The sequence below is a fragment of the Bos taurus genome, chromosome 15, assembly GCF_002263795.3.
Source record: "Bos taurus isolate L1 Dominette 01449 registration number 42190680 breed Hereford chromosome 15, ARS-UCD2.0, whole genome shotgun sequence".
Lineage (NCBI taxonomy): Eukaryota > Metazoa > Chordata > Mammalia > Artiodactyla > Bovidae > Bos > Bos taurus.
Window position 1 is genome coordinate 20,595,536 of NC_037342.1, and position 288,358 is coordinate 20,883,893.

Here is a 288,358-nt window from a genome sequence, read left to right on the forward strand (position 1 = left end):
CTGCTAGGCTGGAAAAGACCAGATCTGGTTCTTCTTCTGTTGGCCGAGGGGATGTAAGATGCCCCGCTACTGTGTTTCCTTTCAGTCCCAGCACTCTGAACCAGTCCACCCGTCTTTGATTGGTCTCTGTGTTGTTTCCGGGATTTATAGATGTACTTAGAAGCAGCAGGGAGGCAGGTCTACACTGTTTGGACCAACTTTCAGCCCAATTATTTCTACATTTATCATCGGTTTCTGAATTGTTTCTGATACTGAGTGATTTTCTTAGAGATATCTAGCTTATAACTTAGCAAAGTTTGGATGGTCCTCAAGTACCTAACTTTGTGTCTGCTTTACTATGGAAGAGGTATTATCATCATCATCATTTTAAGATGAAAGGATGAAAAGAAGAGCCTGGGGTCAGAATGAGGTTCTAGCTGAATGTACCTACCACAAAGGGCTACAGTGAGCACTAAATGAAATAAAACCAACAATGTACTGGTCACCAGTGCACACAGGCAACAGTGAGCGCCCAATGTTATTGTTCCCCTTCTTCTACACAACCCAATTTCCCTTAGTTGTTTGAAGTCCCTGAGGACACAATATTTTTTCACCTTTATCCTAGGGTCTAGAACAGTACCTACAATAAAACTTAGATAGCCTGACTAGCATTTACATCACTTGTTAACCTCTCTGTCTCCTTAGACAAACTCTTTTTCCCTTTTCTTAACTAAGCTCTTGAGCTCTTTGTGATTCAGTGTCTTGAATTACTTTCCTCCTCTCTAATCATTCACTATATCTTCAAGCAGTGTTTCTCTGTGTTCATGTATTTTGATGATTCTCTGCTTCTCAGTCATCTCATTCTTGGGCAAAGATATAAAATGATTCTTTCTTCTGAAAATTTTAGACAGTAACAATTAATTCCTGTGATCTGGCAGAGACTGGGTATTTCTTTAAGCATCCATTTTACTTGCTCAGAGTAATAGGCCTATGCCACAAGTACATGTTTTTAGCTAGTTTATTCACTCCTCGTGGCAGATCAAGAGGCTGTAAGAAGTTCTAAATTTAATTTCAAATTACTGTAATCTAAAAATTAAACCTAGAGAAAAATACTAGCATTTAAATCTTAAATGTCTCCCAAATCAGCATCTTCTATTGTCACATAAAATCAAACTCCAGAGAACATATTTACTTTGCCTTAACAAATTAAATAGGTAGAAAAACACTTTGATCTACAAATGCATGTGCACTCTGACAATGCACAACGAGAAAGCATTCCACAAATTAAGAAACAACATGCATCTTCTACCACCCTGTGCATATTTCTTTGGGACTTGGAAACAAAATTTTCCAAATTACACCCTAGAGCCTTCTGCCAATTCTATCACACACCCAGTACTATGTAGAACTGAAGTTTATGAAATTCCACCCCTCCCTTTTAAAAACAAACAAACAATACAAATGAAGGATTTATATTTACAAGTGGCTTAGGAACAGAGTAGACTCACACTTAGGGTAGAAAGCACAGAATTCAAGAGTACTCTTCCTTTCAGCAGGAAACTTAGCTTATGCGATATCCTTGTAACCAGAATAGATATTAAAGAAATTAACATTTTACCCAGCTTTATTGTTAAATTTTTTTCTTTGTATTGAAATAAACAGTTTGCAGATACTTCCTCTCAAGTCATTAAAACATGACCAGGTAAAAAAGATTAAAAACTACCATAATTTGGATTAAGATACATAATATTTTTAGTTTCAACAGACAAAATATGCCACTGGTTCGAGGATACATTAGATCCTTTCGATTCAATGCCATTCCATGAAAAGCCGAAAAGCCACAAAACTAAGATAATTTATTGAACTCAATGTTTTTAGTAGATTAAGCTGCTTCTTTAGAAGCAAAAATCATCTTTGCATTTCTTTAACATTTAGGTCTTTACTGCTCAGAATGAATCATTTTTTTTCTGGATTAAGGTCAGGTGTATATTTTTAACCTTTCTGAAATGGTGCATAAACTTACATACAGCGAACTTCCATGAACTTTGAGGAGGCAAAGATACTCATGGGAAATGAGAGAAATGAGAATATTTACTGACTTTATATGACTTTATAAGTACTGATGTTTTGTAGTATCTGGATCTAGACATCCTGGGATGTTTGGACATGTCTGGAATCAATTAGATACTCTGGTCAGAAGGGCTCAAATTTAGACAAGAAGATCTCATACATCAATTGAACTGAGTTGATGGTTCTTTGCCATGAGAACACAGACAATATGTATCTGATTCTAGGAGCACAGTGTACATGTAATATCTAAGAAAAACAAAGACTTTATGTCTAAAATGTATTGTTTGGTAAACAGTAAGATCAGAAAAATATAAAAGAAATAAAGCCCTCCTTTTCTAGAGAGACTGACCACACGGCCTATGACTAAAAGCTCAAAGTTCCAATCAACATTAATTACATTTTATGCAATTTCCAATATTAAGCAGAAATTGGGCTCGTTAGCTAAAACAAGTCTACAAAGGGCAATATTGCCCTGGTGGGACTGTTAACTCTGAAGGATGATGTTTTATTTAACAGACAGCATGGACTTCATACATATCCATAATCAGTGCCTTTAAAACCAAACAACTTTAAAAGTTAGCAGCAGTTTCTGCAAGTACAAAAATACACATTTATTACATAACATATGGTAGTAAAATTTGTCAAGATATATTATACAAACTCAAAGCATTTTAGATAAAGCATTGGTCTAATATATTATAGATTGATGGAGTATAATAAAATGACATGTAGTCTGTCTTCAAATCATACAATATAATACTTTACAGCAATATTAATTATTCACATTAAATGTTGCGGGAGTATCTAAGGGAACACAGAGAACAGGAATGGTTATGGAAGAACCTCAGCATCTTCTATGCTTCAAACTGAGTAGATGGTTTCCTAACCACCAATGTGAAAGAAAAAAGGATACAACTATTATTTTGTTAAGCAGAGAAGCAATTTCTTCTGGAAAGACACTCCAAGCCATAAGAGCTTCATTCACATCTTGCGGTTCTGCAGTAGTATGCCCTAAGGGTGAGGGGAATCCCTGTTGCCTTTATATATCATACCACAAAAGATGCATATGGACACTGAGGAGTCTAAATATACGAGTGGTTAGTTAAAAGGTAAAATCTACTTCACATCTGTGACTGAGATGGCCAGTGTCATAAAGGAGCTCTTTTGAGAGAGTTCTAAAAGTTAATTACAATGCTTAGGACAAACAGGGCCATGTCCCCTAGAGGTAGGTAGCACCTATAGCTAATACTGAAAGGACTTCTCTCTTACAGAACACGTTATTTTTTTATATAAGTGAAAAATGCAACCTTTAGAACAACATTGAGAAAATATTTGACATCAAAGTTTCTGGGTGGCTGAGGAAAATAATTTGAAATAAGTATTGTGGGGGGGAGGTCCATCTGATATTGAACTCAATGGGCTCTAAGCAACTTCTTTTAAGTATTTAAAATGAAGGAAGATGCACATCCATTTCTGATTCTTTTGCATCACTCTGGCTGGCAAGGCCTAATAACCCAAGGAAATAATCCAGGAGATGTACTGGTATAATCTTTAAGGCAAGAGGAGAAATGTCCATCAATATGGAATAAATCAATGGGGGTATAAACTGAACTATTGGAACAAAAAAGATGTAAAAACTTCTGGAGGTAAGATAATCCCAAGCCAATGACTGTCAAAAAGAAGGCCTGAGAGCCACTCTGACGGCTCCTCCACTCTGTGACTATTTATAACCTGCCAACCTCAAAACTGTTCTCTCAACTGACAAATGACCATCAGTAAAGAGATGACTTAGGAATTTTTTCTGGCTGACTAAGAGGTAAGGAACAGAAAAACATTTCAGCAAAGAGGAGTCATGCTTTGATCACATGTTTGCAACAGCAACTGGTTAAGAGAAAGGGCTGCTCTGGCAGTCTTTCCCTCCACACTAAGACAGTGGATACAGTGGGAAGGTCGTCTTATAACAGGACAAGGTTCTGAGCTCAGGCACCTTGAAAGGACACAGAGATGAGCAGTCGTCTCCTTCTTCCTCCTCACTGCAGTGTGCAGTGGAGCCTCTGTGGAGCACGAAACACTGATGGAAAAACTCAACCAATACAAAAAACAAAACAAACAAAACCACCTACAATATCATGGTACTCATGGCTTTCAAATCACTTCAGTTTTTTTCCTCTCTGGCTGCCACCAATGGGCTGATACCTGAAATGATGCTGTGAGGGTATGTGACTGAATATAAAATGTCACAGAAATGGCCACTGGTTTGGATTTGGGGAAAAATTTCACATAATTTTCTTTATTATCAGATGTGTTACCTCTTTAGCTTTGACTAGCGGCATTATTTTGGCCTACTTATTAAAAACATTCCATGGAATAATGGTTTCTCTGCAGCCCTCCCTCTCTCTCCACACTTCCTGTTTTTCGCTTCTTATCTCCTGGCTTCCTCAGGAACTAATCTCATCATAAACAGCATGTTTCCTCTACAGAAGATGCTTTCTCTAGCTGTCTGCTCATAGCTCTTAAAATGCACGACAGGATCCATCCATGCTTTAATACGGAAAAGCCTCCCAAACACTGAGGTCACAGAATTTTTCAGTCTAAACTTTTGGCCAAATAGTCTCAAGAAAGAGAATTCGTTTGTTGTCCTAAGTATTAGCAATGATTATCTTTATGCTACCCATCCCAGGTATTTTATACAAAGGGGTCATAGTAATTGTTGTCTCATTATCAGCCTGTTTCTGTTCTTGTAGATGTCAGGTTCTCATGGTGGTTACATGTCTTTGGCCAAATGTCTATCCTCAGCATCACACACCACGGGCGGCCCTGAGTCTGGGCTGGACGCATCATCCACAGTCAAAGAGCCGGGGGAGGATCTTCTCTGGGGCAGCATACCAGGAGAGCACTGCCCGCTATCCTTTCCTTCCTCGGGCGACTTCATATGAAGCCCAAGTCTGTCTTCCACGAGGCTGAACAGAGAGCTACAGTATTTCTCTGAGTCCTGGCTGGGGTAGGAACTATACCAGCGGGCCGTCTGAACAGCTCCCAGTCCTTCAGCTGCCCTTTGGGGCACGTCTTTCTGCCTTTCTTGTAGTGTGATGGCTTCCGGAACACCAGAAGCATGTGCAGGAGGATCCGTGGGTCCTTTTAGAGAACCCACTTTATTTTCCTCTGGTCTGGGTGCCCTTGCCTTCTTTTTGAGAGACCAGTTTTTCAAACTGGCTACACCACTCTTCAACCATGTGCTGGGGTGAAGAGTTACAGAATGCATGTGTGAATGCCACTCTACGCTGTCCTTTTTTGTATAGGCCAGGCGGCCGCTGGCCTGCCCTGATGAGGGACCAGGAATTCCAGAAATGAGGCCAGAACTGCTAAAGTCAGAAGAAAGCTCTGCCTGTTTTCTTTGAAAAGTACAATCTATTGGAGAGGATGTTTCAGTGGGTGTAAACACAGAGTGTTCAGAAATCTGAGAAAAAGCACTATCTTGGGAGCTTACTGATGAACCAGATGGGGAAGTGCCTGGGGAGGACAAGCTGGAATAGCTAGTCCTTGAGCAAAGGTTTAAACTTGGGGGTAAAACCTTCTCCACGTTTTGGTTTGTGGCACTACTCTTGCCCACCTCAATCCCCATGACCAAACTCTGATTAATAAGCTTTTGGCCCTCCATTTGTAAAGACTTGTGCCGCTTGAGATAATCTTCCTCTCCATGCAAGAGACTGGCTTCGTAGCTGGCTTTCTGCTGCTTCTTTGGATAAATCCCCCTGAGATAGGTCAGTCTGCAGTGCTGGTCATCAATGCTGGGCTCTGAGCAGCGCCGTTGCCTCCTTGAACTCTTGAGGGTGTCTGCAGTGTGTGGCGGGGAGTATTCGGATGCATCCATGTCAAAGGGCTGGCTCCTGGGATGATCACAGGAGGACATGTGACTGTACGATGCCACGGAAATGGCTACTGGCTTGGATTTAGGAAAAAGTTTTACATGACTTCCTTCATTATCAGACAAACTTTTCTTCTTAACATTTTTACTAGCGGCATTTTTCTTGCTATCAATGCCTGTGACTAAACTCTTTTTAAAACATGTCTTACCCCCTTCCTGAAGGGGTTGATTCTGATTCAGATGGCTCTCATCTTTTTTTGAGAGAATGGCATCACAGCTGGACTTGCGTAGCTTTTTCTGATACAACTCCCTGAGATAGGAAAGCTTTGAATCGAGATAGTCGATGCTGGGCTCCGAGCAGCGGCGGTGTCGCCTCAGGCCTTTTGGAGCATCTGCGGCAGCTGTGGACAGGCGGCTGGGTGTGCTCGCGCCAGAGGCGGCCTGGGCGCGTGGGACCTTGGTGTACACTGCAGTGTCCACTGGCTTGGACTCAAGGGGCTGTCCCATTTGAATGTCTTCATCTTTAGAATGGCCTAAGTCAAAGTCACTCAGGGTTAAAAGGCCTTCCACCTCAGGCTGGTCAAGGTCATAGTCACTGAGGGTTAACACGGAGTCCATGCTTCTGCTACCCTGACCAAGTTTCTTTACCAAGTCACGACATGGGGCGTCAACATCGTCATTCAGCTCATTTTCCAAGCTGTCATAGGAGGAGTCATTCAGCTGGAAGCAAGAGATATCTGTAGAAAAAGCGAACCATGATTAACATTTTTAATGAACACAAATGCATGCTGCCTTAAAAATAAGAAAAAAAACCTAACTATGATGATATTTGGTGTAATTCTGTTTTTAAATATAGATTGTTCAAATTTTCACTCTAAGGAAAGAAAGAATCTTTCATAATCTCCCCAGATGTAAGTGCAAAATTAAAAATAAACTGTTGAGGTATACGAGATTTACCTCAGTTCCTGAAGAAATAGGCTTTCTTTAAGATTTCCTCAATGAGAAGATGGTCATAATACCAAGAAACAGTTAAAAATATAAAGAAATTAATGCCAGATATATCCAGATTTGGATTAAGATTCTGTCTTTTAAATGGATCTGCTGGTGTATACACATAATTAACTCTAATCTCAAGAGAAACCATTTACCAGCCCTATCAATTTCTCTTTGACAAAGTTCTTTACTATATATTACTTTATCTTTACTACAATCACAACAGTTAGATATGATGGTTATCCATATTTGTAGATGAAAATATTGATGTTCAGTGGCATCGAAGAATTGGCCAAAGACAACATAACTAGTAATTGGTGTTATAAGAATTCATAATTTGGAATATTGAGCGTCTTTACTCCCCACACACCCCAGCCTGCCCCGTGATGTTACTTGTTTTTAATGTGTTTAGCAGTTCGCGAGAATTCTGAGAAGCCTCAGGGACCTCTAAGAGGGAGGCGAGGAGAAAAAACAGGGCTGTCTCTATTGCCTCTGGGCCTTCTCCTCCAGTTTCAACCAGAGCAGTTGTGTTATACATATTGGGGCTCCCTGTAAAGTTTATTTTTAAAAAGGTTAAAAACATCATACTATATAATGCTGCCACTAACAATCTGGGACCTTGTCTTATACACTTCTTAACCCTACCACAGTGTTAACATACCCTGACCTTCTAAGGAAGGAGCAGAATCCTAGACCTATTGACCGAGGTGAGAGGCCCTCTTCACCTGAGCTGCTGTGGGCTCCAGGATAACCACTGTCCCAGCTGATTTTCACAGACGTGTGTCTGTTTCCCACAAAAAACAATCCAGTTATTCACAATACCTGAGGCATTCTCTCTGGTATCACATCTCACTGAAACCTCTCCCAAGAGGGAAGTGATTTCTTCTCCAAATATCCGACAGCAGTTTTCAATAAGAAACTGTATAAGCAGAGAAACCTGTACAAAAAACGGACAAAAATGAGCTGCAAACTTCTCATACAGCCTGTCTGTAAATCACATTTCATATATGAATCCTAATTCTAACAAAAAATGCCAAAGAATCCCGAGAAAAATTCAGGTTTGCTTTACAATACAGTTTCCCCTACAAAACTATGATACTTTCAAGAGTAGTTTGAGTATAGACATTAATTTTAATCAGTAGACTAGTTATTACTTGTGGCCTTGGCTTAATACTAACATTTTTATACCAACTGTCTTGTCTTTAAAATTGGAGTAATTTTCAGTATTCTCTATAGGGCACTTGGGGTGAGGAAACACACTTTCTCATTAAAATTCATGAAGTGTCATTAAATGAAGACTTATAAAATGTATTTCTTATGCAAAAGGCAGGTGTCATGAGTTGGGAAGTTGGTACGTATCTACCTCTGTGGTTCTCTGTGAGGAGGACAGACAGCTGGAGAAAAAACTTGCACTTTGCTGACTAGTCTCTTCCTATGCATTTCTTTCTCTTAGCCCTGCCAACTGGAGGTGCTTCGGGAAGAGGTAAGATTTTACTAGGGAGCTTTGTGTCTCCATGAGATATACAGAAACCTTTACATAGCTTTTTTTGCCCCAATAGCTGAAGCAAAGCCCCAACTCCTGTACTTATAATCAGGCAATACAGGAGTGTGTGATTTCAAGTAACTATTAGGTTGGGCCAAAAGTAATTGTGGTTTTGCACTGTTGAACTCTGCTGTTTGATGTTGGAATACATTCTTAAATAAATGTGGTTGTGGTATACATCATTTTAATGTGAAATTTTTGCTTTATGTTTTTGGCAAATGACACTACTTTCTGTGTATTTTATATCTATTTTAGACTATGGAAATGAAGTTAGACAAAAGGCAACTTTGAGCAATTTTCTTATTTGAGTTCAAAATGGGTCATAAAGCAGGAGAGACAACTTACAACATCAACAGTGTATTTGGCCCAGAAACTGCTAATAAATAGTGCAGTGCTATTTGTTTTTGCAAAGGAGACAAGAGCCTTGCAGATGAGGGGCTTACTGGCCAGCCACCAGAAGTTGACAGTGACCAACTGAGAGTAAACAGCGAAGCTGATCCCCTTACAACTAAATGAGGAGTTGCCGAAGAACTTATCTGAAGCAAACTGGAAAGGTGAAAAAACTCGCTAAGTGGGTGCCTCATGAACTGACTGAAAATTTAAAAAACTGTCATTTAGAAGTGTCGTCTTCTCTTATTCTATGCGACAACAATGAACTATTTCTTGATCGGATTGTGACGTGTGACCAAAAGTGGATTTTATACGACAATTGGTTATGACCAGCTCAGTAGCTGGACCAAGAAGAAGCTCCAAAGCACTTCCCAAAGCCAAACTTGCAGCAAAAAAAGGTCATGGTCACCGTTTGGTGGTCTGCTGCCTGTCTGAATCCCGGTGAAACCATTACATCTGAGACAAACGCTCAGCAAATTGATGAGATGCACCGAAAAGTGCAACGTCTGCAGCTGGCACCGGTCAAAAGAAAGGGCCCATTCTTCTCCACAACAACGCCTGACCACACGTTGCACAAGCAAGGCTTCAGAAGTTGACTGAACTGGGCCGCGAAGTTTTGCCTCATCTACCATATTCACCTGACTTCTTGAAAACCAACTACCTCTTCTTCAAGCATCTTGACAACTTTCTGCAGGAAAAATGCTTCCACAACCAGGAGGAGGCAGAAAATGCTTCCCAAGAGTTTGTCGAATCACAAAGCATAGATTTTTATGCTACAGGAATCAACAAACTTATTTCTCATTGGCAAAAATGTGTTGATTGTAATGGTTCCTATTTTGATTAATAAAGATTGTGTTTGAGCCTAGTTGTAATGATTTAACATTCGCAGTCCAAAACTGCATTTGCACCAACTTAAATAATGTATGAACTGGGTATTAGCAACATCTCCATTCATTAGATGAGGAACTGTGGATTAATGTAATTTTGCCCAAGATTGTAAATCTAGCAAGCGTTAGGGCTGAAAATTGAACCTTGACCTGTCTAATTCCAAAGCCCTTATTTATTTATTTTTTAATTAGAGGATAAAAACTTTACAATACAGTGATGGTTTTTGCCATACGTCAACATGAATTGGCCATAGGTATACATATGGCCCCTCCCTTTTGAACCCCACTCCCACCTCCCTCCCCATCCCACTCCTCTAGGTTGTCAGAGGGCACTGGCTCTGGCTTCCCTGCGTCATAGAGCAAACCCCCTAAATAGATAGATGGCTATCTATTTTATACACGGTACTGTATATGTTCCAGTGCTACTCTCTCCAACCATCCTACCCTCTCCTTCCCTGGCTGTGTCCAAAAGTCTGTTCTTTACATGCGTCTCCTTTGCTGTCCTGCAAGTAAGATCAGCAGTACTATCTTTCTAGATTCCATATATATGCATTAATATATGATATTTGTCTTTCTCTTTCTGACTTACTTCACTCGGTATAATAGGCTCGAGGTTCATACACCTCATTAGAACTGAAAGTCCTTATTTATTTTTAAAATCACATCCACTGTTTTTGTATCACTCTAAGGTTTAAGTCAGTCATAGTTGTTTATCCTCCTTAAAGAGAAAAGGGAAGCAATCCAACGTCTATCACTCTTTTGCTCAAGAAATTACCTTTTTTGTCGTCTACTAGGATAGGATAAAACACTCAATGAATTCAGATTTACAATGATATGTACTTAGTACATATAGTACTTATTTTCTTAAGTATTTTCACTTAAGAAAATATGTATCTTTCAGAATTCATACCCCGAATTTTAGGTTCAAAATGGGGAATTGGTTCCCCAGAGCAGAAAAAGGAAAAACTTCATTACCTTTTTTGTAAATTCGTTTTCTAGTTCTGGGCTAGAGGAAGTAGGAGGCCAAAGAATGCTTGGGGCGATGCACACTGCTAAATTAAATGCGGTCATCTGATTGGATGAAGAATGTTGCTCAATGTTGTGTAATAACCCAAAAAGATACCTTAGGAGAAGAACATTGGCTCTCGGAAGCTGGTCTAACAGCCTAAAGACAGAAAAATGCACTCTGTAAGCAAACATTTCACAGAAAACCTGCACTGACAGGCAGTCCTCACTTTCACAGTTCAGACGTGCAGGACTGTCTGTTAACACGGCACATGCGAAGGGAGGACTGCCTATGAAGAGGAGAGAGGGAGCACTGGAGATTTATTATTTATTTTGCAATCCAATGAAAATGTAAAAGAACGCAAAAAAGTAATTCATAAAAAGATGCTGTCTGAAATATTTACCTGAAACTATTACAAAGTATCTTAAGCAAACCCTATAACATTCCAGAATATTCTCAACCAAACCCCCCAAAAAGCTTTCTAATGAAATTAAACAGTTGCATTTAATATGTAACTCCTTTACTTACTAATATGTAGCTCCTTTACTTCCAAGAAGCAACACAGGATTCTGTCTCTTGGTAAAAACCTAAACTTCAGCCATGAGACTCCCAGGTCCATTCTGCTCCGGCAGCTCTCAAGGTCAATTTTGCCCTGCATCTTTCTATCTCACTGACATTACTCGCACATATAATACAAGCTTATAATATTTTTTTCTAATGTTCCTATTTTGTAATTGATAAAGGATTTTAAATGATCATTCACTTGAAATGATTTTTATTGTCAGACAGAAAACAGATACAAATGTTGATAGTCATGGTGGTTGCTTTTTTCCAACAAGAATCTGTAACCTGGGGGAGAAAACTGGGTACTTGGACTCCTGTTGTATAACAAGAGAAAGGCGTTTCTTCAGCACTATGGACTGACAATGAGAACAGTTTTGAAGGGACAAATTATGAAAGATACGGAAATGAATCAAAGGATTCCTGGATGTATTCAATGGAAAGTAAGGTACTGTTATCACACTCTGGGGTATCTGGCTCATAGGGGTTGAGTTATTTGACTCTGTAAACTGTAGATTACTGATAGCAGTGCACTTAACACTTGCCTGTAGACTCAAAAATCTTATCTGGTAGAGAGATAAATGGTTTATTTGCACATACAGTGCCCCACTCACCGCGCCCCATGCCCTAGCAGTAAAAGCCAGTTTTGCATCTATTTATAAATTCATTTCAGCATTTCTGATTTAATTATGTAAGTTGTGATAGTTTGAAATCTCTTTTGACTTTGCAGTAATATCTTACTAGTTCTCTAATGTTTTAAATAAAACCTCTCACATGTGCTTATTTTGTATTTGTATGAGAGATATAAGTCTAACCCTCTGTAAAATATCTTTTTTTTTTTTTTTTTACTTTACAATATTGTATTGGTTTTGCCATACATTGACATGAATCTGCCACAGGTGTACATATGTTCCCCATCCTGAACCCCCCTCCCACCGCCCTCCCCATCCCATCCCTCTGGGTCATTCCAGTGCACCAGCCCGGAGCACCCTGTATCATGCATAGAACCTGGACTGGCGATTCATTTCACATATAATATACAAAAACATCATCTTTTTAACCATTTGTAGAATATAAAGTTTTAGACAATGAGCAACAAAAAACAGGATCTGACATTCACTGTCCCTGAATGATTTCTGCCAAAACAGACACAATTCTGTTACGTGGCTTTGATTCTGGTGTCTTCAACAGTTATATTATGTTTTTCTATTGATAACAGGTGTCTATCAATAGTAGTGTGTAGATAATGACTTGTATTTTAGAGCTGCTCAAGAAAAACTGCACTAAACAAGCATATGCAAATAAATGATTTTAGGATTCATGGGTTTTCACAGGACTGGAAGTATGCTTTTTGTTAACGGACTCTTCTTTCCTATAAGGGATTAGGGTGGCGAGACCTGCCAGCCACTTCTCTTTGCATTGAATACAAACGATGCATTCTTTGTGATTAGACTGAGATTTTGCAACTCCCTTCTTCCTCGACACTTTTCAACAAGTTGACTGTCCCTCTGAAGCATTCCCACACATTCTGCAGGTATCTCACTAGCATCGATTATACTACTTTGTAATTCTTGGTTTTATCTATCTGTTTTACTAGACTGTGAGACCCTTGAGGGGGAAGGAAGTTTCTCTTTATGGATTCAGTTGTTAAATGAAGTACATAAGGAATAGTCTGGTTAAACTAAGATGTAAATTATAGATTGAGTCTACTGTGTTAACTCTTGGTCTAATGGGTTTCAGCTCCTATCAGATTCAGATGTACAGAATGTGTAAAATGGTCAAGTATTCCATGTTAATAGGATTAGGGAAAAGCAATAAGAAAAGTGACAGTAGCTAGCATAAATCTATATTTAAACTGGTCCCCACGGATATGATTTTGATAGTGATTATGGCTCAGTGGGTGAAGAATCCACCTTCAGTGAAAGAGACACAGAAGATGTGGGTTCAATCTCTGGGTTGGGAATATCCCCTGGAGGAGGAAAGGGCAACCCACTCCAGTATTCTTGCTTGAGAAATCCCATGGACAGAGGTTCCTGGCAGGCTACAGCCCAAAGGGTTTCAAAGAATCAGACACAGTTGAGTGACTAAACACAGCAAGCACAAGCATACTACCTTCCTAGACAAGCTTACAAAATATAAGCTTTTTGAAAACCATTTTTGAAAAATGACCAAGTCAGAATAATTACCTTTGAACTGCATTTATTTTCTCTTCATCATTTCCTTGATCCATTACACAGACCCAGTGATCATAGAGATCTGATGAAAAAATACTTCCTGGAATATTTCGTAGAAAATCCTTATATAGAGGGGAAAAATAAATATTTTAAATTGTTATTCTCAGGTTAAATATTTTTAGAGACATTAGAAAGAAGACACTTTATTGAAAAGTACAGTTACGTTCTCTCTTCTTTGGACTACATGGAGCTCAGTGCCAACCCCTCAATGATGTGCACCCATAGAAACATTTGCTTTGATATTTTTCTAACAAAAACCAGAGGGAAACTGGAGTCTGGACTATAGTGGTAAAGATAAAGGACAACCTGCTTAGGCTGAAATCTCCTGTTTGTGCACATTTTAGCAAACTAGTATAACATGGCGGGGTCTGGCAAACCTAAATCCTTTTTATTTCATTAGTTAAAAGAAATGTATGAAGACATTTGTGAGATTCATAATATAGTAATCAGTCATCCAACCACTCAACAAATATTTATGCATATGTGCCAGGTACTGTTTGAGGTGGTAGGGATAGAGTAGCAAATTAAACCAAGTCCCTGTTATATTAGAACTTTATATTCCAGTGGCTTTGGTGAATAATTTCATGCAGAGATGCTTAGAGCTTCTCCTAGTGTTCCCCCTAGAAGGGCTCTCATATATTAGGAGAAGGAAGCATTCCAGCCTATGGCTGGGCTCTGGAAGCATGGGGCAGCACCCCACACGTAATGTACATTAAATAACATGTCTCTGGTACATTATCCTTTCTGGTCTTTGAGACTCTTATACTGAGACACTGGCGGGGCTGGGTGTGATGAAACCAGACTATGACACAAGCAGGATACATCCAACAGTTTCCGGTTTGACATATGTTAATAAAAACTTTAAAAATAAAGAATTCTGGTCCTGGTCCTGTGTTTCCTATTTTGTTCTAGGCCAAAATGGCAACCCACTCCAGTGTTCTTGCCTGGAGAGTCCCAGGGACGGGGGAGCCTGGTGGGCTGCCACCTATGGGGTCGCACAGAGTCAGACACGACTGAAGCGACTTAGCAGCAGCAATCTCTTTGTTGCTTTTGGCACCGGTTGACTATCTGCTTATAAGTTCCTGCCTACAATGTGGAGACAGGTGAAAATCTGCAACTGAATAATTTTAATTCTTGTTGGAAAATCAAATCAGCAGCTTTACCTTTGTGCCTTAAAAAGGGAATGTACAACTTGTTACTTATATGTCATGTTTATACTGCTAATATGGAAGCTGTGACTCCTAAGTGTTGCAGTTAACTAACTAGGTGAGCATGTTTCCTACTAGCTAATCAGCTTCTTCATGGCAGAATCAGACCCTCACCTTCTACTTCATACACCTTAATGCCAAGCACATTCCCAGACAGGCGTGCGTGCGTGCTCATGCTCAGTCGCTCAGTGATGTCTGACTCTCTGCGACTCCATGGACTACAGCCTGCCAGGCTCCTCTGTCCTTGGGATTTCCCAGGCAAGAATACTGGAGTGGGTTGTCATTTCCTTCTCCAAGGGATCTTTCCAACCCAGAGATTGAACCTGCATCTCCTGCGTTGGCAGACCACTGAGCCACCTGGGAAGCCCCAGTCCCAAACACAGTAGAGGTCATTAGTGAACTGTGGCTATTTGTCATCTGGTCAAATATTAGTGAAGGACAAGGAAAGGTCAATTAACTATATCTACAGTAATTTTGAAAACCTCTTGGTAGTCATGTCACCTATTATCATACTTTTTTTTTTAGAGTAGTTAACAAGTAGGACGATGATTGATACAAAGTCTTTTTTCTGTTCTATTTTCCAGTAGTAATATCCATGGATATATGTGATTCAGATGTGTCATCATAAAAATTACCTCTTTTCTGGGTCAATCTATCAAATTTTCATAATTTCAGACTAATTTTAGTGGCTGCACCTACATTAAAAGTCAGATTCAGAAGAGCAAAAATCTGGTATTTCAAAATGGGGCAGTGACAATACCTCTCTTTTAAAATCTCAGTGGAAAACACAGTTATGATCTGTCTTGAAGAAAAACATCATTAAATCTTAAAACCTACACTTGAAAGATAATAACTTGTAACATCTCAATGAACTCTCCACAGCTGGAATAACAAGTTACGAAATAACAACCACCATTGGATCTGAGAAGGGACGTGAAAGCTGGTTCTGAATTACAATCACCAGCTCTTAGCACTCAACCAAAAGTCTTCTCCCTTCCAAAAACAGAAACCAGGCCATCAGCAGAACTCCCAAATTAATTTGAGATGAGATTCCTACAGGATTAAAAAAGTGCTTTTCCTCAGAGGTCTGATGAATCAAAAATACAGTATCACAGGTAATTTTCTTCCAATTAGAGTTACATTTAAACAAAACCAGTGTAAGTAAAAAATTAAAGGAAAATTTAAGTACTGCTTCCAAATAGTCTTAAAAATAAGAAACAAACAAAAGCTCAAAAACTTTTGGCAAAAAGTATCCCTTTCTTTCAACTGCTTGGAAGAAATGAGAGTAAAACACAGCTACATGATTATCACACTTTAGTTAGAACTCATATAACCAGATTTTTCATTTGGATTAATTTTCGTCTTTTGCCTATTCCTCTATAAGTACTATTTCTTCACTGTGAAATATGTTAAACTGTTCTAGAACCATACTTCTTTGTAGCAGCCTCAACAATTTAGAACAAAATTTTAAGAAGTGTAGTGCTGTGATGAATAGCATACTAAGGAAAAATTTCTAAAACATAGGCTTATTAAAAAATGGGAGAAAGCCTAATTTTATGACAAAAATCAAAGAAAAATTTATCATGCATATACTTGCATGCCTGCTATGTATCTGGCTAAGCACACTATACATACCTTTTTTGTACTCCAGGACTGAAAGGTAATCACAAACCCTGTGTAAAATAAATTAGATGACCCTAGCTCCAATTTTCCAGTTCTTTTTTAAAAAAATTATTGATTTATTTAGGCTGTGCTGGATCTCCCTTGCTGCACAGGCTCTTCTCTAGTTGTGACAAGTAGGGGCTTCTCATTGCAGTGGCTTCTCTTGCTGTGGAACACAGGCTCTTAGGTACACAGGCTTCAGTGGTCGCAGCTCCCACGCTTTAGAGCACGGGCTCAATAGTTTTGCATGGGCTTAGTTGCTCCTCGGCATATGGGATCCTCCTGGAGCAGGGATCAAACCTGTGTCTCCGGCACTGGCAGGCGGATTCTTTACCACTGAGCGACCAGGGAAGCCCCTCTCCAGTTCTTTAGAGTGACACTTTATTGTGAAACTCTATGGTGGGGTTGTTTAAGAGCAGACGAGGCTCTTTTATCAAGAGGCATCTGATTATTCACTAAGTCATAAAATATGATTGTGTAAGGAACTGACCAGGAGGAGGCACATGCAGGAGTCTTCTTCATCATGCTTTCCTTAATTTGGTTTTTACGCTCCAGGCCTGGGGATGCGGGCTGGGGCACTGTCTCTACCCCTGGCTCTGGGACATTCCAACCCTGTCCAGAGAGGGAGCCTCCAGCTCCCCCAGAATCCCTTCCAACCCTGATTCTGATCTGCAGAAGCTATTGCTCAGGTCAAAAGCTCTGCAAAAAGCTAGTTTTGACTCTAGATTTTCAAACAATGTGAGGTATTTTCATGAATGTGAGGAGGAAAACATTTCATAAGATCAACTCAACTATGGATGTGAGTTAAGTAACCATAGGTGGGGGGGTGGTGTCATGATGGGGGGAAGGGGGAGGATCTGGCTTTTTTGCCATAAGTAAGCTTATTTGCCATAGACATTTTTGCCACAAGCATTTCTCCAGCAAATACTTTAATCAAATAATGAACTGGCTATAAGGCAGTTCTGCCATAAAAGATAAAATAACAAAAAATAAATGAGGGATACTAAGAAGGACATAATAAAACAATTAGAATAACAGAATTAAAGACTTTATTGTGAAATACAAAACACTTGAACACATTTAAAATGTGTGTAACTGCTGTATTTAAAATGGATAACCAACAAGGACCAACTGTATAACACAGGGAACTCTGCTCAATGTTATGTGGCAGCCTGGATGGGAGGGGAGTTTGGGGGAGAATGGACACATGTGTATGAATGGCTGAGTCCCCTTGCTGTTCACCTGAAACTATCACAACATTGCTAGTCTCCCATATTCCAATACAAAATAAAAAGTTAAAAAATAAAATGTGTATAGATTCATGGCAATACTGCACAATTCATATTATTAATTCGATATTTTTTCATGGGTTATACTAAAGCATTTGTCTTCCAAGTCTTTCATTCACAATACACACACACACACACGTATATGCGTATATATACAGATTGTTGATTTGTCTCTTGTTCAGCATTGCACTTTTTGATTTTTTCCTCAGATTTCTTAGGAGAGGCATCAAGCTTCAAATACTAGGTACTAGGATACATATTTGTGCCTGAGTTTCTGTGAAAGCCTTGCACATTATTTTTTGTTCTTGGCATATTGCCATTTGTTCTTGATAAACATTTCAGAGTTCTAAGGGAAATGTGGGTTCATGCTATGTCTTCAAGGCCCTTGGTCTCTTTCAACTCCAATGTAGTATATTTCAAAATGTGAAACCAATTCTTGGGACAAATCACTGTCATCTGTCATGCTTTTTATATTGTATAGGTCAAAACAAACTGTCAACCACTTATTTTATTTTTTTAGCAAAATTACCATAAGGTTAATTATATGGTTATATGTCTAAAATGTCTGTAGCAAAAATGCTTGCAGCAAAGAAGCTTATTGTGAAATATCAGATATACATGGGATCAAGGATACCAAATGTGGTAAGGGGTTCATAAAAGAAGGACTAGATGTTGCAATCATTCTTGCTCCACCTTTACTTTTTAAAAAGCATTGAGGGGGGATACTGTATAACTGAAGAGAATTTTCACTACTCTCAGTGAGCAATATTTTAATTATTAGGCAAATGTTTGTTTATTATGGTAAAACTCTGCTTTGAAGTTTAATAAAAGTTTATTTTTGAAAATTTTGTCTTAGGAAGATAGACTGTGAGAAAGTCATCTAATCGGGATGTTTATTTTGGTAAATATACTGTGTGTTATAATTGTTTTTAATTTTCATTTCATCTTTTTTTCTTTTTTGCATGGGGTAGCAGAAGTGAAGATGGGGACAGTGACGTGGGATGAAAAATTTTAAAATGACTATCTGACATGCCACATCATTAGAAGTGGCTTTTAAATGCCAGTGTGATTCTGTGACCACTGGAGGAGGAAATGGCAACCCACTTCAGTATTCTTGCCTGGAGAATCCTGTGGACAAAGAGGAGTCTAGTGGGCTACAGTTCATCAGGTAACAAAGAGTCAGACACAACTGAGCACACACATGACTGTATGAAGTTTTTTTTTTTTTTTAAACACTTTTCAGATTCTATTTTTATCATGGTCTTCTTCAGATGGGAGTAATGTTACAATGAGATAAATCAATTGTCTTTCTCCAGAGCTATGCTGTGGGGTGGATGAAGGGAGAAACCTTCCTACCTTTAAGACAGATGCTATTACGAAAATAGATTCACAGTCTAGTTGTACTTCAGCTCCGGAATTCAGTTTTTCTTTCAGCTCTCTGCAGGATTTCACATTGGCCGACTGTCTGAAGATGCCTTTTGTGAGAGGTCCTTTCTGATTAAGAAATAAAAGCATATCCTATGGGGAAGCAAAAGAAAAAGAAAATCAAGATGGCACTTCATGCAGAACAAGCAAGGGAACATATATTTGCTCTTTCCAGCTGCTAGAGGTTGGGGTGTACCAGGGGAAAGTCCTGAAGGCCTGGGGCTAGAAGGCCTGCTAGAGGATTAAACTCTACTTGCTTTTTGGCATCTCTAAATTTCTTTCTCCTATTTACGCTTGCTATATTTAACATCTAAAACATTTTAAACACTTGCTTTAATGAGACTTTTTTCAGTGAACCAGCAGTCACTTCAAGGTACCTGTTAACTTGTCTCTCTCCTCCCTAAGTATTCTCCCATTACTCTCCAATATGGATTCTTTTCCCCAAGTATGAAAATGCTCTTCCCAAATTCATTCTCCACTTGCTTATCTTGTTCTTTCTTTTTTGGGGTATTTGTTTCTGGCTGTGTTAGGTCTTAGTTGCTGCATGCAGGCTCTTCATTGAGGTACATGGGCTTAGCTGCCCCATAGCATGTGGGATCTTTGGTCGGTTCCCTGCCCAGGGATAGAACCCATGGTACTGAAAGGCAGATTCTTAACTACTGGTCCACCAGGGAAGTCCCCTTGCTTGTGTTTCTTTTCATGTGGCTTTACACTTTACTTCCTTCTTCTTCTTTTTTTTTTTTTTTTAACAAATATTATGTTTTTGTTGTTTTTTGGTTGTGCTGAGTCTTCATTGTGGTACGCAGGCTTAGCTGCCCTGTGGCATGTGGGATCTTAGTTCCTGACCAGGGATTGAATCCTTGTCCCCTGCATTGAAAGGTGGATTCTTAACCGCTGAACTATCAGGGAAATCACTATTTCCTTCTTTTAAAATCAGCTTCCAAAATCATCTCCTTTAGGAAGCTTTCTCCATTCCATCCATTCAATTCAGTCTTTTATTTCACTTTCTTTATAGTTGTGTGCCCTCTGCTTGCTGTACAGGAAGAGAATGGGTGTTGGAGACAAGCAACCCATGGGATCTGGAACCTAGCTATGACACATATTTATGGCGTGACCTTTGGTAAACTTGGGCGGGGGTTTCCCTTTTATTTGTAGAGTAGGGATGATGGTAATGATGATGATAACTACCTTCTAAATCTGTTGTGAAGGATAAGCAATAAAGTGGCTAGATTAGTACCTGGAGCTTATAGATAGATGCACAACATAGAATAAAGGGCCAGGCACCTAGCATATTGCTTGGGGATACTGGACACTCAATAAATATTCTTTAACACGACCCATTTACTATATTAACTGGAAAAAATATATACTCAGTGGCTTTCATTTGATCTCTTATACATACAAAAGATAACTAAATACCAGAAGATGTATCTTTATACTTAAAAACTTGGAATACAAATAAAATACAAATTAAAAAATGTTAAGATTTAGTCTGTGTTGCTAAAGTGATTAAATGAGACTTTCCGAACAATGCAGGGTTCAAGAAAGGCTGTGAGAAAAATGTCAGGGCTAATGTGGATTCTCTGTCTGCAGTGTAGGTTCTAATTTATCTGAGCAGGTTAATGGGGCTCTTGCCTGAAATCAGTAGGCTAGATTATCCCTCCCTATTATGTCTGCCTTATGACTCTGCAGTAGCTTAATCAGATTTTTTTTTCTTTGGAGGAATAATAAAGATTCTCAGCCAAAGCAATGGGTATCTATAAATTTCCCATTTTTTTAGGGAAAGATTTACCTCCCAGAGCATTCCTTTCCCAAACTTCCTTTTCTATTAGTGCTATAGGCCAAAATGAGACTTACCAAGACAGCTTTGGGCAGATTGTCATTCTCACAAATATCTGGCAGAGAAACCCCGAAGAGCTGTCCTGGGATAGGAGACGTTGGTGACACAGGCAAGTTATCCAGGTGAATGCTAGAACCCCGCCAAAAGGCCCAGTTTATGATAGATCTTCTCCTTTTAAATGTCTTCTGACCTGAATCTAAGGAAGAAGTGAGATTATTAGGAAAAATAATTCAATTCACTTCATCTTATTTCTACAGTTTTCCTTTTACAGTATGTCCATTATGGCTCAATATTCTATAAGTTAAGGAAGAATCAAACATTTGGATTATTCTCCCACCTATTCTTGGGAACATCACTGGTCTACTTAGTTGAGTTCTGGCACTAAGTCTTCAAAGGTGAAAGAAGGGATCCCTTACTGAACTGTAACAACTTAAAGTAAAACATTTTCATACCAGCACATATCCCATTTTAAAGCTGAGACAAAGCATACAAAAAGTTGAAGATTAAACTAGGCCACAATTAAATAATGAAAGGAAGAAGGAAAAAAGGTGAGAGGAGAGGAGAAGGGGAAGGAGGAGGAGGAAAAGGGAAGCAAAGGGGAAGAAGAACTAGGGGAAGAAGAGTTATCTCTATTAAAATGTGCTCTAGAAACAATAGAGCATCATTACCTGATGCTCTACTCTACTGAGAACAGAGACAGGAAGCTAATGTTCCACATTTCCCCACATTTTTTCCAGCTGCAAAGACTTTCCTGTATCTTTTTAGTCCCGACTTTCAAAAGCATGTTTAAGGCAGCATGGATGGATATAAACATGAGTGAGACTTGCCCTTGCCACAGTAAAATTTACAACGTAATGGGTAGAACAAGACTGGCGATAGGTGGCTGTAGGGAAAGCAAGTATATTAATAAATAAAATGTCATAAGGGGAGAAGGAAGCACAAAAAACATTCAGAAAACCAATAAATCACATCTATCTACCCAGGTGGTGCTAGGGGAAAAGAACCTGCCTGCTAATGCAGGAGACACAAGAGATGCAGGTTCAATCCCCAGGTCAGGAAGATCCCCTGGAGCAGGAAATGGCAACCCACTGCAGTATTCTTGCCTGGAAAAGTCTATGGACAGAGGAGCCTGGCAGGCTACAGTCTTTAGGGTTGCACAGAGTCAGACATGGACTGAAGCAACTTAGCACGCACACATCTACACATTACGAGCGCAAGACTGATCTTGGAGGCTTCCGCATTTGATGTGAATTTTGAGTGAACATGATCTCAGTAGGTAGAGGATCTAATTTCATGACTTGTATCTGGTAAGTACTCAATAAGTCATTCTTGGACAGTAACTGAACTGAGCAGACATTCAGGCGATAAAAGACAATGTGAACAAAACAGGCAAAAGTAAGAAAGGTCAACACTGAAACACGATTTTGTGAGATCATAGTTCTAAAGCATTGCTGATGTCATCTGTATCTAACTTTAACATGAAAATTGATGGATTTACACAGAATTTGATACTTAAATGGCTCTTTGAGGTTCCTTTAGGATCTTTCTGCTGCATGCACCTCTGGCCCTCAAAACAAACACACAAGTAACAACTATAAAGGAGAAGAGAGACAGAAAGGACCTGAGAAAATATCTGAAGAGATAATAGCTGAAAAAAATTAAAGACAAAGATAAAATATTAAAAGCAACAAGCAAAAAATGGCAAGTAACATAAAGGGAACTCCCTTAAGAAGGAAATCCCAGAAAGGAAAAAACTGAATAGTGGGAGCTCTAAACATCTTGTATTTTCTGCCTAGAGAATTTCCTTTAGCATTTGTTGTAAAACTGGTTTGGTGGTGCTGAGTTCTCTTAACTTTTGATTGCTGGAAAGCTTTTGATTTCTCCATCAAATCTGAAGGACAGTTTCGCTGGGCAGAGTATTCTTGGTTATAGGTTCTTCCTTTCACCACTTTAGACATATCCTGCCATTCCCTCCTGGCTTGTAGACTTTCTGTTGAGAAATCAGCTAACAGCCTGATGGGAGCTCCCTTGTATGTTATTTGTCATTTTTCCCTTGTTGCTTTTAATATTTTATCTTTGTCTTTAATTTTTGTTTGTTTGATTACTATGTGTCTTGGTGTGCTCCTCCTTGGGTTTATCCTGTCTGGGATTTTCTTTTTTTTTTTTTTTCTGTCTGGGATTTTCTGTGCTTCCTGGACTTGGTTGACTATTTCCTTTCCCATGCTAGGGAAGTTTTTCTGGGGTTCTATCTTGTCCTTTCATCTGGGACATAACTTTCTGCTTTCTCATTGTGATGAACTCTCTGTAATATGGTTTTGTTTTAGCCACTGTGAGACTATGGTTCTTCTTCAAGAACTGTCTGCCCTCTGAAGGATGAGGCTAAGAGGCTTGTGTAAGCTTCCTGGTGGGAAGAACTGGCAATGGGAAAAACTGGATCTTGCTCTGGTGGGCAGGGACTTGCTCAGTATAGCTTTAATCCAATTATCTGCTGATGGGTGGGGCTGCACTCCCTCATAGGTAGTTGGTAGCTGTTTGACCTGAGGTGACTCAGCCCTGGGGTCTCCTGGCTCTATGGCCGGGTTAATGGTGAACTCCAAGAGGGTTTACGCCAAGAGGGACCTTCCTGGCTTGCTTCTGCCAGAGCCCCCGTGCCTGTGGTGAGTTTCTGTGGACCCACGCCTCCACAGGAGGCCCTCCACCACTAGTAGGTACTTTTGGTTTACTTCCCTGTGGGCTCACGGCTCCTTTCCTCTGGGTCTCGGTGCACACAAGATTTTGTTTGTACCCTCCAAGACTGGAGTCTGTTTTCCTCAGTCCCGTGGAAGTCCTATAATCAAATCCCGCCGGCCTTCAAGGTCAGATTCCCTGGTGATTCCCAGTCCCTTTGTCAGATACCTAGGTTGGGAAGCCTGACGTGGGGTTCAGAACCTTCACAACAGTGGGAGAACTTCTTTGGTATTACTGTTCTCTGGTTTGTGAGTCACCCACCCAGTGGGAACGGGATTTGATTTTATCATGATTGTGCTCCTCCTACCATCTCACTGTGGCTTCTTCTTTGGCTTGGGACATGGGGTATCTTTCTTGGAGTGGGTTTCAGTGTCCTCCTGTTGATGGTTGTCCAATAGCTAGTTGCAATTTTGGTCATCTTGCAGGAGGAGATGAGCACATGTCCTTTTACTCCATCATCTTGAACTGGAAGCCCTTTATTTGTTTATTTTTAATTTCTATTGCCATATAGTTACTTTACAATGTTGTGTTAGTTTCTGGGTTTCCCTGGTGGCTCAGATGGTAAAGAATCTGCCTGAAATGCAGGAGACCTGGGTTTGATCCCGGGGTTAGGAAGATCCCCTGAAGAAGGGAATGGCTACTCACTCCAGTATTCTTGCCTGTCAGATTCTGAGGCTGCTGCTAAGTCGCTTCAGTCGTGTCTGACTCTGTGCGACCCCACAGATGGCATCTCACCAGGCTCCCCCATCCCTGGATTCTCCAGGCAAGAACACTGGAGTGGGTTGCCATTTCCTTCTCCAATGCATGCAAGTGAAAAGTGAAAGTGAAGTCGCTCAGTCATGTCCGACTCTTAGCGACCCCATGGACTGCAGCCTACCAGGCTCCTCTGTCCATGGGATTTTCCAGGCAAGATTACTGGAGTGGGGTGCCATTGCCTTCTCTGTGTCAGTTTCTACCATACATCAAAGAGAATCAGTCATGCATATACATCCTCTCCCTTCTGGACTTCCTTCCATTTGGGTCACCACAGTGCATTAAGTAGAGTTCCCTGTGCAATACAGTATGTTCTCATTAGTTATCTATTTTATACATAATACCAGTAGTTTCCTCTGTGTTTTCTAAATCCTGCTTGAACATCTGGAATTTCATGGTTCACGTACAGTTGAAGCCTGGCTTGGAGAATTTTGAACATTACTTTGCTAGCATGTGAGATGAGTGCAATTGTGTACTAGTTTGAACATTCTTTGGCACTGCCCTTCTTTGGGATTGGAATGAAAAGGCAGAAGAACCAGAGATCAAATTGCCAATATCTGTTGGACCATAGAAAAAGCAAGAGTACTCCAGAAAAACAACTACTTCTGCTTTACTGACTAGGCCAAAGCCTTTGACTGTGTGGATCACAACAAACTGTGGAAAATTCTTCAAGGGATGGGAGTACTAGACAACCTGACCTGCCTCCTGAGAAATCTGTATGCAGGTCAAGAGGCAAAAGTTAGAACTGGATATGGAACAGTGGACTGGTTCCAAATTGGGAAAGGAGTACGTTAAAGCTGTATATTGTCACTCTGCTTATTTAACTTATATGCAGAGTACATCATGCAAAATGCCAGGCGGGATGAAGTACAAGCTGGAATTAAGATTGCCAGGAGAAATATCAATAACCTCAGATATGCAGATAACACCACCCTTATGGCAGAAAATGAAGAGGAACTAAAGAGCCTCTTGATGAAAGTGAAAGAGGAGAGTGAAAAAGCTGGCTTAAAACTCAGCATTCAAAAAACTAAGATTATGGAATCTGGTCCCATCACTTCATGGCAAACAGATGGGGAAACAATGGAAACAGTGACATACTTTATTTTCTTTGGCTCCAAAATCACTGCAGATGATGAAGGCAGCCATGAAATTAAAAGACGTTTGCTCCTTGGAAGAAAAGCTATGACCAACCTAGACAGCATATTCAAAAGCAGAGACATTAATTTGCTGACAAAGGTCCATCTAGTCAAAGCTATGGTTTTTCCTGTCGTCATGTATGGTCGTGAGTGTTGGCCTATAAAGAAAGTTGAGTGTCAAAGAATTGATGCTTTTGAACTGTGGTGTTGGAGAAACTCTTGAGAGTCCCTTGGACTGCAAGGAGATCAAACCAGTCAATCGGAAAGGAAATCGGTCCTGAATATTCATTGGAAGGACTCATGCTGCAACTGAAGCTCCAATACTTTGGCTACCTGATGCAAAGAGCCAACTCACTGGAAAAGACCCTGATGCTGGGGAAGACTGAAGGCAGGAGGAGAAGGATGACAGAGAATGAGATGGTTGGAGGCATCACCGACTCGATGGACATGAGTTTGAGCAAACTCCGGGAATTGGTGATGGATAGGGAAGCCTGGTGTGCTGCAGTCCATGGGGTTGCAAAGAGTCGGACATGACTGAGTGACTGAACTGACTGATCAGTAGTTTAGGAAACTGAACCCATTCTTAAATTCAGAAAGGGGTTCCTTTGTGGCAGCAATGTCAATCTGTACAAATGTTTGTTTAATATGTATGTTTATATATGTTGAGTGGAGAAGGCAATGGCACCCCACTCCAGTACTCTTGCCTGGAAAATTCCATGGACGGAGGAGCTTGGTAGGCTTCAGTCCATGGGGTGCTAAGAGTTGGACACAACTAAGCGACTTAACTTTCACTTTTCACTTTCATGCATTGGAGGAGGAAATGGCAACCCACTCCAGTGTTCTTGCCTGGAGAATCCCAGGGACAGAGGAGCCTGGTGGGTTGCCGTCTATGGGGTCGCACAAAGTCGGACACGACTGAAGTGACTTAGCAGTAGCAGCAGTTATACTCAGTCTAGTTTCCTCACATTTAATATGGTTTCACTATTTTGAAAACTATTAGATTTATTTTATCTTTTCGGTTTCACACACTTCTTAGGAAGAATGTTCTATCATAAAGTTATAAACTCAGCTATCCAATGAGTATAGACAGAGGACAAAGTAGAAATTGAGTCTTGTACTTTATTATAAATGCTTTCAGCTGCAGTCATGCCTTTTATTATATACCACAGTCAATTTTAGAGTTCATGTTCCCTTTGGGACTGAGCGGAAAAAAATTTCATTAAAGTTTACTTTCTTGCAGAGGTTTTAATGCATAGCTCTTACTTTCTAAATGTCAAAGGCTGATGAAAAAACATGCAATTGTTATAAAAAATATTACGATGATGTAAATATAGAGCAAATAAAATTCATGAACATACAACTTTCCTCAACAATCCCAGCAAGAGTCAAGTTAAGAGTCTTTTCATGCTTAAATGAACAAACTGAATATTAAAAATTGTAATTCTTAAAAGTTTGTGCTTATTGATTATTAAATAATGACCATAACAAAAAACTTTTAATAAGAAATTTTAGCAAGATGGATATGTAGGAAGCTCTTGCACTCACCCTCTCCCATGGTTACAGTTTATCTAAAACTATACATGGAACAACTTCTTCTGAAAATAATCTGCATATTGGTAAAGAGACCCTGTTACATTGGGCAAATGAGAGGGAAACCACATCCTAGTGGGTCGAAAAGGCTGAAACACAATCTCATTACAAACTCCACCCCCAATACAACAACCTCCAGTCTGGAGGGAACTCAAAACCCAGAGCTTCTCCAGAAGGAGTGAAGGGTTCATACCTCACCCTAACTTTTAAGATCCATTGTCTGAGAGATAAACCCCCAAAGCATCTCACTTTGAAGACCAACAAGGCTCATGTCCATGAGACATATGGGGCTTTGTGGAACCAAGGAAGGGTTCTTAAAGGGTTTATGCCTAGGCTCACCAAACCCAGAGCTCAGTGCAGAAGCAGCCATTTGCAAAGCATCCAGATGTCATATGAAAGAGATTCATTTACTAATTTAAAGCACTGGTACCTGCTTGGTTACTCCCTTGGACAGAGGCTGGTGGACAATATCTTCCTATTCTCTCTCTGTCTTGCTAAAGTCAGCAGCACCATCTTCCTTCCCCAACCCCCTGCACTTCTGTTGGGTATCATCTTTTTATTTTTCCTCTCCCCCTATTTTCTCTTTTTCTTTCCCTTCTTTTCCTTTTCCTTTTTTTTTTTCAGTGAATGCCATCTTTTGTACTCCCCATCTGTCCCATGTCAGCCAGTAGCTACCATTTTTGAGCTCTGCTGTACTCCAGAGTGCTTTTATCTTCTGGAGAGGAGATTCTACACACAACTCTGGTGCTCTGGTTTTTACATTTGGTGACATGGTTCTTACAGCTGCCACCCGGGAAAGACCTGGTCACGGGGGCTTGCATTCCTGGGTCCCACAGGACTGTAACAATTATAGAGACAGTTCTTGGAAGACTACCATTTCCAGGGCATCACACAGTGTGTGAAACACACGCCCACTTTTTTTGTAAAAGAGGCTATCTGCTTGTCTAGGAACTTCAGTCCTGGGGATAAGCAACAGGTCTGGCACACACCTAGATGGTAAGCAGGTGCTCTCAAAGATGCAGCCAGGGGACACCATCTTTGCACTTCCTCCTGTGTGACTACAGTTCACTAGTGACTCCCAAGAAGGAGCTTATAAACCCACCTGGAGATGCAATTTCTGTGACTGCTGCCAGAGGCCACCTCCAGATAGCCTGGCTCTGGGGGCCAGCAGGGCTTATCCTTGCAGTCCTATAGAACTGCATAATTTGCATTCTTGAAAAGCTGCTGCCTGAGGACTTGGTTTCCAATCAGCCTGAATCAAGGTGCTGACTGAGCTCTCCCCTTTGGGACACTGACTGATCTTGGCACTTCCTTAAGTACCCAGAGCTATTAAATGTAAGATAGGCTTCTTGGATAATTACAAACAGTTGAGAGAAAACCAAGAGCCAGGACAGGGTTGAATGAAAAAGGTTCGTCTCTTACACAAAGCCAGCAGTTCAAGCGGAAGAGGTGGCTCTGTCACCCAGTGCATAGAAACCAGGACGGAATCAAGCAAAACAAAGAAACAGAAATATGTTCTAAAAGAAAGGACAAGATAAAACATCAGAAAAAAAGTTAATGAACTGGAGATAAATAATGTACCTGGTAAAAGGTTCAATAAATGATCATAAAGATGCTCACTAAACTTCGGAGAAGAATGGATAAACACAGTCAGAACTTAAAGATAGAAAATACAAGAAAGTTCCAAACAGAAGTCACAGAGCTGAAGAATACAATAACTGAACTGAAAAATAACCAGTGGGTGTCAAAAGCAGATTTGATGAAGTAGAAGAAAGGATCAGAGAACTTGAGACATGGCAGAGAAACTCACCCAATCAGAGCAGCAAAAAGAAAAAAAGAATGCAAAATGGTGAAGACAGATTAAAGGACTTATGGGACAACATCAAGTGCATTAACCATCACATTATAGAGGTCTCAGAAAAAAATAAAAAGGGAAAGAAAACTTATTTGAAAAAATAATGGCTGAAAACTGTCCTAAGCTGGGGAAAGAAACAGACATTCAAATCTAGGAAGCCCAGACAGTTCCAAATAAGATGAACCCAGAGATCTATACCAAGACACATTATATTAAAATGTCAAAAGGTAAAGACAAGGAGAGATCTTAAAACTGCAAGAGAAAAACAACTTTTTATGTACAAAGAAATCCTGTAAGACTATCAGTAGATTTTTTAGCAGAAATTTTAAAGATCAGAAGGAAATAGCACAATATATTCCAAGTGCTAAAAGATAAAAATTTCCAACCAAGAATACTTCACCTACCAAAGTTATCATTCAGAATTGAAGGAGATAGAGGTTTCTAGCAAGCAAAAGATAAAAGAGTTCCTCACCACTAAACCTAAACCATTCTCAGAAGAGATGTCGAAGGTATCTTTTTAAGCTGAACAGAAAGGGTGCTACTGCTGCTGCTGCTAAGTCGCTTCAGTCGTGTCCGACTTTGTGCGACCCCATAGATGGCAGCCCACCAGGCTCCGCCATCCCTGGGATTCTCCAGGCAAAAATACTGGAGTGGGTTGCCATTTCTTTCTCCAATGCATGAAAATGAAAGGTGAAAGTGAAGTCGCTCAGTCGTGTCCGACTCTTAGCGACCCCATGGACTGCAGCCTACCAGGCTCCAGTAACAAAATATATAAAAGCATAAATCTCACTGGTAAAGGCAAATATATGGTAATGGTGAAAGTGAAAGTGAAGTTGCTCAGTCGTGTCCGACTCTTTGTGACCCCATGGACTGCAGCCTACCAGGCTCCTCCCTCCATGGGATTCTCCAGGCAAGAATACTGGAGTGGGTTGCCATTTCCTTCTCCAGGGGATCTTCCCGACTCAGGGATTGAACCCTGATCTCCTGCATTCCAGGCAGATGCTTTAACCTCTGAGCCACCAGGGAAGCCTGATGGTAATGGTAGTGAATGAATTATTAATGAAAAGGTCAAAAGACAAAAATAGTAAAAATAACTTTAGCTATAATATTTAAGCAAGGGATTCACAAGATAAAAAAAGACACAAAATATGATATCAAAAAACAAAATGTTGGGTGAGTAGAGAATAAATAAGTAGAGCTTTCCTAAGTGTTCAAACACTGGTATCAACATAAACACTGTTATAAATACAAGTTGTTATGTGTAAGCCTTGTGGTAACCAACAAGCAAAAACCTAAAGTAGATACACAAAAGATAATGACAGAGAAAGGAACCTGAAAGTCATCAAACCACAAAGGAAGACAGCAGGAGAAGAAATGAACAGAGGAACCACAAAGCAGCCAGAAACAATAGAAATGGCAATAAGATACCTATTAACAATTACTTTAAAGATAAGTGGACTAAATTCTTCCATCAAAAGACAGAGAGGGATTGATGGAATAAAAAACAAGACCCACCTACATGCCGCCTACAAGAGACTCACTTCAGAGCTAAGAGGAGCAGTAAATGAAATGGAGACTAAAAGACACTAGAAGAGATCAAGGAAAATAAGAGCTGGTTCTTTGAAAAAATAAACAAAGTTGATAAACCTTTAGCCAGACTCAACAAGAGAGAGAGAACTAAAGTAAAAAAAAAAAAAAATCAGAAATGAAAGAGATGCAACTGACATCACAGAAATATACAGGATCATTAAGAGACTATTATGAACAATTACATGCCAACAAATTGGAAAACCTAGGACAAATGGATAAATTCTTAGAAACATGCAAACTTCCAAGGCTGAATATGAACAGAAAATCTGAATACACTGATTATTGGTAGGGATACTGAATAAGTAATTTAATAACTCCCTACAAATAAAAGTCCAGGACCTGACAGCTTCATTGGTGAATTCTATCAAAACTTTAAATAAGAATTAATACCAATACTCTCAAAGTCTTCCAAAAGGTAGGAAATGAGGGAACACTTCTAAACTCATTTGCCAAAGCCATAATTACTCTGATACCGAAACCAGTCAAGGAAACCACAAGCAAAGAAAATTACAGGCCAACATCTCTGATGAACATATAGGTAAAAATTCTCAAAGAAATCATCAAATTCAATTCAAAAATATATTAAAAAAATCAGTGCCATAATCAAGTTGGACTTATTAAAGGTATACAAGGATGATTCATATTCCACTAATCAATCAATGTGATACACCGTATTAACAAAACAGAAGAAAAAAATCATATGATTTTTCTTTGATCATATCAATAGATTTAAAAAAGCACTTGAAAAAATCCATCCATTTATTAATATGATTAAAATCCTCAACAGAGTGGGAATAGAGGAAATGTACCCCAACATAACAAAGGTCATATATTAATATGACAGATATCATACTCAATGGTCAAAAGCCAAAAAGATTTTCCTCTAAGATTAGAAACAAGGATGCCCACTCTCATCATTATTCTTCAACATGATATTGGAAGGCCTAGCCAAACCAAGTAGGCAGGAAAAAAATGAAAGATGTCCAAACTGGAAAAGAAAAAGTAAAAATGCCACTATTTGTAGATTACATAATAATAATATATACAGAAAACTTTAAAGACTCCATCAAAAAACCTTTAGAAATAACAAATGAATTCAGTCAATTTGCAGGATATAAAACCAATATACATCTGCTGTGTTTCTATACACTAATAACAAGCTATCAGAAAGTTAAATTAAGAAAATAATCCCATTTATAACTGCACCAAGAAGAATAAAATACCTAAAAACAAATTTCATCAAGAAAGTGAAAGACCAGTACACTGAAAACTAAAAAAGCACTGATGAAAAAAAAATTGAAGAAGACACAAATAAATGGAAAGATAGTCCATGCTCATGGATTGGCAGAGTTACTATTGCTAAAATCTCCATACTATTCAAAACAGTCTATAGACTCAATGCAGTCCCTATCAAAATTCCAATTGTGGTTTTCACAGTAATAGATCAATTCTAAAATTTGTATAGAATGACAAAAGACCCTAAAATAGACAAATCAATCTTGAGAAGGAACAACAAAGCAGGGGGCTTCATGCTTCCTAATTTCAAACTACATTATCAGTTCAGTTCAGTTCATTCGCTCAGTCATGTCCGACTCTTTGCGATGCCATCAACTGCCACACTCCAGGCCTCCCTGTCTATCACCAACTCCCAGAGTCCACCCAAACCCATGTCCATTGAGTCGGTGATGCCATCCAGCCATCTCATTCTCTGTCATCCCCTTCTCCTCCTGCCCTCAATCTTTCCCAGCATTAGGGGCTTTTCAAATGAGTCAGCTCTTTGCATCAGGTGGCCAAAGTACTGGAGTTTCAGCTTCAGCATCAGTCCTTCCAATGAACACCCAGGACTGATTTCCTTTAGGATGGACTGGTTGGATCTCCTTGCAGTCCAAGGGACTCTCAAGAGTCTTCTCCAACACCACAGTTCAAAAGCATCAATTATTCGGTGCTCAGCTTTCTTCACAGTCCAACTCTCACATCCATACATGACCACTGGAAAAATCATAGTCTTGACTAGATGGACCTTTGCTGACAAAGTAATGTCTGTGCTTTTTAATATGCTGTCTAGGTTGGTCATAACTTTCCTTCCAAGGAGTAAGTGTCTTTTAATTCCATGGCTGCAATCACCATCTGCAGTGATTTTGGAGCCCCCCAAAATAAAGTCAGCCACTGTTTCCACTGTTTCTCCATCTATTTGCCATGAAGTGATGGGACCGAATGCCATGATCTTAGTTTTCTGAATGTTGAGCTTTAAGTCAACTTTTTCACTCTCCTCTTTCACTTTCATCAAGAGGCTCTTTCGTTCTCCTTCACTTTCTGCCATAAGGGTGGTGTCATCTGTGTATCTGAGGTTATTGATATTTCTCCCAGAAATCTTGATTCCAGCTTGTGCTTCCTCCAGCCCAGCGTTTCTCATGATGTACTCTGCATATAAGTTAAATAAGCAGGGTGACAATATATAGCCTCGACGTACTCCTTTTCCTATTTGGAACTGGTCTGTTGTTCCATGTCCAGTTCTAACTGTTGCTTCCTGACCTGCATGTAGGTTTCTCAAGAGGCAGGTCAGGTTGTCTGGTATTCCCTTCTCTTTCAGAATTTTCCACAGTTTATTGTGATCCACACTACATTATAGAGCTATAGTAATCAAAATAAAATGATACTGGCATAAAAACAGATATACAGATCAATGGAACAGAATAGACAGTCCAGAAATAGACGTGTATACTTATGCTTAATTAATTTAGGACAAAGGAGCCGAGAACATACAATGAGGAAAGGACAGTTTCTTTAGTAAGTCATGTTGGGAAAACTGGACAGCAACATGCAAAAATGCAACTGGACCATACCATATACAGAAATTAACTCAAAATAGATTAAGACAGCATTTGCTCCAGGAGCTGGCAACTGGCTAGGTCAGTGTTGCATCCTGGGAATGCAGCTTACCTGATACCATCCATCAGCAACGTGGTGTCTTGGAAAGAATATGGTTTCTATAGTCAGAGGTGATTTCAGATTCTGGCGCTGCTACTTAGCTGAATAACCTTGGATAAACTATCTTTCTTGATACCATGACCTAGCTCCACCCAACTGCATACATGCTCCAGTGCTGGACACTTAGTACCAAACAAGCAGCAAGAAAGGAACACAGCCCCACCCATCAGCAGACAGGCTGCCTAAAGTTGTACTAAGCTCACAGAAATCCCCAAACACACCACCCGATGTGACTCTGCCCATCAGAGGGAAAAGACTCAGCACTACCCACCAGAGCACAGGCACCAGTCCCTCCCAGCAGGAAGCCTACACAAACCCTTGGAACAACCAACCTCTCCCACTAGGGAGGACATCAGAAGCAAGAGGAACTATGACCCTGTAGCCTGTAAAAAGGAAATCTCAAACACTGTAAGTTAAACAACGAGAAGACAGAGAAATATGTTACAGAGGAAGGAGCATGGTAAAAACCCACAAGTGAAAAGGAAATAGGCAATCAACCTGAAAAATAATTCAGAGTAATGATAGTAAAGATGATTCAAAATCTGGGAAATAGAATGGAGAAAATACAAGAAATGTTTAACAAGGACCTAGAAACACTAAAGAACAAACAAGCAACGATGAACATCACAATAACTGAAATTAAAAACACACTAGGGGGAATCAATAGCAGAATAACTGAGAGAAGAATGGATAAGTGAGCTAGAAATAAAATGGTGGAAATAACTGCTGTGAAGTAGAATAAAGAAAAAAGAATGAAAAGAATTGAGCACAATCTCAGAGACCTCTGGGACAACATTAAACACACCAACATTTGAATTATATGGGTCCCAGAAGAAGAGAAAGAGAAAGGGTCTGAGAAAATATTTGAAGAGATTATAGTAAAAAACTTCCCTAACATGAGAAAGGAAATAGTCAAGTCCAAGAAGCAGAGAGTTCCATATAAGATAAACACAGGGAGAAATAAGCTGAAACACATATTAATCAAACTGAAAAATTTAAATACAAAAAATTATTAAAAGCAGCAAGGCGAGGGTGGAATAATTTGAGAGAATAGCATTGAAACATGTATATGATCACATGTGAAACAGATCGCCAGTCCAGATTCAATGTATGAGACAGGGTGCTCAGGGCCAGTGCACTTGGATGACCCTGAGAGATGAGATGGGAGGGAGGTGGGAGGGGGGTTCAGGATGGGGGACACATGTACACCCACGGCTGATTCATGTCAATGTATGGCAAAAACCACTATAATATTGTAAAGTAATTAGCTTCCAATTAAAATAAATTAATTAAAAAAGCATATAGGGGAATGTCCATAAGATTATCAGCTGATTTTCTAACAGAAACTCTGCCGGCCAGATAGGATATATTTAAAGTGATAGAAGGGAAAACCTATAAGATTACTCTACCCAGGAAGGCTCAGATTTGATGGAGAAATCAAAAGATTTACAGACAAGTAAAAGCTAAGAGAATTCATTGTCACCAGACCAGCTTCGTTATAAATGTTAAAAGAACTTCTCTAGGCAGGAAGCACAGAGAAGGAAAAAACCTACAAAAACAAATTCAAAACAACTAAGAAAGTGGTAATAGGAATATACATATAAATACTTTAAATGTAAATGGATTAAATGCTCTGATGAAAAGATAAAGACAGGCTGAATGGATACAAAACAAGATCCATATATATGCTGCCCACAAGAGACACACTTCAGATATAGGGAGAAATATAGCCTGAAAAGTTAGGGGATAGAAAAAGATATTCCATGCAAATGGAAATCAAAACAAAGGTGAAGTAGCAATACTCATGTCACATAAAATAGACTAAAATAAAGACTGTCACAAGAGACAAGGAAGGGACACTACATAATGATAGGGATTAATCCAAGAAGAAAATATAATAATTATAAATATTTAATGCACCTACCGTAGGAGCCCTTCAATACATAAGGCAAATGCTAACATCCATAAAAGAGGGAAATCAACAGTAACACACTAATAGTGGGGGACTTAACACTCCCCAGACACCAATGGATAGATCATTCAGACAGGAAATTATTAAGGAAACACAAGCCTTAAAGGACACATTAGACTAGATAGACTTAAATGATGGTTACAGGACATTCTGGCTAAAAGCAGCAGAATATATTTTGTTCTCAAGTGAACATGAAATATTCTCCAGGACAGATCAATCTTGGGTCACAAATCAAGCCTCAATAAATTAAAAAAAACCAAAGCATATCTGAAATTGTAATTGAAACTTCATAGCATATCCAAGCATGATGCTATAACATTAGAAATCATACACACACAAAAAAACTTCAAAAAACACAAACATGTGGAGGCTACACAATATGCAACTGAAGAGATCACTGAAGAAATCAAAGAGGAAGTTAAAAAATCAGTTCAGTTCAGTCACTCAGTCGTGTCCAACTCTTTGCGACTCCATGGACTGCAGCATGCCAGGTTTCCCTCTCCTTCTCCATTTCCCAGAGCTTGCTCAAACTCATGTCCATTGAGTTGGTGATACCATCCAACCATCTCGTCTTCTGTCGTCCCCTACTCCTCCTGCCTTCAGTTTTGCCCAAGATCAGGGTCTTTTCCAATGAGTCAGTTCTTCACATCAGGCAGCCAAATATTGGAGTTTCAGCTTCAGCAACAGTCCTTCCAATGAATACTCAGGGTTGATTTCCTTTAGGATTGACTGGCTTGATCTCCTTGCTATCCAAGGGACTCTCAAAGTCTTCTCCAGCACCACAGTTCAGAAGCATCAGTTCTTTGGTGCTCAGCTTTCTTTATAGTCCATCTCTCATATCCATACACGACTACTGGAAAAACCATAGCTTTGACTAGACAGACCTTTGTTGGCAAAGTAATGTCTTTGCTTTTTAATATGCTGTCTAGGTCTGTCATAGCTTTTCATCCAAGGAGCAAGTGTCTTTTAATTTCATGGCTGCAGTCACCATCTGCAGTGATTTTGGAGCCCCCCAAAATAAAGTCTGACACTGTTTCCATTATTTCCCCATATATTTGCCATGAAGTGATGGATGCCACAAACTGGAGAACATTTATACCAAAAAAGTTCTTGTACTATTGCATAAGTTCTAGGGCCCACAACAGACTTCCAAACCTGGGGATCTGGTAAAGGGACTGAGAACCCCAGGGAATTTGACTTTGAAGGCCAGTGGGATTTGATTACAGAACTTCCACAGGACTGGGGAAATAGACCCTTGGAGGGCACAAACAAAACCTTGTACACACCAGGATCCAAGTTGAAAGGAGGAGTGACCCCACAAGAGACTGAGCCAGACATGCTTGTGAGTGTCCAGGAGTCTCTGGCAGAGGTGTGGTTTGACAATGGCCTGCCATGGGTCAGTGGCACTGAATACAACAGTTATGGGAGCGGTGTGCTGGCATAAGCCCTTTTGAAGGAGGTTACCATTACCAACATTACCCCTACCAAACACAGGCCAACAGGGAGGGAACACAGCTCCACCCATCAGCAGGAAATTGGATTAAAGATTTACTGAGCATGGCCTTGCCCATCCAAGTCAGACCCAAATTCCCCCACAGCCAGTCCCTCCCATCAGGAAGCTTCCACAAGTCTCTTATTCTTACCCTTCAGAGGGAAGACAGAATGAAAACCACAATCACAGAAAACTAACCAAACTGACCACATGGATCACAGCCTTGTCTAACCCAATGAAACTATAGCCATGCCATTTAGGGCCACACAAGATGGACGGGTCATGGTGGAGAGTTCTGACAAAACGTGGTCCATTAGAGAAGGGAATGGTAAACCACTCCAGTATTCTTGCCTTGAGAACCTCATGAACAGTATGAAAAGGCAAAAAGATATGACACTGAAAGATGAACTCCCCAGGTGAGTATGTGCCGAATATGCTACTAGAGAAGAGTGGAGAAATAGTTCAGGAAAGAATGAAGAGGCTGAGCCAAAGCGAAAACAACGCCCAGTTGTGGATGTGACTGGTGATGGAAGTGAAGTCCAATGATGAAAGAACAATATTGCATAGGAACCTGGAATGTTAGGTCCACGAATCAAGGTAAATAGGGAAGGGTCAAACAGGAGATGGGGAGAATGAACTTCGGCATTTTTGGAATCAATGAACTAGACTGGACTGGAATGGGCAAATTTAATTCAGATGTCCATTATATCTACTACTGTTGGCAAGAATTCCTTAGCAGAAATACAGCAGCCCTCATAGTCACAAAAGAGTCTGAAATGCAGTGAAAGTGAAACTTGCTCAGTCGTGTCTAACTCTTTGTGATCCTATGGACTATACTGTCGATGGAATTCTCCACCAAAATACTGGAGTGGGTAGCCATTCCATTCTCCAGGGGATCTCCCAACCAAGGGATTGAACCCAGGTTTTCCTCATTGCAGGCAGATTCTTTACCAGCTGAGCCACAAGGGAAACTCAAAAATACTGAAGTGGGTAGCCCATCCCTTCTCCAGGGAATCTTCCCAACCTAGGAATTGAACCAGGGTCTCCTGCATTGTAGTGAATTCTTTACCACCTGAGCTATCAGGGAAGCCCTACGAAATGCAGTACTTGGGTGCAGTCTCAATAATGACAGAATGATCTTTGTTCATTTCCAAGGCAAACAATTCAGTATCACAGTAATCCAAGTCTATGCTCCAACCACTAATGCTGAAGAAGCTGAAGCATTTGAATGGTTCTATGAGGACCTACAAGACCTTCTAGAATGAACACCAAAAAATGATTTACTTTTCATCATAGGTGACTGGAATGCAAAAGTAGGAAGTCAAGAGATACTTATATACTAACAGGCAGGTTTGGCCTTGGAGTACAAAATGAAGCACGGCAAACGCTAACAGAGTTTTGCCAAGAGAATGAACAGGTCATAGCTAACACTCTCTTCCACCAACATAAGAGACAACTCTACACATAGACATCAATGTCAAATGACATTGATGGTCAATGTTAAAATCAGACTGATTATATTCTTTGCAGTTGAAGACAGAGAAGCTCTATACAGTCAGCAAAAATGAGACCAGGAGCTGACTATGCTTCAAATCATGAACTTATTGCCAAATTCTGATTTAAGTTGAAGAAAGTAGGGAAAACCACTAACCATTCAGGTATGACCTAAATCAAATACTTTACAATTATACAGTGGAAGTGACAAATAGATTTAAAGGATTAGATCTGATAGACAGAGTGCCTGAAGAATTATGGACAGAGGTTCATAACATTGTACAGGAGGTGGTGTGATCAAAACCATCCCCAAGAATAAAAAATTACCTACTAACAAATGACAACAAAAACATGATGACCCAACACCTATGGGATTCAGCAAAAGCAGTTCTAAGAAGAAACTTATATATATATATATATATTTTTTTTTTTAATTGGAGGGAAATTGCTTTCAAAGTTGTGTTGGTTTCTACTGTACAACAACAGAATTAGCTATAATTATACATTTTCCCCCCTCCCTGTTGAGCCTTCCTCTTCTCCCCCCATCCCACCCCTTTGGCTCATCACAGAGTGCCAGGCTGGGTTCCCTGTGCTATATAGTAACTTACTTTCTAAGAAGGAAGTTTATAGCAATACAATCCTATTGCAAGAAACTAGAAAAATCTCAAATAAACAACCTAACCTTACACCTAAAGCAACTAGAAAAAGAACAACAAAAAAAAAACAACCCAAAGTTAGAAGGAAAGAAATCATAAAGATCAGAGTAGAAATAAATGACATAAAGAAAACAATAGCACAGATCAATGAAACTAAAAGTTGTTTATTTGAGAAGATACAATACAAAAACCTTTAACCAGACTCATCAAGGGAAAAAGGAAGAGTTCTCAAAAGGCTAATAGAGTTTTGCCAAGAGAACGCACTGGTCATAGCAAACACCCTCTTCCAACAACACAAGAGAAGACTCTACACATGGACAACACCAGATGGTCAACACCGAAATCAGATTGATTATATCCTTTGCAGCCAAAGATGGAGAAGCTCTATACAGTCAGCAAAAACAAGACCAGGAGCTGACTGTGGCTCAGATCATGAACTCCTTATTGCCAAATTCAGACTTAAATTGAAGAAAGTAGGGAAAACCACTAGACCATTCAGGTATGACCTAAATCAAACCCCTTATGATTATACACTGGAAGCGAGAAATAGATTTAAGGGCCTAGATCTGATAGATAGAGTGCCTGATAAACTATGGACGGAGGTTCGTAACACTGTACAGGAGACAGGGATTAAGACCATCCCCAAGGAAAAAAATGCGAAAAAGCAAAATGGCTGTCTGGGGAGGCCTTACAAATAGCTGTGAAAAGAAGAGAAGCAAAAAGCAAAGGAGAAAATGAAAGATATAAGCATCGGGATGCAGAGTTCCAAAGAATAGCAAGAAGAGATAAGAAAGCCTTCTTCAGCGATCAATGCAAAGAAATAGAGGAAAACAACAGAATGGGAAAGACTAGAGATCTCTTCAAGAAAGTCAGAGATACCAAAGGAACATTTCATGCAAAGATGGGCTCAATAAAGGACAGAAATGGTAGGGACCTAACAGAAGCAGAAGATATTAAGAAGAGGTGGCAAGAATACACAGAAGAACTGTACAAAAAAGATCTTCATGACCAAGATAATCACGATGGTGTGATCACTCATCTAGAGCCAGACATCCTGGAATGTGAAGTCAAGTGGGCCTTAGAAAGCATCACTACGAACAAAGCTAGTGGAGGTGATGGAATTCCAGTTGAGCTATTTCAAATCCTGAAAGATGATGCTGTGAAAGTGCTGCACTCAATATGCCGGCAAATTTGGAAAACTCAGCAGTGGCCACAGGAGTGGAAAAGGTCAGTTTTCATTCCAATTCCAAAGAAAGGCAATGCCAAAGAATGTTCAAAGTACCGCACAATTGCACTCATCTCACACGCTAGTAAAGTAATGCTCAAAATTCTCCAAGCCAGGCTTCAGCAATACATGAACTGTGAACTTCCAGATGTTCAAGCTGGTTTTAGAAAAGGCAGAGGAACCAGAGATCAAATTGCCAATATCTGCTGGATCATCAAAAAGGCAAGAGAGTTCCAGAAAAACATCTATTTCTGTTTTATTGACTATGCCAAAGCCTTTGACTGTGTGGATCACAATAAACTGTGGAAAATTCTGAAAGAGATGGGAATACCAGACCACCTGACCTGCCTCTTGAGAAATTTGTATGCAGGTCAGGAAGCAGCAGTTAGAACTGGACATGGAACAACAGACTGGTTCCAATAGGAAATTCATGGGGCCACAAAGAGTCAGACACGACTGAGCAACTAAACTGAACTAAGACATGAATAAGGAGACGGTACAACTGACAATGCAAAAATGTAAAGGATCCTGAGACTTCTTCAAGCAACTATATGTCAATGAAAAGCACAAACTGGAAGAAATGGACAAATTCTTAGAAAGGTACAGTCTCCAAACACTGAACCAGGAAGAAACAGAATATATGAACAGACCAATCCAAGTAAAGAAATTGAATCTGTGATTAAAAATCTTCAAACAAATGAAAGTTTAGGATGAGATAGCTTCATGGGCGAATATTCTACCATTTAGAGAAGAGCTAACACGTATTTTTCTCAAACTCTTTTAAAACATTGCAGAGGGTGGAATATTCCCAAACTCATTGGACAAGGTCACCATCACCATAATATTAAAATCATGCAAAGATATCACAGAAAAAGGAAATTATAGAGCAGTATCACTGATGAACACAGATGTAAAATCTTCAACAGAATACTAGTAAATCGAATCCAACAACACATTAAGAGGATCATCAATCATGATCAAGGGTATGATTTATCCCAGGGATATAAGGATTCTTCAATGTATACAAATCAATGTGATACACATCACCATCAACAAATTGAAGAATGAAAACCATATGATCATCTCAACAGATGCAAAAAAAGCTTTTGGGAAAATTCAACACCCATTTATGATAAAAACTCTCCATAAAGTGAAAAGGAACCTATTTCAACATAATAAAGGCCATATATGACAAACCTACAGCAAACATTATTCTCAATGGTGAAAAATTGAAAGCATTTTCTCTAAGATCTGGAACAAGACAAGGATCTCTACTCACCACTATTATTCAACACATTCTTGGAAGACATAGCCATGGCAATCACAGAAGAAAAAGAAAGAGAAGGAATCAAAATTGGAAAAGAAGAAGTAAAACTACCACTGTTTGTAGATGACATGATAAATGACTATAAATGACTATAAATAGAAAATCCTAAAGATAACACCAGAGAACTACGAGAGTGATTAAAGTTACAGGATACAAAACTAATACACAGAAATATCTTGCATTTCTATACACTAGCAACAAAAGATCAGAAAGACAAATTAAGGAAACAATCCCACTTATCACTGCAACCAATGAATAAAATACCTAGGAATAAACCTACCTAAGGAAGCAAAAGTCTTCTATGTAGAAAACTATAAGATACTGATGAAAGATATCAACCATGACACTAACAGATGTAGAGATATACCATGTTCTTGGGTTTGAAGAATCAGTGTTGTGAAAATGACTATATTATGCAAAGGAATATACAAATTCAACGCAATCCCTATCAAATTACCAATGGCATTTTTCACAGAACTAGAACAGAAAATTTTACAGTTTGTATGGAAACATAACCCTCAAAAGCTAAAGCAGTCTTGAGAAAGAAAAATGGAGCTGGAGAAATCAGGCGTGCTGACTTCAGACTATACTACATGGCTGCAGTCATCAAGACAATATGGTACTGGCAGAAAACAGAAATATAGACCAGCGGAACAAGATAGAAAGCCCAGAGATAAACCCACACAGCTACGGTCCCCTAATCTATGACAAAGGAGGATAGAACATACAAGGGATAAAAGACAGCTTCTTCAATAAGTGGTGCTGGGGAAATGGGAGAGTTACATGTACAAGAATGAAATTAGAACACTCCTTAACACCATACACAAAAATAAAATGGATTAAAGACCTGATGTAGGGCCAGACACTATAAAACTCTTAGAGGAAAACAGGCAGAACACCCTTTGACATAAATTACAGCAAAACCTTTTTTGACCCACCTCCTACAGTAATGAAAATAAAAACAAAAATAAACAAATGTGACCTAGGTATACTGAAAAGAGTTTGCACCGCAAAAGGAACCATAAACAAGACAAAAAGACAACCCTTAGAATGGGAGAGAACATTTGCAAATGAAGAAACTGACAAGGGATTAATCTCCAAAATACACAAGCAACTCATTCAGCTCAATATAAAAAAACAAACAACCTAGTCAAAACATGGGTACAAGGTCTAAATAGACATTTCTCCAAAGAAGACATACAGATAGCTAACAAACACATGAAAAGATGCTCAACATCACTAATTATTAGAGAAATGCAAATCAAAACTACAAAGAGTCGTCAACTCACACTGGTTAGAATGGCTATCATCACAAAATCTATAAACAGTACATGCTGGAGAGGGTATGGAGAAAAGGGAAGCCTCCTGCAATGTTGGTGGAAATGTAAATTGACACAGCCACTATGGAGACTAGTATGGAAGTTCCTTAAAACACCAAAAACAGAACTACCATGTGACCTAGCAATTCCACTACTGTGCATATATTTGGAGAAAACCATAATTCAAAAAGACCCATGCACCCCAATGTTCATTGCAGCACTATTTACAATAGCCAGGACATGGAAGAAACCTAAATGTCCACCAAGAGAGGAATGGATAAAGAAGATATGGCACATATGTACAAAGGGATATTGCTTAGTGCTTAGTCGCTCGGTGTCCGACTCTTTGTGACCCCCAAGACTGCAGCCCACCAGGCTCTTCTGTCCATGGAGATTCTCCAGGCAAGAATATTGGAGTGGGTTGCCATGCCCTTCTCCAGGGGACCTTCCCAACCCAGGGATCAAGCCCAGGTCTCCCACAGTGCAGCCGGATTCTTTACTGTCTTGAGTCACCAGGGAAGCCCATGAATACTGGAATGGGTAGCCTATTCCTTTTCCAGGGGATCTTTCCAATCCAGAGATCGAACGGAGGGTCTCCTGCACTGCAGGTGGATTCTTTACCAGCTGAGGTACCAGGGAATGTACTAGCTGAGCTACCAATGGACTCTTTCCAGCTGAGCTACCATTGGAATATTCAGTTCAGTTCAGTTCAGTTCTCAGTCGTGTCTGACTCTTTGTGATCCTATGAATTGCAGCATGCCAGGCCTCCCTGTCCATCACCAACTCCCGGAGTCCACCCAAACCCATGTCCATTGAGTCAGTGATGCCATCCAACCATCTCATCCTCTGTTGTCCCCTTTTCCTCCTGCCCTCAATCCTTCCCAGCATCACGGTCTTTTCAAATGAGTCAGCTCTTTGCATCATGTGGCCAAAGTATTGGAGTTTCAGCTTTAACATCAGTCCTTTCAATGAACACCCAGGACTGATCTCCTTTAGGATGGACTGGTTGGATCTCCTTGCAGTCCAAGGGACTCTCAAGAGTCTTCCTCAACACCACAGTTAAAAAGCATCAATTCTCTGGCACTCAGCTTTCCTTATAGTCCAACTCTCACATCCATACATGACTACTGGAAAAACCATAGCCTTGATTAGATGGACCTTTGTTGACAAAGTAATGTCTGTGCTTTTTAATACGCTGTCTAGGTTGGTCATAACTTTCCTTCCAAGGAGTAAGCATCTTTTAATTTCATGGCTGCAATTACCATCTGCAGTGATTTTGGAGTCCAGAAAACTGTTACTCAGGCATAAAATAGGAACACAACTGGGTCATTTGTAGAGATGTGGATAAATCAGAGACTGTCATACAAGATGAGGTATGTCAGAAAGTGTAAAACAAATATTGTATATTAATACATGTAAGTGAGATCTGAAGAAATTGGTATAGATGATCTTATTTAAGCAGAAATAAAAACATAGATGTAGGGCATAAACATATGGATATCAAAGGGGAAGGTTGGTGTGATGAACTGGGAGATTGGGATTGACATATATAAACTATTGATACTGTGTGTAAAATAGGTAACTAATGAGAATCTATAACTCTACTCAATGCTCTGTGGTGATGTAAATGGGAAAGAAAAAAGAGAGGGGATATATGTATATGTATATTCATATATATACTTTGTTGTACAGTAATATACAATGGATTAAAGACAATCTCTTTAACAAGTGGTGCTGGGAAAACTGGTCAACCACTTGTAAAAGAATGAAACTAGAACACTTCCTAACACCATACACAAAAATAAACTCAAAATGGATTAAGGATCTCAACGTAAGACCAGAAACTATAAAACTCCTAGAGGAGAACATAGGCAAAACACTCTCTGACATACATCACAGCAGGATCCTCTATGACCCACCTCCCAGAATATTGGAAATAAAAGCAAAAATAAACAAATGGGACCTAATTAAACTTAAAAGCTTCTGCACAACAAAGGAAACTATTAGCAAGGTGAAAAGACAGCCTTCAGAATGGGAGAAAATAATAGCAAATGAAGCAACTGACAAAAAACTAATCTCAAAAATATACAAGCAACTCCTACAGCTCAACTCCAGAAAAATAAATGATGCAATCAAAAAATGGGCCAAAGAACTAAATAGACATTTCTCCAAAGAAGACATACAGATGGCTAACAAACACATGAAAAGATGCTCAACATCACTCATTATCAGAGAAATGCAAATCAAAACCACTATGAGGTACCATTTCACACCAGTCAGAATGGCTGAAATCCAAAAGTCTACAAGCAATAAATGCTGGAGAGGGTGTGGAGAAAAGGGAACCCTCTTACACTGTTGGTGGGAATGCAAACTAGTACAGCCACTATGGAGAACAGTGTGGAGATTCCTTAAAAAACTGGAAATAGAACTGCCTTATGATCCAGCAATCCCACTGCTGGGCATACACACTGAGGAAACCAGAAGGGAAAGAGACACGTGTACCCCAATGTTCATCGCAACACTGTTTGTAATAGCCAGGACATGGAAGCAACCTAGATGCCCATCAGCAGATGAATGGATAAGCAAGCTGTGGTACATATACACAATGGAGTATTACTCAGCCATTAAAAAGAATACATTTGAATCAGTTCTAATGAGGTGGATGAAACTGGAGCCTATTATACAGAGTGAAGTAAGCCAGAAGGAAAAACACCAATACAGTATACTAATGCATATATATGGAATTTAGAAAGATGGTAACAATAACCCTGTGTACGAGACAGCAAAAGGGACACTGATGTATAGATCAGTCTTATGGACTCTGTGGGAGAGGGAAGGGTGGGGAGATTTGGGAGAATGGCATTGAAACATGTATAATATCATGTATGAAACGAGTCGCCAGTCCAGGTTCTATGCACGATACTGGAGGCTTGGGGCTAGTGCACTGGGACGACCCAAAGGGAGGGTATGGGGAGGGAGGAGGGTTCAGGATGGGGAGCACGGGTATACCTGTGGCGGATTCATTTCGATGTTTGGCAAAACTAATACAATATTGTAAAGTTTAAAAATAAAATAAAATTAAAAAAAACAATGCAAAGCAACTATCCTCCAATAAAAATTTAAAAAATTATATATGAAATGAGTTGCCAGTCCAGGTTCGATGCACGATACTGGATGCTTGGGGCTGGTGCACTGGGATGACCCAGAGGGATGGTACAGGGAGGGAAGAGGGAGGAGGGTTCAGGATGGGGAACACATGTATACCTGTGGCGGATTCATGTTGATATGTGGCAAAACCAATATAATATTGTACAGTTAAAATATAAAATAAAAAATAAAATTAAAAAAAATTAAAAAAATAAATTAACAGTGTAATTAAAAAAAAAAATTATATGCTTGTAGAATGATACGTTAGTATTTGGCAATGCAAAGAGCTGACTCATTGGAAAAGACCCTGATGCTGGGAGGGATTGGAGGCAGGAGGAGAAGGGGACGACAGAGGATGAGATGGCTGGATGGCATCACTGACTCGATGGACGTGAGTCTCAGTGAACTCTAGGAGTTGGTGATGGACAGGGAGGCCTGGCGTGCTGCAATTCATGGGGTAGCAAAGAGTCGGACACGACTGAGTGACTGATCTGATCTGATGTGTGTGAAAAGCTATTTTCAAAGATCATTAAATGTATAAAATATCATTACAGATCAGAATATTTTACATTTAATTATGATGTGTGCTGTGCTGTGCTTAGTCACTCAGTCTTGTCTGACTCTTTGTGACCACATGGACTGTAGCCTGCCATGTAAGAATACTGTCTAGACAAGAATACTGGAGTGGGTTGCCATGCCCTTCTCCAGGGGATCTTCCCAACCTGGAATACTAATTTTGAACCCCAATTAAGTGAAATGTTATTTACCCAAAAGAATTATTTTCATTAGTATATCTGTATATTATAAAATTGTACTCAATTATGGGCTTCCTAGGTGGGACAGTGGTAAAGAATGCAGAAAACATGGGTTCAGTTCCTGGGTCGGGAAGATTCCCCTGGAGAAGGAAAATGGCAACCTGCTCCAGTATTCTTGCCTGGAAAATCTCTGGACAGAGGAGAATGGCAGGCTATAGTACATGGGGTTGCAAAGATTGGATATAACTGAGGGAGTGAGCATGCACGTACTCAATTATTACTACATATTGAATATCATCCATAACAATTTTGTGGAAATTTGTTTTCTCTCTTGTTATGTAAGTATCTACATGATATTCTCAGTTTTGTCTGCTGACTTGCAGATCTTAATACCTGGTCCTTTACAGAGAAAGTCTGTTGATCCCTGATCTAAGTTAGTGGTTTCCAAAGTAGTTGTTCTCAAAATCCTCTGTATTAAGAAAACATACAAACTGGTTCACATATTAATTGTTTAACTACACAGGTAGTTGCCACCATTGGTCTACAGTTACTCCATTTATTATGAATCATTTTATAGCTGCAACCATTATTATCTTAACCTTTAACAGGGAGAAACAGAGGATTAATAAGTAAAGGCTGCTTACAATTAATTAATCAAATAGTTGGCAAAAATGAGTAAAACCTTGAGGGTTCTTGACTCCTGATTATTTTGGTCCAATTAGTTAAAATACACTTATTTTATTTTATTAACAAGGTACCCACAGAAACAGTTTTGAAAAACATGGGTAGATAGGAGAGTAAAATAATATTCTCATCTTCGATATAAAGGCAACATTCCTTTTGTAACTTTAATAAGCACTGCTGAAGCTGAAACTACAGTACTTTGGCCACCTCATGCAAAGAGTTGACTCATTGGAAAAGACTCTGATGCTGGGAGAGATTGGGGGCAGGAGGAAAAGGGGATGACAGAGGATGAGATGGCTGGATGGCATCACTGACTCGATGGACGTGAGTCTCAGTGAACTCCGGGAGTTGGTGATGGACAGGGAGTCCTGGCGTGCTGTGATTCATGGGGTCGCGAAGAGTCGGACACGACTGAGAGACTGAACTGAACAACAGACTTATTAATAAATTCATTCAACAAATATTTATTGGACATTTTTTTATGTATGTAGAAACTGTTCCAGGTGCTGGGAATATAGCAATAAACAAAACAGACCAAACTCTCCACCTTCAAGGAGCTCATATTTTAGAGGTTAGGAAACTGTAATATGTCTATAATACCCCTTCAAAATGGCCCAAAGATGTGAGTAAATAGCCTTAGAGTTCAAAACCTCAATTTACCACTGCTGGAGGGAGGAGGACTGGGGCAAATGCAAGATCAGTTTTTATAGCTGCTATCAGCAAGATCAGGGCTTCCCAGGTGGTGCAGTGGTAAACAATCTGCTGCCAGTGCAGGAGACACAGGAGACGCAGGCTGGATCGTTGGGTTGGGAAGATCCCCTGGAGTAGGAAATGGCAACCCACCTCCAATATTCTTACCTAGAAAATTCTATGGACAGAGTAGCCTGGTGGGCTACAGTCCATGGGGTCACAAAGCAATGGACACGACTGAGCCTGCCTGCATGCAATGTCAGCAATATTAAGGAGTTCTGGACCAATGACTTCAATGAAGTATAAAATCTAAGGCTAGGTCATCAACCGAAAGGGACAGGGTTGGACATGCATGTGTTGGGGGATGAGTATAAAACAATGGCCACTGTTCACTGGTTTCTCCAGTTTTTTCAAACTGACAAAAGCAGGTACAAAAGTCAGCACCAATTTTCCACTACCCCACTCAACACTTTTTGGCATGATATGTTTTCTTCTTTTTTTTTTCACAATCTTACTTTCAGATTGAGGTGGAAAGCTCAAACTTGAGTTAGAGTAAACTAATGATGGTCCTCCTATGTGGAATATCATTTTTACCATTCTGGAGTCTTTATTATGGGGTGGATAAGGGATGGCTATGTTCAGAGGGATTAGAAGAATACCAAGAGATTTCTGTGGAAATCATTGTAATCTTTACATACCTATCAGTAGCAGGATCCAGGTCCGGCATTAGAGTCTCCTGACACGCATCACTGACAGCCTCCTTTTTACAATGTGACCATTTGGGGAACACACTGTGCAATGTATTACAGTACAAAGAAAGCATTGAAGCACCTGCAGCATTGCCCGGTGCCTTTGACTCTGCAGTGGACATAAGGTTAAAGGGGAAAGAATAGCGAAGAAAGAAGGAACAGCCTCTACTGCAGTTATTAGCTGCTGATTACAAGTCAGTCAGTCCTACCTCTAATTTCTAAAACTATCTTCTAAAACTCCATCTTTCCTTCAAAACACTTTGCAAATTTAAAAGAAAAAAATATTTCATCTGGCTGAAAGGCAAAGAACTTTTTTTTGCTTTCAGGAATGAAACGTTTTGCTAAAAAAGGCTCTATGAGGGAGGAGAAAACTCACCACTCAGCTGCTGGGTCACAGCCAGGCGGCTGGGCTTCAGGATGAACTGACACTGCATCTCTCGGGGCAGCTGCTCCATGAGGAAGGGCTCTTGGAAGTTGGAAGGTGTGGGGGAGTCCTTTGATCCCTGTGTCAGGAGTGCAGTGTCTCGAAGATGGCTCATTTTAATTCCATAGGGATATTCATGCCCTACACAGAGAAAAAAAAAATCTAAATGTAGACTTTAGGCAGACTAACACTGTGACTGTGTGTGCTACATACTGGAATGTACTGCAATTTGCTCCTGGGACTTTTGGTATAAAGAATCCTTTTGTTGACTTAATGATCACCATGCACACTCTTACAGCTGGAGACCAGTGCATAATGCAGGTGGCCCAACCAGAGTAGTTTATTTTTGGAGTGCAGAGGGAAAAAAGCAAAGAGAAAAAAATGTCTTTAAAGAGTATCTTGTTTGGGAATGCACAGATTAGTCTGTGAGTTGCATAATGTTGACTTCTCCTATGCTCACATCTGTGTACATATTTAAAGGCACTCTAGTTTCTCCTTTGACATTAAGTATATTCTGTAAATCTTCAGTCAGTCCTTGACCTCTCTCAGCCTTAAATCCATGACTTAAAATATTTACCCTATCTATCACATAGCATTATAAGGATCAAATAAGTAAACCTTAGAATTAATATTTTTTAAAATAATAAGGGCAAAAACTACATATTTCAGGCATCACTATTATTACTATTATTCAACACAAGACATCTTTCTGAAAAAGACATTTTATACTTTTTATTAGTTATATAATTAGTCACCCAGTAGCGAAAGGACTGGTTTGTTTGATTTATGTTTCCCTCCCCCTACTGCGCTCTGAGGTTGTTATTCAAAGGCAAGAATTTGAAGAAGACTGCAGGGTATTAGAAACACAGAGACAAGATTCAAAAAGTAATTTTCAAACTAGAAAAACTAAACTCCACGTCGACTCTGCATCTGACTGCAACATGATTTTTTTGTTCTTTAGTACTTTTAAGCAGCTGCATTTTCTTAATTATTCCTCAAGTACCATTGTGCTGTAGATCTTGTTTACTTTTTAAAAAGAGTAAATTCTCTTGCATCCCTTATTTTTCACTGAATGTAATTCAGTGAACTCCTTCTTTTCCATCTGGCACAGGCAGACAATGTCAATGCTCCATTAACATCAAGTACCACAGCAACTTTCAGGGATTAAGGCAAAAAAAAAAGGACTTCTATGATAGCAATAAAGCCAAGTCAATTTATCAAAATAGCCAATGGCTAATATACAATTGAAGTTTGCAAGGCATGTTAAAATATGAAGTGGAGAACTGTTGCTAAGTAACAATCATGTTTCATGTCCCATGGATTTTTTAGTGAGAGTTAGAAATGAAGCTTAAAGCTGTTTTAAGCCTGAGAGTTAGCATCTATACAGTCTTAATTAAATTAATATATTTTATTAAAACAATTATTTAAAGTACTCATTTGGTTTTTAATCCCAGCTTTAATTGTTGCTTACTGACTTTTATAAAAGGTCAACATTAAGAAACTGGAAATGCAAAGAATTTTTTGTCCCCAGCTATGAGCATAACAACTTGTTTTAAGTCTGAGAACATACATTTCATAGAAAAGTTTGATTTTAGATTACTCAGATTGTTTGAAACCTGAATTACACAGTAGTGATCTCCACAGGTAAATGAAAGGAAAACATGAGATAACTCATATGACATGCTTTGCACAATGTCTGGTAGATAGTAAGCATTTAAAAATGATTAACAGAACTCTCATCAACAATGGTTATCATCTCAAGATCTGCTACAGATGCTGTCCCTTAATGTAATTGGTCTTTTTCTGTTAACCACACTGAATGGACTCACTTATCCAGAATATTTTTTTAGTGAAATCAGTTTAAATAAGGTGAGGTGATAAATCATTTATCAATGACTCTTCAAAACAAATGCTGGAAAATTTGACTACAGAAACAGCAAAGTAGTTAGTAAACTAGACTGCTAAGTTAGTCAATGAGGATATTTAGGAATCAAAATGGTTTAATTTCATTGTCTTTATGATGCCTAGGAAAATTCCTGGTGCAGGGCAGATGTTAAATACTGACAGATTGAGGCATGATTGGATCATAGATAGTCTTCCACAGAGGCAAGTAGTAGGTAGGAAAGGGAACAGGAAATTAAAAATCTAATCATGAAAAATAAATATATAGGGAAAAGGAGTAACAACAAAAACATGCTTTTTTTCAGAAAAAAGTTTTAAAAAGTTGACAAGATAGTTCTGTTTGTAAAGAAAAAAAAAGAGGAAAATTCACATTTCTCTTTCCAACTATATCGTTAGCTGCTCGAATAAAGAGATATCATTTGTCTGGCACATAGGAAATACTTGATAGGCATCTATTAAATTAACACATGAATATTATAGAAGATTTAATATTTAATAGTATTTAATTTTAGGACTATATAGTCAATTTGCTGAGACATTTAGAATTATAATTAATTCATAATCAATTCTATCTTAGATCTTCATAGAAACTTACCAATAAGTGGGTATGGTGCCTCTTCTTTGCCAGAATTGACCCATAACTGGTACTCTTTCTCAGAGCCCTTGGAGACAAAAGAATTAACAATAATTCTTCACATTTGGTAAATGAATGAGAATACATTTTCTGGGCATTTTTATGTTTTGCAAAAAAAAGGGGGGGGCAATATAAATGCTTTTAAGCTTCATAGCGGGTGGATATGGCTTTTGAAGATGGTAGTTCTGATTCTATAACCTCTCTAAACCCTAATAGAGGACTCATTTTTACCTAGGGATGACTAGATCCACCGACTGTAACAGAATCAGGCCCTCACTATTATGGATAGCCCACAGAATATGAAATCATATATATGCTCTTTCACAAAGTAAGAAGAAACTTCTTGTTTTTCTGAAAGGTTAACTGATCTTTTTCAGAGTTCTAACTTCTGCTTCTCTGAACTTCTCAAAGAATATTGGATTTAATCTACAACATGCCCCTGCAATGACAACTTTGTTATCCAGAAAGCTACAACCCTGCTATGTCTGTGATGAAAAAGTAAAATCTCAAAGGCTGACTTCTGAGTGGAAGTCAGTTTAGCTGCTTCTGAGTAGAAGGAGAAGAATGACCATGGGGCTTTGAGGAGAGAGACAGGTAGCTGGCACGGTCTACACTGGCTTTACTTTGAGCAAGTCCAGGCCTGGGGACAGAAAGGACAAGAATTCTGTCTAGAGAATAGGCCCAGTTATAGGGAACAATGAAACTGTTCACTAGCAGAATCACAACCCAGCAATATTTAAAATCCCACTTGAAAGAAACAATATTAAATTATACAGACTTTGCTGTATCCTTTAAAAGAGGATAAAGCAAAAATGTTTTAAATGAAACTGCAACAGATGGGCAATATTTAATATTCTTACCTTTATCTTCTAATTAAAAATTATGATCCTGACCTTATAATGGAGGGTCCTGGCTAAGAGATTACATCTCCCACTGCCCTCCCCTACTCCATCATGTCCTTCATTGTTTCCTAGTCAAAAAACTTTATTGCAAACAGGAAGAGCAATTTAGTAAAAATCCTATCTTTTTTTATAGTGTTTGAAAACACTTTAATAATCCCTTACAACCTAAAAACCAAACTGCCTCAATTCCTAATTATACTGAACAGAAATATTTTTGGTATGATGAGACTGATCACTTTATCCAGAAGAACACAAGTGTCATTAATTAATTAATCTCTCTCCTTCCCCTTTAAACTGTTCATTCTCTTCTAATGTATAAGCTTATATAAGAAATCAATGCAGAGGTGTCTGCTTTATCCAGTGCATATATATTTCATTATATCTTAAATATATTATTAAATTTAACCAAAATAAATCTGATTTATTATCCTCATTTTGGTTGCCCTGAATTTTTAAGGACTTACAATTGGAATGTGTAAAAGCAAATTGAAACAGTTAAGACTATGGGATGTCTTTAATACATGTTACATCTTAGTAACACTACATTTTGATACTTATGGAGAATCTCACTCAAGAAATGATGTTGTTCAAGTGTTTCCTTTAGTTCCATCCTTCTGAAAGCCATTCCCTTTAACACAAAAACCCATTATGTGATTTTTATATACTGGTAGGGAGAATACGAGAACTTTCCAACTCTCTTTCCCTACCTCATCTTCAAACATTCCAATCTTCTCTATCAATAAAATTTCAAAAACTCACCATTGCCCCATGAAACAGAAAGAAGCAGAAGCTAAAAGCAAAGCAAGAGAAAATGTGGTGTGCATACTAAAATGCTTTAAAATCCATGATCTAATTCAAAACTTATTTTTAAATTTACCAGTTCATTTGGAGGTAGAACAACCCATCTTCTGGACCTGCAGCCACTGAATATGGTTACTAACTATTATGTTCTTTATGTAAAAATTCTATTGTAGGGTAAATCCTTCAGAATCCATCATTCTAAGACTGATTGAGTCTTGGGATAATAAGTGAATAATCAGGTAAGGAAGAAGAACCAGGAGAGGAGATAGGTAAATAAGAGTTACATAGTAACAAGTGAAAAGAGGGGAAAGAGGTTGAAACTTTCTATTAAGAATTTTATATCAAAAAATCCTAACTGTATATGTATAGCATATAATATTAAAATGCATGTTAACATTCTAACATTGTAGTCTAAACTTATTATGCTTTTCAGTTAACACAAGTTATAAAATGGGAATGGAAGAAGAGTACTCAATATTAAGCTAATATTAAAACTTCACTGTTCCAAGTGAAAGACCTATACACTGAAAACTATGTAATATCAATAGAAGAAACTGAAGATGATATAAATAAATGACAAAATAAATATAATCCCTATCAAAATATGGGCTTCCCAGGTGACACTAGTGGTAAGGAAATCCCCTGCCAATGCAGGAGACATGAGAGATGCAGGTTCGGTCCCTGGGTCGGGAAGATCCCCTGGAGGAGGGCGTGGCAACCCACCCCAGTACCGTTCTGGAGAATCTCATGGACAGAGGAGCCTGGAGGGTTATGGTCCTACACGACTAAAGCGACTTAGCATGCATGCACACGCTATCAAAATATACACATTTTTTCACAGAACTAGAATAAATAATCTTAAAATTTGTATGGAACCACCACAAAAGACCTCGAATAGCCAAAGAAATCTTGGAAAAAAAAAATGCTCCTTGGCTTCAAATAATACTAAAAAGCTATAGTTAATCAAGACTGTTATGATACTGGCACAAAAATACACACAAAGATTAATGCAATAGGATAGTGGACCCAGAAATAAACTCATGTGTACATGGTCAATTAATCTACAACAAAGTATGAAAGAATACACAATGGGGAAAATAAAGTCTCTTCAATAAGTGGTATTGGGAAAATAAGACAGCTACATGTGAAAAATAAAATAAGAATATTTTCCCTAACACATACAAAAATAAATTCAAAATGGATTGAAGGCCTAAAGGTTAAGAACTGAAAAACAAAAACTCCTAGAAGAGAACATAAGCAGAACACTTTTAAAATCATAACAATGTTTTTTTTGGATCTATCTCTTAAGGCAAAATGAATAAGAACAAAAATAAAGAAATATGACCTCATTAAATTAGTAAAAGCTTTTGCATAGCAAAGGAAACCAGTGATAAAACAAAAAGATAACCTACAGGATGGGGGAAGATATTTGGAAATGATATGACCAATAAAGGATTTAAATCCATATTTACACAGCTCATACAAATCAATATCAAAAAACTGATCCAATCCCAAAATGGGCAGAAGACCTGAACAGATATTTTTCCAAAGATGGCTTGCAGGTGGCTAGCTAACAGGCACATGAAAAGATGATCAACATCACTAAGTATCAGAGAAATGCAAATCAAAACAATGAGATATTACCTCACACCTTTAAGAAAGGTTATCATCAGGACTTCCCTGGTGGCCACTGATTAAGAATCTGACTTGCAAATACAGGAGATGTGGGTTTGATCCCTGGTCAGGAAACTAAGATTCCACCTGCCACAAAGAAAGCAGCCTATGCACAGCAACTACTGAAGCCCGCACGCTCTGGAGCCTGTGTAACTCTAGAGAGCCCCGACGCCACAACGAAGACCCAATGCAGCTAAAGAAGTAAATATTAAAAACTGTTATTGGAGTAACTGGACACTCAAATGCAAAAACAAAACAAAAAAAGGCTATCATCAAAACAACCACAAATAACAAAAGTGTTCAAAGATGCAGAGAAAAAAGAATCTTTGTACACTGCCGGTGAAAATGTAAACTGGTGCGGCCCTGGTGGAAAACAGGATGGAGGCTCCTCAAAAAACTACAACTACCATGAGATGCAGTCAGCCTACTCCTGTGTATATATCCAAAGAAAACAAAAACACTAATTTGAAAAGATATATGTACCCCAATGTTCACAGTGGCATTGCTTATGATAGCCAAGATATTGAAGCAATCCAAATGTCAAGCAATAGACAAATGGATGAAGAATATGTGGTATATGTGTGCATAAAAAATGGAATGCTACTCAGCCATAAGTAAGAATGAAAATTTTGTCATTTGCAACACAACATGAATAGACCTGGAAGGTATTGTGCTTACTGAAATAAGTTAAGACAGAGGACAAATACTGCATGCACTCATTCATATGTAAAATCCAAAAAAAAAAAAACCCCAAGTGAACAGATACAGCAAAAGAGGAACATACATAGAAAGAACAAACTACCATTACCAATGAGGAGTAGGTTAGGAGGAAGGGCAAGGTAGGTGAAGGGGATTATGAGGTATAAAACTACTAGGTATAAAATAAATTAAGATACACGGATGCAATGTATAGCATAGGGAATATAGATAATATTTTACAATAATTATATGCTGAAGAATTGATGCTTTTGAACTGTGGTGTTGGAAAAGACTCTTAAGAGTCCCTTGGACTCCAAGGAGATCCAACCAGTCCATCCTAAAGGAGATCAGTCCTGAGTGTTCATTGGAGGGACTGATGTTGAAGCTGAAACTCCAATACTTTGGTCACCTGATGCAAAGAGCTGACTCATTTGAAAAGACCCTGATGCTGGGAAAGATTGAAGGCAGCAGGAGAAGGGGATGACAGAGGATGAGATGGTTCGACGGCATCACTTACTCAATGGACCTGAGTCTGAGTAAACTCTGGGAGCTGGTGAGGGACAGGGAGGCCTGGCGTGCTGCAGTCCATGGGGTCGCAAAGAGTCAGATGTGACTGAGCGACTGAACTGAACTGATATGGAGTATAATCCATAAAAACATCAAATCACTCATGTTGTACACTTGAAACCAATACAATATTATAATTCAACTATAGTTCAGTTCAAAAGAAAACAAAACTCTCAAAAAGAATAAAAACTGTTGTCATTATTTTCCATACTTTTGAGAACAAAATATGACTTTGGTACCTCTAAGAATCAGCTGTCTTATGATGGAAGGGATAGTATTTATAATAATCTAAAGTATCAAATAAAGGGCTTCCCTGGTGGCTCAGATGGTAAAGAATCATCTTCAATGCACGAGACGTGGGTTCAATCCCTGGGTTGGGAAGATCCCTTGGAGGAGGGCATGGCAACCCACTCCAGTATTCTTGCCTGGAGAATCCCCATGGACAGAGGAGCCTGGCAGGCTACAGTCCACGGGGTCACAAAGAGTCGGACATAACTGAGTGGCTAAGCACAAAGCATCAAAGTTTGTTTTTAATTAAGAATATCTAGCAGAGTAACTTACAGTTATCCCTAGCATTGGTAGTGACATGTTGATAACTTCATTTGCTGTATCTGAATTCGTTACTGTTATAGTTTTAGACTGTGGAGAAAAAAAGAAATACAGATATAAATAAAGGATTTTAAACCAGGGGAACAAATAATTACTGTCAAATGATTATCCACAGGCAAATCTTGATTTCAAGTGTTGACAAAGTACCACTTAGGTAGAACACAAATCCTTGATTATAATTTATTTTCATTCAATTTTTATAGTATTCCTTTTAATAAAACATCTCTTCCTCTTAAAATATGACTCAAAATATGAGATCTTCAGCCAGAAAGAAAAAGAATAAATATAGTTCAGAGAGATTACATGGACCACTCTCGAAACCAAACAAAAAGTCAGAGAGGCTGGTCCTCTGCATCATGTCTATGACTATTTCCATAAAGCAACATGTGATAAAAAAGGGAGAACATTAAACTATTTTCCATTTTTTTCTGAGCACTGTTTTCACAGTGTGGGTTTTTATTTCTTTGTATGGTAAAAAATCAGTTTAGACAAAATCAGAATAAGAACTGGTTACAAAATTTAAAGTTTGGAATTAAAAGCACTATTTATTGAGCACTTTCTGTATGTCAGGCACTGTGGCTGCCGAGACTCACTGCTGAAATCTGAAGAGGCCTTAAAACCAAAGAATCTGGCAAATAAACTGAACAGTTTAGAAAACTCAATTCTGTTACCAACTCTGCTACTGAATAGAGTATCTATAATATCCCTGTGTTAAATGCTCAACTACACTGAGAGATTACTGCTTAAAAATCAATAGTTCTCAACAAGAGAAATGGAATTGATGAGATTACCTATAGAGTTCACTGAATTATAAGACATTATTTAAAAATAAGACAATGCTATGCTATCAAAAAAGAAATAAATATTGGGAATTTGGGATTGACACACACACACTGTTATATTTAAAACAGATAACCAACAAGGACCTACTTACTATATAGCACAAGGGACTCTGCTCAATACTCTTTAATAAACCAAGAGGGAGAAGAACTTGAAAAAGTATAGATACATGTGTATGTAAACTGAATCACTTTGCTATACACTTGAAACTAGCACAACATTGTTAAATCAATCAACTATACTCCATTATAAAATAAACATTAAAAAGGAAGGATTTACTATGCACATAGGTAGATTTTACATATTCTAATTATCATATAAATAAGCAATTAGTGCTGTGTCCCTGATAAGGCTTAAATGGCACAAATAAGTAAAATAAATGGAAACAGAATGATCTAAAAATAAAGCTAAGTGAAATCCACTGATAACTCATCACTTATCTATCCTTGTATTTATTCTCTATAAATACAATAACAAATTGCTTCTGAAATTCATTCACTGATTTCAAACTGCATTCCTTATAGTTTCAAGGATTAAGCAAAAGTATCAGAAATGAACAGGGAAAGCTCAGTGTTTGTCTTCCACCAGAAAGACCTATCCTATAACACTAATAACCACTCCCAAAGTATCTGGTTTCTAAAATAATGATTTTTCTTAATATTAGGTATATATGTTCAAAATAGTAGTTACAGGATGTGTTTTTTTTTTTTTTTCTTGCATGCATCTCTGGTAGAAAAAACAAATGAATTCTTAGCAGATGCATGTTCTTTGGCTAGTAAACAAAAAAAATAGCAATTTAACTAGAGCATGTGGCTATTTTTTCCCACATTAGCAGAATTCACTAACAAGTTGTGCATAACTAAAGGCCAAGGAGAATGAATGCCTCTCATACATGCACTCCTATGTGGGGGGAATCACTCTGGAAGCAGGGCTCCCTGTAAGGAGACTCTTGCCATGGAGCAACTTCAGAGAGCAAAAGACCGTGTGTCACATCATCACGAACTGAAGCAGGATATGAGTGATAAAACAGAGCTGCTGAGAAGTGTGACAATCTACAGTATCATAAAAATGCTCATTTCTATTTTGTGCATTATCGACAACATTTTGGACTATATTTCAGTCATAAGATTGCATATAACACTTAGGGATAAACAAACTTAATTTTTATTTTGACCAAAATGATAAAATCTGTGCTGATTCATTAAAAATGTTATCTCTCTCGGCTCATCCATTTGTTAAGCTGAGGAATTCAATACCTAAAAACTCAAAGAATGAAGAACTTTCCAAAACTTACTCTCAACTTAAGAAGTGACAGGTTGGAAAACTTGCTTAATACTAATAGGAAATATCTCCTTGTGGAAATGTCTTTACTACGAGCCTCTGTGGCTGCTACTGAAAAGATCCAGAGAAGCATTAATGTTAGAGGAAGGACAGAGACATCTGACAGGCAATAATCTTACCAAGTGTAAATGTTAAATACTGAGTTAATATGAATTTCTCTCACTTCATTTTCTCTAGGGTTACTTTTCATATGTACAACACAGATACCCAGGGAAATATACCTTCTCACAATGTATTTTTCTAAATGCCTACCTTCCACAGCACATACCCAGCCTGTCTGCCTGCCTGTCTCTCTTTCTATCCAGGTGTTCTGCCTTAGGCAGGGACTTAGAATTTAATGTTCTGACTTAGAAACACTTACATAGGCACAATTCCCAATGTCCTTGGCGAAGATTTTGAGGGGAATGCTCTTCGGGTAGTCCTTTTCTTTCTCTAGATTGATGTATCTAATCAAACGCAACAACAACCCAAAACAACACTGAGTCAGATGGATTTTGCTAATGGCTTATTTTTAAAGCATTCTATTTTGCTAATATTTTCAATATATTTATGTGCTATTTTTAAAAAGACAGATGGAAAGACTCAGCAAAGTCAGATTACATTATGGGTTGGAAGAGAATTAAAAAAAAAATTTCTCAGGACATTAGGCATAGGCACAAAGAAGAACAGAGGAGATCCATTTTAAAAGAGGTTTGGGAAGCACAGTCCAGTTAAGACATCTTTTGGTGATGCTTTATCCTCAACACTTCCCTACATTTTCTGGACTGTCCACTTAGCACTTATCTTAGTGATAAGTACAGGAGCATATATACTACTTTACTAGACCAAACCAAAACAATGGGCTTTTACTTCTCATTGAGCTATACACCTTGGTTTTCTCCAAGCTTGGGAAGGGAGAGCAGAGAGGAAGGACGGAAGGACTATGGGAATAAGAGATGAGCCTCAATTGATCATTTTAGTCCATATGCTCAAAGGTTGGGATAATAATTGAATTTTGAGGGGCTCAGCAGAAAACCTCCATGAATGGAAACGGAAATAATACATGCTTTGAGGAAACTGTTAGCTCCAAATGGTAGGCTGGGAACACAGAAAGAGATGGGAAAGATTATTGATAAATTTCTGTCTAGAATGATCTAACCAGACCTCAACATTCTCCTTCCTAGTAAGAAAGAAATACATGTAATCAGAGAACATTACTTACAGTAAGCAGTAGCTAATGTACAGTTTAAACAGCTTATTTTGAGGACAAATGAACAATTTCTATTAAGGTGAAGGGGGATAGCTTGGGGCACATTCTTGCAGAAAAAACCTTAATTCATTTACTTCATTAAGGTGTAATTATACCTTACAGAATTAGAAAATATATACTAAAAAAAAAATACCTTTGAAGGAGAGAGAGCCATTTGTCCTTCTGTTCTGGAGAACTGCAATAAGAAAATGGGAGACAAAATTAAACTACGCAAAATACTTATTTTAACTTTTTAAATTCAGATGGAATAACAACAGCCTGTTACTGATATGGGCCCACATGGCTGCAAGCTTGGCATAACTGTGTCCTAAAGAACCCTGAAGTGAAATGGCTATTAGGAAGAACTACACAGTCAAGCATAGTGTTATTAAAACCTCCTGGATGGATCCAAGACAGACCCACTTCTCTACTTCATGGCTCTTTTACAAGTGGTATACTGATAGTGGAAAAGGTAAATGACTGGGAATTCAAAAATTGCATGCATTCAAAAATACATGCAATATGTATCATTATGGACATATCACATAACATCGCTAAGCTTCAACACCCACATCTGTAATTATCTCAGAGTGTTTTTGTAGTTTTCAGTGGCATGCAAATAAAAACTATGTTTCTTTTGAGATTAAAGAGATTAAGGAGAAATCTGGCATATTGATGGAAATACCTTGGCTCAGAAACCAGTTTATTGTCAGCAAAAGAAACATTTATTTCTCTATACATATGGTAGGACTAAAATTTAGCCAATGAATTAATACAAAATTTATTTTTAATTACTATAATCATCTAAGATCAATTCATTTAAACAAATAACTATTAATTTTCCTGCTGAAGTCACTGCTGCATTTAATTCTTAAAAATAAAGTTTATTTCTATATGGTCTTGTTACTCATTAGCTCTTAAAATCATATTTCTAACCTTCTCAAAGAAGTTGGAAACACTAGTTATTTTCTTCTTCCAGAAAAATACACTTAACAAATATTTGTAATTTGTTTCTTTGTTGCTTACAATTTTCCCCATAAGTAATCTCCCAGAATTGGTCATTCCAAAGTGCACTGTATCTCTTTTGCCACTGACCAATTTTCATCTTTCATAATGCTTATAATCTTTTACGCCTTCTTTCATAAACAGAAGATTTTCTAGGTTCATTAATGTCAAATATTGCATTTATTTAGCAAAAATTTATGTTGAAAAAAAGGGTGTGTTTTCTTTAGACTTTTAAACTTTTTTCAAAGCAATTAAGAAGATCACCCCTTTAAACACATAGTATTTTTTAAAACTTTTTTTGGCATTTTTTAAAACTTCTAATTGACATGTAAGATACACAAACTGTAGAATGCTTAAAAGTACAGTTTGAAAATTTTTCACAAATTGAACATACCCATGTGACTCACACCCATATTCCACAGAAAACCACCTTTTCAGGTGTCCCTGTGTTCATTTTCAGGCACTAGTTCCCACTATCTTGACTTCTAACAAAACAGAACAGTTTTGTTTGTTTGAGCACTTCTTATAAATGTAACCATATAGTATGTGCTATTTTTGTACACGGCTTCTTTCATTTAGCATTATATTTGTGAGACAGCCATATTACTGTATGTGGTTTTAGCTTGTTCATTCTCATTGCTGTACAGCGTTCCATTGTTTGAATATACAGTAATTGTGAGTAATGAGTTAATCAAAAGGAACAAATTTTTAAGTGCATCAGGTCAACTCATTGAAATTGATTTGGTAATTTTGTAGTTCCGCTATCTCTTGCTCTAGGCAAGAATCCAGGACTTCTCTTTCCTTGCTACTGCTGCTGCTAAGTTGCTTCAGTGGTGTCCGACTCTGTGCGACGCCAGAGACGACAGCCCACCAGGCTCCCCCGTCCCTGGGATTCTCCAGGCAAGAACACTGGAGTGGGTTGTCATTTCCTTCTCCAATGCATGAAAGTGAAAAGTGAAAGTGAAGTCGCTCTGTCGTGTCTGACTCCTAGCGACCGTCCATGGGATTTGCCAGGCAAGAGTACTGGAGTGGGTTGCCACTGCCTTCTCCAAGGCACTTTTATAGAACTAAAAACAGAAGTACTCCAAAATCAAGGCTAGCTCTGAGTTTAATAAGCACCTATGATAAGAGCCAGGAGAGAAGAAAGTGGTATATCTTAGTGAAAGAAAAAGGGTGAGACAGACAGGAAAGACTCCCTTAAACCTGGGAGGAGACAGAATCTGTTACCCTTAAGAGTTGGCTGGGAACCATGCACCACTCAGTTGAGGTGCCTAACGAGACAGAAAGCTCCCTGAGGAAATGATTATAAGGAGTAAGTGGGGAGGCTTGCTCCTAGGAACTAAGGTTTTTATTTTACATCAATAGAGACTTGCAGCCCACAGGTGGCAAGGAATCAGAGCATCTATGGATGCCAAAAACCAACTCTGGGCATAAAAGAGAGAACGTCAGCAGAGATCACAAGAGACTGAAGGTCAGAAGCATTTCATCTGTTTCGAGGACATCACAGAAGTCTCCTGTATTCTGGTTCTACCCTAAGAAAACAGGGGTTCCATTAAAGAAGAAAATTTTATTTCCTAAAAGCCTGGCTAAATAGGGGCTCAAGGTAGATTTTAATTTGATCGATACATAAACAGGCTCTTGTGGCATACCTGAATTTGTAGAATAAGATTCATATTAGGTACCTAAATTAAAATGTTATTCTGATTCCTCTTATAGATAGATCATTGTCAGATTTAAATACTTTCATTATCTTCTGAATAATGTTCCCATTTTATTGCACTGTTCCCACTTTATTATTGTATTTGTCTTAAACCCAAGGAGAAGTTCCTATTTTCCTGACAGAGATAGACCCTAGCGTGAATAGCATCCAAATAGTGAATAAGCATCCACATAGTGATAGAGGTAAGAAATTTCTTTTAGTCTGTTTCAAGATGTGGCATCTACACCACTTCCCAAGGTAAATCATGGAAAATTCACATGTATTGACCACTCTTCCCCCAATTTGACTTAATTGGGAATTTCTTAGAGATTCTGACAGTTGATATCAGCCTTTGATTTCAAAACTATTAGTCTACATTTTTGTTTTCTTATAAATATTAGAGTGACTGGCTATGAAAGACTGCTTCTTGAGCTGCTAGCCCAATAGCATTTTAAAGCGATCATGAACTAGATTTTCTTAATATTTATTTATATAAATGATTTCTGATGTTCTTTACTCTTTGGTAAAGATCCAAGCCACTTTCTTGGATCATTTCACTTCAGGCTGAAAAATTTCTGTCAGCATTTTTGTTTTTGTAGTACAGTTCTGCTGGCAGTAAATTCTTAGAGTTTAAAAAAATTTTATTTCACTTTCATTTTTGAAGGATATTTTTGCTAGATATAATATTCTAGGTTGAAAGGTTTTTCTTTAATTATTTTTTTAATTGAAGTATAGTTGAATTTAAATTGAATTCCATTTAACGTGTTATAGAAAAATCCAAATGAACTTTGTGGCCAACCCAGTATTATATCTGCTTTAGGTGTACAACACAATGATTGAATATTTTTCTACATTATATCCCATTAAAAGCTACTATATTAATTATAATCCCCTGTGCTGTACAATATATCCTTGGTTCTTATCTGTTTTATCCATAGCAGTTTGTATCTCTTAATCCCATAGCTGTAATGTGTGCCTCCCCACCTCTCTCTCCCCATGGTAACCACTACTTTATTTTCTGTTATCTTTGAGTCTATTTCTGCTTTTGTATTTCCATTCATTTTAATTTCTTGATTCCATGTATAAGTGATATTATACAACATTTATCTTTTGCTGACATATATCACTAAGCACAATATTCTGAAGGTTCATTCATGTTGCTGCAGATGGCAGAAGTTCATTCTTTTTTACGTCTGAATAATACTCCATCCTGTGTGTGAGTATATATGCACTGTATCTTTATCCATCCATTCGTCTGTTCATGGACGCTTGGGTTGCTTCCATATCTTGACTCTTATAATGACACTATGAACATTGGGTACATGAATCTTTTTGAATTAGTGTTTTTGCTTTTTTTCTGAATGTATATCCAGGAGTAGAACCGCTGGATCCTATAGCAATTCTAGTTTTAGTTTTTTTTGAAGAGCCTCCATACTGTTTTCCACAATGGCTGTACCAATTTACATTCCCAACAGAGTACAGGGGTTTCCTTTTATCTACATCCTCAAAAACATTTGTTCTTGTCGATGACTGCCATTCTGAAAAGTGTGAGGTGATATCCCATTATTGTTTTGATTTACATTTCTCTTATAATTAGCAAGGTTGAACATCTTTTCATATGCTGTTAGCTAGCTATCTGTAAGTCATCTTTAGAAAAGTGTCTATTCAGGTCTTCTGCCAATTTTGGACTGTTTGTTTTTTGATACTGAGTTGTATGAACTGTTTAGTTTAGATATCAATCTTTTGTTGAACTCATTATTTGCAAATATCTTCTTGCATTCTGTAGGTTGTCTTTTTGTTTTGTCAATGGTCTCCTTTGCTATGTAAGAGCTTTTTAGTTTAAGGGCATTTCTTTATTTTTGCTTTTCTTTATTTTGCCTTAGGAGACAGATCCAAAAAAATAGTTACTGTTTATGTCAAAGACTGTTCTGCCTATGTTTTCGTCTATGAATTTCATGGTTTCTGGTCTTACATTTAGGCCTTTAATACATTTTGTCTTTATTTTCATTTACAGTATGAAGGGATGTTCTGACCTCACTGTTTCACACATAGATGTACAGTTTTCCTAGTACCATTTGTTGAAGAGACTTTAATCTCTCCATTGTATATTCTTGCCTCCTTTGTAGTAGATTAATTGACCGAAAGTGTGTGGGTTTATTTCTGGGATCACTATTCTATTTCATTGATCTATGTATCTATTTTTGGGCTAGGCTCATGCTGTTTTGATTACTGTAGCTTTGTAGTATAATTTGCAGTCTGGGAGGGTAACACCTCTAGCTTTGTTCTTTTTTCTCAAGATTACTTCGGCAATTCAGGGTCTTTTGTACTTCCATATGAATATCAGGATTATTTGTTCAGTTCTGTGAGGCCACTTTAACAATATTAATTCATCTAATCTAAGAGCATGGGAGATCTTTCCATTTTCTTGTATCAGCTTCAGTTTCCTTGAATATTTTAGTTTTCAGTGTATAGGTCTACGTTAAGTTTATTCCTAGGCATTATATTCTTTTTGCTATGATTTTAGATGGGATTTTTTTTCTTGCTTTCTCTTTCTGTTAGTTTAGTACTTGTATATGGAAAAGCAACAGATTTATGTATATTAATCTCATATCCTGCAACTTCTGAATTCATCTATTAGTTCTAATAATTTTGGGTGGAGACATTGGGGTTTTCTATACATAGTATCTTGTCATCTGCAAATAGTGACAGTTTTACTTCTGCTCTTCCACTTTGGATGCCTTTCTTTTTCTTGTCTGATTGCTGTGAGTTAGACTTCCAATAGCATGTTAAATAGAAATGGTAAGAGTGGGCATCCCTGTCTTTCTTTTTAATTTAGAGGAAAGGCTTTCAGCTTTTCACCATTGAGCATGATATTAGGTCTGGGTTTATCAAAATGTTCTTTATTATGCTGAGATATATTCTCTATAATCCAACTTTGATGAGAGTTTTTATCATGAATGGATGTTGAATTCTGCCAAATACACTTTCTGTGTCTCGACACAGAAAGGATTTTTATCCTTCCATTTGTTAATGTGACATATCACACTGATTGATTTGCAAATACTGAACTGTCCTTGTGCCCCTGGAATAAATCCTACTTCATCATGGTGTATGGTTCTTTCTATATACTGTTGGTTCCATTTGCTAATATGTTGCTAAGGGTTTTTGCATGTCTATTCATCAAAGATATTGACCTCTAATTTTTTTGGAGCATCTTTGTCTGGTTTTGGTATCAGGGTAATGGTGCTCTCAGAGAATGAGTTTGGGAGTGTCTCCTTCAATTTTTTTGGAGAGTTTGAGAGGATTGATATTAGCTTTCCTTTATATGTTTGGTAGAATTTTCCTGCGAAGCCAGAATTTCCCTGTGAATTTCTAGACTTTTGTTTGCTAGCAGTTTTTAAAAAAATAACAAATTCAATGACAGTACTAGTGATCAGTCTGTTCAAATTGTTTGTTTACTCCTAATACAATGTTAGCAGGTTTTGTTGGAAATTTGTCTATTTCTTCTATGTTGTCCAATTTGTTGGCAAACAATTGTTCACAGGATTCACTGATGATTTTTGTATCTCTGTGGCATTGGTTGTTAATTTCTCCTCTTTCATTTATTTTATTTCCTTGGGCCCTCTCCCTTTTCTTCTTGGGGAACCTCATTAAAGGTTTATCAATTCTGTTTATCTTTTCAAAAAACAAGCTCATGGTTTCATTGATCTTTTCTATTTTTTTGGGGGGGGTGGAGGGACTGTATTTTATTTGTTTCTTTTCTGATCCTTACTATTTCTTTCCTTCTGCTGACTTTGGGGCTTTGTTTGTTCTTCTCTTTCTATTCCTTTAGATGGCAGGTTAGGTTGTATTAGAGATTTTTCTTGTTTCTTGAGGAAGGCCTGTATTGCTAGAAGCTTTCCTCTTAAGAGATGCTTTTGCAACATCCTGCTGTGTTTCCACTGTTATTTTTCTCAAGGTATTTTCTCATTTCTTCTTTCATTTTATCATTGACCCACTGGATTTTCAGTAGCATGTTGTTTAGTCGCCAAGTATTTGTGCTTGTCATGCTTTCCCTGCTGTAACTTGCTGTAATTATTTTCCAGTCACTACTGGAAAAGATGCTTGCTATAATTTCTATCCTGTTAAATTTATTTACACTTGTTTTCTGGCCTAGTATGTAATATATCCTGGAGAATGTTCCATGTACACTTGAAAAGAATGTGTATTCTGCTGGTTTTGGTTGGAGTGTGCTGCAGTTATCTAATAAGTCTACCTGGTTTAGTATGCCATTTAAGGTCATTGTTCCTTTAATAATTTTCTGTCTGGATGATCTGTCTGTTGATGTAAGTGGGGTATTAACATCCCTTACTATTATTGTATTAATAATATTATTGTCAGTTTCTCCACTTATGTCTTTTAATATTTGCTTTACATGTTTAGCTGCTCCTGTACTGAGGGCATATATGTTAATGAGTACAGTATGCTCTACTTGTATTGGTCCTTGTTTTATAAAATAATGCTCTTTTTTGGTCTATTGCTATAGCTTTTTAAAAAATCAATTTTGTCTGTTAAAAATATTGCTACTCCAGCTTTCTTGTCTTTTCCATTCATATGAAATACAAAACATCTTTTCCATGTCGTCACTTTCAGTCTGTGTGTCTTTAGTTCTGAAGTGAGTCTCTTACAGGCAGCATATTGGTGTTTTTTTTTTTTTAAATCCAGTCAGCCATCCCATGTCTGTTGATTGGCACATTTAGTCCAGTGACATTTAAGGTAATTATTGAAAGGTATGTACTCATTGCCATTTTATTATTCTTTTCTGGTTGTTTTTGTAGTTCTTCTCTTGTCATTTCTTCTTTTTCTGTTTCTTCCCTTGTGGTTTTATGATTATCTTTAGTAGCATGCTTGTGCTCCTTTGTTTTTACTTTTTCAGTTCAGTTCAGTTCAGTCGCTCAGTCATGTCTGACTTTTTGCGACCCCATGAATCGCAGCACGCCAGGCCTCCCTGTCCATCACCAACTCCCGGGGTTCACTCAAACTCACGTCCATCGAGTCGGTGATGCCATCCAGCCATCTCATCCTCTGTCATCCCCTTTTCCTCCTGTCCCCAATCCCTCCCAGCATCAGAGTCTTTTCCAATGAGTCAACTCTTCGCACGAGGTGGCCAAAATACTGGAGTTTCAGCTTTAGCATCATTCCTTCCAAAGAAATCCCAGGGCTGATCTCCTTCAGAATGGACTGGTTGGATCTCCTTGCAGTCCAAGGGACTCTCAAGAGTCTTCTCCAACACCACAGTTCAAAAGCATCAATTCTTCGGTGCTCAGCTTTCTTCACAGTCCAACTCTAACAGCCATACATGATCACTGGAAAAACCATAGCCTTGACTAGACGGACCTTTGTTGGCAAAGTAATGTCTCTTTTTAAGTACCAATTATAGGTTTTTGATTTGTGGTTATCATGGGGTTCATATACTTTAACCTACAACTACATCTACTTGTTTTAAGCTGTAGTCATTTAAGTGAAACACATTCTAAAAGATGTATATTTTTTATCCCCCTCTCTGATATTTTCTGCTTTTGATGTTATATTTTACATTTTCATGTTATCCCTTAACTATTTATTTGTAGTTATAATAGCTACTTTTATATTTTTTATTCCCCTCTCTGACATTTTCTGCTTTTGATGTCATATTTTACATTTTCATATTATCCCTTAACTATTTATTTGTAGTTATAACAGCTACTTTTAGATATAACTTTTAATATATAACTTTTTAATATACTTTTAATATAGCTTTTTAGTTATAATATCTACTTTTAGCCCTTTTAGTAATAAAAAGACAATTGTTTGTCTTTTTATTTTCATACTAGCTCACTTAAGTGGTTGATTCTCAGTCCCTACTATTTACTTTCCTAGTGGGATTTTCCCTTTCCTACAGATTCTTATTTTCCACTTAGAGGAAATTCTTTAATTATTTTAGGGCAGGTTTAATATGGATGAACTCTTTCAGTTTTTGCCTTCTGAGAAGTCCTTTACCTCTTCTTTGACTCCAAATGATAATCTTGCTAAGTATCACAGGTTCCCTTTACACTTTGAATCCATCATGTCATGCTTCCTGTCCTATTTAGGATCCTCCTTGCTTCCTGTACCTGTGTATCTGTTAGTCTCTACAAGTTTGGCAAGTTTTCCACCATAATTTCATGAAATATTGAGTTTCAATTTCTCCCTCTCTTTGCCTTTTGGGTTACCTATAATGTGAATGTTGGTAAGCTTAATTAATGTTATTCCAGAGCTGTCTTAAACTCTTCTCATTTAAACACTTTTTCTGTTCTGATCAGGAGTTTATTATTCTGTTTTCCAGATCACACAGTGTACTATCCTTTCTAGTGTATGTTTTATTTTAGTTATTGAATTCTTCATTTCTAACTGGGTCCTCTTTTATTTTCTAGTTTCTTGTTAAAATTTTTCACTGTGTTCATCTATTTTTCCCTAATCAGGTTAATATTTTTACTATAAATGCTTTGAATTATTTTTCTTTTTTTTTTAATTTTTTATTCCTTTATTTCTCATGTGTTCCCCATCCTGAACCCTCCTCCCTCCTCCCTCCCCATACCATCCTGATAAACAGTTTATTACATATTTCTCTCAGGTTTTCTCTTACTTCTTCAACTGAAACCAGTTCCTCTGCCTTTTTCATGATGCTTAACATTTTCGGCCTCTGTGTATTTTGGTGAAACACTCACCTATTCCATTCTTGAAATGGTGTACTTAGGTGGGAGCATCCCTATACAGACTGTGTGTGCCCAGTGCCACTGGTGGCAGAGCTGGATCTGATGTAGATGAAAGTCAGACGTTTCCTCAGTGTATGCCAGCAGCAATAGCCTTGGGGGTGGATGTGGCTGGAAATGGATAGGTTAGAGCTGAAGCTACTTGTGAGGCAGGACTTCCTCTCTCTTCAATGGCTCTCAAATTGCTGCAGCAGAAGCCCTGAGATTCAGGCCTCAGCTGGCTCTGTTCCTGTAAGCGTGTGCTTTCATTTCTCTAAGTACTGGAACCTTTGTTGCAGAGTGGGGCCGTGCTGATGCAAGGTGGGGCTCGTGTGGGTTCTTGGTTCATGTCAGCCTCAGACAGACATCTGAGCTGTCTCTAATCTGCTGACTGTGCAAGAATCTGCAATTGTTTCCCTTACTCTGCTCATAGGCAGCTGTGGGTCTGCATCCCCTTTGTCCTTCTCCCTCCTCTGCTGCCTCCACCGTCATGTCCTGTACTGCAGGACAGGCAGGGTTTGTGTGAACTCTCCATATATTGTGGCATGAGCTGTAATGAATCAGGCGTCATCAGAGTTCTGGTCTGCCTCTGATGTACTCCTTAAGTAAGCACCAACGATGGCCACTGCTACCCACCCAAACATCACCTCAGGACCAAGTCACCTTTGGTGGCCCAAGTTCTGTTCCTAGTCATGGCAGCTCTTGGTCCAGTGGGGAGTTGCAACTGGAGGAAGCAGGGCTTGAGCATTTCTCCACCAGGCCCAAATCATGCACCACTGAGGTGCTTAGGGAAAACGAGCAGCCCCTAGAGCAATCCTCTATCAGACTTCTCCACTCTGCCTCAGGGGCAAGCCAGCTTATGAGTGTGTATGTGCGTTTCTGTGTATGAATGAGTGTGTACATGCATGCAAGCAGAGTCCAGGTTTCCCACAGCCTTCTTGTTAGTTCCAGCAGTTCTCCAATGAGCCAAGAGGGCTGGTCTTCCCTGTGTAGGATGCCAGGAGTGGGATGCCCAATCTGTGGTTTGAACTGCTCACTCCCCAGGGCAGGTCTCTGCCCGTGTAATCTCCCTTTTCCTCTGAGGATACTCCTGGTGGCAAGCTCCCAGCCTGATCACTTTTCTTTTCTTCCTGATTACGTGTGGATCTTTCTTACAGCCTTGGTTGTACAGGAGTCTTTCTGCCAGTTTTCAGTGAGAATCATTCCACATGTAGATGTGGAATAATCTACATGGGGGAAGGCAAGTTCTACATCCTCCTACTCTGCCACTTTGATCAATCTTGAGTCTTTAAACACTCTAAAGATGCTATTCGGTGATCTCTGAAACAGCCATAATTTCTGATGGGAAAACCACAGTGATGCAAACTGTTGTTCCCCTGTATGCAATGTGTTGTTTTTTTTCTGGCTGCTTTCATGATTTTCTCTTATATTTAGTTTATAGCAGTTTGTCTATAAATAAATAGGTGAAGTTTTATTCATACTACTCTCATTTAGGGTTCACAGAGCTCACTGAATCTGTACATATATGTCTTTCACCAAATTTGGGAGATTTTTAAATCACTATTTCTAAAATATTTGTTCTGCCACATTCCTTCTCTCTCTTCTTTCCGGAATTCCCATTACATGTATATTATACATTTTGGTTTTCCTCCAAGTCTGTGATGCATTTTTGATTAAAAAATCTTTTTTCCTCTCTTTCTCAGATTGGATAATCTCTGTTGATATACTTTCAAATTCACTGACTTATTTTTCTTTCATTTCCATTTTGCAACTAAAGCCACAGAGAGAATTTTTTAAAATTTAAGATATTATAATTTTTAGTTCTAGAATTTTCATTTGGCTTTTGAAAAATATTTTCTATGTCTCTGCTAAGATTTCCTATCTTTTCACTCATTTCAATTGGCTTCTTCTTTTACCTACTGAGCATAGTTTTAAGAGTTGCTTGTAAGTTCTTTTATAGAAATTCTAACTAATAGATCATCTCATGATTGGCTTCTATTTATTATCTTTTTCCTTTCTAGATACTTCATAGATTAAAAAACTTCAGATAACACTCTAGACATTATAAATATCTTATTCTGGAGACTCTGAGTTTTGTTATATTTGCAAAATAATGTTGATCTTTTAACAGACAACTCATTTTATTAGATTCAAGCTGAAAATCCCATCTCTCCTGTGTTCAGCAGAAACTCAGTGCAAGTCTTTCAGCCTTAGCTTGAAGCTGCTTTAAGTCTGTTCCATGCATGTGTGGTTCAGCATTCAGCTGGGCAGAGTCTAAACAGAAAATCTGGAGCTTCCTTTCTCTGATACTCTTCTTTCTGAGATTTCCTCCCTCAAGTTCCTGCAGCTGTGGCTGACCCAAACCCTATACTTCGGTGTTTCAGCCCAGAATGCCTGAGGTTTTGTCAGTTTAGATGCCCTGTACCACGATTTGACTGCAGCCTGCCCTCAGGCTGATGCCTTAAAAGCAGGAAACTCATGCAGTGCTGATGCCTTGTTCCGTTTCAATTCTTCTCCCAAATCTGCCAACATTTGTTGGCCACTTTCCAGAACCTTCAGGAGGTTGTTGTTTGTGTTTTGTTCAGTTTATAGTTGTTATCTGTAGAGTTGTCCGTGTGTTAAGACCTCACTCTGCCATACCAGAGTCTGAACTCTTCCACACTACTTTTTTTTTTTTTAAAGAGTAATCTTTTAATTTCAAGATAGGTTTAGATTTTCAGGAAAGTTGCAAAGATAGTACAGAGAATCCCTGTATACCTCACACCCAGTTTTTGTTTCTTCTAATGTTATCCTCTCACATTATCAAGGCACATCCATCAAACTAGGAAACCAATATTGGTACACTACCATTAACTACACTACTGACTTCAGATTTCACCAGTGTTTCCATTAATGTCCTTTCCCTATTTTCTACTGTAGGATACCACGTAGTAGATTCAGATATCATGTCTCCTTACTGACCTTTTCTGGGCCTTTTCATGTTTTTTTTTTTTTGATTGTGACAATTTTGAGGCTTACTGGTCAGGTAACTCTATAGAACATTCCTCAATTTGGGCTTATCTGATATTTTTCTTGTGATTAGACTGGGTCTATGGGTATTGGAGACAAATACCACAGTAGCTTCTCATCACACTATCAAAGCATAGATGATGTCCACATGACATCACCAGGGATGTTAACTTAGTCATTCAGTTAAAGTACTATACTTTTTGAGGAATTATTTTATAAATTATTCTATATTTTCCCTTCTACTTAAAAAAGTTTTATGGAAACTCCTTATTTAAAGACATAAGGTAGTCTCACCCTTCACTTGAAATCCCTTCCTTTCAGCTGTAAACACCAGGGAGATTAAACAATATGAAATGACAATATTTAGAGAAGCTTGTCATGAAAAAGAAGACACATGGAGAATGATACAAATGTATGTTTCTTCTAAATAAATTCTTAAAATCCTGTGGTAGGTCAAGAGTGCATAATAGAATTTAATGGCATGCCTTTCCTTTATTAGAAGATTAACAGCTCCAAAAAAGTACTTATTTGGTTTTAAAATGATGCCTGAGGAGTTGGATGGTAATGAGGAAGTAGAAAGAAAATTGTGTGCTTGAAATAAAAACCAGCTCTTTTAAGTGTAAAACAAATACTGAACATGCAATTGTTCAAAATCATAAGTCTGAGTTTTCATATGCTCATTCTGAACAGAAAAGTGTCAGTTTAGCCTGTTCAGATAAGAGCACAAAGATTCTCTCTTCATACATTCTCCAACTCCATCCCAGCCAAGGAATAAGTCTTAGGAAACTGACTTTCCTTCCTTGAATTCATAAATCTGGTTTTTATTGTCACACCTCTGTAGATACCAAGTTAGAACATGATGTGCAGTTAGGAACCACATTATTTCATGACATTAAATTTATTTCTATAATCATAAACTATTTTTAAAGAAAATCTGGGAGTATAAACCAGTTATTCAAGCTTAATCGGAGTCTTTTATGGAATTTGTTTCAGTAAAACATCTGTTTCAGTGGTTTAAAAAGCTAACTTGAAAACTCAATATATAAAACAGTGCCTAAACATGAGGGAAGGGAATACTGGAGAGGGAGGTCCTAGAACTCTGATTACTCTATTCCTCGTCCATGGTGTTCGAGGTGTTTAAGTAGCCCCTTTAAAAAGTCACAGCTCAAACCAAGGTAAATGCTTTCAAGAGTTCTCAATATTTACCATTACCTTTCATATCTTTTAATAAAACACTCTTTGGGGGAAACATAAAGTATACAGGTGTATTTATTGAAGGTGTGCCAAAAGATGAGTTATTGGCTTTAGAATACAAATGAACTTCTCTACAAAACAGAATAGATCAATCAGAATAAAATATTTTTCTTTAAAAAATTATGGGAACAAAAAAAAAATTATGGGAACAAAACTGAATTATCTTTTTTTCCTCTCCATTCTAGAAATTACATAGCTGATTGTATTTCATGGTAGCAATCCCAAGTGAATAATATAAGACAAGCTATGGTTCTCACCTGAAAGTGGCCACGAAGTTCACTGTGGGCCAGCCCAAGACAAAGGATTTCGTGGCATTGGTGTTGCCTTCTCCCACTTCATCCACACAGCTTGCTGTCCACATGTCACTTAATTTTATTTTATTTTTTATCTTAAAGTTATTGTTATATCTAGAAAGAGAAAAACCAGATAGGATTTCTTATTAATTTGTTTCTTATTTTTCATAAATTTGTTACTTTGTTTCAAATTTCTCATAAATTTGTTTTATGAGAACTTCTGTACTTGTGATAAGAAGACAGTTTTACTAATCATGGGCAAAGAATGTCTTATTCATTGTTTTTACCTTCAGTGAATTGTAACATGTTCGGTTACCTTAGCCTAAAAAGGCCTTTGAAACATTTGACATATTGGTCCTAATGCTTGCATTGATGGCAGCAAATAGCCATAAACTGGCAATTTTATTTTCTATATGTTGAACATTGCATTTGGATCAAAAACCCAAATTTAAACTTATTGCTGTTATAAAAAGTTAATTCATTTATTACTTATAACTTATTTATTTCCAAAAATATATAAATGGCTGGGTAAAAACTGAACATAAACATTCTTTATTAAAATATTTATAAAATTTCCACCTTATATGCACTAAAAATATAACCAGGAATTAGAGAAATTTACAATGCATTTCCAACTGAGTGGTTGTATGACTTTTTAGTCTTTACAAGCAAAGATTATTTTAAATTTCCTTTTTAAAGATTTTTGTCTTACCACTTCCCTTATATTGTGGCTAAAACTGAAAAAAAAACTATAGCCTAAAAATAGACCTTAAACTGGAAAAAAAGAGGCCAGGAAGTATTATACTTAAAGTAGAGTTGATATAATTGATATTTATCTCTGGATACCCAGAAAATGATCTACTTTTAAGTTGGCAATGAAATTGCTTTTTGAATTTCTATCTAATCCTCCTTACAACCCTGGTATTGAAACCATCATTCTCTTGACCTACTTTACAGGTTTAATGCTTATAATGGACCTGAAACTTAAACAGTTAGAAGGCACTGGTTAAGGATGAAGAGAATGCCTTAGGAAACCTCAGTACTTTCTACCATTCAGAACCAATTATGGAAACACTAAAAGCTAAAATGAAAATCAAAGATACTTCATATTCCTAAAACTCCTCATGGAATATTTAAAGCTAAAATTCTTCAGTAGAATTTATAAACTGAAACAATGTTTTAGGAGCCTTTACATGAATGACAATCTCGATTCAGAGCCTCATCTATACTTCACACATAAGGCAAACAATGTAAATATAATAGAAAAGTGCCTTGTGGCATAATGGCTTCATTCTTTATTTCAATATTTTCCACCCTATTGCTATAAATCATTAGATTTTTTTTAAAGTAAAATCTTACTTTTTCTCTTAAAAATCTTACTTCTTGATGGCAGCTATTTAAGGTAATATAAAATTGAAACTATGAATCTTTTGGGAGGAACAATATGTTTCTGTATCCGCCTTCATACATTTTGAGTTTGTTTGTTTTTTTAAATGCAGGCCTCTCTTTATATTAGAAACGTCAGATACCATGTGGGAACTTGTATATCTATTCATCTGGAAAAACGGCATTCCAATAATGCCTTCCCTAGATCAATAAACTGTCAAGACTGCCTACTCCCTTATATTAATACAAAAAAACAAGGAGCTATCTAAAGTGTAAAAAACACTTTCATTCTAATGGTCAATATGTATTGAGAACTTATCATTTACCAGTAATTGTTAACACGTTACACATATTGGTTTAATCCTGAAACAGTTTTTTTATAGACAAGAAAATGTTGTCACAGGGAGATTAAGTAATTTGCCAAAAGTCCAACAGATTAACTAGCAGAGCTAGAATTTGAACCTGAGCAGGGTTGACTCTTGAGCTTACTTATGCTCATAACCATTATGTATCTATAAAAAGTCCTGTGGACATGGCCATTCTTACAAAGCACCTGGAGGGGTCTGTGTCTCCATGAAGTTTTCTTCAGCTTTATTATCTTAAACCTTCAGGTGAGTTCAGTCACTCAGTCCTGTTTAACTCTGCGACCCCATGGACTGCAGCAAGCCAGGCTTCCCTGTCTATCACCAACTACCGGAGCTTACTCAAACTCATGCCCATTGAGTCAGTGATGCCACCCAACCATTTCATCCTCTCTCATCCCCTTCTCCTCCCACCTTCAATATTTCCCAGCGTGAGGGTCTTTTCCACTGAGTCAGTTCTTCGCATCAGGGGGCCAAAGTATTAGGGTTTCAGCTTCAGCATCAGTGCTTCCAATGAATATTCAGGACTGATTTCCTTTAGAATTGACTGGTTGGATCTCCTTGCTGTCCAAGGGACTCTCAAGAGTCTTCTCCAACACCACAGTTCAAAAGCATCAATTCTTTGGCACTCAGCTTTCTTCAGAGCCCAACTCTCACATCCATACATGACTACTAGGAAAACCATAGCTTTGACTGGATGGACCTTTGTTGGCAAAGTAATGTCTCTGATTTATAACAGGCTGTCTAGGTTGGTCATAGCTTTTCTTGGAGCAAACGTCTTTTAATTTCATGGCTGCCTTCACCATCTGCAGTGATTTTGGAGCCAAAGAAAATAAATTCTGTCACTGTTTCCATTGTTTCCCCATCTACATGCCATGAAGTGACTGAACCACTGGCCATGATGTTAGTTTTCTGAATGTTGAGCTTTAGGCCAACTTTTTCACTCTCCTCTGTAACTTTTCATCAAGAGGCTATTTAGTTCTTCTTCACTTTCTGCCATAAGGGTGGTGTCATCTGCATATCTGAGGTTACTGATATTTCTCCTGGCGATCTTGATTCCAGCTTGTGATTCATCCAGCCCAGCATTTCTTATGACGTACGCTGCATATAAGTTAAATAAGCACAGTGACAACATGCAGCCTGACATACTCCTTTCCCAATTTTGAACCAGTGTGTTGTTCCATGTCCAGTTCTAACTATTGCTTCTTGACCTGCATACAGATTTCTCAGGAGGCAGGTAAGGTGGTCTGGTATTCCCATGTCTTCAAGAATTTTCCACAGTTTGTTGTGATCAAAGGCTTTGGCGTAGTCAATAAAGCAGAAGTAGATGTAGAGGTTTTTCCGGAACTCTGTCGCTTTTTCAATGATCCAATTGATACTGACAATTTGATCTCTGGCTCCCCTGCCTTTTCTAAATTCAGCTTGAACACCTGGAAGTTCATGGTTCACATACTGTTAAAGCCTGGCTTGGAGAATTTTGAGCATTACTTTGCTAGTGTGTGAGATTAGTGCAATTGTGTGGTACTTTGAACGTTCTTTGGCATTGCCTTTCTTTGGAATTAGAATGAAGATTGACCTTTTCCAATCCTGTGGGCACTGCTGAGTTTTCCAAATTTGATGGCATATTGAGTGCAGCACTTTCACAGCATCATCTTTTAGGATTTGAAATAGCTCAAGTGGAATTTCATCACCTCCACTAACTTTGTTCATAGTGATGCTTCCTAAGGCCCACTTGACTTCTTATTCCAGGATGTCTGGCTCTAGATGCATGATCACACCATCGTGGTTATCTGGGTCATGAAGATCTTTTTTGTATAGTTCTTCTGTGTATTCTGGTCACTCTTCTTAATATCTTTTGCTTCTGTTAGGTCCATACCATTTCTGTCCTTTATTGTTCCCATCTTTAATAAAATGTTCCCTTGGTATCTCTGATTTTCTTGAAGAGATCTCTAGTCTTTCCCATTCTATTGTTTTCCTCTATTTCTTTGCACTGATTACTGAGGAAGGCTTTCTTATCTCTCCTTGCTATTCTTTGGAACTCTGCATTCAAATGGGTATATCTTTCCTTTTCTCCTTTGCCTTTAGCTTCTCTTCTTTTCTCAGCTATTTGTAAGGCCTCCTCAGACAACCGTTTTGCCTTTTGCATTTCTTTTTCTTTGGAATGGTCTTGATCACTGCCTCCTGTACAATGTCATGAACCTCTGTCCATAGTTCTTCAGGAACTCTGTCTATCAGATATAATCCCTTGATTCTATTTGTCACTTACACTGTATAATCGTAAGGAATTGGATTTAGGTCAAATCCCTTGGAAGAAATGGAGTAGGCACATAGTCAACAAAAGAGTCTGAAAAGCAGTACTTGGATGTAATCTCCAAAACGACAGAATGATCTCTGTTCGTTTCCAAGGCAAACCATTCAATATCACAGTAATCCAAGTCTATGTCTTGACCAGTAACGCTGAAGAAGCTGATGTTGAACATTTTTATGAAGATCTACAAGAACTTCTAGAACTAACACCCAAAAAAGATATCCTTTTTGTTATAGGGGACTGGAATGCAAAAGTAGGAAGTCAAGAGATACCTGGAGTAACAGGCAAATTTGGCCTTGGAGTACAAAATGAAGCAGGGCAGAGGCTAACAGAATTTTGCCAAGAGAACGCATTGGTCATAGCAAACAATCTCTTCCAACAACACAAGAGACAACTCTACCCATGGACATCACTAGATGGTCAATACCTATATCAGACTGACTATAGTCTTTGCAGCCAAAGATGGAGAAGCTCTATACAGTTAGCAAAAACAAGACTGGGAGCTGACTGTTGCTCAGATCATGAACTCCTTATTGCCAAATTCAGACTTAAATTGAAGAAAGTAGGGAAAACCACTAGACCATTCAGGTATGACCTAAATTTTAAAACTTACTCTTCTAAATCTCCTTACCTACAAGGCTTTCTGATGGGGACTCTTTTTTTATGGACTTGGGGGACAAATCTCATGAACATTTATGTCCATAAAGCTAAAGGTACTAGTTTAAAAATATTTAAAACTAGCATTTCAATTTATATTCAGATGGAGAACCTTAGGGTCACAGTGTGTTTCTTCAGATTTTTCACTTCAATTTTTAATAGTATTAGATTATTCCAATAGAAATTTAAAAGTATGAATTCTAGATTTCACTCTATTCCAAGATGGAGATGTTCTAGTAAATACATTTTGGGGTAGAGAACATGTTATATTCCATAAGTATCTGATGGTAATCCTATTAGTAATGAATTAATAATTGGAACTTTTTTTCTCCTCATCTTTTTGACCTACAGAGAATTCATCATTACTTCCATATTTCTTTCAGGAAATGGAATATGAAAATAGTGATGGTTTAAGAGAGTATGAAATAACTACTTCCATTTCCTTGTGTATGCTCAGTTGTGCCTGACTTATTGTGACCCCATGGACTGTAACCCATTAGGCTTCTCTGTCCCTGGAATTTCTGCGGCAAGAATACTGGAGCTAGTTGCCATTTCCTTCTGCAGGGGATCTTCCCAACTCAGGGATCAAACACGTGTCTCTTGTGTCTCCTGCATTGGCAGGTGGGTTCTTTACCACTGTGCCACCTGGGAAGCCCTTTTATTTCCTTTTTTGTATATTCCAAATAGGTGCTGTAAGGATATTAACACAGGGGATATATCAGCTTCTTTCTAAATACAGTGATGCTCAAACATTGTTTTAAAAAATGTAAAGACACAATTCTATAGGAAAATAAATTTTAATTTACCTTTCTAATGAATATCAAAAGTGGTCCTTAAGGTTGCATCCAGCTTTAATATTAACAGTTGTTTTAATTCAATATGGAAAAGAATGACAATAAACTCAAAACAATTTTAGGCAAACATTGTCAACATTCTGCATGAAATGGAGTAAATAAAATACCTTATCCAAAGAAAGACTTTTAAATCATCCTGTATTATTGTACTCACTAAAATCCACTTATTTTGACTAAATAAATATGTGGCAGTTGGCCAACTATTTATCCCCCCTGAGTTTATTTCTATAGCATCAACTTAAGGACTGAAAGCACTTTCCAAATGGAGCCTGAAGATAAGCTGAGGCAATACTGAACATAAGGTAGTGGATCTGTTCACTAAGTATATGATTAAGTACTAAATAACTCAGTTATTTATAACTGAGTAATAAATAAATAAATAACCTAGTTTATTCCAAAAAGTAATTGATTCAGGGTTCAACTCAATCCTGCATACAGGGGTGAGAAGTGATAGGGAGGACATAGGTTTAGTGTATCAGGGAACTACTTCTTGGTTGCTATTTCAGAAAGAATAAATTATCTCATATTAAGAAGGATCTGTCAGTATATTAAAATGTTTGATATACATATATATATATATATATACACACATGTATAAATCAGCAATTTCCTGAAAAATTGTGGTAAAAGTTTTGCAAGATGGCAGCTTTTATTTGTTGTTCAATCGCTAAGTCAAGTCCACCTCTTTGCAACCCCATGGACTGCAGCACACCAGGCTTCTTTATCCTCCTCTGTCTCCTGCAGTTTGCTTAAATTTATGCCCATCAAGTCAGTGATCCTATATTGATGTCAGTATTCAACAGTAATGATTCAGTATTCAACGGTAATGTTATCTCCTCAAATATACGTTTTCTTTATGTCAAGGAGAAAGAGTTCACGCCCTCACAAAATTAACTTAGACCACTCATACTCTTTAATATCCCCAACAAATGTAGACAGTACTTAAAAATTAAACAATCCAACTTCTGTATATTTATCAAAGAACTGAAATCAGGATCTAGAAGGGATATTAGCACTTTCACGTTCAATGAAGCACTATTTACAATAGACAAGATGTGGAAATGAATTAAATGTCCACCGACACATACATACAGTGGAACAGTATTCAGCTTTAAGAAATCCCATCATACACAACAACACGGATGAAACCAGAGGACACGATGCTAAGTAAAATAAGCCAATCAGAGAAGAACAATGATTCTACTTATATGAGGTATCTAAGGGAGTCAAACTCACAGAACCTAAGTGGAATATAGGTGGCAAAGGGCTGGGGAAAGGTGGAATGTGGGGAGCTGCTGACTAATGAATATACATTTTCATTTATGCAAGATGAATAAATTCTAGAGATGCTGCTGTGCAACACTGTGCCTATGAACAATACTGTACTGTACCCTTAATTTGCTTAGAAGGTAGATCTCAATGTTAAATATTCCCACCACAATAAATTTTTCCTAAGGGAAACACATTCAGAAACAGCTTTGCATTTATTATCTTTGCATATGGTTTTAAAAGATCAACAGTTCATTAAACATTCTATATCATTTCTTAATTAGTTAGATGAGTAATTAGTTAGATCCTTTTACTCATCACAAGAGAAAGACTGATGCAAAAAACAAAACAGAACAAACACTAACTGGTTGAGGAATCTTGTATAACATCCATAAAAAAAAGAGGTAAGTTATAGAGACAGCATGGATGAAATTTTGATCGATTCATATTGATTAAATGCATGGAGTTTGACATATGATAGACCTACATTCAAATGTGGGCTCAACTAATTACTAATTTTGTTATCTTGGGAAAGTCACTTAATTTCTTTAAGAAACAGCTTCTGTAAATGAGAAAAATACTATCTATACAACAGAACAGTTATATGGGTAAAATTTTCTAGAAAAATACTTAACAGGCTTCCAATAAATGTAATATCTCCATTATTATCAATAATGCTCAGATTAAATATAGTGCTTGCAAAAGCAGTATTAATATTTACTCAAGCCCATGCCTTATTCTTTAATTGAACTATAGTTGACTAACAATATTAAACTAGTTTCATGGGTACAGAATAGTGATTCAACATTTTTATAGACTGTACGCATTTTAAATTATTATAAAACATTGACAATATTCTCTGTGCTATATATCCTTGTAGCTTATTTGTTTCTTAAATAATAGTTGGTACCTCTTAAATAATAGTTGGTACCAACGTTGTCATCAGTTCTCTTGTATCTTTGAGTCTGTTTCTGTTTTGTTATACCCATTTTACTTTTTAGATTTCACATGGAAGTGATAACACACAGTATTTGTCCTTATCTAATTTATTTCAGTAAGCACAATACCCTCCAAGTCCATTCATGTTATTGCAAATGAGAAAATGTCATTCTTTTTTATGGCTGAGTAGCATTCCACAGTATATACATACCACATCTTCTTTTTCCATTCATCTGTTAATGAACACTTAGGTAGATCCCATATCATGGCAATTGTAAATAAACCTGCTAATGAATATTGGGGTCAATGTATTACATATTTTCATATGAGTGTTTTCATTTCCCTTGGATATAAACCCAGGTGTGCAATTACTAGATCATATGGAAGTTCAAGTCCTAGTTTCTCTGAGGAATCTTCATACTGTTTCCTTACTGTCAGCACCAGTTTATTCTTACCAACAGTGTACAACGGTTCCCTTTTCTCCATATCCTCTGCAGCATTCGTTATTTGTGTTCTTGCTGATGACAGCTATTCTGACAGATGTGGGCTGCTACCTCATCATGGTTTTAATTTGCATTTCCCTAATAATTAGTGATATTGAGTGCCTATTGGCTATCTATAAGTTTTCTTTGGAAAAATGTCTTTTTTTTGGAATTCTTTTTGAACTATTTTTTTGAATTTTTTTCTTATTTGGTTAATCTTCCAATTTTATAATTGGGTTGTTTGTTTTCCTGATGTTATTTACCTCATCTGGATATTAACCTGTCAGTTATATCACTTGCAAATAATTTCTTCCATTCAGTAGATTATCTTTTTATTATGTCAATGGCTTCCTTTGCTATGCAAAAGCTTTTAAGTTTAATTAGGTCCCACTTGTTTATTTTTTTGCTTTTGTTTCTTTTGCCTGAGGAGAGAGTTCCAAAAAAATACTGCTATGATTTACATCGAAGGGTGTTCTGTGAATTTTCTTTTTTTATGGTTTTTTTATAGAATTTTTTTTACAGATTTTTATGATTTCCAGTCTTACACTAAGGTCTTTATTCCATTTTGAGTTTGTTTTTATATATGTTGTGAAGGAATATTCTAATTTCATTCTTTTATATCCTGCTCTCAGGTTTTCCTAGTAACACTTTTCCTCACTGTTTATATACAGAGTAACAGAGTAGTCACAATAGTATTGTACTGTTTTGAAGTTTAGTCTGACAGGGAGCATGATACCCCTATCATGTTGTCCTCTCAAGACTGCTTTGGCTATGTTATCTCTTGTCATTCCGTATCAATTTTAGGATTATTTGCTTGGTTCTGTTAAAATTGTCACGTGTATTTTGACGGGGACTACATTAAATCTGTAGACTGTTTTGAGCACTATAGACACTTTCAGTTCAGTCCAGTCGCTCAGTCGTGTCCAACTCTTTGCGACCCCATGAATCACAGCATGCCAGGCCTCCCTGTCCATCACCAACTCCCGGAGTTGACTCAGACTCACATCCATCGAGTCAGTGATGCCATCCAGCCATATCATCCATCTTCAATAGGTTCAAAATGGGCAAGTAAATCATTGCAATACACCACATTAACAAAGTATGGAAATCACATGATCACCTCAGTAGATACAGAAGAAGCATTTGACAAAATTCAGCATCAATGTATGACAAAAAAAAAAAAAAAAAACTCATCAAAGTTTTCCCCATATCTGGAGAGAACATATCTCAACATAATAAATACTATTTATGACAGACCAATACCTAACACCATAAATACTCTGAAAAGCTGAAAACTTTTTCTTTTAAATCAGTAACAAGACAAAGACACCCACTCTAACCACTTCTATTTAACATAGTATTGGAAGTCCTAGCCACACAATTATAAAAGAAATAACAAGGATCCATGTTGGAAATGAAGAAGTAAAATTATTGCTATTTGCAGATGACCTGACACTATGTATCAGTTCAGTTCTGTTCAGTTGCTCAGTCTGTTTATCTCTTTGCAACCCGAAGGACTGCAGCATCTGCAGTGATTTTGGAGCCCCAAACAGGTTAGGTTGTTTATTTGAGATTTTACTTGTTTCCTGAGGAAGGCCTGTACTGATGTCAACTCCACATACAACCCTGTGTGTTAGTTACTCAGTTGTGTGTGACTCTTTGCAACCCCACGGACTGTGGCCCGACAGGCTTCTCTGTCCATGGGATTCTCCAGGCAAGAATACTGGAGTGGATTGCCATTCCTTTCTTCAGAGGAACTTCCCAAACCAGGGATCAAACTCTGGACTCCTGCATTGCAGGCAGGTTCTTTACCATTTGAGCTACAGGGAAGTTACATACAACTACTCTGCTGCATATCATAAATTCTGAAGCATTCTGTTTCCATTTTTATTTATCTCAAGACACTTTCTGATTTCTTCATCAGCCCATTGGTTTTCTGTTGCACACTGTTTACTCTCCACATGTCTATGATTTTCCCATTTTTCTTTTTGTAATTGATTTCAAGTTTCATATAGTTGTGATTGGAAGATGACTGATATAACTTCTCTCCTGTTAAATCTGTTGACACTTGTATTTTGGCCTAGAATGTGAACTATCCTGGAGAATGTTTTACGTGTACATCAAAAGGTGTATTCTGCTGGTGTTTTGTTTGGAGGATGCTGTTGTTGTTCAGTCGCTCAGTCCTGTCTGACTCTTTGTGACCCCATGGACTGCAGCACACGAGGCTTCCCTGTCCATCACCATCTCCCGGAACTTGCTCAAACTCCTGTTCATTCAGTTGGTGATGTCATCCAACCATCTCATCCTCTGTTGTCCCATTCTCCTCCTGCCTTCAATCTTTCCCAGCATCAGGGTCTTTTCTAATGAGTTGGCTTTTTGCATTAAGTGGCCAAAGTATTGGCACTGAGCTTTAGCATCAGCCCTTCCAATGAATATTCAAGACTGATGTCCTTTGGGATTGACTGGTTTGATCTCCTCACAGTCCAAGGGACTCTCAAGAGTCTTCTCCAACACCACAGTTCATAAGAATTAATTCTTTGGCACTCAACCTTCGTTATGGTCCAACTCTCACATCTACACGTGACTACTGGAAAAACCATGACTTTGACTGTATGGACCTTTGTTGGCAAAGGAATGTCTCAATTTTCAATATGCTATCTAGGTTTGTCATAGCTTTTCTTCCAAGGAGCAAGCGTCTTTTAATTTCATGGCTGCAGTCACCATCTGCAGGGATTTTTGAGTGTGTTGTGGCTATCTATTAAGCCCACCTGGTATATTATACCATTTAAACCACTGTTGCCTTAAAAATTTTGTCTGAATGATCTATCCTTTGAGGTAAGTGGAGTGTTAATATCTCCAACTGTTATTGTAGTATTGTCAGTTTCTCCCTTATGTCTTTTAATAGTTGCTTGATATATTTAGGTGCTTCTGTATTGGGTCCATGTATGTCAATCATTATAATATCTTCTTCTTGTATTGATCCCTTTATTATAAAATAATGCCTGTCTTTGTCTTTTGTTAAATAGCTTTGTTTTAAAGTCTACTTGATCTATATGAGTACTGCTACTCCAACTTTCTTTTTTTCCCATTTGCATGAAATATCTCTTTCCATCCCCTCACTTTCAGGCTGTTTGTGTCTTTAGCTCTGAAGTGAGTCTCATGCAGGTTCACATAGATGGATCTTGGATTTTGAATCCCATCAGTCAGTCTACTTTTTTGATGTATTTTTTCCAATCACATTTAAAGTCATTATTGATAACAAAAATGCCTTTTTGTTACTTGTTTTCTGGTTGTTTTGTAGTTCTCTGTTCCTTTTTTTCTTCTCTTTGCCTTTTTTCTGGTGGTGTGATGACTTTCTTCAGTGGAATGTTTGTATTACTTTTTTTGTTTTTAGTGTGTTTTATCTATTGTAGGTGTTTGGTTTGTGATTACCATGGTGCTCATATACTGACTTGTACCTACTTATTTTATTTTTTTAAAAATAAATTTATTTTAATTGGAGGCTAATTACTTTACAATATTGTATTGGTTTTGCCATACATCAACATGAATCCACCACGGGTGTACACGTGTTCCCCATCCTGAACCTCCCTCCCACCTCCCTCCCCATACCATCCCACTGAGTTATTGCAGTGGACCAGCCCCGAGCATCCTGTATCATGCATCAAACCTGGACTGGCAATTCGTTTCACCTATGATATTATACATGTTTCAATGCCATTCTCCCAAATCATCCCACCTTTGCCCTCTCCCACAGAGTCCAAAAGACTGTGCTATACATCTGTGTCTCTTTTGCTGTCTCGCATACAGGGTTATCGTTACCATCTTTCTAAATTCCATATATATGCGTTAGTATACTGTATTGGTGTTTTTCTTTATGGCTTACTTCACTCTGTATAATAGGCTCCAGTTTCATCCACCTCATTAGAACTGATTCAAATGTATTCTTTTTAATGGCTGAGTAATACTCCATTGTGTATATGTACCACTGCTTTCTTATCCATTCATCTGCTGATGGACATCTAGGTTGCTTCCATGTCCTGGCTATTATAAACAGCACTGCAATGAACATTGGGGTACACGTGTCTCTTTCAATTCTGGTTTCCTCGATGTGTATGCCCAGCAGTGGGATTGCTGGGTCATATGGCAGTTCTATTTCCAGTTTTTTAAGGAATCTCCACACTGTTCTCCATAGTGGCTGTACTAGTTTGCATTCCCACCAACAGTGTAAGAGGGTTCCCTTTTCTCCACACCCTCTCCAGCATTTATTGCTTGTAGACTTTTTGATAGCAGCCATTCTGACTGGCATGAAATGGTACCTCATTGTGGTTTTGATTTGCTTTTCCCTGATAATGAGTGATGTTGAGCATTTTTTCATGTGTTTGTTAGCCATCTGTATGTTTTCTTTGGAGAAAAGTCTGTTTAGTTCTTTGGCCCATTTTTTGATTGGGTTGTTTATTTTTCTGGAATTGAGATGCAGGAGTTGCTTATATATTTTTGAGATTAGTTCTTTGTCAGTTGCTTCATTTGCTATTATTTTCTCCGGTTCTAAAGGCTGTCTTTTCACCTTGCTTATAGTTTCCTTTGTTGTGCAGAAGATTTTAATTTTAATTAGGTCTCATTTGTTTATTTTTGCTTTTATTTCCAATATTCTGGGAGGTGGGTCATAGAGGATCCTGCTGTGATGTATGTCGGAGAGTGTTTTGCCTATGTTCTCCTCTAGGAGTTTTATAGTTTCTGGTCTTACGTGTAGATCTTTAATCCATTTTGAGTTTATTTTTGTGTATGGTGTTAAGAAAGTGTTCTAGTTTCATTCTTTTACAAGTGTGGTTGACCAGTTTTCCCGGCACCAGTTGTTAAAGAGATTGTCTTTTCTCCATTGTATGTTCTTGCCTCCTTTGTTAAAGATAAGGTGTCCACAGGTGTGTGGATTTATCTCTGGGCTTTCTATTTTGTTCCATTGATCAATATTTCTGTCTTTGTGCCAGTACCATACTGTCTTGATGACTGTGGCTTTGTAGTGGAGCCTGAAGTCAGGCAGGTTGATTCCTCCAGTTCCTTTCTTCTTTCTCAAGATTGCTTTGGCTTTTCAAGGTTTTCTGTATTTCCATACAAATTGTGAAATTATTTGTTCTAGCTCTGTGAAAAATACCGTTGGTAGCTTGATAGGGATTGCATTGAATCAATAGATTGCCTTGGGTAGTATCCTCATTTTCACTATATTGATTCTTCCAATCCTTGAACACAGTATATTTCTCCATCTATTAGTGTCCTCTTATATTTATTTCTCCAGTGTTTTATAGTTTTCTATATATATGTCTTTTGTTTCTTTAGGTAGATATATTCCTAAGTATTTTATTCTTTTTATTGCAATGGTGAATGGAATTGTTTCCTTAATTTCTTTCTATTTTCTCACGATTAGTGTATGGGAATGCAAGGGATTTCTGTGTGCTGATTTTATATCCTACAACTTTACTGTATTCATTGATTAGCTCTAGTAATTTTCTGGTAGAGTCTTTAGGGTTTTCTATGTAGAGGATCATGTCATTTGCAAACAGTGAGAGTTTTACTTCTTCTTTTCCAATTTGGATTCCTTTTATTTCTTTTTATGCTCTGATTGCTGTGGCCAAAACTTCCAAAACTATGTTGAATAGTAGTGGTGAAAGTGGGCACCCTTGTCTTGTTCCTGACTTTAGGGGAAATGCTTTCAATTTTTCACCATTGAGGATAATGTTTGCTGTGGGTTTGTCATATATAGCTTGTATTATGTTGAGGTATGTTCCTTCTATTCCTGTTTTCTGGAGAGTTTTTGTCATAAATGGATGTTGAATTTTGTCAAAGGCTTTCTCTGCATCTATTGAGATAATCATATGGCTTTTATTTTTCAATTTGTTAATGTGGTGTATTACACTGATTGATTTGAGGATATTGAAGAATCCTTGCATCCCTGGGATAAAGCCCACTTGGTCATGGTGTATGATCTTTTTAATGTGTTGTTGGATTCTGATTGCTAGAATTTTGTTAAGGATTTTTGCATCTATGCTCATCAGTGATATTGGCCTGTAGTTTTCTTTTTTTGTGGGATCTTTGTCGGGTTTTGGTATTAGGGTGATGGTGGCCTCATAGAATGAGTTTGGAAGTTTACCTTCCTCTGCAATTTTCTGGAAGAGTTTGAGCAGGATAGGTGTTAGCTCTTCTCTAAATTTTTGGTAGAATTCAGCTGTGAAGCCGTCTGGACCTGGGCTTTTGTTTGCTGGAAGATTTTTGATTACAGTTTCAATTTCCATGCTTGTGATGGGTCTGTTAAGATTTTCTATTTCTTCCTGGTCGAGTTTTGGAAAGTTGTACTTTTCTAAGAATTTGTCCATTTCTTCCACGTTGTCCATTTTCTTGGCATATAATTGTTGATAGTAGTCTCTTATGATCGTTTGTATTTCTGTGTTGTCTGTTGTGATCTCTCCATTTTCATTTCTAATTTTATTGATTTGATTTTCCTTCCTTTGTTTCTTGATGAGTCTGGCTAATGGTCTGTCAATTTTATTTATCCTTTCAAAGAACCAGCTTTTGGCTTTGTTGATTTTGGCTATGGTCTCTTTTGTTTCTTTTGCATTTATTTCTGCCCTAATTTTTAAGATTTCTTTCCTTCTACTAACCCTGGGGTTCTTCATTTCTTCCTTTTCTAGTTGCTTTAGGTGTAGGGTTAGGTTATTTATTTGACTTTTTTCTTGTTTCTTGAGGGCAATACATGCCTGTATTGCTATGAACCTTCTCCTTAGCACTGCTTTTACAGTGTCCCACAGGTTGTTGTGTTTTCATTTTTCATTCGTTTCTATGCATATTTTGATTTCTTTTTTGATTTCTTCTGTGATTTGTTGGTTATTCAGCAGCATGTTGTTCAGCCTCCATATGCTGGAATTTTTAATAGTTTTTATCCTGTAATTGAAATCTAACCTTACTGCATTGTGGTCAGAAAAGATGTTTGGAATGATTTCAATTTTTTTGAATTTACCAAGTTTAGAATTTACGGCCCAGGATGTGATCTATCCTGGAGAGGGTTCCTTGTGCACCTGAGAAAAAGGTGAAATTCATTGTTTTCGGGTGAAATGTCCTATAGATATCAATTAGGTCTAACTGGTCTAGTGTATCATTTAAAGTTTGTATTTCCTTGTTAATTTTCTGATTAATTGATCTATCCATAGGTGTGAGTGGGATATTAAAGTCTCTCACTATTATTGTGTTATTGTTAATTTCCCCTTTCATACTTGTTAGCATTTGTCTTATGCGGTGCTCCTATGTTGGGTGCATATATATTTATAATTGTTATATCTTCTTCTTGGATTGATCCTTTGATGATTATGTAGTGTCTTTGTCTCTTTTCACAGCCTTTGTTTTAAAGCCTATTTTATCTGATATTAGTATTGCTACCCCTGCTTTCTTTTGGTCTCTGTTTGCATGGAATATGTTTTTCCAGCCCTTCACTTTAAGTCTGTATGTGTCCCTTGTTTTGAGGTGGGTCTCTTGTAGACAACATATATAGGTAGTGGTCTTATTTTTGTATCCATTCAGCCAGTCTTTGTCTTATGGTTGGGGCATTCAACCCATTTACGTTTAAGGTAGTTATTGATAAGTATGATTCCGTTGCCATTTATTTTATTGTTTTGGGTTCTAGGTTATACATCCTTTCTGTGTTTCCTGTCTAGAGAAGATCCTTTAGCATTTGTTGGAGAGCTGGTTTGGTGGTGCTGAATTCTCTCAGCTTTTGCTTGTCTGTAAAGCTTTTGATATCTCCTTCATATTTGAATGAGATCCTTGCTGGGTACAGTAATCTGGGCTGTAGGTTATTTTCTTTCATCACTTTAAGTATGTCCTGCCATTCCCTTCTTGCTTGAAGAATTTCGATTGAAAAATCAGCTGTTATCCTTATGGGAATCCCCTTGTGTGTTATTTGTTGTTTTTCCCTTGCTTCTTTGTGCTTGATCTTTGCTAATTTGATTAATATGTGTCTTGGGGTGTTTTGCCTTGGGTTTATCCTGTTTGGGACTCTCTGGGATTCTTGGAATTGGGTGATTATTTCCTTCCCCATTTTAGGGAAGTTTTCAACTATTATCTCCTCAAGTATTTTCTCATGGTCTTTCTTTTTGTGTTCTTCTTCTGGGACTCCTATGATTCGAATGTTGGGGCATTTAATATTGTCCCAGAGGTCTCTGAGATTGTCCTCATTGCTTTTAATTCGTTTTTGTTTTTTCCTCTCTGATTCATTTATTTCTACCATTCTATCTTCTACCTCACTAATCCTATCTTCTGCCTCTGTTATTCTACTGTTGGTTCCCTCCAGAGTGTTTTTGATCTCATTTATTGCATTATTCATTATATGTTGACTCTTTTTTATTTCTTCTAGGTCCTTGTTAAACCTTTCTTGCATCTTCTCAACCCTTGTCTCCAGGCTATTTATCTGTGATTCCATTTTGATTTCAAGATTTTGGATCCATTTTCACTATCATTATTCGGAATTCTTTATCAGGTAGGTTCCCAATCTCTTCCTCTTTGGTTTGGTTTGGTGGGCATTTATACTGTTCCTTTACCTGCTGGGTATTCCTCTGTCTCTTCATCTTGTTTATATTGCTGAGTTTGGGGTGGCCTTTCTGTATTCTGGCAGTTTGTGGGGTTCTCTTTATTGTGGAATTTCCTCGCTGTGGGTGGGGTTGTATGGGTGGCTTGTCAAGGTTTCCTGGTTAGAGAAGCTTGTGTAGGTGTTCTGGTGGGTGGAGCTGGATTTCTTCTCTCTGGAGTGCAATTAAGTGTCCAGTAATGAGTTGTGAGATGTCAATGGGTTTGGAGTGACTTTGGGAAGCCTGAATATTGAAGCTCAGGGCTATGTTCCTGTGCTGCTGGAGAATTTGTGTGGTATGTCTTACTTTGGAACTTGTTGGCCCTTGGGTGGTGCTTGGTTTCAGTGTAGGTATGGAGGCGTTTGATGAGCTCCTGTCGATTAATGTTCCCTGGAGTCAGGAGTTCTCTGGTGTTCTCAGGATTTGGACTTAAGCCTCCTGCTTCTGGTTTTCAGTCTTAGTTTTACAGTAGCCTCAAGACTTCTCCATTTATATAGCACCAGTGATAAAACATCTCCTTTCGAAGACAATGGGCTGCTTTTCTGGGTGCCTAATGTCCTCTGCCGGCATTTAGAAGTTGTTCTGTGGAATTTACTCAGCGTTCAAATGTTCTTTTGATGAATTTGTGGGGGAGCAAGTGGTCTCCCTGTCCTATTCCTCCTCCATCTTAGGACCGCCCCCTGTACCTACTTATTTTAATCTATAATCATTTAAGTGTAAACACAGTCTAAAAAAATCTATATTTTTCTTCTTTCCCCACACTTTGTTTTTTGTCATCTTTTACAAGCTCATCAGTTCAGTTCAGTTGCTCAGTCGTGTCTGACTCCTTGCGACCCCATGAATCGCAGCACGCCAGGCCTCCCTGTCCATCACCAACTCCCAGAGTTCACCCAGACTCACGTGCATTGAGTCAGTGATGCCATCCAGCCATCTCATCCTCTGTCATCCCCTTCTCCTCCTGCCCCCAATCCCTCCCAGCATCAGAGTCTTTTCCAATGAGTCAACTCTTCGCATGAGGTGGCCAAAGTACTGGAGTCTCAGCTTTAGCAACATTCCTTCCAAAAAACACCCAGGGCTGATCTCCTTTATAATGGACTGGTTGGATCTCCTTGCAGTCCAAGGGACTCTCAGGAGTCTTCTCCAACATACTTATCCCTTAATTGTTTATTTAAAAAAATTAATTTACTTTGAGGCTAATTATTTTATAATATTGTGGATTTTGCTATACATCGACAGGAACCAGCCACGGATGCACATGTTTCCCCCATCCCTCTGGGTTGTCCCAGAGCACCAGCTTTAAGTGCCCTGTTTCATGCATTGAACTTGCACTGGTCCTCTATTTTACATATGGTGATATACATGTTTCAATGCTATTCTCTCAAATCATCCCACCCTCGCCTTCTCCCACATAGTCCAAAATGTGTTCTTTACATCTGTGTCTCTTTTGCTGTCTTGCATATGAGTTGTCATTAGCATCTTTCTAAATTCCATAATATGTGTCAATATACTGCATTGGTGTTTCTCTTTCTGACTTACTTCACTCTGTATAATAAGCTCCAATTTTGTCTCTCTCATTTGAACTGATTCAAATGTGTGTGTGTGTTTTAATAGCTGAGTAATATTCCATTGTGTATATGTACCACTTCTTTATCCAGTCATCTGTCGATGGACATCTAGGTTGTTTCCATGTCCTAGCTATTGTAAACAGTGCTGCAATGAACATTGGGATACATGTATCTCTTTCAATTCCAGTTTCCTCAGTGTGTATGCCTAGCGGTGGGATTGCTGGGTTATATGGCAGTTCTATTTCCCGTTTTTTCACCTTAACTGTTTATTTCAGTTATACTTGATTTTTATGATTTTTGTCCTTTAAACTTAGTACTAAGTCACTGATCCACAGCCTTTACTGTATATTTTCTTTCACTCATTGTATATTTCCTTTTCCATAATTTGTTACATCTTACTATGGTACTTTCTTTTTTACTAAGAGAAGACTCTTTAACACGTTTCAGAGTCAAGTTAGTATTGGTGAACTCTTAGTTTTTGCTTGCCTGAGTTCTTTGTCTTTTCTTCAATTCTGAATGACCATCTGATGGGTAGCATTCTAGGCTGCAGGTTTTTCCCTCTGAGCACTTTAACTGTATCATGCCACTCTATTCTGGCCTGCAAAATTTCTGTAGAAAAGAATCAGGTGATAGCCTTATGGGGGTCCCCTTGTATGTGACACTTTGTTTTTCTCTTGATGCCTTATTTTTGCCATTTTAATGTAACATGTCTTAGTGTGAGTCTCTTTGGTTTCATCTGATTTGGGACTCTGCTTCCTGAACCTGGTTATTTGTTTCCTCCTTCGGGTTTGGGAAGTGTTCAGCCATAATTTCCACAAATACATTTTTGTCCCCTTTCTGTCTTTTCCTTGGAACCACCATAATGCAAATGTTATTATGCTTGCTGTTTTCCCACAGTTTCTTTTAAATGCCATTATTTTCTAATTTTTTTTCTTTTTGATTGATGATTTTTGTTATTCTATTTTCAAGATCAGTAATGCCTTCTTTTGTATCATAGTCTGCTGTTAATTCCTTCTAGTCTGCTTTTCATTTCAGTTATTGTATTCTTGAACTCTGACTAGTATTGTTTACATTTCCCACTTCCTTGTCAAAATTCTCCCTGTGTTCATCTATCCTCTAGTTGTTTTTTAAAAGTTTTTTCTTGTTCTTTTGTTTGAAACAAATTCTTCTTTCTTTTCATATTGGTTAACTTTCTGTCTCTATGAAATGTGGTGAATAATTACATATCCCAGTCTTGAAGATGTGTCCTTGTGTGGGAGCATCACTATTCAAGCCTATTCAAGTCTGTGTATTCCCACTGGCTTTGGTGGGAGAGCTGGATCTCAACTGAGCACAGGTTGTATCATCCCCCTGGGTGCTGGCATCTATCACCTTGGTAAAAGGTAGGGGTGGAAACTGAGGGGCTAAAGCCAGAGCCAAGTGTGAATTGGGGCTTTTACTATGTTCAGTGGCCATCACCATCTTACTGGTGGCAGGGTCAGGTCCAAAGTGTTCGGGCAGAAACCCTGAAGGTCAGATATGAGCTTGTTCTGGTCCCTCTAAGTATGTATTCTCCCCTCTCCTAGCCATAGTACCTTCACTGCAGAGGGGAGTAGGAACGCAGAAAGAGGGGTTGGAGCAGGCAGCTGGTGCAACTAGGGCATGCATTGGGATGGCTCCAGCATGCCAGTCAGATCTGCAGACAGCTCCTGATCCACTGCCTTCCGTGAGTGCCAGCAATAAACGTCCCTGCCACATTTAACTGCAGTGCTGGGTCTGAGTTGGCTCTGTCCCTCAAAAGTGCACACTTGCTTTGGCAATATTAGCCTATATCCTAGTTGGTATTCGCACAAGAGCTAGAGGCAATGCCGAGGTGTCCATTACTGTCAGAGCACTAGGTAGTTTTAACCTGCTTCCTTTGCCTTGTTCTGAGAGTAAACAAGAGCGTGTCCATGTTCTTCAAAGATGGGAGTCTTAGTCTCTTACACCCTCCTGTCAGTCAGTGGTTTTCAAACCAGCTAAGGGGACTTATCTTCCCAGTGCTGGCTGGTGTGCCCAGTATGTGGTTCACACTCCTAAACCCCCAGGAAGGATATGCAAGCTCATGATTTACCCCTCCTCTTCTCTGTACATTCTTAGGGATGTGTGTCCTGACCTCATTGTTTCCCTCCCTTCCTTTATGACTCCTGTGGATCTTTCTTCACAGCCTTGGTTGCCAAAGGGTCTTTCTGCTGGTCTCTAGGTACTTTTCAGTGACAAGTCCTTCACATTAAGATGTACTTTTCATGTGTTGATGGGGGTAGGTGAGCTCAGCATCTTTCAAACCCACAGTCTTGATTACCTCCCCATTCACATCTTATTTATCACACAGCATAACTTAAATGTGAGGGTACAGATAGTAGAAAAAAGCAAACTCTTCTCCAGTGACCAAAGTCTCTTTGATGAGATACTGGATTTGATAAACTACTATTTTATGATATTTCATAAAACAATGAGAAAGGGATTAGAGCAAGGTATAGCTTTCATGTTCAAGGTTGGATGTTAATTGCACTGGCATTTAATGTTGAGTAAAAATGAATTCTTTTGGGTACCTCTTTCTGCTTTATTGACTATGCCAAAGCTTTTGACTGTGTGGATCACAAGAAACTGTGGAAAATTCTGAGCGAGATGGGAATACCAGACCACCTGACCTGCCTCTTGAGAAATTTGTGTGCAGGTCAGGAAGTAACAGTTAGAACTGGACATGGAACAACAGACTAGTTCCAAATAGGAAAAGGAGTATGTCAAGGCTGTATATTGTCACCCTGCTTATTTAACTTATATGCAGAGTACATCATGAGAAGTGCTGGACAGGAAGAAGCACAAGCTGGAATCAAGATTGCCGGGAGAAATATCAATAACCTCAGATACGCATATAACACCACCCTTATGGCAGAAAGTGAATAGGAACTAAAAAGCCCCTTGCTGAAAGTGAAAGTGGAGAGTGAAAAAGTTGGCTTAAAGCTCAACATTCAGAAAATGAAGATCATGGCATCCGGTCCCACCACTTCATGGGAAATAGATGGGGAAACAGTGTCAGACTTTATTTTTTGGGGCTCCAAAATCACTGCAGATGGTGACTGCAGCCATGAAATTAAAAGACACTTACTCCTTGGAAGGAAAGTTATGACCAACCTAGATAGCATATTCAAAAGCAGAGACATCACTTTGCCAACAAAGGTCCGTCTAGTCAAGGCTATGGTTTTTCCTGTGGTCATGTATGGATGTGAGAGTTGGACTGTGAAGAAGGCTGAGCGCTGAAGAATTGATGCTTTTGAACTGTGGTGTTGGAGAAGACTCTTGAGAGTCCCTTGGACTGCAAGGAGATCCAACCAGTCCATTCTGAAGGAGATCAACCCTGGGATTTCTTTGGAAGGAATGATGCTAAAGCTGAAACTCCAGCACTTTGGCCACCTCATGCGAAAAGTTGACTCACTGGAAAAGACTCTGATGCTGGGAAGGATTGGGGGCAGGAGGAGAAGGGGACGACAGAGGATGACATGGCTGGATGGCATCACTGACTCGATGCACTTGAGTCTGGGTGAACTCCGGGAGTTGGTGATGGACAGGGAGGCCTGGCGTGCTGCGATTCATGAGGTCGCAAGGAGTCGGACACGACTGAGTGACTGAACTGAACTGAAAGTATATGAGAAGAGAAGCAAAAGGCAAAGGAGAAAAGGAAAAATATGTCCCTCTAGATGCAGAGTTCCAAAGAATAGCTAGGAGAGATAAGAAAGCCTTCTTAAATGATCAATGCAAAGAAATACAGGAAAACAACACAATGGGAAAGACTAGAGTTATCTTCAAAAAAATTAGAGACACTAAGGGAACATTTCCTGCAAAGATGGGCACAATAAAGGACAGAGATTATATGGACCTAACAGAAGAGGAAGATATTAAGAAGAGGTGGCAAGAATACACAGAAGAACTATACAAAAAGATCTTCACGACCCAGATAATCATGATGGTGTGATCACTGACCTAGAGCCAGACATTCTGGATGCAAAGTTAAGTGGGCCTTAGGAAGTATCCTTACAAACAAAGCTAGTGGAGGTGATGGAATTCTAGTTGAGCTATTTCAAATCCTGAATGATGATGCTGTGAAAGTGCTGCACTCAATATGCCAGCAAATTTGGAAAACTCAGCAGTGGCCACAGGACTGGAAAAGGTCAGTTTTCATTCCAATCCCAAAGAAAGGCAATGCCAAAGAATTCTCAGACTACCAGACAATTGTACTCATCTCACATGCTAGCAAAGTAATGCTGAAAATTCTCGAAGCTACGCTTCAACAGTACGTGAATTGAGAACTTCCTGATGTTCAAGCTGGATTTAGAAAAGGCAGAGGAACCAGAGATCAAATTGCCAACATCTGCTGGATCATTGAAAAAGGAAGAGAGTTCCAGAAAAACATCTACTTCTGCTTTATTGACTATGCCAGAGCCTTTGACTGTGTGGATCACAACAAACTGTGGAAAATTCTTCAAGAGATGGGAGTACCAGACCACCTTATCTGCCTCCTGAGAAATCTGTATGCAGGTCAAGAAGCAAATTAGAACTGGACATGGAACAATAGACTGGTTCCAAATTGGGAAAAGGGTACACCAAGGCTATATATTGTCACCTTGCTTATTTAAGTCATATGCAGATTACATCATGCGAAATGCGAGGCTGGATGAAGCACAAGCTGGAATCAAGATTGCTGGGAGAAATAACAATAACCTCAGACATGCTGATCACACTACCCTTATGGAACAAAGTGAAGAGGAACTAAAGAGCCTCTTAATCAAAGTGAAAGAGGAGAGTGAAATAGTTGACTTAAAACTCAACATTAAAAAAACGAAGATCATGGCATCTGATCCCATCAATCACTTCATGGAAAATAGATGGGGAAACAATGGAAACAGTACAGACTTTATTACTGGGGGCTCCAAAATCACTGCAGATAGTGATGGCAGTCATGAAATTAAAAGACGCTTGCTCCTTGGAAGGAAAGCTGCAGCAAATCTAGACAGGCTATTAGAAAGCAGAGACATTACTTTGCCAACAAAGGTCCGTCTAGTCAAGGTTATGGTTTTTCCAGTAGTCATGTATGGATGTGAGAGTTGGAGTATAAAGAATGCTGAGTGTCAAAGAACTGATACTTTTGAACTGTGCTGTTGGAGAAGACTCTTGGAGAGTCCCTTAGACTGCAAGGGGATCAAACCAGCCCATCCTAAAGGAAATCAATCCTGAGTATTCATTGGAAGGACTGATGTTGACTCTGAAGCTCCAATACTTTGGCCACCTGATGCAAAAAACTGACTCATTAGAAAAGACCCTGATGCTGTGAAAGATTGAAGGCAGGAGGAGAAGGGGACAACAGAGGATGAGATGGTTAGATGGAATCGCCGACTAAATGGACATGAATTTGAGCGAGATCTGGGAGTTGGTGATAGACAGGGAAGCCTGGCATGCTGCAGTCCATGGGTCATAAAGAGTTGGATACAAGTGAGCAACTGAACTGAACTGAAAGTATATTCAAATATGTCTGCATCCTTTTTTTAACTGGCATTTCTTTAGATAAAGCCTCCATTATCTCTCATCAGGACTCCAGTCCAGTCTCCTTGTTTCTACTCCTGTCTACCCTCTAATCCATTATTTACTATAGCCAGAAGAGTATTTAAAAAGTGTTAAAAAAATATGTACCCCTTTATGCTACTCCCCTAATTAAAACCATTGGAATAAAATGTAAACTTCTACCATGGCCTACCAAGATAGCCCCCAAAGATACTGGCTTCCCAGTATTCTGTGTGGCCAATAGCCTACATTAGAAATGATTTTTAAAATTAGGTTATAAAGGACTGCAGCTTCTATTTTAAGCATTCTCTCCCTTCAACAGGGCTTTCTCAATGGCTCAGAATGTAAAAAATCCACCTGAAATGCAGATGTAGGAGACACAGGTTCGATCCTTGGGTTGGGAAGATCCCCTGGAGGAGGGCATGGCAACCCACTTCAATATTTTTGGTGGGAAATCCCATGGACAGAAGTGCCTGGTGGCTATGGTCCTTGGGGTCGCAAAGGACCAAAGGACCCTGAAGCGACTGAACACACACACTCCCTTCAACACTCTCTTCTTCACTCCCTTGGATCTTTCACTTTAAAGGAAACAATTCCATGTTAAGAGCAGCTCTGTGGAGAGACCTCCATGGAAAAGAACTATAGCCTCTGGCCAGGAGCCACTGTGGAACTGAGGATGGCCAGAATCCACATGAGTGATCTAGGAGGTTTGAAGACTATTCATTCAAGCTCTGAGATGACTATAAACCTGGTCAACAGCTCTACTGTAACCTCATTAGGGCCCTTGAGCCAGAAACACCTGGCTAAACGATTCCCAGATTCTTGACTCGGAGAAAATGTGTAAGATGTTTGTAGTCATAAACTGTTAGCTTTTGGGATACTTTGTTATATGGCAATAGATAATTCATGCAGCCAACAAAGGTCCTGATAACTTGATCCTTGTCTATGTCTCCAATATCAATTTATATTACTCTCTTCCTGCTTATTATGCTCCAGTGACATAGGCCTTCTTTCAACTCCAAAGGGCCAAACTTTCCCCGCCTGCTTTGTACCTGCTATTACTTCTACTTAGAATACCCACCCTCCTAATATCCGAATGGCTAGTCATTTTTCATTCTTTATTGATTTTATTCTTCCTACCTAACATATATCCCATATTTCACTTCACCCTATTTTCTTCATGGCACTAAGCACAATTTGTAATTTCCACCCCCCATCCGCATTATAAATGAAAGCATCAGGAAAGCAGGGACCATATCCATCACCTTCTTCACTGTTTCCCCTATATTTATTCAGAGCATGGCACAGAGCGGGACTTAAATGAACACTTGTTAGATGAGTAAACTATTGAAACATTTTTTCAAAAACAAAACAAACATAAAACTCACTTCAGACATTAGTTATGGTAATAGAGGCCACATATTCTTATAGTGATATGGAAAAGAAAGGTTATCTTTGTTAGTGGAAATGCAATTTTATAATGATAAACCAGGAGAGAGTATCCAGTATACTTACTTGATTTTGGCCACAACAAACAGATCATTGAACAGGAAAAGATGTCGCTCCTGCCTCTGCAGGCCTCTCTTGAGTTCTACACGGCCATCAATAAGCAGAGTCCTACTGGAGCACACAAATGATGACAGAAATGCACATGTGTCCAGGCTAGCAGAAGGACTTTCTCTGTAAAAGAGCAAACACCACACATCTTCAGTCAAATGATCAAACATAGGATTGTTTCTACAGAGATTATATTTTAAAATTGGTCAAGAAATACAAAGCTCTCTCTCTATTTTTTAATGCAATGGCATAGTTTCCTAACAGGTCCCTTTTCATAGTAATGAAAACTTACACATACTCCTTTGTGTAAGATATTTTTTTACTCAGTACTTCTTGTTATGTTTAGTCTATCTCGACCTGGTAGGCCTCAATATCTCATTATAAACTTTTTTAAACAAAAAGCAAAAAATTTTTATAATAAACATATATATATCCCAACCTAGATTCTACTATTAAAATTTTACTATACTTGCTTTATCACATATCTATCCAACTATCTATTAACCCATTTGATTTTTGGTGTTTCAGTACAAACTGATACAGCAGTACATTTCACCCTGAGTATTTTAGCATGCATATCATGTACAATGAAATGTAAAATTCTAGGTATATATTTCATGAGTGTTGACAAATGTATTCACTTGTGTGATTTAAACCCTTATCAAGATGTAGAACATTATCATCACTCCAAAAATTTTTCCTCTTATTCCTTTTCAGTTGTTATATTAGATAAAGATGGCTTCTATGTATTGGCCTGAGTTATTTCTTCATTGAAGGCTGAGATCCATTAGCTCCAACTAAATGTTGTATAAACCAACATTTTTATACACTCAATTATTAAAAAAAAATGACCCCAAACAAGCAGACTTTTATTTATTTTTAATTTAATTTTATTTTTAAACTTTACATAATTGTATTAGTTTTGCCAAATATCAAAATGAATCCACCACAGGTATACATGTGTTCCCCATCCTGAACCCTCCTCCCTCCTCCCTCCCCATACCATCCCTCTGGGTCGTCCCAGTGCACTAGCCCCAAGCATCCAGTATCGTGCATCGAACCTGGACTATACCTTGCCTGCTTTGTATATTCCACAAAACAACACTGAACATCTTCTAGCCATTGATAAGATAGAGATTTGGGTTTTAAGACCTGAAGTCACTACTATAGTAGTGACTATCAGAGATAGTTGCAACATCACTTAGACATGTAACTTCCAGAGACAGTCACTGCAGTCTCCTTCACCTCAGGACTCCTTTGCCCTCCTTCTCTTTTGGCCAGAAGCCTCTAGCTAGTCTCATGCTGTGAGGACTTTTCTTATGCAAACCTGTCCAATGATAATAGCTTTTTCATTCATCAACCCCCAGATCCCTCAAACTCCTTACAACAGTTAATCCTTACTCCATCAGTCCTAAGGCAACCATTATTATGATTTTTTTCCCCTCTGAAATTTTGCCTATTCTAGCATTTCATATTAATGGAAACTTATATATACTCTTTTGTGTAAGATATTTTTTAACTCAGTATTTTTTGTTACATTTATTAGCAATTCATTCCTTTATATTGATGAATAGTATTCCACTGTATAAATACATGTTTGCTTATTTATTCTATTGATGGACAGCTGGGCTCTTTTCAGTTTTTAGCTATTATGAGTAAAACTGCTATTAAACTTCTACTAGTCTTTTTTTATAACCTATGTTTACATTTTTCTTCAATAAAGAACTCACAGTGGGTCACAGAATAGCTGTATGCTATTTTTAGGAAAAAAAAGAAACTACCAGTAAGTATTCCAAAATGGTTATATTAATTTATATTTTCAACAATATTCCAGGATAATTCCAGTTACTTCACAACCATGTCAACATTTGTAAACGTTTTATATTTTGGCCATTCTAATGGATATATAGCATGTCACATTAAGATTTTATTTTGCACTCCTGATGGCTAATAATGTTGAATACCCATGCTCTTATTGGTTATTTACATATACTAATTTGTGAATTGCTCCAAATCATATTTATTTATTATTGAAATCAGGAATTTTTCATATATCCTGGATCTATCTCCTGGATATACATATACTGCTGCTGCTGCTGCTAAATCACTTCAGTCGTATCTGACTCAGTCTGTGCGACCCCATAGACGGCAGCCTACCAGGCTCCTCTGTCCCTGGGATTCTCCAGGCAAGAATACTGAAGTGGGTTGCCATTTCCTTCTCCAAGGCATGCATGCATGCTAAGTCACTTCAGTCATGTCTGACTCTGTGCAACACTGTGGAGAGCAGTCCACCAGGCCCCTCTGTCCACAGGATTCTCTAGGCAATATTGGAGTGGGTTGCCATATATGCATATATACACACACATACATATACACATGCATATATGCATATATAAATATATATTTATCTTTTGTCAAATTTTGCAAGTATTTTCTTCTAGTCTGTGATTTGCTTGTATATATATATTTTATTTATTGAAGTATAGTTGATTTACAATGTTGTGCTAACTTCAGCTGTATAGCAAAAAGAATCAGTTACACATATACATATATCCACTCTTTTTTAGATTCTTTCTCATATAAACCATTACAGAGGAGTGAATAGAATTTCCTGGCCTACTCAGAATACTGAGTACTTATCAGTTATCTATTTATATTTAGCAGTGTGTATATGACAAGTCCAATCTCCCAATTTATCCCTCTCCCTGCTTTTTCTTGTTAACTTACATCTGTAACTCTATTTCTGTTTTGTAGATAACTGTTTTTAACATTCCACATATAAGTGATATCACATATTTGTCCTTGATTCATGTCACTCAGTATGACACTCTCTAGGTCCTTCCATGTTGCTGCAAATGGCATTATTTAATTCTTTCTATGGTTGAGTAACGCTCCATTGTACATATGTACCACATCTTCTTTACCCATTCCTCTGTTGATGGACATTTAGTCTGCTTCTGTGTCCTGGCTAATGTAAATAGTGCTTCAGTGAACACTGGGGTGCATGTATCTGTTTGAATCATGGTTTTCTCTGGATAGATGCCCAGGAGTGGGATTGCCGGATCACATGGCAACTCTGCCTTTACTTTTTAAAGAAACCTCCATACTGTTCACCACAGTAGCTTTACTAATTTACATTCCCACCAATGGTTTAGGAGAGTCACGCTTTTCTCCATACCTTTGCCAGCATTTATTGCCTGTAGATTTTTTGAGATGGTCATTCTTATTGGTGTGAGGTAATACCTCATTGTAGCTGTAATTTGCATTTACTTAATGAAAAAGTGATGCTGAGCCATCTTTTGATATGTTTGTTGGCCATCTGTATGTATTCTTTGGAGAAATGTCTGTTTAGATCTTCTGCCCATTTTCTGATGGGGTTGTTTGCTTTTTATGTTGAGTTCCATAAAGTATTTGTATATTTTGGAGATTAATCTCATCAGTTGTTTCACTTGCAATTATTTCCTCCCATTCTGAGGGTTGTCTTTTCATTTTGTTTATGGTTTATTTTGCTGTGTAAAAGCTTTCAAGTCCCACTTGTTTATTTTTGTTTTTATTTTCTTTACTCTAGGAGGTGGACTGAAAAAGATCTTGCTGTGATCCATGCCAAAGAGTGTTCTGCCTAAGTTTTCCTTCTAACAGTTTTATAGTGTCTGGCCTATCATTTATGTCTTTAATATACTGTGAGTTCATTTTTGTGTATGGTGTTAGGGAATGTTCTAATTTCATTCTTTTTACATGTAGCTGTCCAGTTTTCCCAGCACCATATTTTGAAAAAACTGTCTTTTGTCCATTGCATCTTCTTGCCTCCTTTGTTATAGACTAAGTGGCCCTAAGTGTGTGGGTTTATTTTACCTCTGGACTTTCTACCCTGTTCCATTGATTCATATTTCTTTTTTTTCTGCCAGTACCATATTGTCTTGATGACTGTAGCTTTGTAATACAGTCTAAAGTCAGAAAGGTTGATTCCCTCAGCTCCATTTTTCTTTCTCAAGACTGTTTTGGTTATTTGCAAAATTTTTTGTTCTAATGTAATGGAAAATGATCTTAGTAATATGATAGGACTTACATTAAATCTGTAGATTGCTTTGGGTACTACAGTCATTTTCACAATATTGATTCTTCCAATCAATAGACATGGTCTATCTCTCCATCTGTTTACATCATCTTCAATTCTTTCAGCAGTATCTTACAGTTTTCTGAGTAGAAGTCTTGCATCATTAGGTAGTTTTATTCCTAGGCATTTTATTCTTTTTAATATGATGGTGAGTGGGGTTGTTTCTCTGATTTTCTGATCTTTCATTGTTAGTGTATAAGAATGCAAGAGATTTCTGTGTGTTAATTTTATATCCTGCAACTTTGTAAATTCATCAATGAGCTCTAGTAGTTTTCTGGTAGCATCTTCAGAATTTTCTATGTATAGTATCATGTTATCTCCAAACAGTGACAGTTTAACTTTTCCAATATGGATTCCTTTCTTTTTCTCCTCTGATTGCTGTCACTATGACTTCCAAAATTATATTGAATAATAGTGGGGAGAGTGGACATCCTTGTCTTGTTCCTAATCTTAAGAATGCTCTCAGTTTTTCACCAGTAAGAATGATGCTTGCTGTGGGTTTGTGGTATATGGCCCTTATTATGTCGAGGTAAGTTACATTTGGCTTTCCTGGTGGCTCAGCAGTAAAGAATCCACCTGCCAATGGAGGAGACAGGAGTCCTATTCATGGGTTGGGAAGATTCCCTGAGAGGGATATGGCAACCCACTCCAGTATGGTTGCCTGGGAAATATGGACAGAGGAGCCTGGGAAGCTACAGTCCATGGGGTCACAAAGAGCTGGACACAATTTAGTGACTATACAGCAACACAAGTTCCCTTTGCACACTTTCTGAAGAGTTTTTCAATCATAAACAGGCATTGAATTTTGTCAATAATTTTTCTGTGTCTATTGAAATGATTATATGGTTTTTATCCTTCACTTTATTCATGTGGTGTTTCATACTGATTTGTAGATATTGAAAAAAATCTTTGTATTCTTAAGATAAATTCCACTTGACCATGATGTATGATTCTTTTAATGAGTTGCTGGATTCAGTTTAGTACTTTCTTGAGGATTTCTCTGTTTACATTCTTCAGTAATACTGATCTGTAGTTTCCTTTTTGTGTGTGATATCTTTGTCTGGTTTTGGTATCAGGGTGATGGTGGCCTCACAGAATGAGTTCAAAAGTGTTCCTTCCTCTGCAATTTTTAAACTTAATATTGCAGGATAATTCTAGTTACTTCACAACCATATCAACATTTGGCATTGTTAATCTTTAAAATTTTGGTCATTCTAGTGGATATATAGTAGCATCTCAATAAGATTTTAATTTGCATTTCTCTGATGACTAATAATGTTGAACATTCATGTTCTTATTGGTCATTCATATATATTAACTTGTGAATTGTCTCCAAGTCTTTTTAAAGTTTTTTCTTTCTCTGTTTCCCCCAGTCCTGTGGAAGTCCTGTAATCAAATTCTGTTAGCCTTCAAAGTCAGGTTTCCTGGGGATTCCTAGTCTCTTTGCCAGATCCCCAGACTAAAAAGCCTGTGATGGGGGTCAGAACCTTCACAATAGTGGGAGAATTTCTTTGGTATTATTGTTCTCCAGTTTGTGGGCTGCCTACCCAGCAGGTATGGGACTTGATTTTATTATGACTGTGTCTCTCCTACCGTCTCACTGTAGCTTCTCCTTTGTCTTTGGATGTGGGGAATCATTTTTTTGGTGGGTTCCAGAGTCTTCCTGTTGATAGCTGCAATTTTGGTGCTCTCACAGGAGGAGATGAGCGCACGTCCTTCTACTCTACCATCTTGAACCACACTCCCTTGTCTTCAAATCTTAAAAATATTGTGTTACATATTCTTTTTATTATTGAGTTGTGGAAATTTTTTATATATCCTGGATGTATGTGCATATGTATCTATTTTCTGAGTATAGATATATACATACATACATACATGCACCTATGCACTATTACACATAAATATATATGTATATCCTCTGTTAAATGTTTGCAAATATTTTCTCTCATCTATGATTTGCCTGTACATTTTCTTAAAACTTAAAAGAGTTTTAATTTTGATGAAGCCTACTTTATCATTTTTATAATGATTTTTTGTGTCCTTTTAAAGAAATATTTGCCTATTCCCAAGTCATGAAGATACTCTCCTATGTTTTTCACTAAAGTCTGTATGAGTTTAGTTTTTACAACTAAGTTTACAATTTACATTAAATTAATTTTGGTTTATGGTATAAGGTAGGGGCTTAGCTTCATTTTGTTTTTCTATATGATCACCTTTTCCTTTCCTCAGGATTGCTTTGGTACCTTTGTTGGAAAATCACATGACTACAGAGAACAGGTCTATTTTTGGGCTTTCTATTTTTTTTCTTTAAAGTTTATCAACAAACTTCATTATAGAATATAGAATATCTTGAAAATTCTATGTTAGGATGAATTTATACTTTTTTCCTTCCCTTTTTTTTCAATTGGAGGCTAAGTGCTTTACAATGTCGTGGTGGTCTCTGCTACACATCAATGCAAATGGGTCATAATTGTATTTATAACCCTTCCCTCCTGAACCTTCCCCGCCATACCCATTCCACTCCTCTAGGTCATCAGAGCATCAGGTTCAGTTCCCTGTGTTACAGAGCAGCCTCCTGCTAGTTATCTATTTTATACATGATAAGAGTGTATATGTCAATGCTACCTTCTCAAGTTGTCCTACCCTCTCCTCTTTCCCCTGCTCTGTCCACCAGACCATTTTCTATGTCTCCATCTACACTTCTTCTCTGTAAATAGGTTCAACAGATTCACTGATCATTTTAAATATTAATCTATGTCAGAATCACATTGCCTTATTATTCTATCTTTACAGAGCAAATCACAAAATTAGGCAGTATAAGTCTACGAACTTTTTCTTGTTTTAAAACTGCTTTGGATAATCTGGGCTTCCCCGGTGGCTCAGTGGTAAAGAATCTGCCTTCAAAGCAGGAGCTGCAGGACACTCGGGTTTGATCCCTGGGTCAGGAAGATACCCTGGAGAAAGGCATGACAATCCACTGCAGTATTCTTGCCTAGAGAATCCCATGGACAGAGGGGCCTGGTGGGCTACAGTCCATGGGATCCCAAAGAGTTGGACACGACTGAAGTGACTTAGCAGCAGCAGCAGCTTTGGGTAATCTGCTATTATTCAAATCCTCTGTAATTATTTTAATTACACTGTATTAAATAATACATTGCATTAACACATATAATCCTCTGTATTAATTTATACATTTTTGAGATTAAAAAACATGAAGAACACAGGAAAGAAAACCTATTGTGGTGAAGGAAGAGGCAATGAACACAGCTTCAGTTATACTGAGTGTAAAATTAGCAGTGAACTAAATGATATGCGAATACAAGGAAGGCAGCTACCACTTAAAAGAGACGTCATATTTGTAATCATACAAAGACAGCTACACAAATAATACTATGGGAATGACTAGAACTGCCCATAGATATGAGTGAATACTTACTAAAAGCAACAAGGGAAAAGCAATAACATATCTACAAAGGAACTCTCTTAAGGCAATCAGCTTGACTTTTCAGCAGAGAGTCTGCAAACCAGAAGGGAGTGACATGATATATTTTCAATGATGAAAGAGAAAAACCTACAACCATGGAATTACCCAGCAAAGCTTTCCTTCAGATTTGGAAGATAGATCAAAAAGTCTTACAGAGAAGTAAAAGCTGAAAGAGTTCAGCATCACAAACCAACTTTATAAGCAATGTTAAAGGGATTTCTCTAAGTAGACAAGGCCATAACTAGAAATATGAAAATTATGAAAGGAAAAATTTCACTGGTAAAGGCAAATATTCAGTAAGGGTAGTAGGCCAATCACATTTAAAGACAGTAGAAAGGTTAAAGAAAAAAGTAGCAAAATCATCTATACACACGGTAAGTAGTTAAGGTGCACACAAAAGGTTGTAAAATATAATGTCCCAATCAGTAAACATGTGTGCTCAGTCGCTTCAGTCGTGTCTGACTCTTTGAAACCTCATGACCATAGCCAGGCAGGCTCCTCTGTCCATGGGATTTTCCCAGCCAGAATACTGGAGTGGGTTGCCATGCCCTCTTCTAGTGGATCTTCCCCTTCCCAACCCAAAGACTGAACCCATGTCTCCTGTGTCTCCTGCAATGCAAGCAGATTCTTCACCACTGGGCCCCTGGGGAAGCCGATCATAAACATGGGGCACAGGTAAAAATGCAACATTGTTAAATTGTTTTCAAACTTAAGAGATCAGTAACGTCTGCTGTTGTTCAGTCATCTAGTTGTGTCTGACTGTTTGCAACCCCATGGAGTGCCACATGCCAGGCCTCCCTGTCCCTTACCATTTCCTGAAATTTGCCCAAGTTCATGTCCACCGCATCGGTGATGCCACCCAGGTATCTTATCCTCTGACACCCTTTCCTCCTCCTGCCTTCAATCCTTCCCAGCACTAGGGGCTTTTCCAAAGAGTCAGCTGTTTACACCAGATGACTGAAATACTGGAGTTTCAGCTTCAGTATCAGTCCTTTCAACAAGCAGTCAGGGTTGATTTCCCTTAAGAATGATTGGTTTGATCTCCTTGCTCTCCAAGGAACTCTCAGGAATCTTTTCCAGCACCACAGTTTGAAGGCACTCCACCTTCTTTACAGTCCAGCCCTCACAACTGTACATGACCACTGGGAAGAACATAGCCTAGACTGTATGGACCGTTGTTGGCAGAGTAATGTCTCTGCTTTTCAAAACACTTCTAGGTTTGTCAAAGCTTTCCTGCCAAGAAGTAAATGTCTTCTGGTTTCACAGCTGCAGTTACCATTCACACTGATTTTACAGCCCAAGAAGAGGAAACCTGTTACTACTTCCATCTTTTTCTCCTCTATTTGCCGAAGTAATGGGGTGCGATGCCCTGATCTTAGTCTTTTAATATTTAGTTTTATGCAAGCTCTTTCACTCTCCTCCTTCACCCTCATCAAGAGCCTCTTTAGTTCCTCTTCGCTTTCTGCCATTAGAGTGGTATTATCTGCATATCTGAGGTGGTTGATGCTTCTCCTGTGTATCTTGATTGTAGCTTGTAACCCATCCAGCCTGGTATTTCTCATGATGTGCTCAGTGTACAGATTAGACAAACAGGGTGACAGAAGACAGCCTTGTTATACTCTTTTCTCAATCTTGAACCAATCAGTTACTTTAAATAATCAAATATATATATAGCTATATAAAAACCACATGGTAACCATAAACCAACAATCTGTAATAGACATATACCCTAAGAAGAAAAAGGAATCCTAACATAACATTAAAGAGTCATCAAGTCACAAGAGAAGACAATAAAAGAAGACCTAGACTAACAGCTCCAAAACAACTAACAAAATGGCAGTAAGAAAATATATATCAATATTTACCTTAAATGTAAATGGACTAAACTCTCCAATCAAAAGACAAAGTGGCTGAATAAATACAAAATCCAGACCTAAATATATGCTGCTGACAAGAGATTCACTTCATATCTGAAGACACACACAGAGTGAATGTGAGCATATGAAAAAAAAAAGTCCAAGGAAATGGAAATCAAAAGAAACCCATGGTCACAGGTCTTAGTGAAGTGGAAGTCGCTCAGTTGTATCCAACTCTTTGCAACCCCATAGACTGTCCATGGAGTTCTCCAGGCCAGAATACTGGAGTGGGTAGCCTATCCCTTCTCCAGGGGATCTTCCCAACCCAGGAATTGAACTGGGGTCTCCTGCATTGCAGGCAGATTCTTTACCAACTGAGCTATCAGGGAAGCCCCAGCATGTTTTATATCAGATAAAATAGACTATATGGTAAAGACCACTGAAGATGGATACTACATAATAATCAAAGTATCAATCCAGGAAAAATATAGAACAACTGTAAATATATATGCACCCAACATTGGAGCACCTAAGTACATAAACAAATACTAACTGGCATAAATGGAGAAATTGACAGTCACACAATAATAATAGGGGACTCTAACACACCACTTCTATCAATGTACAGATCATCCAGAAAGAAAATCAATAAGGAAACACTGGGCTTAAATGAAATATTAGAACAGAAGAACTTAAGTGGTATATGTAAAGCATTCTATCTGAAGACAGCAGAATACATGTTCTTTACAAGTGCACATAGAACATTGTCTGGGATAAATCACATGTGAGGCTAAAAATAAGCCTTGTAAATTTAAGAAAACGGAAATCAGATCAAGCATCTTTTTTGACCACAACACTATGAGACTGAAAGCAGCTACAAGAAAAAAATGAAAAAAAAACAAACAACCCACAAACATGTGCAGACCAGACAATATACTACTAGACAATCAATGAATCACTGAAGAAATAGAAGAAAAATTAAAAAAAAAATTCTATAGACAAGTGAAAACAAAAGAACAAAGATCCAAAAACCAATGGAAAGCAACAAAAGCAATTCTAAGTGGGAATTTTATAGCAATACAAGCTCACCTCAGCAAACAAGAAAACTTTCAAATAAACAACCTAACCTTACACCTAGAAGTAGAGGAACAAAAAACATCCCAAAGTTAGTAAAAGGGAAGAAATTATAAACATCAGAACTGAAATAAGTAATAGAAAAAACAATAATAGAAAAGCTCAAAGACACTAAAAGCTGGTTCTTAGTAAAGATAAACAAAATTGATAAACATTTAGCCAGACACTTAAGAAAAAAGGGAGAGGATCCAAATCAATAAAATCAGAAATGAAAAAGGAGAAGTTAAAACTGACACCACAGAAATTCAGAGAATCATAAGACACAACTACTACAAACAACTGTATGCTGAAAATGGACAACCTAGATGATATGGACAGATTCCTAGAAAAGCAAATCTCCTAAGACTGAACAAAGAAGAAATACAAAATTCGAACAGACCAATTACCAGTACTCATCTCACATGCTAGCAAGTAATGCTCAAAATTCTCCAAGCAAGGCTTCAACAGTACATGAACTGAGAACTTCCAGATGTACAAGCTAGATTTAGAAAAGGCATAGGAACCAGAGATCAAACTTCCAACATCCACTGGATCATAGAAAAAGCAAGAGAATTCCAGGAAAACCTCTACTTCTGCTTTATTGACTACACCAAAACCTTTGACTGTGTGGATCATAACAAACTGTGGAAAATTTTTTAAGAGATGGGAATACCAGACCACCTTGCTTACCTCCTGAGAAATCTATATGCAGGTCAAGAAGCAACAGTTAGAACTGGACTGGAACAGTGGACCGGTTCAAAACTGGGAAAGGAGTATGTCAAGGCTGTATATTGTAACCTTGCTTATTTAACTTATATGCAGAGTACACCATGTGAAATGCCAGGCTGGATGAAGCACAAGCTGGAATCAAGATTACCAGGAGAAATATCAGTAACCTCAGATATGCAGATGACACCACCCTTATGGCAGAAAGCAAAGAAGCACTAAAGAGACTCTTGCTGAAAGTGAAAGAGGAGAGTGAAAAAGCTGGCTTAAAACTAAACATCTGTAAAATTAAGATCACAGCATCCAGTCCCATCACTTCATGGCAAATAGATGCAAAAACAATGGAAACAGTGAGAGACTTTATCTTCTTGGGGTCCAAAATCACTGCAGATGGTGACTATAGCCATGAAATTAAAAAAGACGCTGGCTCCTTGAGAAAACAGCTATGACAAACCTAGACAGCATGTTAAAAAGCAGAGACATTACTTTGTTGACAAAGGTCAGTCTAATCAAATCTATGGCTTTTCCAGTAGTCATGTATGGATGTGAGAGTTGGACCATAAAGAAAGCTGAGCATGCCATAAAAAGGAAAGCATTTGAGTCAGTTCTAATGAGGTGGATGAACCTAGAGCCTATTATACAGAGCTTACAGTGAAGTCAGTCAGAAAGTGAAAGAGAAATATCATATACTAACACATATATATGGAATCTAGAAAGATGGTACCAAAGAATTTACTTGCAGGGCAGCAATGGAGAAACAGGCATAGAGAACAGACTTATGGACACGGGGAGAGGGAAGGAGAGGGTGAAATATATGGAGAAAGTAACATGGAAACTTACATTACCATATGTAAAATAGATAACCAATGGGAATTTGCTATATGTCTCAGGGAACCCAAACAGGGGCTCTGTATCAACCTAGAGGTGTGGGATGGGAAGGGAGATGGGAGGGAGGTTCAAGAGGGACGGGTCATATGTATACCTATGGCTGATTCATGTTGAGATTTTACAGAAAACAACAGAATTCTATAAAGCAATTATCCTTCAATTAAATAATAAATTACTTTTAAAAAAGAAAGTTGAGTGCTGAGGAAGTGGTGCTTTGAACCGTGGTGTTTGAGAAGACTCTTGAGAGTCCCTCGGACAGCAAGGAGATCAAACCAGTCAATCCTAGAGGAAATCAGTCCTGAATATTCATTGGAAGGACTGATACTGAAGCTGAAGCTGAAGCACCAATACTTTGGCCACCTGATGTGAAGAACTGACTCACTGGAAAAGACCCTGATGCTGGGAAAGATTGAAAGCAGGAGGAGAAGGGAATGACAGAGAATGAGATGGTGGATGGCATCATCAACTCGATGGACATGAGTCTGAGCAAGCTCCAGGAGTTGGTGATGGAAAGAAAAAGTCTGGCGTCCTGTAGTCCAGGGGGTGGCAAAGAGTCAGACACAACAGAGTGACTGAACTGAACTGAATTACCAGTAATTAAATTAAATCAGCAATTTTTTTAAGTTGCCTAATTTTTTAAATGACTATATCAGCATATACAGACTCAAAATTTACACAGCTTATTATACCCATGAGAAACCAGTACATCACATGCAGAATAGCTTAGCAGTCTGCACAAAATGTTAAAAATGATCCCCAATAAAACTCTTTTTAAAAGGACACGGCTCTATTATGCATAATCTGTACTGAAGTCATAAGCATCATCTTCCTCTTCAACCATTTTAAAACTCCCAACAAACAAAAGTCCAGGACTAGATGGCTTCATAGGTGAATTCTACCAAACATTTAGAGAATAATCCTTCTCAAAATATTCCAAAATACTGCAGAGCAAGGAATACTCCTGAGACCATTCTATGAGGTTTGCTGCTACTGCTAAGTCACTTCAGTCGTGTCCGACTCTGTGCAATCCCATAGACAGCAGCCCACCAGGCTCCCCCGTCCCTGGGATTCTCCAGGCAAGAACACTGGAGTGGGTTGCCATTTCCTTCTCCAATGCATGAAAGTAAAAAGTGAAAGTGAAGTTGCTCAGTCATATCTGACCCTCATCGACCCCATGGACTGCAGCCTACCAGGCTCCTCCATCCATGGGATTTTCCAGGCAAGAGTACTGCAGTGGGTTGCCACTGCCTTCTCTGTCTGTGAGGTTTGCATCACCCTAATACCAAAACCAGACAAAAATATCACACACAAAAAGAAAATTATCAACCACTATCACTGGGGCTTTCCTTGGCTCAGATGGTAAGGAATCTGCCTGTAGAGAGGGAGACCTGGGTTCGATCCCTGTGTCAGGAAGATAGCCTGGAGAAGGGAATGGTTACCCACTTCAGTATTCTTGCCTGGAGAATTCCATGAACAGAGGAGCCTGGTGGGCTACAGTCCATGGGGTCACAAAGAGTCAGACATGACTGAGTGATTAACATTTTCACTTCACATCACTGATGAATACAGACACAAAAATCCTCAGCAAAATATTAGCAAAATGAATCCTACAAAACATTAAAATAATTATACACCAGGATCAAGTGGGACTTATTCCAGAGATGAGGAGAATTTTCATTATCTGTAAACCAATAAATGTTATATACCACATTAACAAACTGAGAATGAAAAACTGATACAGGATCCTTGGGGCTGGTACACTGGGATGACCCGGAGGGATGGTATGGGGAGGGAGGTGGAAGGGGGGTTCAGGATGGGGAACATGTGTACGCCCATGGCGGATTCATGTTGATATGTGGCAGAACCAATACAATATTGTAAAGTAATTAGCCTCCAATTAAAATAAATAAATTTAAATTTAAAAAAAGAAAAGAAAAACTATATGGTTATTTCAATAGATGCAGAAAAAGCTTTTGAAAAATTCAGCATCTACTTATGATAAAAACTCTCCAGAAAATGTGCATAGAGAGAATAAATCTCAGCATAATAAAGGCCATATATGACAAACCACTGCTAACCCCATGCTGGAATGTGAAAAGCTAAAAGCATTTCCTCTAAGATCAGGAATGAGACAGAGATGCCTACTTTTGACATTTTTATTCAACACAGTATTTGAAATCCTGGCCACAGCCATCAGAGAAGAAGAAGAAATAAAAGATATCCATCTTGGAAGGGAAGAAGTAAGACTGTCACAGATTGCAGGTGACATAACAACACACATAGAAAATCCTAAAGGCACAAGAGAAAACCACTAGAGATCAATGAATCTGGTAAAGTTGTAGGATACAAATCAACACACAGAAATCCATTGCATTTCAGCACACCAACAATGGAGTACCAGAAAGAGAAATTAAGACAAATTTTACCATTTCATCAAAAAGAATACAATACTTAGGAATAAATCTACCTAATGAGGCAAAAGACATATACTCTGAAAACTGTAAGACACTGATGAAAGAAATAGAAGATGAGACAAACAGATGGAAAGATAGACCATGTTCATGGATTGGAAGAATCAGTATTATCAAAATGATCTATACTACCCAAGGCAATCAACAGATTCAATGCAATCCCTATCAAATTACCAATGGCATTTTTCACAGAACTAGAATGAAAAATTTAAAAATTTGTGTGCAAAGACAAAAGACCTCATGTAACCAAAGGAATCTTGAGAAAGAAGAACAGAGTTGGAGGAATCAGGCTCCCTGACTTCAGATTATACTACAAAATTGCAGTAATCAAAACAGTATGGTAAAGTCATTAAAAGGGAAACACAGGTGAACAGAACTGGAGAGCCCAGAAATAAGTATTTAATAATTAATTAATAATTTATTAGTCAATGATAATTTGGTCAATTAGTCCACGACAAAGGAGGCAAGAATATACAATGGGCAAAAGATAAGTCTCTTTCATAAGTGAAGTTGAGAAAACTTGATTGGTACATACAAAAGAATGAAATTAGAATGCTGTCTAATATTCATATACAAAAATAAATTTAAAATGAATTAAAGACCTAGATGTAAGATTGGAAATCATAAAACTCCTAGAAGAAAATCTTTTGTACAGCAAAGGAAATCACTGGCAAAATGAAAAGACAACCTACTGAATGGGAGAAAATGTTTGAAAATTATATGACTAATAAGGGGTTTAAGATCCAAGTGAAGAAGAAGAAGTCGCTCAGTTGTGTCTGACTCTTTGCAACCCCACGGACTGTAACCCACCAGGCTCCTCAGTCCACAGCTCATACATCAAAAAACAAGTAACCTAATTTTTAAAATGAGCAGAAGACTTGAACAGACATTTCTCCAAAAAGGACATACAAACACACAAAAAGATGCTCAACATAGCTCATTATCGGGTAAATGCAAATCAGAACCACAATGAGATATCACCTCACACCTATCAGAATGGCTGTCATCAACAAGAACACAGATAACAAATGTTGGCAATGATGTGGAGAAAAGGAAGCCCTCATATACTGTTGGTGGGAATGTAAATTGGTGCAGTCACTGTGGAAAACAGTATGGACTCTTGTAAAAAAGCTAAAAAATAGAACTACTATTTGACCAACCAATTATACTCCTGAGTATATGTCCAAAAAAACACCACACTAATTTGAAAGATACACGCACCCCAATGTTCATAGCAGCATTATTTACAATAGCTAAGATATGGTAGCGACTTAAGTGTTCGTCACTAGATGAATGGATAAAGAAGATGGAACCTAAAAAATACAAAAAACTAGTGAATATAATAAGGAAGTATATTCACAGATATAGAGAACAAACTAGTGGTTACCAGTGGGGAGAAGAAAGGTGAGAGGGGCAACACAGGCACAGGAAATTAAGAGGCACATGGTATTATGTATGAAATACGATAGAAGGATATACTACTAAATAAAGAAATATAGTCTTTTATAATAACTTTAAATTGATTATAACCTGTAAAAATTATGAATCACTGTATTTTACACCTGCAACTTATATTAGTATCATACATCAACCATGCCTCAATTAAAAATGAAAAAAGAAATAGTAAGATTACTGATAAGAGGGAAATAGATAATGTATGCAGTTAGCTACCTCTGTGAAAGCAACCGTATCCTAAAGTATAGTTTATAAATGTGAGGATAAGCATTAATGAAAGTCTCCTAAAGGAAACAAGCCAGAGTTGAAATAAAATCCAAGCAACATTAATAACAGTAACAACAAAAACAAAGAGATATTTATTAGTCTACTTTTTAAAGGAGCTCAAAGAGCAAGAACTTGCATTGTCAGGGTGTCCATCAAAATAATATAGGATATAAGAGACCATGCTCTATCATTCCAAGTATCTGGTTCACATAGTAGCTGCAATAAATGGAGATTCTGGCTTATCTATGTTTCTTGGATTTGAACAGTATGGGTCACAGTGTCAGATCTCTTCTAAGTATACAACAGGGCTGAGTTATTGCTGTGTTGTTCAGTTGTTAAGTCATGACCAACTATTTGTGACCCCATAGACTGCAGCACGCCAGGCTTCCCTGTCTTTCACTATCTCCCTGAGTTTGCTCACACTCATGTTCATAGAGTTGATGATGCTATCTAACCATCTCATTCTCTGCCACCCTCTTCTTCTTTTGCCTTCAGTCCTTTCCAGTATCAGGGTCTTTTCCAGTGAGTTGGCTCTTTGCATCAGGTGGCCAAAGTACTGGAGCTTCAGCTTCAGCATCAGTCCTACCAATGAATATCCATGGTGGATTTCCTTTTAGGATTGACTGGTTTGATTTCCTTGCAGTCCAAGGGACTCTCAAGAGTTTTCTCCAGCACCACAATTCAAAGGTATCAGTTCTTCAGTGCTCAGCCTTCTTTATGATCCAAGCCTAACATTTATACAGGCCTACTGGCTGAGAACACACACTATCCTGATAACTCTCTGAGGTAATGTCTGAGTGGTCAGCTATTCCTTCCTTATTACAGTTCTTAAAGTGCGGTTTCCCCAGGAGCAGCATCAGCATCAAATGGGAACTTCTTAAAAATGTAAATTCTCAGGCCCACCTCAGACTTATTGAATCAGAAACTCTAGTGAGTTGGTTCCAAATTTTGTATTTTAACAAGCTATTCAGATGATTCTAATGCACACTGAAGTTTGAAAACTACTGTTCTCTGCTGACTCTCTCAACATACATCCTAACATTCTAAAATTCTACAACTATCTTTTTAAAGTAAGTATTAGTAACATATATTTCTACTTAAGATAAAGTGAACTTTCAGGATTTGTTTTATCATTTTATGGAATTTTTGAACTATAGTTCCCATCCCTAATAAGTGAATTCTGTTACATTCACCAATTACTAATTACGTATGGTTCAGACGGTAGAGTCTGCCTACAAGGCGGGAGACCTGGGTTCAATCCCTGGGTCGGGAAGATCTCCTGGAGAAGGAAATGGCAACCCACTCCAGTATTCTTGCCTGGAAAATCCCATGGACGGAGGAGCCCGGTAGGCTACAGTGCATGGGGTCACAGAGTCGGACACGACTGAGCGATTTCATATCAGATGTGTAATTTGCAGAGATGTAGTAGTGAATGATAAGGCAAATAAATCAGCTGAAGTATTTATAAACAGAAGAGAAATGGTTATGTTAATTAATAATTATGTTTAGCATAATTATATTAAATACAATTAATATCATGCTTAATATTATAAATTGGAATTAAACAGACAGAAAAGACCCAGATTCATCATCACAGAGAAGAATCCTTTCTATTTCAAAATCTTCTTGGGTGGGGGAATAGGAGGAGGCATAAGAGCACCTGGTATTAAGTAGTGACTTTCAAATTTATAGAAAACAAGAATGAAATTTCACTTGATCTTATGAAAACTGAGCAATGAATGACAAGACTAGTAAGCAAGCAATGAATAAAGAAATGACTAATAGCATTTTACATCTATTTTCTTAACTGTCAGGAAAATTTTGCAAGGGGAAAAAAATCACCTTTGCATTTTGGCTTTAGATATTCAATAAATAAAAATTTCTGATTACAATGATAAACCATTGGATAGCAGTATTATTTAAACTAGGGATCTTCAAACTATTACTCAGAGGGTCTGATAATAAATTGTCTAGGCTTTGTAGGCCATTCATATGGTGATCTTCATTGTCAAATATCCAACTAGCCATTGTGTGGAAAAATCAGCCATAAATAATACTTAATGGAACAGATGTGGCTGTGATCCAATAAAACTTTTTTTTTTTAATTTTTAAACTTTACAATATGTATTAATTTTGCCAAATATCGGTGAATCCGCCACAGGTATACCTGCGTTCCCCATCCCGAACCCTCCACCCTCCTCCCTCCCCTCCCCTCCCTCTGGGTCGTCCCAGTGCACCAGCCCCAAGCATCCAGTACTGTGCATCGAACCTGGACTGGCGACTCGTTTCATACACGATATTACACATGTTTCAATGCTATTCTCCCAAATCTCCCCACCCTCTCCCTCTCCAACAGAGTCCATAAGACTGTTCTATACATCAGTGTCTCTTTTGCTGTCTCGTACACAGGGTTATTGTTACCATCTTTCTAAATTCCATATATATGCATTAGTATACTGTATTGGTGTTTTTCTTTCTGGCTTACTTCACTCTGTATAATAGGTTCCAGTTTCATCCATCTCATTAGAACTGATTCAAATGTATTCTTTTTAATGGTTGAGTAATACTCCATTGTGTATATGTACCACAGCTTGCTTATCCATTCATCTGCTGATGGACATCTAGGTTGCTTCCATGTCCTGGCTATTACAAACAGTGCTGCGATGAACATTGGGGTACACGTGTCTCTTTCCCTTCTGGTTTCCTCCGTGTGTATGCCCAGCAGTGGGATTGCTGGATCATAAGGCAGTTCTATTTCCAGTTTTTTAAGGAATCTCCACACTGTTCTCCATAGTGGCTGTACTAGTTTGCATTCCCACCAACAGTGTAAGAGAGTTCCCTTTTCTCCACACCCTCTCCAGCATTTATTGCTTGTAGACTTATGGATCGCAGCCATTCTGACTGGCCTGAAATGGTACCTCATAGTGGTTTTGATTTGCATTTCTCTGATAATGAGTGATGTTGAGCATCTTTTCATGTGTTTGTTAGCCATCTGTATGTCTTCTTTGGAGAAATGTCTATTTAGTTCTTTGGCCCATTTTTTGATTGGGTCATTTATTTTTCTGGAGTTGAGCTGTAGGAGTTGCTTGTATATTTTTGAGATTAGTTGTTTGTCAGTTGCTTCATTTGCTATTATTTTCTCCCATTCTGAAGGCTGCCTTTTCACCTTGCTAATAGTTTCCTTTGTTGTGCAGAAGCTTTTAAGTTTTATTAGGTCCCATTTGTTTATTTTTGCTTTTATTTCCAATATTCTGGGAGGTGGGTCATAGAGGATCCTGCTGTGATGTATGTCGGAGAGTGTTTTGCCTATGTTCTCCTCTAGGAGTTTTATAGTTTCTGGTCTTATGTGTAGATCTTTAATCCATTTTGAGTTTATTTTTGTGTATGGTGTTAGAAAGTGTTCTAGTTTCATTCTTTTACAAGTGGTTGACCAGTTTTCCCAGCACCACTTGTTAAAGAGATTGTCTTTAATCCATTGTATATTCTTGCCTCCTTTGTCAAAGACAAGGTGTCCATATGTGTGTGGATTTATCTCTGGGCTTTCTATTTTGTTCCATTGATCAATATTTCTGTCTTTGTGCCAGTACCATACTGTCTTGATAACTGTGGCTTTGTAATAGAGCCTAGGGGTCCCAGAAGAAGAAGACAAAAAGAAAGACCATGAGAAAATACTTGAGGAGATAATAGTTGAAAACTTCCCTAAAATGGGGAAGGAAATAATCACCCAAGTCCAAGAAACCCGGAGAGTCCCAAACTGGATAAACCCAAGGCGAAACACCCCAAGACACATATTAATCAAATTAACAAAGATCAAACACAAAGAACAAATATTAAAAGCAGCAAGGGAAAACCAACAAATAACACACAAGGGAATTCCCATTAGGATAACAGCTGATCTTTCAATAGAAACTCTTCAAGCCAGGAGGGAATGGCAAGACATACTTAAAGTGATGAAAGAAAATAACCTACAGCCCAGATTATTGTACCCAGCAAGGGTCTCATTCAAATATGAAGGAGAAATCAAAAGCTTCTCAGACAAGCAAAAGCTGAGAGAATTCAGCACCACCAAACCAGCTCTCCAACAAATACTAAAGGATATTCTCTAGACAGGAAATACAGAAACAGTGTATAAACTCGAACCCAAAACAATAAAGTAAATGGCAACGGGATCATACTTATCAGTAATTACCTTAAATGTAAATGGGTTGAATGCCCCAACCAAAAGACAAAGACTGGCTTAATGGATACAAAAACAAGACCCCTACGTATGTTGTCTACAAGAGACCCACTTCAAAACAGGGGACACATACAGACTGAAAGTGAAGGGCTGGAAAAAGATTTTTCACGCAAATAGGGACCAAAAGAAAGCAGGAGTAGCAATACTTATATCAGATAAAATAGACTTTAAAACAAAGGCTATGAGAAGAGACAAAGCTGGTCACTACATAATGATCAAAGGATCAATCCAAGAAGAAGATATAACAATTATAAATATATAGGCACCCAACACGGGAGCGCCGCAATATGTAAGACAAATGCTAAGAAGTATGAAAGGAGAAATTAACAATAACACAATAATAGTGGGAGACTTTAATACCCCACTCACACCTATGGATAGATCAACTAAACAGAAAATTAACAAGGAAACACAAACGTTAAACGATACAATAGACCAGTTAGACCTAATTGATATCTATAGGACATTTCATCCCAAAACAATGAATTTCACCTTTTTCTCAAGTGCACATGGAACCTTCTCCAGGATAGATCACATCCTGGGCCATAAATCTAGCCTTGGTAAATTCAAAAAAATAGAAATCATTCCAAGCATCTTTTCTGACCACAATGCAGTAAGATTAGATCTCAATTACAGGATAAAAACTATTAAAAATTCCAACATATGGAGGATGAACAACACCCTGCTGAATAACCAACAAATCACAGAAGAAATCAAAAAAGAAATCAAAATTTGCATAGAAACTAATGAAAATGAAAACACAACAACTCAAAACCTGTGGGACACTTTAAAAGCAGTCCTAAGGGGAAAGTTCATAGCAATACAGGCATACCTCAAGAAACAAGAAAAAAGTCAAATAAATAACCTAACCCTACACCTAAAGCAACTAGAAAAGGAAGAAATGAAGAACCCCAGGGTTAGTAGAAGGAAAGAAATCTTAAAAATTAGGGCAGAAATAAATGCAAAAGAAACAAAAGAGACCATAGCAAAAATCAACAAAGCCAAAAGCTGGTTCTTTGAAAGGATAAATAAAATTGACAAACCATTAGCCAGACTCATCAAGAAACAAAGGGAGAAAAATCAAATCAATAAAATTAGAAATGAAAATGGAGAGATCACAACAGACAACACAGAAATACAAACGATCATAAGAGACTACTATCAACAATTATATGCCAAGAAAATGGACAACGTGGAAGAAATGGACAAATTCTTAGAAAAGTACAACTTTCCAAAACTCGACCAGGAAGAAATAGAAAATCTTAACAGACCCATCACAAGCACGGAAATTGAAACTGTAATCAAAAATCTTCCAGCAAACAAAAGCCCAGGTCCAGACGGCTTCACAGCTGAATTCTACCAAAAATTTAGAGAAGAGCTAACACCTATCCTGCTCAAACTCTTCCAGAAAATTGCAGAGGAAGGTAAACTTCCAAACTCATTCTATGAGGCCACCATCACCCTAATACCAAAACCCGACAAAGATCCCACAAAAAAAGAAAATTACAGGCCAATATCACTGATGAACATAGATGCAAAAATCCTTAACAAAATTCTAGCAATCAGAATCCAACAACACATTAAAAAGATCATACACCATGACCAAGTGGGCTTTATCCCAGGGATGCAAGGATTCTTCAATATCCGCAAATCAATCAATGTAATACACCACATTAACAAATTGAAAAACAAAAACCATATGATTATCTCAATAGATGCAGAGAAAGCCTTTGACAAAATTCAACATCCATTTATGATAAGAACTCTCCAGAAAGCAGGAATAGAAGGAACATACCTCAGCATAATACAAGCTATATATGACAAACCCACAGCAAACATTATCCTCAATGGTGAAAACTTTTTTTTTATAAAAAACAGGCTGCCTATCTGGGCCAGAGTTTGCTGTCCCCTAGTTTAAATAATACTACTTATAAAACATTAATATGCATATAAATAAAGGCTAAACTGAAGTAATCAGAAAATTAAAAAGAATTTTTTTTTTTTTGCTTGGAGCTAATTGGGTTCTTTCAAAAATGGTTTGTGTTTTAAAACAATACCAAAGGATTTTAGTACATAATAATTCATTTTCCATCTCACAGTAATACTTTCAAATAAGTAGATTTGATGGTGGTGGGGGTGATAATTCATAATAAAGTTAAAAATCTTTTTTTTTTCAGTGTAGATTTATCAATGTACATGTGTATAGTCTTTCATTTTACAGATTTTCATATAAAGCTTTACATTATGGCAAGAGATGCCTTGTGATTTTAGCAAGCTAAGCACTGTTTTTTTTTTTTTTTAAACCCAAACATTCAGACAACACTCTACAGTAAAAATAAACATCTCAGCACTCACATAACTTAAGAAGAAAAATTCTTTTGTATAAGGAAATAAAAACACAAGTAGCTTTTGTGTTTTTTAAAACTACAATCTTAATCAGTGTTCCCTACTTAAAAATGTATTTCTCAGTAATTACTCTGAACTGTTTATTTTTATTCTGAGTGTAATGTAGATGTGTTTATTTTAGTCTCAGAGTATGGAAATGGGAAGAAGAGTAAGATGATAACCTTCCATTTAGCCTCTTAATGTAGCCTGATTAGGATTTACAAGTTATAATTAACAAAGCTCTAAAATGATTTAATACAAGCAGAGTCTCAGAATTAACCTGTTGCCTGTATCTTATGTATTAACATTCCATTTTCAAATTAAGTTTATGAAGCCACTTCTGAAAGGCAAAAAAAGGAGTTTTAGGACCTTAGTCATTTTTCTCTAAAACCAGATAATAGCTTTCATGAAACTGGGCCACAGTGATACCCCTTAATATTACTATGGTTCAATGTAAAAGTGAGTCCACTTTTATGTAAAATTTTAAAGGTAGTGTTACTTCATCTTAAATTACAAAAGAAAATGAACTAAAATTCAGAACGCTTCTTGGAAATGTCTATGTTTATAAGTGGTAATCCATCAGTGATTATGGTGACAAGTACTAGACAGGACCTTGATAATCTCAAAGCCTAGCACATGATCACTGCTTATTCCAAATACCATCTCTTCTATGAAAATTTCCTCTCAATTGAATCCTTGATTGGCAGGTATCTCATATATCTAACACTTATATCCTGCCTTGTACCTCTTAAATATCCTCTATTAACATATACTGAGTATATGATCACCATATAATAAATTAGTTATTTGTAGTAGCGATAAGGGTTGCCTTTGTTGGGTGGCTGCCTTGTGCAAGGAACTAGAGACAGATGTGGTCTTTAGTTTCAAGGAGCTAGCAATGGGATACTAAACACAATAATAAACTAGTGAGGTTAAGTGCAATAAAAGAAATATAATGTATTGAAGGCACAAGGAGGGACAAAAATAGGAGGTGCTATCTGAGACTGAATTGGCTAGGAAAGTTTCCTGGAGGAACCAAAGTCTTAAAGGATGAACAGAACAATGAAGGCTGAAAGGCATTCTCTTCAGAAAGAAGAGCACACCAAACGTAACATGCATGGTGTGCTTCAGGAACTGTGTGAAGTTCAGCAAGGCTGGAGTGAGAAGGCCTGAAGAAGAGCCACAGCAGATGAGGAAGGGGCCATATTACAGATGTCTTCCTAGCACATTTAGACTTCAGCCGAGAGCACCAAAAGATTTAAAGTAGGACACTCTTTTGCAAAATGCTGAAGAGACTAGAGGCAGGCAAACTTAGAGGAAGGGAGGTCTTAAGGAATTGATTGCAGTAACCTAAGGCAAGAAATGTCATGGACCTGAGTTGGCAGTGAGAAAACGATAGTAAATATAGGGAAAAACATATTCATGAGATATGACAAGTGAAAGTGTTAGTCGCTCAGTCGTGTCCAACTCTTTGAAACCCCATGGACTGTAGCCCACCAGCCTCCTCTATCCATGGAATTCTCCAGGCAACAATACCGTGGTGAGTAGCCATTCCCTTATCTAGAGGATCTTCCCAAGCCAGGGATCGAACCCGGGTCTCCTGCACTGCAGGCAGATTCTTTATTGTCTGAGGCACCAGAGAAACACTGGTATTTGAAAACACATATTCAATAAAAATGTTTGAAAATATGTATTCAATATAAATATGTTTGAAAACACATATTCAATATGAGTGTCTGAAAACATGTATGCAATATGAAGATGTATGAAAATACATATTCAAGAGATATTACAAATATTGATTGTTAAAATCTGCAATTTGATTAGCTGTGGCAGGGGCAGATAGAGATAGAATTGACTAAGAAAAGGAATACAGAGGTACTGCCCAAACTTTATTTACTTATTTTTAATTTATTTTTCATCTAACAAATTCCTGGTGAGCATCTACATGTGTTGGCATTGCATCACATTAAATGGTGAATTTATGGGATAAACAATTCAGATTTCTCCTCTTCCCTAATCTTTAAGGAATCATGAGTCTAGTTCTACTGTCAGCTATTTGCTTGATATAACCCATCATTGTTGCTCAGTTCAATCTGTAACAGAGGTTGAAAAACCATAACCCACAATCGTGTTTTATGTGGCCTGATCAGAGGTTCCAAAAATGTGATTTTGATTGTTCAGTTCACCACATTCCCTCTCTTGAACTTCTTTGCCCCGTTTCCTGAACTTCCCAGGGACCTGAAAGCATTTAAGCCAGTGATTCTTGCTTTCAGTTCAGTTCAGTTCAGTCGCTCAGTCGTGTCCAACTCTTTGCCACCCCATGAATCGCAGCACGCCAGGCCTCCCTGTCCATCACCAACTCCCGGGGTTCACTCAGACTCACGTCCATTGAGTCGGTGATACCATCCAGTCATCTCATCCTCTGTCGTCCCCTTCTCCTCCTGCCCTCAATCTTTCCCAGCATTAGGGGCTTTTCAAATGAGTCAGCTCTTTGCATCAGGTGGCCAAAGTACTGGAGTTTCAGCTTCAACATCAGCCCTTCCAATGAACACCCAGGACTGATTTCCTTTAGGATGGACTGGTTGGATCTCCTTGCAGTCCAAGGGACTCTCAAGAGTCTTCTCCAACACCACAGTTCAAAAGCATCAATTATTCAGTGCTCAGCTTACTTCACAGTCCAACTCTCACATCCATACATGACCACTGGAAAAATCATAGTCTTGACTAGACGGACCTTTGTTGGCAAAGTAATGTCTCTGCTTTTGAATATGCTATCTAGGTTGGTCATAACTTTCCTTCCAAGGAGTAAGTGTCTTTTAATTTCATGGCTGCAATCACCATCTGCAGTGATTTTGGAGCCCCCCCAAAATAAAGTCTGACACTGTTTCCACTGTTTCCCCATCTATTTCCCATGAAGTGATGGGACCGGATGCCATGATCTTCGTTTTCTGAATGTTGAGCTTTAAGCCAACTTTTTCACTCTCCTCTTTCACTTTCAGCAAGAGGCTTTTTAGTTCCTCTTCACTTTCTGCCATAAGAGTGGTGTCATCTGCATATCTGAGGTTATCGATATTTCTCCCGGCAATCTTGATTCTAGCCTGTGCTTCTTCCAGCCCGGCGTTTCTCATGATGTACTCTGCATAGAAGTTAAATAAGCAGGGTGACAATATACAGCCTTGACGTACTCCTTTTCCTATTTGGAACCAGTCTGTTGTTCCATGTCCAGTTCTAACTGTTGCTTCCTGATCTGCAATATAGGTTTCTCAAGAGGCAGGTCAGGTGGTCGTTAGTGTTATTTAAAAAAAAAAAAAAACTAGCTTAATTTTAAGTTATTTTTAAAAATTATGGTAAAATACATATAACATTTTATCATTTTAACCATTTAAAAATGTGTAATTCAGTTGCATGTGGTATATTTACAATGTTGTATAACTATCACGACTACCTAGTTCCTGAATATTTTCATCATCCCTAAAGAAAAACCTGTACCTATTAAACAATCACTCCCCTACTCCATCCTGTCTCTGGCAACTACTAGCTGCATTGTCTTTCTATAGATGTTCCTTTTCTGGACATTTCACACCAGATAGTATGTGGACTTTTATGTCTGGTTTCTTTCACTTAACAACGTTTTCAAGGTTCATCCATATTGTAGTATGAAATTAGTACTTCATTCCTTTTTATTGATGAATAATATCCCATTGTATGAATATACCATATTTGCTTATCCATTCATTAGCTGATGGATATTTGGACAGTTTCCAGCTTATGGCTATAGTGAACAGTGCTATTAAAGAATTCATATGCATATTTTTGTTTGAATATTTTTATTTTTTTGAGTATATACCCAGGAGTGGAATTGCTGGATCATATGGTAATTCTATGTTTGAGTTACTGCTGCTGCTAAGTCGCTTCAGTCATGTCTGACTCTGTGCAATCCCACAGACGGCAGCCCACCAGGCTCCCCTGTCCCTGGGATTCTCCAGGCAAGAACACTGGAGTGGGTTGCCATTTCCTTCTCCAACGCATGAAAGTGAAAAGGGAAAGTGAAGTCACTCAGTAGTGTCCGACTCTTAGCGACCCCATGGACTGCAGCCTACCAGGCTCCTCCAAATATGGGATTTTCCAGGCAAGAGTACTGCAGTAGGGTTTGAGTTACTGAGAAACCATCAAACATATTTTCACAGTGATTGCACTATTTTATAGTCCCACTAGCAATGTATAAGGGTCCTATTGAGAGTAAGTACAACTCATTAACCTAGCATTGAAGAGGTGGCTCAGTGGTAAACACAGGAGTTTCAGGAGATACTGGTTCAATCCCTGGGTTGGGAAGATCCCTTGGAAGAAGAAATGGCAACTCACTCCAGTATTCTTGCCAGGATAATCCCATGGACAGAGGAGCCTGCAGGCTACAGTCTATGGGATCATAAAGAGTTGGAGATAACTGAGCATCTATTTATCCTACCTGGTTATAACGATGTGTCAGGGTAGAATTCTCTATACTGCCTGTACAAATGTAACCCTGGTGAGTATTAGAGAATATATTAGTCCAGAAGAACATAAAGAGATAACTACTGGAATAAAGCTACAAAAAACCACTACCAGGGGAATTTCCTGGTAGTTCAGTGGTAAGGCCTTTGAGCTTCCAATGTAGGGGCCCAGGTTCAAACCATGGTCTAGGAACTAAGATTTTGCAAGCTGTGCAGCCAAAAAAACACTATTAATACCAAATTTCTATCTTATTCAACAATATATGTCTGTTCATCAGATAGTCATGACTATCTCAAATGTCTCAGATATTAAAACATTTTTAGGAAATGTTTTACATTTTCTCACATTTTCAGGAAATCTAGTCTAAAGCAATTATCTGTCTTACTGATGAGATAAAACATGAAAAAGTACTATTACATTTCAATAGTCATCACTGAAGTAAAATCACATTCAAACTACCAAAGAAAATTATATACAGAGATTATAACACGATGTGACTATATACAATATGTGCTATTATTTCCATTTCCAAATTAACAACAAAATGACACATCATGTAGCTCATACTACACAGCTGGAATTCTGATGATATTAGAACAGAATCTAGTCATAGTGATAATGCCAAGATAAAAATTAAACTAAGCTAGGATAAGGGCTTTTAGGATATATCAAACAAGTTTATGGTTGGATAAACTGAGTGAAGCTAAGTGAAGTGAGTGAAGTCACTCAGTCGTGTCCAACTCTTTGCAACCCCATGGACTGTAGCCTACCAGGCTCATCTGTCCATGGGATTTTCCAGGCAATAGTCCTGGAGTGGATTGCTATTTCCTTCTCCAGGGGATCTTCCCAATACAAAGGAGAACTTTTAACTTATCATAAAAATGCTGATTAAAACAGACAGTGAAATGATACAACAAGGATAACAACTTTATATCAATGATGCTAATATTTGAAGAGCAAGGAAAACATAAACACTAAGCAAAGACAGAACAGTAATATGGAAGGAGAGAGTGAAGGACAGTTCAGTTCAGTTCAGTTGCTCAGCTGTGTCCAACTCTTCACGACCCCATGGACTGCAGCACACCAGGCCTCCCTGTCCATCACCAAGTCCCGGAGCCTACTCAAACTCATGTCCATCATCGGTGATGTCATCACCATCTCATCCTCTGTTGTCCCCATCTTCTCCCACCTGCAATCTTTCCCAGCATCAGGGTCTTTTCCAATGAGTTGGTTCTTTGCATCAGGTGGCCAAAGTATTGGAGTTTCAGCTTTAGCATCAGTCCTTCCAATGAATATTCAGGACTGATTTCCTTTAGGATTGACTGGTTGGATCTTCTTGGAGTCCAAGGGACTCTCAAAAGTCTTCTCCAACACCATAGTTCAAAAGCATCAATTCTTCAGCTCTCATCTTTCTTTATAGTCCAACTCTCATCCATACATGACTACTGGAAAAACCATAGCTTTGACTAGAAGGACCTTTGTTGGTAAAGTAATGTCTCTGCTTCTTAATATGCTGTCAGAGAAGGACACTAACGAACAGTTACACTAACAAAGCAAGATCCACACACAAAGGGATATTAACTCCAAAGAAGGGAGTAAAGTACGTAACTTCTTCAGAGCCCTGACACAGAAGTTGCTCAGCAACATTTATTATTAATTTACTTAGTACAAAACACCTGTCAAGACATCATAAGAAGAAAGAAGAGAATAGGATCTTAGGAGCATTGTTTCTGAGAACTTAAAAAAATATGTACAAATTATATTAAACAATGTAATCTACTTAGACAAAAACCTGAGTTTTAGAACTTCAAACACTCCAGTGAAAATGACACCTCTTCATGAAGAACAGGTCTACTTCATTCTGAAAGAATGAGTAGGAAAAGACAGACTGCATATAAGCATCTGAGAAGCCTCCAAACCAATGCAGTCACTTGTGTGGTTTGCTGTCTTAAAAATACTGTTTACCTTGCTGCTGCTGCTAAGTCGCTTCAGTCGTGTCCGACTCTGTGCGACCCCATAGGCAGCAGCCCACCAGGCTCCACTGTCCCTGGGATTCTCCAGGCAAGAACACTGGAGTGGGTTGCCATTTCCTTCTCCAATGCATGAAAGTGAAAAGTGAAAGGGAAGTCACTCAGTCGTGTCCAACTCTTCGTGATCCCATGGACTGCAGCCCACCAGGCTCCACCATCCATGGGATTTTCCAGGCAAGAGTGCTGGAGTGGGGTGCCAAACTTGTTTGGGTCATCTTCTTGAATTAGATAAGAACATCAAATATATTTGTTACTCAAGGAGATTTATGTATAGTGATAACAGTGTAATATGGTAATATGTATATTTACTGATTCTCCAGGCAAGAACACTGGAGAAGGCAATGGCACCCCACTCCAGTACTCTTGCCTAGAAAATCCCATGTTTGGAGGAGCCTGGTAGGCTGCAGTCCATGGGGTGGCGAAGAGTTGGACACAACTGAGCGACTTCACTTTCCCTTTTCACTTTTATGCATTGGAGAAGGAAATGGCAACCCACTCCAGTGTTCTTGCCTGGAGAATCCCAGGGACGGGGGAGCCTGGTGGGCTGCCGTCTATGGGGTCGCACAGAGTCGGACATGACTGAAGTGACTTAGCAGCAGCAGGCAAGAACACAGGAGTCCCTGGGATTCTCCAGGCAAGAACACAGTAGTGGGCTGCCATTTCCTTCTCCAGTGAATGAAAGTGAAAAGTGAAAGGGAAGTCGCTCAGTCATGTCCAACTCTTGGCGACCCCATGGACTGCAGCCTATGAGGCTCCTCCGTTCATGGGATTTCCCATGTAAGAGTACTAGAATGGGGTGCCATTGCCTTCTCCAATATTTACTGATTCAACAGTGAATCAAATCACCAGTATGCCACCCTGGCACTCCTGTAGTTTGAATAGTTTGATTCAGGTAATAATTATGTAATGATAGTAGACTGGAAACAACAAAAAGATCCTATCTGATTAAAGGTAGCTCTATCTACAATTTCTTATGAAAAGTCATTGACCTTAAGCCCCTTGCCTTGTTCAAGGGTCTACTGTACAATTTTAACAAACTATCTACATAAGATATTTCAGAGCAAGGAAAAAGAACATAATACTTGCTTGGAACTATTTTTAAAAGAAAATCATAGCAATGAGTTGTTGAAGGCTCTTAAAAAACTCATTAGAGGCTTTGAAATATATTTTAAAGCACATTCTTCGTTTTGACAAATTTATTTCAGTGTATATAATTTGGGAAATAAAAAATAAATTTTTTAGTGAATGCTGAATATGAAGTTGAATATTAAAGGGATATTTTAATTCAATGTTTTGGTTTTCTGTATTGAGACAGATAAACTATGTGAGACACAGAAGAGACACAGATGTATAGAACAGTCTTTTGGACTCTGTGGGAGAGGGAAGGGGGGATGATTTGGGAGAATGGCATTAAAATATGTATAATATCATATAAGAAACGAATCGCCAGTCCAGGTTTGATGTAGGAAGCTTGGGGCTGGTGCACTGGGATGACCCACAGGGATGGTATGGGGAGGGAGGTGGGAGGGGGGTTCAAGATGGGGAACACGTGTACACCCATGGCGGATGCATGTTGATGTATGGCAAAAGCAATACAATATTGTAAAGTAAAAAAAAATAATAATAAAAAAATAAATAAAAATAAATTAAATAAAAGAAGTTTAACTTTTATTTTTTAAATCCTAATCATACTGCAGAAACAGTGGCTGACTATTTTTCTGGGCTCCAAAATCACTGCAGATGGCGATTGCAGCAATGGAATTAAAAGATGCTTACTCCTTGGAAGGAAAGTTATGAGCAACCTAGACAGCATATTAAAAAGCAGAGACATTACTTTGCCAACAAAGGTCTGTCTAGTCAAGGCTATGGTTTTTCCAGTGGTCATATATGGATGTGAGAGTTGAACTATACAGAAAGCTGAGCACCGAAGAATTGATGCTTTTGAACTGTGGTGGTGGAGAAGGCTCTTGAGAGTCCCTTGGACTGTAAGGAGATCCAACCAGTCCATCCTAAAGGAGATCAGTCCTGGGTGTTCATTGGAAAGACTGTTGTTGAGGCTGAAACACCAATACTTTGGCCACCTGATGAGAAGAGCTGATTCATTGGAAAAGACCCTCATGCTGGGAAAGATTGAGGGCAGGAGGGGAAGGGGACAAGAGAGGATGAGATGGCTGGATGGCATCATCAACTTGATGGACATGGGTTTGGGTGGACTCTGGGAGTTGGTGCTGGACAGGGAGGCCTGGCGTTCTGTGGTTCATGGGGTCGCAAAGAGTGGGACACGACTGAACGACTGAACTGAACTGAACTGAATCATACTGCAGATTTACAAACAACTTGCTCAGTCACTTATATATCACTGATTACCTACAAAGCATTAAGCACTATTCAAGGCACTAGGGATACAGCAGTTTATGAAGTAGCTAGGGGCCATGCAAAGAATTTCACCTTTTTTATTTTGAATAAGATAAGAAGGAGGGGTGGTTTGGACAGAGAAGTGACAGATACGACACACAGAAGACAGAAGTGACACACAGATATGGTGACTAGAATGTAAGGAAGCAAAGGTTAAACCATGTAAAAAATACTTGCTTAAGGAAAATTTAAAGGAGAATCACAGTACGGAGTTGGCTGAAATTTCTTAAGCAAAAACATTTTGAAATACAGTAACTTAGAGGAGAGAAATAATCGTGGTTTGGGAGCTGCGGAGGTGGTAAGAAATAGTTCTATTCTGGGTATATTTCAGGGTAGAATTGAATAGAATCTGATGATAGACTGATTTCTGGCATGGAAAACTGGGGTGGGGTGAGGATAAGAAATTCATTTTTAGACATGTAAATTTGAAAAACAATTAGACATAAAATGGAGATGCTAAAGCTATGAATTAGATCAGCTCATGTAGCACGTCAGTATAGATGGGGAACAGGTTCAAGCACTGTGCAAAGTTGGAAAAGGAGGAGAAACCTGGCTGTCAGTACACAGACTTGGCATTACGGCAGTCACCAGTAACCCTGTCAAGAAAAATTCTGGTGGGTATTCATGAAGAAATGATCCCAACTTGGTTAACATCAAATTTTAGGTACTGTATATGGTTTCTCTAAAACCATGTATAATTTTTGGAAGAAAATGTTTAAAAGATACCAAATATAATTGGAAACATACAAAAGAAGACTCTAAATCCAAGGAGGTGCTAATAAAAGGGTCTTGGCCATCGTTTGCTAGATATCTTACAAAGTTCTAACAGTATTCTCTCACTAAAACAGGTAAAAACCAACCCGAATAGAACATAAAAGTTATCATGATTAGAGCAGATATTTTCATATACTCCAGAAAATTCTCCCCACAGTGCTAAGAAAGTACCTTTGCTCTGAGGATGCAAAGCATATTTGCTTACACTCAGCAGCAGTAATTCTTATCAAATGCTGGCAGCTTTTCATAAAATCGATACTGAAGTCAAGAATCAGTTAATACGTTACAGGGAACAGATGTCAGAACATTTCTTTGACAGACAGTCTATTTCAGTCATACACTGTAGGTGAAAGCACTGAATAAACTACCAAAAGCCCAGGATGCTCTTTGTTCCAACCTTTGAGACTGAACAACCATCTTGTCTACCAAACTCAGTACCACAGGTAGACATATACAAGTAAATCCATGATGATAGGATCCAGCAGTTGCTACAGACACCAGTAATCATGATTCCAAAGAAATAGGCTCTTAAGCCCCATACCACAACACAAAATGCTTCTTAAACAAGTAAATCTATGCTGTTAGTCTGCAATATTCTCATTTATCTCTTTTTTTATAAAATTGGCCCAAATTCATGTGACTGAGCTTTCCAGATAAACTGGCTGCTTGTTTTACTATGCTAATATTCACTTATTGTAGGCAGAATAAAAACAATAACATAGATGTTAGGCTGACAATATATCTCAAGTGTTTCAAGCAAGCCTATGCTGAGAAATCTAATCCTGATGTTAACTTGTGAAAACGTGAAAATCTAATATACTTTTCAATTTCAAACTAAACCCGAGCCCTAATATAAAAACTTTACATGGAACATATACAATATACACTGTCAACAAATGTAATAAAGATTTCTAAGAGACACAATTTTCATATTTACTAATACATAAGAAACTGATTTCCAATTATTTATCCTTTTCACTTGGGGCTATCACCACTGATGCAAATATCTGAATGAACTATCACATGGCACTTATCAGGTCTGGCATTTTAAATAACTCTCTTCACCTTGTGAAACCTTGGCATCTGTCACTAAAGCAAAAAACAAACATAAAATTATTTAAGTTCATAGGAATCATTAAGCCATTCAGATGCATTGAAGGTAGTGAAATAGATGTAAATAGTAGATCTAATAGATGTAAATAATAGATGTAAATAAATAGATAGATGTAATAATGATGCAATATAAGGAAGGCGCTGGGTGGTAAGTACCACAGAAAAGAGGTGTAACTCAGATGTTAAGGGAATTTAGGAGTCAGAAAGTGTTCTCCAAACAAGTATGTGGTCAAATGGGAAGAAGAAGGTGGGCAAAGATAGAAGATCAGAAAAAACTTCACAGAAGAGTCAGCATTTGATCTTTCAGAGTTAGGTTTTGGACAAAAGAGAAAAACTTTAGCATAAAAAAAATCAGGTGATGTGCCAAAGGTCACGAAATTACTTACTGAAAGTCAGGCCTGGAACAATGGTTTACTGATGTCTAAAAGCAAGTAGGGCTTGGATTAGGCATTGAATTTGGCACAGAAGTGGCTGTTTTGGCTGTTCTTTTCATCTAGTTTTTCCTCACACTACATGATCTTTGTCTATTTTTTCCATTTCTCTGGTTGAAACTGGTCACAATGAAAACACTATCTGCTAAAAAGACACTGAGAACAGGAAAAATTTCACAGTTTATATTTAAAGTACCTATATTACTTGACAGAAACTATACAAAACAAACAAACAAAAATCTGTATCTTGGTATACCAGCAGTATCTGACTTATGACAGGTGTTGTTATTATTTTTTGACTAAATGTATTACAAATGTGCTCCTTAGCACTTCCTTACTTATTATTCTTCATGTTCTCTATTTATTTTGTATCTGTATGCCATGTTTCCCCAACTGGATGGAGCTCCAGTGAGCACTTTACATTGTGCAGCAAGTTAGGATCCGTGTCTTGTTTCTGATTCTCTATTTCTAGAACCATGCCTGGTACACATGGTTGAATGTCTGCAGAATGAAGAGTTAAACAAACAAAACAGTGTCTTTAGTTTCTTTTCCACCCACAAAAATAAAGTAGAGAAATCACTGTATTTATTTGGATCATTCAGAAACCAAAATCAAACTCCAAAGTCACTTTTCTCTGAGTCTACATTGGTAATAATACTTTCTAGCTGGAGTCAGGGAGGAGTGGGAAACAGGTTCTCCTCTCCTGTGGCTGATTATTACCACAGTTCTAGTAACACAGTGGAGCACTGCAGAAGGTAACTAACCTTCCCCAGGGAAGGCAGACCTATTTGCTTGTTTGTTCTTATTCCCCACCTACTTTATGACTGAAGTCTCGCTTTTACATCCATGTCACTCTATTTCTGGAATTCTTTTCCATCAATGTTCCTAAATAAAAATAAAAGAAGAAGGGAGAAGAATTCCAGAAGGATGAGTATTTGACTTCACACAATTTCATTCACAGTGGTTTCAAGCGATCAAAGCATTCTAAAAAGTGAGAAAATGCTAAAAGATATTAGGGAAAACACCTCAACCAACTGTTTCTCTTGCCACAAATTAGCAGACTCTAACCCATAATTGAAAACCCTGGCTATGTGTACATTTACAAAAGCATGTGCTAAGATGCCTAGCGTGGTTTTGGAACTCGAACCCCTCATGCAAGGGTGAAACTTTAAATTTTGTTCCTTACAAAATACAAAGTCTAGCATATGCTCAACAGATGTTTATGAATTTAAGTCCAAATTGAACTAATGAAAAACAAGAAACATTAAAGTACTCACCAACTGGACACTAGTCATGAAGAACAATCATTAAAATCATATTAAAAATCTTTCGTCATTCTCAAATTTTTTTGTCATATTCAAATCATGAAGAGACTAATCACAATGATCATAAATTAATGCTAAACAACAAATGTCTTAATCTCTATTTTATTCAAAGTCTTTAAAATGTTAGTAATAAATGTAATACTTACAAATAATTGCTGGTGTACATTCAAGTGTGAAACCCATGTATTAAAATCCAGACAAAATAAAAATTGACAGCTCAACTAAAACCAAACCACATTTTAAAGTCATTTTTCACATAGCTAAAATGACATCATTGCCTTAACAAAGCAGAAAGCACGCACTGCATCTGTGTTGGTGGAGTTGAGCAAATACACATGTGGCCTGATTTATTTCCAGACTGTGAAAATTTTAGTGCACTGCTAAAGATGCTTTCTCTGACCATTTAGCACAAGTGCTAAAGCAATATTCTCTGTCAAAGGGGCCTCACTGAAAGAGAGGTTACCGGGCAAGTGTTCTACTGTTTCTACCATTCCCAATAAAATTATATGGGAAATAAATTCCAGAGGTTTCTGTCTATAGGGGTTCAGAGAAGGTTTAAGAATAAAGCTTTAACCAGAACACAAATTCCAATGGAAGTTTCATTTTTCTCATTCTTCAAAAAAGGCTTCTCCATTGACCTCAACTCTGGATATCCATAGGGAGTGTCAGTATTCCATAAAAACAGAGTTGAATTAAGTACATTTGAGCTGTCTATACTCTGTTCTCCTTTTTATAACCAAGACGCTAAGTAGACAGACTTTGGAAAGAGAAGAAAACAAAAGGAGAGATGAGGAAGGGAACAAGCCTCCTTCTCTTCTATTTGGGGCTTAAAGTGCTCCAAATATTAAGAACAAAATCAGGGTCCCTGCCCTCCATGAGAGCTCTGCGTTTTGTTTTATTCACTGCTGTGTTCCTAGCAGTGTCTGGCCATCAGAAACTCAATGAATATTTGCTGAATGAATTATGATGGTGAATATCTATTTTGTTATTGTCTTATAAAGCTCCTTATGGACAGTCATGGGTCTTCCCTGAAGGTGGCGGATACTGTCAGGGCTAGTGACATGGGAAGGCACAGGTCTCTAAAGTGGATGAGAATTCCTGACTCTGAATTCTCATTCTTTGATCTTGTGCCTTGTAAAAACGTGGAGCTCTTTGGGATTGGCACTGAGATGACCAGGAGAAAGGGAAGAAAGAAAAAGGTCTTATTCAGGAATGATATTTTCTAATGCTACGTTATTTCCCTTACAGTCCAGCATCCATGGGATGTTAACAGGTGTTCAGCTCAGGGAGGTCTACCCTGCGACCCTACCTAGTCACTATAACTGCCCTTTTTTTCCCCATACAAAGTACTACTTTCTACACTCTAATTTATTTGTATGTTTTGCTATCCACATTTCCTTACTAGAATATAAATTCCATGAAAGTAAGGATCATACAACTATATAACCAAAGGCCTAGAAAAGAAAACATAATAGCTGTCACTTAAATATTAGCTGAATAAATTAATAGTTGCCAAGCATCATTCTAAAAGGTGAATGAGACCAAAACATATCCCTATTTCTTCTAGAGTTTACACTCTATGAAGACCAGAAAAAAGGAACACGAGGGAAATATGAGATTGAAGAGCTTTCTTTACTTATTTTCCAGAGTACTGACTAAGTACATGTACAGCGAAAACTGATGAAAAGCCTTTCTTCTCCTCAAACTGAAACATGTGACAGCAGCAATGTTTGCCATTTACATTGAACAGACTGAGAAACACACTCCTGTGTCCTGCTTAGGTAATGCCATTGAGTCTGCCCTTGCTGTGATGCTGGCAGTAAAAGAGGACTTCCAAATGTACACATAGTTCAGTTCAGTTCACTTCAGTCGCTCAGTCGTGTCCAACTCTTTGCGACCCCATGAAACACAGCACGCCGGGCCTCCCTGTCCATCACCAGCTCCTGGAGTCCACCCAAACCAGTACTTGGATGCAATCTCAAAAATGACAGAATGATCTCTGTCTGTTTCCAAGGCAAATCATTCAATATCACGGTAATCCAAGTCTATGCCCCGACCAGTAACGCTGAAGAAGCTTAAGTTGAACAGTTCTATGAAGACCTACAAGACCTTCTAGAACTAACACCCGAAAGAGATGTCCTTTTCATTATAGAGGACTGGAATGCAAAAGTAGGAAGTCAAGAAACACCTGGAGTAACAGGCCTTGGAGTACAGAATGAAGCAGGGCAAAGGCTAATAGAGTTCTGTCAAGAGAATGCACTGGTCATAGCAAACACCCTCTTCCAACAACACAAGAGAAGACTCTACACATGGACATCAGCAGATGGTCAACACCGAAATCAGACTGATCATATTCTTTGCAGCCAAAGATGGAGAAGCTCTATACAGTCAGCAAAAACAAGACCAGGAGCTGACTGTGGCTCAGATCATGAACTCCTTATTGCCAAATTCAGACTTAAATTGAAGAAAGTGGAGAAAACCACTAGACCATTCAGGTACGACCTAAATCAAATCCCGTACAACTATACAGTGGAAGTGAGAAATAGATTTAAGGGACTAGATCTGACAGAGTGCCTGATGAACTATGGATGGAGGTTCGTGACATTGTACAGGAGACAGGAATTAAGTACATCCCCATGAAAAAGAAATGCAAAAAAGCAAAATGGCTGTCTGAGGAGGCCTTACAAATAGCTGTGAAAAGAAGGGAAGTGAAAAGCAAAGGAGAAAAGGAAAGATATAAACATCTGAATGCAGAGTTCCAAAGAATAGCAAGGAGAGATAAGAAAGCCTTCCTCAGTGATGAATTCAAAGAAATAGAGAAAAACAAGAGAATAGGAAAGACTAGAGATCTCTTCAAGAAAATCAGAGATACCAAGGGAACATTTCATGCAAAGATGGGCTCAATAAAGGACAGAAATGGTAGGGACCTAACAGAAGCAGAAGATATTAAGAAGAGATGGCAAGAATGCACAGAAGAACTGTACAAAAAAGATCTTCATGACCCAGATAATCACGATGGTGTGATCACTGACCTAGAGCCAGACATCCTGGAATGTGAAGTCAAGTGGGCCTTAGAAAGCATCACTACGAACAAAGCTAGTGGAGGTGATGGAATTCCAGTTGAGCTATTTCAAATCCTGAAAGATGATGCTGTGAAAATGCTGCACTCAATATGCCAGCAAATTTGGAAAACTCAGCAGTGGCTACAGGACTGGAAAAGGTCAGTTTTCATTCCAATCCCAAAGAAAGGCAATGCCAAAGAATGCTCAAACTACCGCACAACTGCAATCACCTCACACGCTAGTAAAGTATTTCTCAAAATTCTCCAAGCCAGGCTTCAGCAATACGTACACATAGTTAAGAGTGTTAAACTGCCAGTGTGAAGATAGCAGTGATAACTAGAAAGAGATCCTCACTGGTTTATGGAGATAAAGGGATAAGACACTAAATTGAGAATTCCAGCCATCCCTCCCTGCCTGGATAGTCTCCCTTAACTATCAGTGTAGAAGGATTTGAGTTTATTTATTCAGCTTCAGAGTTTCTGAGCTTCTTTAATTTGTAAAATTCTTGGCCATTTGAATCTTCAAATTTACTTCTGCCCTATTTCCTCTCTCTTCAGGGACCAACTACATGGGTATTATGCTGTGATATTATCCCACAGCTCCTGGATGCTTTATATTTTTTCTTTGGGTTTAACTTTTGAAAATTTTTATTAATCCACTTTCAGGTTTACTGATTCTTTCTTTAACCATGTCAAGTGTGTGGATAAACCTTGATATCATGTGGGTGGCGGTAGTGGTAAAGAACCTGCCTGCCAATGCAAGAGATGTAAAGAGACACAGGTTCGATCCCTGGGTCAGGAGGATCCCCTGGAGGAGGGCATGGCAACCCACTCCAGTATCTTTGCCTGGAGAATCTCATGGACAGAGGAGCCTGGCCGGCTATAGTCCATAGGGTTGCAAAGAGTCGAACATGACTGAAGCAACTTAGCACACATGCACGTTTATCTTTTAAGATTGCCACTTGATTCTTTTTCAGTTTCCATTTCTCTGCTAAAATTTCATGAACACTGTCCACCTTTTCCACTAGATCCTATACATATCAATCATTTTAAACATCCCTATATGATGGTTCCAACATCTGGTTCATCTTTAAGTCTGGTTGACTGCTTTATCTTTCAATAGGTCTTTTTTTTTTTTTTTTTTTTAAATTCTTGCTACTTAATGTGTTGTTACATTTTTGACTGAATATTCGACACTGTGACAGAACAACAGAGACTGAGGAAACCAGTATTTTGTCATGGAAATGGGAGGTTGGATCAACTGAGTCAGTCATGAGCTAGATTTGCATTCTGTTGTTGCTATCCTAAACCTCAATGCACCAACAGGCTTCAGACTCCTCCAGTGAAGGACTACTCCTGTCTTGCACTTAGTGTGAGGCCTGGAACTCTGGGGTGTCATCATCTTTCAGCAGTCCCTGATGCCTGCAGTGCTTATGTGGGCTGGGTTTTTGCCAGCTTTTGCTCTTGTCTGAGCAGTAGACTTCTACTGCTGCTGTTACTCAGCATCAGGCTCTTGGTCAGATTCTTAGCCCTCCTGATCTGTCTCAGTTTTGCTTAGTCGCTCAGTCATGTCTGACTCTCTGTGACCCCATGGACTGCAACCTGCCTTTTCAAGGCAAGAATACTGGAGTGGGTTGCCATGCCCTTCTCCAGGGGATCTTCATAACCCAGTGAGAGAACCCAGGTCTCCTGCACTGCAGGTGGATTCTTTACCATCTGAGCCACCAAGGAAGCCCAAGTCTCAGTTTTAGGCAGAAGTCTATGCACCTGAGCCTCGGAGGTAGGCTCTTCTCATATTCCTGTCCCTCTTCAATCCCCATGGCTGCCAAATTCTACCTTGAATCTGTGATAGCTTTTGAACAAGTTTCCAGTTTCTCTCTCATTGGTAGCAGACTTCTGGTTTGTACTGGTGCAGAATCCTGGAATCAAGAGGTTTTTCTGCCTTTTTCATAGGGGTGGATGATTGAGAAACAGTGGATATTTGCCTAAGTCATGTGGGATTCCTTGATAGTTCAGGTGGCAAAGAATCAGCCTGCAATGCAGGAGACCCCAGTTTGATTCCTGGGTCAGGAAGATCTGCTGGAGAAGGGATAGGCTACCCACTCCAGTGTTCTTGAATTTCCCTTGTGATTCAGCTGGTAAAGAATCTGCCTGCAATGCGGGAGACCAGGGTTGGGAAGATTTCCCGGAGAAGGGAAAGGCTACCCACTCCAGTATTCTGGCCTGGAGAACTCCATGGATGGTACAGTCCATGGGGTCACAAAGAGTCGGACATGACTGAATGACTTTCACTTCACTTTCACTATAGGTGAAGGAAAAGTTCAATTCTGAGAGGCCGATGGGTGTTGCTTATACCTCTCCCCAGGAAGCAATGGAATTTCATCTGGGCCCTGAGGGTGAGAGGATTTTCTGTCTTTCCCTTAGTGCTTTAAGGCTTCTGCTTAATATAAAAAGAAATTCCAAGGAAGAAAGCAGTATTTCATGCCTGACCCCTAGAGGAAACCAATGAACTTTTGTATACCTATGTTAATAAGGTGGGCTCTTTTCTATCTTCTGACCTACCTCTAATGGCCAGGTAGTCACTGCTCACTGAGTGGAGGTCCATTAAAAAGAGCCTACAAGTGAATGTTAATGTCCTCTGTGTTCTGGGGCTCCCAATAACTTTAAACTGATACTTTATCCCACACTTGGCATTTAAGAAATGCATTAAACTTTTAGTAGATTTTTTCTTTCCCAGGTCAGCATCTTTATGTTATGCTCTTTTAAAAGTGAAACAGTTTGTGAGTTCTCTTTTCACAGTTTACTTGGTTTTCCTTAGAAACTCAGTTAACTAACGAGTTCAAGAAAAGTTATAACTTTGAATATGATATGGATTTTATATGTTGTTATAATGGGAATGATAATCTTTTGAGGATTTCTTTTATTAGGCAAAGCATGAGTTATCAGCCATGTAATATTTTTTCAACCTTTTGTCCTCAAAAAGGGCTTCCCTGGTGGCTTAGAGGGTAAAGCATCCGCCTGCAAGGCGGGAGACCTCGGTTCAATCCCTGGGTCGGGAAGATCCCCTGGAGAAGGAAATGGCAACCCACTCCAGTACTCTTGCCTGGAGAATCCCGTGGATGGAGGAGTCTGGTGGGCTATAGCCCAGGGGGTCGCAAAGAGTCGGACATGACTGAGCGATTTCACTTTCACTTTTGTCCTCAAAGATATGAGTTAAATTGCTTTTTGTTGGGTTTTTTTTTTCGGTCTGTTTCTAAGTTTGTCACAGTTCTAAGTTTCTAAGATTTTGAGAATATCATAGAAGGGAAATATGTGCAGGCTGGAGCCATGGAGAAAAATAATAGGAAATTAAATTTGTCTGTGAGGTAGTCACTGGCCATTGAGACAGACAGATAAAATATGATTATATTACAATGGGTGGTGAGAGAGGTGTAACATAGCTTAAATGAAAAATCATGATGGGAATTTAGTGTGAGGAGTTGGGGGAGCTTGGAGAAGGAAGATAAGAAAATCTTGCCAGGAAAATTATCAAAAAGCACAAGTTCAACTTAGCCCTGAAGCAGCTTTCTAAGTGGAGAAGCAGGTGAGTATATTTAAGGCAAAGAGAGGTAAATAAACCATAGAAGTGTTTAGGGCTGAGGATGCAGGGAGCGGTGCCAAGAGACAAGGATTAAGGGCATAAATTCTGGAGTCAGACAGATCTGAATTTAAACCCGGTATGCTGCTTCAACACCAGGTGGCTTTGACCAGTTGGTTAAGCTCATTAAGCTGCATTTTGTACTCAGTCGCTCAGTCATGTCCAACTCTCTGCGACCCCATGGACTATAGCTTAACCGCCAGGTTCCACTGTCTATGGAATTTTCCAGGCAAGAATACTGGAATGGGTTGCCATTTCCTACTCCAGGGGATCCTCCCTAACCCAGGGATTGAATCCATGTCTCCTGTATCTCTTGCACAGACAGATTCTTCACCACTCTGCCATCTAGGAAGGTGACAAGAATACACAGAAGAACTATACAAAAAAGGTCTTAATGACTTGGATAACCATGAAGGTGTGGTCATTCATCTAGAATCGGACATCCTGGAGGTGGAAGTCAAGTGGGCCTTAGGAAGCATTACTACAAACAAAGTTAGTGGAGGTGACGGAATTCCAGACAAACTTTTTAAAATCCTAAAGGATGATGTTGTTAAAGTGCTGTACTCATTATGTTAGTAAATTTGGAAAACTCAACAGTGGCCACAGGACTGGAAAAGCTCAGTCTTCATTTCAATCCCAAATGAGGGCAATACCAAAGAATATTCAAACTATCCCACAATTGCACTTATTTCACATGCTAGCAAGATTATGCTCAAAATTCTTTAAGCTAGGCTTCAGCAGTATGTGAACCAAGAACTTGCAGAAGTACAAGCTCAGCTTAGAAAAGGCATAGGAATCAGAGATCAAATCGCCAACATTTGCTGGATGATAGAGAAAGCAAAGGAATCCCAGAAAATCTTTGACTTCTGGTTCATTGACTAGGCCAAGCCTTTGACTCTGTAGATCACAACAAACTGTGGGAAATTCTTAAAGAGATGGGACTCCCAGACCACCTTTTGGAGCCCAAGAAAAGTTTTCTACCTCTTGAGAAAACTGTATGTGGTTAGAGAAGCAACAGTTAGAACTGGACATGGAAAAACTGACTGCCTCAAAATTGGGAAAAGAGTATTACAAGGCTGTATATTGTCACCCTGTTTATTTAATTTCTATGCAGAGTACATCATGTGAAATACCAGGCTGGATGAACCACAAGCTGGAATCAAGACTGCTGGGAGAAATATCAATTACTCCAGATTTGCATATGATTTCACTCAAATGGAAGAAAATGAAAAGGAAGTAAAAAGCCTCTTGATGAGGGTAAAAGAAGGTGAAAAAGCTGGCTTAAAACTCAACATTCAAAAAACTAAAATCACGGCATCTGGTCCCACCATTTCACAGCAAATAGAATGGGATAAAGTGGAAGCAGTGACAGATGTTATTTTCTTGGGCTCCAAAATCACTGCAGACAGTGACTAAAGCTATGAAATTAAAAGAAACTTTTTCATTGGAAAAAAAGCTATGGTAAATCTAAACAGCATATTAAAAGGCAGAGACATCACTGGGCCAATAAAGGTCCATGTATTCAAAGCTATGGTTTTTCCAGTAGTCATGTATGGATGTAAGAGTTGGACTATAATGATGGCAGAGTGCTGGAGAATTGATGCTTTCGAAGAAGCATCTTTGAGGGAAGGTCTGCTGGAGAAGACTCTTGAGAGTCCCTTGGACAACAAGGAGATCAAACCAGTCAATCCTAAAGGAAATCAACCCTGAATATTCATTGGAAGTACTGACGCTGAAGTTCCAATACTTTGGCCACCTGATGCGGTGTCAACTCATTAGAAAAGATCCTGATGCTGGGAAGGATTGAAGGCACAAGGAGAAGTGGGTGGCAGAGGATGAGATGTTTAGATAGCATCACAGACTCAATGGACATGAATCTGAGCAAACTCTGGGAGATAGTGAAGACCAAGGAAGTCTGATATTCTGCAGACCATAGGGTCTCAAAGAGTTAGATAAGACTTGGCCACTGAGCAACAACACCACCTGGGAAGCTGAAACTGCATTTCACCAGTTCACCAGTTTGTTAAATAGAAGTATTTATACTTACCTCTCAGGTTTGTTGTTAAGATTAAATTAGACAATCCGCCTTAAGTACTAAGCTAAGCACAATTGGAATCAGATCAGATCAGATCAGTCGCTCAGTGGTGTCCGACTCTTTGCGACCCCATGAACCGCAGCACGCCAGGCCTCCCTGTCCATCACCAACTCCCGGAGTTCACCCAGACTCACGTCCATCGAGTCAGTGATGCCATCCAGCCATCTCATCCTCTGTCGTCCCCTTCTCCTCCTGTCCCCAATCCCTCCCAGCATCAGAGTCTTTTCCGATGAGTCAACTCTTCGCATGAGGTGGCCAAAGTACTGGAGTTTCAGCTTTAGCATCATTCCTTCCAAAGAAATCCCAGGGCCGATCTCCTTCAGAATGGACTGGTCCAAGGGACTCTAAAGAGTCTTTTCCAACACCACAGTTCAAAAGCATCAATTCTTTGGCACTCAGCCTTCTTCACAGTCCAACTCTCACATCCATACATGACCACAGGAAAAACCATAGCCTTGACTAGATGAACCTTTGTTGGCAAAGTAATGTCTCTGCTTTTGAATATGCTATCTAGGTTGGTCATAACTTTCCTTCCAAGGAGTAAGCGTCTTTTAATTTCATGGCTGCAGTCACCATCTGCAGTGACATGCTCAATACAATAATGTCTCTTACTACTGTTAGTAATGGTTCTCCAACACAGTGCTGAGGCACCAAGATCCTCTGTAACAATACTCTTTTGGGACTTCTCTAGAAATCTCAAGAAGTCTAAATGGTCACTTGCTTTAGGAAAATAATTGTCTCCTTGTAGCCTTTGTATAATCATCTTCTTCCTTAAGATACTTAAGTTCCTATCTTCTCCTTGGCACAAAAACTAGAAAACATTTAAAAGTAGCTCAAGGAGAAAGTCCCTCCTACTGGAAATAGCAAGTAACAACTTATGCCTCGCAAGTAAGAAGAGTTACTAACTTCCTCTGTTTTACTGTGCCTATGTGTGAGGAAAAGCAGATTGAAAAAAAAAAAAAAAGTATGTGCTGAAAAAAAAATTCTTATTTACAAGGCAGAGTTAAACTCCAGTTCATGTAATGCAAATATAGTGAAACATGGATTATATGTTCAGTAGTGGCTCCACTTCTGTTGGAGGACTCAGGTTTGGCCCATGTTTACAACATCATAGACTCAGGATGTTGTCATTTATTGTTTGCTTTTGCTTTCGCTATCAGAGACTGAAGCATGTCTATCCAGACATTCAGTAATCCTGAAGAGGTCTGGAAATTGACCTCCTAGTACTGCTGAAGGATTAACTCGTTGCTGTTGTTCAGTCGCACAGTCCAGTCCGACTCTTTGTGATCCCATTGACTGCAGCACACTAAGCTTCCATGTCCTTCACCATCTCCTGGAGTTTGCACAAACTCATGTCCATTGAGCCTGTGATGCCTCCAACCATCTCATTCTCTGTCATCCTTCTCCTCCTGGCCTTCAATACTTCCCAACATCAGGGTCTTTTCCTGTGAGTCGTCTTTCGCATAAGGTGGCCAAAAAAATTGGAGCTTCAGTTTCAGCATTACTCCTTCCAATGAATCAGTTCAGCTCAGTTGCTCAGCTGTGTCTGACTCTTTGTGACCCCATGGACTGCAGCACGTCAGGCTTCCCTGTCCATTACCAACTCTTGGAGCTTACTCAAACTCATGTCCATCAAGGCAGTGATGCCATCCAACCATCTCATCCTCTGTCATCCCCTTCTCCTCCTGCCTTCAGTTTTTCCCAGTATCAGGGTTTTTCCAGTGAGTCAGCTCTTTGCATCAGGTGGCAAAAGTACTGCAGTTTCAGCTTCAGCATCAGTCCTTCCAATGAACACTCAGGACTGATCTCCTTTAGGATGGACTGGTTGGATCTCCTTGAAGTCCAAGGGACTCTCAAGAGTCCTCTCCAACACCACAGTTAAAAGCATCAAATTTTTGGCACACATCTTTATTTATAGTCCAACTCTCATATCCATACATGACTACTGAACTTAATGGACTAGATGGACCTTTGTTGGCAAAGTAATGTCTCTGCTTTTTAATATGCTATCTAGGTTGGTCATAGCTTTTCTTCCAAGGAGCAATCGTCTTTTAATTTCGTGGCTGTAGTCACCATCTGCAGTGATTTTGGAGCCCAAGAAAATAAAGTTTCTCACTGTTTCCATTATATGCCCATCTATTTGCCATGAAATGATGGGACCAGATGCCATGATCTTAGTTTTCTGAATGTTGACTTTTAAGCCAACGTTTTCATTCTCCTCTTTCACTTTCATCAAGAAGTTCTTTAGTTCTTCTTCGCTTTCTGCCATAAGGGTGGTGTCATTTGCATATCTGAGGTTATTGATATTTCTCCCAGCAATATTGATTCCATCTTGTGCTTCATCCAGCCCAGCATATCACATGGTATATTCTGCACATAATTTAAATAGGCAGTGTGACAATATACAGAACTGACGTACTCCTTTCCCGATTTGGAACCAGTCATTTCATATTTTGTGCTAACTGTTGCTGCTTGACCTGCATACAGATTTCTCAGGAGGCATGTAAGGTGGTCTGGTATTCCTGTCTCTTGAAGAATTTTCCAGTTTATTGTGATTCACACAGTCAAAGGCTTTGGCATAGTCAATAAAGCAGAAATAGATGTTTTTCTGGAACTCTCCTACTTTTTCAATGATCCAACAGATGTTGGCAATTTGATCTCTGGTTCTTCTGCCTTCAATCCAGCTTGAACATCTGGAATTTCATGGTTCACATATTTTGAAGCCTGGCTTGGAGAATTTTGAGCATTACTTTGCTAACATGTGAGATGAGTACAATTGTGCAGGAGTTTGAACATTCTTTGGCATTGCCTTTCTTTAGGATTGGAATGAAAACTGATCTTTTCCAGTCCTGGGGCCACGCTGAGTTTTCCAAATTTGCTGGCATACTGAGTGTAGCACTTTCACAGCATTATCTTTTAGTATTTGAAATAGCTCAACTGGAATTCTATCACCTCCACTAGTTGAAGAAAGTAGGGAAAACAACTAGACCATCCAGGTATGACCTAAATCAAATCCCTTTGAATTATACAGTGGAAATGACAAATAGATTCAAGGGATTAGATCTGATAGATGGAACCATGCCCGAAGGACTATGGACAGAGGTTTGTGACACTGTACAGGAGGTAGTCATCAAGACCATCCCCAAGAAAAAGTAATGTAAAAAGGCAAAATGGTTGTCTGAGGAGGCCTTATAAATATCTGAGAAAAGAAGAGAAGGTAAAGGCAAAGGAGAAAAGGAAAGATATACCTATTTGAATGCAGAGTTCCAAAGAATAGCAAGGAGCGATAAGAAAGACTTCCTCAGTGATCAATGCAAAGAAACAGAGGAAAACAATATAGTGGGAAAGACTAGAGATCTCTTCAAGAAAATTAGAGATACCATGGGAACATTTCATGCAAAGATGGGCACAATAAAGGACAGAAATGGTACAGACCTAACAGAAGTAGAAGATATTAAGAAGAGGTGGCAAGAATACACAGAAAAACTGTACAAAAAGGTCTTCATGATCCAGATAACCACAATGGTGTGATCATGCACCTAGAGCCAGACATCCTGGAATGAGAATTCAAGTGGGCCTTAGGAAGTATCACTATGAATAAAGCAAGTAGAAGTGATGGAATTCCAGTTGGGCTATTTGGAACCATGCCCAGTTCTAACTGTTGCTTCTTGACCTGTACACAGGTTTCCTAGGAGGCAGGTAAGGTGGTCAGGCATTCTGATCTCTTTCCTAAGAATTTTATACAGTTTGCTGTGATCCACAAAGTCAGAAATTTGCACAATTCCAAACCAAATATATCAGAGGACCACTGTTAAACCAGTATGCATGCATATGGAGTCACTCAGTCTTGTCCGACTCTTTGTGATGCCATGGACCATAGTCCACCAGGCTCCTCTGTCAATGGAATTTTCCAGGCAAGAATACTGGAGTGGTTTACCATTTCCTACTCTGGGGTATCTTCCAGACCCAAGGGTTAAACTCACATCTCCCACTTTGGCGGAGGAGGATTAGTTACCACTGCACCACAAGGGAAGTCCTGTGAAACCATTAGTTCAACTAAAAATTTATCCTATTCATCCAATGTTTGTGGATTGTTAAAAAAAAGTTGATACTGATTCCTTTGTCTGCTTTTCCTGCATTCATCTTATTTTCTTCTTCATAAAAAGCAGTCACTTACTAAGTTCAAGAGGAAAAAGTTCATTTCAGTATCCAGGTGCACAAACATAACCATAAGCTCATTTTTATGTAATAAATAAACGTGTTTGTTTATACAGAACATGGGAGGAAAAACACATTGGGGATAAAAACAACAGCAGGAGGATAAAGAATTCACATCCAGAAGTTAACTGAAAAAGCTCCTTTAAAACCAATGTGTTAATGTGAGAGTTTAGCAAAATTACACTTCAAATGGCATAAATGAAATAATAATTCAGCATTTATTTTTATGCAAAGAACATTTTATATTTATACATTGTACTGATGAGATTTTGGTTTTTGTCATGCATTTCTGATGATGTTTTCAGAACAGTGTACGGCTTTTAAAGTGTAGTTTACATTTATTTAGTATAGCATATAATTTAAAATACAAGTTTTACTTCACACCAGTAGAAATTTAAATTGAAAGTACCCTGATATATCATATCAACATAATTTTGTAGTGAGGCTGTGGCAGAGACCAGAACTCCTCTACATGAGTGGTGAGAACGGAAATGGCACAAATATAAAGTGAAAATGTATCAATATCTAGCAAAATTATATACAGCCATCCCATTTCTGAAAAGTACAAGTTTATCACTGGAGTATTATTTATAGCAAAAGACTGAGAACAAAGTAATCATACATTTGTCAGTAAGGGACTGTCTGAATAAACTATGGAACATGTAAGCAATGGATTACCAGGAAGATTAAAAAGGGAAGAAAAATCTCTCTATATACTAGTATGAGGCAACCACACAGATGCAGTGTTACATAAAAAAGTGGGGTGGGAAGTATATTTTATTTTTTAAGAAAGAGGATATATAGATACACATATTCATACTTGCTTATATAAAAAGTTGAACATTTTAAAAGTTACCAATGGCAAAGGGAAGAGAAAAACCAATGTTGAGAGACAGAAACTAAGCTTCTTTGAATGTATCTTCTTTTAAAGAGACTCAACTTATACTATGTAAATATTTACATAGATATAATAAATTTATTTAAAAATTCAAAAAAGTATAAACTATAAAATTATAAATTATAAACAATAAAACTTTTGTAAATTTTTTTTAATACTATAAAACTAAAAAAGTAAGATTAAGAAAATGAGCCAAAATGACCACTTAGAGAAAAACTACTGTAAGTGACTTTAAAAAACAGTATTACTGTATGTCACTACTGGGATATGCCATAAAGGTAAAGATAATTGACCTAAAAATACAACTGTTTCCAGTAATCATATTGCTGGTAGTAGTGTTGATAATGTTATTCTGAGACAGTTGTATATATAAGGTGATATGATTGTATGATATTCCAATTCATACATTCCCAGAGTCACTGCAAGTGGTATTCTCAGCATGAAAGGAAATCTAGATATCAACAAAGACTAGCTTAAGTAAAAAACCTGTAGTCCTAAATCTGAGTTGAAAATAAATTTGTATTCAGTTATGACTCTACTTTTGTCATATTTTATCTCTAAAGAAGATATATTCTCCTTATGTTATCCAATAGAAAAGACCTAGAAAAGATGCTTAACATAGTAGCAGGCCCTTAGTGCCTAGATTATGGTCTTGGGGTAATACCTGATTCCAGGTCTGAGGAAGGAAGTATATAAGTTAAACCAAGAACATCATGTCACACTAAAAATTATATATTTAAGCCACCCATATATCAAAGAATAAATCAAAAGGGAAATTTCAAAGTATTTTTAGATTAAAAAGAAAACACTACCAACCAGAGTATCATACGTGCCTTCTAAGAAACCTGTATACAGGTCAAGAAGCAACTGTTAGAACCAGACATGGAAGAGCAAACTATTCCAATGGGGAAAAGAATATGTAAAGGATGTATACTGTCACCCTGCTTATTTAACTTATATGCAGAGTACATCATGCAAAATGCCAGGCTGGATAAAGCTCAAACTGGAATAAAGATTGCCTGGAGAAATATCAATAACCTCAGATATGCAGACGACACCACCCTAATGGTGAAAGCAAAAAGGAACTAAAGAGCCTCTTGATGAAGGTGAAAGAGGAGACTGAAGCAGCTGGCTTAAAACTCAGCATTCAGCAAACTAAGATCATGGCATCCAGTTCCATCACTTCCTGGCAAATAGATGGGGAAAAAATGGAAACAGTGACAGACTATATTTTTCTGGGCTCCAAAATCACTGGTGATAGTGACTGCAGCCATAAAATTAAAAGACGCATGCTCCTTGGGAAAAAAGCTATGACAAACCTAGAGAGCATATCAAAAAGCAGACATATCACTTTACTGAAATATGGCAAAACCAATACAATTCTGTAAAGTTTAAAAAAAAATTCCACATAGTCAAAGCCACAGCTTTTCCAGTAGTCATGTATAGATGTGAGAGCTGGATCACAAAGAAGACTGAGCACCCAAGAACTGATTTCAAACTGTAGTGCTGGAGAAGACTCTTGAGAGTACCCTGGACTGCAAGAAGAACAAACCAGCCATCAATCCTAAAGGAAATGAACCCTGAATATTCAGTGGAAGGACTGATACTGAAGCTGAAGCTCCAATACTTTGGCCACCTGATGTGAAGGGCCAACTTATTGGAAAAGACCCTGATTCTGGGAAAGATTGAAGGCAGGAGGAGAAGGGGATGACAGAGGATGAGATGGCTGGATGGCATCACCAATTCAATGGACATTATTTTAAGCAAACTCCAGGCAATGGTGAAGGACAGGGAAGCCTGGTGTGCTGCAGTCCATGGGGTCGCAAAGAGTCAGACACAACTAAGTAACTGAACAACAACAATAACCTAAGAGAATTCATGGGATATGCCACTAAAATAGAACTTAAGAGATTTATGGTATTCAACGCTTATACTAGAAAAAGAAGAAAGACCTTAAAATAGCAAATTAAACTCAAAATAAGCAGGAGAAAGTCATACTCAAGACCAAAGTATTTAGGTCTCATTGAAACAGAAAACAGAAAAGCCATAGGAGAAATTAATGAAACCAAAAACTGATTTTTTGAGAATATTGATAAAAATTATTAAACTTTCTATGAAGACTAAGAATAAAGGAGAAAAGACATTAATATGCCTATTATATACTGCACTAATATTGGGATTACTAGTATCAGGAATTCTAGAGGAAATATTTATTACTACAGACTACAGATGTTAACAGGATAATAAAGGAATGCTATGAAAAATAGTATGGCTATACATTTGACAACTTAATTGAATTGGGGAAAAAAAATCCCTGGACTACATAATCGACCACAATTTACTAAAAAAGAAATAAATAACTGATTAGTCCTATTAAAGAAATTGAGTATGTAGTTAAAGCCCTCCCATAAAATGAAACAAAACTCCAGGCCTAGACAGAGGTAAATTCCACCAAAATTTTAGAGAAAAAGAATACTAATACTACATAAACTCTTCCAGAAAACTGAAGGGGAAAATCTTCCAAACTCATTCATGGAGACTAGCATTGCTCTAATGCCAGTCACTACCTCAGGTAGAAAGATGGGAGGGTCCATGCATGTGCTGCCAGGTAAGGAAGCTGAGCCTCAGAAAGCTCAGAAAAGTGAAGGGATTTACATATAGTGGTGGACCTGATGGGACAATTCCTGCAGAACATCTTCTGAATCCTCGCAGAGGACCCAGACTTCCAGAAAAGCAAACCAATCTCCTTGGAATGAGGGGTTTTGTCATTGGTGCTGTGTGGCCTGATAAAATTTGATGCTACTGAAAGGGGTCAGGCCTGAAGCCCAGAAGAAGGAGATTTAACCCCAGGACTTTAGACCATCAGAGAACTCCTGACCCCATGGAACATTAATAGATGAGAGGCCGTCAAAAGGCCTCCATCTCAGCAGTGAGACCAAGCTCCACATAAGAGCTAGCAAGCTCCAGTGCAGGATGCTCCATATCAAACCTTGAGCAGAACAGGAGCACAACTCCCCACATTAACAGGCAGGCTAATCAAAGCCATACTGAACACACGGACACTCCCAAAACAGTACAGGACATGGCACTGCCCTCCAGAGAGACAAGATTCAGCTCCATCCATGAGAACATAGGCACAAGTCCCCTCAATCAGGAAACCTTTCCAAGACACTGTCCAACCCCACCCAATGGAGACAGACTGCACAATTAAGAGGAACTATGACCTCTAGTCTGCAGAAAGGAGACCCCAGACACAGCAAATTAAACAAAATGAAAAGACAGAGAAATATACAGCAGATAAAGGAACATGGTAAAAACCCAGAAGACTAAAGAAGAGAGGAGGAAATATGTAGTCTACCTGAAAGAGAAATCAGAATAATGACAGTAAAGATGATCCAAAATCTTGAAAACAAAATGGATTCACAGATAAATAGACTGGAGGCATGGATCAAGAAGATGAAAGAAATGTTTGACAAGGTCATAGACCTAGAATCAATGATTCTGAATTGTGGTGCTGGACAAGACTCTTGAAAGTCCCTTGGACAGCACAAGATCAAACCAGTCAATCCTAAAGGAAATCAATCCTGAATATTCATTGGAAGGACTAATGTTGAAGCTCCAATACTTTGGTCATCCGATATGAAGAGCTGACTCATTGGAAAAGACCCTGATGCTGGGAAAAGGTTGAGGGCAACAGGAGAAGGGGACAACAGGGGATGAGATGGTTGGATGGCATCACTGACTTGATGGACATGAGTTTGAGCAAACTCTGGGAGACAGTGAGGGACAGGGAAGCCTGGCATGCTGCAGGTCATGGGGTGACAGAATCAAACATGACTTAGTGACTGAACAACAACAACAAAGAAGAATTAAAGGATGAAAATCAACAATGGATAACATAATAACTAAGATTAAAAACACACTGGAGGAAACCAACAGTAGAGTAATTGAGGAAGATGCACAGATAAGTGAGCTGGAAGATGAGACAGTGGAAATAACTGAAGCAGAGCAGAATAAAGAATAAAAAGAAATGAAGACAGCCTCAGAGACCTCTGGGACAACATTAAGTGCCCCAACATTTGATTCATAGGCACGCCAGAAGAAGAAGACAAAAGGAAAGGGCATGAGAAAATATTTGAAGAGATTATAGTTGAAAACGTCTCTAAAATGGGAAAGGAAATAACCATCCAAGTCCAGGAAGCCCAGAGAGTCCCATATAGGACAAAGCCAAGAAGAAACATGCCAAGACACATGTTAATCAAACTAACAAAAATTAAACACAAAGAAAAATATTAAAAGCAGCAAGGGAAAAGCAACTAGGAGAAATCCATAAGACTAGTATCTTGTCTTTCAACAAAAGCTCTGTAGGCCAGAAAAGAATGGCAGAATATAGTCAAAGTGATGAAAGGGAAAAAACCTGCAACCAGGATTACTCTATACAGCAAGGATCACACTCAGATTCAAAGGAGAAATCAAAAGCTTTACAGACAAACAAATGTTAAAAAGAATACAGCACCACCAAATCAGCTCTTCAACAAATGCTAAAAGAACTTCTCTAGACAGGAAACACAAAAACAAATGGTCTATAAGAACAAACCAAAGACAATAAAGTAAATGGTAACAGGGTATACTTACCAATAATTACCTTAAATGTAAATGGGCTAAATGCTCCAACCAAAAGACATACTGGCTGAATGGATACAAAAAGAAGACCCTTATATAAGATATATACAAGACACCCATCTGAGACCCAGGGACACAGACAGACTGAAAGTGAGGAGCTGGAAAAAGATATCCCATGCAAATGGAAATCAAAAGATAAAATAAGACTTTAAAGACCGTTAAAAAGGCAAAAAAAAAAAAAAAAAAGACACTTCATAATGATCAATCCAAGAAGAAGATGTAACAATTATATATATATACCCAACATAGGAGCACCCCAACACATAAGGTGAATGCTGACAAATATTAAAGGGGAAACTGACCAGACCACAATAATGGGGGACTTTAATACACTCAAAGCAATGGACAGATCATCCAGACAGAAAATTAATAGGGAAACACAAGATTTAAATAATCCTTTGGAACAGTTGGACCTAGTTGATACCAACAGCATTTCATCCAAACACAACAGATTTCACTTTTTTCTTAAGTGCACATGGAACATTTTCTAGAACAGATCTTGGGCCATAAGTCAAATCGTGGTAAAATTTAAAAAACTGAAATTATTTCAAGCATCCTTTATGATCACAATGCTATAAGATTATATATCAACCTCAGGAAAAAAAAAAACTATAAAAAACACAAACATATGGAGCCTACACAACATGCTTCTGAATAACCAAAAGATCACTTCAGAAACCAAAAAGGAAATAAAAATATGCCTAGAAACAAGTGACAATGAAAAACCTATGGGATGCAGTAAAAGCAATGCTAAGAGGGAAATTTATAGCAATACAAGCCTACTTTGAGAAGCAAGAGAGACACTGAGAAAACAACATAACCTTCCATACCTAAAGCAACAAGAAAAAGAAGAACAAAAAAATCTCAAAGTTAGTAGACAGAAAGAAATCATAAAGATCAGAGCAGAAAATTAGTTGAAAAAGAATGAAAAAGACTATAGCAAATATCAATAAAACTAAAAGGTGGTTCTTTGAGAAGATAATCAAAATTGACAAACCATTAGCCAGAAATTCATCAAGAAAAAAATGGAAGACTCAAATCAATAAAATTAGAAATGAAAAAGGAGGCAAAAACCATTACAATATTGTAATTATCCTCCATTTAAAATAAATAATAAATTTTAGAAAAGAAAAAGAAGTTACAACAGACAACACAGAAAAATAAAGGATCTTAAGAGACTACTATGAGCAACTAAATGCCAAAAACATGGACAACCTGGGAGAAATGGAAAAATTCTTAGAGAAATATAACCTTTCAAGACTGAACCAGGAAGAAACAGAAGATATGAACAGACCAATCACATACACAAAAATTGAAACTGTAACCAAAAATCTTCAAACAAACAAAAGCCCAGGGCCCGGATGGCTTCACAGGTGAATTCTACCAAAAGTTTAGAGAACTAATACTTATCCTTCTCAACCTCTTTCAAAATATTGCAGAGGAAGGAAAATGCCCAAACTCATTGTAGGAGATTAGCATCACCCTAATACCAAAACCAGACAAAGATCCCACAAAAATAGAAAACTACAGGTCAATATCACTGATGAACATACAAAAATCCTCAACAAGTTTCTAGCCAACAACATATTAAAAAGATCGTGTATCATGATCAAGTGGGCTTTATCCCAGAGATGCAAGGATTCTTCAATATACTCAAATCAATCAATGTGATACACAATATTAACAAATTGAAAGATAAAAATCATATGATCATCTCAATAGATGCAGAGAAAGCTTCTGACAAAATTTAGCACCCATTTATGATAAAAACTCTCCAGAAATTAGGCACAGAAGGAACATATCTCAATTTAATAAAGGCCATATATGACAAATGTACAGCAAGTATTACTCTCACAGGTGAAAAACTGAAAGCATTTCCTCTAAAATCAGGAACAAGACAAGAGGGCCCACTCTCACCCACTATTATTCAACATAGTTTTGGAGGTCCTAGTCATATTAGTCAGAGAAGAAAAATAAATAAAAGAAATCAAGATTGGAAAAGAAGAAGTAAAACTCTCACTGTCTGCAGATGACATCATTCTTTACACAGAAAACACTCAAGATGCCACCAGAAAATTATTAGTGCTAATCAGTGAATATCGTAAAGTTGCAGGATATAAAATTACTACACAGAAATCCCTTGCATTCCTATACACAAACTATGAAAAATCAGAGCAATTAAGGAAAGAATCCCGTTCACCACTGCAACAAAAAGAATAAAATACTCAGGAATAAGTTTACCTTAAGAGACAAAATACCTATATGCAGAAAATTAAAAGACACTGATAAAAGAAATTAAAGATGACACAAAAGATAGATATACCAGGTTTTTGGACTGGAAGAATCAATACTGTGAAAATGACTGTACTACCCAAAGCAATCTACAGATGCAATGCAATCCCTATCTACCTACCAATGGTAATTTTCACAGAACTAGAACAAGTAATTTCACAATTTGTATGGAAACATAAAAGATCCCAAATAGCCAAAGCCAATCTTGAGAAAGAAGAAGAGAACTGGAGGAATCAACTTTTCTGACTTCAGACTAAATTACAAAGCTACAATCATCAAGACAGTATGGTACTGACACAAAAAAAGAAATATAGATGGGACAAGACAGAAAGCTCGGAGATCTACGCACCTATGGACACCTTATCTTTGACAAAGGAGGCAAAAATATACAATGGAGAAAAAACAGTCTCTTCAAATAACTGGTGCCGGGGAAACTGGGCAGCTACGTGTAAAAGAATGAAATTAAAACATTTCCTAACACTATACAGAACTTACAAACATATGAAAATATGCACAGCCACACTCATTATTAGAGAAATGCAAATAAAAACTACAATGAGGTATCACCTTGCACCAGTCAGAATAGTTACCATCAAAAAATCTACAAATAATAAATGCTGGAGAGGGTATGGAGAAGTGAGAATGCTGGTGGGAATGTAAGTTGATACAACTACTATGGAGAACAGTATGGAGATTCCTTAAAAAATATGAATAAAACTTTCATATACCCTGCAATCCCACTACAGGGCATACACCCACAGGAAACCACAACTGAAAAACACACATGCACACCAATGTTCATCACAACACTATTTTATGTGCTTCTCTCGTAGCTCAGTCGGTAAAGAATCTGCCTGCAATGCAAGAGACCTGGATTCGACTCCTGGGTCAGGAGGATTCCCTGGAGAAGGAAATGGTAGCCCACTGCAGTATTCTTGCCTGGAGAATCTCATGGACAGAGGAGCCTGGCAGGCTAGTACACGGGGTTGCAAGAATCTGACACGACTTAGTGACTAAACCAAACCAACCAGGACATGGAAACAATCTAGATGTCCATCAAGAGATGAATGGATAAAGAAACTGTAGTACCTATACAGAATGGAATATTACTCAGCTATTAAAAGGAATGCATTTGAATGAGTTTCTATCAGGGAGATGAACCTAGAACCTATTATACAGAGTGAAGTAAGTCAGAAAGAGAAAGACAAATACCATTTATAGATGCATATATATGGAATCTAGAAAGATGGTACTGATGATCTTATATGCAAGGCAGCAAAGGAGATGCAGACGTAAAGAACAGATTTCATTCAGGTCACAGTCGGGGAAGGGAGAAGTTGGGATGACTTGAGAGAGTAGTATTGAAACATATACATTACCATATGTAAAATAGATAGTCAGTGGGAATTTGCTGTATGATGCAGCAAGCCCAAAGAAAGTGCTCTATGACAGCCTAGAGGGGTAGAATGGGGAGGGAGGTAAGAGAGAAGGGACATATGCATACCTATGGTTGATTCATGTTGATGTATGCCAGAACCATCACAATATTTAAACAATATTTAAAGTAATTATACTCCAATTAAAAATAAAATAAAATTTAAAAAAGACATTACAAGTAAAGGAAACTACAGACCAGTATTTCTCATGAACACAGACATAAAACTTCTAAAAATACTCTTCAGCAAATTTGAATTCAGCAATACATACAAAGGATACTATATTGTGACAAAGTGGGGTTTATCCTGAGAATGCAGAGTTGCTTTAACATTTTGAAATCAATCAATACAACTTCACATATTAAGAAACTAAAATCAAGAAATCATATGACCATCACAATAGATGATGAAAAGGCATCTGACAAAATTCAACACTCACAATAAAAAGTCAGCAATCTTGGAAAAGAGGATAATTTCCTTTCTCCTCCTATTATCAGAAATAAGACAAAGATGTCCACCATCACTACTTCTCTTCAACACTGTACTGTAAGTTTGGGCCAGAAAAATAATCCAAGTAAGAAACGAGTTGCCAGTCCAGGTTTGATGCGCGATACTGGATGCTTGGGGCTGGTGCACTGGGACGACCCAGAGGGATGGTGTGGGGAGGGAGGAGGGAGGAGGGTTCAGGATGGGGAACACATGTATGCCTGTGGCGGATTCATTTTGATATTTAGCAAAACTAATACAATTATGTAAAGTTAAAAAAAAAAAAAGACATCTAGACTGGAAGGAAGAAGTACAACTATCTTGTTCACAGACAACATGACAGTCTATGTGGAAAGTTCAAAAGAATCAATAAAAATCTACTAAAACTGATAAGGAGTTTAGCAAGGCTGCAGAATAGACAATGCACAATCTATAAAGATCAGTTGTATTTCTACACACAGGCAACAAACACTTGACAAAAGGAATTAAAAATACTCTTTACAAATAGCATTAAAATACAAAATATTTAAGGACAAACATGACAAAATACTTCATTGTCAAGGCTGTATATTGTCACCCTGCTTACTTAAATGCAGAGTATATCATGTGAAATGCTGGACTGGATCAAGCACAAGCTGGAATCAAGATTGCTAGGAGATATATCAATAACCTCAGATATGCAGATGACGCCACCACCCTTATGGCAGACAGTGAATAGCAACTAAACAGCCTCTTGATGAAAGTGAAAGAGGAGAGTGAAAAAGCTGGCTTAAAACTCAACATTCAAAAAACTAAGATCATGGCATCTGGTCCCATCACTTCCTGGCAAACAGATGGGGAAAAATGGAGAGTGACAGACTTTATTTTCTTGGGCTCCAAAATCACTGCACATGACTACACATGACTACAGCCACAAAATTAAGAGATGCTTGCTCCTTGGAAGAAAAGCTATGACAAGCTTAGCCAGTGTATTAAAAAGCAGAGACATTACTTTGGCAACAAAGGTCTGTCTAGTCAAAGCTATGATTTTTCCAGTAGTCATGTATGGACGTGAAAGCTGAACCATAAAGAAAGCTGAGTACTGAAGAACTGATGCTTTTGAACTATGGTATTAGAGAAGACTCTTGAGAGTCCCTTGGACTGCAAGGAGATCAAACCAGTCACTCCTAAAGGAAATTGGTTCTGAATATTCATTGGAAGGACTGATACTGAAGCTGAAGCTCCATTACTTTGGCCATCTGATGCAAAAGGCTGACTCATTTGAAAAGACCCTGATGCTGGGAAAGATTGAAGGCAGGAGGAGAAGGGGATGACAGAGGATGAGATGGTTGGATGGCATCACCTCCTTAATAGACATGAGTTTGAGTAAGCTCCAAGCACTGGTGATGGACAGGGAAGCCTGATGTGCTACATCCATGGGGTTGCAAAGAGTCAGACATGTCTGAGCAACTGAACTGAACTGAACTGATGGCAAAATATGTAAAATATTAGCACACTGAAAACTATAAAACACTGCTGATAGATTTACAGAAGATATAAATAAATGGATCACTATATCTTGTTCATGTGTTGTAAGACACAATATTGTTAAGATATAAATTCCATCCTGATTGATCTATAGATCCTGTGCAATACCATTTAAAATTCTAATAGATAATTTGTAGAAATCATTAAAAGTATATTTTCTAATTACAACAGAATCAAATCAGGATCAATAACAGAAAGACATCAGGAAAGTCCCAGAATATTTGGAAATTAACACAAAAAATAACCATGAGTATAAGAAGAAATCACAGGGAAGTCAGAAAACCATTTTGAACTAAATGAGAATGAAAACACAACATGTCCAAATTTGAGGAACACAGCTAATCCAGTACTTAGAAAGAATTTCTCATTTTAGAAAAGATGAAACATTTAAAATTAATTATCTGAGCTTCCATTTTAAGAAATTAGGAAAAGAATAAATAAAATCCAAAATAAGTGAAAGAAAATAATAAAGATAAAAGCAAAAGTCATTAAAACAGAGATCTCTGATCTCAATCATAATTTAAATTAAAACTATAGAAGAAGAAAAGAGAAGGGAAGAGAAGATCAGAGAAGAGTAAAGATAAAGAAAAAAAGCAATCAACTATTTCAGACACTGGAAAACAGGAACACAAAACAGAGATTCCCTAAAATAAGGGAAACAAATGAGGTGAGCCCTGAGATTGTCCCAGACTGCAGCTAAGAGATTCCACTCTAAATGCAAAAAGAAAGCCAAATGGAGCCCCGCTTGAGGAGAAAGAGTTGAGAATTCAAAGAGGCCAGAGTGGTTAGAATTCAGAGTACCATGAAGAAAAAGAGCTTAAGAGATCTGCAAAGGGTTTCATCTGAGAATGATTGATGGATAGGTGTGAGGAAATTACCCAGCTGGGCAAAGTCACCAGGAAAAATCAGATAGAGCAATATCTTGATGTCACAGAGGAGCAAACAGTTCATGTTTCCAACAGCCAAACTGGAGAAACCTCATTAACATAAAGGGCACTGAATGAAAGATGATATGATTATTTATGCAGGAAATTCTAATGAAGCTACCAAAAAAAAAATACTACTAGCACTAATAGACAGTTTAATAAGGTTGCTAGATATAATCTCTCTCATTATATATATGTATATATTGGAATGGCCAGAAAGTTCAGGTTTTCCCACAACAGTATACCAAAAAACTTGAATGAACTTTTTGGCCAACCCAATATATATATACCTACATATACACTCACACATATGATTTTTTTCTATATATTAGCAATATATAGAAAATTAGGAGTTGAAATTCAAAAACTGTACCACTCACCATACCATCAACCAATATAAAATACCTTGGCATAAACTTGACAAAATATGTGCAAGACACTGAAAATTGTAAAATATTGTTGAGGGAAATAAATACAGATTGAAATATATGAAGAGACACCATGTTCATGGATGGGAAGACTCAACATTTCTAAAATGTCTATCTTCTCCCCACTGATATCAATGAAATGCAATTATCAGGAAGTTTCCAGCAGTGTTCTGGTAGAAATTGTTAAACTGATTAAAAAATTCATATGGAAGCTTACAAGACCTAGTGCCCAAATAATTTTGAAAACCAAGGAAAATAGTGAAGGATTTGCAAAGCTTGACTTAAAAACATATTTAAAACTACAATAATCAAGACAGTGTTATACTATCATGAAGAACAGAACAGAATCCAGAAGTAGACACACATTTACATAACCAAATGATTATTTGATACAATTGCAAAGACGATAAATGGGGAAAGGATAATCTTTTCAAAATGGTGCTGAAACAACTGGAGGCCATATGCAATAAAAATGAATATCAACCCTGATCTCATATGATATACAAAAATTAACTCCAAGTGGATCACAGCCTTAAATGTAAAATCTGGAACTACAAAAATTCTAAAGTAATACATAGGATAAAATCTTGACCTCTGATCTAAAGAGAAAACATTTTAATAAAACATAAAACGCACAAATGTATAAAAGGAAAAGAATGATAGATTTCATCAAAATTTAAAATTTGCTCTTTGCAAGACACTGTTATTACAATGAAAAGCCATGCTACATATTTAGGAGAAGATATTCACAAAACATGCTCAAAAAAGAACTTACATATAGAACTACACTGCAAAGAGATATTTCTGACATTATGAAATTATTTTATATCTGCATTGTCCACTAGGTAACAATTATTCATATGCTATTAAATGAGCCCTTGAAATTGGCTAGTTTGACTAGGGAATCAAATTTATTTTATTATTTAATTATTTTGTTTAATATAAATAAAAATAAACTAAGTATTTAATTGTAATTAATTTAAACTTAAATTTCCAGTGGTTACTGACTACCATACTGAGCAGCATAGATCTTGAATTTATAAAAAAATACTTTAAACACAACAGTGAGGATAACAACCCAATACAAAACAAACAAGAGATCTGAACTGACACTTTACCAAACATCACACATGGATGCCAAATAAGCCCACGAACTCTGGGCTTCTCTGATTATTATGATAAGGGAAATACAAATTAAAACTACAAAGAGATATGACACACATACAAAAGTAGATGTAAATTTTAAAAATGACCATACTAAATATTGGTGAAGATATAGAACAATGATAACTTTCATAACCTAGTGGGAATATAAAATGGTACAACCACTTTGGAAAATAACTCAGCAGTTCCTTAAAACACTTACAATCAAGTTATTCTACTTCTTGGTACTTACCAAGAAATTTTAAAAAATTGAAATAGGAGTATACATAAATACTTGTAACATGGATTATAAAGCACATTGGCATTTCATTACAAAACTGGAGAAAACCCTACCAGCACATAAAAGGGATATACAAATTGTGGTATGCCCACATAGTGCAATATTGCTGCTGCTAAGTCACTTCAGTCGTGTCCAACTCTGTGCGACCCTATAGACGGCAGCCCACCAGGCTCCCCCGTCACTGGGATTCTCCAGGCAAGAACACTGGAGTGGGCTGCCATTTCCTTCTCCAATGCATGAAAGTGAAAAGTGAAAGTGAAGTCGCTCAGTTGTGTCTGACTTTTAGCGACCCCATGGACTGCAGCCTACCAGGCTCCATGGGATTTTCCAGGCAAGAGTACTGGAGTGGGGTGCCATTGCCTTCTTCGAGTGCAATACTAGTCAGCAAATAAAAAACAATATAGCATTTAATAAAATTCTCAGAAATACAAACTAACCTAATAGTGACACCAAGTAGATCACTGATTGACTGAGGATAGGTTGGTAGGGTAGCAGGAAATAAATTAAATACAAAGGCACACAAGGAAACTTTTGGAAGGTATGGAAATGTCCGCTATCTTGATTGTAGTGATGGGTTAATGGGTACATGCTATGTCAAAATTCATCAAATTGCACTGTAAATATAGGTACATTATTATACATACCTATACTCCAATAAACCTTTAAAAGTAAGAACAAAGTTAGTGAAATAAAAGTGGACATACAATACAGAAAAACAATAAACCAAAAGCTGCATTTTTGAAAAGACAGATAAAATTGATTGCTTCTAGTTAGATTAATCTAGGAGAAAAAAAGTCAAAAAATTACAAATACCAAGAAAGAAAGAAAGAATATCATTACAGTACTCAGAGACATTAAAAACATAAAAGACTATTATATATAACTTTGTTGTGATGTTGAAAACTGGGACGAAATGGACATATTCCTTGAATGAAACAAATTATGAAAACTGACTCAAGGAGAAATAATATAACCAAACAGTTCTATATCTATTTAAAAATTAAAATCATAATTTCAAACTTGGAAAGAAAACAAATATTAGATTAACTTTCCTGGTAAATTCTACTCCAAGCATGCTAGGAAAAAACAATGACATTCTTTTACATGTTCTTTCAAAGGAGGAGGTAATATTTCTCAATTCAGTTTATGAGGTCATCATTATCTTGGTGCTAAAACCAGACATAGTAAGTACAGAAAAAATGCAGACCCTATCCCTCATGCACACAAACAAAATATTTTACAAACCCATAATCTTTCTAATCATAAAAAAAATCAGACAAACCCAAACTAAAGAACATTCTACCAAATATCTCAAAACTGTCTACCAATACTCCTCAAAATTGTCATCAAAACCAAAAAAAGTATTAGAAAGTGTCACAGTCTAGAGTGGCCTAAGGAAGATATAATAACTAAATCTAATGTGGTGTCTGGGATGAAATCCTGGAATAGGAAAAGGACATTAGGTAAAACTAAGTAAATCTGATTAAGTATGGCTGTTAGTTAATAATTAATAGAGGCATGAATTGCAGCTCATTAGTTGTGACAAATGCACTACAGTACTGTAAAATGTTAACAATAGGGTATACTGGTTGAGCGATATGCAGAAATCCTATAATGTTTTTATAACTTTTCAGTAAATCTAAATGTATTCTAAAATTTAAAATTTGTTTAAAAAATCAATGTAGTTCACCATATTAAGACTAAACAAAAATCATAACATATGATCATTTCAAAGTAGCAAGAAAAGCATTTGACAAAATTCAACACTCACTCATGAAATATACCCGGAAATGAAAAAACTAGGAATCTTCCTCCATTTAATAAAGGACATCTACAAAAAGACCCTGTAGCTAGCTAATATCATAGTTAATGATGAAAGACTTAGTATTTTCCTTGCTTAGGAGAGGAACAACAAAAAAAAAAAAAAGTCTGTTCTTACTACCTCTGTCCAGCAATATACCAGAGGTTTTAGCCAGTACATTGGGGCAAGAAAAGGAAGTTTTTCTTTTTTTTTTTTTAATCAAAAAGACTGTAATAAAAGAAGTAAAAATGTCTTTGCAGAAAATCCTGAGAAATCTACATTAAAGTTAGTAGAATTTTTTTTAAAAAGCTAATAGACCTAATAAGTAAATTTAGTAGTATCAAAGGATCAAAAGTCAATTAAAAAATCAACTGTATTTCTATATATTATCAGTGACCAAATGGAACATGTAATAAAATGTATTAAAATATCAATAAAAAACCATAAAAGACCTGTTAGAAAGCTCAGGAATCAAGATACTATAATACTGGTAAGGACATAAATATAGATCAACGGAACAAAATTGAGTCTAGAAGTAGACCTAGACATATATGGGTAATTTATTTTTGACAAAGGTTCCAGAATGAAAACAGGTGTCCTTTTTCTCAATCTAATTGTCAAAAGAAACTCTTCAATCATGGTACTTCAACAACTGGATATCCATTAGGAAAAATAATAAACCTCTACCCTTACTTTATACAATATACAGAAATTAAATCAAACTTGATCACAGGTCTCATGGAAGAAAATATAGGATACTATCTTTGAGACTTCCAAGTATTCAAAAATATTTTTTAGATAAGACACACAATGTATAAACTATAGAAGAAGAAGTTGATAAAATTAGACTTCATCATAACAAAAAACTTGTTCCTCAAAAAGCAATGTTAAGAAAATGAAAAGCCAGATTCAGAGGAAATATTTTCACTACATATATCTGACAAAACACTTACCCAGAATGTATAAAGAACTCTTGCAACTTCCTAGGTTTATAAATAAAGAAATGAGCAAATGGTTTAAACAGATCAGTTTACAAATAAAAATATGTGAATGGACAATGATTCCATGGAATGATGCATAATATTAATCTTCAGGAAATGCAAATGACAACCACAATGAGATACCAAAAACACACCCACTAGAAAGACTAAAGATATTTTTAACTGTCATTTAATAAGTTTTGGCAAAGATGTGGAGCAACTCAAACTCCCATACATTACTGACAGGTATATAAAATGGTACAATCACTATAGAAAACCATCTGGCAATTTATTTATTTATTTATTTTTTGAATTTAGATATTTTATTTTATTATTTTTTTAATTTATTTATTTTAATTGGAAGCTATTTACTTTACAATATTGTATTGGTTTTGCCACACATCAACATGAATCCAGCATGGGTGTACACGTGTTCCCCATCCTGAACCCTCCTCCCTCCTCCCTCCCCATACCATCCCTCTGGATCATCCCAGTGCACCAGCCCCAAGCATCCTGTATCCTGCATCGAACCTGGACTGGAGATTCGTTTCTTATATGATATTATACATGTTTCAATGCCATTCTCCCAAATCATCCCACCCTCTCCCTCTCCCACAGAGTCCAAAAGACTGTTCTATACATCTGTGTCTTTTTTGCTGTCTTGCATACAGGGTTATCTTTACCATCTTTCTAAATTCCATATATATGCGTTAGTATACTGTATTGGTGTTTTTTTTTTCTGGCTTACTTCACTCTGTATAATCGGCTCCAGTTTCATCCACCTTATTAGAACTAATTCAAATGTATTCTTTTTAATGGCTGAGTAATATGGCAATTTATTTTAAAGTTAAACACGGTATGATTCAGTAATCATTTCTTAGGCATTTACCCACAGAATAAAAACATATGCCTATATAAAGATCTACACACACAAATGTTCATAGAAGCTTTCTCCATAATGGCTTCAAACTACAAACAACTCAAATGTTTATTAACACATGAATAAATAAGCTAACTATGGCATATCCATACAATGGAATGCTACTTGAAAATGGAACAAACTTCTGATAAATGCAACAAAAATGAATCTCAAAATCATTTCACTTAGTGAAAGGGTACAGATATAAAAGAAAAAGAGAAGAAAACATGTATTTCCATTTGATAAAAGGTATAATACCAAAAAGATATTAACTGTCCTGAGCTTTACGGAACTCACAATATAGGCTCCAAATATATAAAGCAAGAAACTAATAGAATAACAGGAAGAAATCTGTAAGTTCACAACTGAAGTAGAAAACATTTCACAGCTCTTTTAGCAAGTGACAGAAGCATACTTTTCAACATGCATCTAACACTTCTAAAAATCTATGTGTCAAATCATAAAGAAAACTTAAAAATCGGATACAACCATATTCTTTGACACTGGACATAAAAAAGCTAACATTAAAAATTAGACTCGAAAACAAAAACAAGTAATACACATTAAAATATGTAGTATTTCAACTTCCTGATTTACAATAGAAAATATCCAATATTAAGTACAAAAAAAAAAAGAATAACATTATGCAATGCAACTTTATTACTTTGGAATAAAAGCAATAAAAAAGAATTTTGTCAGTTTGGATAAAATTCAATATGGATAAAATTCAATAAGTGGCAGAATAATTTCAGAACCATTCTATCAGTTTCAGTTAAAATGATTATCTCTGATCTGTCCTGTTGGTGCCACAACAGACAGAATCTAATAGTTGTAATGAGATTATAATAGTTACAATGAAGTTTATAAACTTAGCTTCTAGAAATATTCTTTATATATCTTAAGATACACAAAATTCTCAAAATTGAATTGATTTTATTGAGGCAGTATACTATGTTGGGTAAGGTCATGAATTTAAAGTCAGAGAGAAGTAGATTTAAATTTAAACTCCATTACTTAGCAGTTGTGAGATCTAAGGTAAGTTATTTAAAATTTCTAAGATTAAATATCCTTATTTGTAAAGGGAAAAAATTATCCAAAAATATATACACAAAATACTGAACTAAGAACCTGGTACATGGTAAGCAGTTAGTTTAAATTATAGCTTTTATTAATATTGCTAGTACTAAACTTTGTCATACACCTCAAAATTTACCGTGTTTGAAACCTGCTCATGTTCTCAATTAGCAGTCTTTTAATGTCATCACCATCTATCCAGTATTCAAAAGCTAGAAAGTTCATTTTTGATTCCTTTCATTTCCTTACACCCAAATCTTATTCTTACTCTTAAATGTCTCTAAAAATTTCCCCTTCACCGTATAAGTTCTTCATTATCATTTACCTCACTTTCAATTGTCTCTTAAATGTTTTACCTGCTTTGCCAAGACATATCTCTCTTCCAATCAATTATTTAATAGAACTTTCTTTCAAAAACACAAGTTAAATCACATCACAAACTTTGACTTTTTTTTTTTTTAGATTATTTCCTTTAGCGTTCGGTTCAGTTGCTCAGTCATATCTGACTCTTTGCGACCCGATGAACTGCAGCACGCCAGGCTTCCCTGTCCATCACCAACTCCCAGAGCTTGTTCAAACTCATGTCCATCGAGTAGGTGATGTCATCCAATCATCTCATCCTCTGTCGTCCCCTTCTTCTCCTGCCTTCAATCTTTCCCAGGATCAGGGTATTTTCACACCAGGTGGCCAAAGTATTTGATTTTCAGCTTCAGCATCAGTCCTTCCAATGAATATTCAGGACTGATGTTCTTTAGTATTGACTGGTTTGATCTCCTTGTAGTCCAAGGGATTCTTAAGAGTCTTCTCCAACACCACAGTTCAAAAGCATCAATTTTTTGGCACTCAGCTTTCTTTATAGTTCAACTCTCACATCTATACATGAGTACTGGAAAAACCATAGCTTTGACTAGATGGACCTTTGTCAGCAAAGCCATGCCTCTGCTTTTTAATATGCTGTCTAGGTTTGTCATAGCTTTTCTTCCAAGGAGCAAGCATCTTTTAATTTCATGGTTGCAGTCACCAACTGCAGTGATTTTGGAGCCCAAGAAAATAAAGTATGTCACTGTTTCCATTGTTTCCCCATCTATTTGCCATAAAGTGATGGGAATGGATGCCATAATCTTTGATTTCTGAATGTTTAATTTTAATCCTTACTATCCAGATATCTAAAGTCTTTAGCATGACAAAGGCTGCCCTCTGTCTGGTCCTTACTTACTGTACTAGCCTCATCTCTACTCCTTTATACAAACTTTTAACTCTAACTTAGAGTTTACTACTAGGACATTATGTCACTGTTTCCTATGCTAAAGAACTCCTACTTATCCACTAAAACGTAGCATATACTGTATCACTTCTTTGAAGCATTCGCTCATGCCTTAAGACAGTTGTTTTGTTCTCCTATTTTTACTTTAATAATAGACCTTATAATATTAATTCATCATGTATTTTTCTCCTCTATAAAGTTATGAGCTCCTTGAAGGTGAGTACAGAAAAGTAGGCCTTATTTAATCAGTGTCTACTTCATTCAAATAAAAGACATTTTTGTAAGGAAAGACATGAAGTACATGTTAGAAGTTTAAGCAAATCCACAGAATTTTATTTTCAATTTTTACATATATAATACAAATACAGTAAATATGGAATGTTTCTGCCATATACAGCATTATACATGGTCATGTTGATGATTCAGTCATAAAATACATACAATTGAAGCAAATGAGAGAAAACTTTATTTGTACCTCCCCGCATTTTCCAAGTTTTCTAACATGTACCTATAATAACTTTTTAAATTATAAAAAGTGTTTTAGAAAATAAACAAAAAGGTATTCTAGAAAATCATAATTATTAAATAAGGATTATTAAAGCTCCTAACTTAGAGATAATTTAGAGAGTGTGCATCATAGAACCTGTCCACACGATCATTTTGGATTCATTTTGTAGAAATTATTTTTTCCCCCAAACTGAAGGGTTAATCTCAATGGAAAAGAAAGACCAAACCAAAGTTATATAAATACTACTAAGTTAATTAGACAACTGAAGCCTGGTTGATCTTCATTATCAAGCTGCTTCACGCTTACATGCTTTGGGAGCCTTGGAAACTTCAAAGTAGTCCTGTGCTGTGCATATACACATGTAATATTAAGAATATTGTTTGGCAACATATAAAGAGCTCTTTCAACTCATTAATAAAGAGATAAGTAACTCAACTAAAAATGTTCTAATTTTTAAATAGAAAATTCTATTCTGCCCCCCAGAAGATATACAAATGGCAAATAAACACATGAAAGATGCTCGTCATAATAAGGGAAATATAAATGAAAACCACAAGTGATATCTCATCACACTCACCAAGATGACTATAGTTGAAAAGATGGAAAATAACAAGGATTGGTAAAGATGTGGAGAAGTCAGACTCATCATGTATTATTGGTAGGAATGTAGTATGTGCAGCTTTCTTGGATAATATTTGGTTTCTCCAAAGCTAGACATAGAGTATCACATGATACAACAACTCCACTCCTGGATATATACAAGAGAAATGAAACATACATCCACATAAAATCTTGTACATGAGTGTTCACAGTAGTGTTATTCACAATGGCCAACAGGTGAAGATAACTCAAATGTCCATTAACTCATGACCAAATAAATGAAACTGGTTTATCTATATAATGAAATATTATCAACAAAGAAAAGTAATGAAGTATTGACACAAGCTACAACATGGATGAACCCTGAAAATATCATGCTAACTCAAAGAAGCCTGTTCCAAAGACCACATAGGACATGATCCAGCTGCATGAAATGTCCAGAGGAGGCAAAGCTATAGAAACAGAAAGGAAATGAGTGGCTGCTTACAGACAGAGATAAGGGAAGAAGGGACAAGGGAGAGAACAAAGAATAACAACTAATGGCTATGGGTTTTCTTTCAGGCAGGATGAAAATGGTTTAAGATTTTTATCTGGTTAGTATAGTCACAGACTAAAATACTAAACAGAGTTGCTGTACAACTCTGAGAATACACTAAAAGCCATTGAAGTGCACATTTTAAATGGGTGAACTAAATGGTATGAACTGTATCTCAATGCTGCTAAGTCACTTCAGTCGTGTCCGACTCTGTGTGATCCCACAGACGGCAGCCACCAGGCTCCCCCGTCCCTGGGACTCTCCAGGCAAGAACACTGGAGTGGGTTGCCATTTCCTTCTCCAATGCATGAAAGTGAAAAGTGAAAGTGAAGTTGCTCAGTCGTGTCTGACTCTTAGCAACCCCATGGACTGCAGCCTACCAGGCTCCTCCATCCATGGGATTTTCCAGGCAAAGTACTGGAGTGGGGTGCCACTGCCTTCTCCAGTATCTCAATAGAGCCGTTTAAAGAAAGAACGTCATCTGGCTCCTTTTCTAACAAATTACATGATTTGGGGAATGAGAGTTTTAATTTATAAATGGGAACAGGATCTGTATCCATCCTTCCACTTCTAGCTGTAAGAATATATAAAAGGGAAATATAAGAAACACTCTAGAAAGCTACTTTCATGACTTGAAGATAATTGTATTGGTTATCAGTTGCTACATAACAAATTACTACAAACCACAGTCACTTAAAACAACAAACATTACCTCACACAGTTTAAGTGTCAGGAACCAGGAAGTAATTTAGCTGGGTGAGTCTGGCTCAGGTTTCTTATGAGGCTGCAGTCAAGCTAGGGCTGCAATCTCTAAAAGACTTGACTGGGGTTTGAAAATCCACTTACAAGGTCACTCACGTAGCTATGGGGTGGAGGCTTCAGCTCCTTCCATTGAGGCCTCTTTGCAGGGCTGCTTAGGAGACTGCTTCCCCCAGAGCAAATGATTACAGAGATGGAGAAAGCATGAGAGCAACTGAGACAGAAGTTTGGTATCTAATAACCAAATCTCAGAAGTGATCAATCATCACTTTAACAATATCCAATTGGTTACAGAGATCAATTCTGATACATTGTATGGGGGGAATTGCACAAATGTGTGAATTCCAGGAGGTAGAAATCATTGGGGCTATTGTGGAGACTGGCTACCAAAATGACATAATGACAGTAAAAAGACCAAAGATCCCACATGAGCAAATGCTTGACCTCTGCACTGAAAGTGGATAAGGAGGATACTCATTTCTCAGTAGTGTGACATACACATGCTTAGAGATGTTTTAAGAGCTGGGATAAAAAGGATTTGTAAGAAGCGTTCATACCATTTTCCATTCTCCTTGTGACTGAGTTATGGTTATCATAAAGAAACACAAAATGGTACAGCTGGGGGCTGGTGAAGGAAGTATGTAAAGGATTTAGTCAACTTCACTCTCCCCCTGCTCCATGCCTGACAGGTAAGAAAAGAGTTCTGGTTTAAAAAAAAGCTACGTGACTCTACCAGGGTCATTAATGATCGAGCAGAAACTAGAACTCACTCCCATCTTCTCATTACTCCAGAAACTATGCATCAGAAATCAACACAGACTCATAACACAGCTGATGCATTAAACATGTGAGCAGTAAATCAACAAACATTAGACTGCTGGTCATTCCGTAACTGGCAATTCTTTGTGTGGCTTTTTGGCAATGACTGTATCATGTTCTCAGACAGCAGTGGACTCTCAGATCCTTTTTCTACTCCAGTTGAGGGTTGACCTACTTAGCTGGGGGAAGAAAGGAATCACTAATTTAGCTCAGCTAATATTTATAGAGTATCTTTTCTATACCTATCACTAAACACAGAGAAGGCGATGGCACCCCACTCTAGTACTCTTGCCTGGAAAATCCCATGGACAGAGGAGCCTGGTAGGCTGCTGTCTGCGGGGTTGCAAAGAGTCGGACACAACTAAGCGACTTCACTTTCACTTTTCACTTTCATGAATTGGAGGAGGAAATGGCAACCCACTTCAGTGTTCTTGCTTGGAGACTCCTAGGGATGGGGGAGCCTGGTGGGCTGCCACCTATAGGGTCACACAGAGTCAGATACGACTGATGTGACTTAGTAGCAGCACTAAACATGTAGATTTTAAGCACAGAAAACATGGTCCCTACACTTGAAATAGAAATAGATGGGGAAACAGTGGAAACAGTGTCAGACTATTTTTTTGGGCTCCAAAATCACCGCAGATGGTAACTGCAGCCATGAAACTGAAAGACGCTTACTCCTTGGAAGGAAAGTTATGACCAACCTAGACAGCATATTCAAAAGCAGAGACATTACTTTGCCAACAAAGGTCCGTCTAGTTAAGGCTATGGTTTTTCCAGTGGTCATGTATGGATGTGAGAGTTGGACTGTGAAGAAGGCTGAGCACCAAAGAATTGATGCTTTTGAACTGTGGTGTTGGAGAAGACTCTTGAGAGTCCCTTGGACTGCAAGGAGATCCAACCAGTCCATTCTGAAGGAGATCAGCCCTGGGTGTTCATTGGAAGGAATGATGCTAAAGCTGAAACTCCAGTACTTTGGCCACCTCATACGAAGAGTTGACTCATTGGAAAAGACTGATGCTGGGAGGGATTGGGGGCAGGAGGAGAAGGGGATGACAGAGGATGAGATGGCTGGATGGCATCACCGACTCGATGGACGTGAGTTTGAGTAAACTCCGGGAGTTGGTGATGGACAGGGAGGCCTGGCGTGCTGCAATTCATGGGGTCACAGTCGGACACGACTGAGCGACTGAACTGAACTGAACTGACACTCGAAATGCAGATAGGCTGAAAAAAACCTACACCTGGAACACTAAGAAGATTAGACATTATGTGACATGGCAGCACAAGGATTTATGTATTTTTAATTATTTTAACAGAAAACATATCTAATACTTAAAATGTGCCAGATACAATTTTAACTCTTTTAATCCCCTAGGAGATTGTCCTCATGCTACGGATGAGAAAAGTGAGGCCTGAAGAGGTTATGAATCTTGTCAAAGTTCTCACATCTGACAAGAAGCAGGGCCAGATCCAAACCCAGGAAGGATGGCTCCACAGTCCATACTTTCTAAACCATAATAGTATGAAGGTTTTCAATTATTCTTCTGCTTTGTAAAGGGTTTTGAAGGAAGCCGATCATGAGATTCCAAAGTACCTCTGAGAAATCTTTCAAGCTGTACAGGGTAAGGCAGTATTTAGCCCTACACAGTAAGGATGTCTTAGGATAGCCTGATAACTCATAGAGAGAGGTGAGGAAAGGTGAATAAACATTCACTAATGAGACAGTGTTTTCCTGGTGCCAAAATTAAATATAAAATTGAATTTTAACTGCAATTAGGAAATTAGTTTATAGTTGGAATGAGGAAATTAAATGGATGTACTGTTTTGCAAGTGCAAAAATAAATTAATTTGACCCTGTCAAGCTCACCAGCATGTGAAGAGATTTACATCTTCTATAGATTTCCTCCCAGAATCATACCATAGGGAAACAGCATACTCCATCAGGAACAGATGTATTTGATCATTTTTAAAGAATATGAAAAGTAGTTTGAAGAGAATAAAGTGATATGTGGATCTGCGAAGTCTTTGGCTTAAGAAAGCAATGAATTTCATTTTGGCAAAAATCCAACAACTTTGCCACTTTATAAAGCAACTGCTCTCTCTTTCCTTTACATCTGAGTTTTACTACTTTGGAAAACGTTCCTTGCAAGGAAAGTAGGTATCTTGTAGAGTGCTAGTGATAGTGATCTTCACGTATTAAATTTCTACTTTGTGTTCTTCTCATCACATACCTTGAACAATCTATGCAGTTTAAAACTTTACAACACATTATTCAAAACTGTAGGAATAGGCCTTATTTAGAGCCAACTGGAATATAATATGGGCTTCCCTAGTGGCTCAGAGGGTAAAGAATCCGCCTGCAATGCAGAAGACCTGGGTTCTATCCCTGAGTTGTGAAGATCCCCTGGAGGAGGGTGGTAACCCATTCCAGTATTCCTGCCTGGAGAATCCCCATGGAGAGAGGAGCCTGGTGGGCTATAGTCCATGGGGTCACAAAGAGTCGGACATGACTGAGCAACTAAGCACAGGGCATGTAATACAAGGCAGCATGATGAAAAGCATTTTTTGTTTTGTTTTGTTTCTATAAGAAAAGGAAAGAATACAGATTTTTTGTAAGATAGCATATCAGTATAGTTTATTAAAATTTTGAAAAGGTCTTAAAAGATTTTTAAAAATTCTTAAAAAAATTATTTTATAATTCTTCAAAATTTTATTTTATTTTAAAGTCTTGTTATCAAGAAATTGCATCTAGGTACAGAAGGTTTATAGAATTTCTTCCAAAAGAAAGTCTAGTAACTTTCCTTTTAAATTGACTTTTCCTTTAAATTCTATCAGACAGTTACCATAACTAACCTAGAGTCTCAGTGTGAGAGAGGCCTTCACGAGTTCATTCAGTTCATTTCAACAACATATTTGTCAAGTTTATACTTATCACAGGTAGAAGCAGTTTTTCATTCTCTTATGAGAGGAGATTTGACCACAATTCTCAGTAAACTATTCCAGATAGTATAAATGTTCTGCTTGCCTTAGAAAGTATGGTAAGTTATCATCCACTTTAGACTAGTTAGATGTTAGATGCCAACATGACAGAGAAAAAGGAAATGAAATGATGAGGAATTTGCAGAACACAATGTGGGAACTTCTGAGTAAAAGAAGATTAGCATGTTTGTGAGCACACATTTGTGTACAGCCACGCACAACAGGAATGAACTGACCAAAAGGAAGAGGAGAGTCAGCAGAGAGCTGCTTTCCTGGTCTCCACTGCCTTTTGCTTTGGGTCTCTTACCCTCTCATCCTTACCCCAAACCAGCCAATTGTGTATGTGTTTAATCTTGATTCACAGCTCTGCTACATATGAAGCTCTTGGAGCCCCTTCATCTCAAGTGGCTGAGCAAACTAGGTCAATCCTCCATGTGGCAACCAGGTCAATCCATCATGTGGCAAGCTCTTGTTTCCAAGAATCATTCTAGGTATACTTTGAGCTTCTGTCTAGGGATACCTCAAGAATTTTCAGGGTCCACCAGAAATGAATTCCAAACAGTCAACGCTGATCTTGTTTCAGGCCAGACCTGGAAATACAACTGTTTTTGCTAAAACGAATTTAACATTATAGTCTAGCTGGCTTCCAGACTGCATTTCATCTTTTAAAAATTCTCACCTACTATTGTCCTCAGAGAGTCTCTGAACCAGGATAATGTGTCCTTCCATTTCTGTTATTGCTGCTGCTGCCACCACCACCACTACTACTTACTACTACATAGTCCTCAAACATAAAAGCACTGACTATGTGCTAGATACTACATTAAGGGCTTGACATATACTCATTTAGTTTCTCTTACAGCCTTTTGTTGTTGTTCAGTCACTCAGTCACGTCCGACTCTTTATGACTCCATGGACTGCAGCACGTCAGGCTTCCCTGTCCATCACCATCTCCTGGATCTTGCCCAAACTCACGTCCATCAAGTCAGTGATGACATCTCATCCTCTGTTGTTCCCTTCCCCTCCTGCCTTCAATCTTTCCCAGCATCAGCATGTTTTCCAATGAGTCAGTTCTTTGCATCAGGTGGCCAAAGTATTGGAAGTAGTGACAGATTTTATTTTCTTAGGCTCCAAAATCATCGTGGACAGTGACTGCAGCCATGAAAGTAAAAGATGCCTGCTCCTTGGCAGAAAAGCTACAAGAAACCTAAACAGCGTACTCAAAAGCAGAGACGTCACTTTGCCAACAAAGGTCCACATAGTCAAAGTTATGGTTTTTCCAGTAGTCATGTATGGATGTGAGAGTTGGACCATAGGCTGAGCACCAAAGAATTGGTGCTTTCAAAATGTGGTGATGGAGAAGACTCTCGAGAGCCCCTTGGACTGCAAGGAGATCAAAACAGTCAATCCTAAAGGAAATCAACTCTGAATATTCATTGGAAGGACTGTTACTAAAGCTCCAACACTTTGGTTACCTGATGCAAAGAGCTGACTTATTGGAAAAGACCCTGATGCTGGGAAAGACCGAAGGCAAAAGGAGAAGGTGGCAGCAGAGGATGAGATGGTTAGCATCACTAGTTCAATGGACAGGAAACTGAGCAAACTCTGGGAGATAGTGGAGGATGGAGAAGCCTGGGATCCCACTCCATGGGATCAAAGAGCTGGATACAACTTAACTGAACAGCAACAACAACAAAATCTTATTAACAAACTTGACTTTATTGGATATTTCAAGAGGTTTAAAGCTTGAAAATGAAATATATATAAGGGAAAGAAAGAGGCAACTAATAATAATGAAGTCAATCTAAACATTTCCCTTATTTTCTCATTTCATATTCTAAGCATTGGATTCATATTTTACAGAGGAAGACATTGAAACTCAGAGATTAGGTAATTTATTTAAGATCACACAGACAATCAGGATGGAAAGTCAGCATTTGAATGTAGCAAAGCCCAAGCACTTCCTGCTGCACCGTAACATTTCCTTGGCATTACCTTTCTCTCCAATCAGCAGCAGCAAGCAGAGATTCAAAAGGTAATACATGTAAAGTACCCAGTACCAAGTCTCGCAGACAGTACACACACAATGAATTGATTTGGAGGTAAGAAGCATTCTCCATGCTTAGTTGCTCAGTCGTGTCCAACTCTTTGCAACCCTTTGGACTGTAGTCTACCAGGGTCCTTTCTCCCTGGGAGTTTTCAGGCAAGAAAAAATTTTCATGCAAGAATACTGCATGAAAAAAAATTTTCATGCAAAAAATTTTTCATGCTATTTCCTTTTCCAGGGATTCTTTCCAACTCAGGGATCAAACCTAAGTCTCCTGCATTGTAGGCAGATTCTTTACCTGCTGAGCCATCAGGAAGCTGGAGGTAAGGATAGATATAGGTGAATACTAACTTGAAGGCACTAACAGACTGTAACTTAAAAGAAAAGTGGGTATATTTTCATGCAATTTCTATAAGGAGGGCTGAATACCATATCAAAACACACGAATTTCTGAAAGAAAAGTTTGTATGACATGAATTTATGCCTAAGTAAATAGAGTATCTCACAGAGTACCAGCTGAGAGCTGACAAGAGTCCCTGACCACAGGAAAACCCAGTAGGATGAAGGAAGGGAGGGAAAAAGAGGAGGAAAGTAAATGGGACGGAAGAGCAGGGGAGAGATCCCCGCATCAGAGCAATAGTTCAGGACAGAGGGGAGGCATTTGATGCTGCTAGAGATGGCAGTTGATCTATGGCAGTCTGAAGGGAGTGAGAACCACACAGACTATCTGCACCATAGCCCAAAGCAGCCTGGACAGGGACACAGATCCTCCAGTACATGTGGTGGCAGGGAGGTGGAGCACAGTGGTTAAGGAGCACTCTCAGAGCGAGAACTGCTGTTGACTGCAGGGAGAAGGCCTGCAGGAACATGAGGAGAAGACTGCGGCAGGGAGTGCCTTTCAAGGAAAGCTGGACAGCCAACGAGGCACGGTGGTACTGCTGAGTTGTGCACAGGGCCTAAGGCCATCACTGTAACCTCTCGCTCTCTCCCCACTCACACACTGGGCAGCTGATCAATAGAGAAAAACCCCACAGAAAGTGGTCCTTTGAGTGCCTGACGTGCTGAGCAATAAAGACCCTGGCCAGAAGGGCCCTTTGAGTGCCTGCTGCATTGAGCAATAGAGAAGGACCCCAGCCAGTAGGGTCTTTGAGCACCTGCTGTGCCAAGCGCCAGAAAAGGACCAACCAGGGAAACCCTTTGAACGCTAGCTGCCAGAGGCTAGAAGAAGTCTCTAAGTGCCTTATCTCCTGTGCCTGTGGCTGCTGGCTTCCCCGAACATCTGGCACCACCAGGTATCCTGTGATCCAAGCAGCTGCACCACCTCCATGCCTGGTCCTCACTAGGGGAGAGTTTCCAGAGGCTAAAAAACTCCTAATAGTGCCATATTGCCTGTGTCTGTGGCCGCTGGCTCCCCCATGTATCTGGTGCTACCAGGATCCCTGTGATCCAAGCAGCTGCACTACCTCCATGCCTGATCCTCATTAGGGCAGAATTGAGTCCTCCCGGGCAGCCGCAGGAGCAAACTCCTGTGAATGACCACATGCAGAGATGAGGATAAAACCACGACTGAGCTCCACGGCAGAGAGGCTAAAGAAGAGGATCTAAAACCTTTCCACCAGCTGCACAAGCTGCGGAGTAAATCCACAAAACCAACTAAGTAGACTCTGTGTCTATGGAATATATAAAAGGACAATGAGTGTCCACACAAAAGAGAAAGCCCTCGCTCTGGCAACTGAGGACAATGGATGAGGCAAGTACACACATGAGTAGGGTCAGATCAGAGTCTGAGCTGTTCCCATGGCAGGTCCAGAGAACAGCTCAATACTAGAGAGCCTCCTGGGAGGTGGAGGTGGAACTACAACTCTGCATACATTTTTCTCTAATTTTTCTTTCATTTTCCCCCCTTTTTTTCTTCCTTCTTTTCTTTTTCATATTGTTCTCATGTAATTTCTTTATTATTCCTTTAATTTTTATTTTTTTATAACTTACTTTTTCCACTTTAAAAACATCTTATTTTTAAATAAGTTCATTTTATTTTTTCCTAATTTTACAGTCTTCATTGCTCTCTTCTCTTTGACTCTTGTTTTTATTCTTTTTTTCTTTCCTCTTTCTACTTTTCCCTTTTTAAGTGTGTGAATTTCTTTGGGTACTCTTAAGTGTTGCTCTCACTATCAGTCTTGGGGTTTTGTCTTCTGTGCTGTGAGGCCCGTGAGGTTTTGGTGCTGCAGGCAGGACAGGGTCTAACCGGCACTCAGCCTAGAAGTTCAGAATCACTCCAACCTAGGCTTGGACGAGTAGTGAATGACCTTTTGCTTTTCATGGGCCTTCCCTACCCCTGATGTAGGAGACCTGAGTCCAGGACTTTGGACCACCAGAGAATTTCCAATCCCATGGAACATTAGTCAACAAAAGCTCTCCCAAAGGTCTCCCACAACACTAACAGCAAAGCCCACCCAAAGGCCAGCAAGCTCCAGTGCTGGAGGCCTCATGCCAAAACATTAGCAAGACAGAAACACAACACTGTCCATTAGTAGAAAGGCTGCCAAAAGCCATATGAAGCCCAAAGATACCCCAAAACATACTATCGGACATGGCATTCCACTTCAGAGACAAGGCATGAGACCATAGGCACAAAGTCCTCCCAACCATGACACTGGTCCAACCCCACCCACAGGGGATAGACTCCAGAATTAAGAGGAACTACAACCCTCCAGGCTGCAGAAAGGAGATTTCAAACACAGTAAATTAAACAAAATGAAAAGACAGAGAAACATGCAGTGGACGAAAAACATGGTAAAACCCCAGAAGACCAAACAAATGAAGAGGAAATAAGCACTCTACCTGACAAAGAAATAAGAGTAACTATAGTAAAGATGAACAAAAATCTTGGAAATAAAATGGAGGCACAGATAAATAGACTGGAAGCACAAGCCAAAAAGTTACAACAAATGTTTAACAAGGGACTAGAAGAATTAAAGAACAGACCATCAACAATGAACAACACAATAACTGAGATTAACAAGTACACCAGAGGGAACCAATGGGCAGAGAGAACCAATAGGAATCTATCTGAGGCAGAAGAATGGTAAGTGTAAGAAATAACTGGAGCAGAGCAGAATAAAGAAAAGAGAATAAAAAGAAATGAGGGCAGTCTCTGGGAACTCTGGGACAACATTAAACATAACAACATTTGAATCATAGAGGCCCCAGAAGAAGAAGACAAAATGAAAGGGCATAAAAAAATATTTGAGGAGATTATAGAAGCAAACTTCTCTAAAATGGGAAAGCTAACAGACAACTAAGTCCAGGGAGCACAAAGAGTCCCACTCAGGATAGACCAAAGAGAAACACACCAAGACACATGTTAATCAAACTAACAAAAATTAAGCACAAGCAACAAATATTAAAAGCAGCGAGGGAAAAGCAACAAATAACATATAAGGGGATTACCATGAGGCCAACAGCTGATCTTTCAACAGAAACTGTGCAGGCTGGAAGGAAGTGGCAGGATATGCTTAAAGCGATGAAAAAAAACTTACAGCCAAGATTACTCGAACACAGCAAGGATCTGCTTCAGATTTGAAGGAGAAATCAAAAGCTTTATAGACAAGCAAAAGCCAAGAGAATTCAGCATCACCAAACTAGTTTTATAACAAAGGTTAAAGGAACTCCTTTAGACAGGGGAACACAACAGAAAGAAAAGGCCTACAAAAAACAAACCCAAAACAATAAAGTAAATGGCAATAGCATCATAACATATCAATATTTACCTTAAATGTAATTGGACTAAATGCTCCATCCAAAAGACACAGGTTGGCTGAATGGATACAAAAACAAGACCCCTATATATTCTGTCTACAAGAGACCCACCTCAGACCTAGGGACACACACAGACTGAAAGTGAGGGACTAGAAAAATGTAACCATGCAAATGGAAATAAAAAAAGTGGGAGTAGCAAGACTCAGATAAAATAGATTTTAAATAAAGACTGTTACAAGAGACAAGGAAGGACTCAGAAGATGATATAACAATTATAAATATATTTGCACCTAACATAGGAGCACCTCAATACTAAGACAAATGCTAACAACTCTGAAAGGGGAAATGGACAATAACATGATAATAGTGGGGACTTTAACACCCCACTGACACTAATGGACAGTCTTCCAGACAGAAAATTAATAAGGAAACACAAGCTTTAAAGGACATACTGGACCAGTTGGACCTAACTGATATCTACAGGGTATTTCATCCCAAAACAAAAGATTTTTCACTTTTTTCTCAAGTGCACATGGAACTTTCACTAGGATATATCACATCTTAGCTCATAAATAAAGCCTTATGAAATTAAAAAAACAAACAAACAAACCTGAAATCATTTCAAGCATCTTTTCTGACCACAACACTAAGAGACTAGATATCAACTACAGAAAAAAAAGCAGGGAATAAAAACACATGGAGGTTAAGCAATTCAATTCTGAATACCAACAGATCACTAAAGAATTCAAAAAAGAAATCAAAATATACTTTGAAACAAGTGACAATGAAAGCACAACTCAAAACCTATCAGACGCATTAAATGCAGTGCTAAGACGGAAGTTTATAGCAATACAAGCCTAGCTCAAGAAACAAGAAAAACATTGAACAATCTAACCTTACACCAAAAGCAACTAGATAAGGAAGAATAAAACCCCCAAAGTTAGTAGAAGGAAAGAAATCATAAAGATCAGAGCAAAAATAAACAAAAAAGAAATCAAAGACACAAAAGCAAAGATCAATAAAACTAAAAGGTGGTTCTTTGAGAAGATGAACAAAATGGACAAACCGTTAGCCAGATTCATCAAGGAAAGAAAGGCAGAAGACTCAAATCAATAAAATTAGAAATGAAAAAAGAAAAGTTACATCAAACACAGAAATACAAAGGATCATAAGAGACTACTATGAGCAACCATGTGCCAATAAAATGGATCACCTGGAAGAAATGGACAAATGCTTAGAAAAGCATAACCCTCTAAAATTGAAACAGAAGAAACAAAATATGAACAAACCAATCACAGACACAGAAATTGAAAGTGTTAAAACAAAACAAAACAAAAAACAACCTTCCAACGAATAAAAGCCCAGGATTAGATGGCTTCCCAGGTGAATTCTACCAAAAGTTGAGAGAAGAGCTAATACCTATCCCACCCAAACTCTTTCAGAAAACTGCAGTGAAAGGAAAGTTCCCAAACTCATTCTATGTGGTCACCATCACTCTGATATTAAAACCAGACAAAAATGACACAAAAAGGAAAATTACAGGTCAATATCACTGATGAGCACAGATGCAAAAAATCCTCAACAAGCTTCTAGCAAACAGAATCCAACAACACGTTAAAAACATCATATATCATCTTCAAGCAGGCTTTATCCCAGGGATGCAAGGATTATTCAATTTACAAAGATTAATAACTATGATATACCATATTAACAAATTAAAGATAAAAATCATATGATCATCTCAACAGATGCAGAGAAAGCATTTGACAAAATTCAACACTCATTTATGACAAAAATTCTCCGGAAAGTAGGCATAGAAGGAACATACTTCAACATAATAAAGGCCATATATGACAAACCCATAGCAAATATTATTCTCAATAGTGAAAAACGGAAAGTATTTCCTCTAAAATCAGAAACAAGACAAGGGTGCCTACGCTCACCACTATTATTCAACATAGATTTGGAAGTCCTAGCCACAGCAACTGAGAAGAAAAAGAAACAAAAGGAATTTAGATTGGAAAAGAAATAAAAGTCTCACTGTTTCAGATGACATCATTCTTTACACAGAAAACGCTCAAGATGCCACTAGAAAATTACTAGCACTAATCATTATTAGTGCTAGTATATTGAATATATTAAAGTTTCAGGGTACAAAATTAATATACAGAAATCCCTTGCACTCCTATACACTGACAATGAAAAATAAGAGAAATTAAGGAAAGAATCCCATTCACCATTGCAACAACAATAATAAAATACTTAGGAATAAGTTTTCTAAACTGTGGAAAATTCTGAGAGGTGGGAATATATGACCACCTGATCTGCCTCTTGAGAAACCTGTATGCAGGTCAGGAAGCAACAGTTAGAACTGGACATGGAACAACAGACTGGTTCCAAATAGAAAAGGTGTACATCAAGGCTGTATATTGTCACCCTGCTTATTTAACTTATATACAGAGTACATCATGAGAAACGTTGGACTGGAAGAAGCACAAGCTGGAATCAAGATTGCCAGGAGAAATATCAATAACCTCAGATATACAGATGACAACCACCCTTATGGCAGAAAGTGAAGAGGAACTAAAGAGCCTCTTGATGAAAGTGAAAGAGGAGGGTGAAAAAGTTGGCTTAAAGCTCAACATTCAGAAAACTAGGATCATGGCATCTGGTCCCATCACTTTATGGCAAATAGATGGGGAAACAGTGGAAACAGTGGCTAACTTTATTTTTCTGGGCTCCAAAATCACTGCAGATGGTGATTGCAGCCATGAAATTAAAAGACGCTTACTCCTTGGAAGGAAAGCTATGATCAACCTAGATAGCATATTAAAAAGCAGAGACATTACTTTGTCAACGAAGGTCCATCTAGTCAAGGCTATGGTTTTTCTATTGGTCATGTATGGATGTGAGAGTTGGACCATAAGAAAAGCTGAGCGCCGAAGAATTGATGCTTTGGAACTGTGGTGTTGGAGAAGATTGTTGAGAGTCCCTTGGACTTCAAGGAGATTCACCAGTCCATTCTAAAGGAGATCAGCCCTGGGTTCATGGGAAGGACTGATGTTGAAGCTGAAACTCCAATCCTTTGGTCACCTGATGCGAAAAGCTGACTCATTGGAAAAGACCCTGATGCTGGGAAAGACTGAGGGCAGGAGGAGAAGGGGACAACAGAGGATGAGGTGGTTGGATGGCATCACTGACTCAATGGACATGGGTTTGGGTGGACTCTGGGAGTTGGTGATGGACAGGGAGGCCTGGCGTGCTGCGGTTCATCGGGTTGCAGAGTTGGACACGGCTGAGCGACTGAACTGAACTGAAACTTAAAAGCTTTTGCACAATGAAGGAAATTATAAGCAAAGTAAATAACAACTCTCAGAATGGGAGGAAATAATAGCAAATGAAACAACTGACAAAGGATTAATGTCAAAAATATATAAGCAGCTCATGAAGCTCGATACCAGAAAAACAAACAGCAACATCAAGAAGTGGGCAGAAGACCTAAAAAGATATTTCTCCAAAGAAGACATAAAGATGACTAACAAACACATGAAGATTCTCAACACCACTAGTAGAGAAATACATATCAAAACCACAATGAGGTATCATCTCACACTGGTCAGAAGAGCCATCATCAAAAAGTTTACAAACATAAATGCTGGAGAGGGTGTGGAGAATAGGGAACCCTCTTGCACTGTTGGTAGGAATGCAAATCGATACAGCCACTATAGAGAACAGTATGCTGCTAAGTCACTTCAGTTGTGTCCAACTCTGTGCAACCCCACAGACAGCAACCCACCAAGCTCCCCCGTCCCTGGGATCCTCCAGGCAAGAATAGTGGAGTGGGTTGCCATTTCCTTCTCCAAATAGAGAAGAGAACAGTATAGACAATCCTTAAAAAAAAAGATATATGAATAAAAAAACATCCTATGACCCAGCAATCCCACTGCTAGGAAACCATAATTGAAAAGACACATGCACCCCAATGTTCATCGCAGCACTATTTACAATAGCCAGGACATGGAAACAACCTAGATGTCCATCAGCAGATGAGTGGACAAAGAATTTGTGGTACATATACACAATGGAACATTACTCAGCCATAAGAAGGAATGCACTTGACTCAGTTCTAATGAGGTGGATGAACCTAGAGCCTATTATACAGAGTGAAATAACTCAAAAGAGAAGGACAAATATTGTATATTATTGGAATCATATATTATTGGAATGCACACACATATACATATACGGAATCTAGAAAGATGGTACTGATGTACCTATCCCAGGGCAGCGATGGTGATGCAGACATTGAGAACAGACTTTGGACACAAGGGGAAAGGAGAGGGTGGAGTGAACTGAGAGAGTAGCACTGAAACATATACCATGCTGCTAAGTCGCTTCAGTCATGTCCGACCCTGTGCGACCTCATAGACAGCAGCCCACTAGGCTCCCCCGTCCCTGGGATTCTCCAGGCAAGAACACTGGAGTGGGTTGCCATTTCCTTCTCCAATGCATGGAAGTGAAAAGTGAAAGTGAAGTCGCTTAGTCCTGTCCAACTCTTCGCGACTTCATGGACTGCAGCCTACCAGGCTCCTCCGTCCATGGGATTTTCCAGGCAAGAGTACTGGAGTGGGGTGCCTTTGCCTTCTCCAAACATACACCATACCATATGTAAAATTAAGATAGTCAGTGGAAATTTACTGTATGACATAGGGAGCTCAAATCTGGTGCTCTGTGATAATCCAGAGGGGTAGGATGGGGTAAGAGGTGGGAGGGAGGTTCAAGAGGGAGGCAACACGCATATACCTATGGCTGATTCATGCTGATATACAGCATAAACCAATACAATATTGTAAAGCGATCATCCTCCAATTAAAAACAAGTAAGTTAAAAAATTAAGGTGCAACAGCTGTTAAGTGAAATAATTCCAATAAATCCTCTGTGAGTTATTGCTTAACTCTGGATAAAAACTTTATCACCTATAAGTCATTAATTATTAAAATAACACCATAATTAGAAGAAAACAGTAGAAACAGTAATGTTATACTGGAAAAGCAAAATCAAATATAGGTTTAAAGAAATATGAAGTGCTATGATGGATCTATCTATTTCAAGAAATATACAATGCTAATAAATAAAACACTCAATATGTTTGCTATCTATCCCCACAATGTATACCAGTATTTTATAGATTAATTCCCATGATGTTACATGCAAAGAGATTGTAAAGATTCTTTTTAGGTAGTAGAATTTCATTGCATAAAATTTTACTTGAAGTAGGTGTGTGCTCAGAATAGACTTTAGAAATTTTCCTTGTTTCCTGGGTATAAATCATGGAAAAGCAAAATTCCAGTCATGAAAATTTGAGTTATTCTTAACAACTGTGAAAAGAGAAGTGATCTATTTTATAAAGCAATTCACTATAAAGTTTCTTTAAAATAGAAAATTCATCAATAATTAGTAAAATCTGATTGATAAAACTTTTCAAGAGTGTACATTATATAAAGGACAAATTCTAAGGCTTTCTTGAATGGTTACTATAATAGGATTTGATCTTTTAAAAAGAATGCAAGACTTGAAAAATGCAAAGAACTAATTTATCTATATTAAAGTGAGAATTTAAACATTATAGAAAGTAAATACAAATTTTAATTACACTTGCATAGACAAATGTTTAGAAGTACATACAAATGATTAATTTGGGCTTCCTGTTTTCTATAAGCACTGCTTTACAATGCTTGACTTTAAAGTGAAAGCCACTCAGTCGTGTCTGACTCCTTGCGACCCCCATGGACTATACAGTCCATGGAATTCTCCTGGTCAGATTACTGGAGTGGGTAACCTTTCCCTTCTCCAAGGGATCTTCCCAATCCAGGGATCAAGCCCAGGTCTCCCGCATTGCAGGCGGATTCTTTACCAGCTGAACCACAAGGGAAGCCCAAGAATACTGGAGTGGGTAGCCTATCCCTTCTCCAGTGGATCTTCCAGACCCAGGAATTGAACCAGGGTCTCCTGCATTACAAGTGGATTCTTTACCTACTGAGATATTCCTGAGGGTAAACACAATTAATCATTTGTATGCACTTCTAAACCTTTGCCCTGGGAATAGGTACATTGCTACCCAAGGCAGCAATGGTGGCGTAGACACTGAGAACAGACTTTGGACACATGGGGGAAAGGAGAGGGTGGAGTGAATTGAGAGAGTCACATGCATACTGTTGTATATTCTCACCCTGGGTTAGAGGGGAGGTGTGCCACTATTTGACCCCTGATTTAGAGCTAAACCTTCTCTGACATAAATAAGGGCTATTTTTTAATTGAAAAGCCTAGCACACGTCCATTGCAGGAACTTCCAACAAAAATTTTACCTGAAACTGTTTATTTTTTAAAAAGTGGTTAAATAAAGCTAGATTCAATGCAATCCCTATCAAGCTACCAATGGTATTTTTCACAGAGTTAGAACAAATAATTTCACAATTTATATGGAAATACAAAAATCTCGAATAGCCAAAGCAATGTTGAGAAAGAAGAATGGAACTGGAGGAATCAGCCTACCTGACTTCAGGCTCTACTACAAAGCCACCATCAAGACAGTATGGTACTGGCACGAAGACAAAATATAGATCAATGGAACAAAATAGAAAGCCCAGAGATAAATCCATGCACCTATGGACACCTTATTTTTGACAAAGGAGGCAAGAATGTACAATGGTGAAAAGACAATCTCTTTAACAAGTGGTGCTGGGAAAACTGGTCAACCACACTTGTAAAAGAATGCAACTAGAACACTTTCTAACACCATACACAAAAATAAACTCAAAATGGATTAAAGATCTACACATAAGACCAGAAACTATAAAACTCCTAGAGGAGAACACAGGCAAAACACTCTCTGACATAAATCAGAGCAGGATCCTCTATGACCCACCTCCCAGAATATTGGAAATAAAACCAAAAATAAACAAATGGGACCTAATTAAAATTAAAAGCTTTTGCACAACAAAGGAAACTCTAAGCAAGGTGAAAAGACAGCCTTCTGAATGGGAGAAAATAATAGCAAATGAAGCAACTGACAAACACCTAATCTCAAAAATATACAAGCAACTCCTATAGCTCAATTCCAGAAAAATAAACGACCCAATCAAAAAATGGGCCAAAGAACTAAATAGACATTTCTCCAAAGAAGACATACAGATGGCTAACAAACACATGAAAAGATGCTCAACATCACTCATTATCAGAGAAATGCAAATCAAAACCACAATGAGGTACCATTTCACGCCAATCAGAATGGCTGCTATCAAAAAGTCTACAAGCAATAAATGCTGGAGAGGGTGTAGAGAAAACCCTCTTATACTGCTGGTGGGAATGCAAACTAGTACAGCCACTATGGAGAACAGTGTGGAGATTCCTTAAAAAACTGGAAATAGAACTGCCATATGACCCAGCAATCCCACTGCTGGGCATACACATCGAGGAAACCAGAATTGAAAGAGACACGTGTACCCCAATGTTCATTGCAGTGCTGTTTATAATAGCCAGGACATGGAAGCAACCTAGATGTCCATCAGCAGATGAATGGATAAGAAAGCAGTGGTACATCTACACAATGGAGTATTACTCAGCCATTAAAAAGAATACATTTGAATCAGTTCTAATGAGGTGGATGAAACTGGAGCCTATTATACAGAGTGAAGTCAGCCAGAAAGAAAAACACCAATATAGTATACTATCGCATATATACAGAATTTAGAAAGATGGTAAAGATAACCCTGTATGCAAGACAGCAAAAGAGACACAGATGTATAGAACAGTCTTTTGGACTCTGTGGGAGAGGGAGAGTGTGGGATGATTGGGGGGAATGCCATGGAAACATGTATAATATCATATAAGAAACGAATCACCAGTCCAGTTTCAATACAGGATCCTTGGGGCTGGTGCACTGGGGCGACCCAGAGAGATGGTATGGGGAGGGACGTGGGAGGGGGGTTCAGGATGAGGAACATGTGTATGCCCGTGGCAGATTCATGTTGATGTGTGGCAGAACCAATATAATATTGTAAAGTATTTAGCCTCCAATTAAAATAAATACATTTAAATTAAAAAAATATAGCAGAATTAAAGACAATTTCTGCCTTCTCTCTCTACTTCCCCTAAAAAATAATTTCCCTTGAATTTTATAGATAATCAAGGTCAAACTGTGAAAACACAACCATTCTTTATTTAAGCCACCACTAATGCAAAGATGAAAGTGAAAAGTCTCTCAGTCCTGTCTGACTCTTTGTGACCCCATGGACTATACAGTCCATGGAATTCTCCAGGTCAGAATACTGGAGTGGGCAGCCTTTCCCTTCCCCATAGGATCTTCCCAACCCAAGGATCGAACCCACATCTCCCGCATTGCAGGTGGATTCTTTAGCAGCTGAGCCACAAGAGAAGCCCAAGAATACTAGAGTGGGTAGCCTATCCCTTTTCCAGGGGATCTTCCTGACCCAGGAATCCAACTGGGGTCTCCTGCATTGCAGGCAGATTCTTTACCAACTGAGCTATCAGAGAAGCCCCAATCCAAAGATATAACATTGCAAACAATCCAAAAGCCATTTTCATATGGCACAAAAGTGTATTTCTATACTATTCATTGGCAGAATATTTTCATAAGTAAATTTTGATTAGGCATCTATTGAAAGTAATTTACATTTTCTGATCAACCCAATGACTAAAGAGTGTGTCATCTGGGGGCAGCCAGGGATGCTGCTTGAGTCTGACAACTTGCTGAGTACAAATAGGAGACTGGGGCTTCCCTGGTAGCTCACACAGTAAAGGACCTGTCTGCAATGTGGGAGACCTGGGTTTGATCCCTAGGTCAGAAAGATTGCCTGGAGAAGGGAATGGCTACCCACTCCAGTATTCTTGCCTGGAGAATTCCATGGACAGAGGAGACTGGTGGGTTACAGTCCAGGGGTTGGAAAGAGTCAGACAGGATTGAGCGACTAATTAAAAAAAAAAAAAGAGGAGACTGAGCTAAGTATTTTGAAAGTTTCACTTGTTGGGATTTGGCTATATAATTTATTTTAGACCATCAAAAAATGCCATGCAATTCTTCAACATAGGCAAATCAAACAATCTGATACACCATATTAACAAATTGAAAGATAAAAACCATATGATAATCTCAATAGATGCAGAAAAAGCCTTCGACAAAATTCAGCACTCATTTCTGATTAAAACTCCTCAAAAAATGGGCACAGAAGGAACCTACTTCAACATAGTAAAGGCCATATACGATAAGCCCAGAGCAAACATTCTTCTCAATGGTGAAAAATTGAAAGCATTCCCCCTAAGACCAGGAAAAACACAAGGGGGTCCACTCTCACCAGTATTATTCAACATAATTTTGGCAGTCCTAGCTACAGCAATCAGAGAAGAAAAATAAATGAAGAAATCCAGATCAGAAAAGAAAAGGTAAAGCTCTGTTTACAGATGACATGATACAATACGTAGAAAACCCTACAGATACTATCAGAAAATTACTAGAGCTAATCAGTGAATTTAGCAAAGTCACAGGATATAAAATCAATACACAGAAATCACTTGCATTCCTATATACTAACAATGAAAAATCAGAAAGATAAATTAAGGAATCAATCCCATTCACCATTTAAACAAAAGGAATAAAATATCTAGGAATAAACCTACCTAAGGGACAAAAGAACTATATACAGAAAATTATAAGACACTGATGAAAGAAATCAAAGATGACATAAACAAATGGAGAGATATTCCATGTTCCTGGGTAGGAAGAATCACTATTGTGAAAATGACTATACTACCAAATGCAATCTAGAGATTCAATGTGATCCCTACCAAATTACCAATGGCATTTTTCACAGAACTAGAACAAAAAATTGCACAATTCATATGGAAACACAAAAGACCCCAAATAGCCAAAGCAGTCTTGAGAAAGAATGGAGCTGGAGCAATCAACCTTCCTGACTTCAGGTTATATTACAAAGCTACAGTCTTTAAGACAGTATGACACTGGCACAAAACAGAAATATAGACCAAAGGAACAAGATAGAAAGCCCAGAAATAAATCCATAAACCTATGGGTACCTTGTATTTGACAAAGGAGGCAAAAATACAGAATGGGGCAAAGACAGCCTCTTCAATAAGTGGTGCTGGGGAAACTGTAGTTATATAAAAAAGAACGAAATTAGAACACCTCCTAAGACCATTCACAAAGATAAACTCAAAATGGAAGACCAAATGGTCAAATGTAAGACCAGAAACTTTAAAACTCTTAGAGGAAAGTATAGGCAGAACACTGGATGACATAAATCAAAGCAAGATCCTTTATGATCCACCTCCTAGAGTAACAGAAAAAAAAAGCAAAAGTAAACAAGTGGGGCCTAATTAAACTTAAAAGCTTTTGCACAGGAAAGAAAACTATAAACAAGGTGAAAAGACAACCCTCAGAATGGGAGAAAATAATAGCAAATGAAACAACTGACAAAGGACGAATTTCCAAAATATACAAGCAGCTCATATAACTCAATACCAGGAAAACAAACGACCCAATCAAAAAGTGTGACAAAGACCTCAACAGACATTTCTCCAAAGAAGACATACAGATGGCTAACAAACACATTGAAAAGATGCTCAACATCACTCATTACTACAGAAATGAAAATCAAAACTACAATGATATATCACCTCACACCGGTAGGAATGACCATCATCAAAAAGTCTACAAACAATAAATGCTGGAGAGAGTGTGGAGAAAAGGGAACACTCTTGCACTGTTGGTGGGAATGTAAATTGATACAGCCACTATGGAAGATGGTATGGAGATTCCTTAAAAAACTAGGAATAAAACCACCCTATTATCCAAAGAAATCCCACTCTTAGGTATATACCCTGAGGAAAGCAAAACTGAAACAGACACATGTAACCCAATGTTCATTTAAGCACTATTTACAATAGCTAGAACATGGAAGCAACCTAGATGTCCATCAACAGATGAATGTATAAAGAGTGTAAGTGGTACATACACACAAAGGAATATTACTCAGCCATAAAAAGGAACACACGAGTCAGTTCAAGTGAGGTGGATGAACCTAGAGCCTATAATACAGAGTGAAGTAAGTCAGAAAGAGAAATATAAATATCGTATACTAACAAATATATATGGAATCTAGAAAGATAGTACTGATGAATTTATTTGCAAGGCAGCAATGGAGAAAACAGACCTAGAGAACAGACTTATGGACATGGAGAGAGGGGAGGAGATGGTGAGATGTGTGCAGAGAGTAACAAGGAAACTTACATCATCATATGTAAAATATATAGCCAATGGGAATTTGCTGTATGTTTCAGGGAACCCAAATAGGGGCTCTGTATCAAGTAGAGGGGTGGGATGGGGAGGGAGATGGAGGGAGGTTCAAGAGGGAGGGGACATATGTATACCTATGGCTGATTCATGTTGATGTTTGACAGAAAACAACAAAATTCTGTAAAGCAATTATCCTTCAATTAAAAATAAATAAATTTAAAAAATGAAAAAAATGCAATCCCTACATAGATTTCATGTTAAATCAGTACACCATTCATAGAACTATCAGATATATCCTCACCTTTAAAAATGTGGTAAAGACCACACCTTACATAAAAGGATTCACGTATTAGTGGAAAAGCATTGCTGCATTCCTTTGAACATAAAAAGGCTCTGAATTAAAATGCCATTAAAAATTATTGAATAAATTAGTGACTGAAAAGCCATCCAATTTTGACATATTACGAAAAACTCTTACGATGCCATAGAAATAGTATTTAGCTTCAGTAGGCAAAATGGTCATTTCAATAGATATTTAGCCTGTTTTTCCACTTCAAATTTCACTAATTAATCACTAATTACTCTAACCTATAATGTCTAAAAGCAATCAGAACTCAATCTTTTATTAATCTTTATCTTTATTCATATCTAAATTCGCTAAAAATCTGCCTTTTACCTTTGCATGGGGATCACTTTATGATAAAAAGTAAGCAAAAGTTTATGCATAACCAAACATGTACAGTGGTTAAAATAACTCATCTTTAGTATTCTGATTTCTAATTGTTTCAAAAAATAAAACTTTTACAATATGTGGAACATGCATGTTTGTGTACCACTGGATGTAAGATTCACTTTTGAATCAATTTTAAAGCAACAGATCACCAGCTCTCAAAAGGCTTTACGTTTCTCATAAAGAATAGGTCTTATCAAATAAACTCAGAACAGAAGTCATGCTTTCTATTATTTAACAGAGAATTCTGGTCCTGATAAAAAGCAAATAAACGATACACATAGAAGAAATCCAGCAGGTCCCAAATGAGTAGTACAAAGCTTCCCACTTACTTGGTACTGGGCCGCTTTTGCAGGGCTTTATCCAGGATAAGAGATGGAGCACTCCTCCTCCTTTCTGCTAATGTTTTCATTTTCTGTTGAGGGGGAAAAGACACACAATGAAGATCACATGGCTTGTAAAGCCAGTAAATAACAACTTTCAATCCAACTCAGCAAGTTTTGTATGCCTATGCCTGCCTATCAAGAAGTGTGCAATCTTATTATGGAAATAAAATGGTAACATCTAAACCAAGATAGTTAAGTGTTAAAAAGTGGTATAGGCAGTTAAGCATTTCTTATGGTCAGAGAATAAGGAGATAAAATATTGACTAGAGTATTTGAGAAAACAGCATCACAACCATTATCATCAATTGCAGTTTTATTGCTTATTACATGCCAGGCCCCATGCCAAAGACAGGACTGGATTAATTTATACTCCAAAATAGCATCAGAGTAGCTGATAGCTCTATCTCATTTGCAGGGTCGGCCCCAAAACTGGGCTTTAGGGAAAGATAGAATTTGAAAAGACCAAGTAAAGGGAGAAGGTAAGTTGCCAAAGCACAAGATGGAGACTATTTACACAATAGACATTTAAAGTTAAATATTTACACATTTAGGAATCTGTTCTTCAAAACAGTTTTTTTGTTTATTGTAACTTAGAAAAAAGATTTTTTTTTTTCTTTTCTAAGTGGTATGTAAATATAGGATTAATTGGATAATTCGGTACTGTGTTCTACAGGACCTAAACTTTGTGGTGAGGTTATATTCAATTTGATTTATCCAGATAATTACTCTCTAAATTTTCAGTCTTATAGATTTAACACCTCAAGAAAGAGTCCAAGGGTGAGCCACTGGATATAAATGTGTAAAATTTACCATCTAGTCACAGACAGCCATGAATGAAGTTCAGGCTGCATTACCAAAGCATCCCTCCTGCTCTGCCCTCTCACCCTTTCTTGGCCAGGAGTCTCACCCACTACGTGAGTAGACCTAGGCCAGCCATGTTTGGGGCTGGGTACTACTCTAAGAAAAAACACATAAAACCAAGTAGCTCAGCGTCTCATTACATGATTCACAAAGGAACAGCTTCTTAATTAATAAAATGTAGACCATCCCAAGGAAGAGAAAAGAAATCATCCCATGACAAGGGGACACTAGACTTCTTTGGCACAATTCTTTCCCCCTCAATTCACCATGCCCCCACAGATCTCTCCCAAATCACTGCTGTCAGCAGGGTCATGGCCTCAGTGTTGCTGTTCCCTCCATTAATCCTTTGGCTCACATGTGAAGACAAAATGCCCTAATCTCCTTGGTATAGCTCAGACAACTGAAACAATCGTATAAAACATTAATAAAGAACAGGAAACAAACGGGTAAGAAATACAGAATACCTTACTTATCAATCAGGAGACTGAATCAGTCTCAGGGCTGGTTAAACTGCATAAAGTTTTTAACATGATATATATGTGGTGCCCTCCTTCTGAAGAGAAAGCCCACAGTTTTCATCAGATTCCCAGAAGAATCCATAATCCCTCTGAACCCCAGTGATTTTGATAAACTATTTTATATGTTATAGCTTGTAAGCTGTATCTTAACTGTTTCCACTGGTCACATCTCCTGGGGACACAACTCTCAGGAATCTAGCACTCTGAGGCCAGTGTAAATGTAGAGGTTGCAGGGTGAAGGGAAGTCTGGGAGACAAGTATTACCAGTGGGCTGTTCCCATATGAAGAGTCTCAATTCTGGAAGATTGGGTTGACTTTACTTAGAAAGGTGATGGTTCCTTACTATGTAGATTTTCTGCAGGATTCTGTTTCACCTTCAGGTCTAGATTTGATTCCTATTTCATTTCTGGAATTTGAATCCTTTTATTCAGGATATAGGTACTATGCTTTGAACTCTGAAATACGCCCAATCCTTTAAGCTTGACCTGGGCCCCTTACCCTTGGTCTGTTTTGACCTTGAGTTTCTGCCTAGCCTTTCTGAGTGAGGGGCTGGGGGGTGTGTGGAGGGGTGACATTCCTGCACCTATCTCAGCAGTCTTCCTTCTGCTGCTCCTAATCCTCTGACACCACTTTCAGCAGATCCAAGTGCCTAAACAAGATCTTCATTAACATATGATTTCTAATTCTGAGCTCCTTGGCTTTCAAGCTTACAAAGAATTTGGAAAGGATTCAAAAGACAGCCATAAAAATGATTTAAAATGTGGAAAAAAGAAAGAAATTTAAGTTAAAATGATCTGACAAGTTAAAATGATTCTTCATTTGGAAACAGTAAGTCTCCAAGGTAATGCAGAGTTATTATACAGAGGATACCAAGTGTCTTCCAAAGAAGATAAGGTGAAAAGAAATGTGGCTATACTGTAGACTGAGAATCCAGGTTGATCCTGGGCAGTGGGTTTATCAAGAAATTTATAAAAGCTGTGAAAGAAATCATGCACTAACTTCAAGGGATTCAGAAACCCCCTAATATGGATTCTTTAGGGATCCATGGACTCCAGATTCAAAACTTTTTGATATAAAGAAATATTTCTGAGTGATGGCTATTAAACATGAGCATGGATAATTAAAGAAGAGTGACAATTTTCTTTGTAAAGATGCTTTTAAAATAGTTTTTCATAGAGGTCTAATATACCAGACTATTTGTACCTATTTGTATGCAGTAATTAGACTGTTTTCTTAGTTATGGGCTTCCCTGGTGGCTCAGCTGGTGAAGAATCCGCCTGCAATGCAGGAGACCTGGGTTCGATCCCTGGGTTGGGAAGAACCTGGAGAAGGGAATGGCTACACTCCAGTATTGTGGTCTGGAGGATTCCATGGACTGCACAGTCCATGGGGTCGCAAGGAGTCGGACTCAACTGAGCGACTTTCACTTTTCTTAGTTATAAATTGGTAGACGTGTGACAAATCAAATGTGGGGTGAATCTACCTCATTTGGTGGACTCATATTCAGATATTGCAGTCAAACTACAGGCAAAATAATATTTGAAGTCCTATTGTTTGTACTGAGACTCACTTCACTACTAATCACATACGCAGCCTAAGGTAATTCACACACTCCTCTGGGTCTCCATTTCCTTATACAGAAAGTGAGAAAATTTGGACTACATAGTCTCTTAGGTGACTTCTATTTCTGATATTCTCATGGTAAATGTCTACCAAAGATTCACCCTGGATATGCAAGAAAATAAACGTTATATACACAATGAGTTTAGAATTCATAGGATTCACTTCTCTAAGTAACAAAAAGTCTTAAGAGTTGTCAATATAATGGGAATCTAGGTATTAATTAATTCAAAGTACACTTTTTTTTTTTTTTTGCTCAAAAGTGTAGCAAAATAAAGAACCAATGGTGACTTCAAACAAAATTCACTCATCTGGCAAAGAATCTGTTCTCAGGCAATAAAGACTTAGATTTTTTTGGTTTATTAACAACTGTGAAATAAAAGACACAAAAATAGAAGGAGACTACTGATTCCTTTCTAAATCTATAATAATACAAACTTGTCAGGACAGGTTGAAGCTATGGTCATATCAGCACCAACAAATTTCCCAGTTGCTCAGTGACAGAGAAAACTACGATACTTTGCCTCACAGGAAATGAGCAGATAGGTTTAAAACAGTGTATGTTTTCTTTGTGAGGTTAAAATCACAATCCACCGTGTGGCTTTTCAGAATGCCCAAATGCTTGATATCTATATTGAGATTACCTCACAAATATTAGATGCCATTCTGAAACTGAGTAGTTTTTAAAAGATAATCTTGTAAATCGATAAACATTAGGCAAAAAATCAACTGCATTAATCTTTTAGAAGTGATTTTCTTGACTTTGTACCAATTAATTAAGCCAAGGCTTAAGAAACCCCAAAAAACTAAACAAGACTTTTATATAAGCTGAAAAACAAATTATAAAGTAGGATTTATTTACTCCTCTGCTAGCAAATGGGAACAATGAGGAGAGGCTTGGACAGAGTTGTAAAAGGGAATTGTGATTAAATTTTAAAAACTGACATCTTTAAAAACTGCTGCTGCTGCTGCTGCTGCTGCTGCTGCTAAGTTGCTTCAGTCATGTTCGACTCTGTGCGACCCCATAGACAGCAGCCCACCAGGCTCCCTGCCCCTGGGATTCTCCAGGCAAGAACACTGGAGTGGGTTGCCATTTCCTTCTCCAATGCATGAAAGTGAAAAGTGAAAGTGAAGTCGCTCAGTCGTGTCCGACTCTTAGCGACCCCATGGACCGCAGCCCACCAGGCTTCTCCATCCATGGGATTTTCCAGGCAAGAGTACTGGAGTGGGGTGCCATTGCCTTCTCCGATCTTTATACTAGTAGCCATTTATTAGGAAAGTATAACATGAACACTGCTGTTGCTGCTGCTAAGTCGCCTCAGTTGTGTCCGACTCTGTGCGACCCCAGAGATGGCAGCTCACTAGGCCCCGCTGTCCTTGGGATTCTCCAGGCAAGAACACTGGAGTGGGTTGCCATTTCCTCCTCCAATGCATGAAAGTGAAAAGTGAAAGTGAAGTCGCTCAGTCGTGTCCGACTCTTAGCGATCCCATGGACTGCAGCCTACCAGGCTCCTCCGTCCATGGGATTTTCCAGGCAAGAGTACTGGAGTGGGGTGCCATTGCCTTCTCTAACATGAACACTAGACAGAAATTAAATCTTTGGTTTCCTAAGCTGCCCCCTCTGCAGCTATATTCAGTATTAGAGGCAAAAAACCTATTCTGCAAAAGAATAAATGAATAGAGGTAAATGAAGATAAAAACCAAATGCCTATAATTATTCTTTTATGTTTCAATAATAATACAAAACTATAGCAACATTACCAGCTAATCTGGAAGGTGCTTTCCACTTCAATTCTTTTTTTAATTGGTTACATGAACTAAATGTTGAATTCCTGTGTTCCTAACTAACTTTATAGTTATGCCTCAGTTAAAGCATTTCACATTATAATTATCTATCTCTTTCTTGAGAGCAAGGGCTATGTCCAAACGTTCTCCCATCTTTTCAAACTTTATCCTATCTTTCAACAATTACTGAAATTCTCCTCTGTGGCAGGCCTATCCTTGTATTACTAGAGCCTAGTATAATACCTGGTACAAACTATATACTTAATAAATGAAGGTTTTCAGTGAATTTTAAAATGTACTCATTCTCCACATCTATGCTACTGTTTCCAACACGCACACACAGAAAGGCAAACAGACTTACTTAAAGGGTTCTGTTGGAACACTCACTAAGGAAATGTAAGCATCTGCTATGGAACCGGATGGTGAGAGTCATCCTCGTACATTGCAAACTACAGCTTTTGACACAGTGTTGACATTTACATTGGGCTTCCCTGATAGCTCAGTTGGTAAAGAATCTGCCTGCAAAGCAGGAGATTCCGGTTCAATTCCTGATTGGGAAGTTCCCCGGGAGAAGGGTTAGGCTACCCCCTCCAGTATTCTTGGGCTTCCTTGGTGGCTCAGCTGGTAAAGAATCCGCCCACAATGCGGGAGACCTGGGTTCGATCCCTGGGTTGGGAAGATCCCCTGGAGAAGGGAAAGGCTACCCACTCCAATATTCTGGCCTGGAGAATTCCATGGACTGTGTAGTCTATGGGGTCACAAAGAATGGATATGAATGAGCAACTTTCACTGACATTTACATTATCATGGAGTTTCATGGTAAACATCTGTTGTATTATAAAAGTTAATCATTTGCCAACAAATGGTGCTGGGACAACTGGATATACATGCAAAAGAATGAAGTTGGATTCATATCTTATACCATATACAAAGATTAACTCAAAATGGATCAACAATCTAAAAGAGCTGAAGCTATAAAAAATGCTAGAAGAAAACATAGGAATAAATAGCTGTGACCATGGACTAGGTAATGGTTTCTTAGATATGACCCCAAAAGCACAAACAACAACAAAAATTAAATTGAACACCATCAAGGTTAAAATTTCTGTGCTTCAAAGGACATTATTAAGAAACTGAAAAGAAAGCCCACAGAATCGGAGGACATTTTTGCAAATCATATATCTGATAAGGGGCTTGTATCCAGAATATTTAAAGAACTGTTACAATTCAATAAAGTAGGCTAATTTAAAAATGGATCTGAATAGGAAGTTCTTTTAAGAAGATATAAACGGCCAAAAAGCACAAGAAAAGATGCTCAACATTGTCAGCCACCAGGAAAGCACAAATTAAAACTATGAAATTCCACTTTATACTCATAAAGATGAGTTAATATCTTATTATCAAGATAATCAATTACTATCAAGATAATAAAAAGACAACAAGTGTAAGGATGTGGAGAAATTAAACTTATTCATGGCTGGTAGGAATGTAAAATGGTGATGCCACTTCGGAAGTTCTGCAAATGGTGAAACACTGAGTTACCATACAATCCTGCAATTCCTCTTGGGTATGTAACCAAGAGAAATGAGCACATATGTTCACACAAAAACATGTGCATGAATGTTCATAGCAACATTATTCATAATAGTCAAAAAGTAGAAAAAATACCAATGTCCATCAACTGAAGACTGCATAAACAAAATATGATACATTCATAAAACAGAATATTCAGTTCAGTTAGGTTCAGTTCAGTCGCTCAGTCGTGTCCGACTCTTTGCGACCTCATGAATTGCAGCACGCCAGGCCTCCCTGTCCATCACCAACTCCTGGAGTTCACTCAGACTCACGTCCATCGAGTCAGTGATGCCATCCAGTCATCTCATCCTTTGTCATCGCCTTCTTCTCCTGCCCCCAATCCCTCCCAGCATCAGAGTCTTTTCCAAGGAGTCAACTCTGCATGAGGTGGCCAAAGTACTGGAGTTTCAGCTTTAGCATTGTTCCTTCCAAAGAAATCCCAGGGCTGATCTCCTTCAGAATGGACTGGGTGGATCTCCTTGCAGTCCAAGGGACTCTCAGGAGTCTTCTCCAAAACCACAGTTCAAAAGCATCAATTCTTTGGCTCTCAGCCTTCTTCACAGTCCAACTCTCACATCCATACATGACCACAGGAAAAACCATAGCCTTGACTAGACGGACCTTTGTTGGCAAAGTAATGTCTCTGCTTTTGAATATGCTATCTAGGTTGATCATAGCTTTCCTTCCAAGAGTAAGCATCTTTTAATTTCATGGCTACAGTCACCATCTGCAGTGATTTTGGAGCCCAGAAAATAAAGTCTGACACTGTTTCCACTGTTTCTCCATTTCCCATGAAGCGATGGGACCAGATGCCATGATCTTCATTTTCTGAATGTTGAGCTTTAAGCCAACTTTTTCACTCTCCTCTTTCACTTTCAGCAAGAGGCTTTTTAGTTCCTCTTCACTTTCTGCCATAAGGGTGGTGTTATCTGCATATCTGAGGTTATTGACATTTCTCCTGGCAATCTTGATTCCAGCTTGTGCTTCTTCCAGTCCAACGTTTCTCATGATGTACTCCGCATAGAAGTTAAATAAGCAGGGTGACAATATACTGCCTTGACGTACTCCTTTTCCTATTTGGAACCAGTCTGTTGTTCCATGTCCAGTTCTAACTGTTACTTCCTGACCTGCATACAGATTTCTCAAGAGGCAGGCCAGGTGGTCTGGTATTCCCATCTCTTTCAGAATTTTCCACAGTTTATTGTGATCCACACAGTCAAAGGCAAAAAATAATAGAATATTACTTTCCAATAAAAGAAGCAACGAAAGTGCAACAACATAGATGAATCTTGAAAACATTATGATAATTAAAATAATTCCATCCCAAAGGATCACATACTATATGACTCCATTTAAGTGGAATATTCAGAATAAACAAATCCATAGGAACTAAAAGTAGATTAGTGCTTGCCTGGGGTTTGGGGGGATGAGAAAATTGGGGTGTAACGGCTAAGGGGTGCAGTATTTCTTTTTGTGGTAATGAAAATGTTCTAAAATTGTGATGGATGTACTGAATATACACTTTTAACTGACTGAACTGTATGCTATATAAACTATATCTCACCAAAGCTCTTAAAATGAGTAAAACAAAAACTAACCACCAAACTACTAAACTACTGAGCTCTAGCTCAGCAAACTGGTTCACAGCCAGAAGCTATATTTTTCCTTGTTCATACAACAACCATCTGAAGTATAATACATGAAAATGAAAATTACTTATTTTTTTTATCCAATACATTTTTGTACAAAATGTCTGAGTGGCCCTTCATTTGAACTCATGAGAGATCTGAGGAATATGCCGACCTGCATACTGTGGTTTGCCACGGTTCTTCCCCTACTTCTCCAGTATTTTCCTAGTAAATTCTCACCTTTATCTGAGAGTTTAAGGTGGTAAAGCAAGTGTGCCTGCGTAGGAATCTAAAGTTGTAAGCAGGTTATGGAAGAAAAAAGTTTTGTTCTTTTACTTTCAACAAGGCATAAAACACTGTTTATATAAAAACCTATATGTAGTCTCTCAGTGGAATTTTAACTTTGTATCAACCAGGAGACAAAGAACTATTTTTGAAACCTTGAAGTATCATGCAGGAGACAAAAAACTATTTTTGGAATGGCGAAATCACTCTGAATCTGGTCATTCTTAGTTCTCAAAGAGATGTAAAGGGGAAAAAGCCTATCAAAAGAAAGAACCAGGATGAAAGAGTCAAGTCAGGTGAACTGCAATTTTTCATACTTTGTTTTGTTCCAGCTACTTTATGAAGGAAAAAATTCAAGCAGTTCAGTCGAATTTAAGTCAAATTTGCTGCTGCTGCTGCTAAGTCGCTTCAGTCGTGTCCGACTCTGTGTGACCCCATAGACGGCAGCCCACCAGGCTCCCCCGTCCGGGTTGCCATTTCCTTCTCCAATGCATGAAATTTGCTGCTGCTGCTGCTGCTGCTGCTAGGTTGCTTCAGTTGTGTCCGACTCTGTGCGACCCCATAGATGGGCTCACCAGGCTTCCCCGTCCCTGGGATTCTCCAGTCAAATGTTTAAAATTAGCACAGTATTAAATTAAGGGCTTTGAGGAAAGCTTTTAAGACTCTAAAGTTTAAAAGACAGAAAAAAATGCTTAATCAAATTTACAACTTAGTTTACTCAAATTCGACTCAATCCTTTGTGGGTGATCTGAACAGTTCAGTGAGCAATGAACTATTTCTTGTCTTCCCTACACACCTGAACCACTAACTTGTGGAGACATACCCCAAAGACGGTGGCCCTTCAAGGCAAAAAGGAAATTATTTCTACCCCTGCCCCTTGCATCTACATCCTATTATCACAAGGTTTCGACCACTGGACGAGCTAAAGCTTCCCATTATCGTCGCTTTGGCCAGTGATGAGTATGATCTTCTATTTACTCATAATAATCCCAGCCAGAATCAGTTTGGGCATTTATTTAAAGCAAATGTCATCACAGAACAGACTACTATAAAGGGATATAATTTCTTTCTGAGATTAAGAAACGTTTTACTTTTGGCCATATTTCCTGTTTCTGTGGGATAAGCACTTGGAAATAAAATAAATAGAAGATCTATGTAATGGAGAAGAATGGGCACTTGGCATTGAACCTAAACTCTGGATTCTGGTTCTGTCACTTCTCAGAGTCTTCTCTGCAAAATGACAAAAACTGTTTGACCTACCACAAAGAATAAGATTTTACATGTGAAAGCCCTTTGACAGGGAACGCACCATGACAGTATAACATACAGAGGAAAGCTTTAGAGCGTGTAAGTACCGTATGTAATAAATATGAGGATAGTAGAACTCCCCTTCTACATTTTTATTTGTTCCTCTCATATAGATATCTGAAGTACCACTATGGGCCTTCAAATTGACTGGACTTTCTTCTTTGATGAAGCCACCAGTTTCAAACTCGCGTCATGATTCCCTTTCAGCATCACCCTGGAGTATGCAAGTTCAATCACTGATGCTCTCTCCCTAGTAATCCTGTTATAGGGCAGGGCTTCACTAAAATATCACATCACAGTCCACAGGAAGTGCTGCTATTTGTACACCCATGCCACACTCTAACAGAGGGCTCTCTGGTTGCTCCAGCACCCATCCACCTGCATGAAGGCTCAGGGGCTGAATGTATCAGATGCTGTTGGAAAACTCTTCCTTGCAGCAACCTCTCACTTTACTCTTGCAGAAGGGAAGAGTACAGTGATCAAATCCAACATCATAATGGTAAAACAAACAAACAAACAAAAAAAACACAGCGTATCAAATAAGAATAAAAACCAGGCCAAGGTCTGACCAGATTTAGATATACTGTAACATATTAAAGTCTACTATGGAAGCTGAGGTTCAAGACATTGACTGTAGGCATAGAAGAGGAAATACAGAAACTCTCCTAGGTATAAATTAGGACCCAGGTAAACGGGAAAAGCAAAAGGCCACAGAGCAGCTGAGCTGTCCAGACCCTTGAAACATGAGCTGATGTGGACACGCACAGATTTCATTTTCAGAGTCCACACACACGTGACCAGACACCCAGAAACAGGTTTTACCTTTCAGTTGTTCCATGTGACAGCTGTCTGTCAAAACTAGGTCAAGGCTGCTCAGCCCAGCACGGACATACTGATAGGGCTTTTCTGCTGTCAGCTGGATATTTCTAATCTAAACCTGTCCTGGAGAAAGAAAATCAAACTGATATAAAATTATAACACACACTGGGCCGTGATACCTACAAGACCCATTATTGGTGGCTGACAAAAGGGAGTTTCCTCTAACTCGTTTCCAATCTCCCACATTGTGGCCAAGTCTTCAGTAAGTAAACAAAAGCGAAGCATCACCCCACCCCAGGCTGCTTCAGTGTCTACCACCCAACTAAGCATTCACCTCGAAGGCTTTCTGTACACAATAGGACCTTAGAGTTCCTAGAATACTTAGGCACGAGTGATCTAGAACACTTGAGATAGCAACAGAATGGGAAAGCAAACTCACTTCGATGAAAGTACATTTTAAAGATATTCAGTAAGTTCAAGCTACTTAATGTAACAAAATAACACAGATTGGGTGATTTATATGGCACACACTTATTTTTCATAGTGCTAGAGGTTAAGAAGTCCAAGGTCAAGGGGGTCAGCAGATTTAGTTCTTGGTGATAGCTCTCTTCCCAGTTTGCAGACAGCTGCCTTTCTGTTGGAGCCTCACACGGGGGACACAGAGAAGAAGCTTTCTGGTCTCCTGTATGGGCGGTAATCCCAACATGGGGATTCTGCCCTCATGATCTCATCTAAGCTAACTATTTTCCAAAGGCCCCTATCTCCAAATACAGTTGACCCTTGAGGGACACAGATCTGAACTGCACAGGTCCACTTCCACACGAATTTATTTCAATAAATATGTACTACAGTACTATACCATATGAGGTTGGCTGAATATGTAGATGTAGAACCATGGATAGAGAGTGTCCAATGTCAAGTTCTAAGTGGATTTTTTGACTGCATGGAGGGTGACAATGTCTAACCTCCACATTGTTTAAGGGTCAACTGTATTATCATACTGGGGGTTATGACCTCAACCTTTGAGTTTCAGGAGACACGAACATTCAGTCTGTAACAGAGGTTTTTGTCAAATACTCAGGAGACTGAGGGATATGAGTCACGAAACTCCAAACTCCATCAAATCACACTAATAAAATGTACATATGTATCTTCAAAGCACTGTGTATATGACTCTATGTACATATAAGTATGCATAACCCCCTTTGCGGAGAAGGCAATGGCAACCCACTCCAGTACTCTTTCCTGGAGAATCCCAGGTATGGTGGAGCCTGGTGGGCTGCCGTCTATGGGGTCGTAGAGAGTCGGACAGGACTGAAGTGACTTAGCACCAGCAGCAGCAGCCCCCTTTGCAACAATGTCTCTTTGGGCTTCCCTGGTGGCTCAGATAGTAAAGAATCCTCTTGCAATATGGGGAAGACCAGGGTTCTATCCTGGGTTGGGAAGATCCCTGGAGAGAGAATGGCTACCCACTCCAGTATCCCTTGCCTGGAGAATGCCATGGACAGAGGAGCTGGGTGGGCTGCAGTCCATGGGGTCGATGAGGGTTGGACGCAACCGAGCGACTTCACTTTCACTTTCACACATTGGAGAAGGAAATGGCAACCCACTCCAGTGTTCTTGCCTGGAGAATCCCAGGGACGGGGGAGCCTGGTGGCCTGCCGTGTATGGAGCTGCACAGAGTTGGACACGAATGAAGTGACTTAGCAGCAGCAGTATGTTCATTAAGTGGTATGTGGCCCTATAAGGCACAAGACCACTTTATGTCGAAAGGAACAGCCATCAAGTCCTGGATGGCAGCATGAGGAGAGGGAAAGGATTCAGAACCCAGATTATCCAAGTTCAAGGTTTCCTTTTCTGAAGGTGCCATCAGCTGTCTCACTTCTCCCAGGCTACTAAACATATTCCACCTCTTGCCCTGCAGACCTTCCACCAAATCCTAAAATTAGAACAGTGAAGGGACGGAGAGTGATAAAGTGCTTCATAACAACCTTCACTTCAGAACCAAAAAGCAACAACTGCACTGCTTAGGAATCTGTGACTTGTGAATTTCTGGTCAATAAGCTACAACTCTCTGTGAGGACTCAATCTTCAAAGCTGACAAGTATTTTTTACATAGATGTATAGAAATAAAATATAATTTTCGTTTTATAAAAAACAATGTATTCTCTTCTAATACATGAATGTTAGAGTCACAAAAGAATAAGTTTTCTTTTGCTATGTTAAAATGCACTATTGTGTTCACATCGTAAGTGAAAATTTACTATGGAAGCAAGCTTTTTCTTACACTCAAGATTTATCGTATTAAAATGTTTACTGAATTGAGAGTTTCAGCTACATTTCCCACACCCAATTTTCCATGGTGGAAACATCTAAGACACAGGATTCAGTGCACCCACACATAACTTGAAATATAGTTCTTTGAGTTTGGAGAACATGCCAAAATTTCCAACAGCAAGCAGGACTGAGATATCAGCATGGAAAGAAGGTCTCCTGAAGAGCTCCTGAAATATGCTGCTGCTGCTGCTGCTAAGTCACTTCAGTCGTATCCGACTCTGTGTGACCCCATATATGGCAGGCCACCAGGCTGCCCCGTCCCTGGGATTCTCCAGGCAAGAACACTGGAGTGGGTTGCCATTTCCTTCTCCAATGCGTGAAAGTGAAAAGTCAAAGTGAAGTCGCTCAGTCGTGTCTGACTCTTAGCAACCCCATGGACTGCAGCCCACCAGGCTTCTCCATCCATGGATTTTCCAGGCAAGAGTACTGGAGTGGGGTGCCATTGCCTTCTCTGCCTGAAATATGAGCACCTTATATAAAATACCTGAAAATGACAGATAGCAAAGCAAAATGACCACAAATTTCCAAAGAGATTATCAATGATTGTGTCCCTGATTGTCACTATTAGTCCATATTTACTATGAAGGTTAATGTTGTGTCAACTTATTATTATTATTATTGACATGTGTCAACATGTCCACAGCATGCCCAGGTTACGTATTATCTCTGGGTGTGTCTGTGAGGGTATTTTCAAGATGACATTAGCATTTGAATAAGCAGTCAGTAAAGCAGGTTTCCTCCCCATCATTCAATCATTCATCATTCGCCTTTACAGAACAAGAAGTGGAGGAAAGAGGAATTTGCCCCCCTTTTCCGCCCTCACTGTCCAGCTAGAGCATCTCATTTCCTCTGGTTCTCAGGAAAGACTACACCACCTTCCTTCCTGTGGATGGCAATCAAGGGACTCCTACCCCTGTCTGTTTCTCTGAAGAACCCTGACTGGTACCTTTATCTAATGGCGGTACTGGATGTAACATTCAGTGGTACACAGAGAAGGTAGAGACTCTGCTCTCCGAAGGGCAAAATTACCTCTCAGGAGAAAAACTTCTCAGATCTGCTTTGCTCCACTGGTTATGTAAAATTCAAATCTACTCTCTCCTACATCTTATGTTGCAATTAATAGAAAATGCATCTGTAGTCTAGCTGGAAAGAGAAACAGAGTCGGAAAATCTGGGTTCAAATTTTCAGCTCTGCTGCTTGCCACACACAGCCCTGAAGGGCTCCCTGCCTTTCCTCTAAGAGTGCATTATTAACAACGCCTACCATGCAGCTTACGTATGTTATGTATAGTGAGGCATTTACTCAAAGAAGTTTATAAAACTTTTCCTTTCCTCTTCCATATATTACAAACAGTAAACTCTTACCTTTTTTCCTCAAGCTTCTACCTTAGAATATTTGATATTTATGACCTTCAAGGGTGACTGCTTTGATGATGCATGTTATGGATCTAATTATTATACTTGTGCCCCCTAAATCCATATGATGAAGTGCTGACCCCCAATGGAACGTTACTACGAGGCAGGGGTCTCTGGGAAGTAATTAGGTTTAGATGAAGTCTTGAGAGTGGGGCTGCTCTGACAAGGTTAGTGCCTTTGTAAGAAGAAACCAAAGATATCCAACTCCATCTCCATCTCTCCCTCCCCGTCTTTCCCTCATCTCCTTCACTGCTTTTCTTCTCACTCAATCTCCCATGTGAGGACACGACAATAATTGGAAGCCAAGAAGAAGACTCTCACCAGCAACTGAACTGGCTGGCACCCAGATCATGGGAATTCACAACCTCCACAACTGCAGGGAATAACTGTCTGTTGTTTAAGCCTCCAGTTGACTGTATTTTGTTACAGCAACCTGAGCTGAATAAGACAAATAGCATTCACTCATTTGCATGTAAATGTTCTTGTATTAAATCCAAGGAAATAAAACTCTTTTTATTGCTTTATAGGTACTTTCACCTGGTACTTGTGAAAAATTCCTGATGGCTTCTGCATTTTTTCGAAAGTGTTTTTATATATTTTCTCCTTTGACCCATAAAAAACAACCTTGTGAGATATAGAGGATATGGATTATTATCCCCATTTTACAAACAAAGAAACAAAAACAAAACACAGAAGTTCAGAGGTCACACCAGTTTAACAGAGGATGTTTCTGATTAGAAACAAAATCTATTTCAGTTTTTGGTATTTCCAGACTGCTCTTAGCCAAAACAATCTCTCAGGTACCTGATTTTATGCCATTCACTTTGTGAATAACATCACAAAGTGTTCAGTAGGATACGGGCTTAACTATGGGCATAATATTTTTCTCAGTTCCAAAGAATTAGAAGTCTTACTCACCAAGATGTTTCATTCAAACCCCAGGGCAAGACACACACATGGTTTAAAATTGGCTCTCAGGGGTGTTCTACCATGAGTTGCTATAAACACATTTGGACACAGAGAATGTAGAAATAAAAGCCAGAATGAAGTGTATAATGGCAGTACTCTTGCCTGCAAAATCCCATGGATGGAGGAGCCTGGTAGGCTGCAGTCCATGGGGTCGCTAGGAGTCGGACACGACTGAGTGACTTCACTTTCACTTTTCACTTTCATGCATTGGAGAAGGAAATGGCAACCCACTCCAGTATTCTTGCCTGGAGAATCCCAGGGACGGGGGAGCCTGGTGGGCTGCCGTCTCTGGGGTCGCACAGAATCAGACACAACTGAAGCGACTTAGCAGCAGCAGCAGCAGTTATACTTTTTAATGTTGGAGCTATTTTTAAATCCTTTTGCTTTGATTTTCTGTGCCTACAAGTCTCTCTTCCCTCCTCAAAACCTATCTTATTTAAAGACTTTCCAATTAGTGTGTGAAACCAACGGGTCTGGGGGCTTGAAAATTATAAAAATCATCATCCCTAACTAAAATCATTCTAATAAGTGCTACCATTTCATTTCACAAAAACTGTTCTATTCAAACAGGGACGTGCTCAAGGATATGTTATCCAGGATTCTATCCATAATGCATTATCTATTGCTGATATTAATATTGTACTCTAGAATCACACTTTTAGAAAATACCATACAAATCTACTGTCTATTCTTTTCAAGAGCCTCAATTACGGAAAACTTTCTATTTTTGGAAACGGTCAAATCATCCCACTAACAAAGAAAGGTGGATGAACCAGCTAGGTGATCCCCCTTGAGGTTAAAATAATAAATGTAGCTATTAAGTGACTGACTTCTTTTACAGCATTTACAAACTAGGTCCTCAAACATATTATGTGCTTTGCTACCTCAGGACCTTTGAACAACTGCTCCCATTTCCTGGAATCTTTTTATTGCATGATCTTTTTCATCAGTAAAAGAGTTAGTTCAGTTCAGTTCACTTGCTCAGTTGTGTCCGACTCTTTGCGACCCCATGAATCGCAGCACGCCAGGCCTCCCTGTCCATCACCAACTCCTGGAGTTCACCCAAACTCATGTCCATTGAGTTGGTGATGCCATCCAGCCATCTCATCATCTGTCGTCCCCTTCTCCTCCTGCCCCCAATCCCTCCCAACATCAGGGTGTTTTCCAATGAGTCAACTCTTCACATGAGGTGGCCAAAGTATTGGAGTTTCAGTCTCAGCATCAGTCCTTGCAATGAACACCCAGGACTGATCTCCTTTAGAATAGACTGGTTGGATCTCCTTGCAGTCCAAGGGACTCTCAAGAGTCTTCTCCAACACCACAGCTCAAAAGCATCAATTCTTCGGCACTCAGCTTTCTTCACAGTCCAACTCTCACATCCATACATGACCATTGGAAAAACCATAGCCTTGACTAGACAGATCTTTGTTGACAAAGTAATGTCTCTGCTTTTTAATATGCTGTCTAGGTTGGTCATAACTTTGCTTCCAAGGAGTAAGTGTCTTTTAATTTCATGGCTGCAATCACCATCTGCAGTGATTTTGGAGCCCCCCAAAATAAAATCAGCCACTGTTTCCACTGTTTCCCCATCTATTTCCCATGAAGTGATGGGAACAGATGCCTCTAGGGAAATGTAAATCAAATCCAAAATGAAATACAACTTTCTACCCTCTGTTGTTATTTAGTCACTAAGTTGGGTCTGACCCCTTTGCGACCCCATGGACTGCTGTCTACCAGGCTCCTCTGTCCATTGGATTTCCCAGGCAGGGATACTAGAGTAGGTTGCCATTTTCTTCTCCAGGGGATCTTCCTAACTCAGGGATCGAAACAGCATCTCTGGTATCTCTGCATTGGCAGATGGATTTTTTACCACTGAGCCACCAGGGAAGACCTTCTATCCTCTAGGATGATCAAAATAAAAAAGACAGATAATAAGTGTTGGTGAAGATGTAGAGAAATTGGACTTTTACACACTGTTAATGGGAATGTAAAACCACTTTGGAAAATAATTTGACAGTTTATTAAAACGTTAAACATACACTTAAATTATGACCCAGGCTCAACATTTAAGTATTTTTCCAAAAGAAGTGAAAGCACAAGTCCATACAAAGACTTGTACATGAATGTTCAGAGCAGCTTTGTTCATAGTATCCCAAACCAGGAAAAAAACAAAATAGCCATAAATAGGTGAATGGATAAACAAACTGTGCTTTATCTACATGATAGAATACTACTGAGTACTGATCTGCACACAAATAAAATGGGTGAATCTCAAAATAATTAAACTGAATTAAAGAAGACAGACAAAAAGAATACATAGTATGATTCCATTTACATAAAATTCTTTAAAATGCAAATTAACCAACAGTGACAGAAAGCAGACCAGTGGTTGCCTAGAAATTGGGAGGGGACAAAGGGATTAGAAAGGGACATGAGGAGACTTTAAGGAATGATAAATATGTTCATTATCTTGGCTGTGGTCATGGTATCAGAGTTGTATAATGTGCCAAAACCTATTGATTTATGTACTTTAAACATGTACAGCTTATTGTATGCCAAGTATACCTCAAAAATCTGTTAAAATTTTTTAATTGCTCAGTTGTACCAGCCACACATCAAGAGCTCAATAGCTACGTAACAGCTGCTGCTGCTGCTGCTGCTGCCAGGTCACTTCAGTCATGTCCGACTCTGTGCGACCCCATAGATGGCAGCCCACCAGGCTCCCCCATCCCTGGGATTCTCCAGGCAAGAACACTGGAGTGGGTTGCCATTTCCTTCTCCAATGCATGAAAGTGAAAAGTGAAAGGGAAGTCACTCAGTCGTGTCCAACTCTTTGCAACCCCATGGACTGCAGCCCACCAGGCTCCTCCATCCATGGGATTCTCCAGGCAGAAGTAATGGAGTGGGGTGCCATTGCCTTCTCCAACGTAACAGCTAGTGTCCATTAAATTGGACATTGTAAATAAAGACTGGTTTTGCCATTGTCGAAAGTTCCAGTTAACAGTCATGCTCCAGGCGTCAGCAAACTACACAACAGATTTACCTCTTATTTTTCTAAATAAAGTTTTATTGGAATATAGTTATGCCCACTTATTTATATATTGTCTATGGATGCTTTAGCATGACAGTGGCATAGTAGGTAGCTGCAACAGAGACCTTATGGTCTACAAACCTAAATTATTCACTATCTGGCTCTCTGAAAAGATTTGCTGATCTTGCTGTAAATCATAAACCCTGAACAAGAGGGTCATATCTATTCCTGCTGACTGCTGTACATAACCCAGCTTATATTTAACAAGTACCTAATATATAGCTTCCCTGGTGGCTTAGATGGTAAAGAGTTTGCCTGCAATGTGGGAGACCTGGGTTCGATCCCTGGGTTGGGAAGATCTCCTGGAGAAGGAAATAGCAACTTATTCTTGCCTGGAAAATCCCATGGACAGAGGAGCCTGGAGGGATACAGTCTGTGGGGTCACAAAGAGTTGGACACGACTGAGCAACTGACACACGCATAATATGGAGCACTGTCCTAGGAATTGAGGCAGCAGCCTTGAACAACACAGAAAACGTCCCTAGTCTCATGGTGTTCACAATCTGGTGAGCGGTTCAGGTAACACAACCAAGAAGGAAATAAGAATATACAAGGCAAGACTGAATACTGAGATAAGAACAAAACAAAAGGCACAGGGCATGACTGAGGGGCAACTTCCACTTGGGTAATCAGAACAGGCCTCTGGGAGAACCTAAGATGGGAACGACATGAAAGAATCAACACTGCAAAGATCTGTGGCAAAAAAAAAGACAATAGCAACACCAAAGCCTCAGAACAGAATGGATTTGATGACTCGATGTGTGAAAAAGAAGGCCCATGTGGCTGGAGAATACACAAACAAGGCAGGAAAGGCAGATGAGGTGAGAGGAGTAGGGAGGGCTAAAAAGAGGAGTTTCAGTTTTATTCTAAATATGACAGAAAGCCACAAGACGATTTTACACAGTTAGAAACATGATCAATTTACATTTTTGAAGATCACTCTGGAGCTTCTAAATGATGACTGGGTCAGGTAAAAACCAAAAAGGTGTTAGACAAGTTAGCGGATTTCTGCAAAGGTTTAAGTGAGAGATGATAGTGGTTTGGCTTGGACTACAATGACAGCAGTGGAGATGAAGTGAAGAAATTCAAGGTATGTTTTGAAGTGACAGTGGACGAGCATTTCCGATGGTTGTTGTAGACTGAGGACATAAATACCAGATTTTTGGCTTAAACAACTGGGACAAAGTAGTGTGAATTACAAACACGGTGGGAAGTACAAACATAAGCGCTAACATATGCTAATATTCACTCCATTTCACATTAAATTTTTCTATCTTGAGAGTTACATACTATTGTTATTTTCATTTTACAAATAGGAAACTGGAAAGGTTAAGTAACTGACCTAGATTTGAAGGCTAGTAAAAACACAATGTAGACTTGAACCAGGTCAGTTCAGTTCAGTTGCTCAGTCATGTCCGCCTCTTTGCGACCCTGTGAACCATAGCATGCCAGGCCTCCCTGTCCATCACCAACTCCTGGAGTCCACCTAAACCCATGTCCATCGAGTCGGTGATGCCGTCCAACCATCTCATCCTCTGCCGTCCCCTTCTCCTCCTGCCCTCAATCTTTCCCAGTATCAGGGTCTTTTCCAATGAGTCAGCTCTTCGCATCAGGTGGCCAAAGTATCGGAGTTTCAGCTTCAGCATCAGTCCTTCCAATGAACACCCAGGACTGATCTCCTTTAGGATGGACTGGTTGGATCTCCTTGCAGTCCAAGGGACTCTCAAGAGTCTTCTCCAACACCACAGTTCAAAAGCATCAATTCTCTGGCACTCAGCTTTCTTTATAGTCCAACTCTCACATCCATACATGACTACTGGAAAAACCATAGCTTTGACTACACAGATCTTTGTTGACAAAGTAATGTCTCTGCTTTTTAATATGCTGTCTAGGTTGGTCATAATTTTCCTTCCAAGGGGTAAGCGTCTTTTAATTTCATGGCTGCAATCACCATCTGCAGTGATTTTGGAGCCCCCAAAAATAAAGTCTGACACTGTTTCCACTGTTTCCCCATCTATTTACCAGGTCATCAAACTCCAAATTTCACCACACTGTGCAAAACTGCCTTTTCAATAGTAGTTCCTAGGAATATGAACCATATTCTACACAACGGCAGTACCACTGGATTTTAATTTTCAGGATGACTAGTTTGAAAGATGCTACAGTTTTGCTTGTCCTTCAGGGACTATTAATTAAGATCAACTTGTTTTCATAAAGTAAAAGATGTAATAGTCTGCTATATACACTTTTCAAAGCACTTTCACCACTATCTTCTCTTTGATACTCCTTTTACGAATGAGGAAACTAAAGCAAGTGATTTCCTCAACATCACTCAGATAGTAACAGAGACAGGACTAAAAGCCAAGTGAACCCATTCCATACAGTAGTCTGGCCAATAACATTGTCTTTAAAAAATGCTGAATATTCAGTAAGAAACACATTTTTCTCCACTACCCCAAATGCACATACATATACATAAATAAAACAGAGCAAAAAGTCATACAAAGCAATCTTTACCCCTACTACTGTGCCAATACTTTCTGTTCTATTTCATTTTTTAAAATGCTGACTGCAACTGACAATTTCAACAACACTGATCCAAGTCTCAGTAATTAACAGCAGTAGTACAACAGCATAGTAGACATTTTAAGAAATAAGTCTCATGATTCACTAGGACTACCAAGCACTAAAAAGGTAAGAGGAAACATAAAAAAGATCAATCTGCTGAGTATTTGGGATACAAGAAGATTGTGGTCCATGAGAGTGTAAATGGCAATGATTCTGAGTTACAATTTGGAAATTTTATTATAATTAATTACTATTGCTATGGAGGTCTCAAATCAAACAGATACACCTACTCACATTTAAAACAGGCAGAGATGCACATTTCTGGAAAAATATTAAAAGAAAATATATAATATATGTTAAAATATTAAAAGTAAAAATATAAAAAGCAGTTCTTCAATAAACACAAGTCTTCAATTTTGCTTTTGCCCTAAAGGGAGTAAAAAGCTGTAGAAAGACCAAGCAGGCAAAACCTATTTCCTTTTTTAAAAAAGAAAAAGACTGGATTGATAGTGTGACAAATCATTACGTTTTATAATGCAGGACAAAAATGGCTTAAGATGCACAACAATCTTTCATTTATTGAAGAAATACTTCTTGATTGGTCAAGCTACTCTCATGCTTTCTTGCTTAATTACCATTAGCCAAAAAAAAAAAAAAAAGATGAGATGTGTTCTGGCATACAAATACTTTATTTTCCCCTATTTCTTAAGTTTACAAGAATAAAATTTGCTTTTAAACTATGTTGATTACTGAATAGTCATACAATGCCAACCTAGCAAATTCTCTCTCTCTCTCTCTCTCTCTCTGCATATCTGAAGGGGAAAAGCGACAAGGACAAACCGCAGCCTCCATATATCAAAGACAGAGCCAGCACTACAGCAGATACATCATCAAGTTCACTGACACTCCTAGATGGCTCTGCAACAGGGTCAAGGTCCCTGGGTGCTCACAGAAACTTCTACACTCCGCACCAACCTCACTTCTTTTCTACTGACCTCCAGCCAACCCAGGATTCTGCTGGGCAAAATCATGAAAGGCAGTAAGATCCGGACAACGAGGGAGCCTGCGTAGCCCCTTAAGGTTCCAATGATACAAACGTATTGAAGCATTCCTCAAGATGTTTTTTAAGGATGACTTAGATTATCCCGCTAGTCCCATTTTTCTTTTGTTTTCCCCCAACAGAAGCTGGAAGGTCACCACCAGGACACAGAGCAAAAACGGCCAAATATCAGAAGGGGGAGGGGAGGAGCGAGAGCAGAAAAGGCTAGAAACACCCAAATCAATTCCTCCGAGAGCCAAGCCGCAGAGGCCGGCAGCTCGCGACCGCTTGCACTTGCTGAGGGAACCATTCCAAAGAAACCTGACCCGATTGGAGTCAGCACGCCGCTCGGCGGCCGCGTTTATCCTAAAGGAACGCTACAAGTTGTTGCCCGCATCCTTGCTCCCGGCTCTGACAGGGGCCGCGCGCACCTCCCGCAACCCGGCCCCGCGGAGCCCCGGGGGCCAGCGGACGAGCGCAGGTTGCGGGCCCCACCGCCGCCGCCCACCTGCCCCTCCAGTCCGGTTCCCAGCCGAACTGGCCCTCCGCGTCCCCGGGCGTCAACCGTTAGCATCCCCAGCACAGCTGCAAAGGCTGACCACAGCCTTGCAGTGACCCGGGGTCATTCCGGGTCTCGTTCCCCCGCCTGCAAGCACCCCACCCGGTCGCCCTTCGCCCTGCAAAACCCCGCGGAGCGGCCGCGGGGCCGCGTCCAGGTGAGGGGCTGAGAGCCCCACAGGCGCTGCTCTCCGGCCGCCTACCTTCCCAACGCGCGGTCGCCGCGCCAGGGCGGATCGCCTCGGCCCTGGCGATCTCGGAGCTGACCCCGTCAGGTGCCGATGAGCGCCTGAGGGACCTCGGGGAACCCCGGGCCCGGGCACCCGGCGGGGCTGGGGAGGGCGATGGCGCAAAAGCGGCCCGCGAGCCCCGCCTGAGGGAGGAGGGCGGCGGATGAGGACGGAGAGGGCGGCCGCCCGGCTCACTAGGAGAGCGACACTGACTCTAGACACGACGAGCCCGGGGGTGCCGGGGTGACCTGGGGAGACGGGAAGGCAGGCATGGCCTCGTACAGACGCGGAGGGTCTCGAGCCTCGAGCGTTAAATACCCGCGGCGTCCGACCCGCGCAGCGGCGAAGGGCGCGCGCGGGCGGCGGCGGGGCCCCGCTCGGCGTCCTCACCTTCTTCGTGCCGGGGCCGCCTGCGATCCGAGACACTCCTGTCAGGGAAGAGGAGCGCCCCGGCTGTCCCCCTAGAGTCTCCTGCTGGGGGGACATCGCTTCCATGAAGAGCGCTTGAGAGCAAATCCCAGCCCAGGAGGAGGTTAGGCTGGCATGTCCGCGGGACGGCGGCCGGACAGGCGAGGGCGCGCGGGACCGAGACGGGCGGCCGCGCTCAAGCGGCGAGCCGGGCTCCGGGGGCGAGCCGCGCGCCTCCCGTCGGGGCCATGTACCGCCGCCGCAGGGTTTGCCGCGGGGACGGCCCGTCAGCTCCGCGGCCGCCCCGCCTCGGGCCCGCCCCTCGGCGCCTGGCGCCCAGCGCCGGGCCCGCCCCCGGCCGCGGCCCACACAGCGCCGACCCTTACCGCGGCGCGCCACGGCGCGCGCCTTCCTAGATATTATATTAGGGAACGGGCGACCGACTGACCTCGGTCCGCGCCTCCGAGTGCGGTCAGCTCACCCAGCGGTATCACGAACGCGGGCCTCTAGCGCGGACGCGCGCCTCTGCAGGCGCTCGAGCCACTTGCACCCGGCTCCATCCCTTCCCGCCCCGCGGCACCGCGTGCGGCGGCGCGGCTGTGGCCACCTCAGCCTGAACGGAGGAGTGGCGGCTATTCCCGCCTCGCTCTCGGCCGACAGCGGCGGGGTCCCCCGCCCCTCCCCCGGCGGGGAGGCCGGGGATGGAGGCGCACGTCGCTGAGGGCCGCACAGTGGAAGCCCGCGGTCCCGCACGCTAGCCTGCTCCCGGACCGGCGCGGGCTCTGCAGCCCACGCACGATTTGCACCCCGGCGGCAGCCCCCGCACGATTTGCACCGGCGGTTTCCGCTGTCTGCAGGCTGCAGAAACCCGGGCATTCCAAGCGTGTAAGCTCAATTAAGGAAAATGCGGCAGAGAGAGGGCTCTGAAATTTGGCTTAGCTGTTGAGAAGCCTACAATATGTGGAAGTGTTTATCAGATATCTGCGCTGAGAGCATAACTTCCTGTCAGCCCAAATAGTGGCAAATTTTTTAAAGGCCAGAGAATAATCAGAGGGAAGGGATTTGGAGCTTACTCGGGCTGAGTTGAGCACCGCCGTACTTTGCAGGACTGGCTGACTAGGGAGGCTGGTTCGGTAGGTGGCATTCTTCCCTTGGAGTCAGGACTCCATAAAGGATGGTTTGGTGATGAAGGACGCAGCTCGAGGATACTAGCTTGTGGAAGAGGTTTGTTTTTGTGGTAAGAAAAAACAGCGGTTCCTGCCGGATTGGGCTGTTATCGAGTCAGATTATAGAAGAATAGGGTTCTGGCCAGCACTGTTCCAAAGCAAAAGTTGCTGTCCAAAACACACCCACACACTACCATCACCACTAACCCCACAATTGTTATTGTGGAAATAAGGGGAGAAAATAGTCCAGTCCATTTTATGCCTTGCACATATCACATTGTTTAAAGTAGGCTTGTTACATCGGCTTTGTAAATCACACACACACACACACACACAGATTATATATATATATATATATATGTAAATTATATACACCCACACAGACACAGATTTTCAGGGTGACTCTGCTGCTTAGAGCCATGTCCAGACAGGGCTTTGCATTCACCCTTGAGGTTTTTTGGAATTTTACACTTTACACTGCAGAGGGTTTTGCAGCTCTTTTCATTCCTTGTTGAAACCATGCTATTATGATTCCTATCTTGCATGGGTGATTTCAGTTTTTCTTACTGTTTCGTTTTTTAATTTCAAGAATTAAAAAATATTTAATGTAATTTACATGTTATGTTTAAGGCTTATTGTCTTCTAGAGACGAGAACTCTTTGTTGTTATTGTTCATCCCAAGTGCCTATAGCCGTGTCTGGCACATTAAATGTTGATTCAATAAATGAATGAGACACAAAAGGGATATAAAATAGATCCAGAAGAGCCAGGCTAGACTTGATTATTTCACTGAGTGTGTGCTCATTGGCTAAGTCATATCTGACTCTTTGCAACCCCAGGGACTGTAGCCCGCCAGGCTCCTCTGTCCATGGAATTTTCCCAGGCAAGAATACTAGAGTGGGTTGCTATATCCTTGAAACGATCTTTCCGACCCAGGGATCTAACCCATGTCTCCTGCTTGGCAGTCAGACTCTTTACTACTGAGCCAGGAGGGAAGCCTCATTGCATTGAGAGCCTTGTGTATTATCAGGTGTTTATTTTGAGATATATACCTCATGCTCCAAATCAAAGTAGTATTTATATTGCATATAAGTAAGTAAGTAAGTTAAATCGTTCAGTCGTGTCTGACTCTTTGCGACTCTATAGACTGTAGCCTACCAGGCTACTCTGTCCATGGGATTTTCCAGGCAAGAGTACTGGAGTGGGTTGTCATATCCTTCTACAGGGGATCTTCCCAACCCAGGGATAGAACCCAGATCTCCCGCATTGTAGGCAGACGCTTTACCGTCTGAGCCACGAGGGAAGTCCTTATAGTGCATATATGGGAAACCTACTTTTACTTCTTACTTTCTGAGTGCTTTTATTTCAAAATCCATTGGTTTTGATTTGCATAGAAAACCATCCTACCCCTCTCCTGTAAGGAGTTTGGAGGGAGGTCTCACTTCCTAAATAAAATTGAGTTTGCTCAGATTAATATGATCACCAGTGTATTGACTGAAGAACACAAATTAGATAATATCACTTCTCTGCTAAAACTTTCTTTGGCCTGCTGTGTCTATGGAATGAATTTCAAAAGTTGTACTACAGATGTCAGTACAGTTTGAAACCCTTGTCCTCAGTAGTTTCTTTTCTCATTTCTTACGCCTTTTCACCTCTCACCCTTTTCTCCCTCTCACTGAACTTATCTTGACCTCTCACATCTTCATGACTTTGAACAGGCTGTTCCCATTGCCTGGGAAATTTTATTTCCATATTTTCCAACCTCTTGCTTTAAACTTACTTATCTAGTGCAGGGTGCATAGTAAATAACCAATGAATATTTGTTACAGAAATAAATCTTCAACACTTAGGTTAATAATTAAATCAGGGAAATCTTCCTGACTTTAGTCCTCTTTAACCTCCACACACCAATCACCACACACACAGGGTTAAGCACACATTCTGCAGTAGTAACAGATAATGTTTATTGAGCACTTACTTTATACCACACTGTGCTAAGCATTCTACACATACTAAGTTACATAAATCTTCATAAAAATCCTACAGGGTAGATTCCTCACACCTTACTTTGCAAATGGAGAAACCAAGCCACAGAGACCTTAAATAACTTGTTAAACAGATGGTAAGTAGTGAAGCCAAACTTGGAAAAGCTGGGGAATTTGCTTCAGAACCACTTAACCATTTCCCTTAACCACTTGGCTATACTGCCTCTCCTGTGTATGGTTTCTTCTCTTTCTAGCACACAATACACTTTTCTCTTATCATCTATTTTACTTGCCTGTAAGCTCTGTGAAATTGAAGGTTAGATTTATTTGCCTTTTCTTCTCTGTGCCAGGCACACAATTATACTTTCAATGACTTTTTTGATGATTTACCTTTGAATGAATGAAGAATTGGAAACAACCATCCTACAAGGAAGATGCTCTGGTGGGGAGGAAACAATCCTAGGCTAGTCCTGTCATTCCTTAGACAGTAAAAACCATTTCCCCTGTCCTGGGAATGTTATGTTGTAGAAAAGGGTGATGCCAAAAAACAAAAGTGATGACAGGGCAGTTGAAGGAGTGTGATGACAATGCCTTGACACAAGCAGGATGTATCCAGAATATTTTGAAACCAACCATAAAGCAAAGTACTAAAAATAGCAACATGTAACAGCTGGAAAATACCAATAGCAGACCTTTAACAGGAACCAATCTAAGAATGAAAGCAAAAGGTTTTGCCAACTATTAGATTGACTAACAGTGAGTAAGTTTAGCTATAAAGGGAGACATCCGTGCAACTTGTTCATTCAATGTGTATTTATTATGTGCCTGCTATGTGCCAGACACTGTGCCAGGTACATAGAATATGGTCAAAATGAGTTCACAGGTGTAGTCCTTGTAAGCCTCAACATGCACACAAGAATCATAAGCAGTGTTATCTAAATATCCTAGAGCTGGGTTGTAAACGATGGCCCACAGAGTGAATTCAGGCATTTTTCAACATAAACACCTTTTTTTTTTTTTTTTAAACTTGTTGGCAACCTTACAAATCAAGATAATTTACATAAAAATCTAGGTGCTCTTGAAAAAATTCAGAAAATATTAGCAACACTCAGCTCATGTTCTGCAAGGCAAAAATCAGCTAAAACTGAGTTCTGTTAATTACATTTCATGTTCACAACAACCCTGTGATTGTCATGGGCTTCCCACGTGGCGCTAGTAGTAAAGAACCTGCCTGCCAATGCAATGCAGGAGACATAAGAGTCGCAGGTTTGATGCCTGGGTTGGGACGACTCCCTGGAGAAGGGCACAGCAACCCACTCCAGTATTCTTGCCTGGAGCATGCCATGGACAGAGGAGTCTGGCAGGCTGTGGTCCACAGGGTCGCAAAGAGTCGGACATGACTGAAGCGACTTAGCACGTGCGCACCCATGATTGTCAAGTCATCACTGTCCCTGTGTTGGGGAACCACTAAAAGGTAAGACAATGGAAGAGGAAAAACTGGCAAGAGAGGGAGAGAACAGGGAAGAAAAGAATGAGAAACACCCTGTGTATGTGTGTGTGTGTTTAAAGCCAAAGTAATAAGACTTTTTCAACAAGGGAGGTTGACAGTGTCTAGTGTTGCAAGAGATCAAGCCCTCTCCAAGGTGACTAGGAATCTTGATAGAAGAGAGCTTTTGACTTTAATTATCAAGATCAGATGTGGCGCTTTCTTTATCATCCTCGGTTAGAATCTCAAATGGGGCTGTTTCTTTACAGAACAAATCCCGGTTCTAAGAGTGGAAGCTTATGAAGTGGGAGGCATAGGAGTTAGAGAGAGGAGGAAGGAAAAGAGAAAAAGCTCAGACTAGGAAAAGAGCTAGGGGCCAGACCACGAAGGGCCTTGGACTGCATGATAAAAATTTGGTTATTTTCCAGGGAAAGTGGTAAAAAGGGAACCAGCATTATTTCATTTAACCTTGACCATCACAAAGATGTGGCAATTATTATGGTGGTGTGGTGGTTTAGTCGCTAAGTTATGTCCGACTGTGTTGCAACCCCAAGGTCTGTAGCCCACCACGCTCCTCTTTCAGGGGATTTCCCAGGCAAGAATATTTGAGTGGGTTGTCATTCCTTCTTCAGGGGATCTTCCTGACCCAAGGGTCGAACTTGTGTCTCCTGTTTGGCAGGCGGATTCTTTACTGAGCCACCTAGGAAGCCCCAGATATTGTTATAGTTACTTTAAATATGAAGATGAGACTCAGGATATTGTTAAGCAACTTTCTGAGATCACATAACCAAAAAGTGATGGAGCCAGAATTTAAACCTAGATCTGATTGAATCCAAAGACCATACACTTTGGATGGGAACAATATTATAATATTATTAGCAATAGATACCATTCACTGAAAATTAGCTTTGTATAAATATGGACTAGGTGAACAAGCACTATGCTAAGTGTTTTATGCACTATCAAAATATTCAAAAGAAAATTAAGAGCTTGTATTTTTTACACCCATCATAGAAATGATGAGCCTGATACTCAGAGATATCAAGCTACTTGTCAAAGATTATATGACTACTGAGTTCAAGAGCCAGAATCAAACACAGGATCTCCAAACCTATGGTGCTAAATGCTTCTCTAAATAGTATTGTCTTAGTTTTGTTCCTTATGAATGAAGAGCATCCTATTGTGTTACATCCTTTTCATGTGAGATAAAACAGATATGACCCTAAACCCTTCTGCTTAGTTCATGGTAAGCTTACTTGCTGATCAGAGGCTTAAGTTAATCATTTAAAAAATGTACTTTACAAAGCAACTTGATATTTTACTAAGAAGCAGCAAAAAGGAGAAATGTCGGTTTCCATAGAAGTTTAGGTTGCTCTATGAGCCAGACCAAGTTAATTAACTAATTATCATTTGTTGTCTTCTACACGCCTTGTGCTCCTGCCCACCCTCAAGGATAAGCACAATCTGTGACACCTCTCTCCCCAACAAATCACTTTGGGCTTAAAATTTTTTTTCTCTTTGTTGTTCCTAGGCATTTCAATTGACTGCATGCTTTTTAGCTCATTCTACATGTTTATGTTATAATCCTCCAGCGATTTGTGGAGACTAGCTCTTTTAATTATACTGCTATTTCTCTGCTGGATCTGCTACACAGTTGATTATTGTCTCACTGATGAGGTAGAGTAAGGGAGCTCAACAGATTCAGTAAGCTGTGCAAGATTGTTTGGCTAATATGTGGTGGAACAGCATTCTAGTCCAGTTGTTACTCTCAGAACTATAAGGCTTAAATTCTTTCCCTTAAATCCTATTTAAATTATAAATTAAAATCACCTGTTGCATATTTGCAGTATAAACAGAAAGTGGTAATTAAACAAAAATATGGCTTATCTTTTAATAGAGCTTATGTCAAATAAAAAGAACTTAGACATGAACATTCTCAAAGAATTTTTACTTTAAAGCATATTTTCCAAAGCACCTTATGGGCAACACTAGTCCCTTAAGATGTTCTTAGGTAAAAAAGGGTTCCATAATGAAGGGTTTCATTGGAAATACTGCTAATGTGTATTAGTACTTATTACTGTCCCTTAACCAACCCCCCACCCCCCCAAACTTTCTTTTTTTCTTCATTGCTAACTTTTGGAGAAGGGAATCCATGTAAACTGCCTCCACTTTTTCATTGCCTTCCCATGTAAATATGAGATGCCTTCCGCGTTTCCCCAGTGATCAAATGAAAATAGATTTTACAATCAATTCAAGAACGACTCTTGGTGGCATATGAGCAGCCACTCTTCTCTTGGCAATCATGAAATAGTACTTCTTTTTCATCCATCCATCCAACCATTCATTCATTTCACAAATCTATATAAATTACTCAGTTGTGCTTGCCACCATTTTAAGCACTGAAGGTACAAAATGAACCATTTAGACACACTTTCTACTCTTCTGAAGCTTACATTACAATTGCCCTCCTATTTCTCTGAATTCTCTAAGTAGCCTTCACTGGATTCTCTTTTCCTACTTGGTAAAGAACCTGCCTGCCAATGCAGGGGACATAAGAGATGCAGGTTTGATCCCTGGGTCAGGAAGATCCCCTGGAGGAGGAAATCACAACCCACTCCAGTATTCTTGCCTGGAGAATCCCAAGGACAGAGGAGTCTGGCAGGCTACAGTCAAAGGGTCACAAAAAGTCAGACATAACGGAAGCGACTTAGCACGCACATACTAATATGTTTATGCATCTCCCAAGCCCCCTATTATTTCCTTTTCTAACACACTTATATGTGTAGTCTCCTTCCCTCCTCCTGTTGAGGAGAATCATGACTTTTGATCCCACAAATGACTTTTGACCCTTTCGAATGTTTGTTGAATAAGTGAATTTATGATTTTCCTCAGAGAAGGCAATGGCACCCCACTCCAGTACTCTTGCTTGGAAAATCCCATTGACAGAGGAGCCTGTTAGGCTGCAATCCATGGGGTCGCTAAGAGTCGGACACAACTGAGCGACTTCACTTTCACTTTTCACTTTCATGCATTGGAGAAGGAAATGGCAACCCACTCCAGTGTTCTTGCCTGGAGAATCCCAGGGATGGGGGAGCCTGGTGGGCTGCCGTCTATGGGGTCGCACAGAGTCGGACACGACTGAAGTGACTTAGCATAGCATGATTTTCCTAATCCTGAATCTAACTGCAGCACTTATACTGTTATTTTTATTCAAAGTTAACATTGTTATATGACCCACAAATGGAATATGGGGGGTTATCCCCCATAATAAATAGTCCTGTATTGAGTGAGGGAAAGGCAGAAGTGGATTTTGCAGGACTATATCATACATATGAAAAAACATGTAAGCAAAAATTAGTTATTGCGAGCTTTCAATTTCCTGTTAAGAAGTTATTATGAAGATGGCTAAAATATTACCATAGAATTTCTGCCCCAAAGCATATCACAAAATAAGCAAAAAGGGTTGTTGTTTTTTGTTTTTTTTTTAAATCACCTACTGTCACTGAAGAAGGAAAGAAGCATAACCTAAGCCTGTGGTTCTTAAGCTTGGATCTCAAGCAATGAAAACAATTTGGGAGTTTTTTAAAATTATACTTGGATTTTGTTTCCAACGATTTTAATTTAACTGTTCTGTGATGCAGTCTGAATGTCAGGATTTTTAAACCTTCATAGCTACATCCATGGTTAGAAAACATTGACTTAATTAAAACATTTCAAACCTGGTTATTGAGGGGGGTGAAAAAGATTCTGGAGAGTAGTAAAAAAGGAGTAATATTTCTTACTTCACTCCAAATCCTAGAGGATGAACTTCCAAACTGGCCAAATGGAACTCTCCCTAACCTCTCTAAATCTAGGAAGAAGCAACATGGGTGAAGTCGCCTTATTTTTTTCTTCCTTCCTCTGATCATTGATTAACAGGCACTACTGCTGGAAAGAAACAGGTGATAATGCCTTTTCCTTATGGAAAGAGGGCTGCAGAACCACAAATCAAAAAATGATCTAAAGATTGAAGATCTTCCCCCAGTGGGAGGGTGTCCTACCTTCCACCCTAACTAGAAGCAGAGAATCCTAGTATAGAATATATAACAAAATGTTAAAAGAGGTAAGAGAATGAACAAGATGAAACAAGCAAATGACACGAAATACTGCAGCACAACATGGAATTATGCATTAGATGCAAAAGAGTCCAACCTAAATGAAAATACAAAATAAAAGACAGATAATTCATAAATGTTGCATTCTATTGAACAACTTAATAAGAACCAGTGTTCAATGAACAAGAGGCCAAAGATGAAGTGAAAACAGAGGGTGTGTGCTTAAGAAAATAAAATGAGGACTCAAACCAATGTCATTACAGAAAAGTTAAATAGACACAAAAATTTAATTTTAATATCAAAAGAACATATTGTGCTCTTGGCAAATTTAAAATCCTTAACACCAAGATATATTCTTATTATTAAGCTATTAAACTTATAAGATTCCACTATCATACAAATTCCATGAAAGCATGAGTTTGTTTTGTTCATTGTTATAATACCAATGCTTAGAACGAGTCTGGGAAGTTGTAAGTGAAAGTGCTAGTTGCTCAGTCCTGTCTTTGTGACCCCCATGGAAGGGAAGCCATTCCTTTCTCCAGGGGATCATCCTGAATCAGGGACCGAATCCTGGAAAGCCTTGCAGGCAGATTGGTGTAGGTGCCCGACAAATATTTGTCAAATGAATGAAAGGATAAAGAAAAATTTTGTCACTTATTTAGGAATAAAAAGAAAATTATTGAATTTCTGGTTCTGCTTAGGAGTCACCTGGAGAAGGAAATGGCAACCCACTCCAGTATTCTTGCCTGGAGAACCCCATGGACAGAGGAACCTGGAGGGCTACAGTCTGTGGGGTTGCAAAGAGTCGGACACAACTGAGAGACTAACACTAGGAGTCACCACTAGCTGTTAACAAGTAAAAAGCTGAATGGACTTAAAAATCAACCAACCTTCTTGGATCCATAATAAGGGAGGACACAAGGCAAATGCCTCCCCCCAAGACTGAAAGACAGGATGGCAAACACAAGGAGCTACAGCTTTCTGCAGCAAAGACTCACCAGCAGAAGCTGCCACTGGAACCACTGCCAGGGTAGGAGGACCTGAACTGTAACTGATAATTTTCTGGAGGCTCCATGTGGATAAGTCTGGAAATTAAAAACTTTAGGGATCTCAAACATGGAGGGGGGGGTCCCACATATTGTGATATTTGCTCCCAGGAGCTCAACCAGGTTCCCATACTTAGTATAGGAGTAAAATCCCTGAGGGTTTTCATCAGGGACAAGTGTAAAGGGATCATTTTGAAATATGCCATAACATTCTGTTCTTAATAGGCCTGCCCTCAGGGGAAACTTGTTAACCAGAGCCTTGCCTGGTGGGGTGTTATTGTGGCCTAAGTGACCAGGGAAAGTAAACACATAATTTCAGCCAGTTCTAATCTTCCTATTACATGTAAGTGGAGAGAAAAAAAATCCCGAGGAATGCTTGTGAAGTTCACTGTCCAGAAGTGTGGACTAAGATACTGAGATCTAATCATAAGATTACAGAACAACCCTCCTCTCCACATACCTCATCACCACATTTTGTTTATTGTTTAGTTGCTAAGTCATGTCCAACTCTTTTGCAACCCCATGGACTGTAGCCAGCCAGGTTCCTCTGTCCATGGGATTTCCCAGGCAAGAATACTGGAGTGGGTTGCCATTTCCTTATCCACGGGAATCTTCTGGACTCAGGGACTGAACCTATATCTCCTGTATTGGCAGGCAGTTTCTTTACCACTGAGCTACCAGGGAAGCCCAGCATGGTCTTACTACAATTTAAAATACCATTTAACAAAGTTAGTAGGCAATGTATTGAAAACCTGAACTAGTGAGTCGTAGTGAGTTGTCTGGGTTGAAGTTGGTTCCATAATTTACTATCTGTGACTACTGAAGCCTATTTACAGCAGTTCCTTTTACCCAGAGCAGCATGTCTGGCTATCAAGATAAAGTTATGAGGCATAACAAAAGTCAAAAAATCCAATTGGAAGAGGCAGATCAAGCATCAGATCCAGACAATGCAGGATGTTGGAATTAATCAGACCAGGAACTTGAAACTACTCTGACTAAGATACTAAGGTCTCTAACGATAAAGTAGCATGCAAGGACAGATGGGCAGTGTAAGCAGAGAGGTAGGTAATCCCAAGAAAGAACCAAAAAGAAATGCTACAGATTAAAAAAAAAAGCACCACCATAACAGAAATGATATCTTTGATGGGCCCAATAGATTAGACGTTGCTGGGGAAGGAATCTCTGCACTAGATGATGTATCAACAGAATCCTTAAAACTGAAAAGGAAAGAAAATAAAGTCTGGAAAAAAAAAAAAAAGAAACCCAGAAGATCCAAGGACTGTAGGACAACTACAAAAGGTGTAATGTACACATAATGGAAGAAAGAAAGGAATAGAAAAAATATTTGAAACAATTGTGCCTGAGAATTTCCCCAAATTAATGTCAAACACCAAACCACCAACCCAGGAAGCTTGAGAAGACCAAGCAGAATAAATGCCAACAAATGATACCTATGCATATTATTTTCAAATTATAGAAAATCAATGATGAAGAAAAAGAATCCCAAAAGAAGTCAGAGGGAAAAAACTTAGCTATAGTGGAACAAAGATAACAATTACATCTGACTTGTCAGAAACCATGGTAACAAGAAGAGGGTGGAGGGAAATATTTATAGTATTGAGAGGGAAAAAACACACAACACCAACCTAGAATGCTGTACCCTGTAAAATATCATCATTGAAAAGTGAAGGATGAATAAAAACTTTCTCAGAGAAGCAAAAATTGAGAGAATATGTTGCCAGTGAAACTTCACTGTATGAAATATTAAAAGAAGTTCTTGAGAGGCAGGGAAAATAGTATAGATCAGAAATTCAGTTCTAAAATTTTTAAAAATGAAGACCATCAAAGAAGGAATAAGTGAAGATAAAATAAAACATTTTTTATTATTCTTTTTTTATAAAAAAATTATTGGAGTATAGTTGATATATAATGTTGTGTTAGTTTCAGGTGTACAGAAAAATGAATCAGTTATATCCACATATGTCCATCATAAATCTGTAAATTTTTAGATTTTTTTTCCATATAGGCCATTAAAGAGTATTGAGTAGACTTCCCCGTGCAGGTTCTTACTAGTTATCTATTTTATATATAGTGATGTTGATCTAACAGATAGCAGTTTATTAAAAATAATAATAGCAGCAATGTATTTGGTTATATATTCTCATGTGTATATCCCTATACTTTACATATTCTCATGTGTATGTCCCTATACTTATGTATACAAGTGAAATAAATGATAGGAGAAAGGAATTAGGATTATTTTGTTACTTTAAGGTACTCACATTACCAATGAAGTGGTTTGGTGTTGTTTGAATGTAGTTATCAATGTATACTGCAAATTCTAGGACACCCACTAAAAATAGCTTTTAAAAAATATAAATTATGTGCTAAGAGAAAAAAGTAAATTTGAACATAAAGAGTGGTCAGGTAAAACTACAAAAAGCAGAAAAAAGTGGAAGACAAAGGTAGGAACAAAGAACAAAGGCAAATACAATACAGTAACAATGATGGTAGACATTAAGCCAGCTGTCAACAATCACTTTGTATGGCAATGGTCTAAATGCACCAATTAAAAGAAAAAGATTTTCATATTGTATTATATCCCTTAAAGGAGGGATCTAAAAATAAATTATATAAATGAACTTATTTACAAACAGAAACAGACTCACAGACTTAGAGAATGAGCTTATGGTTGCCAGAGGGGAAAGATGGAGGGAAGGAATAGTTAGGGAGTTTGGAATCAACATATACACATTGCTATATTCAAAATAGATAACCAACCAGATCCTACTGTATAGCACAGAGAACTCTGCTCATTGCTCTGTAGCAGCCTGGATGGGAGGGGAATTTGGGGGAGAATGGATACATGTATATATGGTGGAGACCCTTCATTGTCCACCTGAAACTATCACAACATCGCTAATTAGCTATGTGTGTGTGCATGCTAAATCGCCTCATTCGTGTCTGACTCTGCAACCCTATGGACTGTAGCCTGCCAGGCTCGTCTGTTCATGGGTTTCTCCAGGCAAGAATAATAAAGTGGGTTGCCATTTCCTACTTCAGGGGATCTTCCCCACACAGGGATTGAACCCAGGTCTCCCACATTGCAGACAGATTCTTTACCGTCTGAGCCAGCAGGGAAGAAATAATAAGGAACATTTCATAATGATTGAAGGTTCAGCTCATCAAGAAGATATAATAATAATGATAAAAAATCTATGTGCTCAATAACACATTCAAAATAATATATAGAGAAAAATGACATAATTAAAGGATGAAATAAATAATTCCACAGTCACAAAAAAAGCAAAATGATGCAGAAAATTATACATGCTGACACTAATCAAAGTAAAGTAGGAGTAGCTATAATAATTTCAGATACAGCAGACTTCAAAGTAAGGACAGTTATTATGGCTAAAGAAGGGCATTACATATAAAAGATCCAGTCCTCAAGAAGCCTTTATAATTATTAATGTGCATGTGCCTAACAGCAGAATGTCAAACTATCTGAGGCAAAAATGATAGAACTTCGAGGAGAAATAGATTAATTCATTATCATGTTAGAGACTTCAGCACTCGGACAAATCCAGCATGCACAGAAAATCAGTGACATAGTTGATCTTAGCAACATCATCAATCAATGGGATAAAATTTTCTTCTATAGGCTACTTTATCCAACAACAGAAGAATGTATATTTTCCTCAAGCTCACATGGAAAAATCACCAAGATAGACCACATTCTTGGCTATAAAACACACCTTAACAAACTAGGAATAGAGAGGAACTTTCTTCACTTGATAAAGTCTGTGAAAAACCTACAGCTAACTTCTCTAATGGCAGAATGTGAAGAAGAAATAAAGAGCCTCTTGATGAGGGTGAAAGAGGAAAGTGAAAAAGCTGGCTTAAAACTCAACATTCAAAAAACTAAGATCATGACATCTGGTCCCGTCACTTCATGGCAAATAGCAAGGGAAAAAGTGGAAGCAGTGACAGATCTTATTTTCTTGGATTTTGAAACCACTGTGGATGGTGACTGCGGCCATGAAATTCAAAAACGCTTGCTCCTTGGAAGGAAAGCTGTGACAAACCTGGACAGCGTATTAAAAAGCAAATACACCACTTTGCCTACAAATGTCCATATAGTCAAAGCTATGAATTTTTCCAGTAGTCATGTATGGATGTGAGAGTTGGACCATAAAGAAGGCTGAGTGCCAAAGAATTGATACTTTCGAACTGTGGTGCTGGTGAAGACGCTTGAGAGTCCCTTGGACAGCAAGATCAACACCAGTCCAGGTTCGATGCACGATGCTGGATGCTTGGAGCTGGTGCACTGGGATGACCCAGAGGGATGGTATGGGGAGGGAAGAGGGAGGAGGGTTCAGGATGGGGAACACATGTATACCCGTGGCGGATTCATTTTGATATATGGCAAAACCAATACAATATTGTAAAGTTAAAAAAAAAAAAAAGCAGTACATCCTAAAGAAAATCAACCCTGAGTATTCATTGGAAAGACCGATGCTGAAGCTGAAGCTCCAATACTTTGGCCATCTGATGTGAAGAGCCAACTCACTGGAAAAGATCCTGATGCTGGAAAAGATTGAATGCAAAAGGAAAAGGAGGTGGCAGAGTATGAAATGGTTAGATAATATCACTGACTCAGTGAACATGTATTTGAGCAAACTCCGAGAGATAGTGAAGGGCAAAAGAGCCTGGCGTGCAGTAGTCCATGGGGTTGCAAAGAGCTGGACATGACTTCACAACTGTAAAACAACAACTTCATTGTAAGTAGTGAGAAACCCAAAGCTTTTCCACTAGGACAGCTTTAAAACACTTAGTGTCCCTTCTCACCCACTCCTTTTCAACATCATACTGGAATTTCTTGCTAATTCAATAAGGCAAGAAAAGGATATAAAAATGTATACATATTGGGAAGAAAGATTGAAAACTGTGTCTTTTTTTGTTTTTGCAGATGACCTGACCATCTGTGTAAAATATCAAAAGAATCAGTAAAGTAACTCCTTGACTTAATAGGTGACATAGCAAGTTTGCAGAATACAAGGTTAATGTTCCAAAGTCAATTGCTTTCCTATGTACTGATAATGAACAAGTGGAATTTGAAATTAAAAACACAATAATATTTACATTAGCATCCCCAAAATGAAACACTAAGGCATAAATCTAACAAAACATATGTAAGATTTGTATAAGGAAAACTGTAAAACTGTGATGAATGATATTTAAAAAGAATTGAATAAGTGGAGGTATTTCCATGATCATGGATAGGAAGACAATATTAGGATATCAGTTATCTCCCAACATGCTCTATGGATTCAGTGTAATCCCAATCAAAATCCCAGCAGGTGATTTTATAGATTTCATTAAATTTATTACACAGTTTATATGGAGAGGCAAAAGACTCAGAATAGCCAATACAATATTTGAAGAAGGACAAAGTTGGAGAACTGATGCTATACAACTTCAAGACGGACCATAATGATATAATAATTAAGACAGTGTAGTATTGGTGAAGTGTTAGTGTTAGTCGCTCAGTCATGCCTGACTCTTTGCGACCCCATGGACTGCAGCCCACCAGGCTCCTCTGTTCATGAGATTTTCCAGGTAAGGATACTGGAGTGGGTTGCCATTTCCTTCTCCAAGTATTGGTGAACAAATAGGTAAATAGATCAATGAAACAGAACAGAGGGCCAAGAAATAGACCCCCATACATATAGCTAATGGATCTTTGAAAAAGGGGCAAAGGCAATATGATGGAGCAAATGTAGTATCTTCAACAAATGGTACTGGAGCACTCCTTATACCCTTCACAAAAATTAACTCTTAAGTGGATTATAGACCTAAATGTAAAATGCAAAACTATAGGAGAAAATCTAGATGTTGATGTGTTTTTAGATAATGCACCAAAGACATAACTGATAAAAGAAACAATAAATTATAAACATCTGCACTTCAAAAAACAGTATCACGAGAATTGTGTTCTGACAAGCCACAGATGGGTAGAAAACATTCATAAAAGATATATTTGATACCTGTCAACCAAAATACGAAATTGCCTCAAAACCCAACAGTAAGAAAACAGGCAGCCTTTGGGAGAATGGCATTGAAACATGTATAATATCAGATAAGAAACAAATCGCCAGTCCAGGTTTGATGCAGGATACAGGATGCTTGGGACTGGTGCACAGGGATGACCCAGAGGGATGGTATGGGGAGGGAGGTGGGAGGGGGATTCAGAATTGGGAACACGTGTACACCCGTGGCAGATTCATGTTTCTGTATGGCAAAACTAATACAATATTGTAAAGTAATTAGCCTCTAATTAAAATAAATTTAAATTAAAAAAAAAAAAAGAAACAGGCAGCCTGATTGAAAATTGAGCCAAAGATCTTAACAGACATCTCACCAAAGAAGATGTACAGAGGGCGTATAAACATACGAAAGGCATAAGAAAAGATGCTCCACAAGATGTGTCATCAATACAATATAAATTAAAAGAACAACCATGAGATACCACTACATATCTATTAGAATGGCCAAAATCCATAACAGTGACAGCACCAAATGCTGGTGAGGCTATACAACAACCATTCTCATTCGTCGCTGGTGGTACAGTCACTTTGGAAGACATTTTAGCCATTTCTTACAAAACTAAATATACTCTTACCACATCATCCAGTATGTCCTCTTGAGTATTTACCCAAAGGAGCTGAAAATTTATGTCCACACAAAAACCTGCACATTGATGTTTACAGCAACTTTATTCATAATAACTGAAACTTGGAAGCAACCAGGATGTCCTTCAGTAGATGAATGGATAACTGAACTGTTGTATATCAGACAATGGAATAGTATTCAATATTAAAAAGAGATATCAAGACATGGAAAGACATAGAGGAATTTAAATGCAAATTACTAAGTGAAAGAAGCCAGCCTGAGAAGGCTACGTACTGTATGATTCCAAATATAGACCTTCTGGAAAATACAAAACTATGGAGACAAGGGAAAAATAAGTGGTTGCCAGTGGTGGGGGAGGAGAGGAGTTGAATCAGCAGAACACAGAGGACTTTCAGAGCAGTGAAAATAAGTTGTGATATTATAAAGAAGTGCTGTGCTTAGTCGCTCAGTCGTATCCGACTCTTTGTCACCTCATGGGCTGTAGCCCACGAGACTGCTGCTCTGTCCATGGGAATTCTGCAGACTAGAATACTGGAGTGGGTTGCATGCCTTCCTCATTATAAAGATAGATGTATGTCATAATCGGAGAAGGCAATGGCAACCCACTCCAGTACTCTTGCCTGGAAAATCCCATGGACGGAGGAGTCTGGTAGCCTGCGTTCCATGGGGTCGCTAAGAGTTGGACATGACTAAGTGACTTCACTTTCCCTTTTCACTTTCATTCTTTGGAGAAGGAAATGGCAACCCACTCCAGTGTTCTTGCCAGGAGAATCCCAGGGACAGGGGAGCCTGGTGGGCTGCCGTCTATGGGGTCGCACAGAGTCAGACACGACTGAAGCGACTTAGCAGCAGCATATGTCATAATACATCTGTCCAAATCTTTTCAATGTACAACACCAAGCGGGAACCTTTAGGTAACTATGGACTACATGTGATTACACTTGTCAATGTAGGTTCATCCTTGGTAAAAAAATGCACCATTCTGATGAGTGATGTTCATAAAGGGGGAGATTATGCATGTGCTGGGGCAGAGGGTATATGGGAAATCTCTGTACCCTCCTCTCAGTTTTAAGGAAACCTAAAACTGTTTCATTGCAGAAGGAAATGGCAACCCACTCCAGTGTTCTTGCCCGGAGAATCCCAGGGACAGGGGAGCCTGGTGGGCTGCTGTCTATGGGGTTGCACAGAGTCGGACATGACTGAAGTGACTTAGCATTAGCAAAACTGTTCCAAAACTTGTCTTAAAATGCAAATTACTTACAAGGGGAAAAGAGTTGATTGAGGCTGGCTTCATACTTATTCACAGTGAGTCAAGAAATGTATCTAGTCAAAATGGCATTATGATATAAAGGCAGCAAATAGGCATTCTCCAACAATTGGAGAGCCCAGCATTACTGACAGAATATTTTGACATTAATCTAGCCATTTAAGAAATGAATCAAAAAGAATTCAGGAATATAGAAATCATAGTAAAAGACTGGTGGGTGAGCACTGGGTCAGTTTAAGTATTGATATAAAACCAGTATGAATTAATTATGGGATATGGTAACAGGGGGCTTCCTAGGTGGTGCTGCTGGTGAAGAACCCGCCTGCCAATGCAGGAGATATAAGAAACACAGGTTTGATCACTGGGTCGGAAAGATCTCCTGGAGGAAGGCATGGCAAACCACTCCAGTATCCTTGCTTGGAGAATCCCATGGACAGAGAAGCTTGGTGGTCTACAGTCCATAGGGTTGCAAAGAGTCAGACAAAACTGAAGTGATTTAGCACAGCACAGCACATGGTAACAGGACAAGAAATGAGCATGGTTAAATACTGACAATACAGAGATAAAAAAATAAATAAAAATTTTTAAGAGATCAAAGGAAGAGACTAGGAAAAAAGATCACTACTGTCTTTTAAATTTGGCATCAATGGGTATTATTGACTAAAATTGATAATCTTAGATTTCTTAAAATGACAAGTCTATTAATACTTTATAGTCTCTTTGTCTCCCTCAGTCCATCCCTACATTACTTCAGTTTATTTAAATTTTCTATAAAATTCAAGGGAAATAAAATGTAATTATTTTTCTATTCACCATTCCCATAAACACATACGTGAATTCATCTATCATGTTGTGCAGGAAATAACTTGAATTATTTTCTTCTAATATTAATAACTAATTTATGGGTAGTGTGGTTAAAGTAATTTTAAACTTTGTTTTCTGGATTGCTGGATCCTTTTTAATTAGCGTGTGTTATTTTTACAAAAGCAATAGAGCAGTTTTTCTATAAAACAAACAAAAAAGCTAATTTGCTAAGATGTTAACAGTAATTGATTCTGGGTGCAGATATCCTTCCATTTTCTTTTGTTTCTAAAAAGCATAAGCAAAAGAGTTCTAAAATAAAACATCTTTAGAAGTTTCTTTAATCAACAGAATATTTGCAAACAGGCACATTTACTAAGTGCCATTTTGAGATGAAATTTAAGATGAATCTTTCCCTAGATTCCTAAATTTTAATAGTGAAGAGTTTGATAGAAGATAAGTTGTTAAAATGCTTAATAAAAATAATTACAAGGAAGAAAGTTACATTTGAGAACTAATGGGAAGGGGAAAAGAGAATGACCATTTCATGAATATGTAATGTGTGCTTTGTACTGGGCTAAGTCTTTTATATATTATCTCATTCAGTCTTTACAATAAACCTATGAGAAATGTTATTATTCCTGCTTTCAAAAATGAGGAGTCTGAAGTCATACAGCATAAGTTTCTTGCCAGGACTGTGTGAGCCAAGAATCTAACCCAGGTGTATAACTTCAAAACCCTTTATATTCATTCTTTCATTTAATGACAATCATTCTGTGGATGATTTTTTCCCCTCATATAGGAAAACTGAAGTATTAAAAGGTGAAATAAATTTTCCCAACATATGATAGGCCTATATGGTTTAATCAATCATAGACTTTCTGGTGGAACAACATTTAATATTGTGTGTGTGTGCTTAGTAATAATTTGATTTGACTTTCATCCATTCTCCTCCCCTATTCACCTTTTCTTGGAAAACATGTTATTCAGAGAACGATAGCATGATTGATTCCTATGTCTTTAACTTAACAAACCAATTTTTTGATCTAGTAAACATGCCCTAGGCAATTTTCATTCAAGATCAGAACTGAACTTTGTGGCAAGAGAGATTTGGTTCTTGATGTGTGTCAGAAACCAGAGAAATTGGAGAAGGGCAGAGAGTGGTGAGATTCTCACAATATAACTAAACACTGCTGTTCTATTTTAATCCCTTAGCAATTTTTCCTGTGGAAAGCAAAACAAACCTAATAATCTCTGGTTTCTCTGCCTGTTCAGAGGTGTCTTAACTGGTCCTTTCTTTTGTTTTTGAGAAAAAAATAAGTATATTTTAATATTTAAAATAAAAGACTTCTAGTTACTGTACAGTGCCAAGTCAGGAGGTATTTTACTGTATGAAGCAGTAGCTAAATCCTTGTGTTCGTGAATTAGAAAACTGAAAATCTTGGAGGAGTGACTGTGTTGGGATGAGTTATATGCACAGAAGTATATAATACATACAGTTAAATTGCCTCAGGGATGAGCAAATCAACAAATACAGGTTTTACTTTTGTGTAAGAGACCAACATATCAGTTGCTAATACTACATCCTCTGATTGTATTTTAGTATTATAAACCCACTTTCTAAGGTAATGGGCCATAGAAAGAGATTCTCACCATGCTTTGAAATGAGTCATTAGTTTCTTGAGGGCATAATATGCTCTGTAAGAATTATAGAGTCACTGATGATAAAAAGCTTAGATGATCTTCTGACATTTTAAAAACAAAAGACATTTTTAAAAAAGTTCTTCAAGCAAAATAGTAAATGTTAGATTATCCAGTATTGGATCCAAAGTGTAGATAGTCCCAAACCACAATAAGCCAAAAAAATGTGCTCAATTTGCTTGGAAATTCTTATAGTTTTTGATTGTATTTGTTAATTGTACCATATTTACATTAATATTAAAATTGATTTCCTAGAATAGTAAATGTTGAGTAGTCATTTCAGGGAGACAACTGCTCTGGGGTTATAACCTTGCAAAAAAATCTGTCTCTGATAAGGAACACTTAAATAGCAATTAACCTTGAATCTGTTCACTTCATTCTTTTTATACCTGGGTTGGGATAACAAAACCATTTTATGAAATGGTCATTTGCAGGGAGATTTTACAGTTGATTTTAAGTATGAATCCTAAAACTGTTTTACTCCAAACAATCAAGAAGATGACCTGCAATGTTTATTCCAAGGAAGAAGTAGCTAGTACAAGTAGTTTTAAATCTCCACAGCATATTTACATTAGTTTTTTTTTTGGCAGTCATTGTATATTCCTGGCATTCTCATGTACCATGTTAATATCCAATAACTTGAACACTTAGTGTTTTATTTAAATTGAAAACCTATTTATCTGTAAAAAAATTAAAAATTTTAAAAAACACCTAAGATGGATAAAGGGCATCAAAAGTACAAACTTCTAGTTATAAAAGAAATAAGTCCTGGGGAGGTAATGTACAGCGTGGTGACTGTGGTCAGTAGTACGGTAATGTATATTTGAAAGTTGCTAAGAGGTTAGATCTTAACGGGCTTCCCTGGTAGCTCACATGGTAAAGCATCTGCCTGCAATGTGAGAGAGCTGGGTTTGATCCCTGGGTTGAGAGGATCCTGTGGAGAAGGAAATGGCAACCCACTCCAGTACTCTTTCCTGGAAAATTCCATGGGTGGAGGAGCCTGGTAGGCTACAGTCCATGGGGTTGCAAAGAGTCGGACAGGACTGAGCAACTTCACTGGTTCACTGGTAGATCTTAAAGGATCTCATCATGAGAAAAAAAATTGTAGGTGGTGATGGATGTAAACTGGATTTACTGTGGTGATCATTTTGCAATAAATCCATATACTGAGTCATTGTGTTGTACACCTGAAACTAATATAATATTATATATCAATTATATCTCAACCACCACAAAGTTTATGGATTTGCTGCTGATACTTTCCTTTAAGAATCATTAACACAAATGTGATGTAGAATTAAGCAGAGAAAGTCCACTTGGAATCAGGGATCTAAGTTTGCTTCCTGGGTGCACTTCCCAGGAACAAACACAGGCAAATCGCTTAACTTCTCTGAACTTCAGTTCAGATAGATTTAACACTTACCTCAATGGTTTTCTGGCTTGACATATATGAGATGTAGGTAAAAGCATGTTGAATAATGTAAAGCACAACACAAATGGTATTTACTGTTATCTTCACTTTAATACAGACAAGAATTTCCCTGAACCGTAGCTCTAGGGTGGGAGAATCAAGTTAATTTTGCAGTTTCTTGTAATAAGCTCTGGTTATAGTCTGGGAGGAGATGGTGAGGTGGGAAGGAAAGAACTGATCCTCCTTTCAGCTTTCCTATGCGTGGGTGCTTAGTCACTCAGTCGCGTCTGACTCTTTGCAGCCCTTGGACTGTAGCCAGCCAGGCTCCCTTGTTCCTGGGATTTTTCAGACAAGAATATTGGAGTGGGTAGCCATTTCCTCCTCAAGGGGATCTTCCTGACGCAGGGCTCAACTCGTGTTTCTCCTGCATTGCAGGCCGATTCTTTACCCACTGAGCCATCAAAACCAGAGAGTATGCAATTAAGAGGGAAACAATGGGAATTCACTCTCCTGTAAATTAAACTTAAGAAGACTTCTCTCTTATGTGAGCTAACCATTAAGGAACTTAAAACTCTCTCCACATTTCCAGTGATAAAATACTTCAATGTTAAATTACTGAATGACACCATAACTCAAAGAACAGAGCAGGAAGAGGAGAGCAATGAGAAAAGAAAATGCTTATGTTGACAAATAGAAATGCTTTAGTAATCAGCAAAGAATGGAAGGAAACAAAGTATACATGAATGTTTAATGAGGTTTTTAGCAAATTAAATTTTGCAGAAATGTGCTTAAGCATGTGGCATTGCTTAAGGGCTAGTCCCATCAGGTCAGGCGATCAGACAGTCATTTGTTTTCATACCGTGTGTGGTAGGGAAGGCAGAGAAATATACATTCATTTTCCTAGGAACATTTGATGTTTAAGTAAGAGCAGTAATACATCTTAGTCTTTTGGTTAGGAGGAAACATTAGGCACCATCTACATTGAATCAGAGGATGAGGTAAGAAAATGATGCTTTCTAGAAAGAAAACACCAAGTGAAGATATCTTCATTGTATCACAGACTGTGTTGCTAAAGGCATACTGTTGCTCTGTAGGGGGATATTAGGAGGGGAAAAGATAAAGTTACAGCTGATAATGCACTTCTATGTTATCTTGACAAGAACAGCAGCAGGACTTAGCTTAACCAAACATTAACACTCGTCCCAAACGTTAATGTAATACAAATAGAGAAATTAGGGGGTTTCCCAATTTAAGTATTTTATTGGCTGGTGCTTTGCACATTTATCATGTGTCTTGTTTACATAGGCATCAACTCAGAACTGGACACATGTGTTTGTCCCCCACCTGTAGAATCACATTCCATAAACTGTCATAGTCAACTTGCTGACCTTCAGGTATAAAGGTGGAAAGGAAATAAAAAAGAAAAGAGCTAGTATGCAAACAAGCATTAGTTTGCCAAAGCTCTAAGAGGTATGTGAAGGACTGACCTATGATTGGAAGGAAGAAAAAGATTAGGCCTAACTGCATTCATTAGAGAAGAAGGCAATGGCCACCCACTCCAGTACTCTTGCCTGGAAAATCCCATGGATGGAGAAGCCTGGTAGGCTGTAGTCCATGGGGTCGCTAGGAGTCGGACACAACTGAGCGACTTCACTTTCACTTTCATGCATTGGAGAAGGAAATGGCAACCTACTCCAGTATTCTTGCCTGGAGAATCCCAGGGATGGGGGAGCCTGGTGGGCTGCTGTCTATGGGGTCACACAGAGTCGGACACGACTGAAGCGACTTAGCAGCAGCAGCAGCAGCATTCATTAGAAATAGCCTAAGGTGGAGAAGAAGCACACCCAAGCACTTACATCCTCCTCCGCAATACACTGTGCAAATTGATTAGAGTATCCTTTGTCACTACTGTGGCTGCCTTTCCTAAGGAAGGAAATATATTTCAGATGAATAGTTTAGTGACTTAAAAGATAATATGAGAGAGGGGCTCTACATAATTAAATTAAAAAAAAAAGACACTGATGAAAGAAATCAAAGATGACATAAACAGATGGAGAGATATCCCATGTTCTTGGGCAGGAAGAATCAATATTGTGAAAATGACTATACTACCAAAAACAATCTACAGATTCAGTGCAATCCCTATCAAATTACCAATGGCATTTTTCAAAGAACTAGAACAAAAAATTGCATAATTCGTATGGAAACACAAAAGACCCCAAATAGCCAAAGCAGTATTGAGAAAGAAGAATAGAGCTGGAGGAATCAACCTTCCTGACTTCAGATTATACTACAAAGAAACAGTCATCAAGACAGTATGGTCCTGGCTCAAAAACAAAAATATAGACCAAAGGAACAAGATAGATAGCCCAGAAATAAACCCATGCACCTATGGGTAACTTGTTTTTGACAAAGGAGGCAAAAATATAGAATGGGGCAGACAGCCTCTTCAATAAGTGGTACTGGGAAAACTGGACAGTTACATGTAAAAGAATGATATTAAAACACTTCCTAACACCATACACAAAGATAAACTCAAAATGGATTAAAAACCTAAATGTAAGACTAAAAACTATAAAACTCTTAGAGGAAAACATAAGCAGAATACTCAATGACATAAATCAAAGCAAGATCCTCTATTACCCACCTCCTAGAGTAATGGAAATTAAAACAAAGTAAACAAGTGGGACCTGATTAAACTTAAAAGCTTTTGCACAGCAGAGGAAACTATAAACAAGGTGAAAAGACAACCCACAGAATGGGAGAAAATAATAGCAAATGAAACAACTGACAAAGGATTAATTTTCAAAATATACAAGCAGCTCATACAACTCAATACCAGAAAAACAAACAACTCAGTCAAAAGGTGGGAAACAGACTTAAACAGACATTTCTCCAGAGAAGACATACAGATAGCTAACAGGCACGTGAAAAGATGCTCAACATCACTCATTATTAGAGAGATACAAATAAAAACTATAATGAGATATCACCTTACACTGGTCAGAATGGCCATCATTACAAAGTCTACAAACAATAAATGCTAGAGAAAAGGGAACCCTCTTGCACTGTTGGTGGGAATGTAAATTGATACAGCCACTATGGAAGATGGTATGGAGATTCCTTAAAAAAACTAGGAATGAAACCATCATATGACCCAGCAATCCCAGTCCTAGGCATATATCCTGAGGAAATCAGGGTTGGAAAAGACACACGTATCCTTTTGTTCACTGCAGCACTATTTACAATAGCTAGAAGATGGAAGCAACCTAGATGTCCATTGACAGATGATTGGATAAAGAAGTTGTGGTGCATATACACAATGGATATTACTCAGCCATAAAATGGAACACATTTGAGTCAGTTCTGATGAGGTAGATGAACCTAGAACCCATTATACAGAGTGAAGGGAGTGAGAAAGAGAAAGATAAATATCATATTCTAACATACAATACAGAATCTAGGAAAATGGTTCTGAAGAATTTATTTACAGGGCAGCAATGGAATCGATGCTTTTGAACTGTGGTGTTGGAGAATACTCCTGAGAGTCCCTTGGACTGCAAGGAGATCCAACCAGTCCATCCTAAAGGACATCAGTCCTGGGTGTTCTTTGGAAGGAATGATGCTAAAGCTGAAACTCCAGTACTTTGGCCACCTCATGCGAAGAGTTGACTCATTGGAAAAGACTCTGATGCTGGGAGGGATTGGGGGCAGGAGGAGAAGGGGACGACAGAGGATGAGATGGCTGGATGGCATCACTGACTCGATGGACGTGAGTTTTTTGTTTGTTTGTTTGTTTTTAAGTCTTGATTCTTTTATTCTTTTCCTTTTTTTATATATATTTTATTTATTTATTTTTTTACTTTACAATATTGTATTGGACGTGAGTTTGAGCGAACTCTGGGAGTTGGTGATGGACAGGGAAGCCTGGCGTGCTGCAATTCATGGGGTCACAAAGAGTCGGACACAACTGAGTGACTGAACTAACTAACTAACTAATGGAGAAACAGACATAGAGAATAGACTTATGGACATTGGGAGAGCGAAGGGGAGGGTGAGATGTATGGAAAGTGTAACATGGAAACATATGTAAAATAAATAGTCAACAGAAATTTGCTGTATGGCTCAGGAAACTCAAACAGGAGCTCTGAATCAACCTAGAGGGGTGGAATGGGGAGGGAGATGGGAGGGAGTTTTAAAAGGGAGGGGATATATGTATATCTATGGCTAATTCATGTTGAGGTTTGACAGAAAGCAGCAAAATTCTGTAAAGCAATTATCCTTCAATAAAAAAATAAAATAATAAAATTTAAAAAAAAAACAGTGTTTTCCCAAACCGTGCATGGATCCAGGAAAGTAATATATAACAGGATAGGCTGACATGATTAAGAGTCTTTTGCATTTAGACTGATACAGTTTGTATGCTCCTGACAGTTCTCAACAAAATATAAAGACATTCTACTTGGGCTTCAAGAGAAATATTTTTAGGTATCTCTCAATTGAAGATATGGTGTGGTATGTCAAAGATTTTCCTATTTATTTTACAAATCTCTTCACCTGATAGATTATACGGTTATGTTCTAGCCCATTTGATTTTTGAAAGAAAATAATTTTATAAAGAGCAATGGTCTCTTAAAGCATTCCTGCTGGCAGACCTCAAGTCTGGAGGTGGGAGCAATAAAAAGAGGAACCTCTAGCATTGGGTTGTCCTTTCAGTTTTAGTCTAGTGAAGCTCACCCTTATGAGCTGTTAAAAGACAAATTAGAACTGAGTATATTTGAGGATCCAGTTGGGTTTATTCAACTATTCATGAACCAGGCAGCATCCCATCTAGCAACTAGCAGGTACTCTGAGGAAGGAGCTACAAAAGGGGAGGTTTTTATAGAGGGGAGGCTGGGCCAAGGATGTCTTAGGGAAAGAGAGGAAAGGGCTACTTTAGGCCAGGTCATCTTCTTTTGGTGGGAAGAAGAGAGGAAGCAAGGCTTTTATCCTGCAGTTTACCTAGCGTGGATCGGGAAATTTCAGATTAATTGTTTTAAAGGTCACATTTCTAGGAGGGTTGAAACTGCAATCGAATCTTGATTTGCTCTTGGAGGGGCAATGACTTCATTTTGGGCTTTAATTTATTTTTAATTAGTTCTTGTATAGGAAAAAGTCTATTCACAAGGATAGCTGAAGAGAAAACTGCTAATTCAATGGTTTCCATTACATGTATTAAAGTTACGGCATTTCCTTCAGGTGTACACTTAAATGCAACACATCTAGGTGGATGCTTCTTCATCACCATTACACTGGTTTCTCTTCTTTTCTCTCAATTTTATTACCTTTCTGTCAATTCCCAAAGGTAAAAATTTAACTCGTACTTTCCCCTCATTTTCCATGTTTAATCAGTATGGAATAGTCAAACATGCATCTTCTTCCAACCTCAACACACACACACACACACACACACACACACACACACACACACTCTTCTTCCTCATTCAAGCCTTTATTACCTGGTGCTTGGATGCTTACAAGCTGGTCTTCATACCTCCATTGTCTTCATGTTCAACCATCCCACAAATGATTTAAAATCACATTATTGCTGCAGGTTCCCATTCCAAGGAAGTAAACTCTCAAATACTCCAATTCATCTGTAGGAGGGTTATCAGAAAGTGTTCACAGAAACATCTGTGTGGGAGCAGATGAAGCAGGATTGTGCAGATGGAATGTAAAACATAGTTGCAACAGAGGCTCAACCAACTTCACAGGGAACTCTGCAGAGCTGGACCTCCAGAGATATCCACAGCTGAGGCAAGGTGGCCGGGCCCTTGTAATCCTACAGAGATCTGTCATTAGCTGTGGGCTGCCTATGGAGAAGCAGGCATAGTCTTGGGAAAGGTGACTCTATTTAGCCACCATACTCTCCTCTGGGTATGGCTCTAGCACTCATCCATTTATCATCAAAATTATGCATTAAGAGTACCAAGAAATGCCCCCTGGTCATCTGGGGTCCTAAATAGAGTGCATACCAGCCTAGAGAATGACACTTAATCCTTGTAGGGTGCTGTCTCTGAAAGTCCTCAGTTGGTGATACTGGCTAAGGCCTTGTGGGCAGGAAAGGCAAATCCTACTTGGAATGTGTGGCAATTCTAGTTGAGATAAATCTTCCTTTCCACTGTGGAAGAAATCCACTATAATAAACATGCTAAGAGGCTAATTGGTCTCTTCAAGAGATTGTGCTGTAACAGGGACTCAGCGTGGGTTTCTGTTACAGGCAGGGGGAGAGTAGTAGTAATTGAATCAACCCTGTGATCAACAGCCTACAAATTGAGCCCATAAATATATTTGATAATTTTATTTAAATCAATTGTACTAGTGCTTATTTTTCCAGTGGCAAGGGTAGGCTGACATCAAACAGCTAGGCCATTCTGTCCACCTGGGGGTTAAGTGCCTCTTCTGTGGTGTATACCATCTAGTGGGCAATAACATGTGACTTAGAGATCTACACCCTTTGCACTCTTTCCCATTTGTCTGTCCACATACCTCCTTCCCAGACTTGTAAACAATCCTCCAATCTTATCCCGTCAGGCCCCTGGTCAACCAGTCAAATCAATCACCACTGCCGTAAGTTTATATTCTTTCCCTGGCCTACCTCTCTCCTCATACAAAATACAAAACCAGTACACCACCCAAAGATTCCCCATTACTAACTTGCTTATGTTCTCTGGTTCTTCTTATGCTCAACTGCAGATGTACCCTTTGCATATAAGATGGATTGATGCTGGGAAAGCCCAATCAATCTTGGTGGGTCTGACAGAATGATGGACTGTTTTGATCTCCTAGTCACCTGATGTTTCATAGTTCAATCTACAGCTCTACTAGGGCCCTCTAGTGCATGGGGAACTGTTTGTTGAATGGTGTGTACTTTTGTGCTATAGATGGCATGACCTTAGGATCTACCTGTGATTCTCCTATGGCTGCTTTCCATAAGCTCTACATCAGATGTACAGAAGGATCTGTTGGGTTGTATGAGTCATATGGACCTAGTGGCAAGGTTGTTACACCACAACCTGGACCTGTGCAAGTCTCACTTAGCTGGCAGCCTTATGCGTCAGTCAGTAAATGGTCAGAGTGGTATTCCCAGTTGGGGAATGTGCTGCCTCCAGAATTCAATAAAGAAGATTTGTGTTTCTTTTTTCATGGTCAGAGAGACAAGATGTAATAATTTGTACTTTACTTTGATAAGCAATCTTAGGTCCCTCCACTAGTTTCCTGAACATTTCACTGATTTGGCAAGTCTTTGAATATTAATAGGGCATCTTTAGAGTTCACATGTCTTACCAAGGCTTCCAAAGTACTTACCAAGGTTCTTGTGTATTTTGTTCAATTAGTGTGAGCTCTTCTGCCCACTGAAATAATTCTGCAGTGTCTAGATGGTCTTGTTTCCTTTGGATAATATTAAGACAGAGAATAGGATAATTGACATCACTGGGGCATGACTATAACTTTATACTGATGTTTGTCCCACATGAATGTGAATTACTTCTAGCTCTCCTTCCAGGTAGGGTAAAAAAAACTTATCCCTCAGATTAGTTGCATTATATTAGGTACCCAAGGCCATGATATTCAGTTTTAGCTACATCTTGCATAGCAGCTGCAAATGGGTCCTCTACTTGGTTGATTTTGCATTGTTCCACTTTCATTCTGCAGGATCCATCTAGTTTTTGTAGGACCCAGACTAGTGAATTAATGGAGACTTAATGTGGAGCATCATTTCTGTATCCTTTAGATTTTTAAGGTTGTCAATAGTCCCTTCCACTTTGGGGAAGCAATTTTATTTTCTTGACTGATATTAGGGCAAATTTCAGAGGTTTCCACTTGGCCTTCTCTAGTGTCATCATTCTTGCTTCGTAGGCCAAGAGACCAACGTTGAAGAAATGACTAGATAAGTCCAAGGACCAAGTAGATGCACTCTGAGTCAAACCTGTTTATTATCTGGCTGCCATAAGCCTCACTCTAAAAAGTAAGTCTGGGATGGATAATCAGCCTGTTAGCCTCCTGATTTTCCATTCATGAGTTCTTTTGATTAAAAAAAATTAATAATATCCTTATTGGCTATCCATTTATTTTACCCATAGGGGTGCCATGTTCTACTAACCTAGTGATTATCAAGGTGTAATTTCATTAGTATTACCATGTATCAAGGTGTAATTGCATTAGTATCACCAGAGAGCTTATTTACAATGCAGTTTATCAAATTCCACCACCCTACTGAATCAGAAATTTGGAGGGTGGTGAGGTCCAGAAAGTTTTGTTTTAGAAACTTTCCAGATGATTTTGGTGCAGGCTCAAGTTTGAGAATAATTACATTAACCATTACCCTCGTTTCTTTGGGTCAAGTCTCTCTGGTATCTACTGTCAACTTGTGAGTTGTAGGAGTTATTTTTATATTTTGGATATTCACCCCTTATTGATACATCATTTATAAATATCTTCTCTCATGCAGTGGGAAGCCATTTTGTTTCATTAATAATTTCCTTTGCTGTGGACAAGCTTTTTAGTTTGATGTAGTTCCATTTCTCTATTTTTTATCTTGCCTAAGGAGACATACCCAAAAAATTACTACTAACATCCATGTCAAAGAGCTTACTGCCATGGTTTCTTCTCGAAATTTTCTCGTTTCAGGTCTTACATTTAAGTCTGTAATCCACTTTGAGTTTATTTTTGTATATGGCATGAGAAAGTATTCCAGTTTGATTCTTAAAAGCGTGTAGCTGTCTGGTTTTCCCAAGACTTTTTATTGAAGAAGTCGTCTTTTCCCCATTGTATACTCTTGCCTCCTTTGTCGTAGATTGCATGTGTGTGTGCTAAGTCACTTCAGTCATGTCTGACTCTGTGCAACTCTGTGAACTGCAGCCAGTCAGACTCCTCTGTTTACGTGATTCTCCAAGCAAGAATACTGGAATGAGTTACTGTGACCTCCTCCAGGGTATCTTCCCAACTCAGGAATTGAACCCAACTCTCTTATGTCTACCTGCGTTTGCAGGCAGGTTCTTTACCACTGCTGCTGCTGCTGCTGCTGCTAAGTCGCTTCAGTCCTGTCCAACTCTGCGACCCCACAGACGGCAGCCCACCAGGGTCCGCAGTCCCTGGGATTCTCCAGGCAAGAACACTCGAGTGGGTTGCCATTTCCTTCTCCAATGCATGAAACTGAAAAGTGAAAGTGAAGTCGTGTCCGACTCTTAGTGACCCGCTGGACTGCAGCCTACCAGGCTCCTCCGTCCATGGGATTTTCAAGGCAAAGTACTGCTAGTGCTTCCTAGTTGACCACAAAATGTGGGTTTATCTGGGGGCTCTCTACTCTGTTTCATTGATCTATATGTCTGTTTGGGGACCAGTACTATAGCTGTTTTGATTATGGTAGATTTGTAGTGCAGGTTGAAATCAGCAAGTGCGATACTTCCAGCTTTGTTCTATTTTCTCAAGATTGCTTTGGCTATTTGGGGTCGTCTGTGATTCCATATTTTAATATATTTGTTCTAGTTCTGTAGAAAATGTCATCAGTATTTAGATAGGGATTACAATGAATCTGTAGAGTGGCTTGAGTGGTATGGTCAGGTTTTACATTATTCAGTTCAGTTCAGTTCAGTCTCTCAGTCCTGTCTGACTCTTTGCAACCCCATGAATCGCAACACGCCAGGCTTCCCTGTCCATCAACAACTCCTGGAGTTCACTCAAACTCATGTCCATTGAGTTGGTGATGCCATGTAGCCATCTCATCCTCTGTTTTCCTCTTCTCCTCCTGCCCCCAATCCCTCTCCCTGACCCCAATCCCTCCCAGCATCAGAGTCTTTTCCAATGAGTAACTCTTCACATGAGGTGGCCAAAGAATTTGTTTCAGCCTCAGCATCAGTCCTTCCAATGAACACCCAAAACTAATCTCCTTTAGGATGGACTGGTTGGATCTCCTTGCAGTCCAAGGGACTCTCAAGAGTCTTCTCCAACACCACAGCTCAAAAGCATCAATTCTTCAGCACTCAACCTTCTTCACATTCCAACTCTCACATCCATACATGATCACTGGAAAAACCATAACCTTAACTAGAAGGATCTTTGCTGGCAAAGTAATGTCTCTGCTTTTGCTTTTGAACATGCTGTCTAGGTTGGTCATAACTTTCCTTCCAAGGAGTAAGCGTCTTTTAATTTCATGGCTGCAATCACCATCTGCAGTGATTTTGGAGCCCCCCAAAATAAAGTCTGTCATTGTTTCCACTGTTTCCCCATCTATTTCCCATGAAGTGATGGGAACAGATGCCATGATCTTAATTTTCAGAATGTTGAGCTTTAAGCCAACTTTTCACTCTCCTCGTTCACTTTCATCAAGAGGATTTTTAGTTCCTCTTCACTTTCTGCCATAAAGGTGGTGTCATCTGCATATCTGAGGTTATTGATATTTCTCCCAGCAATCTTGATTCCAGCTTGTGCTTCTTCCAGCCCAGCATTTCTCATGATGTACTCTGCATAGAAGTTAAATAAGCAGGGTGACAATATACAGCCTTGACGTACTCCTTTTCCTATTTGGAACCAGTCTGTTGTTCCATGTCCAGTTCTAACTGTTGCTTCCTGACCTGCATATAGGTTTCTCAAGAGGCAGGTCAGGTGGTCTTGTATTCCCATCTCTTTCAGAATTTTCCACAGTTTATTGTGATCCACACAGTCAAAGGCTTTGGCAGAGTCAACAAAGCAGAAATAGATGTTTTTCTGGAACTCTCTTACTTTTTTGATGATCCAGCAGATGTTGGCAATTTAATCTCTGGTTACTCTGCCTTTTCTATATCCATCTTGAAGTTCTCTATATCCATCTGGAAGTTCACGGTTCATGTATTGCTGAAGCCTGGCTTGGAGAATTTTGAGCTTTACTTTACTAGCGTGAGATGAGTGCAATTGCAGTAATTTGAGCATTCTTTGGCATTGCCTTTCTTTGGGATTGGAATGAAAACTGACCTTTTCCAGTCCTGTGGCCACTGCTGAGTTTTCCAAATTTGCTAGCATATTGAGTGCAGCACTTTCACAGCATCATCTTTCAGGATTTGAAAGAGCTCAACTGGAATTCCATCACCTCCTCTAGCTTTGTTTGTACTGATGCTTTCTAAGGCCCGCTTGACTTCACATTCCAGGATGTCTGGCTCTAGGTGAGTGATCACACCATCATGATTATCTTGGTCATGAAGATCTTTTTTGAAGAGTTCCTCTGTGTATTCTTGCCACGTCTTCTTAGTATCTTCTGCTTCTGTTAGGTCCGTACCATCTCTGTCCTTTATCGAGCCCATCTTTGCATGAAATGTTCCCTTGGTATCTCTGATTTTCTTGAAGAGATCTCTAGTCTTTCCCATTCTGTTGTTTTCCTCTATTTCTTTGCATTGATTGCTGAGGAAGGCTTTCTTATCTCTTCTTGCTATTCTTTGGAACTCTGCATTCAGGTGCTTATATCTTTCATTTTCTCCTTTGCTTTTTGCTTCTCTTCTTTTCACAGCTGTTTGTAAGGCCTCCCCAGACACCCATTTTGCTTTTTTGCATTTCTTTTCCATGGGGATGGTCTTGATCCCTGTCTCCTGTACAATGTCATGAACCTTCATCCATAGTTTATCAGGCACTCTGTCTATCAGATCTAGGCCCTTAAATCTATTTCTCACTTCCACTGTATAGTCATAAGGGATTTGATTTAGGTCATACCTGAATGCTCTAGTGGTTTTCCCTACTTTCTTCAATTTATGTCTGAATTTAGCAATAAGGAGTTCATGGTCTGAGCCACAGTCAGCTCCTGGTCTTGTTTTTGCTGCCTGTATAGAGCTTCTCCATCTTTGGCTGCAAAGACTATAATCAATCTGATTTTGGTGTTGACCATCTGGTGGTGTCCATGTGTAGAGTCTTCTCTTGTGTTGTTGGAAAAGGGTGTTTGCTATGACCAGTACGTTCTCTTGACAGAACTCTATTAGCCTTTGCCCTGCTTCATTCTGTACTCCAAGGCCAAATTTGCCTGTTACTCCAGGTGTTTCTTGACTTCCTACTTCTGCATTCCAGTCCCCTATGATGAAAAGGACATCTATTTTGGGTGTTAGTTCTAAAAGGTCTTGTAGGTCTTCATAGAACCATTCAACTTCAGCTTCTTCAGCGTTACTGGTTGGGGCATAGGCTTGGGTTACTGTGATATTGGATGGTTTGCCTTGGAAACAAACAGAGATCCATCTGTCGTTTTTGAGATTGCATCCAAGTACTGCATTTCGGACTCTTTTGTTGACCATGATGGCTACTCCATTTCTCCTAAGGGATTCCTGCCCACAGTAGTAGATATAATGGTCATCTGAGTTAAATTCACCCATTCCAGTCCATTTTAGTTTGTTGATTCCTAGAATGTTGACGTTCACTCTTGCCATCTCCTGTTTGACCACTTCCAATTTGCCTTGATTCATGGACCTAACATTCCAGGTTCATATGCAATACTGCTCTTTACAGCATCAGACCTTGCTTCTATCACCAGCCACATCCACAACTGGGTATTGTTTTTGCTTTGGCTCCATCCCTTCATTCTTTCTGGAGTTATTTCTCCACTGATCTCCAGTAGCATTTTGGGCATTTACTGACCTGGGGAGTTCCTCTTCCAGTGTCCTATCATTTCGCCTTTTCATCCTGTTCATGGGGTTCTCAAGGCAAGAATACTGAAGTGGTTTGCCATTCCCTTCTCCAGTGGACCACATTCTATCAGTGGTATGGTCAATTTTAACAATATTAGTTCTTTCAATTCATGAGCTTGGTATATCTTTCCATCTATTTGTGTCATTTCCAATTTCTTTTATCAGTGTCATATTTTTCTGAGTACCTCCTTGGTTAGATTACTCCTAGCTATTTTATTATTTTTTATGCAATTGTAATGATGTTGTTTTTTTTTAAAAATTCTCTTTCTGATAGTTTGTTGTTAGTGTATTTATACAAAAACAGATTTCTGCATATTAATATTGTGTCCTGCAACTTCACTAAACTCATTGATGAGTTCTAATTGTCTTTAGGATTTCCTATATATGGTATCATGTAATCTACAAACAGTGATGCTTTTACTTTTTCCTTTCCAATTTGGGTTCCTTTTATGTTTTTCTCTTGTTTGATTGCTGTGGCTAGGACTCCCAATACTGTGATAAATAAAAGTAGTGAGAGTTAGCATCTTTGTCTTGTTCCAGATTTTAGAAGAAATGCTTTCTTCTTTTCACCATCAAGTATCATGTTGGCTGTAGTTTGTCATATTTAGCCTTTATTACATTGAGAATTTATATCTCTGTACCCAATCATTAGGAATTTTTTTATTAATATAAATATTGAATGTTATCAAAACTTTTTTCTGCATCTATTGAAATGATTATATGATTTTTATTTTTCAATTGATAATGTGGTGTATCACATTGATTGATTTGTGAATGATGAAATATTCTTGCATCTCTAGGATGCAAGTGACCATAATATATGATCCTTTTAATGTATTTCTGAACTTATTTGCTAATACTTTGTTGGGAATTTTTGCATCAGTGTTCATCAGTCATATTGGCCTGTAATTATTATTATTTTCTTTGTGTGTTGTCTGATATTGGTATCAGAGTGATGTTGGCTTGGTAGAATTAATTTGGAATCATTATTTCCACTTCAACTTTTTGGTGTAATTAAAGAAGGATAAGCATTAACTCCTCTTTAAGTGTTTGGTAGAATTTGACTATGAAGCAATCTCATTTTGGACATTTTTAAAGGATTATTGCTGATTCAATTTAATTGTTGGTAATCCATCTTTTTATATTTTCTGTTTCTTCCTGATTCTGTCTTTGGAAGAGTGTACATTTCTAAGAATTTATCTCCTTCTGTCCTTTGTTGGCACATATTTTTTTGCAGTAATCTCTTATGATCTTTTGTGTTTCTGTAGTGTTTGTTCAAATATCTCCTCTGATTTTATTTATTTGGGCTCTCTCTCTTATGAGTCTGGCTAAAAGTTTATCAATTTTGAGTATCTTTTCAAAGAACCAGCTTTAGAACCAGTTTCAGTGATCTTTTCTATTGTTTATTTTTTAGTTTGTTTCATTTATTTCTGCTCCAATCTTTGTTATTTTTTCCTTTTACTAACATTGGTTTTTCTTTTTCTTCTTTTTCTAATTCCATTGGTTGTAAAGTTAGACTATTTATTTGAGATGTTTCTTATTTTTCTGTGGCAGACTGGTATCACTACAATCATTCCTCCTAGAGCAACTTTTACAACTTTTACTGGATTCCATAGATTTTGAATCACTGTGTTTTATTGTCTTTTGTCTCCAAGTATGCTTTAAAAATTTTTTTAATTGAAGGGTAATTGCTGTATAATGTTGTGTTTATTTCTGCTGTACAACAATACAAGTCACTAATAACTATATATATCCTTTCCCTCTTGAGTCTCCCTCCCACCCCCCATCCCATTCCCCACCCTACCTATTTAGGTGGTCACAGACCAACAGGCTGGGCTCCCTGTGTTATATGGCAGCTTCCCACTAGCTATTTATTTTACACACGGTAGTGCATATATGCCAATGTTACTTTCTCAGTTCATTCCACCCTCTCCACTTGTGTCCACAAGTCCATTCTCTCTACATCTGAGTCTCCATCCCTTCCCTGCAGATAGGGTCATCCGAATATTTTTTTATTTCCTCTGATTTTTTTCAGTGATTCATTATTTGTTTAGTAGCTTACAGCTTAGCCTCTACATATTCTCATGTGTGTGTGTGTGTTTTATAGTTTTTTTCTTTTTTCTTGTCCTTGATGTAGTCTTATACAGTGGTGGTTGGAAAAGATGCTTGATATGATTTCAGTCTTTTAAAATTTATTGTGACTTATTTTGTGGTCTAGCATGTGATATATCCCAGAGAATGTTGCATGTGCACATGAAAGGAATGTGCATTCTGCTATTTTTGGATGGAACGTCCTGTAGATACCTACCAAATCCACTTGTGTTATTTAAGACCACATTGCCTTATTGATTTTCTGTCTGAATGGTCTGTCCATAATGTAAATAGAATGTTAAAATCTTCTACTATTATTCTATTATTGTCAATCTCTCCCTTTATGTCTGTTAACATTTGCTCTATATATTTAAGTGCTCCTGTATTGGGTGCATATATGTTAATTCATGTACTGTCCTTTTATTTTATTGATCTCTTTATCATTATATAATACACTTTGTTTTTGTTGTACACTTTGTTTTAAAGTCTTCTTTGTCTAATATGAATGTTACTACTCCAGATTTCTTGTCTTTTCCATTTGCATGAAATATCTTTTTCTATCCCCTCACTTTCAGTCTCTGTGTGTCTTTAGCTCTGAAGTGAGTCTTTCACAGGCAACAAACAATAGTCTTGATTTTTTAAATCCATTTAAGCACTCCATGTCTTTGGGTTGAAGTATTTAGTTCATTTAAGTTAAAAAAATTATTAATACTTATGTATTTATTGCCATTTTGTTAATTTTGGGGGGGCTGTTTTATAGTTCCTTTTTCTTTCTTTCTTTTTTTGTTCTCTTCCCTTGTGCTCTGATGACTATCTTTAGTGTTATGTTTGATCTTCTTTGTTTGATTTGTATCTATTATACATTTTTGGTTTTTAGTTACAAATCTATGATTTTTTAAGTTGATACTCTCTTAAATGCATGCCAAGAAACTTGCACTTTTACTTGCTCTGCTACATTTAATATTTCTGATATCACATTTTATGTTTTTGTTTTGTGCATCCCTTAACTACTTATTGTTGATATAGATGAGTTTACTACTTTTTAAAAAATCTTTCTAAGTGTTTGATCTAATACCTTTATTGTATGTTTGTCTTTACCACTTAGATTTTTTTTTTTTCAGAATTTTCATATTTATAGTTGTGCCCTTTTCTTGCTGCTTAAGAGTAATCCCTTTAAGATTTCATGGAAAGTCAGTTTAGTGGTACTAAATTCTTTTAGCTTTTGCTTGTCTCTAAAACTCTTTATCTTTTCTTCAAATCTGAATGATAGCATTGCTAAGTAGAACATTCTTGATTGTAGGTTTTCCCCTTCCTCATTTTAAATACCACTCACTTCTGGCCTGCCAAGTTCCTGAAGGAAAGTCAGTTGATAATCTTACGGGAGTTCCCTGTTTTTACCTAGTTGTTTTTCTCTTGATGGTTTTAAGATGCTCTCTTTATTCTTTTAAATTTGTTGACATTTTAATTGTGATGTGTCAATGTGGACCTCTTTGGTTTCCTATTGTTTGGGATTCTCTGTGCTTCCTGCACCTGGAATTCTCTTTCTTCTCTCAGATTGGGAAGTTTTTAGCATTCTGTTTTCAAATAAGTTCTCTGTTCCTTTCTATCCATGTTCTTCTTCTGGGACCTCTATAATGGGGATGTTAGCATGCCTGATGTTGTCCCAAAGGTATCTTAAATTATCATAATTGTATCTTAAATTACCATCCTTTAAAAAAATTCTTTTTTCTCTTCAGCTTAGGTGATTTCCACTACTTTGTTTTCCAGTTTTCCATGTTTTTTTTTTTTTTCCTGTATCATCTAATCTATTCTTGATTCTTTATAGTGTATTTTAATTTTAGATATTGTACTCTTTAATTCTTAAAGGTTCTTCATTATATTTTCTAACTATGTTAAATTTCTCACTGTATTCCTCCATTCTTCTCATGAGTTCATTGAGTATCTTTTTAATCATTTCCTTGAACTCTTAATCAGATAGAATTCTTTTCCCCATTGATACCCCACGTCCAAGGTAAGAGAAACCCAAGTAAGATGGTAGGTGTTGCAAGAGGCAATTAGAGGGCAGACACAGTGAAACCATAATCACAGAAAACTAGTCAATCTAATCACACTAGGACCACAGCCTTGTCTAACTCAATGAAACTAAGCCATGCCCTGTGGGGCCACCTAAGATGGAGGGGTCATGGTGGAAAGGTCTGACAGAATGTGGTCCATTGGAGAAGGGAATAGCAAACCACTTCAGTATTCTTGCCTTGAGAACCCCATGAACAGTAGGAAAGGCAAAATGATAGGATACTGGAAGAGGAACTCCCTAGGTCAGTAGGTGTCCAATATGCTACTGGAGATCAGTGGAGAAATAACTCCAGAAAGAATGAAGGGATGGAGCCAAAGAAAAAAGAATACTGAGTCGTGGATGTGACTGGTGATAGAAGCAAGGTCTGATGCTGTAAAGAGCAATATTGCATATGAACCTGGAATGTTAGGTCCATGAATCAAGGCAAATTGGAAGTGGTCAAACAAGAGATGGCAAGAGTGAACATCGATATTCTAGGAATCAGTGAACTAAATGGACTGGAATGGGTGAATTTAACTCAGATGGCCATTATATCTACTACTGCAGGCAGGAATCCCTCAGAAGAAATGGAGTAGCCATCATGGTCAACAAAGGAGTCTGAAATGCAGTACTTGGATGCAATCTCAAAAACAACAGAATGGTCTCTGTTCATTTCCAAGGCAAACCATTCAATATCATGGTAACCCAAGCCTATGCCCCAAGCAGAAATGCTGAAGAAGCTGAAGTTGAATGGTTCTATGAAGACCTACAAGACCTTTTAGAAATAACACCCCAAAAGATGCCCTTTTCATTATAGGGGACTGGAGTGCAAAAGTAGGAAGTCAAGAAACACCTGGAGTAACAGGCAAATTTGGCCTTGGAATACGGAATGAAGCATGGCAAAGGCTAATAGAGTTTTGCCAAGAGAATGCACTACTCATAGCAAACACCCTCTTCCAACAACACAAGAGAAGACTCTACATATGGACATCACCAGATGGTCAACATTGAAATCAGATTGATTATATTCTTTGCAGCCAAAGATGGAGAAGCTCTATACAGTCAGCGAAAACAAGACCAGGAGCTGACTGTGGCTCAGATTATGAACTCCTTATTGCCAAATTCAGACATAAATTGAAGAAAGTAGGGAAAACCACTAGAGCATTCAGGTATGACCTAAATCAAATCCCTTATGATTATACAGTGGAAGTGATAAATAGATTTGAGGGCCTACATCTGATAGATAGAGTGCCTGATGAACTATGGACTGAGGTTTGTGACATTGTACAGGAGACAGGGATCAAGACCATCCCCAAGAAAAAGAAATGCAAAAAAGCAAAATGGGTGTCTGGGGAGGCCTTACAAACAGCTGTGAAAAGAAGAGAAGTGAAAAGCAAAGGAGAAAATGAAAGATATAAGCATCTGAATGCAGAGTTCCAAAGAATAGCAAGGAGAGATAAGAAAGTCTTCCTGAGTGATCAATGCAAAGAAATAGAGGAAAACAACAGAATGGGAAAAACTAGAGATCTCTTCAAGAAAATTAGAGATACCAAGGGAACATTTCATGCAAAGATGGGCTCGATAAAGGACAGAGATGGTATGGACCTAACAGAAGTAGAAGATATTAAGAAGAGGTGGCAAAAATACACAGAAGAAATATACAAAAAAGATCTTCATGACCAAGATAATCATGATGGTGTGATCACTCACCTAGAGCCAGACATCCTGGAATGTGAAGTCAAGTGGGCCTCAGAAAGCATCACTACGAACAAAGCTAGTGGAGGTGATGGAATTCCAGTTGAGCTCTTTCAAATCCTGAAAGATGATGCTGTGGAAGTGCTGCACTCAATATGCCAGCAAATTTGGAAAACTCAGCAGTGGCCACAGGACTGGAAAAGGTCAGTTTTCATTCCAATCCCAAAGAAAGGCAATGCCAAAGAATGCTCAAAGTACCGCACCATTGCACTCATCTCACACGCTAGTAAAGTAAAGCTCAAAATTCTCCAAGCCAGGCTTCAGCAATATGTGAACCATGAACTTCCAGTTGTTCAAGCTGGTTTTAGGAAAGGCAGAGGAACCAGAGATCAAACTGCCAACATCCGCTGGATCATAGAAAAAGCAAGAGAATTCCAGAAAACATCTATTTCTGCTTTATTGACTCTGCCAAAGCCTTTGACTGTGTGGATCACAATAAACTGTGGAAAATTCTGAAAGAGATGGGAATACCAGACCACCTGACCTGCCTCTTGAGAAATTTGTATGCAGGTCAGGAAGCAACAGTTAGAACTGGACATGGAACAACAGACTGGTTCCAAATAGGAAAAGGAGTATGTCAAGGCTGTATATTGTCACTCTGTTTATTTAACTTCTATGCAGAGTACATTATGAGAAATGCTGGGCTGGAAAAAGCACAAGCTAGAATCAAGATTTCCGGGAGAAATATCAATAACCTCAGATATGCAGATGACACCACCTTTATGGCAGAAAGTGAAGAGGAACTAAAAAGCCTGTTGATGAAAGTGAAAGAGGAGAGTGAAAAAGTTGGCTTAAAGCTCAACATTCAGAAAACTAAGATCATGGCATGTGGTCCCATCAGTTCATGGCAAATAGATGGGGAAACAGTGGAAACAGTGTCAGACTTTATTTTTTTGGGCTCTAAAATCACTGCAGATGGTGACTGCAGCCATGAAATTAAAAGACACTTACTCCTTGGAAAGAAAGTTATGACCAACCTAGATAGCATATTCAAAAGCAGAGACATTACTTTGCCAACAAAGGTCCGTCAAGTCATGGCTATGGTTTTTCCAGTAGTCATGTACGAATGTGAGAGTTGGATTGTGAAGAAAGCTGAGCACTGAAGAATTGATGCTTTTGAACTGTGGTGTTGGAGAAGATTCTTGAGAGTCCCTTGGACTGCAAGGAGATCCAACCAGTCCATTCTAAAGGACATCAGTCCTGGGTGTTCTTTGGAAGGAATGATGCTAAAACTGAAACTCCAGTACTTTGGCCACCTCATGTGAAGAGTTGACTCATGGAAAAGACTCTGATGCTGGGAGGGATTGGGGGCAGGAGGAGAAGGGGACAACAGAGGATGAGATGGCTGGATGGCATCACCGACTCGATGGACATGAGTTTGAGTGAACTCCAGGAGTTGGTGATGGACAGGGAGGCCTGGTGTGCTGCAGTTCATGGGGTCTCAAAGATTCGGATATGCCTGAGCAACTGAACTTAACTGAACTCTCTCTCTCCATATTTAGTCTAATCTTCTGTATTTATAGCTATGTATTATGTAGGTCAGTTACATTTCCCAATCTTGGGTAAGTGGCCTTATGTAGAAGATATTCTATAGAACCCAGAAGCATACTCATTTGTGGCCACCAGACCTATATGCTTTAAGGGTGTCCCATCTGGGTTTCATGGGCCCTTGCTGTTGTGAAGATAATCACTATGGGCCTACTGGTGGGTAGAGTGGCCCCTGGTCTTGTTAGTTGCTAAGCCTTGCCTTCTTTAGTGTCTGATGCTCTGTTGTTAGGTGGGCCTGTGTCTCTGTGGGGATGACTGGTTCCAGCCTGCTAGCAGACAAGGCTGGGTCATTTTATGACTGCCTACCCTGCCTAGATGTGTCCCAGGACTGGTGCCTGTTCACTCGTAGGTGGGTAAGTTCCTGGTGCTAATAGTCTGGAGAAAGAACTCCAAAATGGTGCTGGATAGCACTAGATTCCTGGTGGTAGAACAAGGTCTCCAAATTGGCTGCCACCAGTATATCTGTCCCCAAGGGGTGTTCCAGTTGCCTCTTGCCTCTCCAAGAGACTATCCAAGATCTGCAAGAGGACTGACCATGGTTCCTTTCAAATGATCATCTCTGCACTGGGTTGGAACATGAGATTTTGCATATACCCTTCAAGTGCAAAGTCTCTGTTTCCTACAGTCCTCTGACTCTCCCATACACAGGACCCACTGGCTTTCAGAACCAGACTTTATGGGGGTTTATATTCCCAGTGTAGGACCTCTAAGCTGGGGAGGCTAATGTGAATCTCAGACTCCTTGCTCCTTGGGGAGAAACTTTGCAAATGTTGTGAATTATTTTTCCTTTTGTGGGTTAGCTATTTGAGAGTGTGGGTCTTGACTATTCTGCATCTCTGCTCCTCCTATTGATTTCACTATAGCTCCTTCTTTATTTCTTTAATTGTGGAAAATATTTTCTGCAAGTCTTCAGTTCATTATCATAGATAGTTGCTCTGTCAACAGTTGGAATTTTTGTGTGGATCTGATGAGAAGAGCTGAGTCATTGGAAAGACCCTGTTGCTGGGAAAGATTGAGGGCAGGAGGGAAATGGGACGACAGAGGATGAGATGGTTGGATGGTATCACTGACTCAATGGACATGGGTTTGGGTGGACTCCAGGAGTTGGTGATGGACAGGGAGGCCTGGCATGCTGTGGTTCATGGGGTCGCAAAGAGTCGGACATGACAGAGTGACTGAACTGAACTGATGGGAGAAGGTGAGCTCAGGGTCTTCCTATTCTGCCATCTTGCCCATGCCCCTCTAGCAAAGGTGATAAATTTTCATGAATTTTGTGGTGGTTAGTGCTTTTGCATTTTGTCTAAGAACTCTATCTATATAAAGGTTGCAAAGATAATCTCCTGTGTTTTTGTTTAGAAGCTTTGTAGTTTGTAAATTGATCCATCTCAAATTAATTTGGGTATGATGTTAGGCAGAGAAGTAGAGGTTCCAGGTATGTGTTAAAAAAAAAACAATATGATTATCCAATTGTGTCAAAGACCTTCCACATTTATTTATTTTTTTTCCTTCCACATTTAAATTGCATTGATAAATTTGTTAAAAATCCTTTGATCATATATATATATATATATATATATATGAATGTGTATACATATATACATATGTATATATATGTATTATTTTACTTAATTTTGGATTCTGTAATTTGTTACATTGGTCTATTTGCCTATCTTTATGCCAGTTGGACTAAAGTTTTGAAATCCTATAGAGAAACCTTCTAAATTTTTTCATTTTCAAGGCTGTTTTGGCTCTTCTAAGTCTTTTATATTTAGATAAAATTTTAATATTAGTAGTCTCATTTTCTAAAAATATAAAACATTTAAAGGAAGCCCTGCTTGAATTTTAATTCAAATGGCCTCAAACCTATAAGTCAATTAAGGCTGCTGCTGCTGCTGCTGCTAAGTCGCTTCAGTTGTGTCCGACTCTGTGCGACTCCATAGACGGCAGCCCACCAGGCTCCCCCGTCCCTAGGATTCTCCAGGCAAGAACAATGGAGTGGGTTGCCATTTCCTTCTCCAATGCATGAAAGTGAAAAGTGAAAGTGAAGTCTCTCAGTCGTGTCTGACTCTTAGTGACCCCATGGACTGCAGCCTACCAGGCTCCCCCGTCCATGGGATTTTCCAGGCAAGAATACTGGAGTGGGTTGCCAATGCCTTCTCCATAGTCAATTAAGGAGACTAGAATTAATCTTTTAATAATCTCAATTCTTTCAATTCATGAACATGATGTTGCTTTACCTTTATTTAGGTCTTATTTAACTTCCTCAGAACATTTTAATTTTTTTATTCTATAAATCTTGTACATATTTTGTTAAATTTATCCTTAAATATTTAATATTTTGTGCTATTTTAAATGGTATAATTCTTAAATTTTTTAAAAGAGTTGTTGCATTCAGTGTATAGAAATGCAATTAATTTTTGTGTGTTTTTACTTTGTGTACTATGACCTCACTAAACATACTTATCAGTTTTGGTAGATATTTTATAGATTTCTTTGAATTTTCTATATACATCAATCATTTGTTAATTAAAACAACGATATTCCTTCATTTCTGACATTTATTTCTGCCTTTTATTTATTTTTATTCACTATTTCACTTGCTAGGATCTCCAAAATAACATTGAGTAAAAGTGATGCCAGCAAACACTCTTTTCTCTACTCTGGTCAGGAAACTGTTCAGTATTTCACCATTTTGTATATTTTCAGATTGAGAAAATTTCCTTCTATTCTTAGTTTGATGTTGTGGAGCTAGAGTAATGTGGGATCAAGGGAGTCCAGTTTACTTTTTTTTTTTAATAGGACACATTAATTAAGACATGTTTGTCTGTCAGTGACAATGATCCATTAGAAAGGGGGAAATTTATCTACAAGGGCAAAGGATGAAGGTGTAAGGAGATTGGCAGAAGGATCATTAGGTAATGAGGTGGTTCTTTTTCTACTGGATTTATATTTTTCTATTAAAATCCTTAATTTTTTTAGAAAAAAGATCCTAAATTTTTCTATGAGGTGAAATCCTTAGGTATACAGAGGAAGAGGAGGAGAAATTAGAGACTTGAAGAGAGAAGAGAAGAGAATATTTGAAAATAGATGCCTGGAGGAATAGAAAGTTGTATTTCCTAGGGAAATATAGCAGGATAGATTTCACAATAAGTGATATATTTAACCATTTGTTCTGACACTTGCTAAATAACTCTTAATAAGTATTAGGACTGTCTTCAGCCACTCTTGTCAAGATAAATGTTATAAATTTGTTTTATAGGCAAAACACAGTCCTGGAATGCTTTCTAGGTTTTCCCACGTTGGGGATTGTGTGACTGTTTAGGGGAAAGCACAGGGGCAAACTGTACCACAGCTGATGATAAATAGCCCTCTTCTAATCCTACAAAGTCCGAATCTGTAGGCAAGAGCTTTGTCATCCAGATTATTTAAAGGTACTAGAAAGTTTCAAATGCTTAACACAAGTCTGGTTTCATATCTCTAAACCAAATTCCATCATGCCCTGTTTGCACCACTTACCCATATGTTGGTTACTTAATCCTTTGGCAGAAGTTTCCATTTATACCTGGCTATTTAACACCAGCCAATTTCAGTGTGTGGATCATCACTCCCATGTAATGGACTGAAATGTCATGAACACTGACTTTTGACAGTTCTAAAACAACAAGAAGATGAAAGGAACTTCTGATTACTGAGCCAATTTTTAGAAAAAATGTATCTTGCTTGTTGGAAGTTAGGCGAAAGGAAATTACTAGAAAAGCACATGATGACTTAATTATGTTTTAGGAAAAGAAGTCAGTCTGTCTGTGGTAGCAGTACTTCCAGGGAAGGGCTGATTAGGCTTTGGTTGGCCCTACCTAAATTTTTGGAGAAGGAAATGGCAACCCACTCCAGTATTCTTGCCTGGAGAATACCATGGACGGAAGAGCTTGGTGGGCTACAGTCCACGGGTCGCAAAGAGTCGGACACGACTGAGCGACTTCACTTTCACTTTCACCTAAATTTTACTTTTGGAAAACAAAACTAACTGAACAGCTTATTGCAGTCAGCTGGAGCATTTACTTTATCAATGTGCCTGTTATCTCAGGCCCCAATTTACTCCCATCCCTAGGTCATCATTGAAATGCAATCTTCTGGTAAGGAGTGGGCTTGGGTTTAACGTCATGAGTGAGTTTCCAAAAAAATCTATCACAGGCCTGAAATCTTTATCTAAGGGCTAACCTAAGATTACTAGAAGTTGGTGATATGAGTTTGGGGAGTCATTTCTCAGTTTTCTAAAGTGGGCCTATATGTGTGGTTAGATGCTTTATCTATAGGATGCAGTTTAAGTATCACAGTCAGAATATTAGGGTTGAAATACCTCAGTTTTCATCTGTTTCTGGGCTTTTGGTCTCACTGATTAGTAAAATTTTTTTAAATGTTTGAGAGGTGGAGAACAGAAAAAGTTGGCAATTATTTTATTTATTTATTTTTCTTTTTTCCCTTATTTTTATTTATTTATTTATTTATTTTTACTTTACAATATTGTATTGGTTTTGCCATACATCAACATGAATCCACCACAGGTGTACACATGTTCCCAATCCTGAACCCCCCTCCCACCTCCCTCCATACATCCCTCTGGGTCATCCCAGTGCACCAGCCTCAAGCATCCTGTATCCTGCATCAAACCTGGACTGGTGATTTGTTTCTTATATGATAGTATACATGTTTCAATGCCATTCTCCCAAATCATCCCCGTTTTATTTTATTTTGCTAATTAAAAGTAGTAAATTAAACAAGTAATCCCCACAATATTCATCTACTATCAACCTCTTTTCACTTTTTAAAAGAAAATAATTTAACGCAAAAGAGCCTAATAATGTAGTCTCAAGATAGTAGTAGTAGTAGTAGTAGACAATAATAGTAGTCTAGAAATGTAGTCTCCAGAAAGAATGGAAAATTTATGCTCTACCTTGCCTGATGCACCCTCACATACTTGGCAACCATGAATGTAATCCAACCATGAAGATAATATTCTGCAGGATCTCATCCCAAAGGCCTAAGAGTTTAGGCATAAAATTTTTCAAAGACACAGAGCCACTTTTTTCTATAAATAGTCCTGAAGATTATATTAGGTCTTTTAGTGGCTATATCATATTGTTCTTTATGATTATGTAACAAGCGCTACTAAATGCTTGGGATATTAAAATACAAGACAGTTTCTGTTTTCAGAGAGTTTACGATCCAGTGTGAGAGATACATACATAATTAAAATTCATGTGGTAGGAACAATTATGAAACTCAGCATGCCTAGGCTTCACTAGAAATTGGACTATGGGATGTCTGGGTCAGTAAGGCTCTCTGGATGTAGCTTTCTAAGCCAGAGTAAAGTAGGCAGGAGTGTGGAAACTTTCTGGATATGAAGAACAGCATGTGCAAATAACAACATTATCCATGGAGATTACTATGGGCCAGGCACTTCATATACACTCTCTCAACTAATTCCAAGAAGTAGATATTAAATGCCTGTAACTTTCCAAAACTCCAAGAACTAAAATAACTGCCCCCAAAGCCACTCAGCTGAGCTTAGCTAGTAGCTCAGCTGGTAAAGAATCCACCTGCATTGCAGGAGACCCTGGTTCAGTTCCTGGGTCACGAAAATCCCCTGGAGAACAGAGGCTACCCACTCCAGAATTCTTGGGGTTCCCTGGTGGTTTCAGACAATGAAGAATCTGCCTGCAATGCAGGAGACCTGGATTCGATCCCTGGGTTGGGAAGATCCCCTGGAGGATGGCATGGTAATCCACTCCAGTGTTCTTGCCTGGAGAATCCCCATGGACAGAGGAGCCTGGCGACTTATATTGGGAAGTAGCACTGAAGCTGCTGCTGCTGCTAAGTCGCTTCAGTTGTGTCCGACTCTGTGAAACCCCATAGATGGAAACCCACTAGGCTCCCCCATCCCTGGGATTCTCCAGGCAAGAACACTGGAGTGGGTTGCCATTTCCTTCTCCAATGCATGAAAGTGAAAAGTGAAAGGGAAGTCACTCAGTCCTGTCCGACTCTTAGTGACCCCATGGACTACAGCCTACCAGGCTCCTCCATCCATGGGATTTTCCAGGCAAGAGTACTGGAGTGGGGTGCCATTGCCTTCTCCAGGAATGCCCCCACAATGCTCCCTCACTAAACTGAGATCCTTTGCAGCAAGAATCATGCAAGCCTGAGGACCTCAGAAGAGCCAGCACGCATAAACTGGCTGTGGGAGGGGGTGCCTCCAGGATTGCTGACCTCCCTGCAGGCATCACAGGCTATGATGAAGGAAGAAGCATCAGTTGACTTGAAGGCAGGGTACCGTTTTATTCTCCTCATGTCCCTGGAGGCACTTTGCACACTGCCTGCTTACACTAGATGTTCATAAGCATGCTTATTAAATCAAAATTAACTAGAAACAAACTAGGGGCCATAATGATTAGCTTTTGGGGAAAGCGTGGTAATGTTCCCAGGTTCATCTTATGACTATTTCCTTGTATTGATAATACCTCAGTCTCTTAAAACAAGAGGACCTGTGTACTGGTCCTTAGGAATAGAAGAGAACAGGCAAAACTGCATTTCACTCTATAGCCAGTCTAGAATGAAGAAGTGTATCAAGGAGAAAAGTCAATAGTTTCAATATGTAGGCCAAGAATAAGAAACCTCTAGGAAACTAGTAGGAGTAGAAAAATTGCTATGAGAGCTTATCCTCTGATTGTTCTTATTCATATCATGATAAATATGTTAAAGGGGCAGGGCTAAGGGCAAAGCTTTAGAGCCAGCCACTAGAAATCTCCCTCTAAGTGAGATGTGGATGTATCAATCAGTCCCTTTTGAATAGGGTTTTTGAAAGGTTACCTATGAGCCTCCTTAATCTTGTTCCTAAATTGATAAGAAATTTTGTAAAAATAACTTGCTCTTGTTAGATTCACCATGTTTTTGACATTATGGCCATGTCTTCCTTTTAGAAAATTTAATATGTATATTTAGAATATTTATCCAACAATTATCATGTATATATGGTTGATTCTTATTATTCATGGCAGTTGTGTTCTATATAGTCCCAGAAACACACTGGTCCTAGGAGAAATATAAAGTTCCAAGAACCTCTGATCATGACATTTTCATCTACTGATCAGTAATATATAACCTTGTTTTATGTGTATTTCTGTTTAAAGACACCTTATTTAAACTGTTGATTCATTAACACTGAACTTTATGCCAAAAGCACTATAACTCACATCTGAACAAAACTTAATCTAACACACATGTTTTCTCCATAAGGCACATCACAGCTTTCTTGTCCTTAGGAACAGCAGACAGCATTTTAGCACTATGCTTGGAGACTTATTTTATTTAGAAAAATCACCACCAAAAAGTTCTAAAATGTAAAAAAGTGACACTAAGTATACAGTGAAAGGACAATTGTTTAGATGATGGGAGCTGAAGCAAGAAAGCAGAGTGTCACCTAGTCTGACCTCACTTGGTGGGTGGGGTGGAGGGGTGGGGAAGGTACACATTGTAGGTTTCAAAGTTTTCACTGCTCTGTGCATGTCCACAAATGGCTACGAAACCACCATAGATATTGATCTTGACTGTACAAATACATTTTAGTGAGCAGGTGAATTCAAAAGTATGGAATCTGCACATAAAGATCAACTTTCTTAAGCACACATGGAACATTTACATATATTGGCTGTACTTTAGACAACTTCCCCAAACCCCCTCAACTATCAAAGAATCAGTATTATTCAAATTATGTGCCTACAGTGTAATTAAAGTACAAACTTATCTTACCTCTCAAACAGAAAATTCTTAAAGATGAATAATAGTAAAAATAATATAAAAAATGTTGGATACAGCTAAAATGACAGGCATAGAAATTCTTACAGCTTTAAATACATTCATTTAAAAAAGTGAGAATGTAACAGCTTAAGGTAAAACATTAGAAAACAAACAGCAGAGCTAATTTAAAGAAAGAGACTAGGAAATAGAAAAAATATAGTAATTTAGATCAATATAACCAAACACTGATAAACACACACATGTTGAAACATCATGAAAAAAAGATAAACAAAACCTTAGGAATAAAAAGTGGTTATAATACAATATATTAATACCAAATTTAGTGACAGAATGATATGTTTACATTTTGCCTATAAAATACAAACATATACAAAATGACCATATTTCTTGAGTAAAAATTGAAAACCTGAATAGACCTTAACTTATAGAACTTAACTTATCTTATCAGTAATCAACAACTTCCCTAGATTAAGAACATCTTACCAGATGACTTTATGAGTTTTACAGAACTCTAATGAACAGATCATTTCAATCTTATACAAAATCTTCAAGATGATAGAAAAAAAGAGAAAATTTCTCAAGTCATTTTATGAGATTAAATAACCTTGATATCAAATTTGGACAAAGAAAGAATAAATTAGAAATAAATAAAATACCAATCTACTTTCTTTCCTCTTTATAAAACTATAATGCTAGTTCCCTTTACTCATTATGTCTTTTAAGATTCCTCTACTTCTCTTTAGAGCTCACTGGTACAATTTTACTTGCAAGGTTTCAGAGTTCCCTGTCTTTAACCCACTGATGAATTTGAACTGATTGGGACCAGACATATGATTTCTCAGAAACTCTGTATCTAACTCACACATTTTATTCTATCTTTTTCATGATGGAGATGATTTTCCTTGAAATGGCAGAAGCAAAACAGAAAATAAGCTCTGTTTTCTATTTGTTATCCATGAACACTACACTAGCATTCTTAAGTTAATGGCTAAAATTATTATTATAAATAATAACAACCCATAACTTAATGTTTTCCAAAGGGTGATCACATACTTGGCACGGAATAGTTACTACAATTTAGCAAAGGAATGTCCTAGATGAAACTTGAACCCAAACCAAATAGAATAGATGATTTCACTCATTCATTCAACAACTATTTATTGATTGTCTGCTATATATCAGGAATTATGCTAGGCCCTGTGGACAAAGAGTTCTGTGTTCCTGACCTGGAGGTGCTAACAATTTAGGAGCTGGATAGGGGATGGGATGGGAAATTAGAGAGGTGGGATAATCACTAGGCAGGTAAATACTAGCAAAGAAGGTAATATTTGTCAAGAGTCAGAATGAATCATAAAAAAGATTTATTTTCCTTCTTCGATAGGGTTATTGGACTAGTGGACCAGGGAGTATTATACAGGAATATATCTTGGTTTTATTGAGACACCATAGTTTCTTATTACCTCACATGGCACCTCAGTAAAATACTCTTGTGGTCCTACTAGAACTAATCAATGATTATAGTAAAGTTGCAGGATATAAAATCAACACACAGAAATCCCTTGCATTCCTATACACTAATAATGAGAAAACAGAAAAAGAAATTATAGAAACAATTCCATTCACCATTGCAACAAAAAGAATAAAATACTTAGGAATATATCTACCTAAAGAAACTAAAGACCTATATATAGAAAACTATAAAACACTGGTGAAAGAAATCAAAGAGGACACTAATAGATGGATAAATATACCATGTTCATGGATTGGAAGAATCAATATAGTGAAAATGAGTATACTACCCAAAGCAATTTATAGATTCAACGCAATCCCTATCAAGCTACCAATGGTATTCTTCACAGAGCTAGAACAAATAATTTCACAATTTGTATGGAAATAAAAAAAACCTCAAATAGCCAAAGCAATCTTGAGAAAGAAGAATGGAACTGGAGGAATCAACCTGCCTGACTTCAGGCTCTACTACAAAGCCACAGTTATCAAGACAGTATGGTACTGGCACAAAGACAGAAATATAGATCAATGGAACAAAATAGAACACCCAGAGATAAACCCATGCACCTATGGACACCTTATCTTTGTCAAAGGAGGCAAGAATATACAATGGATTAAAGACAATCTCTTTAACAAGTGGTGCTGGGAAAACTGGTCAACCACTTGTAAAAGAATGAAACTAGAGCACTTTCTAACACCATACACAAAAATAAACTCAAATAGGATTAAAGATCTAAACGTAAGACCAGAAACTATAAAACTCCTAGAGGAGAACATAGGCAAAACACTCTCCGACATACATCACAGCAGGATCCTCTATGACCCACCTCCCAGAATATTGGAAATAAAAGCAAAAATAAAGAAATGGGACCTAATTAAAATTAAAAGCTTCTGCACAACAAAGGAAACTCTAAGCAAGGTGAAAAGACAGCCTTCAGAATGGGAGAAAATAATAGCAAATGAAGCATCTGACAAACAACTAATCTCAAAAACATACAAGCAACTCCTACAGCTCAATTCCAGAAAAATAAACGACCCAATCAAAAAATGGGCCAAAGAACAAAATAGACGTTTCTCCAGAGAAGACATACAGATGGCTAACAAACACATGAAAAGATGCTCAACATCACTCATTATCAGATCAGATCAGATCAGTCGCTCAGTCATGTCCAACTATTTGCGACCCCATGAATCGCAGCCCGCCAGGCCTCCCTGTCCATCATCAACTCCTGGAGTTCACTCAGACTCACGTCCATCATGTCAGTGATGCCATCCAGCCATCTCATCCTCTGTCGTCCCCTTCTCTTCCTGCCCCCAGTCCCTCCCAGCATCAGAGTCTTTTCCAATGAGTCAACTCTTCGCATGAGGTGGCCAAAGTACTGGAGTTTCAGCTTTAGCATCATTCCTTCCAAAGAAATCCCAGGGCTGATCTCCTTCAGAATGGACTGGTTGGATCTCCCTGCAGTCCAAGGGACTCTCAAGAGTCTTCTCCAATATCACAGTTCAAAAGCATCAATTCTTCGGCTTTCAGGCTTCTTCACAGTCCAACTCTCACATCCATACATGACCACAGGAAAAACCATAGCCTTGACTAGACGAACCTTTGTTGGCAAAGTAATGTCTCTGCTTTTCAATATGCTATCTAGGTTGCTCATAACTTTCCTTCCAAGGAGTAAGCGTCTTTTAATTTCATGGCTGCAGTCACCATCTGTAGTGATTTTGGAGCCTAGAAAAATAAAGTCTGACACTGTTTCCACTGTTTCCCCATCTATTTCCCATGAAGTGGTAGGACCAGATGCCATGAATTCGTTTTCTGAATGTTGAGCTTTAAGCCAACTTTTGCACTCTCCGCTTTCACTTTCATCAACTGGCTTTTTAGTTCCTCTTCACTTTCTGCCAAAAGGGTGGTGTCATCTGCATATGTGAGGTTATTGATATTTCTCCCGACAATCTTGATTCCAGCTTGTTTTTCTTCCAGTCCAGCATTTCTCATGATGTACTCTGCATATAAGTTAAGTAAACAGGGTGACAATATACAGCCTTGACGAACTCCCTTTACTATTTGGAACCAGTCTGTTGTTCCATGTCCAGTTCTAACTGTTACTTCCTGACCTGCATACAAATTTCTCAAGAGGCAGGTCAGGTGGTCTGGTATTCCCATCTCTTTCAGAATTTTCCAAAGTTTATTGTCATCCACACAGTCAAAGGCTTTGGCATAGTCAATAAAGCAGAGATAGAAGTTTTTCTGGAACTCTCTTGCTTTTTCCATGATCCAGCGGATGTTGGCAATTTGATCTCTGGTTCCTCTGCCTTTTCTAAAACCAGCTTGAACAACTGGAAGTTCACGGTTCACATGTTGCTGAAGCCTGGCTTGGAGAATTTTGAGCTTTACTTTACTAGCGTGTGAGATGAGTGCAATTGTGTGGTAGTTTGAGCATTCTTTGGCATTGCCTTTCTTTGGGATTGGAATGAAAACTGACCTTTTCCAGTCCTGTGGCCACTGCTGAGTTTTCCAAATTTGGCATATTGAGTGGCAATATGCCACTGGCATATTGAGTGCAGCACTTTCACAGCATCATCTTTCAGGATTTGGAATAGCTCAGCTGGAATTCCATCACCTCCACTAGCTTTGTTCGTTGTGATGCTTTCTAAGGCCTGCTTGACTTCACATTCCAGGATGTCTGGCTCTAGGTCAGTGATCACACCATCATGATTATCTGGTCGTGAAGATCTTTTTTGTACAGTTCTTCTGTGTTTTCTTGCCACCTCTTTTTATATCTTCTGCTTCTGTTAGGTCCATACCGTTTCTGTCCTTTATCGAGCTCATCTTTGCATGAAATGTTCCTTTGGTATCTCTGATTTTCTTGAAGAGATCTCTAGTTTTTCCCATTCTGTTGTTTTCCTCTATTTCTTTGCATTGATCGCTGAAGAAGGCTTTCTTATCTCTTCTTGCTATTCTTTGGAACTCTGCATTCAGATGCTTATATCTTTCCTTTTCTCCTTTGCTTTTCGCTTCTCTTCTTTTCACAGCTATTTGTAAGGCCTCCCCAGACAGCCATTTTGCTTTTTTGCATTTCTTTTCCATGGGGATGGTCTTGATCCCTGTCTCCTGAACAATGTCACGAACCTCATTCCATAGTTCATCAGGCACTCTGTCTATCAGATCTAGGCCCTTAAATCTATTTCTCACTTCCACTGTATAATCATAAGGGATTTGATTTAGATCATACCTGAATGCTCTAGTGGTTCTCCCTACTTTCTTCAATTTAAGTCTGAATTTGGCAATAAGGAGTTCATAATCTGAGCCACAGTCAGCTCCTGGTCTTGTTTTTGCTGCCTGTATAGAGCTTCTCCATCTTTGGCTGCAAAGAATATAATCAATCTGATTTTGGTGTTGACCATCTGGTGATGTCCATGTATAGAGTCTTCTCTTGTGTTGTTGGAAGAGGGTGTTTGTTATGACCAGTGCATTTTCTTGGCAAAACTCTATTAGTCTTTGCCCTGCTTCATTCCGTATTCCAAGGCCAAATCTGCCTGTTATTCCAGGTGTTTCTTGACTTCCTACTTTTGCCTTCCAGTCCCCTATAATGAAAAGGACATCTTTTTTGGGTGTTAGTTCTAAAAGGTCTTATAGGTCTTCATAGAACCGTTCAACTTCAGCTTCTTCAGCGTTACTGGTTGGGGCATAGACTTGGATTACTGTGATATTGAATGGTTTGCCTTGGAAACGAACAGAGAATATTCTGTTGTTTTTGAGATTGCATCCAAGTACTGCATTTCGGACTCTTTTGTTGACCATGATGGCCACTCCATTTCTTCTAAGGGATTCCTGCCCGCAGTAGTAGATATAATGGCCATCTGAGTTAAATTCACCCATTCCAGTCCATTTCAGTTCGCTGATTCCTAGAACGTTGACATTCACTCTTGCCATCTCTTGTTTGACCACTTCCAATTTGCCTTGATTCATGGACCTGACATTCCAGGTTCCTATGTAATATTGCTCTTTACAGCATCAGACCTTGCTTCTATCACCAGTCGCATCCACAGCTGGGTATTGTTTTTGCTTTGGCTCCATCCCTTCATTCTTTCTGGAGTTATTTCTCCACTGATCTCCAGTAGCTTATTGGGCACCTACTGACCTGGGAAGTTTCTCTTTCAGTGTCCTATCATTTTGCCTTTTCATACTGTTCATGGGGTTCTGAAGGCAAGAATACTGAAGTGGTTTGCCATTCCCTTCTCCAGTGGACCACATTCTGTCAAATCTCTCCACCATGACCCGTTTGTCTTGGGTTGCCCCACGGGCGTGGCTTAGTTTCATTGAGTTAGACAAGGCTGTGGTTCTAGTGTGATTAGATTGACTAGTTTTCTGTGAGTATGGTTTCAGTGTGTTTGCCCTCTGATGCCCTCTTGCAACACCTACCATCTTACTTGGGTTTCTCTTACCTTGGGCGTGGGGTATCTCTTCACAGCTGCTCCAGCAAAGTGCAGCCATTGCTCCTTACCTTGGACGAGGGGTATCTCCTCACCGCCACCCTTCCTGACCTTCAACGTGGGATAGCTCCTCTAGGCCCTCCTGCGCCTGCGTAGCCATGGCTCCTTGGATGTGGGGTTGCTCCTCCCCACCGCCGCCCTTGGCCTCGGGCTTAGGGGCATGGGGTTGCTCCTCCCACCCGTTGCCCCTGTCCTTGGGCTTAGGGGCGTGGGGTATCTCCTCTCGTCACCGCCCCTGACCTCGGACGCTGGGTATCTCCTCTCGGCTGCCCCCCCTGACCTCGGATGCAGGGTAGCTCCTCTCAGCTGTTCCTGCGCCGTCGCAGTCTGGTACTCTTGGCTGCTGCCCCTGACCTCGGACGTAGGGTAACTCCTCTTGGCCGCCGCCCTTCGGGCATGGGGTCCTCCCGGCTTCTGCCCCTGACATCGGACGTGGGGTGGCTCCTCTCGGCCATGCTTGGTGCACCTGTCACAGCTGCCTGCACTTTGGCGCGCCCGTCAAATGCAAATCAAAACCACTATAACTTACCATTTCACACCAGTCAGAATGGCTGCGACCCAAAAGTCTACAAGCAGTAAATGCTGGAGAGGGTGTGGAGAAAAGGGAACCCTCTTACACTGTTGGTGGGAATGCAAACTAGTACAGCCACTATGGAGAGCAGTGTGGAGATTCCTTCAAAAACTGGAAATAGAACTGCCTTATGATCCAGCAATCCCACTTCTGGGCATACACACTGAGGAAATCAGAATTGAAAGAGACATGTGTACCCCAATGTTCATCATAGCACTGTTTATAATAGCCAGGACATGGAAGCAACCTAGATGTCCATCAGCAAATGAATGGATAAGAAAGCAGTGGTACATATACACAATGGAGTATTACTCAACCATTAAAAAGAATACATTTGAATCAGTTCTAATGAGGTGGATGAAACTGGAGCCTATTATACAGAGTGAAGTAACCCAGAAAGAAAAACACCTATACAGTATACTAACGCATATATATGGAATTTAGAAAGATGATAACAATAACCCTGTGTACGAGACAGCAAAAGAGACACTGATGTATAGAACAGTCTTTTGGACTCTGTGGGAGAGGGAGAGGGTGGGATGATTTGGGAGAATGGCATTGAAATATGTGTAATATCGTATATGAAATGAGTCGCCAGTCCAGGTTCGATGCAGGATACAGGATGCTTGGGGCTGGTGCACTGGGACGACCCAGAGGGAGGGTATGGGGAGGGAGGAGGGAGGAGGGTTCAGGATGGGGGACACATGTATACCTGTTGTGGGTTCATTTCGATATATGGCAAAACCAATACAATATTGTAAAGTTAAAAAATAAAATTAAATTAAAAAAAATAAATAAAATACTCTGGTGAGCAAACTGAAAAACATTAACTGAATGATGATAACACAGTAGCTAAAATTTACAGTTGGTTGTATATCAAGAAGATGATTAACTAGGTATTAATATGAAAGGAAGTATTTCATGGTGCTGTGGGATTCTGTCCATGACTGTTCTGTTCCACAAACCTACTGATGATGTAGCAGGCATACTTGTCAAATCTACAGATAACACAAACTTAGAAGGGAGAATTAGGGCAGGGTGGCACTGAGATTTAAACCATTCCTAATGAGTTGAAATTATAGGCTTAAAGCAGATAAAATGTGATACAAAAATATATATGTATATAAAATTTTTGATTGCATAATACTGGAAGGAAAAGACTTGAATAAGAAATACTTCTTATACAAAATCCAGAGGTTTTCATTGAGCATAAGCTCAATTTTGACTGGTAAAAAGGTAATGCATTTTATGCCACATCAGCAAAAGGAAAATATAAAGATATGCTTGTGCATGCTGCTAATTTAGCAAATTTCAAGCTCTATTAAAAATTATCTCTTTATGACATATTTAATAAATGTTTAATTTATTTATTTATCTTTTATTTATTTATCTTTCCTTTACACTCACTTATGTATGTGTATATGCATATATATGTGCAGCTACACAAATACATGCATATATACATAATCTATTTAATTTTTATACATGTATATATTAATATATTGGGACTTCCCAGGTGGTGCTAGTGGTAAAAAACCCGCCTGCCAATGCAGGACATGTAAGAGATGCTAATTCAATCTCTGGGTTGGGGAGATCCCCTGGAGGAGAGCATGGCAATCTACTCCAGTGTTCTTGCCTGGAAAACCCCATGAACAGAGGAGCCTGGTGGGCTACAGTCCATTAAGTCGCAAAGAATCGGACACAACTGAAGCGACTTAGCACACATGCACTCATATTAATATATTATATAACATTTATTTATGTATATATGTCTATATGTGTTATACATATAAATAAATTCTCTAAGAATTGTGTACTTGCTATGAAAAATGCACAAACTCAGCTAAACAATTCAAATACTAAAAAAAGGATATTAATTCTATCTTTCAACCATCACATGTTGAAGCAGGACCTTGATCTATAATATTTTTCTTCTGGGTATACTTTTGGGTATATTTCTGGATTGTTGTCTGTTCTACTGATTGGTCTGTGTCCAGTACCAAACTATGTAAAATATTATAGTATTATAATAAAGTTGTTATCTGGGTGGAGTGTGTCCCCAATCCCATATTACTTTTTATAATTCCCTACCTATTCTTGGAGAACATTATAATTTTTAATATACATTTAAAAATAAATTGTCATGATTTTAAAAGTTACAGTTTGAGGTTTATTAATATTAAGTTGAATTTATAGGTTAATTTAGAAATAATTAGCATTAGAATATTGAATCACCTCTCAATGTTGAAAAGTATTTTTATATGTTGCCTGCATATTTCTTGATTATTCTAGGTTATTTTATTTTCTCATTTCTATCTTTAACCATATTTTTTCTTCCACTGTATTTTCTGACTTTTTGGAAATATATCCAGTATTTCATAAACTACTTATAATTAATATCTTATATGCATGATTATGATGCAAGGAAGTAAATGAATTAAAATTCTGACTTTGGTTGCTTTTATATGTGTCTTTGTTACCACAAAATCTAAAATATTACATGTTGCAAACATTCTAAATGTTAACTATTATGTACTTTTCAGCTGAATAAATGGCTTCTTTAAAATAAAAGTTGTTTGTTTAGTGTTCCTACCATTAGATTGTGAAATCCTTGAGTACAGGACTGTAAATTGTTTATTTGCTGCTGCTGCTGCTCAATCGCTTCAGTCATATCCGACTCTGTGCGACCCCACAGACAGCAGCCCACCAGGCTCCCCTGTCCCTGGGATTCTCCAGGCAAGAGCACTGGAGTGGGTTGCCATTTCCTTCTCCAATGTATGAAAGTGAAAAGTGAAAGTGAAGTCACTCAGTCATGTCCGACTCCTAGCGACCCCATGGACTGCAGCCTACCAGGCTCCTCCATCCATGGATTTTCCAGGCAAGAATACTGGAGTGGGTTGCCATTGCCTTCTCTGAAATTGTTTATTTACATATTCCCAATATGTAGCTCAATTCTTGTAATATAGTAAATGTTCAGGAAATAATTGTTGACTGACTACTGAATACTACCTTTGTGTAGAGGCTGCTCTAAGCTCATTAATGTAATTAACTCAGTTAATCTTCCCAATATACCTGTTGAGGAAAGTACTATTACTATTTACACTTTATATATAAAGAAACTGAGCCTCAATATGTGGTTTATGAAATAAAGGGCACAGATAATCAAAATACACAAAACTTGCAAAATTTAAATATAGAAAATGTTTCCATTTCTCTCTTCAAGACTTTTTCAAGACAAAATAACTTGTCCAAGATGACACACCTGTAAGTGGCAGAGTTGAGAGCTGAACCCCTGAAGTTAAGCTCTTAAGATTAGGTTCTTATTCACTTTGCTTTACTATAGTGTTTACATAATAACATGCTCTCAGACTACACGGCTCAGAGCATCATAAGAGTCAAAAGCTAATGGAGATACTTTTGCTTTTCTTCTTCCTTCTCTCCCTCTTTCTCTTTTCCTTTCTTATCTGTTGGTGGGAATGCAAACTGGTACAGCCACTATGGAGAACAGTGTGGAGATTCCTTAAAAATCTTGGAATAGAACTGCCATACAACCCAGCAATCCTGGGCATACAAACTGGACTGTTGGGCATACAAATCGAGGAAACCAGAATTGAAATAGATACATGCACCCGGATGTTTATTGCAGCACTGTTTACAATAGCTAGGACATGGAAGCAACCTAGATGTCCATTGGCAGATGAATGGATAAGGAAGTCTGTGGAACATATACACAGTGGAATATTACTCAGTTATATAAAGGAATGCATTTGAGCCAGTTCTAATGAGGTGGATGAGACTGGAGTCTATTATATATAGTGAAGTAAGTCAGAAAAAGAAACACCAATACTGAATCTTGACACATATATATTGAATTTAGAAAGATGTTAACGATGATCCTATATGCAAGGCAGCAAAAGAGACACAGATGTAAAGAATAAACTTGGACTCTGTGGGAGAAGGCGAGGGTGGGATGATTGGAGAGAATAGCATTGAAACACGTATATTACCATATGTAAAATAGACGACCAGTATAAGTTCAATGCATGAAGCAGGGCATTCAAAGCCGATGCTCTGGGACAACCCAGAGAGATGGGGTGGGGAGGGAGGTGGGGGTGTTCTGGATGGGGTACACCTGTATTCCTGTGGCTGATTCATGTCAATGTATGGCAGAAACCACCACAATATTGTAAAATAATTATCCTCCAATTAAAATTGATTACTTACTTTAAAAAAATTTTTTTAAAAAGGAGTTAAATAAGCTTATAAAAATAAATGTAACAAAATGAAAAGGAGAAGTTATAGTTTATGGAAATAAGGATAGGTAAATTATTTTCCCTAAACTACAATTTCTTTTTTTTTTTTTTCCAGTTGGGACTTCCCTGGTGTCTCAGGTGGTAAAAATTATCCTGCAATGCAGAAGACCCAGATTAGATCCCTGAGTCGGGAAGATCCCCTAGAAAAGGGAATGGCAGCCACTCCAGTATTCTTGCCTGGGAAATACCATGGACAGAGAAGCCTGGTGGGCTACAGTCCATGGGGTTGCAAAGAGACAGACACCACTTAGTGATTAACACTTTCACTTTTCATAACAAGGTTTGGACAAAGAACACATATAGTATGGTCCTATTTCCATGGAATTCTTTGTGACTGCCTAATTCCATACTCCTAACCCCCTTCTCTTATCTTCTATTGCATTTTTTATTTACATGATGTATTTGGCACTTTATCACAGACTTCTGATAATTTTATGTATATAATATATCTTTCCTATTGGTGAATTCTGTATCCCTGAATTTAACCAATTGCAGATCAAAAATTAGAGATACAAAATGCAGATGGTACTATGCTGTTTTACATAAGGGACTTGGGCTTCTGTGGATTTTGGTGTTCAAGGGGAGTCCTAGAACCAATTCCTGCAGATACTGAAGGACGACTTTGCAATTTTTATCCCCTCAATACGATTGTACAGTTCTTGAGGTAAGGACCTTGTCATACTATCCTACATATTTTTTCACCCCTAATATAATATCTACAAGACCTTCCACAACTAACATCAAAAAATAATGTCCTTTTCATCATAGGGGACTGGAATGCAAAAGTAGGAAGTCAAGAGATATCTGGAGTAACAGGCAAGTTTGGCCTTGGAGTAAAAAATGAAGCAGGGCAAAGGCTACCTGGGTTTTGCCAAGAGAACACACTGGTCATAGCAAACACCCTCTTCCAACAACACAAGAGATGACTCTACACATGGACGTCACCAGACGGTCAGTACCGAAGTCAGATTGATTATATTCTTTGCAGCTGAAGATGGAGAAGCTCTATACAGTCAGCAAAAACAAGACCAGGAGCTGACTGTGGGTCAGATCATAAATTCCTTATTGCCAAATTCAGACTTAAATTGAAGAATGTAGGGAAAACCACCAGGCCATCAGGTATGACCTAAATCAAATCCCAGTGAAAGTGACAAATAGATTCAAGGGGTTAGATCTGACAGAAAGAGTGCCTGAAGAACTATGGATGGAGGTTTGTAGCATTATACAGGAAGTGGTGATTAAAACCATCCCAAGGGGGAAAAAAATGCAAAAAGGCAAAATGGTTGACTAAGGAGATCTTACAAATAGCTGAGAAAAAAAGAGAAGCAAAAGGTAAAAATAAAAAGGACAGATATATTCATCTGAATGCAGAGTTCCAAAGAATAGTAAGGAGAGATAAGAAAGCCTCCCTAAGGGAACAATGCAAAAAATAGAGAAAAACAAGAGAATGGGAAAGACTAGAGGTCTCTTCAAGAAAATTAGAGATACCAAGGGAACATATCATGCAAAGATGGGCAAAACAAAGGACAGAAATGGTATGGACCTAACAGAAGCAGAAGATATTAAGATGAGGTGGCAAGAAAACACAGAACTATTAAAAAAAAGATCTTCATGGCCCAGATAATTACGATGGTGTGATCACTCACCTAGAGCCAGACATTCTGGAGTGTGAAGTCAAGTGGGCCTTAGGAAGCATCATTAGAATGAAGCTAGTGAAGGTGATGGAATTCCAGCTGAGCTATTTCAAATCCAAAAAGATGATGCTGTTAAAGTACTACACTCAATATGCTATCAAATTTGGAAAACCCAACATTGGCCACAGGACTGTAAAAGTTGGTTTTTACTCCAATCCCAAAGAAAGGCAATGCTAAAGAATGTTCAAACTACTGTACAATTGCACTCATTTCACATGCTAGCAAAGTAATGTTCAAAATTCTCCAAGCTAGGCTTCAGTAGTACATAAACCGAGAATTTCCAGATGTTCAAGCTGGTTTTAGAAAAGGCAGAAGAACCACAGATCAAATTGCCAACATCCGTTGGATCATAGAAAAACCAAGAGAATTCCAGAAGAATATCTACTTGTGATGCTCATTAACTATGCTAAAGCCTTTGACTGTGTGGATAACAACAAACTGTAGAAAATTCTTCAAGAGATGGGAATACCAGACCACCTTACCTGCCTCTTGTGAAGCCTGTATGCAGGTCAAAAAGCAACAATTAGAACTGGACATGGAACAATGAGCTGGTTCAAAATTGGGAAAGGAGTACATAACACTGCTTATTTAACTTCTATGCAGAGTATATCATGCAAAATGCTGGGCTGGATGAAGCACAACCAGGAATCAAGATTGCCAGGAGAAATATCAACCTCAGTTAGGCAGGTGACACCACCCTAATGGTAGAAAGTGAAGAGGAGCTACAGATCCTCTTGATGAAGGTAAAAAGGAAAGTGGAAAAGCTGGCTTAAAACTCAACATTCACAAAATGAAGATCATGGCAACTTGTCCCATCACTTCATGGCAAATAGATGGGGAAACAATGGAAATGGTGTCAGACTTTATTTTCTTGGGTTCCAAAATCACTGCAGATGGTGACTGCAGCCATCAAATTAAAAGGCACTTGTTCCTTGGAAGAAAAGCTATGACCAACCTAGACAGCATATTAAAAAGCAGAGACATTACTTTGCTGACAAAGATCCGTATAGTCAAATCTATGGTTTTCCAGTAGTCATGTATGGATGTGAGAGCTGGACCATAAAGAAGGCTGAATGTCGAAGAACTATGCCTTTGAACTATGGTGTAAGAGAAGACTCTTGAGAGTCCCTTGAACTGCAAGGAGATCAAACCAGTCAATCCTCAAGGAATATTCACTGGAAAGACCGATGCTGAAGCTGAAGCTCCAATACTGTGGCCATCTGATGCGAAGTGTCAACTCATTGGATAAGACTCTGATAGTTGGGAAGATTGAAGGCAGGAGGAGAAGGGGATGACAGAGGATGAGATGGTTGGATGGCATCACTGACTCAATGGACATGAGTTTGAGCAAACTCTGGGAGATGGTGAAGGACAGGGAAGTCTGGAATGCTGCAGTCCATAGGGTTGCAAAAAGTCAGACACAACTGAGCGACTAAACAACAGCAATAATGCTAGGTTCAGAGTAGATTCTGTGTAAACACCCACTGAATTGAAAGGACTTAAAATGATAGTGAGTTAATCTGTATCTACTTATGAACTTTTCCCAAATCCTTGTTTCTTCTCCTTCTCTGTTTCCTGGAAGACCAGGCAGAATTAACCATGCTTCCTTAGGGCTCCTGCAAAGAACAATTTTCTTTATATTTCAAATCTAATACACTGACCTACAATTGATATTTATGTTCCTCACCCCCCCCCATAGGTTGTGAATTATTTGTGGACATAATTTATTTACGCTCATATTCCACCATGTCATCAATTCCTAGTAAATATTAGGACTCAGTAAATAAATATGGTAAGGAGTAAAGAAGAAAGGGAGAGGGGAAGAATTTTTTTTTAATTATTTCATTTTGCCATTTGATTACTAATCATCACCAAAAGGATGTTGAGAAAAAAAATTTAGGTGACAAAATTTGGCATCTTGAGGGGAAATCTTGAAATTACTAGCTATAATGAAATTTTTGGATTTGTGTCTTTTGTTTTTCTATATCCCTTTTCAGTGAACTTGTAAATAAGAGTCAGGAAACTTTCCATCTGGGTTCAGATGCTACCACTACTACTGCATAACTATATAACCTTGGAAGTCATTTATTTCTCTGGGCCCCAGACTCATTATGGATAAAATTGAGTTACTTAAAATACTACCTCACAGGGTCCTTCAGTTCAGTTCAGTCGCTCAATCATGTCCGACTCTTTGTGACCCCATAATTGCAGCACGCCAGGCCTCCCTGTCCATCACCAACTCCCGGAGTTCATTCAAACTCATGTCCATCGAGTTGGTGATGCCATCCAGCCATCTCATCCTCTGTCATCCCATTTTCTTCCTGCCCCAATCCCTCCCAGCATCAGTCTTTTCCAATGAGTCAGTTCTTCTCATGAGGTGGCCAAAGTACTGGAGTTTCAGCTTTAGCATCAGTCCTTCCAAAGAACACCCAGGGCTGATCTCCTTTAGAATGGACTGGTTGGATCTCCTTGCAGTCCAAGGGACTGTCAAGAGTCTTCTCCAACACCACAGTTAAAAATCATCAATTCTTCAGCTCTCAGCTTTCTTAACAGTCCAACTCTCACATCCATACATGACCACAGGAAAAACCATAGCCTTGACTAGATAGACCTTTGTTGGCAAAGTAATGTCTCTGCTTTTGAATATGCTATCTAGGTTGGTCATAACTTTCCTTCCAAGGAGTAAGCGTCTTTTAATTTTATGGTTGCAATCACCATCTGCAGTGATTTTGGAGCCCAAAAAAATAAAGTCTGACACTGTTTCCACTGTTTCCCCATCTATTTCCCATGAAGTGATGGGACTGGATGCCATGATCTTCATTTTCTGAATGTTGAGCTTTAAGCCAACTTTTTCACTCTCCTCTTTCACTTTCATCAAGAGGATTTTTAGTTCCTCTTCAGTTTCTGCCATAAGGGTGGTGTCATCTGCATATCTGAGGCTATTGATATTTCTCCTGGCAATCTTGACTCCAGCTTGTGCTTCTTCCAGCCCAGCATTTCTCATGATGTACTCTGCATAGAAGTTAAATAAACAGGGTGACAATATACAGCCTTGACGTTCTCCTTTTCCTATTTGGAACCAGTCTGTTGTTCCATGTCCTGTTCTAACTGTTGCTTCCTGACCTGCGTATAGGTTACCTGCATAGTAGGAATTAACTAACTATGTATGACAGAAATAATTTAGAATGGCACAAAGCAAGTACTATAGAAGTGTTTGCAATTATTAAATCCCTGTTTTTGAAAGAGTGAATTTCTTGTATTGCAAAGTTTAGAATGCCAGATATTACTAAAGCATCAACTTCCCTTTTAGAACAAACTGGAAACACTCCAAGACTCACTTTTAACCAGTGTGCTCTGTACTTCCTGAAGTGATGCTGGCCACAAAAGCAATGCTCATGCAAGATAATCAAGTACCACATGATTGCAAAGTCAAGAATGTCTAACCCCTAGAAACACCCAGGGGAACTTGATTTTGATTTGTCCTGTGTGTGAGAGCATAACTGTTATGAGGTAGGCAAAGATCCAACTAATGGGTGGCCCAGTCGGCGGAGAGGAGATCCTAGGGATGGGAGGATGGCCCCACAGAACACCCTGACTCAGCTATGACATTCCTGACAGCTGCACCCAGGAGTTGGCTCCAGGACCTGCATCCAAGTTTACAAATTCGTTAAGTTAAAAGTGGTAGAACAGAGACAACTGAAGCCATGCTACATTTTTATTCCTATAACAGAAACTTAACTCTGTAAAGCCTTTTGAAGTTTACAAATACTCCTTCCAAAATAAAATCTCAGTGATTCACCAGTGAAAGATAAAGGGCATATACCATCTGTAAAAATTCATAATGCAAAAATAAGTATTAAGAGGACAATACAAATTTACTTATCTCCCCCAAAGTCATTTCCAATCTTTCTCCTCTTCTTCAATGGATACAGTTTTTCTCAGAGAAAACATCCTGGGTCCAGGAGTTGAGAAACAAATTAGGGGAAAGTGGAACTATGGAAAGGGTCACCCCTGTCAGGTAAGAAGAGTTGTAGTGGCACCATAAGCATGGCTCCAATGTTTGAATTTGACTCTACTTCCTCAGCCTAAACAGAAAGTTATGGCAGACACAGCTCCTCCAATGCTATGGTTTGTTGCTTCAATTCCTCCCCAAACTCTGATTGGAATCCACTCCAGATTCCCCATTGCTCAAGCTTCCCAGTGCTGCCTATTGCCCAGTGCAGATACTCCCAGTTGAAATAGTAGGTGAGGAGCAAATAGGAGAGCAAGTTCTGTTCAGCTGAACTTAATTGAATTAAATTCAGCTGAACATGTGTTTAGTGAAAGTGAAAGCCACTCAGTTGTGTCCAACTCTTTGAGACCCCATGGACTATACAGTCCATGGAATTCTCCAAGCCAGAATACTGGAGTGGGTAGCCTTTCCCTCCTCCAGTGGATCTTCCCAGCCCAGGGATTGAACCAGGGTCTCCTGCATTGCAGGCAGATTCTTTACCAACTGAGCTACAAATGAAGCCTGTGTTTATTGAAGTCAAAATACAAATCACATAAATGTGGTAACTCATATAAATGAACTAGGTTCAAGATTAGGGATAGAAAGAAATTAATTCAAAGAAATTCCTACCTTTAAAGAGCTCATAATTTAATGAGTTAGGCTTATATAAAAGTATTAAGAGTGAAACTGTAGGATGCCTTTTAAGAGATATAAATAAAATGGGCTATGAGGACACAAAAGAAAGTGATTTCTCTTTTAAAAAATTTTACTTATATTAATTGGAGGATAATTACTTTACAATACTGTGATGGCCTCTGCCATACATCAACATGAATTAGCCATAGGCATACATGTGTCCCCTCCCTCCTGAGTTCAGTTCAGTTCAGTCGCTCAGTTGTGTCCAACTCTTTGTGACCCCATGAATTGCAGCACACCAGGCCTCCCTGTCCATTACCAACTCCCAGAGTTCACCCAAACCCATGTCCATCGAGTCAGTGATGCCATCCAGCCATCTCATCCTCTGTTGTCCCCTTTTCCTCCTGCCCCCAATCCCTCCCAGCATCAGTCTTTTCCAATGAGTCAACTCTTTGCATGAGGTGGCCAAAGTACTGGAGTTTCAGCTTTAGCATCATTCCTTCCAAAGAACACCCAAGACTGATTTCCTTTAGGATGGACTGGTTGGATCTCCTTGCAGTCCATGGGACTCTCAAGAGTCTTCTCTAACACCACAGTTCAAAAGCATCAATTCTTTGGTGCTCAGCTTTCTTCACAGTCCAACTCTCACATCCATACATGACTACTGGAAACCCTCCTGAACACCCCTCCCAACTCCCTCGCCAACCCATCCCTCTAGGTTGTCACAGAGCACCAACTTTGGGTTCCCTGTGTCATACATCAAACTCCCACTGGCTATCTATTTTACATATGATAATATATATATATATATATTTCAATGCTATTCCCTCAAATCATCCCACTGTCTCCTCCCATTCTGTCCAAAAGTCTGTTCTTTATGTCTGTGTTTCCTTTGCTGCCCTGAACATAGAATTGTCAGTACTATCTTTCTAGATTCCATATATATGCATTAATATATTATATTTGTCTTTCTCATGCTGACTTACTTCACTCTGTATAATGGCTCTAGGTACATCCACCTCATTAGAACTGTCCATCGGCCAATGAATGGATAAGGAAGTTGTGGTACACATACACAATGGAATATTACTCAGCTATAAGAAGGAGCCCATTTGAGTCAGTTCTAATGAGGTGGAAAGTGATTATTTCAGATGGAACAAGACAAGTACCTGTGATGCTGCTGCTGCTGCTAAGTTGCTTCGGTCGTGTCCGATTCTGTGTGACCCCATAGACAGCAGTCCACCAGGCTCCCCTGTCCCTGGGATTCTCTAGGCAAGAACAGTGGAGTGGGTTGCCATTTCCTTCTCCAATGTATGAAAGTGAAAAGTGAAAGTGAAGTTGTTCAGCCGTGTTGGACTCTTCGAGACCCCATGGACTGTAGCCTACCAGGCTCCTCTGTCCATGGGATTTTCTAGGCAAGAGTACTGGAGTGGGTTGCTATTTCTGTATCTCATTTAATCCTATGCACTCACCAAGATGGAAACTATTTCCATTTGAGAGGAGGAGTGACTGAGCCTGTCTCAGGCTCAGTTATGCAGGAAGTAAGTGAGTGGACTTAGACTTGGACTCAGGTCTTCCAAAGCTAAAGATTCTGTCCCGTTCTGCATGTCTTGCTGTCCTGATCCGACTGGGGCCATGTAAACTTCCACTGTAAGGTCTTTGAAACCCTATACGTTCAGTGGGAAGACAATTCTTTGTCCTTACAGGGATCTGAGCCTAGCCTGATGTTACATACAGTGGGAATTACAACATTTCCATGGACTTGTGCAGCTGGATTACAATCAAGACCATATTAGGGAGATGTAAATCTGTAATTGCGATATAGTTGATAAGAATCTCAGAAATAAGCCCAGGAATGGGTTCTACTCCCTGTTCTGAAGTGATGCTTCTATATCTACAACCCCTGGTGCAGCCCTCGCCACTGCCTCAGGCGCCTGAAGTGGGTTCTTCAGGGAGAATAAACGAGTGATGCTGAACCGGGTGCCTGTTGAAGAATCATCATTTTGTAGATTCTTTGTTCACAGTCCTCACCTTAGGAAGCTAATGCTTCTAAGTGATGCCTAGGCAAACTGCCAATTGTTTTTGCTTATCATTAATACATGCTTCTGATTTAGTTACTATGGTTACAGAACACTCCAGAGTTGGCTTTCACTCAAATCAGAGATCCCATCTTTTATCCACGGTGAATGGTGAACTCTGACCCAGCATTCCAATCTGGTCTCATCCAAACAGGGACCCATAACTTAATGATGTAGAGTTCAAGGGCAGGGAGTTTGGACTGTTGTTTTTGTCAGTCGCTCAGTTCTACCCAACACTTCGTGACCCCATGGACTGCAGCACGCCAGGCTTCCCTGTCCTTCACTATCTCCTGGAGTTTGCTCAAACTCATGTTCTTTAAGTCGATGATGCCATCCAATCATCTCATCCTCTATAGCCTCCTTCTCCTCCTGCCTTCAATCTTTCCTAGCATCACAGTCTTTTCAAATGAGTCAGCTGTTTGCATTAGGTGGCCAAAGTACTGGAGCTTCAGCTTCAGCATCAGTCCTTCCATGAATATTCAGGGTTGATTTCTTTTAGGTTTGCTGGTTTGATCTCCTTGCTGTCCAAGGGACTCTCAAGAGTCTTCTCCAACACCAAAAGCATCAATTCTTTAGCACTCAACCTTCCTTATGGTCCAACTCTTACATCTATACATGACTAATAGAAAAACTGTAGCTTTGACTATATGGACCTTTGTCAGCAAAATCCTGTCTCTGTTTTTTAATATGCTGTCTAGGATTGTCATAGTTTTTATTCCAAGGAACAAGTGTCTTTTAATTTTGTGGCTGCATTGACCATCCACAGTGATCTTGGAGCCCAAGAAAATAAAATCTGTCACTGCTTCCACTTTTTTCTCTTCTATTTGCCATGAAGTAATGGGATTGGATGTCATGGATTTAGCTTTTTGAGTGTTGAATTTTAAGCCAGCTTTTCCACTCTCCTCTTTTGCCCTCATCAAGAGGCTCTTTAGTTCTTCTTTGCTTTCTGCCATTAGAGTGGTATCATCTGCTTATCTGAGGTTGTTGATATTTCTCCCAGTAATCTCAATTCCAACTTGCGAGTCATCCAGCCTGGCATTTCACATGATGTACTCTTCATATGTTAAATAAGCAGGGTGACAATATACATCCTTGATGTACTTCTTTCCAAATTTTGAACCAATCCATTGTTCCATGTCCAGTTCTAACTGTTGCTTCTTGTCCTGCATATAGGTGGTTGTATAAGGGGGCTTATTTTGAGGCTTCCTTGGTGGTTCAGATGGTGAAGACTCTGCCTATAATTAAGGAGACTGGAATTAAAAATGTTTTATGATGTTCTTTTATAATTAATGAAATGCTACCTCCTGAAAGGAAAAAGGGATATTTATTCCTAATAGGAGTTTGGGACCCATTTCAGTTGAGGACCATTTACCTCAAATGACAGGCACTTTACCTCCATAAGGAAAATCAGGGTTTTGTTTTTTTTTTTGCCTTGTTCCTTCAAAGTAATGAGAATTCAACAGAATTATTCTCCTTCATCACTCCATAGTGGGGGGTCCTAAATATCATGATTGGTCTGAACTTTGTCTTTCATTACCCAAGGCAGAATCACCACCAGCCCATGAAATTACCTCCCAAGGTAGCAGGATGACCTTTATAACTGCTGGCCTTCAGAAAATTTTCTAGGGAAGCCTTAGCCCATTCTTCCAATCAGATGCCCCGCTGCCTCAGCCTATGATAAATTAATCATTCAAAGGGCACCAGCTCAGATGCTGAGAGCTTTAAAACAGGCATGTGCTTTGCACATCACCAGTCAGCTACGCTTCTACTCAAGCTACTCAGACAGGGGTTGGAGGTTGTTGGAAAGGCTGATTCCCTGTCCCCTTTCCAAACTGCCCTTGACATTATTTTTCACTAATTTAATCTGAATACAAGTCTTAGGCAGGGGAGGTGAGAGAAGAATGATTGGCAGGTTCCATCACCAACATTTTAGTCCCAGTTGAACAACGCTGTTCCTCATCGTGCATATTATTTTGATTCATCACCATTTTGCAGTGGCTTCACTTTGTTCTTGTTGGAAAGGATTGTGGAGAATTCTTTTACTCTGGGTCTTTTAAAAATAGGAAACCCCTTATTCTGCTCCCCTGAAATCCAGGCAGAAGGCAGCTTTGGCAGTCCCCCAGAGCAAATAATGACTCGGGATTTCAATATTCATTCTGAACACTGTCTATTCCCCTGGGCAGCTGGGCACATGGCCCTCTGGAAATCAAGCAGCAATAAAATCCAGTTTGAGCTGGTCAAAGTTAAAACATTTCAGAGAACGTGGGCTTGTTTTTTTCCTACAAGTCTGACCACATCACTGTAGCTTCTCCCCAAGGACAGCAACTATAGTTGTCCTTTTCAAGAAGCTGTCATATTCAAGAAGGAACCTCACTTAAGGAAAAGGGCTTAAATTAACTATATGCTTGCTTGATAACAAAAATGCTTCCCAGAGCCAAAGTCACAGTAAGGATACCTAATGAGGAAAGAATAGGTAACAATTCTTATTTGCCTGCAGCCTGATTTCAGTTGGGGAAAGTTTAATTTAGTGCTTGTGTGGGTGGGCATGTGCAAATTTGCAGGATAACTTGCATTAACTGTTTATTTACTTGTCCTTTGGAATTTGGCTTGCAGCCTGGTGGCCAGTCATTGGCCAACACTTAGCAAAAGTGAGGAGTAAGGAAAGTTTATTTTAGACAACCATACTGCCTCTTTCTGCTCCTTCTTTCCACATCTGTGGCATCCCCTCCCCCGATGCCTTGAGCTATTATGTTCACTCTCTTAAAATTTGCTCTGTAAAGAATATGAATAACTCATTTGTTCTAAGTTATGACACATCATCCCAGTAGGACAATAATGTCTTTTTTATTCAGCAGTATTAGAAATGAAACATTCTACAGAAATAAAATTTTCAGATAAATGAAGATTATACTTTTAAGTGCCAATTAAAAAATTAATTGACTTGGATAGATGCAGTTAAAATGCATTGTATGTAT

At 38.7% G+C, this 288,358-nt stretch overlaps 1 protein-coding gene and 1 long non-coding RNA gene across 7 annotated transcripts; one reads left to right on the forward strand and one right to left on the reverse strand.

Annotated features, from left to right (window-relative positions):
• Nucleotides 1-1,153: 1,153 nt before the first annotated feature.
• ARHGAP20 (Rho GTPase activating protein 20) lies at nt 1,154-217,076 on the reverse strand. 6 transcript variants are annotated; one of them, XM_005215783.5, is made up of 15 exons: nt 216,960-217,076; nt 193,444-193,526; nt 100,252-100,416; nt 74,696-74,845; nt 60,877-60,918; nt 59,856-59,940; nt 57,266-57,343; nt 52,023-52,089; nt 49,478-49,666; nt 20,970-21,148; nt 19,044-19,205; nt 13,481-13,590; nt 10,703-10,892; nt 7,730-7,844; nt 1,154-6,651 (listed from the first exon to the last, which is right to left on the reverse strand). In XM_005215783.5, the coding sequence occupies exons 2-15, from the start codon at nt 193,521-193,523 to the stop codon at nt 4,814-4,816; spliced, it is 3,450 nt and encodes a 1,149-aa protein (XP_005215840.1). In that variant the 5' UTR covers nt 193,524-193,526; nt 216,960-217,076; the 3' UTR covers nt 1,154-4,813. The 6 variants fall into 6 exon arrangements, with proteins under 6 accessions (XP_005215840.1, XP_059730689.1, XP_059730688.1 ...); XM_059874706.1 differs by lacking the exon at nt 216,960-217,076 and adding an exon at nt 216,077-216,449; XM_059874705.1 differs by lacking the exon at nt 216,960-217,076 and adding an exon at nt 204,080-205,082.
• On the forward strand, nt 6,648-9,705 carry LOC132342308 (uncharacterized). Its single transcript, XR_009490628.1, has 2 exons — nt 6,648-8,390; nt 8,706-9,705. It is a non-coding gene; the product is annotated as an uncharacterized lncRNA (long non-coding RNA).
• Nucleotides 217,077-288,358: the final 71,282 nt, after the last annotated feature.

Bases quoted from the DNA above. Each gene is read 5' to 3' on its own strand.
- ARHGAP20 (XM_059874705.1), bottom strand. From the start codon at position 204,226: ATGCTTAGTTGGGTGGTAGACACTGAAGCAGCCTGGGGTGGGGTGATG. The intron at 193,527-204,079 runs GTAGGTATCACG...CCCCCTCAACAG, and splicing joins AGCCACCAATAATGGGTCTT to AAAATGAAAACATTAGCAGA. The intron at 74,846-100,251 runs GTAAGTATACTG...TTCTCTTTCTAG, and splicing joins TTTGTTGTGGCCAAAATCAA to ATATAACAATAACTTTAAGA.